We start from the raw sequence: 288,358 nt of genomic DNA, 5'->3' as shown, positions 1-288,358 counted from the left end.
TCAAGGATAAGTTTATAGAAAGAATAAATAATAGATAAATTAACAGAGACACCAGAACGAGACAAGTGAGGCCCCTAGGGTACAAAAGTTAAGAAGTCACTCACCTACAGGTTCATGAAGGCTCAGGGTTGAGGCCTGCACGAACCTGGGCATGAATGTCTCCTGTCACCTTGGGCCCTGGATGCCTCAAGGGCCTCACCTTAGTGCTGGTTCTGGTGCCTGCATTATGTCAAAAACAATTATTTATTCTTTTCTCATATGATATGCCTATATTTCAGTTTTAGGAAAAGCAAATCTCAGTGAAAAGTAGTAACAAAAGAGTATTAAAAAGAAAAAAAGTCTGGACACTAATGGCCCATTTTGTGATGATAAATTTGCAACCATTTGCTCCAGAAAATCAATTTTTATTGTATCCTTATAGATTTTCAATTATACTTCCAAACTCTGTTACAATTTTACTTTGCTGGTTTACATATTTATTCATTCAAAGGTATTTATTGAATTCCTACCTAGTGTGTCATTGTGCTAGGCAATTGATTTTATTTGGTGAATAAAACAGAAAAGGTGAATCCCCTTTTGGAGTTGATGATAAGGAAGAGAGAAAGACATTTAACATGTACATAACTAAGTTAATAAGTACTTATCATTGTGGTAAGGGCAATGAAAGAAAAAATGATGCACGAATATCTACTATTATTGTTTCATATTAGATAAAACAGTAAAGGATCACCTCTAAGACCTAAATTATGGTGGGGGATCAGGCATATATAAAAACTTTGGGGATGCAATATGTTTGAGGAGAATTCCTGCCAGAAGTCCTAAGACATTTGAAAAAGTAAACTATATAACATCTTTTCTTTAAATATTAAAGATAAAGTTGAAATAATTCATGCATGCCTTAAAAAATAGGAAGATATTTTTTCAAGTATGTAGAATAAAAACAAAACACATTTGGTCATACTGCAAAGATACTACTGATGAAGTTATTTATTTCTTTCTAGTCTTGTCTCATGCCACACTTTAGTAAAATTCATATTTTATTATTTATTCATATTATTTGAATATGAATTTCATATTTGGATTTGAATTCAATTCAAATTTGAATATGAGTTTGAATATTATTTGAATGTTATTCATTATTTATTCATTTTGTTATTTATTTATTCAGATTCTCTTTCTTCTTTCCCTTCCTTCTCCTACTCTTCCTTTTTATTCTTACATAGTGAGGATTGATCTAATTTTACTTTCTTCTTACTTAAAGCTACTCTTGGAGGGGCACCTGGGTGGCTTAGTTGTTGAGTTTCAGCTCAGGTCATGATCTTTTGAGCCCTGGAATGGAGCCCAGAGTTGGACTCTGTGCTCAGCAAGGTACCTCAAGCAGCTTGAAGCTTCTTTGCCTCTGTCCAACCCACCACTCACACACACATACACACTCTCTTTCTCTCTAAAATAAATAAATCTTTAAAAAAATAAAACTACTCCAGGATATATTAAGTTTTTGTTGCTGTTATGAATCAAATCTATATTATCTTTTCATAATTTTCATAATCAAATAGTCTTCATGTTTCACTGTAGAGAAATTTTAAAAATAAAGAAAATTCTAAAGAATAAATAAAAATCACCCACAATGTGTAATCTGGTTAATGTTTGCAGGATAATCTTTCAGGTATATATTTATACTTATAAAATCAAACATTTTTGTTGGTCATATGTAATGATTACAATTTGTAACTATCATTTTTCTTATGTAAAAGAAAATATTGAATTTTTCTATATGTGGTTTGCATATGCCATTATCCCATTGTACCTAATTACTAAGACTTTTACTCAAATACTTTATCTTCATCCATTGAAGTAATTGTTATTTTCGTATCCCACCAATTGGTGAGTAACAGGGTAGATTTATAGATTTTTTTTGAACAGTACTGTCCTTGTGTTCCTGGGATAGAATTTATCCTTTCGTGGTATGTTATTTCCACTTATTTTGTGTGAATTTACATACATAGAGTACAAAAGTTACTACAATTGCTCATTCCACATGCTTTGTATATCAAAATTGTTCCTCTTTACTTATGACAGAATCATCTGGTAGAAAATAATTCTTCCATTTTCATCACGTTCTTTCAAAGACTGTTATTTCTTTGACATTTCTCTATCGCACTTAGAGTCTACTTATGTGACATTAGAAAAATAATTTTATACGTTTAGCCATTTTAATAGTGGAATTGTATAAAATTCATTATTACAAAGAGTCTTGTGCTAGAAAATGTTTATCAATTGACCCTTCAGGAAAAAAAAAAAAAAAAGAAGCCATAATTTGTAATGTCTGTTTGTCTCCATGGTGCAAATACTCCAACCATGGCTTTCTTCAGGCTACCAATGTGATGACATTGAACACGGATTTGAGACATTGAACAACTTGTAGAATCCAGCTGTAGCACACTACTGAAACTGATGATGCAGGAATTAGTCATTGAGATGGCTGAATGTAAGAAAGTCTTTATAGTCCTTATATCTATAAATGAAAATGGCCTTATGCAATAAGATAGGATTGTCTGTATTTATATGAATGACTCAAGAAGGTTTTGAAGGCTTACTCCCTCAATATATTGCAGTTAAAAAGTACTGGAACAAGAGCAGAAGACCTACACATAAACATATTCATTCCTTCATAAACTGTACAAATTAACCATTTCCCAGCTGCTGTAGAGATTAATACTGCCTTTCAAGATCATATGCAGGTCCCTAAGACCTTTATCAAACCTTTTCTGATGATATTAAATTTTCAACTTTATTCATTTCCTTCTTTTTAATGCCTATATTCATTCTCCTTATTACACAATGCGACATGTGTGTATGTGTAATTTGCATTATTCACAGCTTCAGTATGTCCTGATCTTTCCTTTTCAGATAGATTTAAACCCCTTAATGCTTGAATCATAAAGCCCCCACGTGTTTATCATATTGTCACGCATATAGCAGCATCCAATCAATAACTGTTCACTAAATATGAAAATAAAATATAACTCTAAACTTGAAAAAGCAAGAAAATAAAAACAAATTATTATGCAATGTTAACTTAGACCTGTGATGGTATTTTTGAACTTGAATTTTTATCCTGTTTTATTGTTGATTGCTTAATGTAACAGTGTCTGACAAATTATTATACTTATCATTTATTAAAGGCTTTCTACATGTCCAGGAACCTTACTAGGAGCTTTTACTATCTTTTTCATCCTTACAATAATTCCAATAAGATAGGTCATTTCATCCCTTATTTTTGAAACTAGGAAATTATGCTTTAGAGATATTAGCATGTTCAAGGTTATAAAGATTAAATGATGGGTCCAGGAATCAAATCTAGGTGTGTCTGACTCAAAAGCCCATGTTGTAAAGTATTGCATCAAAAGTGCAAAAACTATGTTCCACAAGTTCACATTGAAATTAAGAATATATTCAAATTTATGGAAAAGAGAAATGAAATGCTGGGTTTAAATAATACTTACGGTTGGCATTATAGGAAATCATAAGAGAGCTACTTGAATTTAACCTTACCCTAGAAAGTACTCTAATTCTAGCCACCAAACTGGATCAGCCATTAATAATGCAAGGTGATGTGCAGAGAAAGACGCTTAGCGCATAAAAGTGATTCATGCACCCTCTTTCCGGAAACAACATTCCATTGGGGCAAATCAAAGCCATGAGCTGTTACTGAGGACACTCTACATGAGCCAAAACCACTAAGGTTCACTTTTATTTTTTGATTCTAATTCTGAAAGGTACTTGGCAAATGTTGCAGGATGTTCTGTACAAGAAGGCAAACGATAATAATTGGGGGAAACTGGGTATCATACATGAATGGACTTCTGAAGGCTCTCTGGCATGACTTTTCCTTTTAGTCCCTTTTGAAAGTTTTAACTGAGAGTTAGCAATAAAACAATTTTCTGGAAAAAGTTTGTGTTACTTCAAATTCTAACCAAAAATACTTGGAAGAAAGATAAAAATAAATACTGTAATAAGATACACACATAAAACAAAAACTTCAAGCCCCTAGGATTATATTATACTTAATTCCTTTTCACAAATGAAGATTTCTGTTACACATAAAATTAGCATTAAGATTTATTGGTCCCCAATTTTTGATAGTTTGAGCTAACAGGAAAGATGGAGCTAGGTTCACATTTGTAAGTTGCTCAATGCACATTAGTTATTCAAGAAGTATTATATGAATAAATAAAACTCCTTGAATATATGACTCTGTATGCTTACGTATACACATTCATGCACATATATTCATGCTGCTAGTGTTTTACCCCAGCAATAGTTATAAGCACATATTTACAGTCATTCAGGTATATGTATGTGTGTGTGCATTATTGGAATATAGGGCTTGAGTAAGAAATAGTCTAAGCCCTGGCTATTGTGTACTCTGTGTTATAGGAGAATACCAGGTTCTAGAAGCAAAGTTGGATTTGCTTCCAAATTGGATACAACTGGATTTGAACCCTTATTCTACCATTAACCAATCTCTAACCTTGGGCAATCTCTCGGATGATTCTAAGTTCCAGTTGTCATATGTTAATTCACAGTAATGCCACTTTTTCAGATTTTTCTGATTTGTTGGGTAAGGATTTAAAATATGAAATATTAAAAAATCCATATGACCCCAACATTTTAGTGTTATGTGGTGCTAAGTTTTAGATTCACTTCTGAAATATTTCAACATTTCTACATAGCTATGTGGGGTTTTAGTTTCCAAATAAGCTGCAACTGTCAAGAAAGATATAATGTTTGTGATTCCTTCTATAATGATGTTTTTAATGCAATAGATACATGATTATGAGAAGAAAAAGGCAGATCTGGAGCTATGGATCAGTATATCTGAAGTATTTTCATTTCAGAATTTTAACATAGATTATTGTCTATGGGCTTGATGTATATTGTTTGTGTGAAAATATGTACGTTCACTTGCTTGGTTCTTTGGTTAGGTGCAACCTAATAAGTTCAGATATAATTTCCTTTTTTAAAAAAAGATATTCATGAGCTAATTAAGTTGTTTTCCTGATATAGTTTAGGCTGCTTTTATTTTATCTTATAATAGAGTATAATTCCTGACATTCTACCAAATTAAGTAGACTTGGAGAGAAACCAAATGCATAATTCAATGAGAAAACAAATCTTAACAAAAATCTAATAAGCTCTTAGAATTTTAAAAATAAGTAGCAGAAGTTTGAAACCAATAAGCACATACCACGATTCTGCATTTATAGAAAATTGGAAATAATATGATTGAAAAACTGACTCACCAGATGAGTGGACAATAATAATTTCAATTTTTAATGAGATAATAACTTTAACTGGGCAATGTTTTCCTTAATTAATCTTTTATTTTGAATATAAGTGGCACTGAAAAAACTCTAGTTCTCATCATATTTAATGAATCACTTCTAGGTATATGTATAATTTTCTTAAAGATTTCTAATTTCAAAATAATATACCATAGTCATACTTTGTCTTCTCCATATCTGTCAAGCTCAGAAACAATAGAAACTTTATTAAAATAAATAAGCATATATCATGCTGGAAAGTAAGAAAGGGAACTATCAACAAACAAGAAACTGAAATGAATTCCCCACAAAAAAAAAAAAGAAGGAAAGTAGCACCTGTAATTCCTGACTACCATTAGAAATAGAGCTAAAATTAGGAGAAGGAAGGGAAAAATGAAGGGAGGGATATCAGAGGGTGAAGATCAACCATGAGAGACTGTGGACTCAGAGAAACAAACTGAGGTTTTTAGAGGGGAGGGGGATGGGGAATGGGTGAGCCTGGTGGTAGGTATTAAGGAGGGCAAGTATTGCATGGAGTGCAGGGTGTGGTGCATAAACAATGAATCTTGGAACACTACATCAAAAACTAATGACGTACTATATGGTAACTAAAATAACATAATAAAAAATAATAATTAAAAAAAAAAAGAAATAGAGCTAACATAGATTGTTGAGTTCACCTGGTGAGGCCCATGGGTGCTTCAGGAAGCTGTAGTTCAAAAACTGTAGACAATGCTGCAAATATGTGTTACAATAAATTTAATCACCATATATTTAAGGAAATCCAAGCTAATGAAACATTAACAAACTCAACAAATAGACTTTGCATTCGAAGAAACCGAATTAATAGAACACTTAGATCCTGTCTGTATAATAAACACATTTGGTATGTCAGAGAAATAAAGCAAGGACTTACACCCCTGGAAATAAAAACAGGAGATTGTAAAAGATAGGTGATGCCGGGAAAGAAGTCAATTCAAGGCATGTGTGTGATTGTTGAAATGTACTTTTCGTTAATCTGAAGGTCAAGTCAGAGAAAATGTAGTCACTGGGCTTCATTCTTTTCCCGCTGCTTCTCCTTCTCCTTCCCCTTCTCCTAAATTTCAAGCTCCTTTTTTTTTTGGTTTTTTTTTTTTGTTTGTTTGTTTGCCTGAAACTGAAATCCTCTTTATTCACATTAGGAAAGTCCATCAATTTGCCTGATTACTTTGCTTCTTGAGTAATATAGATTTTGGCTCTGTTATCCTATACTCTGCATGTATAAATAAACAAATGCTAAATATAGCAAATTAGACCCAAATGCTTTAGATTGAACATTCTTCTACTACCTATGCAGCACAATCCTCTAACTCTTTGATGTCAGCCTCAATTTTAAGTAGTTACTCCATTTCCCTATTTCCTCCAACTTGTTCTCTTGAAGACACTGCTTCCTCTACAGTAAGTACTTAAAGTACTTAAGCAAGTACTTTACAAAACACAGATTCCACTGCAGACTAATTCTCAACTATGAGCTTGTGAAATCCCTTTTTATTTCCCCATCTGTATTGCCCTCTCTGCTCGTTTCTGGATAGTATTAGCTCATCTTATGAAATCCACACTCAGGGAAGACTTTGGTGTGTGGTCCCCCAACTCCTCCATTCCCACTGCATCTCAATGTGAATAACATCTCCAGTATCACTCAACCATCTAATCATACCTTCTTACAGTCACCCTAATGCCCCCTAACTCCTCCTCCACTTCCACTGGAAACATCCCATTCTCAAGCCCCAACATACTATCTTCCAGACTGCTTGTTTAACTAGTTCTTTATTTCTTTCTTTGGCCTCACTGAGATTCTCAACTCACTGACTTTTCATTTTTCTCATGACCCATCACCACTCCCTTCCTTCACTTCCTTCTGTGTTTTGCTTAGACTCCCTAGTCCCTTATTTCGGTCACTGTCTCCCAAATCTGTAACTCTTTGCCTCTGTCACAATGAGCCCAACTGTTCTCTGCGTGTCCACCTGGGCAGGTGACCATTGCTGAAGGAGACTACACAACCAAACTGGAATGAGACTATCCACATATTTTGTTCACCAAAATAAACACTGTTTAAATCTTAAATGACATTTGGCTATTTGGCTAATTGTCCTACTTTCCACAATAACAATTTCAGTTCCTTCCCTTCTATCCAGACTCCCAGTCTCTCCTACTTCACCATACCAAGCAGTTTCAGAACTCTCTTACTTCCTGTAGAAAGTAAAAGCCAGCATTCTGGAACTCCTTCAACCTCCCACCACTAAACATAAATACCTCTCTGAATCCTCAGCCATCCTCCTTTTTCCCATGCTTAAAATAGAGAAAACATTCTTTCTCAAGAGCTGCCTAGTACTTCCATTTTCTTTAGATTTACTCTTTAACCCACTCCAATCCAATTTATTGAATTGAATGTGGCAGAACCACTTCAATAAAACTATATTGGCTAAGGAAATTTTTGGAATCATAATTTAATATATTACTTAATTTTTCAGTAATATGATCCTGTGTTCCATAATACACTCCTATTTGTTTTCTTCTTATCATGTCTTTACTACTCAGCCTTATCTCTTGGCTGTTTTTATCCATAAGATCTTTAAATATCATAGTTCCTGAGTATTTTCCTACTTTCTTCTCTTAGCCTAACCTCCCCACACACAACCACTTCTAGAACATCAATCAATATCCATAAACTGAAAGTTTTTATATTTGTATATTGAGCCAAGACTTTTTTCTGACTTATAGATCTATACAATTACTTGCCTACTTGACATTTACACTTGGATTTTTTTAGAAGCATTTCAAATTTTATACAGACCGAACTGAACTCATGATTACTTACTCCCCTAAGTCTTCTTGCTTTCCATAATCTCCCACAGAGGAGGACTCCAGACAGGTCCTCAAGTCAGAAATATGGAAGTCCTTCTTGGTACTGTTTCCCCAAATAATATTATTATATCTTGTCTATTTTACTTCCCTCTCACTGGAAGTTACCATTTTCCCCTCCTCTACCCTAATCACCTATTTCCTGAACTACTTCTTGTAAGAAGTTTGCTTTTATTCAAATATTTGTTTCATTAATGACATAACAATTGAAAGAATGTATTAGTTATTCCACTTATCCAATTGAAATAATTTACATCCTACCTAGAAATTAATTATTACTCTCAAATCTGGGAACAATTTATTTCTTTGGACACTTATTGTAGCTCTAGGCCCTCCTTTTCATGATATTATGTAACTGTAGGGATGACTTAAATTAATTCATGAAGGGGCACCTGGGTGGCTCAGTGGGTTAAGCCTCTGCCTTCGGCTCAGGTCATGATCCCAGGGTCCTGGGATCGAGACCCGCATCCGGCTCTCTGTTCAGCAGGGAGCCTGCTTCCCCCTCTGCCTGCCTTCTTTTCACCAAATAAATAAATAAATCTTAAAAAAAATTAATTCACGAAGTTCTTCTTCCCTCTCACATCTTCACACACTCTGCATAGTGAGAAACAGACCTGGCTCTCTATGCAGTGTCAGGGTGGAGATTTGGGATTTGCCAAGGTCCATTGCTCTATGTTTTAGGATAACCTCTTCTTGTATTAGAGAAATAAGAGTTCTAAGATCAAGATTAGTGAATTGGTTTAGTAGAAATTGTGCAAGTGAAACAAATATATCTTTTCACCAAAGTTCCAGCTCTGCTTCTCACCACCAGGGTATATATAGGTGTACGGAACGGATGGTTACTTGTCATTTCTGTAGAGATCCTAATATTCTCAGCTGGAGCAGGATTTAGCAGTTTGACAATTTTTTGTCAAATTTTTTGAAATTTGGCTATCTCTAACTTAGTATCCTGAGATAATTCCTGGGATGTTGGTGCTGTTTTATCTAGTCCTCACTCCCCTTGAATAGTGGAGTCATCTCTGAGATCCATGCTTTGTGCTTGTGTCTTTGATTCCTGCTGATACATTTTGGTACTAAGTTCTTGCTAGTCTGGTTTTATATTCCATGCTACCACCTAATTTCTCTGTCTTTATTTCTGGAAGCTTGCTTAGAACTTTTTCTGATCCTGGGGTGGTTAGCTTTATTCCGTTTTATCGCGGAGCATGTGTTCCAACATGCTGGGCACATGGAATTATGTGTCTGTTTGTTGTGATCTGATTAAGATGATACTTACACAGTAGAGAATATTTGGAAGTTCTCCTAAAACATTTAGTCATAAGTCATACAGCACTAATATATATTCACAGTCTCATAGAACTAACATTGAATTGAGGTCAAAATGTTAAAATCTTGGATTTTAGGAAGATTTTAAAATCCCTTGATGCTTTCATAAATAAATATAATATCTGATACAAATTCTGATATCCCATTATTACTGCTACTTTTTGACCAAGTGAAATAAATACAAATTTAATCTGCTAAGCAGAGAAAAGACTCACTTGGCAACCTAATCAATATTTAGGTTATAAAATCATAATAAATATTGTTCATATTTTATCCAAATATTTTTCAAAATTAATTAGTTAATTATCTATCTTCCAAATTTTTATTTAAATTCCACTTAGTATACAGTGTAATATTAGTTTCAAGGGTAGAATTTAGTGATTCATTACTTACATACAACACCTGGTGCTTATCACAATTGCCCTCCTTAATCCCCATCATCTATCTAACCTGTCCCCCCCATCCACCACCCTTCTGGTAACCATCAGTTTATTCTTTATAGTTAAGAGTATATTTCTTGGTTTTCTTTCTTTATCTTTTTATGGAATAAACAGGCTACACTTTACAAAAATGAGCTCTGTATATAAATAGAGTCTAAAATTCAAAATACATATAAAATGGAATAACAAAATCCAAAGCAAAATAATCTAACCCAATGCATAAAATCAAATTCAAAAAATACAAAAGTAAGTAAAGGAAGCTAGACAACAAATTTGATATTACGTTTTTATTAAAGAATGAAACAATATTTTAACCGAATCCTACAGTGACATTTTAGGAAGAACTTTAGGTTAACATGCAATATTTGTTATTGGGAGAACTTATATAAAGCCAAGGCTTATTTATTGAAAGAATGTTGATCCCCCTGTCAAATACTGTCACGTCCCTTAACTGACATGGCATAAAGTTACTGGATTTATTCCATGCATTTTCTTATAGAATTAAAAAGTGCTCTCTTTTTTTTTTTCCCCCACAAGGCCAGATCCCAAGCAGGTATTAGAATCCAAGTATTGAAGTAATTCTGCTTTTGATGGAATTAGCACAGATTTTAGTCATCTCCCTCTATTATAATTTTTCTTCCAAGATCTGCTTCCTCAATACATTTTCTGGAACACTTAACTATATATCTGTTTTGCTAAAAAAAAAAAAAGACTCACCTATTTCTTGAGGTAAATTATGTATCTCTCCTACTTCACAACTTGGACTAACTGAACACTGAACAAAATATCCCAAATGGAGCTTTCAATGTGAACATGGCTTTGGAATTATGCCAGTTTTTCCTGAGTATTAACTGCTCTACTAATGGTTATCTAATTCTTCAAACTGCAGTTTGAATTATGGCTACTTTAGACCTAGAAAAATTCAGATGTTTCACACAGGGATTTGGAGAATTAATTTTCCAAGCTAATAAGATTTACTATGTCCTAGAAGAGGAAGTAAGTTCAATATTTTGTATGCTTTAATAAGACCCAAAGAAAAGAAATGGGGTCAATATCTTCTCAAAGAAATGTCTTTAAAATAGTCTTAAAAATTATGGGTTGATTTCTAATTTCCCCAGTAGTTTAATTTGCTTTATCTTTCACCTTCTTATCAAAAAAAAAAAAAAGGCAATATCTAATTCACTCGTTGGACTTTGTCTTTGGGTCCAGTCGTGGGGAGAAAATACTCACCCTGTCATCTTTCCTGTGAATCTCAGAGCAGCTTCATTGGAATTCAGTAATGGTTCCAAGTTCATTTTACTTCTTTAAGGCACAAAGTAGGATACAAAATGGGGCCATGCCTCCCTCTCAAAGGAATTTTTAATGAATTGTTTAAGTGCAACACTAATTTGTGTTTTCTTTCTGCCCTTGGAGCAATGACCTAAGAACAGGAAAGAATCTGTAACTTGATCTTATTAAACCCTGGAGGAGAGCTCTCTATGACTGACCCCACCTTCCTTTTTTGTTGTTGTTGGTTTTATTTGTTCATTTGTTTTTGGCTCTCTGTTGATGCTCCATGGAATAGGAATAGAGAGGTGCCAGTGCTAAATATGATTTTAGACTTCATTTTCATTAATGGTTTCATTTCTCTATTTAAAGAAAGTAACTAAATTGCTGGGGGAAAAAAGTGCTGACCAAGATTTGTAGCATGTTCAGCAAACTTTTAATTGATGTATGATAGTGTATTAAAGACACTGAGTACATAACCTTGCACATTTGCTTTTTTGAAACTATAAGATTAAACTTCAGACTGACACAGCATTCTCTTCCAAGAGAACTCAGCATGAACCTCACCTTTTCCTCACAACTCCATCAGGAGAAATCTGTTCTTCTACCTGTATCTGTCAGGATTTTTATGTAAGTAGGGTGACCGTGTGATTAGGGCTCAAAAAGAGACACTTTGAAGAGGAAAACAGAATGCTATTAATAATTAAATAAGGCATAAATAAAGATGTTCCAAGAAAATCTAGACATAAAATGACAGTAGAAATCAGAATAAAGTAGGCCAAATAAGTCACTGAACTTGAATTCCAACTTGAATTGAAACCTGAGTTTCATGATCACCAGATATCTCTAGAGATCCTCTGTTTAAATATATGTAAATATATTTCAGAATTACTTCAGCAAAGCCCCAGTTTACCATTTCACATTTCCAACAATGAAAAATATGCTCCAAAGTCGTCAAGGAACATACCATGCTTTTGCTTGACTCTCGTGGGTTTTCCCACACTCTTTTCCAGTAAGGGTCTTCATTTTGTTTGTTTTAAATCAAGAACATGGGATGCCTGAGTGGCTCAGTTGGTTAAGTGTCTGCCTTTGACTCACTTCCTGATCCCAGAGTCCTGGGACTGAGTCCTGTGTCAGGTTCCTTGCTAAGTGGGAAACCTTCTTCTCCCTCTGCCTGCTGCTCCCCCTGCTTATACTTTCTCTCTCTGGCAAATAAATAAATAAAATCTTTACAAATAAATGAATCAATCAAGAACATGGAGGTGTACTTACAGTAAAATATACTCTTAGGTATACAGCTGCAAGAATATCTCCACCTTATCATCAAGACACAGCATATATCTATCACATGCCAAATTTCTTTATTTTCTTTAGTAGTCACTTTCCTCTGCCCAAAGTCAGAAACTGGCGACTACTTATCTATACTTTTTCTAGACTGTCATGGAAATGAAATAATATAGTATGCAACTTTGAGAGTCTGGCTTCTTTCACTTTGCATAATGCATTTGAGATTTGTCTATGTTATTGCATGGATCAGTAGTTGGTTGTGTTTTTATTGATCTTTCTACTGAGAGGTATTCTACTGGATAGCAGTATTACAGATAATTCATTCACTAGTTGAAGGGCATTTCTGCTTTAGGTAATTGTGATTATAACCACTATATCTCTGCCATCCAGAACTTTGAGTGAACATTGTTTTTATTGTCTCGGGGGGCAGGATTGTTGGGTTGGATGGTAAATACATGCTTAATTTTATAAGATACTACCAATTTGCTTTCCATGGTGATTGGTTTTCATTTTCACCAGCAATATATGAGAACTGTAGATTAGCACTCTTATCTACAACTGATACTGCTGTTTCATCATTTTTATCTATTCCTAGAGACATGTGATGCTATCTCATCATAGGTCTAACTGGCATTCCTCTATTAGTAGTAATGTTGAACATCTTTGCATGTGTTTATGGATCATCCATTTATCTTCTTTTGTGAAGCAGCTCTCCAAACCCTATTTTATTTTTTATTAATATATAATGTATTATTAGCCTCAGGGGTACTGCTCATCAGGTTTACACACTTCACAGCACTCACCATAGCACATACCCTCCCCAGTGTCCATAACCCCGCCACCTTCTCCCTACCCACCTCCCCCCGGCCACCCTCAGTTTGTTTTGTGAGATTAAGAGTCTCTTATGGTTTGTCTCCCTCCTGATCCTGTCTTGTTTCATTTATTCTTTTCCTACTCCCCAAACCCCCCACATTGCTTCTCGACTTCCTCATATCAGGGAGAACATATGATAGTTCCAAACCCTATTTTTAACTGTGACCTTATTTTCTTATCGCTATGAGTGTCTTCCCTCCTCAAGGGGGGGAAAAAAAAGAAAGAAAAAAAGAAAAGGCATCTGGGTGGCTCAATCAGTTAAGCAACCCACCCTTGATTCTGGCTTAGGTCATGATCTCAGGGTCATGAGATCAAACCCTGCTTCGGGTTCTGTGCCGGCCATGGAGCCTGCTTGGGAATCTCTCTCACTTTCCCTCTGCCCCTCCTCACTTACATTCTCTCTCTCTCTTTAAACAAACAAACAAAACCACAAAACTTGGGACACCTGGGTGACTCAGTTGGTTGGACAGCTGCCTTTGGCTCGGGTCATGATCCTGGAGTCCCAGGATTGAGTCCTGCATCGGGCTCCCAGCTCCGTGGGGAGTCTGCTTCTCTCTCTGACCTTCTCCTCGTTCATGCTCTCTCTCACTGTCTCTCTCTCAAGTAAATAAATAAAATTAAAAAAAAAAAAACAAAAACAAAACTTTATGTATTTTGGGCACCATTTCTTTGCATAAGGTGTTGTTTCACATTTTCTTCCAGTAGTTAATTTGTCCTTTCCTATTCAAACACATTTTGAAGAAAGAAATATTAACTTGGATGAAGAATAATTTACCATGTTTTCCTTTATGATTCATATTTTTAGTGGCCTATCCAGGAAATCTTTGTTAATCCAAGGTTGCAAAAAAATTTTTTTTCTAAATTTTCCTCAAAAAATCTTATATTTTTGCATTTTACTTCTATGTCTATTATCTACTTTATGTTATTTTTTTTTAATTTTTTATTTTTTATAAACATATATTTTTATCCCCAGGGGTACAGGTTTGTGAATCACCAGGTTTACACACTTCACAGCCCTCACCAAAGCACATACCCTCCCCAATGTCCATAATCCCACCCTCTTCTCCCAAACCCCCTCCCCCCAGCAACCCTCAGTTTGTTTTGTGAAATTAAGAGTCACTTATGGTTTGTCTCCCTTCCAATCCCATCTTGTTTCATTTATTCTTCTCCTATCCACTTAAGCCCCCATGTTGCATCACCACTTCCTCATATCAGGGAGATCATAAGATAGTTGTCTTTCTCTGCTTGACTTATTTCGCTAAGCATGATACGCTCTAGTTCCATCCATGTTGTCGCAAATGGCAAGATTTCATTTCTTTTGATGGCTGCATAGTATTCCATTGTGTATATATACCACATCTTCTTGATCCATTCATCTGTTGATGGACATCTAGGTTCTTTCCATAGTTTGGCTATTGTGGACACCACACAAGGATCCCACCAAAAAAGAGAGCTATAGACCGATATCCTTGATGAACACAGATGCGAAAATACTCAACAAAATACTAGCCAATAGGATTCAACAGTACATTAAAAAGATTATTCGCCACGACCAAGTGGGATTTATTCCAGGGCTGCAAGGTTGGTTCAACATCCGCAAATCAGTCAATGTGATACAACACATCAATAAAAGAAAGAACAAGAACCATATGATACTCTCAATAGATGCTGAAAAAGCATTTGACAAAGTATAGCATCCCTTCCTGATCAAAACTCTTCAAAGTGTAGGGATAGAGGGCACATACCTCAATATCATCAAAGCCATCTATGAAAAACCCACTGCAAATATCATTCTCAATGGAGAAAAACTGAAAGCTTTTCCGCTAAGGTCAGGAACACGGCAGGGATGTCCATTATCACCACTGCTATTCAACATAGTACTAGAGGTCCCAGCCTCAGCAATCAGACAACAAAAGGAAATTAAAGGCATCCAAATCGGCAAAGAAGAAGTCAAATTATCACTCTTTGCAGATGATATGATACTATATGTGGAAAACCCAAAAGACTCCACTCCAAAACTGCTAGAACTTATACAGGAATTCAGTAAAGTGTTAGGATATAAAATCAATGCACAGAAATCAGTTGCATTTCTCTACACCAACAGCAAGACAGAAGAAAGAGAAATTAAGGAGTCAATCCCATTTACAATTGCACCCAAAACCATAAGATACCTAGGAATAAACCTAACCAAAGAGGCACAGAATCTATACTCAGAAAACTATAAAGTACTCATGAAAGAATTTGAGGAAGACACAAAGAAATGGAAAAATGTTCCATGCTCCTGGATTGGAAGAATAAATATTGTGAAAATGTCTATGTTACCTAAAGCAATCTACACATTTAATGCAATTCCTATCAAAGTACCATCCATCTTTTTCAAAGAAATGGAACAAATAATTCTAAAATTTATATGGAACCAGAAAAGACCTCGAATAGCCAAAGGGATATTGAAAAAGAAAGCCAACGTTGGTGGCATCACAATTCCGGACTTCAAGCTCTATTACAAAGCTGTCATCATCAAGACAGCATGGTACTGGCACAAAAACAGACACATAGATCAATGGAACAGAATAGAGAGCCCAGAAATAGACCCTCAACTCTACAGTCAACTAATCTTCGACAAAGCAGGAAAGAATGTCCAATGGAAAAAAGACAGCCTCTTCAATAAATGGTGCTGGGAAAATTGGACAGCCACATGCAGAAAAATGAAATTGGACCATTTCCTTACACCACACACAAAAATAGACTCAAAATGGATGAAGGACCTCAATGTGCAAAAGGAATCCATCAAAATCCTTGAGGAGAACACAGGCAGCAACCTCTTCGACCTCAGCCACAGCAACATCTTCCTAGGAACAACTCAAAAGGCAAGGGAAGCAAGGGCAAAAATGAACTATTGGGATTTCATCAAGATCAAAAGCTTTTGCACAGCAAAGGAAACCGTTAACAAAATCAAAAGACAACTGACAGAATGGGAGAAGATATTTGCAAACGACATATCAGATAAAGGACTAGTGTCCAGAATCTATAAAGAACTTAGCAAACTCAACACCCAAAGAATAAATAATCCAATCAAGAAATGGGCAGAGGACATGAACAGACATTTCTGCAAAGAAGACATCCAGATGGCCAACAGACACATGAAAAAGTGCTCCATATCACTCGGCATCAGGGAAATACAAATCAAAACCACAATGAGATATCACCTCACACCAGTCAGAATGGCTAAAATCAACAAGTCAGGAAACGACAGATGCTGGCGAGGATGCGGAGAAAGTGGAACCCTCCTACACTGTTGGTGGGAATGCAAGCTGGTGCAGCCACTCTGGAAAACAGCATGGAGGTTCCTCAAAATGTTGAAAATAGAACTGCCCTATGACCCAGCAATTGCACTATTGGGTATTTACCCTAAATATACAAACGTAGTGATCCAAAGGGGCACGTACTTTATGTTAATTTTTGTATGTGATACAAGGTATGACTTGAGGTGGGTTTTTGTTTTATTTTGTTTTGTGTTTTGCTTATGGATGTTGAATAGCTCCAGCACTATTTGTTGAAATGCCTTCTTTTCTCTATTTGATTGCCTTGATTCTTTAACTGATTATATACATGGGTAACAATTTTTGGATTTTTTCATTCTCTTGACCTAGGAGTCTATGTTTTTGCCAATATTATACTCACTCAGTTATAGTTAATTCTAAAATTAGGTAGTGTGATTCCTCCTATAACACTGTTTTTCTCTTTCTTCTCTTTCTTTTTCTTTTTCTAATGGCTGCTCTAGTTCCTTTGCTTCTCTATACACATTTTAATAACAGCTTCTTGATCTCTACAAAGCAAATAGCAAATAAACAAAATACCTTGTTTGGCCTTTTAAAAATTATTTATTATTATGTTCAATTAAAGAACATACAGTGCATCATTAGTTTTTGATGTAGTGTTCAACGATTCATTAGTTGTGTATAATACCCAGCGTTCATCACCACATGTGCCTTCCTTAATACCCATCACCTGGTGACCCCCTTCTCCCTGCCTTCTGTAACCCTCAGTTCGTTTCCCAGAGTCCAGAGTCTCTCAGGTTTGTCTCCCTCAGATTTCTTCATATTCAGTTTTCCTTCCCTTCTCCTACAGTCTTCTGTGCTGTTGCTTATGTTCCACATATGAGTGAAACCATATGATAATTGTCTTTCTCTGCTTGACTTATTTCACTTACCTTAGAATTTTAATTAGAAGTAAACTGAATGTGAAAATAAACTTGGAGAGGATTGAAATAGTAACAGTTTTGACTCAATTTATGAGCAGAATACAGTTCTCCATTTGTTTTTGATTTTAGTGTTTTATTATATATTTTATTATTTATTATATATAATATTCATTATATGATTTAGTGTTTTATTATATATATTATCATGTTTTATTTTATATATATATAATAGTGTTTTATTATATATAATATATATTTTTATTTATTTAGTGTTTTTATATATTTTATATATATAATATATTTATTTATTTATTTAATGTTTTATTATATTTACTGTTTTATTATTATATATTTTGTTATATATTTATTATAACACAATATATATTTAGTGTTTTGATTTTAGTGATTTAGTGTATAATTATATATTATATATACTATATATGTTATATATTCTGGAAATATATTTAAATGTGAAAAATACTTCTGAATATTTTTGCAACAATTATGCTTGGTAATAACTATTTCAATTTCTAATTAGACTTAAATGTGAAATAAGATTGATTTTTTTCATATTGTTATTATACCTCATTATATGTGAATTTATTTATGCCACTAGTAACTTTTCCTAGACTTTTTAAGCTATTTCTACGTAGAACATCAAGTTGTACGTGAGTTGAGTTTTTCTTCTTTCATTCTTTCTTCCTTTTTTTCTCTCTTCTTTCTTTTTTTTTTTTGCCTTATTACACTAGGACCATTATTGTGATATTAAGAACAGTGAGAGAAGAACATTTGCTTTGATCCTGATGTAAGAGGGGAAGCATTTACTCAGTTATCATGTTTTGTTTTAATTTTGCTTTTGTAGATGCTCATTATCAGGTTGAGAAAGTTCCCTTCTATTATTAGTTTGTGAAGATATTTTTGTCATAAAGGAATTATTGAATTATATCAGAGGTATTGTCTGTTTGTATTGAAGTGGCTATATGTTGTCCTTCTTCACTTTATTAAATAGTAAATTAAATTGATTTGTTTTAATATGTGAAAATGCATTCCTGAGATAATGCCCTGATGTGTTATATATTTCTGGATTTGATTTGTTGTATTTTGTTTTTTGAAGACTTTAATGTCTATATTCCTGACGGATGTTGCTGTGTAGCTTTCTTTTCTTGCAATATTTTTGTCTGGTTTCTGTATCAGTGTAAGCCTGGAGTTGTAAAGTGCATTGGGAAGTGTTCTTTACCCTCTACTTTCTGGAGGCTTTCTATACTGTTGATGTTATCTTCTTTATATCTTTGGTAAAATTCACTAGTGACATGTCTGGACATAAAAATTTTTTTAAAGATTTTTATTTATTTATTTGATAGACAGAGATTACAAGTAGTCAGAGAGGCAGGCAGAGAAGAGGAGGAAGCAGGCTCCCCCCTGAGCAGAGAGCCCAATGTGGGGCTTAATCCCGGGACCCTGAGACCATGACCTGAGCCGAAGGCAGAGGCTTTAACCCACTGAACCAACCCCATAAAATTGTTTTTGTTGCTTGTTTTTGTTTATTGGTTGTTGGTGGTAGAAAGTTATTAACTTACAATTCAATTTCTTTAATAAGTACAGAACTATATTATAATAAACATAATAAATAATTACATTCTATATATAGAAAAACATCTTATTCTAGTAATATATGCCTCTTGAGTAATATTTGGTACATTGTGCCATTTAAGAAATTTGTCCATTTTATCTAGAATAAATTTCAGAATTTATGAACATCAAGTTGTTTATAACATTCCCTCACTAACCTATAAATAATAAGGTGACCTGCTGGTGTATTCCCTTCTTTCTTAATAATATTGTTTGTTTTTACATTCTTTTTTTCTCAAATATTGCTAAAGCTTAGTGATTATATTGATTTTTTTAGTAATTAACATTTGATTTCATTCATTTTATTGGTTGCCTTTCTGCTTTCAAGTTTGTTGTTTCTACCTTTGCTTTATTATTTCTTCCTTTTGTTTAACTTGAGTTTCATTTGCTCTTCTCATTCTAGTTTCTTAAGATGAAAATTAATATCATTTTATGACATATTATAAATCAGCATTTAGTATTATTTTCCTGTTGATTAGCCACATCACACAAATTTGTGTATGTTATTTGTATTTTATTTTTTTAAGGATTTATTTATTTACTTGGGCGGGGGAGAGAGAGTATGAACAGGAGAGAGGGGCAGGAGAAGAGGGAGAAGCAGGCTCCCTGCTGAGCAGAGAGTCGGACAGACCTGGGGCTCAAACCCAGTTGGGGCAAACAATAGACTAACCAAAAATTTGGAAGGAGAGTCTGGGTTTTGAGATGCTTTGGGCCATAAGGACTTGATAAACTCTGACATATTCCTGGAAATCTAGAAGGCCAGGTATATGCCCATGGCAATGTTATTATTTTATGATTGGAGAACATAAATATGAATGAATGGTAGAAGGTTTCCCTCAAAGTTTGTTTTCTGTTCTGTTTTAGCCATCCTATAAGCCTGTGATACAGTGGTGTTCTCTTAAGCTACTCTTGCTCCTCCCCCAAGGTTAGACTCTTATGGCTTGTACTTCATGCTTGCTCTTATGTGGTGTAGTTCATTGTAAGTCAAGTAAGCTCCATCTGGCATCAGAAGTAGTTTTCTCTCAATGTACCTACTCCTCCTTCCCATGATAGACAGTCAAACTGTGAGTTGTATTTGTGGTACGACTTACGCATCAGAAAGCTTTTTGCCATTCCCCAGATGTAGACGACCTCTCCATTAGTATTGGTGTAAGATGCTGTGCTCAGAACTGTTAGCTGCCACTACCCCTGGGGAAGAGGGCTTTTACTAGTGTCTGGGAGTGATAGACCTAAGGCTTTTGAGGAAAAAAAAAAAAAGAAAGAAAGAAAAGATGGGGTTTTGTGGCTTCTTAGGCAGAGACAATACCTTTCTTCATGCCTGCCAGTTAGAAAGGAGACCTTATCTTGTATCTCCACCTGTCTCCAATCTTTTTATTAGCCCCCAGTGGAAGTCCATTGATGGATAAAGGCCTACAAACAGGTATAAATTTCCTTGTTTTAACAGTTCCAAGGTTCTTTGGAGTGATTTGAACCTATATCCAGCCTTTATAAATTGGTGAATAATTTAGCTGATTTCTTCTTCCTTGCTTGTGTAGTGGTGCTATCTGTTCTAATACTCTGACAATCTGTGATAAGCCAGTTTTTTTTCCCCCTTGGGGGAACCCATCTCTCCTTGGATTTCAGGTTTCTTGTCTGATTTGGGAATTAAGCTCCCTGATGTGTTGAAGAAAAGTTAATCTGTGGTTTATCTGCTTAGCTGTTTCTCATTGTTATCAGGATAGTGGCAATGCTTTCTCCAGAGCTCCACATCCTAGGCATAAAGGGAACCTCCAGTGAATTTTTGAATCTTAAAAATATATGAAACAATTAAGTAAGGGAATGGTGAAGCTAACTCTTCTACATCATAGTTTCTGTTTTTCAACTGTGGAAATTTATGGAGGAATTCTCTTCATGCTTTAATGATATATTTTTCTACAATATTTTTCATGGACAAGACATCTATGACAGCCATTTCTTCCCTGTGATTCAAGTCACTGCTAAATTGATTAAAATATAGTTACCCTTTAGCACAGGGTATTTTTATTTTTGTTGTTTTATCAAATTTTAAAGCTTGCCTAAGGTATTGTTCTTAAAATGTTTGTTCCGTGCATATAAAAGACATTTGGAGAGTAGAGGGAGGACCTGTGTCACTGTATACATTTTTAATTTAATATAAAAATACTAAACTATTAAAATAATAGACTTTCACACATTGAATTGTCTTGTTTACATTCCTCTCACTTGATGACTGTGGACAATTTTCCCCTCCAACCAAATAGAAACTTTTATCAAGAAACAGCAAGGCTTTTCAAAATTATATGTCAGACTCCATGTGTATAATACTCATATCATCACCCTCAATTACTTTCCTTATTATTATGTTATCATTTGTTGGATTATTTCTTGATTCATGTTCTTTATTCCATTTAAGCATTTGTTTGAATATTCACCTTTACAGAAGGCTATTCCTGCCTTATTCAATCTAAAATAATAGCTATCGTCCTCGATATCACCATCCATTCTGCTACAGTGTTCTTCAGTTTTCCTCAAAGAATGCTACATGACTATAGATGGATAGATAGATAGATAGATACTTTTTTTAACCAAGGAATAGGGAACTTCCTTTTTAAAGATTTTTATTTATTTATTTGACAGAGATCACAAGTAGGCAGAGAGGCTGCAGAGAGAGAGGAAGGGAAGCAGGCTTCCTGCTGAGCAGAGAGCCCAATGCAGGGTTCGATCCCAGGACCCCAGGATCATGACCTGGGCTGAAGGCAGAGGCTTTAACCCACTGAGCCACCAGGTGCCCGGGAACCTTTATTCTTAACATAATTACTCTATGTTAGGAATATGAGAATATATATTTTACAAATGGAAATGATTGCTAAAAGAAACAATGACAAAAGCAAGTGGTATTTTATTTGAATCCATAGGAACTTAAGTTTCAATACCAGCCAAAAAAAAAAAAAAAATGGTTACAACGTCTTTCAGTATTGCATCTGACTGTTCTGAGATCTTTCTTCCAGTTTTGATGTTGCCCAACCAAGCTTGGCAATAGAAGACAACATGAGCTAAGAAAGCATCCTCAAACACTTATTTTGCCAGATTCAAATTTATGAAGTTTATCCAGTTTATATCAGCATAGATGACAGCCACTTGTTCATCACCAGCCATGAGAGAACGCTGTACTTTTTTCAAAACTCAGTCAGACATACACAAGACTCAAGAATTGTGAGTGGCATTATTGAGGTCAGAACTGAACTGGGCAAAAGTGGAGACCTCGGGATAATGAAGCAATTTGTCATAACTGTTACCTGGTTGAGAGCCATGGTTGGAGTAGCAGACCTAATGTAATGTGTCAAATAGAAAAACTAACATTAATGAAAGGCGGATCCCTTTGAAGAAGAATTCTCACTCCCTGGTAAAATTACCAGAGGGCTGGGATTTGTTGTGCACATGGAGTATCTTGATGCTGCAAGAATGCCTGGTAGACAGACAGATTTTTTGAGTGGGTGCTTAAAAAGTACTCATTGAATGAATGAATGAAACAATGTACAAATTCTTAGGCACACTCATTTTCTTCTGTGTATCCTGATATGAAAATGCTGAGAGGCATCACATCATTCTGCATTTCCAACAAATTTTTAAAGTAGTTATAGTAGGAGCGCCTGGGTGGCTCAGTGGGTTAAAGCTTCTGCCTTCAGTTTGGGTCATGGTCCCGGGGTCTTGGGATTGAGCCCCGCATCGGGCTCTCTGCTCAGCAGGAAACCTGCTTCCCCTTCTCTCTCTGCCTGCCTCTCTGCCTACTTGTGATCTCTGTTTGTCAAATAAATAAATAAAATCTTTAAAAAATAAAATAGGTATAGGAGCTGGAGAAGCAAAATCTGGCTACAAAGTATATACTAATAGATAAGAAGAGAAGAGATGGATTGTAGACATAACATAATCAGAGCAGATATATATTTCAGAGATTTAAAAAAAAATAGTAGATGTCAGGTTACCAGATAGCAACAAATATAAAGTGAATGAGTAGAGAGTTCTAGAATGAAGAGGAAGTTAGAAATCTGGGACAAACATTTACTAAAGGATCAAGTAATAATAATAAAGTTTGGAGGGGTGGCAATAAGATTGTAATTAATATCAGAATGTAACTAATAACCTGTAACTAATATCAGAATCCCTAATTTCTATGTGCATATTACTATTCTAAGTGTTAAATATTTCCTTTAAAACTTATTTACACTATGAATTTGCCTTGCAGAGTTTCTACCATCACGTATACAATAGAAAACTAATCACTGTTACATATTTCAGATGATGATGTCTCAAATGAATGAAAGGAAATGTTAATTCTTCTATGAAAATCTATTCTTTCTTTATCAATTCAGGTGTCTTCATCATACCCTGGTCTCCAGTGATGCAGAGAAGACGATCTGGCTCATAGACTCCAGGGAATTTTATATATGCCACAAATCCGTGAGGCCCTGTGAATAGGCTGGCCATTGATTCAGATCTGACTAGGAAAACAAGACTTTCTTAAAGAGGATGGCAATGAACATCAGTCCGCCATGACAACACCATATTCAGGCTTGTAGCAGTTACTCTGTTCCTGTTTTCAAAATAACTGTGATCCCTGGAGAAACTATTTTGCATAGTGGTTAATGCACATGCTATAAGATCAAACTTCTTGGATTGGAACCTAAGTGAATAACTGTAGGCAGATTACTTAATTTTTTTTTTGCTTCAATTTCTCATCTCAAAATGGAAATAATAATAGTACATACCTCAGTGCTATTACAGGATTAAATGTGTTAATACAGGCAATGTGCTGAGAATTATGCCTGATATATAGTAAACCTTCAACAAATGTGAGCTGTTATTAGTATCACCTTATAACAAACAGCTAGCATCCTTAACCAAAAGGCTGACTTTTAATGTGGATCTCTTGGAAAGTGTTAATTTTTTTTGTTAGCACTTCAGGATAGGAAGTGCTAGCCACTGATTTAGAGTTTAGATGCCCAGGCTTCTTGGCATCTCATAATATCTGAAGTCCATTTGTGTTTTGCCCATGCATAATATGCACACATCAAAACTCTTCAGTTGTAGACCAGCTTGATAACTTTCTCATTTCTTATATGACTTGCCAACATAAGACGCTAAACTGGAAAATCTCCACACCATCTCAAAATATGGTAATACCCAGAATATAGTAGATATTATATGTATGTTCTACAGTAGAGGGCAGAATAAAATTAAGGGATGTCATTAAGAGCTAACACAGCTATGAGAAATATGAACTTTATGAAGACTCCAATTAGAAGAGAAGATTCAGATTCACAATCCATCTGCTTTGCAGCACAGCTTGCTCTAAATTCTAAGGTATAGTAGAGTCTTTGTACGATCAACAATTCCTGGGGCACTGGGGTGGCTCAGTTGGTTAAGCATCAGACTCCTGATTTTGGGTCAGGTCATGATCTCACAATTGTGACTCATAGCCCCGCATCAGTCTCCGTGCTTAAGATTCTCTCTCTCCTTCTCCCTCTGCCCCATTCCCTCTAAAAATAAAACCCCAAACCAAACCTAAACCAGAAACAGTTATTAGCATCTATCTCACTGGATTGTGTGGGGAGACAGTTTTCAATGCTGCTTAAGTGGCAAGAAGTATTTTGGATGGTATTGCAGAGGAGATCATGAATGGCTCATTGTCCAAAATCATCTCCTGACTAACACAACCAAACATAATTACTTATTAAGTATTCCCTCTTTCCTAACTTCATGTAAGAACATATAGAGACCAGAGAACCTAAACCTGCTTACTTTACAGCTTTCATGTAGGCCTGACTTTAATAATCACAATGAAATTTTCTTTATTCAAACAGGAAAGGACTCAGTTGATTATGTTCCCTTAGGTAGTCTGATGACAGCCTGGGGACACTGAAGAGTAGAGTATCATTTCCTTAACCTACAAATGGAGGCTTAGATAAAGTTATTGGTTCTCAAAGCCACATTATAAGGTGAGGGCCAGGCAGGTGCTGGGACAACTGACTGCTAATGTTTTACTGAGTGCTGCTAGGACTTCCTGTAACGATAACATCTCCATAATAAAAACATAAACAAAACCCAGGCCTATAAAAGATGCATGAAATCAAGAGACCCACAGTCAAATGGCCATATCTGCACTTAAAAAAAAGTGACTATCAGCCTATTACATACACCTGCACACCCTTTGTTACATACATAATTCTTATAAAAGTGTGACTTTTGAAACTCTTTTTGGTGGACCAGCTTATCCTTGGGAAGAGTCAGCTTGAATCAAATGGTCATGTCTTTTTACTGTACTTTTAGTAGTTTTCCCTAAATGCTATTACATGCATTATTATGCATTCGCAGCACTGTTAAGATTCAGTACCACTAAATGAAGGAGTTAAAATTGTTTAGAGAGATAATATTAATATACATGAAATAAGATGAAAATGTTTAAAATAAACATACAAAATGTGATAACACTTATTACTAGTACTCCATGAATTCATAAATGAAACAAGTCAGTGGGCCCTGGAGAAGACAGGGAACAGTATACCAGGGAACTGGTCTGAAGGGGTAGACCCAGGGTCTGATTCAGAACTCCCTTCCTCTCCAGGGTAGCATGCCTTATAACTTCCCTCTACCAACTGTTGAACATTACTGTTGGCCCATCCTTGCCACGTGCTGCTTATTTTTTCCTTCCCAAATGTAAATATTTCCCAGTATTTTTATATCCCTGGACTACCATAAGGTATGTGGTGGGCATATAATTTGTCTTTTTAGTTCATAGTTATATAAATCAAGAGCAACCATGGCCTGACCTGATATAGATACAGAATATCATAAGATTAGAGTGTTGATCTTATGTGTTGAGTTTTCTTTCTTGAGGAGGCCATGAGTATATTTTGTGGGCAAAAGAGAGGAAAACAAATATTTGTGACAAAGAGAGTAAAGTGTAGTAGACTTTATACATTTTCAAAGTATTAACTGCTCCTGTTTATGGAAGTACATCCTAATTCTGTGACATCGGGCTTGGCCATAGGATTTTCTGTGCCTGTTCATGTGAAAAGCCATCCTTTTTGTGTTGTAATATGCACACATCAAAACCCTTCAGTTGCAGACCAGTTTACTGACCATCCTACTGACAACAAGCTTCACCAAGTGACTTGCTTTGTCTGGAGAAATGTGAGCAGATGTGAAATGCTACAATTTAAGCAAAAGCTTTAGCAACCCCTCCCATTTTGCTTTTTGCGTCCTCCACAAGAAGAATGTCATTGCCGCAGGTGAGACTGCTCTCTCAGTTTGAAACTAGCATAGAGATTAGGTAGAGAATCACAGAGCAATTGAGATTAGCACAGCATGAGTGAGATTTATTGTTGTAAACCACTAAGAACTAGGAATTGTTTGTTGCCTTAGTATATCTTATACAAAGCTGACTGATAGAGAGTGGTAGAATTTGTACTGGTGGTAGAAGAAACACCTCCTCATGTAACAGTAGCAGATATGAGTAAAGAATGCTGCAAAATGTTTTTGGGAGCATTAAAGAGGTAAACCTGAATAGAACAGGTGTGTCACAAAGTAATGAGATATGAACATTTGTATGTAGGTCTTTTTTAGGTAATGGGAAATCTGACAACTAGGCACTGGAGTTTAGATTTGATATATTAACACTGATGGACACTTAGGCTTTCAGTCAGGGACTCATAATATGAAAACCCATGTAATGGTAATTAATTTGGCTGTTAATTATAATCAGAAAAAATGGGTGAGAAGCCAACAGAAATCCTAGAAAAGATAAAGAAAGGGCTGTAATTGTCATTTGATTATGGTTGAAATGTGGTCCATAACAGTGGAGCTAGGAAGAAGGTGAAGAACAAAATAATTCTTTATAAGAAAAACTATGGAGTTCTCTATATTTATAGAATATAGTGAATAAAGAGGAGGAATGAGTCAAAGGTAACTTTATAGTTTCAAATCTAAGAAACTGGGACAATGAAAAAACCATGAACAGAGATAGGTATATTAGAAGAAAGGGCTAATTTTGAGTGAAAATTTGGTGTTTAGAGTAAATATTTTATTTTTTATTTTTGAGATGAACCATACAGTAAAATGTTGGATCAGGGATTGGGTCACGTGATAGAAATTTTTGAGTCATTTTCATAGAGATTATCACTGAAACCAAGAAAACGAAGGCATCTTCTCAAATAACACAGAGCAAAAATAAAGATTAAGAAAGAAGTTATGGTTAGGGGGTTTGAAGGAGACAGAGAAGCTATAGAATCAAGAAGTTGGGTATGCATTTATACTACACATAAGTATTATCACAGGTTGATTCCCTCCAAAGATAGTTTATTTGGGATCATCTGAGGCATGAAAGGCAAGAAAATAGAGGATAGAGAAAGTTTGTTAGATACATCAATTCTCATGGTCTATCCAAAGAGTTGTTTAGTGATGGAGAATTGAAATTTATGAAGTTTAAAGACAGCATACAAGAAACATTAAACATCAAAGGTTCTCAGAAAGGTGAAAAGGGAAAGGAATAAGAAGAAGCACGGTTTTTAAAGAACGAGAAATGGATGGGCTGGGGAACACAGGTGGGAGGATTAAGTTGCCTTTAGGAGTGTTTCTACTTTATTTGCCTCATCAAGCTGGTGTGAAAATAATAAAAATAGCCAACAGGGTTGGTTCCTTACTATGTGTGAAGTGTTGTACTGAGAATGTGACAGATATGTCTTTTTTTTAAATTTTTTATTTTTTATAAACATATATTTTTATCCCCAGGGGTACAGGTCTGTGAATCGCCAGGTTTACACACTTCACAGCACTCACCAAAGCACATACCCTCCCCAATGTCCATAACCCCAGATGTGTCTTTTAATCCTCCAAATAAATCATCCAAATTAAGTAAGTAGTGGGGTAAGTAGTGTTATTATTATCTCCATTTATAGGGAAGAAATATAAGGAAGTACAAAATAAGATTAATTAACATAGGTCACTAGTAAGTGTCAGAAATGAGAGTCAAACTCATGAGTTTGGATTCAGAATCAGTGTCCTAAGCCACTACATTTAGAATGGAAATGGAAAGTGCGGTAAGTGCTGAATTTGAAACAAAGAAAAGTAGGTGTGACCATTTCAAGCAAAATGAGGGGGCTAGCAGCATTTTAAACAAAATGTCATTAGATACATATATCCCTTCTAGTTTCTACCATTACGAATACTGGAACATTTCACAATAAAATAAATACTTTAAAAAATCCAGTAAGTATGATACGCTCAACTATCATATGATCTCCCTGATATGAGGAAGTGGTGATGCAACATGGGGGCTTAAGTGGGTATGAGAAGAACAAATGAAAGAAGATGGGATTGGGAGGGAGACAAACCATAAGTGACTCTTAATCTCACAAAACAAACTGAGGGTTGCTGGGGGGAGGGGGTTTGGGAGAAGGGGGTGGTATTATGGACATTGGGGAGGGTATGTGTTTTGGTGAGTGCTGTGAAGTGTGTAAACCTGGTGATTCACAGACCTGTACCCCTGGGGATAAAAATATATGTTTATAAAAAATAAAAAATTATATTAAAAAAAATCCAGTAAGTGATTTAGCATAACTCTTCACCATTTATGATTCATCTGTAGTATCTCATTTGATTTTTACAGCAAACTGTGTAAAATGTACTATTGATTTTTTTTTTTCTTTTTCTACAAGTGAGCTAAACTAAAGAAGAGAGGGGGAAGAAGTTAATTTTGTCAAAGTTACTCTGATAGAACATGGCAGAACTGGAGCTCAAAGCTAGACAATCCTTTCACTCCAAACTTGGTGTTCTTCCCACTTTGCTAACTGATTTTCTACCAAGCAACATTCTTTTGAAAATAACAGCATCTATACACACTTAGCATTTGATAAAGTCCTCTCAGTTTCTCTAATTATTCCTGAAGAAAGCATAACACAAGACTCAGAGAAATTGGGGCACCCGGATGGCTCAGATGGTTAAGTGTCTGCCTTCAGCCCAGGTCATGATCCCAGGGTCCTGGGATCCAGCCCGGCATCAGGCTTCCTGCTGGACAGCGAGCCTGCTTCTCCCTCTTCTTCTGCTGCTCCCCCTGCTTATGCTCTCTCGCTCTCTCTGTCAAATAAATAAGTAAAATCTTCAAAATAAAAAATAAGAAAGAATCAGAGAAATCTAACTGTCCAAGAGACATGCCTCTATTCTGGACTGACTTTCTGATTTCTCCACTCTCTGCACAAAGTCCACTCCCTGTATTGAATCTAGAAACACTAATAGTTTGCTCATAGGGAATGCTTCAGACTTATTTCCCTATTACTTTTGAGGACCGGTTCCCTGAGGCAGTAACAAAGCTCCTGTGCAGCCCTTTCACCACCCCATCCAAAATATAAAGCATCTTTTAGCTTTGAAACTGAGCATCACTAGGGCTGGAAAGGCATAATTTATCCCGTGTTCCTATGAGTCACATATTTGAACAAAGCCTAACTTGTAATCTTTTGTCACAATGTTGTAAAAGCTTTTCTTCAGTATTATTCCTGTTCTTGCTTAAGTTATTAGGAATAATTTAAGCTATAATTAAAAATAACATTTTAGCTCCCATCTTTCCAATAGGCACTTTGCAAATTATTTGTGTTTACTTCAATCCAGCTCTGTGAAATTACCAGCAAATGTTTGGATTTTCGTCAAAACATAATACATTATTTATTAAGTACAAAATAAAGAAAAATGAAATTCATCACCATTGTTCTTAGTTGTTTCTTTTCCCCAAGATTATCTAAATAATTTAGTTTCATAAACTACCATACTTCACTTTGGAAGAGAAGGCCTGAAGAGTTTGTCTGTGGAATTGAACCTAGATGTTCAGGTTACCTGATTAGTGGTCCATGAAACTGAATAGCCAGTAGCAGATGTTATGTGGTTGTATCTTGTGCAGAGCTCTGCTATGCTAATTGTCCAGTTGTCCAGACTCCAGGAGATGGTAGATGAGATGGTAGAGGAAACTCCAGTAATTTCCTATTGACACAGTTGATTGGAACCAAAACCTCTCCATACATGCATTGTATAACCGTTGGGAGAATAAAATAATCTAAGTACAGCTAGATTTGAGAAGAATTTGTGAATATTTCTACCAATAGAGTCAGCTGTAATTTTTAAAAATGTGGTACATGTAGTTCTTAGGCTTCTGGATCAATAACTTGGAAGTATGCAGGAAGATGAGCCATTTCATTTCTTCTGCAAGGTCATAGATATTTCTATCCCCAAAAGAGCTCCTTTTACTTAAATAGCAAAGTCATCCCCATTGAAACTCCTCTTCTAGCCTCGTTTGGAGTAGTAGATCATCTTTCAAATTGCAGATATCTTGAACCACTTAAGGAGTTAATAATACTTTAGTGGAAAAATCCTTCAGCTTACTCTTTTTCCTAACATTGAATAAAATCCGTCCACCCCAAGGAGAGTTAAAGACCAGACTCCTGAGGATCTTGAAAGCCAAGAATCTTTAGTATTGGTTGTGTTGGGCAATACTACACTTTCCTGCACTTCTGCAAGAATGAAAAAAAATACTGTTAAAGGAAAATTAGTCAATAAAATGTATGGGTATGGATTTGATCATTACAAAAATAATAGACAAGCACAATCTTGGGAACATGAGTCCGTGGATATCACCTATTATCTGTTTTGTCACAAACCTACGATGTGATCATGAACAATTCATCTTATGTTTCTAAGTTTCAGTTTTATCACTTCTAAAATGAGAGTATTAAAAAATGGCAGAAACAGACCCATAAATACAGAGAACATGTTGATGGTTGTCAAAGGAAAGAGAAATGGAAGGATGGGCAAAATGGGTGAAGGGGAGTGGGAGGTCCAGGCTTCCAAGTGCAGAATGAGTAAGTCAGGGATGAAAGATGTAGCATGGGGAATATAGTCAATAGTGTTGTAATATGTTGTATGGTGACAGATGGTGACTACACTTGTGGTGAGTGGAAAACAATGTATAGACTTGTCAAATCTATGTTGTACACCTGAAACTAATGTAGCATTGCATGTCAGATACAGTTCAATAAGAAAATAATCTTGTCATTTCTCTGAAAAATTACTGATTAAATCACATTTCACAAGAAACAAACATTAAAAAATAAAATGAGGGTGTTATGTTAGATTTTGTAGGCTTGTATATATGCATTGATTATTTTATTGAGATAGAAATAACTGAGATATAACACTTGATTAGTTTCAGATGTACAACATATTGTGAAGTGGTCATCACAATAAGACAAGTTAACATCCATCACCACATATAGTTACACATTTTTTTTCTTGTGATGGGAACTCTTAAAATCTATTCTCTTAGTAACTTTCAAATGTGCAATATATTGTTAACTATAGTTACAAAAATTAACTATAGTCATCATGTTCCCCACAACAACAAGATATCATCTTACATTTATTAGAATGGCTATGATAAAAAAAAAAAGACCAAAAAAACACAAGTGTTGAAAAGGATGTAGAGAAAAGTTAGATTATTTTGAGATACCTCCTTGCCCAGATTAAAAATCAAAACAATCATCACTTAAAGTTAGAATGTGCCTAAGCAATCACTTTTCCTCCTGTCCGATTAAGGAATTCTTCTTTAGTATCATCGATTAAATAATCCATAGCTGAAGGCTAACTCTGAGAAGAAGATTTTCATCTTATAAAGCAGATTCTTCTAAGATACAGGTGGAAGAGTTCATGGTGGACTGTTGGAGCTCTAGGGTTATTGCATTCTGAGTTTGAATCCCAGCTCACTAGCTGAGTGACCTTGGGAAGTTTAACATCTGTATGACTCAATGTCATCACTTGTTTAAAAAGATAATATTATTACTATCATTAGTATAACCATTATTGACAAAGACTCTCTCTTTGACTAAACTTTAGTTAAGCTCCTTTGAGCCCTCTTCTCAATTAGGTCTCTGTGCCCATCTGTAGAAAGCCCAGTTTTAACAAGAATTCTGTGAAGTCAGTTTGTCAAGAATCCCCACCCTTGATGGATGTCACCTTGACAGATCACCCTTGAGAGCTGATCAGATTCCTCATCCCCACCCTTTATATATAATCCCTCTCTCTGTCTTCCATAAGAATCCTCTTAAGGAAGTTTAGTAAGAATTCCCCTATTCTTGATGTCTCCTTTTAGTGAATTTCTATCCACTGTCCCTCCTCACTCTGCTTCTTGGCTATAAATCCCCAACTGCCTTTGCTGTATTTGGAGTTGAACCTAATCGCTCTCCCCTGTTCAATACCCCCTTTGCAATCATCTTGATGAAGTTCTTCCTTATCATTTTTAATAAGTGTCAGGATAATTTTTCTTTAACATTAGTTATTAGAAAGTTCTCATGTTGAGTTGAGAACCTATTTTGTCTCCTCCCCACTCTGGAAACACAAATAACATTTCTATTCCTTCTTTCACATGAAATCTTTCAAATACATGAAAAAAGAGATCACATTTATTAAATCTTCTTTATTTCAATTAAATATGTCCATTTTCTTCAGAATTCCAGATGATAACCATTTTGGTCGTCTTTATGAATAAGTTTGAATATGTCACTGTTGCAGTCATAACGCTTCAAAGGTGTATATACAATCTGAGGACACACTGACACCATTATCTTTCTTGGTTTAAGCCCTACAATTCTATGAAGTTGCCCTGAGATGTAGTTCACAGATGCATTAAATGTTGGCATTTGCATCACACCTTGGCACACAAATACTGACATGAATCTGGATTTTCTCTAACCTTGAATCTCTGTAGTTGATTTTTTAAAACTAAGTACAGGTGTTTAAAATAGGATGGGATTATTCAGGATAGACTTCCCAAAAAAGGCATTTCTAGTCATCTCATGAAACAGTGATGGACACATGTCTTGAGAACTGAGGCTTGAAAGAGATGATGGACAGTAATGATGAAGCATGAATATTTCCTGACGGTAGGCTGGAATACCGAAAGGCATGGAGAAGGGAATTAAAAAGAGTAATATATCAGCTAAAAACTGATTTATCATTACTCACTGCTTTGCTTTCTTCTTTACCCATATGCCATTTGCTAATTCCTATTTCCAAGACTTGCACCTCTTTCTTCAATACTGAGGGATTTGTCTCCTAAGCATCTTAGACCCTGATTATGCCAGTTTTCAAACTGTATTTTTTCAACATGTATTACTATTTTTCTGAAGCAAAAAAGCCATTTAATAGAGAGTTTTAAAAGTACAGAAAAACGCTTTTGATCTGAATTGTATATATAGCTATTTATAGGTATATATATATATATATATATTTATATCACTGAGTTACATATGTAGATATATATATATTTATGTCACTATATATATTGATTTTAGTTACATATATATGTATGTATATACATATATAATAAAAATTTTCCCTTCCTCCCCATAGATTCCACTTCCCAGCAATAAGCATTGCAATTTAGTTGTGTGGGTCCATCCTTTAAGCTATAGATTCTTTGAATATGTAAACTGAATTTATTTAAGGTTGTTAAAACCATGATCAATGATAAAATCTTTATGAAGATGAGATCTATTAACTATTAACCCTTACCAGGCAAAATTTCAATGTGCAGCCAGCACTGCATACAACATACCATATAGAAATAATACATAAGGGTGAAAAGGAGAATTCTCTACCCATAACACAATTACCAGAAAAGTGAGAAAATATTTTTGCCTGAAAAAAAACTGGGCACAAACTAAGCATTCTTGATGTCATTTAGACTTTTAAAAATTACTCGGAAATAAGCTTAAGTTGCACCCTGATAGAGGAATTTTGCCTGAAGACATGATGTTGTTATCCTTTTGTGCATCTAAGCAGCATGCAACAGCACTAAAAATGAAAATTGGATTTAACTATAGCAACAAACATTGTCACTTAGGATAGACAGAACAAAAGTAACCAGGAGAACAAGCGTTAGAGATGATAAAAGCTCAGTATCTTGGCAACCTTTTGTGTTGCGTTATTTTTAAAAAATGAATAATATTGTGCTCTATTTCTAATTTATTCAGCCACTTGCTGAGTGATAGCAACATTATAACTATAGAAACCGTATGTCATGTTGACATTATAAGTATTTCTTAAATACAGTAATACTTGTTTTATTTTTTCTTGTTTAGTTTTGCTGCGGTGGGAAGAAATCCTTAAAGAGGTTCTTACTGGATTAACTCAACTATGTTGCCTGGCTGACAAGTCACTATTTTGTCTAATTTTTTTTTTTAATTTTGAGAGATATTTCTTAGTGTTTCTATTAGAGACTAGAGACAATATTACTTCGGCTTCCTCTTGTTAGCTATTAATATTTTTGAAAGAACACTCTGGGATTTAATTTATCAGTCTAAGTGTATCTGTGAAATACATTTACAAAGTGTATGGTAAAGGTTTAAGTAAACAGGGTCGCTGAAAGACAAACAGGTACTTAATTAAGTTCCACAAGTATGAAATACCATTTCTGTGCAGGGCACTGTGCTGGGTGATGGCTCTATAGGTACAGATAAGTATGAAAGAGTCATGTAGCTCTTAGACTAGTAGCAAATAATAGTCTTGTATAATTTTCATGATTTACACCTTTCAAAGATTTTTTACATCAAAGATAAAGTGAATAGCTTAAAGTTTATTTATGCATTATTCATAATGAGCTGGCCTCTTAGACATTGCTCAGGAGTGTTAACCATTGTTAAATTCATGCATCTCTGCCCTTCCTTTTCCATCAAGGCTATGAACTGTAGATTCTCCAAGAAGCTCAAAGGCAAGTCAAAAAACCTCTGCGAATCATGCCTCCCTCCTATTTTCCAAGTGCGAATGGCAGGTTGAGTCAGACCAACTAAAACCTTCTCTCAAATTTATGAAAGTCAGAACAGGAATTTCACATGAGGCTGTGTCATGTATGTAGTGCCCTAAATTTCTTCTTCCTTTTTTTTTTTTTTTTCTTTTTTTAACTAAAGGCATGAACACCTTTCCTTTTTTAGAAATAAACTTTACACCCCGTGCAGGCCTTGAACTGAAAGACCCTGAGATTAAGAGTCACATGTTCTACACACTGAACCAGCCAGGAGTCCCCTAAATATCTGGAGATAGATTCTTACCTTCCTATAATCACCATCTGGCATGTCATAATATAATTAATAAAAACAAATGTGTGTGATGCTCTTCCTCTATTTTTCTACATAATTTATTTTCCCTGTCAGTTCTTTTAACTATTTCACTATGCCTAGCACAGTAAATAATTGTCAAATCTGTGAGGGAATGAATGAATGAATGAATGAATGAACGAATGAATGAATGAGTAATACTTTACCCTTTCTGCCATCCCCTGAAGAGCATTTCCCATATTCTCTTTGAATGATGCCCCAACGTTGTGACTGAAGTTGAGTCATCCCTAACCCCCATCCAGCATCCCCCGACCCCTAGCCTGTAGAGAAGTGTCTCCAGAAGCTGTCTGTGGTCATGCTTGGGAGGTGCTTTCTTTGTTTTTGATTTTTGTGAAACACTCCATATCACAGTGATTTCTAGTAGCTACCTAGAAATATGTCTAAACCTTTTAAGTTTAAATTCTTCAATTTTGTTTTATTATTTCAAGGTTGTCTTCCCATTCCCCCTTTCTAAATCTTTAGATTTTAAAATTCTACCTCCGCTAATGTCTACAGATGTATTTGATCACTTTGCATCTATCACTCTGTCTAATTCTCACCGTCACTTTAGGATGCAGACATAAGAAAACGGGAACTCCAGTGGGATGGTCAGTGGCTCAGCCCTGCAGCTGAGATGGTAGAACCTGGTTTCAAAGGGGCTCTGGACCTGCCAAAATGGGTGCCTTTCCACCCTGCTGTGCACCATCTACTGGCCCAGGGTTTGCCACATTCTCACTTCGTTTATTTGAAAGACAAAAACACTGACTGATGAAATGCCTTGACATTGACCATCCTCTCATGAGAAATATGAACGCTCCCATTAAGTTTTCTTGCCCCTGTTGTGCCTTGAGGACTTTCAAATGACTCCTTAATGAAGGAGCTGTGGGCAGGGGTGGGAGCTGTTATGTGCAAATGAATTGGCACTTCGCAATGTTTAATTATATGTATCCTGGTTCCCGATAATGGTCCAATCCCCTCTGTTTATTTTCATCTTCTGTTCTCTTACTTTCATGACACAAATGCCATTCTGTGTCTTCTTCTTCTCCCAAGCAAGTCAAGCATTGCCCGTGGCCTGGCCTGCACTTTGAGGTCTTCAATATTATCTCTTTCTGTCTCATTTGATAGCACTGTGCCTCTTGCTACAGCTTTCCTGGAGTACCCTTTATAGATTTTAAATATTCTCATCTTTGGTTTGTCCGCTATTGTCAAATGATGTTATCTGCATAAGGCACCTAGGCTTAATAACTAACCTCTGATAGCATCTCTTTTTTTTTTAATCATTTCCATTGGTCTCCTCTCCGATTTGTTATTTATTTTCTTTTGAAAGGGTCTGCAGAGCACACACAAAAATAGAGGACTGTGTGGGTAGACTTGTCTCACCTCCTTGTCACATTAATTTATTTCTTCCCCCACCCATTGAGTGTTAGAATATGGGTCACTTTGATATATAACATCCTCGCTTATTTTAGGAACTTATCTGGCAAACATTATTTTGGATCCAGATTTAAAGAAAGAATTAGTGTAGTTAATCATCAAAGCCATATTTTTGAATAAACTAATCTTTAATAATTTCCCCACCTCTCTATTTTGGCCTGTTTCAGATCTCCTCTGAAATTCACAATCAGCTATTTTTGGATCCTTGACATATCATTTGCCCTGTGTGTCATGCTTTCTGCTAAGCTTGCCAACCTTTGCAGCGAGATGTCTATGTAAGTCTTGGGATCAGTATTCAGTTATGTTCCTGGTCTCTGGATTCTAATGTTTTTCTTCTCTCCTTTGTAAATATTATTGATAGTTTTCCTTGTGCTGACCTTTTGACCTTTTATTCATACACATTTAATCCAAAGGCTTTTTAGAATTCCTTTTGTTTAAAGAGCTGAAAGACTTCGCAGAGAACCATCAAATATCAAACCCAAGAGAAACATCAAATTCTGCTTTAATCAGTCTGTGCAATTTTTGAGTTGATAGGTTTGCCGTAGAATAAATTTTAACTTCTTGATTAATTCTTTGGCATTGGCACATATTACTTCTGTTTTATGTGATGTACCATTTTCTTTCTTTTTTAAAAATTTTTATTTATTTTTTAAATTTCTTTTCAGGGTTCCAGAATTCATTGTTTATGTACCACACCCAATGCCCCATGCAATATGTGCCCTCCTTAATACCCACCACCAGGCTCACCCAACCTCCCACCCCCCACCTCCAAAACCCTCAGATTGTTTTCCAGAGTCCACAGTCTCTCATGGTTTGTCTCCCCCTTCAATTTCCCCCAACTCCCTTCTCCTCCCCATCTCTGCATGTCCTCCATGTTATTCCTTATGCTCCACAAATAAGCGAAACCATATGATAATTGACTCTCTCTGCTTGACTTATTTCACTCAGCATAATCTCTTCCAGTCCCATCCATGTTGATACAAAAGTTGGGTATTCATCCTTTCTGATGGAGGCATAATACTCCATAGTATATATGGACCACATCTTCCTTATCCATTCGTCCACTGAAGGGCATCTTGGTTCTTTCCACAGTTTGATGACTGTGGCTATTGCTGCTATGAACATTGGAGTAGAGATGGCCCTTCTTTTCACTACATCTGTATCTTTGGGGTAAATACCCTATAGTGCAATTGCAGGGTCATAGGGAAGCTCTATTTTTAATTTCTTAAGGAATCTGTTTTCCAAAGTGGCTGCACCAAATTGCAGTCCCACCAACAGTGTAAAAGGGTTCCCCTTTCTGATTAAAATTCCACCAACATTTTTCAAAGAGCTGGAACAAACAATCTTAAAATTTGTATGGAACCAGAAGAGACCCTGAATTGCTAAGGAAATGTTGAAAAAACAAAACAAAACTGGGGGCATCATGTTGCCTAGATTTCAAGCTGTGATCAGCAAGACAGCATGGTACTGGCACAAAAAGAGACACATAGACCAGTGGAACAGGATATAGAGCCCAGATATGGACCCTCAACTGTATGGTCAAATAATCTTCAACAAAGCAGGAAAAAATATACAGTGGAAAAAAAGACTGTCTCTTCAATAAATGGTGATGGGAAAATTGGACAGCTATGTGTAGAAGAATGAAACTCGACCATTCTCTTACACCACACACAAAGATAAACTCGAAATGGATAAAAGACCTCAGTGTGAGGCAGGAATATATCAGAATTCTAGAGGAGAACATGATTTTCTTTCTTAAAGAATATTTCCTTGATTTCTCATTTCTCTTTCTGCACCATCTTATTGCCTATTTTTAATATGTTAAAAATCAATCCTGATTTCCTCTTCTTTGCATATTCCATGTTTTCTCTCTGGTATTTTATTCTTGTCTGAAGTTTTCTTTCTACCTTGATGGTATAGACAGATTCTCTCACCTGTATTTAGATTTTTGCTATGTTAGCTTTAACTTATTTTCTCTCCTTTGCTGTTCTATTCTTGTTCTCTCCATCAAATATTTCTGCAGTCTTATAGACTATTGGCTTTCTTCTTGAAAGCCTTGTCTTTATTCAACCCCTTTAAAAATCATTCTTCATGTCACTTTTAACTTTTCACTCACTTTCTGACATCTTAAAAGGGCCTTTCAACTTTCACTCTCTTAATCAATTCTCCTAGAATTTCTTTCTGTTCTAGTAACTCATCCTTTGTTTACCATTATAGGTTAATTCTCTTAGCTCTAAAGCTACCTGCAAAAGCCTTTACAGACTTTTTTTCAAAGGAAAGATTGTCTGTTATTGATTATAAGAAAAGGCAAAGAACTGAGGTAGAGAGTCAGGTTTCCCACGAAGTCTGCTGGGAATGGTTCTGCCTGGTAAGTTTGTGGCCCATCAGATACTCATGCACTTTTTATCACAAGTGGGGCTTTGGAAGGTGAGTCAGACGTTACCTTTTTGGACAGACCTGTCAGAGAAGAACAGGGTCTGTAGCTCTAGCATCCGGACTTTGTTATCTTAAACCTTTTGGCTCAACCTCATCATCTGTCTCCTCCAGGTCCAGTGAACTTTATGTCATTTCTCAAATCTTATCCTCCCTCATCTTAGGGCCTTCTTGCTGTTTCCTCTTGCTGGAACATTTTGCTCTCTATCGCAGCATCCAGTTATTACACTTTATGCCTCAGGCTTCAGTTTAGATGGGGTCTTTTCTGTTCTCATTCCTTGGGTTAGATATTTCTCCTACGTGTTCTCATAACTCCTTAAATATACCCCAGTGTAGCTTTTGTCATGCTTTATTATAACGATTTGGTTCCTTGTACCAGTCTGTAAGTTTTCTGAGAGCACACACTCATCTCAAACGCATCTTCAACCTGATGGCTAGAGGCAAAGACTAGAGTCATGCTAGCTATGACCTTTACCGGCTTACAGACTTAGGAGAGTTACCCACCCTTCTGTGCCTCATCTACTCACCTTTAAATCAGGGGTATTATTATACTTGTCTTGTCATTTTGTGTTTCTGATGATCAAATGCTTAGAAAAATTCCCAGCCTGACTCATAGTAAGTACTCTGTAAAGTTTGCTATAAAGTTTACTATAATAATAGTTCTTACCAGTTATCATATATAACTATTATATGTTATTGTATATAATATATATTAATTTAACATTTTATAGTATTATTATTAGTCATAGACACATTCTAAGGATATGTAGCCCAATATTTGACATAGAATAGTGTTAAATCAATGCTTGTTGAATAAAGGAACTAATGAAAGATCGGGTGATATTAAAAATAATACATTCAGATAAACAATCTAGCAACACAAGAGAATGTATATAAGCTAGAATATGTGAGAATGGGGACCTCCCAGAGGCTGGATTGCCCTCTTTTTTCTCTTCTGACTGGCAGATATATCTAGAAAGGAGCAGACCTTCCAAGGGAAACTTCACCTAAAAATAACTGGGCACTGATAATTAGTATGTGCTTTAGTGATATCCTTTGTTATCCCAAGAAACTTCCTTTATGGCCTCTTTCCAAATTACACTTCTGCCAAATTTCTCAGCTTATGAGAAATTTCTGCTTTTCCTATGGCATTATAAGAAGTAGGAACTTCTTACATATTTTACAAGCTAAATTCCTTCTTACACGCTAATCCTATCAACTCTGTCACATCCCCCTTTTTACTGACTTTATTAGAGAGGAGTAGTTGGGCACGCAAATAAACATCCCACAATCCTATGCGCTTCCAAGTTTCTAGTTATTTTTTGTATAGACTGTCTGTTATTGCTGTTATTCTTTCCTTTCCTATCAACTTTATGGACAAGCAATCAAAATCTTCTCAATTGGTTGTATGCATAAAAAAGCAGGGTGTTTGTACATTCCTCATTCTTCCTTTTTCCTTATGAAATATATATACTTCCACATATCTAATCACACATCAAATTTTCCTTGACATTACTGTAACCAAATCTTAATTTTCCACAATCTATTAAAAAAAAAAAGACTTATTTATTTCAGAAAGAGAGAGAGTGGGCAAGTGCATGTGAGTATGGGAAGGGCAGAGGGAGAGGGAGAGAATCTCAAGCAGATTCCATGCTGGGTGGAGTGTGGAGCTGCCATGAGACTCATCTCATGACCCTGAGATCGTGACCTGAGCTGAAATCAAGAGTCAGATGCCTAACCAGCTGAGCCTCCCAGGTGCCTCTTCCACAATCCACTTTTGCATTTTGCGTTTGTTGACTTGATCTCTATCAAAAACTTACAGTGTGGTATAAAGAAGGTATAAGACACGGGTCTTTTAAAGAATTGCATTGTCTTTTGTAATGTTAATTTTATGGTCTGTTCCATATCATAGTAAGTAATAATAGTACTATATGTATCTCTACTTTTTAAATGAGGAAACTGAGTAACAGATCCTAACAATTACTTGTTATTAAACACACATGGGATTTTTTAAAAAAGAAAAATTTAAGCAGCATATTATTAATCTAATAAGATAAAAATAGTTAATTTTTAATATAGTAGATAATACATCCTCTAAGAAAGGAAAGAGAGTTATGTGATATTCTGAAGTGTGGACTTTGGTACTCTCTAAATACTTTACACTTATTGTCTAATGTCTAATGTAGGCCTCAAATTATTCTCATGAGATAGTTCCTCTTATTGCCTTTGTTTGATAGAAAAGGAAATCAAGGTTCAGAGGGAATCAATATGTGACTCAAGGCCATAGACCTACAAACTGAGGAAAGAAATTCAAGAGACCAATAACAAACATGAAAAAATTCAACCTTACTAGAAGAAATGCAAACTAGTATGAAGAAATTCCATTTTCATTATCAGATCAAGCAAAATTTAAAAACAATATTGACTAATGATAATAAAATGGTTATAGAACTTATATTGCCGACAAGAGTTTTAAATGTCACAAACTATATGATGAATACTTTGGGAATATGTGTGTGTGTGTGTATATATATATATATATATATATGTAAAAGGTCCTTAAAATATTCATTACTTTATTTCTATGATTACATTTCTCAAGTTCATAAATAAATGAAATTAAAATACAGGTTTCTCCTGCGACCTGATGGTAGAACATGCTTATGAAAGCTTTTGTAAAACGAAAGGGCAGAAATTAAAGAATCTTATTTACATGGAAAAAATTTTGAGCACTCGGAAACCCCACAAATAATCTCTCTGAGGCTTTTCTGATACCTTAGGACACCTCTTGCTCTCAGATGCACAAAATAAATTGAGATAGAATACGGATGCTCACAGACACAGTTCAAAGCTACAGCAGCTCACTGCTCAGATGCTGAGTGTGGTTCCCAGGGAAGGAGCTTAGCGGGGCCCCTCTTGCATTTGCGGTGCACATTGCCTCTATGGCAGCTTGCTGCAAAACGAATGTTGAACATTCTTGCTTTTCACCTTGTATCCTAAAAGAAAAATCCTCTCCGGATTTCTTTGGGTCAGCAAAAACAGGCAATAATGCGGGTTTTTTATGAAAGCAAAGTGGTGTGATACAAACTTTAAAAAAGTGGGGGTCGCTCAGGGCATCTGGGTAGCACAGTCAGTTAAGCATCTGACTCTTGGTTTCAGCTCATGTCATGATCTCAGGGTCTTGAGATCGTGTTCTGTGTCCTCATCAGGCTCCTCACTCAGCAGTGTCTGCTTAGGACTCTCTCTCCCCCCTTTTCCCCCGAACCTTCACCCCACTCCCCCATTCCTTCTCTCTCTCCCTCAAATAAATAAAAAAATAAATAAATCTTCAAAAAATGGAGGATATCTGTATGAATATGTACTTAAAGTCTTTTCACTGTGGCTGAATTTATATTGGGAAAAATTTGGAGAATAACTCCAGTCTGACAACTCATTAGATGGCTGGTTATCTATATCATAGTGTACCTTGATATAACAGGATGTTATATTGCTGTAAAGACAGTGCCTTCAAAGATGATCTTTCAGAATGCATTACTAAAGGCTAGAAGTCAGATATCAACAAGATTGTATGATTCTTTTTTTTTTTTTTTTTTTTTTTTTAAAGATTTTTTTATTTATTTATTTGACAGACAGATCACGAGTAGGCAGAGAGGCAGGCAGAGAGAGAGAGAGGAGGAAGCAGGCTCCCTGCTGAGCAGAGAGCCCGATGCGGGACTCGATCCCAGGACCCTGAGATCATGACCTGAGCCGAAGGCAGCGGCTTAACCCACTGAGCCACCCAGGCGCCCAAGATTGTATGATTCTGACGAGGCTCTGCTAAAGTAAAATAACAGCTTAGAGGCTTAAAACACAATAAAGATTCATTACTCATTCATGCAACATCTGCTGTGGGTTCATCGGTGCTCTTGGGGCCTCAGTCAGCTTCCATGTGGTGGCCCTGCCACACAGATCAACCTGAGGTTTCAGAGCTCACTCCCAATCTTCAGTGCCTCAATCCAGTAACCTTGATTAAACCTTTGGTTCTGGGTAACTACAAAAGAGGTGGGAAATGCATTCCTTTCACCTGTCATAGAATGAGAAAATTAGTGAGATAACATTTTCTAAAACAGCTATATAATGTTGGTCTCATTTTTTAATTGTTTATAATAGCATTTATGTGTCTATAGATATAGCTCTATCTACATACCTATGTATCTAAACCAGGGGTTAGCTTAATATGGCCCTTGTCAAAGCTGGCTTAGCTACTGGCTTTTATACAACCAACCAGCTAAGAATGGTCTTTAACATAATTAAATGGTTGAATAATATTTGGTGGTATAGGAAAATTATCTGAAATTCAAATTTCAATATAAAATAAAATTTTATTGGATACACAGTCATGAACCTTCATTTACATTTGTCTTTGACTGATTTCAGATTTAACAGAAGAGTTGAGAAGTCACTGCAGAGATCATACAACCTACAGAGCCGAAAATGTTGACTATTTAGGCCTTTACAAAGAGACTTTGCTGACCCACTGCCCTAAATACTTTGGGAAAATAAGCATGAAAACAAAATTGTCATAGTACTTACTTGAATGTTTGGGATTTAAGCTTTTTTTTTTTTTTTTTTTTAGTTTTTAATACTCTCTTCTATTCTCTAAAATTTTGACAATGAATAGATATTATGGCATATTTGGGGAAAATTGGAAAAATTAATAAAAATAAAAGTAACTCATATGTAGAATCACTAAGAATATTCTTACATGAGTAGGTGCAAAAAGCTGCCTTCTCTGTGGAGGCCTCCAGTCTAGCACAAGAGATGAGGGAATCACTACCAAAGAGAGGGCTGGCTTCCTTTCCAGTCTCATATCCCAGTCCTCTCCCGCTCTTTCCAGGCTCTAGCCACATTCCCTTTCTCTCTCTGCAAATAAACCCAACTCATTCTGTCCCTGTAGCCTCTACACTTGAGTCTCCCTGGAGAGCCCTTCCTCCAGATTTTCATATGGCTGACAGCTTTGTCATTCAGATCTTAGTACAAAATGTCATCCCTTGAGAGATCTCTACTGACTCCTCTGTGTAATGTTTTACACTATCACAGTCAGTCTCGATCACATTTTCCTGCTTCTTTTTCCCTCCATGCACATAACACTATCTCCTTTATTTTATTTGTCTATTTATACTCTTATTGTCTGTGAGAACTAAAAATCCATGAATGCAGACTCCTTATCAGTCTTCTGTCACTGCTCTATCCTAGAACATTGGACAATGATTAGCAAAGGACCTATATAGAAAGACTGAATGAGCAATAAATGTTTTAATTATAACTTTAATGTGTAATGTTATATACACATTGACATCTTGAAGAATCCCAGTGGAAATCCAAATCCCTTCTGGGAAAAGCTTCACTAGTCAGCAAAATCCCTAATTTGTGTTAGTCATTGGCTGACAATTGCATTTTGGACTTAACTGTGCCAGTGATGAAAAAATTCAGTGGTTTTTATATCTGACATGATTTGAAGGAAAATATGCAACTGTAAGCAAATTTAGTGAAAATAATTAAGAAGAATTTCTTTGAAAAACCATGATTTATAGTTCCACTAATAATGCTTTATCTTTCTGACCATATAAGGATGACTGGACAAAATGTATGAACGTGTACCTAACCAACACCAACAGCATTCATTTATTGGATATCTGATTTGTGAAAAGAGAAATAAGAAATGTTACTATTTTTAAGAAACAAAGAAAATGATGGAGAGAGGTCTGTGTAATCAGGTTGTAAAAATGAAATATTATAAAGATAAAATGCATCAATATAAATTTAAAATATTATTAATAGCCAAATTTATGTTATAAGAATCATATCCCCAAGGGAGAAAGTTAGATATTCTTGGAGGTCAAAATGAAACTGAGTTTTTGCAACTTAACCTTTTGCCTATGGGATTTCTGAACCTTCTTTACTGCTAAGAGGAGGGCAGATAAGACTCCATGGCTTAACCAAAAAGGAAGTTTCTTACAATCCATTATTCTTAAGAATGAAGACCTGATCATCTTCTTCATGTTCTCGTCTTGGGAATGTTGTCTCTGATTCCTCTGTTTTTTTCCTATAATATGTATTCATATAACATCTTTCAAAATATATAAAACCAGCTATTGTCAAAAAATAGTTTACTGGACTTAAGCATTCAGAAAAATAAAAGTATGCACAAGGAAGCAAACTCCATAGATGTAGGGCAGCTACAGGAATCTTGCCCTTTCTCTAAATGTCTATATGTCCCCTGCCTTTACATTTCTTTCAACTCATAATTCTCATCTATTTGTTTTACATACATCCACTTAGATTCAACATCAATCTTCTTTTTCAAGGGGTCCACACTTAAAGATAAAAATTTAGTATTAGTATAATTGAATGACACTCCCATGGAATACAGTTGTTAGAGGAGGGGTGCATTCCATGTCCAAAAGGAAAAAAAAAATACCTCATTTGGGGAGGGGTGGCAACGTGACCTGCTCTCCTTGGAAAATGTTTGGATGCAATGTGAGAAATATATAAATATTTCTGTTTATATGTGAGAAAATATACATCTCACAAACTGTTATTTATCATTCAAAGAAATATTAAAACCCAACTTGGTGGTCCCAGAATGATATTAAATTCTTATCATCATTACTTTGACAGATAAGATGTTTTTGTCTATGCTCTTTGGGAACATCTCTCAAAAACAGCATTCAGAGTACAATTTACCATAATGATTTTTATAAACCAGATGTTACTGTTTCTCTTCCAACACTGTCACAAAGTCAGCTATGTCCATTAAAGTCTATTTCCTATCCTTCCTGGGTATAAAATAAACAGCTCTACCGTGTTCCCTGTTTCCTCTGTAGTCAGCTGGAGCCATGTGACTATGCTATCAATGGGAGGGAATAAATATGTGCGCCACTTCTAGGCCTGGGCCATAAACACCTTCATCCCTCTGATTGCCAACTGAATGTCAACCCCGGCTGTAGAAGGCTTAGCTGTCTTTAATGCTTTGATCCCAAACTATCCAGTCTGTGAATGAGATGTGAAGCGAGGTGGCCCCCATCACTCCCACTGCCTATAGAGTCCACCTAATTGTAAATGATGAATTCCTCTTCCCTCATGAAAATTTTATGGATTATGTTTTATCTTTATTGATTAATTGCAATAAATAATACAGAAATCCACAACAATATGTCTGACAGTATTGCTTTCCAGTCTTCTTTCATGGTCATAGTTAAGTCTTTTCATTCATTTAGCCATTTGCACAAATGAACTTTGAGTGTACAAGAGAGAAGAAAGAGTATCTGTTCATCTCTTCAGTGAATATTCATTGACTATGTCCCTTATGCTAAAAATTGCGTCTAATGGACCCACAAAAATGAATTACATAGTGCTTTGATTCTGCAAACCAGTTAATAATTCTCTGTACTAAATTGTTTTTTGCTTAAACTAGCTTCAGTGGATTCCGTTCCCTGAAATGGAAACCCAAACCCAAGTATTCCACATTCCAAGAATATAGCTGCAGATGTTTCAGCCTTTGAACTCCAGTTTGAGAAGCATTTCATTTAATGTTAAATGTTATTATTTTAGGGTTTCACTTGGGTAAATAGCAGGTGATTGCAAATCCAAATTCCAAAGCAGAAATGGAAATTTATTAATGTCCAATTATGATGATCATTCAGATAATTCAAAATAAGTTCATATTTTTTATTAATTAGAAATGGAAAATTTAAAAAAATAGCTATTTGTCAATTTGCAGACACCCTGGGTGCTACTGATCCAAGATGAAGAACTCCTGGTTTAAAGCATATAGCAACAGAGTGTTTGGCAGAGTCATGAGAAAGCACTCCATCAATTTTCACAATTTTAAACATAATGTTAATGCTAAATACCAAATGAGATAACAATGTGGAAGTATTCTGGAAAGTGGTAAAAGAATGTACCCACTGTTGAGAGTTTCATCTACATAAATGCCTCACCATTCCTTGGCACCGTAGTGACAATAGTCCAATGTCACATTATTGTAACTGAAGGATAATTCTCTGTATATTTTGTCTATTGAAGGCACGGATAGAAATTACATAAAGGACCCTTCACTCTACAGACAAGATTCAAGTTAAATAGCATTAGTATAAACAAAAGAGGAGTCCAATAATTGAATGCCCATAGTGATTCTCTAGGTCAAGATAGACCCTTACTTGTAGAACAGTTTAAATTACTGCTTCTCATGTTCTGCTTTACTTTGGGGATCTCAAGCTGCCATTATAACACCTTCCACTAGACTGAACTTGCAATTGAAAAATAAATCAATCTTGAGGTGATTGAAATTACTATTGCCTGGCTTCTCTTACTTTCATTCCACGGGAAGCCAGTATTGGCAGTGGATAGAGAAGGAACTGACATTTTTCTTTCATTTTGTGGCATCACAGACTTTGAGAAAAATTAATCATAATATTTTTCTATGAACAATAATACATGAATTATAAATTTTAGTGTATGTTTTCCATATGTATTTGAGATATATTTTCCTCAGTCCATATGTTCTCTAAATTCAGTATTAAAACCTCCTTTGAGTTCCCGGAACTTACAATTAAAAAAAACCCTGATATAATATTTTTTAGACATTCACTCCTAGAACTTCATTTTTGCCCCCACTGACTTGTTTTTTTTTTTTTTTTTTTTTAGATTTTTACTTATTTATTTGACAGATCACAAGTAGGCAGAGAGGCAGGCAGAGAGAGAGGAGGAAGCAGGTTCTCCGAGGAGCAGAGAGCCTGATGCGGGGCTCAATCCCAGGACCCTGGGATCATGACCTGAGCTGAAGGCAGAGGCTTTAACCCACTGAGCCACCCAGGTGTCCCCCCACTGACTTCTTTAAGCCCTTTCTGCCTTTTAAAGACAATGAAAAGAAAAAAAACTAGTAAGTAGATTTTATTAACTCATAGCTGTTTTTGTCCCTACCTTTTGTTCATCCCTTTATATCCAAGCAGTCAATATGTTCTTTTCATCTGCCTCATTGTCTCTCAGATTTCACCTCTTCTAATTTCCTCTGCACCATGCATGTCTCACCCTCACTATCTCACGCCGCAGTAAGGCTTTCCTCCTGACACCATCTTCTTTTCCACTCTCTACCTTCACAGATTACTTTGACCAGGTCCCAGCCTCTGAAGGATATTCACTATGCTGCAAACTTGTTCAAGAATCTGTACTCATTCCCACTATCTCTTGCAAGTGTTTCCAAACCCTGATATTGTTACTCTTATGAAAGAGTTCAGGTACTAAAGTGAACGAATGTAAAGATGTTTCTTTCCTACTCAACCTCACGGAAACTACAGTATGCTAATCCTCACTGTAAATTGCCAGGACGGTATAGAGTCTGGGTATAGGGTATAGAGGGTGTAGAGCAGTTTCCCAAATAGATTATGTTATTATTTTGAAGGGGAAGGGCTATAGCATTAATATCCAACAGAATGCTGATGTTTTTCAAAATACTATTAAAGGAAAGCTAATCTGTGAAGATCATTTTGAAAAAGTCTGTTGTTAAAATCTGACCATCAACTCATCCATTTTTAAAATTTCAGTAATTTTCAAGAGCCATAATCTAGGTGCTCTTGTGACATGGTCTACACATGGCTTGCTCATGTTCACTTCTGTGGAATCATTCCCAGCAAAGATCATCTTCCTTTTCCTCTTCACTAGTTATTGCCAGACTGTTATGATTCAGGTCAAAATCCCCCTGTCCCAAAAAGCCTTTCTATTTTTTTTCTTTTTTTTTTATGTCTATTATATTTATTTTATTTCTTTGTTCTTTTTTTTAATTTTTAAAATTTATTTTCAGTGTAACAGTATTCATTATTTTTGTACCACACCCAGTGCTCCATGCAATCCGTGCCCTCTCTAATACCCACCACCTGGTTCCCCCAACCTCTTACCCCCCCCCCCCGCCCCTTCAAAACCCTCAGGCTGTTTTTCAGAGTCCATAGTCTCTCATGGTTCACCTCCCCTTCCAAAAAGCCTTCCTTAATGATCTCCATTTTAGGCTATTATGCTTTATTTTAGAGCCATAGCAGGTATGTTAATTTCCATGCCTTCATCTATATATCCTCTTAGATATCAATCTTGTCTTTCTGATTGCAGTGTAAGCTTCTTTTTGAAGTATGAAATATCTATTTCTCTTTTGCTTTATCCTTACTGTTTATGCCTCTAAAATGAGTTGTAAGTTGTAATTTTTAATGTAATATTCTCCTTCTATATTAGTTGTTTGTATCTACAAATGTAAAATATCCTCCTGGCTGCTAAACTGAGGAAGCCCCTATCAATATCCCTGGATACATTTTAGATGGAAGGCGGCAGCACCGCTGACAATGGCGGGATGGCAACAGACTTTCAGTAGTTTCATGTAAGTGAACATCATTCCTGACAGCTTATGCATGATGCAAGAAAACATCTTGCTATATACTGTAAAAGAAGAAGGAGCCAAGCGGTTTTTAACAGGGACCTCATCGATAATGTTTTATAAGCTAGGGAACGATATGTGCTGTGGGAGACGAGGACCAAACCAGGCCCTGACTTGTGCCTCCTTTAAAGTCCAAATGACCTAACAAAAGGTTTAGGACGGGAAAAGTTGAGTAGCACGGAGAAAGAGTCTGTGCTATGTACTGTGCCCTCGCCTACGTGACTTCCCACACGCTTGCTAAACAAATGAGAACAGTTTGGTTGGGTCAAAAGTTCGTTGCTGGTCCTTGCTGCCCTACTACTGCTCATAAATTACTTTCAGGTTTGCTGTACCAATACAGAACAATTGTACTAGCATCAGCCTTTTGGCGTCACGAGGTCTGCTTATAGTTAAATGTGAAACTTATTATGGGAACTCATGGTTGTTTAACTGGACACAGGTGTATCATTTCTCCTATCACTATATATATGGCCTTAATGCTTTGAATAAACTTAGCACTGTTGGACATCCTCCTCGGTGCTCCTCCTGCCTCCATCTCTTTGTCTCTTAACTTCTTTTCTTCATCCTCTTACTCTCATGTTCCTGGTCCATTTGTCGCGCCAGCCGCGACTATGTGCCTATATTCTATGTGTAATACAAATTACATAAATTTAACTATCAAGGGATTCGTGCATTTAAGAATGAGATATGTTAAAGTTTTAGCGTTTGTTAATTCTGAGTGATGGATATATGGAGTATTGTGTTCTTTGTAACTTTCTATGTATTCATATTTCTTTTAAAAGTGAAGATAGCAAACCATTCTGCATAATTAACAATAATATCTTTTGTGAGATCAATTAATACCTTGATGTCACTTTATTTGAATCCTATAAATTATTTTGTTTCGAGTCTGCATTTTGTAGGCAGCTTTTGAGTATAATTGCCTCCCTTAGTGACCTAAGTGTACTGCTTTGCATGAGTTATAGTTTTCATTTTAATTAATACGTTAGCATTTTGTTATGTAATTGAAAAACATGGTGATTAAGGGTGCTGACTCTATGCAGTCGAAATTCGTGTCTAACTTTTAACTCCCCAAAAACTTAACTGCTGATAGTCTACTGTTCACCAGAAACCTTCCTGATAATATAGTCGGTAAGTACATATTTTACATCTTATAAGTATTATATACTGTATTCTTTTAATAAAGTATGACAGAGAAAAGAGTATGTTATTAAGAAAATCATAAGGAAGAAAAAATAGATTTACAGTACTGGACTGTGTTGAAAAAAGTCTGCATATGAGTGGACGTGTACCGTTCAAACTGTATTATTCAAGGGTCTGCTATACATTGCTTTCTGTGCACTTGAGTATACTCCAGACAGACACACCCATACTTGATGGACTGAAAACTTACCCAGATTTCTGAGTTTCTCAGGATGAGAGTCAGACTCTAAAGCAGTGTTTCTCAAAATTGTGGTCAAAGGACAACCTACAGAAGAATCATCTGGACAAGGTCTGGTGAATGGAAGTCTTCAGGCGTGAATCCCAGGCATCTGTGTCTGTATTCTCAGGCACCTGAGAAGGAACATTGTCCCTAGACCATTGAGTCAAGGCCTCTTGCTAGTTTTCTTACTACATACATCAGCCTTCTCTTGGTAATGCTCCAATCTTAGCAAATCACTTTTTATTGCAACTACATTAAAACTTACTACTCCATGGACACACTGGTGCAAAATTTCCCATACAACTTACTGTCAAATATTAAAAATAGACAACTTTTCTTAAAAACAGAATTCCGTAATGTTAAGTCATAATTTTATAGGGAAAACATGACTTCTTATGATATTTGTGGTAAAATAATTTCTTTATAATTTTTATGCTTAAACAAAGGCCTATATTCATTGTAAAAGAATATATTCTCTGTATTAGTGTATCACTAAAATTATACAAAGACACAGTTAACATCTTTTTATTTATTTTTTAAGCTTTTTAAAGATTTTATTTATTTATTTGACAGAGATCACAAGTAGGCAAAGAGGCAGGCAGAGAGAGAGGAGGAAGCAGGCTCCCTGCTGAGCAGAGAGACCAATGCGGGACTTGATCCCAGGACCCTGAGATCATGACCTGAGCAGAAGGCAGAGGCTTTAACCCACTGGGCCACCCAGGCACCCCATTAACATCTTTTTAAAGCAAGAAGACAATAAAAGTAAGATAATAACCTAAGGATTAAAACGTATATAATTTTGCCTCAATGCTATGGTCTTTATGTATTTAACCAGGCATTGTTTTAAATTTGACTCGTCCCCGAAAATTTTTAGGCACAGTGTCAAATTGCAAAATTTAAAAAATATTTTAAAGTGACATTATTCAAGGTACGTTCTGTGGAGTGTGAGTGACTTCTCTGTACTCTGAAAGAGGATATTTAAGATGTCGTTTTGATTAACATGTGAGAACCAATTAACATGGCTCTGCATTTTCAGTGTCTTGTCTCCTAGATTTTCTGTGTTAAAAGGGCAGCATAGAAAAAAAGTCACAATGAAAACTCTTCTCAGAAATATTCTACTACTGCCCCTGTAATATACACTCTTTTTCTGCTGAAAGGTAAATCTTAAATAATTTTAAGTAGAGTAGAAATCTGGGAGGTTGGTTTTTTTTTTTTTTGTAAAGGTGATAAGTGAGGTAATTTTTATCAATAGGAGAATGTAGATCATGGATGTTTGGCTTTAAAAATCTGATAAAGATATGAAATAGCATCATTATTACATTTTACACAAAATGCAATCTTTTCTGGTTCAGAATCATCTTAACTCAGGGACCATACCACTCTGATTGTTGTGATAGCTTGCTTTCCCCATTATAAATAATTAAATTCCACTAAAACTTATAGGGGATACCTGGGTGGCTCAGTGGATTAAAGCCTCTGCCTTCAGCTCAGGTCATGATCTTAGGGTCCTGGGATCCAACCCCATATCGGGCTCTCTGCTCAGCAGGGAGCCTGCTTCCCCCCCACCCTCCTGCCTCTCTGCCTACTTGTGATCTCTGTCAAATAAATAAAATCTTTCAAAATAAATAAATAAATAAATTCCACTGACGCTTATAACTTAAGTCCTCTTTTTTTTTTAAAGATTTTATTTATTTATTCGACAGAGAAAGATCACAAGTAGACAGAGAGAGAGAGAGAGAGAGAGAGAGAAAAGCAGGCTCCCCGCTGAGTGGAGAGCCCGATGCAGGACTCGATCCCAGGACCCTGAGATCTTGACCTGAGCCGAAGGTAGTGGCTTAACCTACTGTGCCACCCAGGTGCCCCATAACTTAAGTCCTGAAAAGAAAATACTTCCTGTCTTCAAGTCATGGTAGGTTTTTAAAGTATTTTATATATGTAGAAATTCTCTTTTGTGATGAAATCTGTACATTTCACTCTGTAGTTCAAAGTCCATGCTTAGAAGACATCATTCTTTTCCTCAGTAAGATTGATGTACACAGTTGTTCAGAGGAGACTGAGGTAAGGTTTTGCATACATGCCATTTGTGGGAAAGGTGGAGAGTAATTTTCAAGCCTGATGCAGCTGTGCAAATTAAAGAAGATAGTCATTTGAATTCCGTGTGTCACTCATCCCCAGCAGTAGCATGAACAGCTAGATAAGTAGATAGGTAGCTGGCTAGTTAGGTAGCGAGACAGCTAAACAGCTAGATAAACTCTATAAACTACACGTATTTACACGTAGTTACTCACATACTGATATGCAAAATTTATTGATCTTCTTGATGCCTGTAAACAAGATGAAGGCACCTTTGGTTTTGTTACTGATTATTGCTTTTCCTGCTCCCTCCCCAGTTTCTCAGGAGCAGAGCTGAATTTAATCCTACAGCCCAGGCCCAGGCCTACAGTCATCTTGGGTCGGTGCAAGGTACCATTCCTCTTTGAGGTCATCCCCCCATCCCAGATTCTCAAGTACTTCCTTCTCTCCCTTTCCAAAACTACCTCCTACAATGCATTGGATATATTTTCCTGAATATATGAGGTAAACAAAATTTGTTTTCATTTTTTAAGCTCTAATCTCTAAAAATATTTTATTTGTTTATTTGAGGGCGAGAACACGAGCATGGGGGAGGGTTGGAGGGAAAGGACGAAGCAGACTCCCCACTGAGCAGGAAGCCTGATGTGGGGCTCCATCCAAGGACCTGAGATCGTGACCTGAGCAGAAGGCAGACACCTGAACTGACTGAGCCACCTAGGCGCCCGTAACTCTTATTAAGGAGTTAAAGAAATTAATGACTACATCTAAACAGAAAATTTATTTGCCTGTTTTGTTGGAAGTAACCAGCTGTTAACAAGCAGTTCGGCATTTGCTAAGGTCTTACCCAAGGAAATGCAGAAACCTCCATGTGCTAAGAACCTTCCAGGCCATGTTGTAGGCCTCTTCCAGAAATTTTCTCATTTAAATTTTACTATAATTATAATTCACTTTGATAGGCCACATATGAGGCATGAGAAAACTGAAGCTCAGGGTGGTTAAGAGACTTTTTCTAATTTAAAATAGGAAAAAAGCTGTGGTAGTGCTGAATGATTTCATGATAATAAATCTTTTTTGAATGAATGAAATAATGACCGCACGCACTAGTAAATGAATTAATATGACACATCCTGACTCTAATGAGCCTTTATTTACCATCTGGGCAATATTTACTCTCTGAGAAAAGCAGAACAATTGGGATACAATTGGGAAATTCAAATCGGACAAATAATAAAGACCACATGTATTATTTAGATAAATTGGGCTATATGAAATCAGAGGAGGTGAGATCAACGTGAACCATTTTACAGGTCGCAAAATGCACAGAGTTGTGAATTTGTGAATGAGGCCTTTGAGGCTAGGTAAGAAGAGCACAGAAAATATTAGAGAAAAGTAAAATGCTGTTTTCTTGTTTGCTTTTTGCTTTGTTCAACGTGCACAAAGCAAGTATCTGCTGATTAAAGCTCACTTATGCCTAAGTCGATAAAATGGATGGCAGGACAGCAAGCAAAGCATTTATGGTTCACGATGCCAATTTCATAATCAATAATGGCAGCAAAAGCTGCAGTGGCTGATTATTGGCTATTAAGACACACAGATATGAAACATGGCTGTTGTTTTCTATACTTTCTCTTATTCTGTCTCCCTCACATAGCCATGTCTTCATGAAATGGGTTCATTCACTATTGGTATGGCTGGACTTAACCTTTATTAACCACCCAATTTTCAAAAATTTCTATGAAGTGGTATACAAAGACAAAAATATGTGTACTCAGCTCTGTTATGGACAAAATTTAGTCCATTTATAAACTTTTCAACAACAAGCTTCCTACACAACTTCTGTACATTACTATGTTTGTATGAGACTTTGTGTAAAAAATAAAATGATAATATTGGTTTTGCTACATTAGAGTTGAGTGAACTATTTGGACAATTTATATAAAATGGGAATATGCCGTGATTAAATTTTAATTATATAAATTTTAATTATATAAATATGTGATTATTTCTAGACTAACCTTCACATACATGTTTGAACCCCTGAAGACAAGCTTTTATAACATTCCTCTCATCTGTATTTCCCTCCACTGGGAGGGAAATTTTTTCTCTACCCTTGAAGATTCTTCTGGCTGATCTAAGAATCAAATTGACATGAGACAGATTAAGAGAATAAAGTCAAATTTAATTACATTATATATGCACAGGGAATCCATATAAACATGTGAACTTCCAAAGATAGTCAGGCAATATGAGATGTATATGGCATCCTGAACCAAGGAGAAGAGATAGGGGTCTGGGATTTCAAAGAGAATGAAAACAATTCATAGGAAGAAGAAAAAGGGTAAATGTTTAGTAAACAAATGTTTGCTGGGTCATCCAGAAACAGTGGGAGATAGAGAAGAATTTTAACAAACAAACTTGGCTAAGTTCCTTCCTCTTTACCATTCTTTATTCATGTTATGTTTTAGGTATCTCAGATGATAGCTCCTGTCTTGGAGCAGGGGCTCTATCTAAATTCTTTTAGGCAGTTAGGGGGACTTGCAAAGTTTCTTCTTGAGTCTTTCAGACCTTGATTGTTTTCATCTTGAAAAACTTGCATCTTGGGGCCACCGGTTTTGAATGCTTGGAGCCCTGCGACCTTTGTTAAATTGAAATAGTTCTTTCTGAGACATGCTGATTAGTGCACTAATTTAGAGACAAAATATGACTTCAGAAAAACCTGGGACTGACGACTGACTATGTTATTTACTAGCTTTTGTAATACGCTATGCTATTTTATTTTTTTACCTGAAACAAGAAGAAGAAGGAGGAAGAGGAGGAGGAGGAGGAGGAGTAAAAGAAGAAGGGAATAGGGGAGGGGGAGGAGGAGAGGGCCGGGGACAGGGAGAGAGAGAAGGTGAAGAAGAAGAGGGAGAAGGAGGAAGAGGAAGAGAAGGAGGAGGGGAAGGAGAAGGGAAAGGGGAAGAGGAAGAAGAAGGAGAAGGAGAAGGAGAAGGAGAAGAAGAAGAAGAAGAAGAAGAAGAAGAAGAAGAAGAAGAAGAAGAAAAAGAAGAAAGAAGAAGAAGAAGAAGAAGAAGAAGAAGATGAGGAGGAGGAGGGGGAGGAGGAGATTAAGAAGTTCATATGTATTTCTTTTAGGTTTAAAATAGCTCATACATGTGAAGTCACTTACCACAGTACCCAGCATAAGGAAACACTAAAAAAATGATGGCTTTATTATTTTTCCTATTTACTGGAACCTGTATCATTCACACCTAATAATTAAGTCACAATTTACAAAGATGTGTTGAAACTGAAACAAACTATGTGGACAATTCAGATTTTACAAGTTGATATGAACAATGGAATTGAAGTACTGATGAAAAAATAAATTATTTATTTAAATTTACTGGCTGAGACATGCCCTAAGTTTGGAAAAATGTAGTCAGACAGACAGACAAAATATGTGCATTTATAGAACAGTTATCACTTTGGTTTTGCATTCCTCGCCCATTTGTTCTCTAGTAATTGACATGTCTTTAATGCATTTGGGCATTTTATTAATTGAAATTTCAATTATTCTAAAGTTATCCAGGAAGATTGAAAACAGCCAAATTTGTTTTTTTTTTTCTTTGAAAACTTCATTGTGCAGTAATATTCATAGCTACACCCACTCTCCAGCAATTTTGAGTTTTGGGGAATGAGTCATGCAGACATATGCATGTGTATTTTTATCTGGCTAGAAAATGTCATGCCCATCGAATTCTGTCTTCCAAATACATGCACTTCTGGGCTTCAAACCTCTTTCTCACATGCATGGAATGCAAGATAGGGAATGCTGTTCTATAATGTATAGAAGTTATTTTTTGAATCACCCAATGGAAACTATTTGATGCTTTGAAATGTTCTTTTAATGAGAGCTACCATTGTGTTTATAATTTTTTAGTAAACCTAAGAGAAAAATATGCATGGGTCATTGTTTGGAACACAAAATGTGAGTCTGCCTAACGATTAATAGATATATTTTGTTATTTTTGTTTGATATCACATACTATATGAAAGTATACAAAATGTGCAAACATGGGCACCTCATGTTTGGATAGTTCTAAGAAAGTTGAGTGAAGGTGTGATCAAATTGATCAAAAATATTTTTGAATGATAAGAATTTCTTAAGTTGAATTTCCACATTGATTAATGAATATCTGCTATATTTACTGTCCTATTAAATACCCCAAAATAGGTTAGTTTGGCTACCTTATTTTAACAAAACAACTCCTCCTACTTATTACTTTCACCTTTTGAAAACAATTTTATATTATTAGCTTTGTTTAAAGTTCTTTTGACATTTCCCTCACCCTGATACCTCTTAAAATCTTGAGAAAATTAAATGCTTTGGTTCAAGATTATCTTACAGTCTACATTTACCACTGAGTTATTTGAAGCAACCTAATCTTACTGATCTTCTGCACTTTCTAATTTCCTTCATCAGGCTGATGCAGACCAAAAATAAACAAAAGATAACTTGTATTCTTAGATACAATACCATCAAAACATTGCAAAAATAGTGACCATGCCCCTCAACACACACAGATCTGTCTATCCACCCCAACCTGTACCAAATGTCACACTTATTGGACTCTAGGCCAGCAGTCAAACTTATTTGGGTGAGACTCAAATACCTCTGTATTCTGGACACAAATGCCTTTCAGCTTAGCCCTAGTTTCCTGCAGGCAGGACTCCCCCTTTTCTGAAGCACTCAACACTTCTGGCTTCTGCTCAGACATGGTCTTCTCAAGGAAAACCAACATTGTAACTTGGCTAGAGGACTGGTTATATGGATGGAAATGGGGGACGATAGGACTGAACAGGTGAACTAGATCCAGCGTATGAAAGATTTTGACCCTTTGGCTATATATCTTGAGTTGCTTTTATTAAGTGGTGGAAAGATATTCATGATCTGATAGTAAGAAAGTACTGGAGAAAGATCTGCAGGCAACAGTCTTTACAAAAGTTTAGAAGGCATAAAAAAGTGATGAAATACTAATCAAGGAAAGTGCATCTACACGGTGGACTACAGTATATTGGCAAGAGCACAAATTCATATACTTGTTGCCATCCTTACCAGCTGTGTAGATTTAGAAAAGTTACTTAATTGCTCTGATCTTTACCTCATTTTATCAATGAGGATAATATAGCCACTACTTATGGATTTGTATAAAGATGGGGATTGAGCAAAATAATACCAAGTATTTAGCATATGGCCTAGCTCATGGAAAGTCCTCAAGAAATATTTCCTATTTCATTATTATTATTGTAAAATCAAATGAATTTGATAGCATATTGACTGTGAATGCCCAAACAAAAGAAAGAATAAGATCATTCTAAGACTTCTACCATGAGTGACTTGAACAACAATGACATTAACAGAATCTGAAAATACAGGAGACAAAAGAGCTACAGAAAAGAAGATAGTAACCCAAATTTTTGTGGTATCCTTTATTTGAAGGGTTGGTGGGATGGACAGATAGAACTTAGTCAGCAGGCAGTTAAAACTAGTGGTCTTTCTGGTTATGCTGTAAAAAGGCTATGACAAGATCCAAAGAGAGAACTGAATTTTTAATTGTGCTTTTGATTTTTATGCAGTGAATTAGTTTTCATTAAACTGATCATCATGATCATACAGGAATCTAAGTCTGCCTTGAATGAAATCTAGTGAAAGAGATACATTATTTCACAATCAAGGTTTATAGTCTCAGGGATACAGACTCTGAGTCATTTCCTACACTTATATAATTGTATTGTATGTTTTTTTTTCCCAGAAGAATGCAAGCATAATTTTATGAATTTTTATATACCAAAAAAAAAAAAAAAACAAAGTTTCCATTGCCTCGGGAACACTAAAAAATGACTCAGGGAATCTCCCATAATCAAATCAGGGAATTTTCTCAATGTTGATGACTCTAAGAATTGAACTGTGCTATTTGGCTTTAGCTGGGTTCTGAATGAAATAACATTATTCTTATCCTGGTCATTTGCCAACATGTTCACTGTAACAATTATTCTAAAATACTCCTTGTTTCCTTCACCTGCCCATCCCATTTCTTTACCTGTTTCCACATTTTCTCTTTCTTTTGAAAGCTAAGAATGATTTCTCAATATTGTCTATTTTGTGTAGAAAAATTGGTATGATCTATCTCATTTTCTCCAATCTCTACCTTGTTCACTTTATGGGACACCTGGGTGGCTCAGTTGGTTAAGCATCTGGCTCTTGATTTTTGGCCCAGGTCATAATCTCAGATTTGTGAGGCTGAGCCCCACGATGGACTCCACGTCAGGCATGGATCCTGCCTGGGATTCTCTCTCTCACTCTGCTGATCCCCCTATAGCCAAGCTCCCACTCTCATTCTCTCTCTCTTAAAAAGAGAGAGAGAGAGAGACACTTTATTTTTCTCTTTTGCTGATTTATGAGGTACATGTTTTGAAATTGCGACCTTCCAGAACAACTCTAAGATCTGACCCCTTAGTTGTCTTTTCATTTTAGCATCTTCATTCTTACTGCCTCTGCCCTTAAACATATTGGGTTTATAGTTTCTGAATCATTGCACAATGAATGTGTATCTCATAATAGAAAATAGTGAAATCATTTCCCCCACAAAGGTTGAAATGCCCAGGATAACTTCAATATTAAAGCAATGCAAATAAGAAGTTATTCACATTATCTTTATCTGCGCCCATAAGAAAAATGTGTTTCTTCTCCCTACTTAGCATCTTTAGTTCCTATTTTCTGCATGCCTCATAAATGCTGGTCCTACAATGCCTTATGTTGGACTTCTTTCTTTCTTTCTTTCTTTTTTTAAAGATGTTATTTATTTATTTGACAGAGATCACAAGTAGGCAGAGAGGCAGGCAGAGAGAGAGGGGGAAGCAGGCTCTCAGCGGAGCAGAGAGCCTGATGCAGGGCTCAATCCCAGAACCCTGAGATCATGACCTGAGCAGAAGGCAGAAGCTTTAAACCACCAAGCCACCCAGGCACCCCAAAGCAGACACCCAAACAGGGACTGTTGGACTTATTTCTAAGCATTCTGTCTGGCTACATAGCAAACACCTTGAAACCTCACTTAATTTTTCATATATTCTTATATGAGTATTGATCTTAATAAAATGATTGAAGAAAATTTATTTGAAGCAGAAGTGCATTAAGATCCTTATTTTAAAAAGAAAACATAAAAATGAAGGCTATGCATAGGGATAATAGCTGATCTTCTCTGTAAACGAAGAACGCAGTAACTCCCATCATCTTGATATTTTCAGACCTGCTAGGGGAAGGGAAAGAGAAATAACTATATTGCATTCATTATTCTTATTGAGTCCTCTCGCTTGATTAGACATGTGATCTGATTTAGTTATTCCATAAGCACATTAAGATGGAGCTGAGAACTTGCCCTTCCTTCCCATGTCCTTCAAAGACTGAATGTTTATCATTGAAAATAATTTATTTCTGAGGGGAGAGGAAGATGAGGAAATTGCTGTTCAATGGGTATAGAATTTCCCCAGATAGAAAATTTTTAGAGATTTCTATATGACACAATATTTATTATACTTAACGATACTGGACTGTACACTTATTTGTTAAGAGAGTAGATCTCACGTTATGTGCTCTTTGCCACAATAGAAAATAATAATTTCTCTGAGATATGTAGGCTTTTCAATCTTTACCAACTCACTTATGAAATTCAAATGTGCCTAGAAAATCATTCATTCCATCTCCAGTGCTCTGTAATGGTCCTGTGCCAAGTGTGGTCCAATGACTGGTACTGGTCTTATGAATTATTGTTACTGATCTGTAATAAGTACAAACAATTGAGAGCGTGCACGTAGAAAATTTTATAGAAATTTGCATTTTAAGATTTTATTTTTCAACAGTGTGTCTCTACAACAGATTAGAGAGAAATAGAAAGAAAAGAAAGGTCTTTCTTTACAGATAACTTGCTTCTCACTGGGGACTTGTTCCCAAGATCCTGTAATGCTAGAACTTATGGATATAGCTTGGTGCTTGACAAATTTTTCGTACAAGAAAATGGAAATAATTGCTTTTTATAATGGAAGTCCCCTTGTGGAATTCAATGCCCCAGAAGATACCACAAGCTGAAAATCTAAATAGGTATAATAGGTATATAAATAAATTTAAAGTTGGTAGAAAATTATGCAGTATCTACAGTTGTGGTAAAGGGTGGCCAAGGATTATCATTCATTTTAAAAGCAAATTTTGGGGATTCATAGACCCCTTTGAGAATATAATGAAAAGCATTATTCTTTTTTTTTTTTTTAAAGATTTTATTTATTTATTTGTCAGAGAGAGAGCGAGCAAGAGCGAGCACAGGCAGACAGAGTGGAAGGCAGAGTCAGAGGGAGAAGCTGGCTCCCTGCAGAGCAAAGAGCCCGATGTGGGAATCGATCCCAGGACGCTGGGATCATGACCTGAGCCGAAGGCAGCTGCTTAACCAACTGAGCCACCCAGGCATCCCTGAAAAGCATTATTCTTTAGGAAGAAAAAGTAAAAAGTGCATATGGACAAATATTTGCATATAATTTGGGGATATTTATAGTTTTAGTTGGAAGAAATCTGATTACAAGCATTACACAGTAGGAGAGTAGATCTTAAAAGTTCTCAACACAAGAAAAGAAACTAGCGATGGTGATGGATGTTAACTAGACATGGTGTGGTAATCATTTCTCTCTATATATAAATATCAAATGATTATTTTGTATACCTGAAATGAATATAATTATATGTGTCACTTATAGCTCAATAAAAAAAAAATAAAAAGAAATATACAGGATTACTATGAGCATTCAGGTATCTACCCAATGGGAGTTTGGGTTAACTGAACCAAAATTACTTTCTCACCACATAGTAAACATGGTGAAACATGCTTTGGTGGCTCCAGCATGGTGAGATACAGATGTTGGTGTTTGGGAAACAGGGAACACTAAGATAAGGAGGAGGAGGCAATAAGCTTCAAACTGAGAGAAAATGCTGCTGCTCCAAAAATTTGTTATTATCAGATATCATAGAAGGATTGTCCTCTCTTTTAAGTTCTGCTCTTAATTTCCCCCTGTCCACCTATGAATTAGACCCTCTTTTTTATCTCTCTTCCTTACTGCTTCATTTCTTTGGTGACCCTTACTCATTTTCATGACTCAGAATAATAATAATGATAATGATAAAATAGTGATAATACTGATAATCATTGTTAACATTCATTGAGTGGCTTGATAGGTAACAATCATACACACACACGCGCGCACACACACACAGAGGTATACGAAATTTTCTTTTATAATAACCTCATAAAGGAAGTACCATTTTATAAACAAAGAAAGTGTTGCACAGAGAGATTAATTAATTTGTTCAAGATAACATAGCTAACTAGTGATAGAAATAGAATAGAGATAGCATTTTTTTTCTGAGAATATTTCTGGGATGGGTTTATTTTTTCTTGCATGTTCTCAAGTAGCCTGTATTGATCACATTATAAAACTAATAAGAGTTACAGTTTATAATAGCCTAAAGTTCATGGCATACTCCCCTAACCAGACAGAATTCCAGAGAGGGAAGGGGCTGTCTTGTTCATGTTTTTAAGTATCTCTTGTAATAAGCACAGAATAGCTAGCACAGAAGAGGAAATCAATAAATATTTGTTGAATATAAGTATAAATGGATGAATAAGTACTTGGATAAATGAATAAATGCTTGGATGAATAAATGAACCTAATAATTAAAGACTGTGTAATCAAAGGCTGAATAAATGAATCTCATAATTAAGGACTATAAGTAGTAACAAAAATCCTGCTAGAAGCAGTGACATCCTTGTTTTCCAACTTGGTTAATGAAGGTTATTCCTGTTGTTTATGGAACAATGGAGCTGCATTTCCCTTGACTACTCTGGGCAGATCCTACAACCACAAAATAACAGCAACAATGGAATGAAGGACCATAAGCCACTGATCTCCATTGCTCTCTCTGTATCAACGAGAGACTCCCACATTGAACAGGAAACTCTATTGCAAGAAGACTGAGAAAAATCAATCAATATCTTGTTATCAATCTACATGGTATCAAATACCTTGCCCGGGGTTTTCTTATTTTAGTGAATTGTCAACCTCAAGTCAATGTAGTTCTATTCAGTGACAACTATGCTTAATGATGTGAATTATGAGTATAGCCTTTTCTCAAGAGATTTTTGTAACAGCCTGTTCACTGCATCCTGCTTCCAGTTCTTCCTTTCCAGTCCTTCACAGAAGCATCAGATTTTTCTTTCACTATTATATTTCCCTGCTCAAAATCTTTAATTACTCTCTTAGCTACAGGATCAAGGTCAGACTTCTTTTTTTTTTTTTTTTTTTAAGATTTTATTTATTTATTTATTTGACAGACAGAGATCACAAGTAGTCAGAGAGGTAGGCAGAGAGAGAGAGAGGAGGAAGCAGGCTCTCCGCTGAGCAGGAGCCTGATATGGGGCTCGATCCCAGGACCCTGGATCATGACCTGAGCCGAAGGCAGAGGCTTTAACCCACTGAGCCACCCAGGCACCCTCAAGGTCAGACTTCTTAGTTAGCCTGATGTTCAAGGCTTCCTGAGTTAATCCAAATTTGTGTGTTTCTTTTATTTTTGACTCCTTTTTTGTTTTATTTTGTTTTCCATAATTTTTTTTTAATTTTTAAATTTTTTATAAACATACAATATATTTTTATTCCCAGGGGTACAGGTCTGCGAATCGCCAAGTTTACACATTTCACAGCACTCATCATAGCACATACCCTTCCCAATGTCCATATCCCCACCACGCTCTCCCATCCCCCCTCCCCCCAGCAACCCTAAAAGACTCAACCTCAAAAAACAGACTGAGGGTTGACTCCTTTCTTACATCAACCTTCTGTTTTATTTCTTCTGAACGTACCTTTCTCAATCCACACGGTACTGCTTTGCAGTGAACTGGGGACACCACGGGCCTTGGGGCCTTGCCACAGCCAGGACTCCCCGGAGGTTCTTGGTCTTGTCACGAGAATTCAAGGACAGACCCGCAGCATGGCGGTGAGTAATGAAAGTGGGAAAGTTTACTTAAAGAGAAAAGGGCACTCTGGAGGTGTGAGTCAGTGTGCTCAAGAGAGAGCTGCGCCCCCTGGAGGTTAAGTTTGTCTCTTTTTTGGATAGTTGTGAACCAGGGGGCAGAATATTGATTTCTTGGGGCAGGAATGCAGGATTTTGCACTTTTTTTTTTTTTTTTTTTTTTTTTTGCTAATTTGGTCAGGAGTTTTCTGCCACGGTGTCTGCCATTCTGGGCCTGTCTGGTTTAATCCAGCTTCTTGTGGAATGCTGCCAGGACAGGCCTCTGACCTTCCTGATAGCTGGCCATGACTTTCTGTCCAAACCTAAGTAACTGTCTTCTCTAATAGTACCTTGCAGAGTTCAATAACAACACTTAAAAATTTTCCTCTTCCTTTACGATCGCCTATTCTACTTGTCTTAATAGGCCTAATATAAACTCCATCCCCTCTCCAGAGTGCTAAAGATAATACTTACTTTTTTCTCTTGTTATTTTGTGGGATTTATTTTTGACATCATTTATTTAGCATTTGGTTTTATGCTATCTGTGATATTCTCCTCTCTATATATACACACATATGTGTATGTGTGTGTGTGTGTGTATTATATATATATATATGCTTTTTTCTCTTAATCTTGATGGTCAGCATCATAAGGGCAGAGAACATGTCTTAGACTTACGTTATATTTTATATGATCCCTAGTTTCAATAATGAATATATAATTAAATATCTGCTGAAGACATGTGCTTGTGCTTCTGGTATAAATACTTGACAAGAGGTGCTCAGAGCAGCAGGAAACTTGCCAGGCTGAGTCATTCAGTAACTGCAACATGTTTGCAATGTATATCCTCAACTCGGTGTATGAATTAGGAATAAAGGAATCTCAGTTTGAAGTAGAGTGAATAATTTTGTACCGTCTTGTAATGTTTATTTATTTGTTTGTTTGTTCATTTGTTTATTTATTTATTTTAGAGATAGAGTGAGAGAGAGAGTCATAGTCGAGGGTAGGAACAGGGATAGGGACAAACAGACTCCATTCTGAGCAGGAAACCAATGTTGGACTGGATCGCAGGATCCTGAGATCATGATCTGAGTCGAAGCTAAGAGTCAGAAGCTTAACTGACTGAGCCACCCAAGAGCTTTGCCTTCTTGTAACTGAATAATGCATCTTAAAAACTATTGCTGTGCATGATCCTTCCCTTTGATTTTATACAGGTAAAGTGGTTTTGTCTGCAAGTAACAAAATGGCTTCAATAATAAGGAAGCAATCATACCAAAGGAAAAAGAAAAAAAAAAGTTCAGGTAGAATAGTTTCAGATTTGGTTAATTTTGTAAGCCAGTGATGTCATCTTGGACAAGGTTTTCTCCAAGTTTCTGTTCTCATGCCTCTTACTAATGTAATCCCCTTAGGCTGAGTTTCTTTTTAATTGCAAAATGGCTGTTATAGATTCATCCTTTTGTTGAAAAATGCCACAGTGTTAAGTGGGAGAAATAGAATAATTTCTTCTTTGGTCAATCTATTTAGGCGTGAAGAAGGCTTTTCCAATAGCCCCTAGCAGATTTCTTCTGTCCTATTAGTTGAAACTGGATTACATGTTCACTTCTACATGAATAGATGTAAAGAAGAAGAATACTGCTTGCTACCTGGTTTGCCTTCGTTCTGGAAGAATTCTGATCACACGAGGTGAGCAAATGGATATTTGAACAAAAATGAGGCTGTTGAGTGTATAAGAAGTGGAAATGTCTGTTAGTAAAACAAGCAGCAGTGGGGCTTAGATTCGAACATGACAGTAGCCAATGACCTGTCTCAGGTGAATACTGTGCCCCTCTAATGTTTGTTTTCAAAGGATTGAACAGGCCAATGCATATCCTGACTCGGGGGGATACCATCCAGCTAATCAGTGGTTGGAGTCCTCTGCCAGAACATTTTAATAGTCTTAATGACCATATATTACATATATTGGTTGCATTAAATATTGGCTATAACTATGCCTAAGGTTCTCCAGGGCACCTTTTTAAATAATAAATTTTAGACTTGATGACTTCCTAAGCCAACTTCTAAATTAGAGAGATCTTATGCTCAGTCATCCCCAGCTCTCCATTCTCTTTCTCTTTCTTTCTTTCTTTCTTTCTTTCTTTCTTTCTTTCTTTCTTTCTTTCTTTCTTCCTTCCTTCCTTCCTTCCTTCCTTCCTTTCTTTCTTTCTTTCTCTTTCTTTTTCTTTTAATTATGTATCTTTAGACCTTCTTCCAGAGGCCCAAAGCTGTGTCAAAATCTGCTTATTAGAAGTTTTCCATTGTCAGTCAGTCATACTGGAGGGTGAATTTGAACATGTGTACCTCCACTTGAATTATGTGAATTAAAAATTAATCTTTAATGGTAGAAAAGGGATGTTTTGGTTTTACATGCCAAAACTGTCAATATTAGCTAAAAGATTGTACAGAATAATTTAAGCGATTTCGTGAGTTTTCTAGCACCCCTCTCTACTCATTGTAAGTTAAAACTTGTTGAAAACATATTTCAATTAACCAGATAAAATGTGTGTGGGTTTATGCCATGTGCCTTTGTATGTGTGTGCTGGAAGTGGAATTGAGGAAACAGTTTTGAAATGCATGTTTTATATTGTGATCCTAATTAGGTTCATATATACTATCTCCATCAGTTTATAGAAATTTTATGTTAAATGTATAAACAAAGTAATTAAGTTGAGTATGTAGGAAAAATATATATATAGTTTGGTGTTGTTTTCAAACCACTGGGAAATAATTTTGTTTCTGACCAACTGCTTCTAAAAACATTTCTTTCTCAAAGATTATTTAAAAAGTCATTAAAATATTTTCACTCTTCATTTCTTGCTTTTTAAAGTCTGTTTCAACTTATATCATCTGCTTAATTGAGCAGAACCTTATACATACAACACCCAAAGTCACCAAATGTTCAGATTTGCCTAGTGAATTTTGTGTGAACATTAAAAAAAAGAACAGGGATGTCTGGGTGCCTCAGTGGGTTAAGCCTCTGCCTTCTGCTCAGGTCATGATCTCAGGGTCCTTGGATCAAGCCCCATATCGGGCTCTCTCCTCAGCGGGGAGCCTGCTTATCCCTCTCCCTCTGCCTGCCTCTCTGCCTACTTTTGATTTCTCTCTGTCATATAAATAAATAAAATCTTAAAAATAAAAGAGAGAACAAAAACTAAAACTCTGATGACGTAAGATGTCTGACATTCTTTCTGCCTCACTAACTATGGTGTTCTTTTTCTACGTTTCCTTTGGCTAGATTGATAGAAAAACTATTTGTCTCTAATCTGTCAAGGAGAACAATACTAATTAAAAATAAACATTTCAATAGAATAAATTATAATCACAAATAAATTATGATTTTCTTCATCAAGTCAACTTAGAAGAAGTTAAAAGACATATATTATATACTGAGTTTACCTAAAAGATTAATTTAGAACAAGAATCATTTGTGAAGTCTCCTGCATCTCAGCTCTATCTAGCACAGGAATGAGACCTTCCCAATTTGGGCCCCACAAAGTATTTATAGGGTTCATACTTCTATTTCACTTTGCACAGGGCACTATATTTATTTCTGTGCTTTTTTCAACCTCAAACCTTTGGAACTCAAGGACTGTTTCTAAATAATCTCCGAGTGCCCAATATTCAGCCAAGAATCCACCTCACACTGGGTGCTCAATGTCCACTAGAAATGTATCACTCATGTTTGGCTCCTTACTCTGGGCCACTTAGGATACAGAGTTAGAACTGGATTTATGCTAGACCCTTCATAAAAGGGGATAACAGTGAGAAGTCAAGGCCATCTTATTCAAGGTTTTTCCTCTTTGTAGTCTGAGGCACTATTAGAATACCCATTCTTCTGTCTTTTCTCATGTCTGGAATCATTCATTCATTCATTCAAATGATATTTATTCAATATCTAGTATATGCCAGCTACTGCCCCAGGTTCTAGCATCCATCTGCAAATGAAGTAGACAAAATCTTATCCTCATAAGGCTTACATTCAATTTGGAGAGCAGACAGTAGGGAAATAATCAAATGGATATATAACATAATGTCAGGTAGTGATAAATGTCATGAAGAGAAGTACAAGATATAAAGGGACAGAAAGTTTCAAGAGATACCATTTTTAGAGAGAGTAATCAGGTCACATTTCTGAGGTGATATTAGTTTATCAGAGGCAGTGGGTATCTGGGAGACAAGTTTTTTTTAAATTATTTATTTGAGAGAAAGAGAGAGAGAGAAAGCATGCATTCTAGCAGGGGGAGGGGCAGAGGGAAGTGAAAAAAATCTCAAGCAAACTCTCCACTGGACATGGAGCCCACATGGGGCTTGATCTCACAACCCTGGTGATCAAGACCTGAGCTCAATCAAGGGTTGGATTTTTAACAGACCACCACCCAGATGCCCCATCTGGAGGAAGAATATTCTAAGGAGAAATTAGCAAAAGCAGACTAGAGGGAGAGCAAGCATTATATGCCTGAGAAATAGTAGGAAGAATCTTGTGGCTTTAGAAGAGTAGGTGGAAGAAAGAATGGTAAGAATTGAGGTCAAGAAGTCTTGGACATCTGACATTATAGGACGGAAGGTAATGGTAAGGATACTATTCTGATCTGTATACACATTCCATATATTGGTATATTTGAATATTATTTTAATATAGTATAGGAACTGATGGAATATAGTACAGGAACTAAATATAGTATAATATAGTATAGGAACTAAAACTACTGATGGTTTTAAATAGAAAGCTATGATCTATTTTTGAAATGATTATTCTGAATTTTTAAAAAAATGATTAATGGGAACAAAGCAAGAGTGCAAACAGACAAATTAGAAGGCAAATTGCCATAATCCAGGCATGGCATGGAATGATAGCAAGTGGACTAGGAGAGTAATTGGACAATGAATGCAAAATGGTTAGTTTCCCGATTTATTATGAAGGCGAGCCAAGGGGAAATATGGATAGATTAGGTCAAGGCTGAGAAAAAGAGAAGATAACGAGTGGTTGTATGAGTTTGGGCCTGAGCAGCTGGGAGAATGACAGTGTTATTTAGTGAGATAGGACACACTGTGGGATGAACAGGAGGAAGGCAGAGAAGAGCCGGTTTTGAGCAGGGCAGGAATCATGACTTTATCTTTGGACACTAAGTTAATGAGGATTATTAGAGACCCAAATGCACTGTCCTGAATTTCAGAGAAATGGGCAAAGCTGGAAGTTTAAATTTAGGAGTCATTAGTGCCTTTGATATAAAGATTCAGATGAACTCACCTAGGATTCAGTGTAGTAGAAGAGATGTAAAAGGACAGAGACATGAGGCGCTCCAAAATTTATAGATCATGAAGAGGAAGATCATCTAGCAAAGGAGACTGAGAAGAGGCCATTGTTGAGGGAAACCAGGAGAGTGTGCTGTCAGAGAATTAGAAAAGAAAAGAAAAAAGAAAAGAAAAGAAAAGAAAGAATGGGGGAACAAAGAGAAGGAAAAGAAAGGAGAAGAGAGGAAGGAGAGGAAAACAAAATAGCAAAATCTAGTAAGAACCTATTTTCCTTTTTGCTTTCAATGATTTTCTCCATTGTCTATAAACACCCCAAAAGTGAGATTGATCTTGAGATCTAACCTATGTACAGAAATATTCAGTCTGGGACCAGATTCCATCTCCCCAAATTGTGAAGCGATGTCTAAATGGTCCATTGTGGGATGTGCTGTTCTTGCTTCCATCAGTTAATCACTTAACTTAGCTCACACTTAGCTCCTTACTTTGCAACATTGCTGAGGAGCTGTACAGTAAACGGCCCAGAGGTTTGGTCAATGTCTGTTACGTTTATTAGGACTCAGGCTCTGACGACATTGTATCTATTAAGGTCAGTTTTGTTATAATTTATAAATGCTCTGAAAACAATTATATTAAATATTTTCTTCTCGGGTGTCTTAACAAATAGCTCCAGTGTTCCCCATTGTCTACTTAAAATACACTGACTAATAACAATAGTCACCAATCACTCACAGCCATAAGCTTCTCCTCAATGTCTGTACCCTTCTATTTCCTCTTAGATTAGACTGTTTCTCCAATTATACTTATCAGGGCAATATTTAATTTGATGAGATATTTGTAAATTGATATACTATGAAAACAAAATTTACTGCATTGTTAGGTACTGATGAATACGGATTGCTAAAATAAGTCTGAGATTTTGGTGTTGGAGAGAAAACTAAAAACTAGGATGAAATTATAAAGATTAAAGAAGGATTGTAGCCAAGTCCTGAATTATAATCATGTTTTGAATTCAGATTGCTTCCCCTGACTCTTCAAGCTCTCACTAAACTGAAGGAAGGGAAGGAGTAGAGCAAAAGGAGGAATGGAAAGATGCAAAAATAAAAGCACAAAGAAAGAAACAAAAAGAAACAAATTGGAACTAAAAAGATGTACTTCGGATATGATTCGTGTAAGAGACAATGTAAAACTTTAATTACATCCAAAGAAAATGCCATATGTCTGCATCTCTGTATCAAATATTCACAAATAAATGCATGTGTATGCTTTCAAAGTTAAACCTGTTTAAGAAATGCCTCTCATTTTTATTAGATGCACTGTAAAATTAATTTTTTATACCTACCATTGATTTTCTTATTATATTGGTATCTATGTGTCGGTATTTATTTCTGGCTTAGGATAATTGATGAAGGTATTTTTGTTTGTTTGTTTTTTAAGTAGGCTCCAGGTCCTACATGGGACTCAAACTCATGACCCCGAGATCAAGAGTTGCATGCTCTACAAACTAAGCCAGCCAGGAGCCCTAATAATTGATTAGTTTCATTTTAAAGGAGCCAATGCTGCTGCAAAACAACCCAGCAAAAATAGCTTATTATGATGAAAGAACTGAAGAATCAGTTGACCTGTGTCTTTGAAACTTTCATCCTATTTTTGTCATTATAGATGCATTTATTCTTGTTATTACATATTCATTTGAGTAAAGTTTAAAGTTAAATTTAAAATATGTAAAGTGCACTTTACAAATTTGGCTTTAACAATGTACAGTTACCAATATTTATCAGTTTTTTATTTGTTAATTTTGAAAGACATAACATAAATAATGTAATTGAATATACTTATTTGGAAAACACAAAATGAAACAGCTGAGTCTTCTTAAAAACAGGAGAGAAAATTGATTCCGAAGAAGAAAGAAATGGCAGAAAGAACTATAAAGGAAAAACATTTCCTGTGTCATTTTCAAATTCTCAGAATAGAATGCATTTGTGTCTAGTTGGGTAGAGAATTGTGCAGACTTTTATGATTTTTTTATTTGAAAATCTGTGTTAACCAACTTTTACGTGATTTAGTAAAGAAAGCATAGCCCAGCTTCAAGCTTAGATTTATTATGAGTCTCCTGTGAGATAGTTCCCATTTCTATCTATTTGCTCTAAGACAGGCACTATACTATCCTATTTAATCCTTCTGACAACCCTTCCAAATAAATATTGTTGTCCTCATTTTCTACATGAGAGAGGCTTAGAAAGAGGTGAAACGCATAGTCAATGGCCAAATAGGGGCGTGAGCTAACCTCCGCCTGATGATAAAATCTGCGTATTTCACCACATCCCAAACTGTCTCAATTCATCTGCTCATGTCTCAATTTCTTCTGCTATAAATTGGGGGTAAAATCATCTGCCTTCCCCAGGGTAGATCAAATGAAATGAAAAAATGAAAAAAATCCTGGTGTTTTGCAAATGTCAAGTAGTGTTTATAATTACGACAGTCTCTCAAGAAAAGAAAACAGTCACCGAGGAGCTTGTCTTGGAGAGATGGAAATGTGTTCAGCCCTCAGTTTTGGCCAGTGCTTTCAATCTGCCTGGGCTTATCACCCCCACACGCCCCAGCAAGGGCTCCATCGGGCTGACCAAGTTGTCCTGCATTTTACTGCTGCTTATCAGTGGCTCAGAGAATCATCAGATTAATTTCCCACAGAACTTCCTCTCATAATAAGGAGGAACTAGAGGTTGTGCAAAGTCCAGGTTCTCTTTTTACAACAGGAGTCAGTGACCAGCTCTCAGTAAAGATGGTTGCTCCTGATGAAAGGAAATGATAAAAATGAACGCTGCAGAGAGTTATTTTACTGTCTGTTAGGTAAGAGGTAGGAAGACTATTTTTTAAAGATTTTATTTATTTATTTGACAGAAAGATCACAAGTAGGCAGAGAGGCAGAGAGAGAGAGAGAGAGAGAGAGAGAGAGAGAAGGAAGCAGGCTCCCCGCTGAGCAGAGAGCCCGATGTGGGGCTCAATCCCAGGACCCTGGGACCATGACCTGAGCCAAAGGCAGAGACTTTAACACACTGAGTCACCCAGGTGCCCCAGTAGAAAGACTATTTTGAAAATACATTTAAACACATGCCTGGTTTCATTTAAGCGTGATGTCAATGATACCTGTGTAATATTCCTAAAAATAAAAACAGAACAAACAACCCCAAATTTACTTAGGAAACAAACAAACAAAAAACAAAAAACAAAAAACAAAAAAAAGAAAGAAAAGAAAAGAAAAATCCTGAATAAGAGATAACAAAAATTGAGTGTCTTTTCCAATAGAGTTTAACAAATCAGTTTTGTAAAATTTGTCACTGAACCAAATGGTTCTTGATTATATCCTCAACAAAAACAGTAACAACAACAACAAAATTCTGGGGATTACACATTAAAATGGATAGCCAGATAGAAGTGGCTTGGGGGTAATTACAATTGACATTTTACTGAACAGGACTGAAGACATGACTGAGTTTTAGGGCAAACAGTGTGAACAATAATAGTGTTTAAGTGATAGTATTTGTCAGGAGCTTGTCCTTCTAGAAACTCCCTAATATAGTAAACCTTTATAATTATTTTTTTCTGAACATATTGTGTTAGCTTTGACTTGATACCTCAGGGAGCAAAAAGCTAAAAGAAGATGAAGAGAGGGTTAAGATACATATTAAATAAATAATAAGAAACCAAAAGGGAACTCTTCGAATTCCCATCCTTGGGAGCCTGATGTCCCAGTGTCAACAGATGGTGCTTCTTCTAGTTTCCCACAGTGTCCTAAATGAGAAAGTTTTCCAAAATACTTAGCTGAAAAAATCAGTTTTCCATCCAAAAATCAAGTCAAATCACCCAAGAAAATAGAAGCAATATTTACAGGTGAATTTTATTATGTGCCTAAACTCATGAGAGGACTGTGAGAGAATCATTAAAGAAAATGCTCTACTCATCAAATTCTCAAATGGCAACATTCCACCAGATTTTAGTGGGAGTGCATGCCAGTGATCAGAGAAGTTTAGGAATTCGTATTTTTGTTTTCTTTTGGATATTCACAATGCAAAAGAAGTTGTGCTCTAAAGAAATCAGTCCAGCTCTGTTAGTGCCAGTATTTCCTATTTTATTTCCCAAAAGTACACTTTTTTTTTTTTAATTCCTAATGACACACTACGTAATAGCTTCCTGAATATGTATGGATATAGTTGTCATGCACTGGGACTAATTCCTTGTATCTCTCCCTATGTTCTTGCCTACAGGAGGTTCATGGGCAGAAACTATTATCTCCTCATTGATGTTGGATGCCTAGCACAGTGCCTGGCATGTAACGGATGCTCAATGAATGTCTGTTGCGCTGAATTGATCAAGGCCAGTTATTCTTGGATTGCTATTTAGTCAGCGGTGTGGTCCTAATAATGGAATATTCACACTTAATACACACACGTGCATACTCACACATGGAGCTGGTATTTTAATTACAGCTTAGAGTTTGTAAAACAGTTTTAGGTGTATTACCAGATTTTATCTCCATAAGCACCTGTGAAATAGCATGGAGAAGATAGCGAGCTGTCCACCAAAATTTGTATTTCTTCATTTGTAACAGAACATAGTAGCTGAAAAGTAGTTGGTTAGGTAGAAACTGTATTTCTCAGTCCCCTTCAGTCTTTATATTTGGTTGTGACTATTTTTCACCAATGCAATGAGTGGAAGTGAGATTTATCACGTATGGGTCAAGGCTTTTAAGCAGTACGTGCCCCATTCTCTGGACTCTCATTTGCCTTGTGCAGCTGCATAAATTCAGCAATGTCACAGAGTAGGCAAAGCGCAGGTCTGTACATAGCCTAGGAGAGAGCGTCTAATTCCAGGTTCCACCAACCTGAAACAACCACATCGGACTGTTAGATGTAGAAGAAAAAAACTAAACTGCTGACACTGGATCTGTTACAGCAGATAGTGTTACCCCAGCTAAATAAAAACTATTGCTATTCTAGCATGTTAAAGAAGGTGAGAGGTGGAAGAGTTAAATGTCTTAAGTAATGATGATTTGTGAAAAACCCGTTTCCAAGCCAGCCAGGTCTTCTCAATACAAAGGCTGCGCTCCTTTGGACACACTATGCTGCCTCCCAGCCAAACACTCATCAGCTCTGGTGAGGAGAGTTATTGGTGGAAGAGCTCCTTCTTTCTGAAGGCTCAAATTTAGTATCTTGCATTCGTGAAGTCAATTTTGACAAATCAACATAAGAATGGTAATTTTAATAATGAAAATAATATCACCATGCGTTTTTAGGGTTTTATAGCTGATAAAGTATTTTCTTCTATGGCTCATTTAATCTTCATAATAACCATCCATGTTATACAGAAGATTTTTCCTCTCTCAATGTTATATGTGATCAGATGAGTCTTAAATAAGTATTTTGTCTCAAATCTTATTATTCAGTTTAGACCAAGAGAATGAGGAATCCAGCAGGGAGGTCTTTAGGAGGGGAAGAAAAGAAGTAGAGAGAGACAGTCCCAGTAGAATTACGGATATCATGAGTGTTTGAAAACAACATTTGAGGATATAGGTAAGAAAGTGCGAGACAATGAAAACTTTAGGGAAAAAGAAAATACTGTAAAAGAAAAAAAAAATGGAGTAAGAATTACCCTGCTTGGCTCTCTAGAGCAAAATATTTACCTAGCCATAATTGTGTATGTACTATTTATTCATTCAACTAGAAATAGTGATAAAACCAAATAGGACCAATGAGATAGAGGGATGGGGTTGAGTAGTAAGAGACCTAAATCCTCATAGCAGAAACTATGTGGACAATATTTGGAATCAGATAATCAGAAAAATATCGGTTTGTGCATGTTGTTTGTACATAGAGGAAAAACCACTAGAGGAAACAGTGGGAGAGGTTAAATGTTGTTGCCTCCAAAGTGATGAACCTCTAGGAGTGGGATGCAGGGTTTAGATTTTCAGTCTACATCTCTGTAGTACTGAGGGTTTTAATCACATGTATATGTTATTTTAATTAAAAGTCACATTTATTTTAAATGACTTTAGGGGCACCTGGGTGCCTCAGCTGTTAAGTGTCTGCCTTCGGCTCAGGTCATCATCTCAGCATCTTCGGATCGAGCCCTGCATAGGGCTCCCTGCTCTGTAGGGAGTCTGCTTCTCCCTCTCCCTCTTCTCCTGCTTGTGTTTCCTCTCTCACTGTCTCTCTCTGTTAAATAAATAAACAAAATCTTTAAAAAAAACCTTGACTTTAAAATGAGAAATGCTTAATACTAGTCAGCATGATCTATTTATAGATCTGATGCCCACTTATTATCTTATGAGGACATCACCTGAGGGCAGGTTGTCCAGTTAACATAGATCCCACAAGGCTAGGGCTAGAAGTGGAAGCATCTCTTGGACAGAGATGTGGATGTGTAGGGGAGAGGCTGTAGGGAGGCAAGAACAGATGCAGAGAGAACATTCAGCAGCAGCTCTCGTAGTTTAAGCAACAGAGTAAGTCTAGACTAAAGAGTAGGGACACATGTAAGATTAAGAGGAGGTTTTGGCTCTTGTTTACGCTTAATGAAATATGTTATAATATAGTATGTCTGCTGATGAGAATGAGACTATAGTCAGGGAAAGATCTAAATACTTACCTGACATTTCCGCCTGGGGGCTGTTTAATAGGCACAGCAAGTTTATCACGTCCAACACTCAACTCCTGGTTTTAATCCTGCAAACGTGTTCCTCCCACAGTCTACTAATAAATGGCGATTTCTGAATTCCAGATCTTTGAATCTGGAATTCAGGAATAATCCTAAAATAGAGATATAGAATTGCAAGGCAGTGGATACATGGTATTTAAAGCCACAAATGAATGAGGTCACCTAAGGAGTGAGCAGAGAGAGTGAAGAAATACAGTCTGAGAATAGAGTTTAGAGGTAGGGTTAAGGAAGATCCAGCATAGGAGACAAAGTAATGGCCAGGAAAGGAGAAGGATAAGTGGACAAGGTGGTAACCAAGTTGTCAAAAGATAGCATTTCAAGGAGATGGGAACTAGCAACTGTTCCAGATGCTGTTGAGAAATTAAGTGAATACTAAGGAGTGAGTGAACCTTGCATATGGCCATGTGCAGACCACAGGAGTCATTAACCCAACCTCTTGCTGTAAATGTGAGTGGAGTCAAAATGAGTCCAAGGGGGGGAAAAATGGGAATATAGGTAGTGGGAACTTTGAGTACGGACATCTTTTACTGAGTATTACTGAAAGAGAAGCAAGTTTATTAGGCAGTAGCTAGGGACACATGTAAGATTAAGAGGAGGTTTTGGCTCTTGTTTACGCTTAATGAAATATGTTATAATATAGTATGTCTGCTGATGAGAATGAGACTATAGTCAGGGAAAAATTCACCCTGGAAAGCAAATGGGGAAAATGAGTGACTTTAGGCTTTTGAGTAGATGGGGGGAATGGGGACTGGTGCCCAGGTAGAAGATACGAGTATGTGTGTAGGATTTCAGATTTGGGAGTGAGGGAATATAAAAGTTCTGTCTTAATCTCTTTGTTTCTATTTTCCTGGGAAATGAGAAATAAAATAATTCGTAGAGGGTGAGTGTAAAGGAATCGTGGAGATCCGATGACAGACAAATGGAGTCACCATGGAGCCGACTGAGAGAGAGAAACCTGCCTAAAGAAATACAGGAGAGCCTCAAGCTCCAGGGGCTTGCTTGAGGGCTTTGGTCATGACATGTGTCTCTCTAACCACATGCAGCTGCTCAGGCGCCTAAACATTAGACCAATATGTTAAGAGTTGGGTTCAACAAACACTGGGTGCTTCGCAAATTAGTTCAACAGAGCGAGAAGGGGTCTGCGCAGAGGAGTGGTGGTGCGGGTGCATCGTGGAATTGGAGTCAGGTGAGAAAAGACGAGAGCGTATGGTCAATGTTGGGGCACTGGGGTCCGTGGGTGTCACATATTTATGGAATTATGGAGCTGAGGTAAGAGAAAAGAGGAGTGAGAGGTAAGAGGATAAAGGCAACAAGAAGGGGTAAGAGGCTGGTCTGTGAAGACACCTGCTTCAGAGAAGCTGGGTGTTTAGGGAAGACAGTGGTCTGGTTGTTGCAATGAGTAGCAAAAAGTGGCTGATTAGCTTTCAAGCTGAGCGGTACATGGGATATAACAGGTAAAAGAGCCCCAGTTTATGGGCACTATAGGCAAGTTAGCCCACTCTATGACAGACAGATTTCAGACTGCCTGACAAAAGAAAGAATGCCAATTTAGCCTAGTTTCTTTTAGAATTTTAAAGGTGTGATATATAGATTTCTAATATTTTTCTAATAACATATTGTAAAGTAGGAAAAGCATAATTCGTATAGTATGTGTATCTATATGCATTTGTTCTCATCTATTATTTTATAAGAATGAAAGGAAAACAAAACTGGTTTCAAGAAACATTCATATTATGCACAACCATTACTTAATTGTCAAGCTACTTTCTCTGAATTTTGTTAACTTAAATCTTATACATTAGCACAAGCTTAAAAAATTCCTTTTGTCGCTTAAATATTCGCCACTCAGCGTTTTGCAAATGACTTATTTTGTTAGCAATAACTTCCTTTGGCTCCTTTGCCAAGTAGTTGATATCCAGATGCTCGTAAGCACAATAATGTGTTGGCATAAACTAATTATCTGCCATGTGCAACTATTTATACATCCTCACTACATTAGTAAGATATGAAAGCGATTTACAATTCCCTTTAAATAGCCACATGCACCTGCAGGCAGTTTTGGTTCAATAATACAGAAATGAATGATAAAGATAGGTTAGGCCTCTTTGTTCTTTATGGCTTTAAGGTTCAAATGATTATGAACAAAGCATTTCCTTTCACTTTGCAGCATTGCAAACACTGTGCAACTTTCTTGGTAAATTCCTGAATTAATTCAGAGGCCTTATATTGTGGAAACAAAGAAATCAGAGTTCTACTAACTCATATAATTCAGACAGATAAGGTTGTTACATTATTATTATTATTTTAATTTGGGAGAAGTGAGAAAAAAAATTTGAGACTGGTGATGTGATGGTCAGAATGAGGGAAGTAAGTGAAGGAACAGCGTGTCTGAATTCACTTCATAGGCATTAAGGTTGACACTTGCGTCTGTATGGCCAGTATAACTCTTAGACATGGTCCGATGGTTTTGTTTAGCTTTGTTTTGTTTAGAGACTCACAAAATATTTTTTTAAAGATTTATTTATTAATTTGAGAGAGAGGATGACAGAAAGTGCAAGAGGGAGTGGCAGAAGAGGAAAAGCTTTTTTTCTTTAAAGATTTTATTTATTTGACGGAGAGAGATCACAAGGAGGCAGAGAAGCAAGCAGAGAGAAAGGGAGGCAGGCTCCCCACTGAGCAGAGAGCTCAATGCAGGGCTGGATCCAAGGACCCTGGGGTCATAACCCCAGACAAAGGTAGAGGCTTTAACCCACCAAGCCACCCAGATGCCCCAGGAAGAAAGAGTCATAAGCAGACTCCACCCTGAAGGCAGAGCTTTATGCAGAGCTTGAGCTCAGGACCCTGAGATCCCGACCTGAGCCAAGACCAAGAGCTGGTCACTTAACCTATTGTGCCACCCTGGTGCCCCAGAGACTCAACAAAATATTTTACTTTTAATTTCTCTTAAAATCAGAAAGAAACAATTGAATATCATAACAATGGATCTGTAATAATGAACCCAGGCTGGAAAATAATTGTCTTTATACTTAGGTTATTAAGAAAATACTGCTTTTATTTTATTGTTTGCTACTACTACTACTATTATCATTATTTTATTGAGGAAGGGGTCCACAAAACAGCCTGGGTTCTGTGATTACTGTATGAAGCAATCATACAGAGCTGAGTGGCTCTATCACTTTGGATGAATAACTTAGAGTAATTTAACCAGGCTGTACCTTATTCTCCTAATCTTTAAAGCAGAGCTAATAGCTGCAAGGGCTGTTCAGAGAAACTGGTGAGATCCTATATATAAGGTTCTTCATACAGTGTCATGTACAGTCAATAAATGTGAATTAGTATTGTTTAACCAAAAATGGAGAAGTTTGTCTCCACCGAAAAATGGCGAAGGAGCTCCATCTCTCTATATATTTGTTTCTATTTCTCTCTTTAACATTACTTACTCCATTGCTACTGGGATGAAGCTGATGGACAGGTTTGGCAAATTCAATTAGAAAAGTTCTTTATAAAGATAACCAACAGCGAGGGTGCCTGCAGCTCAGTCAGTTAAGTGTCTGCCTTCGGCTCAGGTCATGATCTCAGGCTCCTGGGATGGAGACCGCCCCTCCCACCACCCTTGCATCAGGCTCCCTGCTCAGTCGGAGGCCTGCTTCTCCCTCTCCCACTCTCTCTGTTTGTGCTCCTTTCCCTCTGTATCTCTCTCTATCAAATAAATAAAATCTTTTAAAAATGACTAGAGATAGTTTGTTTTAATTTTAAAAAGGATTGTGTATAAACCCTACTACTTCTACCATAGGAAGTATGGTAGAATTTTTATGAAAAGTAATTGATGAAAATAAAGTCATATTATCTTTCTTTCCTAAGCAGCCAGTGATGGAAGCCAGAGTTTCAGTCAAATAGAAACAAAAACAAAAACAAACAAACAAAAAAACAGAAACATTCCTAATTTTATTTGCTGCTTTTTGGTAAAAAGATGATGGAGAGTGAAGGGAATGAGGCACTTGAACATCAATCTTCTCTGAACAGACTCATGTAAATGTCGATCTGCACGTGGGGACAATGTAGACCTTCCCAAGGTCAGATGGTGTAAGACTCTGCTTGGTTTCCTGTTCCTGCACTGTTCTAATCTTCCCAATCCTGGTTATTGATTCATTAATCATGCCCTCCCCCCAGTAGAGAATCTGATAGTATCTAATGATTTCTTGGCCTGTAGCTTAGACTTGCTAACTTTTCATCTTTCTGAAGCTCTGGTCTGCGGCTATATATCTGTCATCTTTCAGCTTCAATCCTACTCATGCTAGCATGTGCCATGGTGAGCCTTCTTTGGGGAAAGACACTAAAGCTTAAAATATCTTTGGCTCTGGCTTGTGTACCAACAACCATATTCGAGAGTTTCTTTCCATATTATCTGCAAGTGTTCTAGAAATAAAACAACTTTTCTGCCCCAAACTCTCCTATATATGTGCTAAGTTTCTTTTCCCGGGGAGACCCTGTCCAAGTTTAAGAGCCTAGACTCAGATGTGAGTAAGCCTTCCCTTTCTGCACCCACTCCAGCCAACTTGTGTCACTATTGCTACCTTTAGCCCTATGCCAACTAAAAAGCCCTGGCAACGTTTTCTTAAACACCAGCTGCTCACTCCTTGTTTTCTCATTTTCAAACTCTACAGTTCCTTTGAACAGTTCCAAATTACTCAAGTGTGCCAAAACCAATTCGGTCCTTTAGTGAAAGTCAGTTTTTCTTGGTAAACATCAGGAACCACCTTTGCTTAGAGGCAGTGCCCACCCTGCCACCTCTCTAGCAGACGTTAAGTCACCGTGAAAACATATCTTAAGCCCAAATCTGCCAAACAGAAGACATTTATTAACAAGCAGGCATAATAGCACAACTTTTTAAACTTAATTAAGACAGGTTTGTTCTTTTGCCCTCAGGTTCACAGATGAGCCTCATCCCTGAAAAACACTCACTCTGAGGGAGGCATGGGAGGTGGTAATGGCAGGATCTGCAGGGTGTGTGACCGGGAAGAGTGGAAAATGGTCTCCAGATGAAAGGTCCTGGAGATGGATGTTGCTTTCAGGGCATTGGTTATGTTGTTGCACGTCGTCTTCTCATACTTCCATCCTGCAAGGATTTTATACTCCTCTTTACTTTTCACATATCTCCAATTGCACTACTATCTCCAAGAAAAGGTTATCTTCTATAGGTCCAATGTAAATTAATTAACCCAAAGGGGCGGATTGACAGTGAGACACTTCTTAGGCTAATTAACTCTCTCTAGAGGGTTAGTTAAATTTAACTTGTCCATACATATATGTCATAGCACTTACACTGAATTATTTAAAGTTCATTACATCCAGAAAATACAACAAGCAAACTAGTTGGTGGGATGGTGGTGGTGAGAGGATTCTTCAGTAATGTCTTAGGTGACTTAATAAAAATAGTTGATGGAATCTTGAAGTTATTCAGCTTTGTAGATCAGACATACTCCAGGTAGAACTGGATAGTAGAATAGGTGTGGAAGGCATTTAAGATCTCCTAACACTTGGGCCTATAATTCTCTCAAGTCAGTGTTCTTCTTTATCCATTAGGATTCCTTAGCCTTTTCTAGGATTGTGCTATTTCATGGGCCAAACCCTTTTTCACTGTTAGATAAAACCCAAAGAAAAGGCAAAGAAAGAAATTAAAGATGAGTACAGAGCTAGGGGGACACAGAGCTCAAAATTGTGATATAAGGTCCCCAGAGGACTAGGAAAGACAAAATAGTAACTGACTCTTTAAAGAGAGGAGATATTAAAGAGGGAGCCAAGCAGGAGTCAGGTGTGAAATAATAGTGGGATCCAATTTATTAGAACCAAGCATTGGTTGGGAATTAGTCTCAACCAAAGAACTCTATTACTTACTACAATTGTAAGGACAAATGAGGAGGGCACATGATGTGATGAACACTGGGTGTTATATGCAACTAATTAATCATTGGACATTACATCAAAAACTGATGATGTACTATATGTGCCTAATTGAATTTAAATTAAAAAAAAATAAAAGGACAGATCAGAAGACTTGAGAGGTCTTGTTATCAAATTATGGCTCCAGGACATTCTATATTATTTAACTCTAGTTCTTTTCAGAGCCTGGGGTGGGATCCACCTTTGGGAGCAGTTAAAGGACCTACAAAAATTATCTAGGAACAAAATAGCATCTCCTTGCTTCTTCCCCCAAATGTTTTCCTAGTGTTAAGAATAGTTAAGTCAGGGCACCTGGATGGCTCGGTGGGTTAAAACTTCTGCCTTCTGTTCATGGTCATGAAGGCCTTCTGCTCAGGGTCCTGGGATCAAGCCCCACGTTGGGCTCTCTGCTCTAATGGGGAGCCTGCTTCTGCCTCTCTCTCTGCCTGCTTCTCTGCCTACTTGTGATCTCTGTCTGTCAAATAAATTTAAAAAAAAAGAAGAATAGTTAAGTCATTACACTAATATTTACATGTAGCCAATCAGTGTTCCTACTGTATATTTGAAGGAAATCTATCCCTCTTTCCATAGCCACTTCCCTGTTTTATTTAGATATCCATCACTTCTACCAGATAAGAGTAGAAAAGTCAAAGCCCAAGAGTTCACATTCATCCGTAGAGAGACCAACATGTTAGAATTCGATTTTGAAAAGAATCAATTGCTTGACAATTGGCAGGAAATGATACCAGAATAAAGAATTCAATCTGCTCTTGTTTAATTTAATTTTGTTTTATCTCTGCTTTCATATACTTTGATAAAACTTCAATCATTGTGAATTGTTATTGCTTGGTTTACTGCACTTTGTAAGTTAAGTAGAAATGTTTTAGGATAATCCTGCGACACAAGACAAACTGCACTAAAACACCAAGGAATTCCTACACTGAGTATAGGTTAACAATGGACAGGTTCCATCAAAGTGAGTATTTATAGAATTATCAAGTAGAAAGAGTTTATCTGCACAGAACATATTTTTTCACCTGTCAGGCTAACTTGTTTCAGCATCTTATGACAGATGGCTTGTACAGTCATGCCGAATATCAATGTTTGTTTGACCTAGCCATCTATCGATATATCCATTTATCCATTCTTTCAACAACTTTTTCTTGAAAAGTCATTACTGTGCTATACAGAAGGGGACACAGAAATAAATCATTAGCTTCTGTCCTTAAAGAGTTCACATTCCACCTGAGGAGATGGGTGAACATATTTTGGCAATATAGCGTGATGATTTGAGCAGAAGATGATATGTATCAGAGGACAAGGGAAGGGCATACATACAGATGATATACCTTTACTTTAGTTTTTGGTACAAATCACACGTTCTTTCACAAAACTATTTTATGAAGAGGTGGTGAACCTGTTTTATATTGTTTTGTTTTTTAATTTAAAATAAGGCCGACCCTAGTTGGCTTTACATTGTATAAATTATATATACAAATATTTTTAATTTTTCTTTTGGAAAAACAAGGGTAATTATTTAATTCCTTGTCATTTTTTGGATACTAATTGAGCAGTATTTCCACAGGAGCTAGAAAGGAGCCTTCCAAATAGTAATTGTTGAAGGAAGGTATAAAAGAACCATCTTGTTATGGAATTTAATGTGAGACTCTCTTACTCTCTTACTTAGTTCAGAGATTGTTAAGCTTTTTGTCTTAAAAGATCAGGAAGGAATTCTTTGGGCTTTGTGGGCTACACGGACTGTGTCACAACTACTCGGTTCTGTCACTATAGCACAGAAGAGTAAAATACATAAATGAATGTGCATGACTATGACCCAATAAACTTTCATATACAAAAGCAGGTGGTAGAACAGATTTGTGCAACAGCTATTTACTAACTCCTGAGTCTTAATTGACTAGTTCGGATCATGCTATAAATATATGTACATACAAATGTGCAAATTTTCAGTTAGTTATATATTTATGGTGGGTAAAATACATTTCTCTGAACATATACTTGGAATGATAAGGATATAGAACAGATGAGCAGTTCATTTGACTCAAGCGGTTAGGATTTAGTAAAAATTGATACAAAAGGGTAATTACCATTTGTAATAAAATTCCTGGGGAAATTAGATAAGGAGAATTTTTACAAACTAAGAATACATAACTAATACAAGGCATCTTATAGTTCATCTATTATAACACCTTCACAACAAAGATCTTAGTGAATATTGCCTGAACTTGCATCCACATGGTTCATATGAGGCTGCTAATTAGCCATGCAGTCTAGCTCAATAAGGATAGATCACCTCACCCTAAGCAGATAATACTAAGGCAAGATTTATTAGAATGTTCAGTTCTTGAACGCTGGGAATTACATGTATCTGGTCTTATCCTCTGAAGTCAAGATCCCATTGACCTCTATTGTTACTACATGGTTATCTTTCTCTTCACTTCCTTTTGCTGGTCCACCTTGATTGAAATGCCTCCCACCCCCTTGGTATCAACAAAGTGTACCCTCTTCTGATTTCTCATGCCATGGTCTTCAGCCATTGGTTCTCCATAGATTCTATGAATGTGGCAACAATCCAAATTACTGAACTGCAGCATTTATTTTTAGGGATATGAGATGCTAGTTTTCAGAGTGACATTATACATCTAATCCTGTGTTGGTTATACATTTAATTGTTCCTTCACCCCCCCCCCCCAACAACTATTTATTGAGAGCTTACTCTAAGACAGGCAGTGTACTAATTGCAGGAGATACAATGCTAAGTAAAAATAAGCTTCGTCTCTGAACTCCTGGAACATGTAACGTAGTTGGGTAACAGATGTTAGTCAAATAATCACACATAATGATTAAAAAAAAAAAAAAAAAACACTGAAACAAGTTCTCCAGGAGAAAGCTCATTTAATAAAGGAATCTAATAGAGACTGTGGGTAGGGACTATGTCAGGGAGTCTTATTGAGGGAGTGCTTTCTAATTTTTTATATGAAGGCTGAACAGGTGTATAGAGTGGGGAGGAGCTTTCCAGCAGAGAGAACATGTGCTGCAATGCCTTATGGCAGGAGGAGAAATGACAGTAGGAGTTCAGGCACATTCCAGGAATTGAAAGGCTGCTGTTCATGGAGCAAGGAAAACAGTGGTTCAAGGCCAGGCAGGAGTCAAGGCATCCAGGACGATGTTCATGATAAGGCTCTGGTCTTAACCTTATGACAAATAGGAAATATCTAAAGGCTTTTAAGTTATGCAGTGACATGAACAGATCTGTACTTTGGAGACATCACTAAGACCACTGCATGGAGGATAGGCTAGAAAGGTCAAAATGTATAAGGGGAGAAAAGATGAGCTACCATGAACAACATTTATGAGCTCTTTGACATATCCTTGCGTTAATTTATTAATTTATTTACCCACTCATTTATTCTTCATTCAATTAACATTTATTGAGCACTTACAATATGAGAAGCCTGATAAGGGATAAAAAGAGAGAAAAATCATAGTTTCTGGTCCCTTGAGAGCTTATTAAAAACTTACATATTTTTCTTCTCATAATTTGAATGTTAAATTGTTGCAATGGTTAGTATTTGAATGATGTTGACTGACTAGCTGAAAGCAGTTTGAACCTAGAAGTTTTTGCTCCAGTGACTTGTGTAATGACAACATAATTCACATTAAAATCCATGACTAACTGGCCTTTTCTGTCTTGTTGGAAATATCTGGAAATGGCATTAAAATTTTCGAACTCTATATTTATTTATTTATTTAAAGATTTTATTTATTTATTTGACAGACAGAGATCACAAGTAGGCAGAGAGGCAGGCAGAGAGAGAGAAAGGGAAGCAGGCTCCCTGCTGAGCAGAGAGCCCGATGCAGGGCTCGATCCCACGACCCTGCGATCATGACCTGAGCTGAAGGCAGAGGCTTTAACCCACTGAGCCACCCAGGCGCCCCTTGAACTCTATATTTAGATCAGAGTTGATTTCTTTTATTTTTTCTTTATGTCATAGACATAGGCAGAATGATCCCTAACAATTTCTATTCAGAACGAATCTTCTTACTACTCGTCTCTCTTCAACTTTAACATCTAGCACTTGCTATCCAGTTTAGGCCTTTTTCCTCATCCCTTCTCTTTTTATCATTTTCCATTTTATTTCTGGGACCTATTGAATGTTTTGGCAATGAGAGTTCCTTTTGGAATTCAATGAATATCATCCCATCTTCCACCCTACCTACCCCCATTACCACTGTTTTCAATGTCTGGCCTCAGTAGGAAAGGATGAGGTAGAGATTCAGGTCTGTCTGTCAGTTGTCCCAATTCCTCAGGATGCTCAGGTGTAGGAAAAAACAAGAACAAAAACAAAACAAAAACGAAGGGCCATTGAGAGATGGACACAGAGCACAGATATTACCAAAGACCAATTTGTTCAGCCTTAGACAAGCAACTATAAATTCTGTGATTTCAAGATCTTTAAGAAAGTCTCCCCATATATATATCTATGTCACATATGAACATATGTTGGTGGACTAGGCTCTTTCCATAGCTTGGCTAATGTGGACATTGCTGCTATAAACATTCAGGTGCACGTGCCCCTTCAGATCACTACATTTGTAGCTTTAGAGTAAATACTCAATAGTGCAATTGCTGGGTCATGGGCTAGCTCTATTTTCAACTTTTTGAGGAACCTCCATACTGTTCTCCAGAGTGACTGCACCAGATTGCATTCCCACCACCAATGTAGGAGGGTTCCCCTTTCTCTCCTTGCCAACACCTGTCATTTCCTGAGTGGTCAATTTTAGCCATTCTGACTGATGTAAGGAGATTTTTCACTGTGGTTTTGATTTGTATTTCCCTGATGCTGAATGATGCTCAGCACTTTTTCTTGTGTTTGTTGACCATTTGGATGTCTTTGCAGAATTGCCTGTTCATGTCTTCTGCCCATTTCTTGATTGGATTATTTGTTCTTTGGGTGTTGAGTTTGATAAGTTCTTTATAGTTTTTGGATACTAGCCCTTTATCTGATATGTCATTTGCAAATTCTTTCTCCCATTCTGTTGGTTGTCTTTTGGTTTTGTTGTTTGTTTCCTTTGCTGTGCAAAGTTTTTGATCTTGATGAAGTCCCAATACTTCATATGTGCCCTTGCTTCCCTTGCTTCTGACGATGTTCCTAGGAAGAAGTTGCTGCAGCTGACGTGGAAGATGTTGCTGTCTATGTTCTCCTCAAGGAGTTTGAAAACAAAGAAAGAAACAAACAAATTAAAAAAAAAAAAACCAGCCTTGAAAGATAATTTGTTACCTCCTAACTCATAATGCAAAGACTTCCTTTATTTCTTGTTTCCAACTGAGTAGCATAAGGATACTGGATACCTGAAAGTCACACACAGGAAAAAAAAAAAAAAAAGGAAGAACAACTGGTAACCAGATTTTAATCTAGGGTTGACTATCAAGATAGCTGGAAGCTTCAGTGGGGATTGCTGACTTTGGCTTTCTGCATATTACAGATGTGGATCTCTTCTAAACAGAAGATTCAAAGTATAACAATTTCTTTGTTGTAGGCAAACCAGTAGCCAATTCAAAGGAGAAAGTCATTTGACTTTGCCATTCAATTCATATAATGAATCAATAAAATACACTCGAGTGGATTTGATAGCATGATTTATACAGAGACCTACACACAGAAACACAGGCAGGGATGCCCAGGCCTTTGCAATGTTGACACTCACCTTTCTATGTCTAGAATAAAAAGAAGGGCATGGTATACTAAAAAAAGAGGGCAGGGGGAGAAAAAAAAGAGCATGGGAAAGAGAGAGAGAGAAAGAAAGAGAGAGAGAGTATGAAGAAAGGAAACAATGTATTCATGGAAAAAAAAAAAAAAACAAAGACACCGTAAGAGAATGTGGGTATTTGTGGACTGTTTGACCAATTGTTCTGCAAAGGTGGGAACATGAATGTTAGTAGGAAAGAGTGGATGGGAACATACAGAAAAAGATGAGTAAAAATTCAGTAAATTTTATGGCAAGGAGTGTAACTCATGTCAACTATTAAATGTCAGGGCAGTGACCTAACAACTTTCAAATACTTCTGTAATATCGGCCAACACTGTGAGGTATTGTCTATGATCCATGTGTCATCCCGTGTACAAATATCAGTTCACAGAGTATTCACAAAGACCATGTGATGTGGATTTGTAGTTACACTTACTCTGTAGGTAAGAAAATGAGCATAGCAAAGCTGAAGAATGAATATAAAGTTGCATAACAAGTAAGTAGTAGAACTAGGATTTGAACCTGCGTTTAGCATGAGAGTCCAAGTGCTTAACTCCAACTGCTATTTTCTACTGCATCTCATTTCCTTGGAAGAAAGAAAGTAGTGTGGTTCTCATATACACATAAAGGCACAGACACTCATGTGTTCTTGGATTTATTCATTAGGTTGTTCATGCATTGTTTCTTTCTTTCATTCATTCCTCAAGAATTTCTTGAGATTATATATGCCTGGTTCTGTGCTAGACACTTAGTAGGAAAAGATGATTAAGATGAGGCTCAATGCTTTTAAAGGGCTCACAGGCTAATGAGGTAAGATAGAAAAGTTAGTGAATAAATTTAAAGGGATAGTCTTTGGGTTTCATATTACTTGCCTGTGCTATGTTCATCAGGAGTACAAAAGATGGTGTGGACAATTTTATCTGGAAGGGTAAGAAATAGTTTATAGGGCTGAGGCTTGAAGTGTTGCCAGGTGAACAGTAGGAAAGTGGCATTCCAGTTGAAGGGGACAATGAGAAACAAAAGCATAGAGGCATGAAATATTTGGTTGTTGAGAGAAACATAAACAATTTCGTGTGTAGGGAGCAAAGAGGGCAAGGCGGTGTTGAGACATTACAGCTGATAATGGAAGGTGTGTGTGTACATGCATATGCACAGGTGTACATGTGTGTGGAAAGAGGGGTGGCTCAGTTGGTTAAGTGTCTGACTCTTGATTTTGGTCATGATCTCAGGGTTGTGAGATGGAGCCTCGTGTTGGGCTCCACACAGGGAATGGAGCCTGCTTAAAATTCTTTCTTTCTCTCTCTCCCTCTCTTAAAAAAAAAAAAAAAATGTGTGCGGAAAGAGCAGAGTTGAGGCTGGAGATAAAAATAGTCGTCAGTGGTGATATGCAAAAAAGTTCACACGCTGTACTTCTATCAAGAGAGGATTTGGGATGACTGAATGACACTATTGAATTGGTTTGGGGATACTCAGGTTGGTTCTGTGGAAAACAAACTGGAGAAAGCAGAGATTGGAGGCAGAGAAACTAGTCAGTAGGCTACTGTCTATTCTACTGTCTATTGTTAATCCCATAGTCCAAGTGAGGACAGAGCTAAAGCATGGAATTGGTAATGGAGAGAATGGATCAGAGACAATGGATAGATACGGGGCGTTTTCTCTGCAACAGCAAATGTGGTGGTGGTGGTGGTGGTTTATGTGTGTATGTGTTGAGAAGAAGAATCTGGAATGACTCCCAGTTTTCAGGATTTTGGTGGGGGGATGGTGGTAAAACAGAGAACATTAGAGGAGTTACTTTCTGAGAAAAAAAAAAAAGAAAACTACTGGGAATACCCAGTGAGCTATTAGACACAGAGCTTTGAGACTTTCCAGTAGATATTATAGCCAAGATGGCCCAAGGTCATGCCATTTTTAACTCTGGTACCAAGGCTCCCAATTTGTATTCCAAAGTGCTTAAGTCTATGAAGAAATCAGCAATTATTTATTGTGCATCTAAGAGCAAGTTCCTTTGGCAAATACAAAAAGGTCTCTAGCAAGGAGAAATGATCTATATATTACTATTTAAAATCATTTGATATCCATAATTAATTTGCCATGGCATTATTCATTTTTTCTTAGAAATAATTGGTTTCTGGGATGCCTGGGTGGCTCAATGGGTTAGGCCGCTGCCTTCGGCTCAGGTCATGATCTCAGAGTCCTGGGATCGAGTCCCGCATCGAGATTTCTGCTCAGCAGGGAGCCTGCTTCCTCCTCTCCCTCTGCCTGCCTCTCTGCCTGCTTGTGATCTCCGTCTGTCAAATAAATAAATAAAAATCTTAAAAAAAAAAAAGAAATAATTGGTTTCTATTTTCTCTTTCATGTTTCTTTGACTGACCATGAAATACTCATAGCCTGATTATATTTTGCATTTATTTCTTCACAATACATATATTCTCTCTTCTTCTCATGATAGAACAGTTTTGATGCTAAAAATAATAATACTGAAATAATTCTTCATTTAGGATCACTCTTAGCCCACTTGAAACATATGTAGATGGGCCCAGATTGGGTCCTGGATCCCCTCTATTCTCTGATTCTGTTGTTGTTATTGTTTCTGACTTCTTGTGCATAATTTTACCTGATGAGGTGTTATTATTCAGAAAATATCCATATGAACTGGAAAATTTTTCATTCTAGACATAAACTTTTCCTGGTCCAGGGAGTCCTTAAGTGAGTTTTGCATCATAGAAAGTGCTTAATTATGTTCTTCATGATAATTCATTTATTAATTATTATATGGGAACAACTAGATTTATAAATTGTTAATTAAACGTAAAGCTCCCTGTGTTGCATTCTTTTTCTTAAGCTGCATGTTACTCCTTAGTAAAGATAGTACTGTTTTGGAAACATCCAAAAGTTTTTAGAGTACATGTATAAGCTTTGGTTATTAATTTGTTTGTAATTAACAACATATGATACTGCATGCTTTCTGAGGGTAGGGGCCATGTCTTAATCACCGTTGTATCCAGAGTGGTACCTAACAGAGTGTCTTGTAATTTGCACACACTCAGTAAGACCTGTTGAATGAATATATGGCTGTTATTCACAGATAACTCACTACTTTCATAACATTAACACATTAAGAGTTAAATATCTCATCCAAAGTTTCAATGATGAGACTGCACATAAGAAGTTAGAAGTTTGGCTGTCATGGAGTAACATAGAGGTAACACAGTATAGTAATTAAGCATGGAGATTATGGAGCTATACTACTGGGCTCTTACTCCTGGCTCTACCAGTAAGACCCTGCGCCAGATTAAGCTTTCTGTGCTTCAGATTTCTCACCAATGAAATGGGAATAATAAAAACCTAATCCTAACTTATGAAGATTAAGTCAGGATTAAGATTAAGTCAATTAATACATGCAAAATATGTGGAATGAGATCTATTTTGTTATACAGATGAAGACATTACAGGTTTATTTTTTATAATTTCCATTACTATGAGTATTATTTACAAAACACACCTCCCAGGTAAAAGCTGCCAATCACATAGCTTCATGAAATGCACAATATGTATTTTTTTTGAATTACTGGAATGTTATCTTTGTTTTAGGAAGTAGTTCAAAACTTGAAAAGAAATTTTATCTGTAATTTCATGAAAAGAAGGCAGAAGGGTTTCCTTACAAATTACTCTTTATAACTGTTTGATGTAAGTAGTCTTTAAAATCTCAGAAACCACCAGGATATCCTGAAAGCATGATAAATTTGATTTGCAAGTTAGATAAGGATTTGCAAAATTACTTTATACACAGAGATACTCTGTTTGAAGAAGGTAATATGCAGAGTTCATCCAAGCTAGTGTACATGATATATTTAGTTCTAATGAAATGTGACCTAAATACATTAATGTAACAGAGTAGTTTGGAATTATTTGTTTATAAGGCTGGTTACTCCCACTTTCCAGCTGTTTCTTCTTTCAGAAGCTTGGAGCCGAGAGGACATATTAGAACCATCCATCTAAACTCAACTCCCAGGGCAAAATGGAGCTTGACCAACCCACGGTTTTGACCAAATGGATACTTTTTCTAGTTTTTGTTTTGTTTTTAATGATAATGTGATGAATATATGAGAACAGACTTACACTCCAAGTAAACTTGGAAATTAGTAAAGCATTGTGAGGAAAAGTATAGGATAATATTTAATTCTGCGAAAACAGGAAAATGTATGCTTTAGTTCTTAATTTTTCACAAATTTATATTCTCATTCAAATGGATGACTCAGATAGGAAGGTGCAGTTAAAGTGTATATAAATTTATTATATAGAATACATGCAATATTTAAAAATTTATAAATACATCGAGAGGCTATTCTTGTTGATTCTTGTACTTCTCTTCAAAGTGTATAAAAATCACTATAATTAAATTATGTTAGGGGCTCCTGGGTGGCTCAGTGGGTTAAAGCCTCTGCTTTCCGCTCAGGTCATGATCCCAGGGTCCTGGGATAGAGCCCTGTGTTGGGTTCTCTGCTCAGCAGGGAGCCTGCTTCCTCCTCTCTCTCGGCCTGCTTCTCTGCCTACTTGTGATCTCTGTCAAATAAATAAATAAAATCTTTAAAAAAGAATTATGTTAGTGTGGCTAAATGCATTTTGTAGAGATGCATTATATAAATGCTCCTCTCATTAAAATCCTTATGCCTATTTTTATTACAGATAAATATTGTATATATGTATGCATGTATGTATGTATATAAAATATATAATGTATATTACACAAATATAATGTATATTACACACATACCGCCTATAGAACTTTAGGATTTAAGAGGTCCCCTAAGGCATATAGAGTAATAGTTCCCTGGAACAATAGTAATGAGTCTATATGGCTGGGCCCTAAAAAGGGAAGTTCTCCAAAATATCTGTTCAAAAACACAGTTTTTTTTTTTTTAAGATTTTATTTATTTATTTGACAGACAGAGATCACAAGTTTGCAGAGAGGCAGGCAGAGAGAGAGGAGGAAGCAGGCTCCCGTGGAGCAGAGATGCGGGGCTCCATCCCAGAACCCTGGGATCATGACCTGAGCCGAAGGCAGAGGCTTTAACCCAATAAGCCATCCAGGCGCCTCCCAAAACACAGTTTTTTAATGAATTTTAAAAACATGCAATATTGCAAAATATCAGGAAAGAAAAGTCAGACAAAACCAAGATCCCCCCAATTCCTTGTCTTTCTTTTATTCTTTTTCCTCATGTGGAATCTTCTTAGAGACTAGGGTGTTAAGGATAAGGAATTTATAAGTGACCCCCCACCTCCCAATCCCATTTGTGTGAGAATAATCCAGACAAATTCAGACAGAAGGTTTTGCACTGCCCTAGCCTGGGCAGAAACAAATTTAGATTTACTGGCAACCAATTAGTTGTCAATTTGTCTACAGGATTGGTTGCCTTAGGACATGCTCCAAAAGGAGTGGGTAGGAAGAGCTTAGTCACGACCTACCCAGGCTGGCTCTCAAATCGCAGGCAGTGCACTGTGCTCCAACACAGAGAGAGAAGAAAGAAATCAGATAGGATCTGTTGGACATTTGTGAAGGCTGGACGATCCTTGAAGATATTTGCCTGGACTAGCAACACAGTGAAATATCAGTATAGATACAGCAGTATATATATATCAGTATAGATACAGCAACTGAAGTAGGGGTTCACTGCCTGCAATAAGCATTTCTGATTTCCATCTCCTTTAATGTGCTTTGAAGTCAGATCACAGATATCCAACTCCAGTAACACTGCAAAACATTTTGTGGGGAAGAATTAAAAATTATGGTTTATAATGAATTTTTGGAATCTAGTTTTTACTGAAGTCTGTCTCAAGTAAGTTCATACCCAAATCAATAGACGGATCTAACATATAGTTTTTAAAAAATGGTGAAAATCATCCCACATAGCTTGAATTTTGTGACGTTCCAGGTAAATGGGTCATGTGACAATGAGATTACAAATTTATATTAAGGGTGCTAATGGGAAAGCCTAATTTTTTTTTAGACTAAATCATTCAAGTAGCCATGAATTTTGAGATAAAAGAAACCAAACTAAAATCTATAATTCAGCATGAAAACCCAGAAAAAAGAAACTATACTGGCAAATATGAAAATAATCCATGAGGATATTTACAAAAATTGTGGCATTCGTAAAAGAGAAATTTTGTGGAGCACAGAGTTAAGGTTGGGAAGAAACCATAAGCTGTTCAACTTCCATGATCAAAAATATAATCAATTTAGTAGTAATAGAAATGGCAAAGTGATAGAGATCTTAATGAAGATTGATTCATAGAAATGGAAAATAGGAAACTACAGGAGGAAGTAAAGTGTTCACACCAAGTAGAAGACTTTTAGATTCCCTAGTTGCAAGGTTTTAAATGGCATGCTTTTTATCTTTGTGAATTTCAATTAGACTTTGCAATGGGCAAGTCAGGAAGGGAATATTAATGATGGAGAAGGCTGGGTGGTGTTCCATTCTTCACAGAGCCAGCTAAATAGGAGAGCAAATGTTTGTTTAGGTTGTAGCATATTAAATGCTCATTCAGAAAGTGGTGATTAATAGGTTAAAAAGAACAGCTTGAAATATTTACAATGTAAAGGTTTTACTCTCCTCACATAATCTTCAAAGCAAAGCTAAAATTTACTGTAGATTAGCAGTGTCTGTTGTTATGAAAACTGCACCATCTAGGAAAAACATCTGAATTTTTGGTTCATAACTAACGAAATTGAAGTGTTTGGCACATATTGACTCTGAATGTAATATGAGAAAAACATATCAGCATACTTATCCCCCCCCCTCTTTTAAGTGTCTAACATTCATAACAACTGCTTGAAGAGATAAACACCTGCTCTGTCTTGCCTCAGTAGGGTGTGCATAACATTCTGTCTTATGTGCAGTACAAAAAGGAAAATGTCTTTCTCTCTTTTTCTTTCTTTTTCTGTTCAAGTTGCACGTTTGGATTTTATCGCCTCAGATAAAACAGAAGAGAAATGAGACAGATCAAACACAATACTGAAAGTGTACTATGGGAATGGAATTACAACAGGTTCTTTTACCAGCAAAAGCCTTATAGCGGGGAAACCTCAAACCCTGCTAGACTACATCTCCTCTCTGCGCAACCCCCCTTAGCCCCTCCCCCCAAAATTGCAGAGGTAGTAGAAGTACAGGATGTACCTTTTTTTTTTTGCTGCGGTGGGGTGGGGTGGGGTGGGTGCGGGGGCTTGGAATGTAAACTTTTTTAGAGCTTTGTTGATTGAGTTTGATCATCACGTAGGGAGGACGCCCGTGAAAAGATGTTGGGAAAAAGAATTGCCCAGAATGAGCCAGAGGTTTCCCAAGGTGCATAATCTGCAAATGGACTTTACTGACCCGCTGGAGGGAGGTCTCCAGCCCTCAGAGCTTTGAGGGGAAATGGGTCCTGATTGCTGAAGTGTGAAGGAATGAGTGGTATATCAAGACGGCTCAGGAAATCAAAGAAACTTCCTGCTGTCTGACTCCACGCAACATGCGCTGAACTTGATCCTGCGTGGATGCGCTGATGACTAAGTAGAGGCTGATTAGAGTCCCCTCGCCCTCCAGCGGGAGTGGTACCTCTTTACCTCTGCTCAGCAGCCACGTCGCTCCGGAGCCAGGGGAGGTTGGTGGGGCGGGAGGCAGGGCGAGGTCCCTGGGATCTAGGGCGTCACACACACTCTGCGTTCCCGACTCCGCACCAACACCCACTGGCAGCTACACCCCCGCCCCGCCCCAGGAACCTCGGGTCCTCGGGGGAGCCCCGGCGGGTGGCCGCGGGGAGCAGTCCCGGGCGGCGCGTGGGCTCCGCTCCTCCGGCGGGGCGTGGGCGCGGGGAGCAGCGCTCGGGGCGCGCCGGGGAGCTTGCCGCCGCCGGGGGCTGTGCCGCTGCAGGTGCCCGACGCGGGGCGGGCTGTTACCCCGGATCCGGGCGGGTGTGGGGGTCCCTGCGTTCCGGGGAACCTCGTCAGCCCTCCTCCCGGGCCTGGCTCCTCCTTCTCCAGGCGTGGGGCTCGTGCCCGCCACAGCCTGCGCGCACCGCGCCTCGGCTCGCGTCCCCCCACCCCGCCCGCTCCTGCCAACGCCTCCCCTCCTCCTCTTCCTCCTCCTCCGCCCATCAGCGCCACTACGGACGCCTGTGCCTCCATCTACTCCTCGCACGGCGGCCGCCGCTCTCCGCGCTCCGCTCCGGCTTCCACTAGCCCATCGCTCCCCGCTCGCTCGGCTGCTGCAGTCGCTCGCTCTCACTCGCGCGCTCTCTCGCTCTCCCTCAAGTTTCCTGTCTGCTCAGATCAGGGCACGGGGAGGAAAACACGCGATTCTGCTGGCTGTTTCAGGTAAGGTCGCACACGTCGGTGCTAGCCGGGACCCCTTCCCGTTTGCCTTTGCCTCCGGTGCACGCCTCGTCTCCCCCGCCCCACTCTCCCATGCTCCCATAACCCGGGAGGGTCAGGTCTCCTACTCCTCCCCGGCACGTTTAAAAAAATAATTTCGATCCTCCTCACCAGAAGCTTATCTGCAACTACAGTGAGAGCCGAGACGCACGGTCGCCCGGCCGGCCGGCCGGCAGGCAGGCAGCGCGTTAGCCTGGCTCTGTTGCAGTCTTCAACTTTGCACACCGAGCTCGCCGCTGCCTGCCGGCCGCGGTTGGATCCGGGAGCCTCGCGCCCCTGCTCCGACTGTGGTCCTCGGCTCCCAACAGCTGGCAAACGCGTCGTTTCGCAGCGGTGGATCCCAACCCGGCTGGCTGCCTCCAAGACGTGGTCTTGGGCAAACTGTGCCCGGGGAAGGAAGGGAGGTTCTTTTCTTTTCTTTTCTATTATTTTAGAGGGAGGGAAGAAGGGAAGACGTGAGGACCGCAGCACCCTGTGATGAAAAGAATAATGGAAAAAGTGGGCTGGCCGCCCCTGGCTTTCCCCGCCGGGCTTGCGGGGGTGGTCTTGGCAGCGGAGGTGGTGGCACCAAGTACCCATCTCTCCTCCCCCTTTTCACTCTCCCCTCTGACCCATTCTCTTCTGTAGCTCTTGTGGCAGTTCAGGGTCCCGCGTGTTGTTATTACGTGTGTGTGAGCACAAAACAGTTTGCTGACGATGGGGCTGGGGAAGTTCCTGGCAGAGCAAAGTCTGATTATTTGGTCATCTTGCTGTCAAGAGAGAAAAAAAAAAAAAGAAAAAGAAAAAGACAAGACAACCCCCCCCCCGCACCCCCTCCACTGTCACCCCCTCTCATCACACCGTACCCTTGCTCCCTTGGAATAATTCTATAGCCTTAACTCCAGTTCTCAGTTTACTTGACATTCTTTGGGGCTATTTGGATGGTGCAACTGAATGTCATTTTAAGTGTATTTTATTTTTCTTGCATGGCTTTACAAAGAGCGGCAATGAAGACGAAATTAAATACCTACAACGTGCAGTTGCTCCTTCTTGTTTTCTTGGTGTGGGACCCAGCCAGGTGAGACATTTATTTATTGTATTCGACTTCTTGAATTCAGGGTAACCGGTGTGTTTCTTGAATGCTATCAGTGTTGGGGGTGCCTTTGAGAAGCTGAAGTATTTTGAAGAGTCAATTCCAATGAAAAAAGGTTGTATCAGGAAATTGAACTATGGAGTGGAAGAGGCTGTAAAAAGTTCACTGCTTCTTGTTTTTAGTGATACAATATGAAAGTGATCAGAAACATTTTCTTAAAAAGAAAAGAAAATCTGCAAAAAAAAAAAAAAGAAAACATCTTTTGAATGGCATATTCTTGCAAGGAATTGAAGTGGTTAAGTTATTTATAATAACACCAAGATTCAGTAAAATAGCCAACAGTTTTTCTTTAAGCCAAACAGAAAAGCACATACTAAAATGATTTGATTTATTTTTTCTTCCTTTTTTCTTTTCTTCTTTCTTTCTTTCACCTTTTTTTTTTTTTTTAATGGTCTTGACTCTTTTGGTCAACATAGAAAACCCAAAGGATGTGTGAGTTTTTAACCTCTAGGTGGAGGTAGTATACAACTTCACAATCACAATAAAACAAAAGCTTGATTTATTAATCAACTTTTCATATTCTTGATTTAGAGATCTTTTATTTCTAAAATGGTTACTGCCATAAACAGCACTTATTTTAAACATGTAACTAATTTTGTTTTGCCTATGTTCTACAAACATGAAATTAATTTTTATTGCTTTCAATAACATCATCTTAATTATATTCTTTTCTGATTTTTATCATCACTGGGTATTTTTTATTTACTGTCTAAATTTAGGTTATGATTTTCAAAATATTAGAGGACTTGAAATGTAAAAGTTATAAGAATGTTCATGTAACCATTCCTTTAAAAAATAATGTCTTTTTTATATCTTTATTTCCTTTTTAATTTTTCATTTTCCTGTCCAAGTAATTGTCAAAGTATGAAAATACTTTCTAGAATTAAGAAGAAATCTCTTCATAAGGCTTGTTTTTAATTGGAAAATAGCCCCTCATTTAACATCTTAATATTGAATTTAGAAAAAGAATATGACATGTGATCAAATAACACTTTTCAGTGAAAACCTCTATGTGGAACTTTATGATTAACGTAATTATTGGTTTTAAAATTAGCTTAAGGTAATATAGAAACTTTTGATGCTGGAGTTTTGGTGAACTAATTTGCTTACATAATTTTTAAATGTTTACCTTTATACCAGTGTTCCAATGTTTTCTCAGCCCTCAAGACAATATTTGTTTGAAGTTGGTTACCAATTTTTTTAATGTATCATGACTATTTTTATTTACTAGCTGTGTAGTGGTTAAATGCAAATGGACTCTGTCAGTGATATTTTATACACTACACCTTGAATGCAATTACGTATAATCTTTGATTTGAAAGGAGTGAACACACCATGGCCAGTTAATAATCATTGAAGATCCTCAGTGCTTAACCATGTTTCCCTTTACTAGTTTTCTGTTCTATATTTGACCAGTAATGCTCATGCCAGTATTTTATTCTATTATATAAATGATTCTTTTTTGGGGCCAGTAATTTAAATCTCTGAATCATTCTGGGGGGAAAAAAATGGCAGTGAAAAGGGACATTCTGTTTTATGCATCCAGTTGCTTCTGCACCAAATTGCTGGATGTCACAAAATCAGGTCTCTGGCTTTCTGATGGAGAAATAATGGAGAAAATCACTGTTTCTAACCCTTTTCTGGCGATATTTTAAGACCATTTGTTCTTTCCGCAAATTTGTCACACACACACACACAAAAGTAGCGAGGCACTTTAATTTTTAGGCAATCCCTGTCGCTCTCCTCAGAGACCAGTCAGGAGGGGTACTCCTCCAAGGCTCTCTGCAGCCCCGTGTGTGTGTTCCTGTTCCTTTCAGAGCCCACCTCCTCCGCCTGGCTACAGCGGAGCCTGGAATACAGCCAGTGGAGTTTCCCTGATGTCTATATTGCACTTGGCCATTGGGTGGAGGTATACCCAAAGTAAGAAAATAATCTTGGTTTAAAAGAGAAAAATGACATAAAGAAAAAAAAAAAAAGCATTTATGAGGAAGATAGAGAAATCTTCTGCCCCTAAGGAGGCGATTTATTTTCTAATTATTATTCAGATCACTGAAGTATTATTTTAGGAGTCATTTTGGTTATTGTACCTTTCTTAATGCAGAATAATATTACTAATAGTGTCTGCATGTAGTCATCTACAGTTGTATTCTATACTGAATGCTAAGTGATAGAAACCTGAAATAATTTTCACATCAAACTTTCTGATAATCTAGTATTTGGTGTCCATTTTCAACAGCACGTTTATCTCCTCCACAGATACGCTGGTATTTATAGAAGTGATAAAAGGAGAAAAGGGATCGCCCTAATAACTTAGAGAGACTTAAAATTCAAACCAAGCAAGAAAAGCATGTTGACACTTGTACAACACACATATGTATATGTGAATGTGTGTGTGTATGTATATATATCAGTTTGTAAAATTATCTGTTTAGGTTGGTGCTGGCTAACATCCAAGAAGATGAGGCTAAAAATAACATTACCATCTTTACAAGAATTCTAGACAGACTTCTGGATGGTTACGATAATCGGCTTAGACCAGGACTGGGAGGTAAAAGTAGTTTTACTTTTTTTAAACTCTCACAAAATAATGCTTTTAAATGTCAGGGGTGAAGTTCAATTTCTAATACATTTTATATATGAATGCATGTATTAAAAATCATAAATAGTAGTAAGTTATATGAAGTAAATATTATCTAGGAATCCTTTTACGCACATACAAGGTATTTAACATATTTTTTAAGAAAGCCTAAAGTCATATAGAGTCCAGACTTCCTGCATGAAAAGTTCTTAAATTAGTTTATTTCTAATAGCTAAGTGTTTCAAAGTTAAAGTACATTAAAATGAAACATTACTGGGAAGCTTTGCTTGTATAGTATCTTCATATTTTACAGATGCCTATTTTCACAGCAGTATACATAGGAAGAATTAAGGCACATTAAAAACACATCTGGCTTGTATTTCAGCAAATACACAGTTTAGGATTTTATGATGATATTTCTTTACACATACATATGATATTTCTAAAATGTAGCACTGGTTTGACATTCCTGAAAATTTCAAAGACATTTTAGCTATATATTAGCTGTATGCCTATATTTATTGAACTGTGACATAATTTGATTTCAAATTTAAATACTGATTTTCAACTCAGAAAAGAAAATCTTTCTTTATCTATGAAGAATTAGCCTTGGCTAAAATGTTAATTTTTTTAATGTGTTAAATTTTAATTATCCTCTAATTATCCTTAGCTAGGTAAGGAGATTAGGTGAAGGCAAAGTAGATGTATAATTCCTAAAGGATTCTGAATCAAAATATTATTACTCATCAATTATAACAGGAGCTATATATCTCCATACACACATTTATCACATGTTTGTTATACTTATTTGGATGTTTAGTTTAACCATTTATCAAAAATTAAGAAAAAATAGTCGAACAATTGATACTAATCAAAGATTATATAGTTAAGTTATTACTGGCAACTTCGTATTATGAAATTGCTGATAAAGATGTGCATTGACTAAATGCCTAGATGTTTATGTAAATACTTTCTTTGAAAAATGTAGGTGGTGGTTAATGCTATGTATATTTGCCATTGTATGGTTTGGAGAGTCCAGGAGTCAGAAAAAGTCAGAAAAGACCCATCTTGCTAAATAATATGCCGTTTAATGCTGTTAGTTTTTACTAGAGTCCCTGAGAGTTCTCTCTCACTTTAAAAGAAGTACAGGGAGCAGTAATACTCAGAAATATGGCCCATTGTATCATTCAGAGCAAAGTCAATTGTTTAACACACACTTAATTTTCTGAAAAGAAAAACTAAAAGAAAAATAATATTTCTTTAGTAGTTAATATTTCTAAAGAGCATGGATAGAAGGGATCACTCTCAATGTCAGCGTATGACAATGAGCTATTGCCACACTTACATGGTAGAAGTATGTCCAGCGTATGTCCAGCGTATGTCCACACACAAAGCTGTGTCTTGGCCAGATAATTTCTGTTTCCTTTCATTTAAAGCTGTCATAATTCATGATGGTGGTTTAAGAGGTAGATTGCCGTAAGGCAGATATTTTTCCTAAATTATAGATTTTATTTCTTAAAATAAATAATACACTGTCAAAAATCTTAATATTTGAGGTAGACCTTGGGTTCTGTATCTGTGAATTTTTAGAGGAAATATCTACACTGTGGGTGTGGAGCCGGGATGGGTAGAATCTGCCTGTTTCAGGACGTGGGTCTTGCTAGTTAGCGCTCATATTTCTTTTGTGGTATCTCCTACATTCCTTTTTACTTCCATTGTCACTACTCAAATATGGACCCTGTCACTCTATTATTTGGGTTAAATGGCTCTTTTTGTTTCGTGTCTTCCTTCCCTATTCCTTCTCTGATATTGTACACGTGTTAATATTTCCCAATCAGATTGGTTTTCTTTTATTATTTTTTTAAAAAAGATTTTATTTATTTATTTGACAGACAGAGATCACAAGTAGGCAAAGAGACAGGCAGAGAAAAGAGGAGAAAGCAGGCTCCCCGCAGAGCAGAGAGCCCGATGCAGGGCTCGATCCCGGGACCCTGGGATCATGACCTGAGCCTAATAAGGCAGAGGCTTTAACCCACTGAGCCACCCAGACGACCCTGTTTTCTTTTATTCTTACAATGCTTTCCACATACTGCTCTCTCTTCTTGATCATGTACCTTCAATGGCTCTTTGCCTTCGGTAGGTGGCAGGAATAAATCTACCTGGAGGCAGAGAAATCTAGGTGGAATTTCACTTCCATCCACACACAAAGCTGTGTCTTGGCCAGATAATTTCTGTTTCCTTTCATATAAAGCGGTCATCATATATCTACCTTTCTGCGTTATAAGGTTGTTGAGAGGATTATAGAAACAAAAAGTGTGTATGAAACTGGTGCCACGTAGTAGCGATCCAGCAAAAATCGAGTTCCTCCCTCTTCCCTTAGAGTCCTAATTTGCCAGTCGAGGTTTTCTCCGTTCTATTTCCCGGACTTCGTTTCTATTTTGTCTCTCATTCATCCTGCACTTCAATCGCATTTGTTCACTTTCTCTTGATAATCTATTCCTATCTGCTCCCTCGGCCTTGGATCCAATTATTTCCTCTCATTGGAAGTATTTTTCTCATCCTCTCTGAGGATAGAAACCTTTCTTTTTCTATAAAGACCACCTCAACCCTGGTCCTCTAGTAAAGATCTTTCTTAACTGAATTGAAGCACCCAGATTCAATTTTCTCTCTGTTGAATTTCTCTAGCGGTTGTTGGCTCTGTATCTCATTTGGAACTTGTTATGTGCTAGCTTGGAATACTTATTATCTTTTTGTGTGTCTCTTGTTACCTTAACAAGATTGTAAGCTCGTTGAGGCAAGATATTGTATCATAAATCTTCTGTGCTCTCAGCAGCTATGTATTGATTTGCATATTGGGGCTATCAAATAAATGTTGATTGGTTGCTTAACTTTTCTAGGACCAGTTAATCATCTGAAAAATGGTGCTATTCATATTTAGCTGACCTTTTAGTTAGAATTGTTAGGTGATGTGTCAGGCATCATGCGTAGCGTGTCTTAGTGAAGACCTACCTAACTTTAGATTGCGGAGATTGAGGTAAAATCCCAGTTCTGGTACCGAGCAGTCATAGGACCTTTAAATACTCAGCCTCTCTGCGTCCACAGCTGTCACCTATAAAGTGTGATGACTCATACCATTCTTAAAATATTCGATGAATATGAAATACTATAGTAAATACAAAGAATTTAGAACAGCGACTGGCATATACTAGCGAGCTAATAAATAACAGTACCTAGAAGACTTTCAAAAACTTTCTAAATGTACTGTTGTAAATTTAAATAATTATGATTACTTCTGCATCCCCAAATCTTAGCCTACGTGTTCATATGTCATTTCAAATAGCCCAAGGAAATTACTTGCCTCATTATGTCCCAGAAATTAAAAAGAAGGAAAAAAGCATTTGATTCCATTTTAATATATCAAGCTGAACATCTCTGTTGATGAAAAATCTGGATAATTAATCTCAATTATTATTTTCTTTCCTTTATAACTTTAATGTAAATGAGTATGTAGGAAAGAGCAATCAGTTTTGGACTCCGAGTTAGAAAAATCGTTCTTTTCACCTGGCTCTACCACTACTAGATTTTATCCGTAGCCAAGTTACTTAGGCATTCTGACCCTTGGTATTTTCTTTGGGAAAATGGCAATAATCATATTTTATCTTGAAAAGAGGATGGCAAATTGAGATTCATATATATGAGAAGGATTATACAATACACCAAGTGATAAAATTTTAAGATATTTTATGATTAATAATAGTGTCTCTTTAAAATTTAAGTTAACATCATGCCACTCAACTGCTCAAAATTCTGCAGTCATTCCTACTTCGTTCAGAATAAAAATCATGCTCCTCGTGGTGGTCTCCAAGGCCCTGCACGGTCTGTCTCCTTATTCTTTGACCTCACCTCACATAACCCACCTTCTTGCTAACACTGCTGCAGTCACATTGGCTTCCTTTCTTTTCTTTGAACGCACAAGGATACTCCTTAGGGCTTTCTCCCGGGCTGTTCCCTCTCCCCTGGGTGTCATTTGACCTCACACTCTCAGTGAGGCCTACCTTGACCAACAAGGTAAATACTGTAATCTATCTGCCTCTTAATAATTCTGATCCCACCTATACAGCTTCATTTATTTTCTTTTTCTTCTTAGTACTTAGTATCCTTTATTATCTAAGATAATTTATTTCTTTATCACTATTATGTCGAATGCTTACTTGTGTCTCTTTTTTGCTAGAATGTAGGCTCATTGAAGTCAGGGGTTGGTGTCTATTTTGTTGCTTGATTGATCGATGCATCGTTTATCCCAAGCATCTAGAACAGTACCTTGCAATAGTAGGCTCCCAGATCTTTCTGGATTGAATTATAATTTTATTCCTTTATTTTATTTTATTTCATTTCATTTTATTTTATTTATTTTTACTGTACTATCATAAAAAGAGTTGACTATAGAACTTAACCCGATCCTTTGATCTGTGGAGCAGTTATCATTTAATTAAAACACCGGCCTTCCAGTGTTAGCATCAGCATATTTTAGGCTGACATCTTGGTGAATTAGAGCTATTATTACACCAGTTACTCAAATCCTGACTTAATGTCAGCTGTGATTCTGCCTTGAACTGTGTGATTTGGGGTGATTCATTTATCCTATCTGTGACTTAATTTACTCATCTGTGAAGTGACAGGAGAGGATCTACTTACTCTATATTTCACAAGGATATGATGAGGTTGAAGTAAATCAAAATTCTTGAGAAAGCATAATGGGACATGCAATTGATAAGTGTTAGTGTTGTCAGAAATATGCAGAAAATTCTTCTAGAAGAACATCTTAGGAGGTACTGCCCTCTGAAAACATGCCAGGAAAATACTGGTAGGTCTTGTGCATTTGGTAGGCTTCCTTCTTTGTGAGCCTGGAAACCTGAGATGGGCTTGTCCTGATATGTTATCTACCAAGACCATGCATTTAGATTAGCTAGAACTAATAACTGAATTAATTTTTCCTCTTGTCTTCATTTTAGTCATTAGAGCTAACAACTTGGAGACCACACATGGGCTTTTATATTCCTTAGGAGGCTTTCAAATTATTAACTGAATAAAGAGAGCAGCATTTGTTGTTTGGACCAATTTTATGGGGTCATTGGAAAAATGAATGTGTAGACAGGCCTCGTACATTTATGACAGCTAACATCCACAATGCTCAACAGTGACAACTATTAGAAATGACAAGGCTTGGTATCTAAATTATAGATTCAATCTGGAAAATCTAGATTGAGTACCATGCTTAACTGCATTTGGAAAAGCTGTTTTGAGGAGATTGTCCAGATAGATTTTTTTTTTCCTTCCATGCTCTTGTTTTATACTCTGAAACTTTGAAGAAACGTTATGCTTAAAACCATGAAAAATACGATGTCAGATCATAGGCTTATAAAGTCTGAGGGTCAGTTTCCAACTTCGCTCCTAGATGTTTCCCTTCAGTCTGTAGAGAGATGGATGACAACACGTTTCTATGAATTGCACAACTCTCAAATTCATAAAAATAAAACATAGGCTATTCAGTGGGATAAATTAATATAGAAAAATCTGATCTCTTCCACAACCTAAGGGGAATTCTGACCTCAAAATAACATCATATTACTTTATAAAGTAATGCTTGAGATCAGGGCCTCTAGATACCGTCCCCTCTGGGTTTGAATTCTGCTGCCACCATATGATAACTACAAAACTTTCATCATGCTACTCAATCTCTCCTTGCTTTGGTTTCTTTATTTGTAAAATGGGAGTAAAAATATTATTATTGGTTTGCTGGGGATTTAATTTTTGGGGGACATCTAAATCCTTTGGAGAGTGTATGGCAAGCAGATTAAGGACTCCATACATGTAAGTGTCAATGCTATAGCTATTAAAAGCAGTAGCCATAAAATGCAGTAGAAAGTACCACCCAGTATTTCACTTCATGTATAAAAGCTTTGACTTCTTAAACAATGATAAATTTGTAGCACACATAACCCAGTTTTATTTTTTTTTAATTTACCTATTTATTTGAAATAGAGGGAAAGAGAAAGAAGGAGCATGGAGGAGGGGCAGAGGGAGAGAAAGAAATTTAAGTAGAGTCCATGCTGAGCAGGGAGCCTGACTCGGGGCTCGATCTCAGGACCCTTGAGATTATGGCCTGAGCTGAGACCAAGAGGATGCTTCACTGACAGCACCACCCAGGGGCCCCCGCATACCCCGTTTCAAAGAAAGGAGAGGTTGTATATTCCTTAGGCAGTCAGTATCATTTTGTGGACACCCCTTTTTATATGTACAGAATCTCTGGAAACAAAGCCGGTCACAGAAGAAGTATGACCTATGTGTCGCTCTTTGTAATTATTACCATGACATGTAATAATGTGGCATCGTCAGTTCGTGGGAGTACATTTGCCTGTAGGAGAAAAGATATAGTTACAGAATTAAACCTTACTATGTGACATTAATAGTGATTTTAGCGATAGAAAACCGAAAGTGTGTCCATCAACCTTCCCTGGGATTGGGCTAGGTACGGGAAGGGCGAAAATTGCGTCTTGCAGCCGCGGGGTATGGGTCCAATGCTTGATAGTGTCTTTGGAGGTGACAGGTGAGGGAGGCATTGGGACTGAAAGAAAACAGGAAGAATAGTGTGAAATCTGTACATAGAATTGACGGGGGGCATGGAAAAAGTGTGTGGCAAGATGAGCAGGAAAAGAGAGATTGAATGTTAAGAAGATCTGGTCTCAGATAGAGGCAGAGTCAACTCCAGGTCTACGGCCTCCCCTTCTCTGGAAAGCTGTGAGGTCTGGCATTCTGCTTCTCTTTCTGCAGCTGTGGTTTGGGCTGATGTTCCCAGAGAAGCCTGAGGCAGCTGAGAATATCCCCTGTTCCTTCCTGACTCAGCCTTCTGGGGTTCCCTACAATGTCTGATGTACGATAACCTTTAGAATAAGCTGTAGTTGGCAAACGAAGATTTCAGAGCCTTTTTCTGCTCTCGGCCACCATGTTCTCCACCCATTTGAGTTTGCCTAAAGATCACAGGGAAAGCTGCATCTGATTATTTCACGACTGAGAAAATGCAAGTAAGTTGGGGAGATTTCACACAGGTGTGCAAAAGTACTTTTGATAAAAGTGTCAAGGTTCATTATCATATGTCACTTCCTGTCTATTTAAAATTACTTTGTGGGAGGCACAAAAGGTAAAAGGCAGAAAGGGGAGGCTGGAGTCTCTGGGTCTGACCTCCAAAAATCAGTTCCTTTAGTTTTGTCTGGGACTTGTTGTATTACTCTCTCTCTTCCATTGAAATAATATGGACTTCATCCCAGTGCGTGCTAGCTTAAGCTAGAAGTGGTAATGTTAGGTACAGTTTTCTGGATTCTTTTTAATATTTTGAGGCAAGACTAAAGAATGCCCTAGCATTTCTGCACATCCTCTCTAATGCTGTGTTGCTTGTTCACTGCCCATCAGAGAACGGCATTAAGACAGGCTCTTTAGCTTGAGGTAGTTTTGCAGAATTCTTTCTCGGTTTGCTATAGCTTGTGATTTATTTTATGGGAAAGACAGACTGGATACATGGCAGCAAGGGTATACATTAGAGTAGATGGTGACACTTTCTTCCCAAACAGCATCTCTCCAGCAGAATTCAAGATGACATCACTGAAAGGAATGACCAAGAGAATACTACTCATGTTTTCATAAACCAATGCTAATGCTTTGTTTTCACCTTAAAATATACTTGGTTAGCTTTTTATTTTTTTCTTTCTCAATCATTGCTTCTAGAAGAGCATTGCCCTCAGTCATATTCTGCGGGATTATTATTTTTGCTTTTTCAGGCATAAGCATGCCTCACTCACTGTGTTTTCTCACTAGCATTTAAGCTCAGGTGCAATCGGCGTTTCTCTTTTTACCTCCTTAACACAGTGGATAAATTGGACCATAGGCATGACAGATCCATTTGTTTCAGTGTTATTTTTTGATTGCTACAGCTCAATCATATTGTAGAAATCTATATTGGTAGTGGAGATGGCCAAGTGAACAGCTTGGCCAGGCAGCAATTCATTATTTTTCAATGTGTTAACAGGGAAAGAGTCAAATTAAATTATTCTCGTATTCTGTTTCTTAACTCATGTCTATTGAAGGCTTATGATGTGCCAGACATTCTGCAGGATATAAAGATATACAGGATGCGATATTGGTCTCTGATGGTTGAAGTCCCTTGGAGGACAGATAAGATAGATACACTATAATTCTCAAAATAGCTTGAAATAATGCAACATGTGTTCCATTATAAGAACATGCTCTTGAAGTTTAGAGAAGTAAGAATTCATTTTTCTTGTACCACATAACTGGAGTTGGCCAAGTACTGTATCTATAATCATGGTTCATGTATTCAACTATTTCTTATTAAGGGCCAACTATTTGCTGAGTCTTATTTTAAATTCTGAAAATATTTTGATGACTAACACCGGGATTTTGCAGAAATTCATATCACACCATACTTTAGTTCTTTCTGGCTTTCAAGTGTCCTAGACATTGTTTGTTTTTTCCCCCCCTCCTTAATTAAAAATACTGTATAACCACCCTGTGTTTTCTTTATTGAACATTATTGATTGTTTTTTCTCATAGTGGGAAGAGTGATTTTGGATATATTTACTGTCAGGCTGAGAATTTTATCTGTAGAGGAATATAACATCCAGAGAGCATGTCTTTTTGGGTGCGTAGCAGAAGGTTGTTGTGTTAAAGGTATTTACGTTAAGAGTAGCATTCTCAGAGGTAGGAAGGTAAGTGTTAATTCCAGTTGAAATTTCTAGACATTTCTCAGTTCTCTTTTTAAAGAAAATTATTTTTTCCTTATTTTAATTTCTTTTGAGCTGGAGATGAGTTAAATAATAATAAGACATTCCTTGTGAAATAAAATAAATAAATTACATGATAGTAATGTAATGAGTATTAAATTTATTTATTTTGAATTTTTAATAGTCTTAGCACCATACAGAACACTGAAAACTTGTTTGTAACTTGAAATACCTCATCCCTTGGGGTACAGATCTTATCATTTAAAAGTAATGTATAAGAATTAAATTAATGTTTAAGTCTAAACATACTTTATATAGAAGTTCATCATATTAGGGATATCACTTATGATGAGATGTAAATACCTCAAATTCTCCATAGTTTTTTGCGTTTTAAGAAACTTTGATTAAATAGTAGTTTTGATATCTTTGTATGTTTTTATTATACTTTTTCAAAAGATTCAAAAGCTGTTTATAGAAATATGAGTCCATCTCCGTCTTAGTTTGACATAAGCTATGATGTCAATTTTTATTTTATGTTTCTTAGGTGTCTTCTTATTTATTTCAATATTATTATTTCAACGCTTAAAACATGTTAAAACGAAAGGATTTACATAAAATTTAAAAAAAAGTATACTGTCATAAAAGCATCATTTTAGAAAGTGTCTTTATTAGCCATTTGAGATGCTAGGTTTTTTTTGTTTGCTTGTTTGTTTGTTTTCCCTGTTTGTTTGTTTGTTTTTTCCCTGGGAATGAATGCCAAATGTAGCACAAAGATTGTTCCAGAAGCATGCATGGTGACATTCTTTCTCCTTAAACGTATCTCAATATTCTTGGAGGATGTGTTTAGTTAGGGGATAGTTAATTTGATTTAAAACACAATAAAAGAAAACGTATGGCTCTTCTTCTGATATAGTACCCACAGGAAAAATGTATGTCAAAAAGAAGATACTGCTATTTCAGCTATTTTCTGGAGATGGTTAGTAAATTGTAACAGATTTCAGGGATATTTCAGGATATGATATAATGAGGAGTACAATTGGATTTTGTGTCTGAATAGAAGAGTAGAGTTATGTCACAGGATTAAAGAAAGTTGAAGAGAGGATAAGAATTATAAATGTTTTTTCATAGCATTCCCAAACCTGTATTTAGACTATGTTTCATGGGGATACCTACAGTATTTCAATAAGTGTTACGGAGACATTTGGCTTTTATTAAAAAGGTAAAAGGATTGGGTGCTTTTAGAATGGTATGTGTTACAAGCTTTCCAGGACAGAAAAGACCTCCGGACCTGAGATGGAGGAGTAATTTGGAGAGAAAAAGGAATGCCATGGGGAGCTTTTAGAAAAGGATTTAGAAATAAAAAATAAAAAAGGGAGAGGTCCACTTTACCTCTAATTACTCATAGGAAGATTTTAGCTTTAGAAGCAGAAGATGCTGAGTTACTATTTAGATATTTGGGTTGGAGAGTCCAAATGTATTCAATTATATGAACTCTTCAGAAGCCTTTACAATAAAAATTAAGCAAATCAGCCATAGTCAGAAAATTAGGGTAAATGGAACAAATTCATTTTTGTTACCACGATTACATAAACACTCCAGTTTCTCAAGAAAGAAAACAGTGGACTAAAATGCCAGCCTGGTTTACATGGAAGATTAAAGTTTGGATACCAAGAGAGAGAGGAAGGCTTAATTAAAAGAAAATGGAATCGCAAGGCTGGTGTTCAGGTCGGGTAGAGGGGAATATGGTAGGGTAGATTTAATTAGTTATCTAGGGCATGTAAGAGGATAATCACTGAAGCAAAAAAGAAAAAAAAAAAAGATGTGAAGCTGATGACTGTGCTTTGTAGAATGGCATAAGAATCATCCAACAGATCCAGGAGGAAGAGAAACTATAGACCCTTAAGAAAGGAAGTGAGGTGGCTTGAGGTGATGAAAATGTCATAAAGGAACGGGAGTGAATGTAGAGACATTTTAAAGGAAGTCATCATTGGAGCCTTCCTGGGAGAACAGTAAGTCCCTTGATAACTAAAAATTAAAGCTAAGTATCCTTTCATCGTCTTGAGTAGCTTCTGCCTTAATAATGATAACAGAATTGCAGGATCAAAGATAACTAACAAGAAACTATATATAGAACCACATGATTAGTAGTGCTTATATTAAAGCATGTCGGCATTTAAAATAGATTAAATGTAAAAAAAAATGACTCATTATTCTTAAAACATACAAAATCGAGTCATAGTGCCTGAATTCTTAAAGGACCAGGAAGATAAAGCAGTGAGAGTATTTCTGTAGCAGAATTCTTTTTGACTTCCCTTCTTTCAAGGTTCCTAGATAATCTGAAGTGCTCTTGAAGGTGTTTTTGGCTACCACCAAACTGATAGTATGACTCATAACTTCAGTGGGCAGGGTGGGTCGTTTAGGATTTACATTATTATCTGTGAAATAGGGGGCTGATGAAAGTCCCATGGGACCCAGCTGCTGACTTAGAGATACATACATTTTTTTTTTCAAGATTTTTATTTATTTATTTGACAGACAGAGATCACAAGTAGGCAGAGAGGCAGGCAGAGAGAGAGAGAGAGGAGGAAGCCGGCTCCCTGCTGAGCAGAGAGCCTGATGCAGGGCTCGATCCCAGGGTCCTGGGATCATGATCTGAGCCGAAGGCAGAGGCTTTAACCCACTGAGCCACCCAGGCGTGCCCCAGAGATACATACATTTAGATGGAGTTCTGCTTGTTACACTGCTGCTGTCTTTGTCACTCTCCTTTGCTGCCACGCCCGATCTAGACTTTGTCATTTTTGGTGGCAGCTTCTAATATAGGCATCTTACTCTCAGACATCTGATTGCCACCAGATGCAGAGAGCAGCTGCAGTTCCTGCTTGGAACAGCTGGGAGGTTAAGCCAAACCTATCAGCAGATAAGGAAAGTGGGCAGGTGCATGTTTAAGTGAGTGGATATGAAAGTTAGTGGGGTGGAAAGCAGATGTCTCTTCAGATCCTTTCCTTTTAGGGAACTGTGTTGTCATCTGTCATTTCTATAATTTTATCCACTTGGTCTGAGAGGGTGGTCTCACACTTTACCCACTTCTGTTTGAAGACATTAGAAGAAGATACAGTAATGCCAAGTGGCTTTTTATAGTGCAATTTTGGTGCCATTTAGAAATACAGGAGGGAGCAAGCATTGGAATAAAACAATGAAACACAGGCAAAATAATATTTATCATAGCCTATGTCTGTTAGGGATGTGTTTGTCAGAAACTAACAGAAAAACCCATTGACAGTGACTTCACTGGGGGTCAGTTTTTCTTGCAAAAAAAATAAATAAATAAAAAGGGAAAAAAAAAGGTCTGTAGGTAGGTGGCTTCACATGAAGACTAAGCTTTTAAGTGATGGCATCAAAAACTTAAGGAACCCAGACTTTTTGTTTTTCCACTTCCTCTTCCTTAGCATTAGCTTCTGTCCTGCTGTCACCTCACAATCCCAACATGGCTGCTGCAGCTCCAGCTATCCTGTCCACGGTAAAGCCTGGAATAAAAGGAAGGGATGGCACTAGCTCTTGTTAGTTCCTTTTATTAGAAAAATAAACCTTCCCAGCTCTTGCAGCTGATTTCCACGTTTATCTCTGTAGCAATTTCAAACTAGGAGAACATCTGGGAAAATTGGAGATCTATTAGAAGGAAGATGCCTTTGATATTCTGTAGGCTTCTAGCAATACCAGTCACATCTACTGATGCTAATAGAAAAATTACTTAATCTCTTTGTGCCTCAATTTCCTGCTCTGTAAAATGGAAAACATTAGTTCCAATGGTTAGTTGATTTATCTGAAGTACTTACAACTATAATTTGCATATGAATAGCCTGGTTAGTGATGAGTGTCAAAATGTAGATTTTGGGGGCACCTGGGTGGCTCAGTGGGTTAAAACCTCTGCTTTCAGCTCAGGTCATGGTCCCAAGGTCCTGGGATCCAGCCCCGCATCGGGCTCTGGGCTCGGGCTCTCTGCTCAGTGGGGAGCCTGCTTCCCTTCCTCTCTCTGCCTGCCTCTCTGCCTACTTGTGATCTATCTGTCAAATAAATAAATAAAATCTTAAAAAAAAATGTAGATTTTGATGCAGTCTGAGAGTCTGGAGCTCCAGTTGCTGCCTTTGTAATAAGCCCCCAGGTGATATCAATGTTGCTGGTCCTTGGACTACACTTTTGAATAGCCGAGAGGTAAACTTAGCTAAGGCTACCATACTATACAAGCTTTAGGGGCCTCTGTAAAATATATAATGCAATGGAGAGGTTCTTTGCTCAGTAAATGCTGCTGTTGTTGTTGTTATTATTATTATTACTGCTACTACTACTACTACTATCACTACCACTATTAGTCATGGTTTACTCTGACAGTCAATTAGGAATTCATAATTTCTATGTTTTTTTTTAAGATTTTATTTATTTATTTGGCAGAGAGAGAGACAGCAAGAGAGGGAACCCAAGGAGGGGGAGTTGGAGAGGGACAAGCAGGCTTCCCACTGAGCAGGGAGCCAGATCCATCAATGGATCCCAGGATCCTGGGATCATGACCTGAGCTGGAAGCAGATGCTTAAGGACTGAACAACCTAGGGACCCCCATAATTTCTCTTTCTAAAGGTTGTGGTAATAAACCTCATTTTATCAGAACATAATCATAGACAAATTTATTCTTTATGATATGCTTTTACAACATTGCTAGTAAATATTAGTTTGACCATTAATTCCTGTGACTATGCTGCATATTATTAAGTATAATTTCTTTAGTTATCAGTACACTATAATTCTGCCATATTCTGTAAATAAGAACATATTCCTGCTTAATTGAAAACAACTGATCTCTGACTATTCTATGTTGGTATTTGAACTCGGCTTGATTAAAATGTGTTGGGTATTACAACATTCTTACTAGCACTTACTAGTACTCACTAGTACTTATTTACTAGTACTTACTAGTACTCTGCCACTAGTTGTGGCAAAAATAATATTGACGTGAAGGTTGTAAACTAAGGTAGTATAAATAATTGATTATAAAAAAACAAATTTAGGGGCGCCTGGGTGGCTCAGTGAGTTAAAGCCTCCGCCTTCGGCTCAGGGCTCAGGTCATGATTTCAGGGTCCTGGGATGGAGCCCCACACTGGGCTCTCTGCTCAGCAGGGAGCCTGCTTCCCTTTGTCTCTCTCTCTGCCTGCCTCTCTGCCTACTTGTGATCTCTGCCTGTCAAATAAATAAATAAATAAATAAAATCTTTAAAAAAACAACAACAACAAATTTAATCCTTAAATATAGTATTGTGATAAATAAAATTTTGTCATGTGTGTAATCTCCAGGAGAGAAAAATAATAGAGCTCTCTTCTTGTCAGATTTTCTATTTAAGATGCTTCAAAATTTTCTTTTTGGACAGATGAAAAATGTGATTTCCTTTAAAATGTATTATACATAGTTTGTATTTGAGTGCCTGCCAGAGACCAGATTATAATCCTGGAGGAACCTAAATTCTTAAATAACTGATTCTATTTTAATTTTAAAAGGCACTAAGAGGGAAAAGGCTTTTTCTATGATCAGGGAGGCTGTGATGGTAAGGCAGTGTATAAAAGCATGAAAACCACCATTTATATATGAAAAACCCCTTTATTTTTATAAAAACTCTATGACCTTGAGCAAGCCAGTTAACATCTCTGTGCCTCAGTTTCTAAAACACGAAGAGGAGGAGACTGTAGCTAAGACCCGCGATGTCCCTTCCATCTAAAATTTCTCTCATCTTTTGTGGCATGTTTCAAAGCAAATAGAGTAGAAAATAAGGTTCTTGGAACAGAAATCTAAAACCAATTTTTTCTTCATTGTGGAGAAATAGGCAGAGCGTGGGCCTGAATACGAGCAAGCAGAATAAGGCGACTAACCCTCTGAAGTCTGGCCTGCCAAGGAACGTACAAAGGCTGTTTGGTCTTCCAACCACCAGCAATTAGGAGTTTGTACAAAACTGGGTAGTTCCATTGCATGAAAATTTCAATTTAAAGCTTCTCTTAAAGCTGCGTCAGCTTTGATTAGGAAGTGATTGTTACGGTGAGATAGTGATAAATGTACAAAACTGTATGGACCAATATCACCGTTTATGTTCCTAAGCATTGCTCTCCACTCTCTGTATAGGTGATATGAACGGCAGCATCTGTTCAAAGCCTACCCTCTGTGACTTCTCCGCCCTGCTTGATATTACAGATCTACCCCCTCTTGAAACACTCCTGTTCGCGGGTCTTGGTCTTTTCCCCGCTTCTTTATCTATCTCATTCTTTGGTTTCTCTTCATCTTCTCTTTTCTTACATGTGCCCCCCGCCCCAGGTTTTGTACTTGCTTTCTTTCTTTCTTTCTTTTTTTTTTTTTTTTAAGATTTTATTTATCTATTTGACAGAGAGAGAGAGATCACAAGTAGACAGAGAGGCAGGCAGAGAGAGAAAGGAGGAAGCAGGCTCCCCGCTGAGCAGAGATCCCGATGTGGGGCTCGATCCCAGGACCCTGAGACCATGACCTGAGCTGAAGGCAGAGGCTTTAACCCACTGAGCCACCCAGGCGCCCCCTGTACTTTCAACAATTACGACTTACCGCTTATCCCTTAATGATTTTCTCAGAACAATCTCATTCAGTTCCTTATCCTCAAATATGGACCCATATGTAGATTATCTCTGGTCCTGAAGCTGTTCTCTGACGTGGATTTGCTTGTCCTTGTCCACATGAACTCCCTTCTCTGACCACCCACAGCTTTCAGGAGCAAGTCCAGGCCACTTAAGGTAGTCTCTGCAGACTCTGGCCTCTTCTCACTTTTCTCTACTCATTTCTTGCTACAAATCATTACCTTTCGCTGAGTGGTTTAGATCAACTCTCCTTGTCTCAGTTTTTATTTTTATAGTGCATTTGGCTTTCTTTAGCCTTTACAGAGGCTTTTGCTTCTATTGAGGACATAGGTTATCCTTTCTTCAGTTTCTAGCTCAGATGTCGCTACTTTCTAGGTGCCTTTTAGTGTGTGTGTACGCACACGTACATTTCTTCTTCTTTTTTTTTTTTTAAAGATCTTTATTTATTTATCAGAGAGAGAGAGGGGGAGAGAGCGAGCACAGGCAGACAGAATGGCAGGCAGAGGGAGAAGCAGGCTCCCCGCCGAGCAAGGAGCCTGATGTGGGACTTGATCCCAGGACGCTGGGATCATGACCTGAGCCGAAGGCAGCTGCTTAACCAACTGAGCCACCCAGGCGTCCCCACACGTACATTTCTGTGGAACACATCATCCATTACACACTTGGCATAACACGAGTGTAGTGTTTTGTAACTCTGTGTTCCATCTGTAGGGATCTAAGATCTCTACAGGCAGAGATCTGAGACTTCTTGTCTCTTATTCTAGCCCCAGTACCACGTGTAGGATGTAGGTTACTAATTGTCATACCTGTTGAAAAATGATAAATTAATGATGAACTGTATCCTTTCACATATGAATTTCTTAAACTTCCAGAAACTAAATTCATAATTTTATCACCTAAAGTTGCTTTTCATCTTGTGGTTCATAATGGAGTCCATATTTGTCAATCTACAAGGGCTAAAAATTCATTGAAAAAAGTTTTTCAAATTCCCCTTCCCTTTTTTCCAGTCTCCTGACTCTAATTCTGCCATCCTTTAATATGTAGATAACAACCAGTTGATTGGTTAAAATAACTTAAGGCATTTAGAAATCAGGACATTTCCAATAAAAAATGTGGATTTCCATCTTCTCCTTTAAAAATTGCTGCTCTGGTGAACCCAGGATGGAACTGATGACTGAAATTGAAATATAAATTGAATTGATGATAACAATTAAAACTGAGTTTTCTAAAGGTGGTATGTCCTTCACATTTAGCTAGGGATCTCATTTAGTTCATATCGCTTGGTCAGGTTACCTACTCGGCCAGTAAATAAAGTGCTGTCCACCACCGCCCCCCACTCATCACTCCCCTCTCCCCAGCAAACCACTTGCATGTGCAAAGCCCTATCCTATTTTCTATATTGCCAGATTTCTATTTTTTAGTTAAATTTCATTATGCAATTCTTTTGCTCAACAGTCTTCAATGATTTTCCTTTTTCTCACTTTCCAGAGCACAGTCTCCAGCCTGTATAACAGAAATCAGAATAAAGGTACCCAAATTCTATTACTGCCTTGAGCAGGTCAAATGAAAAAATGAGTTGACATTATGGAGACAAGACCTGAGGCATGGATATGGTTGTGCTAAGGCGGTTGAGTTTTTATCTGATTACTACCATATAAGTGTTTGAGATAAGAGTTGCTTGATATTCCAATTATTTTTCAAAAGTGGAAATACCAATTCTTACGAGAAGTTTCTTAATTTTTAAAGGCCAACCAATTCTAATTCAAATAAAAACAAACCAAATCTTGTGTATCCTAAACAAAACACACCTGAGTATTATTAGTTTACAGGTTTGGGTCCCAAACCAAGATATTTTATAAAGGTTATGAAGGAGGATGCCTGGGTGGCTCAGTGGGTTAAAGCCTCTGACTTTGGCTCAGGTCATGATCCCAGGGTCCTGGGATGGAGCCCTGTATTGGGCGCTCTGCTCAGCGGGAAGCCTGCTTCTCTTCCTCTTTCTCTCTCTGCCTGCCTCTCTGCCTACTTGTGATCTCTGTCTGTCAAATAAATAAATAAAGACTTAAAAAAAAAAAAGGTTATGAAGGATTCAATTGGAGAATTTGTTAAATACAAATTTAACCGATCCTCAGAAATTTGGTCGGCTTTGGTTTGGGACCAGGAATCCGCATTTCATCAAATGTTCTTGATTCTGATGCAAGTGTCTGTTTGGATTCACTGGATGGAATCATGTGTCTTTGGGTTTCTGCTTAAAAATGACGGTGTCTTCTTCCATTCTCTCATAGTACTTTGTTTCTGTCCTTTTAGTTAAAAGTGAGAAATCAGTGTGTGTAGTAAGATCAGTCTGTAACCAGATGAGTCTGGTAGCATTTTCCTCAATAACTCTAAAAAGGGGCTCTTTGCCCTACTTTTTTGAGCTAGCTGTTTCATTGGGTCAGAGATGTAGGTTTGTTTCTTAAATTAATTAGTCTGCATTAACTGGCTTATGCTGTGCTAACAACTCTGGGCTTAAAACATCAAGTTTTATTTCTCTCTCATTTATCTTGCTTATGACCCAACACTGTCCACTGAGGGTGGATGTGTCTGGTCTGTAGGGGTTGGGCTTTCCTGTACATCATCCTTATTTAAGGTCTCAGGCTGGTGGATTTCCACCACTTGAAAATATTGCTGGTTACTGTGTCAGGGAAAGGACACATGGTCTGAAGCACAGTGTTCCTTAAATACTATGTCACCTCGGCTCTGATTCTTTAAAGGAAGGTATATAGACTTGCTTAACTTCCAGGGTGAGGGGAAGTACAACTCAGAAATACACTTGGAGGGGCAACTGGGTGGCTCAGTGGGTTAAAGCTTCTGCCTTTGGCTCAGGTCATGATCCCAGGGTCGTGGGATCGAGCCCCACATCGGGCTCTTTGCTCAGCAGGGAGCCTGCTTCCCTTCCTCTCTCTCTGCCTGTCTCTCAGCCTACTTGTGATCTCTGTCTGTCAAATAAATAAATAAAATCTTTAAAAAAAAAAAAAAAAAAAAAAAAAAAAAAAAAAAGAAATACACTTGGAGAAGGAGACTTGGCAGCTTAATGACTACCATAATTAGCCAGAAATACCCTTTTCTAGAGTGCAGCTCATAGACCTTTTGGTGGCACAGGCCATATCTTGTTTTGAGATATATAATCCATGAACTGTGTTTTGTGTATCACATATGTAGCATGTTTATTAGTTAAGTGTTATGCTTTTTTTTTTTTTTTTATGCTTTGTTATGCCTTTTTTTTTTTTTTTTTTTTGACAAATGGACTTGATATACCTTCCGAGACTTTCCTAGCTCCCAGGAATAAGGAGCTTTGCCACTTGGGCTGCAAAACCATAGCCTGCATTGCAGGTGTTGAGGAGGAGATCATCTTTGAAGTGTTAGCCTGAAATGTCAAGCCTCTGTGACAGTAATTGCCAGGGAGAGTGGAATTAAATGGACGAGGAGCAGAAGCCTTGTCCTTCTGGTTCATTCCTGTGGCCTCAGTGGCGGGCATAGTACCTAGAATTCATTATTTGTCAATGACTATTTAGGTGAATCCAACACTCCTATACATAAAAATACATAAAGCCTTCCTTAGGACAGCTACTGATTTGGGGTTCTCCCATACATTGTGGCCATTTATCAATCAGTTTTACCTTTAAATTTTGGTGATTCAGAACTTGTGACATCCATTACAATGAGTCATCTTTCTCAGAAACAAGGTTGATTGATATATGGGATATATAGTGGCTGGGCTGAATGTGGAAGTCAGTAACACATAAAATTACAGCCATTAGAATGGGCTTGGACTTAATACAGGAAAATAAACGAATGCACCTGGCACTGCCTTCTAACACTGAAATAAAAGCCCAGGGTCGGGGGTGGGGGAGGGCACAGTTGCAGAGGACAGAAACAAAACACAAAATGACAGAAATGCATTTCAAAAGCTTGAGGAGCCTATGTCTAAAAGCGTGTTTTTTTTTTTTTTTATGTTGAGGTTATGCAAAACCTTTATTAGCCTCAAGCAATCTATTTAAATTTCTCAGTTGTCTTGTGGAGGCTATCTGATTAAATATTATAAAGTATTACTAATTGTAATAAATTAATAATAATAATACCTAACATGTTTCCAGTGCCAGGTAATAAGTTAAGCACTTTACCTATGATTTAGTACTCACTATTAGTGTCGTGAGGTAGGTGATTTGATGATCCTCACTTTCCTGGTAAAAAAAAGAGATCCAGAGACCAATTATCTGCTCTTTGTCACGTAATTATTTTGTGATAAGAGTGGACATTCCAACGGATGCATCTTTCTCCAGAGACTTTGTCTGATAAATCAGAAGTTAAGAACCCCCAGATCCAACAAAGGGGCTATGAGGATATCTCTGCTCTGGATGTCAAGGGGTCCTTGTTTATTACAATTGTGTAACCCTTAGCCCCTGGGTAAGTACTGCAGGAAAGAAAAGGATGGTTTGCAACACTTCTCATTTATTTGCTGGGGGATTCTTATTATCACATTTCTTGGTCAGCCTTGACATTGACATATATCTGGGGCGTGGATCTGAGTTGAAGATATGAAGAGACAGAAAGAACATTTATTAGTAGAAAATCTCTAAAGGGCGCTGGCAAATGAAAGCCAGAATCTTTGATTTTCACTCTGCTGGTTTTACCCCTTACTTGATGTGAGTCAGAATTGTTACTGTTACTATGCTTAAGAATAGCTAATGAGGACATAAGATGACCATGTGGTTTGGGTAGATAAACATTATTTGCTTTGTAATATATGGGTCCTTAGATTTTTTGTACAGTTATTAAAGCACTGGTGCAGTCATTCATACAAATTTCAGCTTTGATTGGCCTCTTGTAAGTTAAATTTAAAGAATAGGACATGTGCAAAGGTATAAGTCTATGAAAGCCAAATAAATGAAGGATTATTAAATGCAAGAGATCTTTTTCTTAGGTGCGTTTTCTTTTTTCACCATTTGACTCATTTTAGTTTGAAGAGGCAGTAGAGTATACTTTGGAAAGAGATCAGGCTTTGGAGTCTGATAAACCTAGATTTGAATTCTGGCTTTAGAAGGTTCTATTTATGTGGTTTTTGTACACATTAGTTACCTTCTCTGAGCCTCAGTTTCTTCAGAGGTAAAATAAGAATAAAATAACTAGTATTGACAGTATTGTTAAAAAAAAAATCAATGACAATATGTGTACAGTGCTCCCATAAGAATATTGGCATGTGGTAGGTTTCCGTTAGTGACCAGCTTCCTAGTTGCTCTGTGATTTTTGCTAACATGGAGGTTTGTTCACAATTTAGGAAATAAGGAATTTAAATGAGAGAGCCTTTAAAAATAGGACATAAGTAGCTATTATTTTAAGAGCATTCATGAAACTGGATGGTTTTTAACTACTTACCCTGGGGGTAGCAATGATTAAACTTTTCCTTTATGAGATGCCTTTCCAGTAGAAGTTTGTTTTAGAATCAAACTTCAGAAATTTGTCAGAATCTGTAAATTGCATGGTATTTCTTGCCACACATTGGAGCTGAATGAAAGAGAATTTCTGGCTTTCAAAATTATGTCTCTGGAAATGCAGAACAAACCAGGAAAATAAGGTGTTCTGGGAAAACATGAGCTGGCAGGTAAAAGATATTCTAGTTTCTTCTGGCTTTTCTTTAGAAATTCAAATTCCTATAAATATGTTGTATCTCCTCTGTATAAATATAATTAAATACTGATGGTATGACAACATAAGGGCTTTTATTAAGTTTCTAATCATAATTCCCTATTTCTTGAAATCTTAAAAATGGCATTTTTTAAAAATGATTGAAAGTATTATGCAATAGACAATTATTAAGACTGTTACCATAACTGCTGTGGTAGATAGAATTCTAAGATGTCCTCCATGATTCCTACAGCAGGTTTTATAAGTCCTTTAAAATCCCTGGGACAATGAATATATCTAGCGTGATGAGTGGTACTTTGCCTTTAAGAAAGAGAGATTATTCAGGTGGTCTTGATCTAATGTTATAAACCCTTTAAATCTCATTCTGGAGGTCAGAGGTGGAGAAGTCAGGGAGAGTTGAAACAGGTTAGGGAGTTAACAGGGAAACGATTTTCCACTGGGGGAGGGGAGCACATCGCAAGGAATGTGGATGGCTACTAGAAGATGTGGAGTCTTGCCATTGCAAGGAACTGAATTCAGTCAACAATTTGAATGAGTGTGTCAGCTGATCTGTCCCCAGTCACCTGACACCTTGACTCAAGCTTCAGACCCTTAGCAGAGAACCCAGTTCTCTGTTGTAACCCAGTTACACCAACCTGGATTTCTGACCTACTGACCTACAGAACAAAGATACGTGTGTTGTTTCAGGCCAGAATAAATTGTTATGCATAAAAATTAATACAATTGCAATTAATTAGTTAAAATACAACATTTTCTTAAAATTGCTTAACCTGTGCCAGATGCAGTATACTTTACAAACATCATTTCATTTAATTATTATGAAAACACTGTGAGATTAGTGTTCTAAACCCCATCTCTGAGAAAATTGCTAACACATACGATTTAAGTAGTGTGTGCAGGTCCACAAAATTCTTAGTGCATAACTCTGATCTGAACTTAGATTTCTCTGATTCCCATTTTTGGGATCTTACATGTCCCATAATTTTGTGTAGGAATGGAATTTCATGGAGATTATAACATGCCACCTATAGGCTGAGATATGACATTGATGTGATACTTGATCTACACAATATCTTTTTTATGCCACCTTGGCAAGAGATAAAGAAATTGCACTTTATTTTTTGTGTGGCAAGATTATTAGCTATAGGTGTTATAGTTTTAAGCCATTATGTGTGAAAACATTTTTTCCTTTAAAATTGTTATGGGAAAGTTGAGTTGGGTTCAACAATTTTTTTAGAAGTCGGTTGTTGCTCAAAATTGACATTAATCTGAATAAAATTACATATTCTGAAATGACTGACTTTTAAAGTGCATTATTGATAATTCATAATAATTATTTTTATTTTTATCATCCTTGCCTATATTGAATAAATGCCTTTGGAAACCATTTTAAGATTGTTAATGGTTTTGCATCTTTATTAAATATTTTATGAAATATTCTCAGAATATTAACTTTATAGCTGAAAGGCTAAACTACTACACATTAGTTATTCTATATAATTAGGTATATTTTTTTCTTTAAGTGTTCCACTGCTAAATTTGTCTTTACATTAGTTAAAAGTCATTATATATTCTCAAATATGCCATTATCTTGTTGTGTTAGTATTAGTGTGTTTCTGCGTCTTTTCTCTCTGATGACCTCTTCTCTTTTTCCTTCAATACATGTAGATATTTTTTCCTCCCATTTTCATTCTTGATGGGGGTCTCATCTCTTCCCAGGGATTTAGCTGCCAGTACGTGTTCATATTTCTAAAGTCTTTTCTTAGCTTGGAGACCTCACACTTGCTATACCTCTGCAAGTGTAAACATCTCCTAGTTCAGCCCATTAATGCTTACCTATGAGTGTCTCCGCAGATTTTTAACACTTGCCCTGCCACCTGTCTCCTTTCTGGCCTGTCGAAATACTTTATTCTTTCATTCCCTATGTTCCTTATCCATCCTTTAGCAAACATCTTACCCACTGCCCCTTTATTCATCCTTAAAAACACCCGATTTTGAGTATGTTTTGCAGTGAGTGCATATATAATTTGTTAGACTAGGGGGGCCAAGGATTGCTCAAAGGTTTCTTCTGACTTAGGGACCTTTGGTGGAAAACACGGCTGACTTTGACTTAAACAGGCAAAATCTGAATTGTGGCTATTTTTGTACATGCCTTAGCTTCCTGAGAAGATTATGACTTTCTTGACTATAGCAACTAAGTCTTCTTGACTGTCTTATCGCCACAGCACTGAGTATGACATGCTCTGGAGAGTGTCACTCAGTAAATGTTAATCATTGAATAAGCTGGTTTAACATCGTCATCTTTGTCCTTTAGCAAACCATAGTTTCACTACATGTAAATCTGCTAAGACTTGAATTTCTCTCTTCTTAATAATGACCAGCAACCATATGGCAGATGCTTCTAACTCGTCATTAAAAGTTTCAAAACAATCCCAAAATCATTTGCTTAGTAGCTTTTTATGGCTTTGTTGTGATGATATCGTCTAAAGATTTGAATCTAGCTCTGTTTCCAAACTGTGCTTTTCTTATTAGATAGAATGTAAGTTAACCTCTACCATGCAAAACGCTTTTTTTTTTTTTAAATGGAGTTTCTTTTTTCAAGCCTTAAGGAATGCCATTTATATTATTTTTGGATTTCCTGAGTGTATCATATTTCCCGAAGGGCTACAGGGCATTGTGTCTAATTCCGTTGCCCCCAGAACTAGGAGGGCAGGAGAGGCGACTCTTCATCAGTTGGTTTCCTTCCTTCCACCCCTGTCTTTTCAGGGGTGTGAGTGGAGATCCCACTGCTCTTGCTGTCACATAGCATTGCATTGTAATCTACAAATAAAAGTCACTGTGTGAGGAGTTCTTCCATGCTGAAGGTAATGGTTTCTGGAAAAAAGAAAAAAAAAAGTAGATTCTGAGCAGTAGAAGGATCATCGGTTGTTTTCCAAATATTACTTGGTTTGTTAAAATATATATTAGAACCAGGCACTTGTGGATATGTTGTTTAACGTAACCAACACTTAACCGAGTTGAGGAAGGTAGCATACTTATTGATTGTATTTGACAGGACCGCCAGTGTCTTTGTCTCGGTCCTACAGAGTAAAAATATAATAAGTATCACAAGCTGCCACAATAAAATGTGGACCCAAAATTGTCGGAAATGTTAAGTCCCATTAAGGTTTAGTTTAAGAATATCTCCCTAAATTTGGAATGAGTGATTTGCATTAGACTTCACAACTAAGTGGGGAGAATGTGTCAGAGAGTGTTAGTTCTCATAAGGAATTATATTTGCAGAGAGTGATTTTCATTAGAATTTAAAACATGAATGGCCAGTTCTTTTTTTTAAAAATAAAATTCTGCAGATTGGTGTCTGTAGTTTCATAGACTTTGGGTTAGGAGGAACATATTTTGGTTAATGCCTCACTACTTATTATCTTTATGACCCCTTATACTCTGTAATATTTAAGTTCTGCAAGTTTCGATTTCCTGGTTCAAAATGAAGACAAAATTGCAGAGCACAACATTCATAAATAACAACATATGTCTTGACGGTTGAAAGAATGGATGAAGAAATGAGCTGTGTTTGATAGTTAATCCATTACCTGTGAACACAATTCATCAATCCTTCTGTACAGAACATTAGTGTGGCTGAGATAAATAGATCTGTCACAGATGGTTAAACAAGAATTCAGATGGACAAATTGTAACAACCAAGCTAGTACATAAGATCCTCATAACTAGCGTGGCATGTGGATAAAAGGACTCTGATAGAAGGGTGTGCAGAGAGTTCTGTCTGAGTCACATCTAGATCAGTTGCATGGGAGACAGTGGCTCTACGTGGACCTAAGGTCAGGAGTTTGCTTGTATAGTTGGTTCTATTCTACAACCAAGCCAGCAAACACGCCCGGAATCCCTCACTAGCAAATGGTGTAAAACTGAGATAATAATTGGAACACTCTTAAAGAGATGATATAATTCTATGTGCAGAAGCACTGGGCGAGATGCGAGGCCCAGGGGGTTTCGAGCTCTATGGTTGGGATGAAGCTTGTGAGAAGCAAGAGGATAAAATCCACGGAAGCCTAATGACCTGTGTGTGCAGTGGCAAAAACAACCGGAGGGAGCCAGTAACTGTGCAAAGAAAGGCCTCACTGAGGTCTTCACCATCACTTTTCCAAGTCAGAAAAAAAAAATTCCTCCCCACACAGCATGGCGTATTAAACAACGGTATCCTCTAAGGATCTGAGTATAGGGTTTGCAAGTGGAGGTGAGAAGTCAGAAGTTATAAAATATTTTCACCTGAGAAGCATCCTTACATCCTAGGGCTTCTGAAGCTCAGAGATGATCACGGAGAAAGAAGAATCCCTTAGTAGTGGGAATTGTTCAGTTAGGGTTGGCACTGCTTCCTTAACTGAAGCAGAGTGTCATCACTGTCATCGTCGTCATGGTCTTCATCTTCATTGTCATCATCATCGTCATCATCGTCACTTACAGAGCATTTACTATACTCCAGGCACCACTGTGAGTGCGTGTGATATGCTAATCCAAGTAATCCTTATACTGACCTTAAGTCCTGTGAACTGTTTCAGTTGTACAGAACGAAAGCTCTGTGAATGCAGACATTTTAGACATTGTATGACCTCTGACCCTAGAACAGTGCCTGGAACTTAGTTTGTGCTCATCAGATACTAGTTGAATGCACAGTTGAGGAAAGTGAGGCACTAGTCAAGAGAAGCTCAACATTTTGGGTGAAAAGCATGTAAAATTGCTCCTTTCCAGCTATTGAGGGTCTGTGAGGCCAGCATGAAGATTCTTTTATTTCCTTCCTAAACCCCAAATCAAATAGAACCTAGACATAAAAAGCAGCCACATGGAAAATGGAGTGCCAGTTTTGCTACTGACAAGCCTAGATTGGAGAATGTGGCTTAGATGTTGGGTATTCTCAGTTTCCCTAATACCTCACCCCAGGGAGTATTTGGGCCCGAGGATGCAGACACATACTCCTGGCCACTGTTTCATGGATGTAGAACCCCAAAACATAGAACCAGAAAGGGACACTGTCACCTCTGTCTGCAGATGACCAGCATAGCATGATGTATGTTTAAATCATGGAGAAAAAGAAGAACATGGGGTACAGTTCTGGGCCAGGTAGATGGTAAACCTGAGAAGGTAGCAGAGATGACATGTTCAATTCCTTCTCCTGACCTCACGTGTCATAAAAATTACTTGTCTCTCGGGGGAGATGTGGACAAGTAGTGACTGGGGCTAGAAGTGTTATTTCTTTTTTCTTTCTTTTACCCCAGTGGGCTACTTTAGATATCATCGTCATCATCATCATCATTATTATATTAAAATATAGTTGACACAGAATGTTGTATTAGCTTAAGGCATAGAACATCGTGATTCAGCATCTCTATATGTTATGCTACGCTCACCACAAGAGCTAAAAAGTGTTGTTTCAGGATTGTTCCCTCTAGGGAAGGGAAGGTCTATGAAAATGTGAAGATTGGGAAATAAGCGTTCTCCCTAAGACTAGATCCAGCGTCTGCTGGGCAGCCATGTGGTCTTGGATCTTCCACCTCCCAAGGAAAATAGACTATGCTAATTCTGAAACCATTAGATTTGTCCCTGATTTTCCTATGACAATCTCTGCAGACCCAGGGCTGGTATAAATCTCGGTGATTTTGATATGCAGATTATAAATCTCTCTAAGGCTTACTTGTCCTCATATAGCTGCCACCAACCCCTGTAACTGCCTGATAAACATCAAGAAGAGGAAGTATTCCAGGCCATCCACTTGGGAAGCTGGAAAGTAGTGGGCGCTTTCTGCTCAGTGGGTTTTCCATACCCCTCATAATAATAATAACTGCAAGATGCTTTGAGCCTGGGCAAGAGTGTGAAGAAAGCAGCAGTTATGGTAAAAAGGCCTTCTCCCTGAAGGGGAGATTTCAAGAAATTCAGAAAATTGGCTGGCGGACTGGTTTTGGCAGATTTAGAGAGAAGGACTGGACAGGATAAAATCAGAGGTCTTGGGAAAAGAGATTACAAGCTGAACAAAGGAAAACGGATTTTGATTTTTGGAGAACTTCAGAATTATTAAAAGATATGCGAGGAGCACAGTAGAACATTGGTTGAGGAAATTGATTTTAGGAGCTTAAAGGGTGCATTTCAAAGAAAGTGGTATTCTTCCTTGAGGATTGATGTGGGCTGGGGCACCGAGGCCGTGATCCAAATAGCAAATGGGAACATGATGTTGAAGCCTTATAGGAGGCAAGAGATGTTACATCCCAGAAGGTTCAACGAAGCTGGAGATGAGTACTCATGGCTCTTGGAATAGGTAAAACATCGGTGCCATTATGAGAATAATGGAAGAGAAATGTAAATGAAACTCTTTTTAACTACATTTAGTTCCAAGTGGTCTTATAAGCTGATGAAGCATATATTTAGAGAGCGCCTTTAAGAGTCTTACTGTTGAACTGCCATTCTAATTGACCGCTGTATTTTAAAGTATGCCGAAAATAATAAATAAATGAAAACAAGGCAGAAAACTTGTAGCCTATTAGACTGTGACACAGTTTCTTCCAATAGGGCTCTGGTAGTGCTGTGCCTAGCATAGTCTTGCTTATTTGAGGGTTCTTGTGCTCGGGGGGCATGTTTGGCAGTGGGAACATTGGGAATCCTATGTATTTAAATGAACTACCCTGCAGGAAGTGCTAAAGTGAATGCTTTGTACATGTAACAATTCTTCTCTTACTTTCTTTAATTTAATAATAACTTTGATTTAAAAAGAAATTTGAGAATCCATTTAAGAAAAGTTATTTGCAGTTAAGGGGTCTACTGGGGAGAAAATGGAACAGAGCCTGACCCCAAAGGATATATTATCTCTTCACTGAGCTTGCAAAGAAAGGGACAACTGCTGTTTAAGGCACCATTTAGAAAGACAATCTGTTGAAGTATTTTTAAAGCATGATGGATGTTTAGTCCTCAAAAATATTGTTTAGCGTATTAAAATGCTAGGAGGCTATTGACTGCTGTGCTTTCCTCCATGTTTATACCATAAGACGTGAACAATTGCAATTAGAAGGACTATTCAGGTTAAGAAAATACAGACAAAAAAAGAAAGCAAGAATTTGGGATTGAAGCATTTAATATAAATTGCCAGTACTGATATGACTCACCAGGCAAATGAGAAAGAAAGTGAAGTGTTGGCGTGGGTGGAGGGTGCCTCCGAAGGGAGTAGACCAGGATATTTTTATCAGAATGCACATATTAAGAGTCTACTCAGTTGATGGCTGCCTGTAAGGAACGTATAAAACGAGTTAGTGTGTGTAATTATATCCAGGCCTGTTCTCCTCCAAAGAATTTTGGAATCTAAGACATAAGTGGTGCCAGGTCTGACATAGATGGGGCAGAAGTGGATGGCAGATGCAAATCTGAAATGAGCTACTGTGCACAGGAAGAGGGACAAGTATAGGTATTGCATTCATTGAAGGTCAAGAACAGAGGTCAAGCATTAGAGAAGCTTAGGAGTAATCACCAAGAGAAAATTGAGAATCAAAATATGATGAAATGAATTTAAAGGATAACCAATTAAAATCCACTCATGTTCCTTGTGTTTTTCTAGCCCTTTTCTATTAAAAAAACAAAACAAAACAAAACAAAAAAAACAACAAAAAACTCTGTGCCAGTATCTTTTTTTTTTTTTTTAAAGATTTTATTTATTTATTTGACAGAGAGAGATCGCAAGTAGGCAGAGAGGCAGGCAGAGAGAGAGAGGAGGAAGCAGGCTCCCTGCGGAGCAGAGAGCCCGATGCGGGACTCGATCCCCGGACCCTGAGATCATGACCTGAGCCGAAGGCAGTGGCTTAACCCACTGAGCCACCCAGGCGCCCATCTGTGCCAGTATCTTTACAAATTTTTGTAAATTAGGATTAGACTCTGGGAATAACCTCTCACTTGATAATTACTTTCTGCTTCCCAGTCTCCAAAGCTTAAATCCTTTTCTACACTAACAGATCTTATGATTATGCAGAACTGTATAGTGAATCAAGTTGCTATTTTCAGCATATCAGAGTGCTAATATCCAAAGTCTTAGTGTTGGATGTGAGTTTCAATCCTGGCTCTGCCACTTAACTGGTGTGTAACCTTCGACAAGTAACAAAGTTTTCTAAATGTCAGTTTCTGCATTTGCTAAGAGGTGGAATAGTACTTACCCCACATTTGGGGTTTTGTGAGAGAAGGCAAGGTGATGAGTGCAAAACATTTAACAGAACGCTGACATATAGTAGGCATTCAGTAAAAGATAGCTATTTTTAATGCTTTCTTTCATAAATGTATTCATTGTTTAGTAAGTATTTATTGGGTTCTGAGTATAGCCAGCAACTGTTTTAATCCATTGGAATGCATCAGTGAACAAAACAGATTCTTGCTCCTAAGTTGACATCTTTGTGAGTAGAGCAGAAATAAATAAACCTAGTAAATAAATGCAATATGGAATCTGGCTGTTAAGTGATGAATCCTTTGGAGAAAATAAAAATAAACAGTAGAGCAGGGGGTATGGATAGTGGGAAAACTGGGAGTAAGAGAGCATTTTCCAGTTTATACAGGGTCCTTCATATTGGCTGCATTGAAATGTTGACATTCCAATGATGATTTAAAGGTTCAAAGAGTCGCCTATGTGGACAGGTCGGTAAAGAGGACTTTAGGGTGGGGAGAAGCGCAGTCAGTTCAAAGGCTTTAAGGTGAAAGTGTACCTAGAGCAAGAGGCCAAGATGATGGCAGGGGAAATTAGTAGGAGAGGAAGTTAGATATGGAATGGAGAGGATGGCTGCATTGCTCAGGGCTTTGTTGGACATTAGATGAGCCTTGGCTTTTACTCTATGTGAAATGTGGAATTATTTCAGAGTTCCAAGCAGAATGGTAGCATGATTCCATCCATTTTCTTACATTTTAGAAGGTCTGCTCTGTGTGAGGTGATGAAAGTAGACTGAGGGCAAAGATGGAATCTGGGAGAGCAGTTAAGAGGGCATTGCTATTATCCAGGTGAGAGACAAAGATGGCTTGGACCACAGAGGTAGCAACAGGGATCATTACAGGGGCAGGGTTTGGGATATTTTGAGGACAGAGCCATCAGATTTCCTCATGGACAGATGTGGACATTGGAAGTCAAGAATAATTACCAGGTCTTGGCCATCAAGACCATCAAGAATGATTATAATAAATATAAGACTCATTTTCTTACAATTTGTGGCTTCTTGTTTTATGCACTTAAAAAAGAACAGTGAACTCACTTGTGCTTCTTTTCATCCTCCACAGCACTGTGAAAATGGTATGCCCAAATTTGGTGCCAAGTTAATAGTTGTTCAACCTTTGCGGGGCATGGGGACAACTCTATTGCTCAGAGAAAATACTAGGCATGAAAAAGTAGTGAGGCCTTCCAGAGAAAACCTCTTTACTTTACAGCTTGATCTAGTTCCATCCCTGACTCTTTGTCCCCCATCAGATTGTCTGATCCAGGCATTCTGCTACAGACATTCCCCCAAATTAATACGAATGCACTAAACCTTCTTGATTGCAGAAATAGTCTCCTTTGTTAGGAGCCTTGGTAATGATCTGGCCTTATTTTCTGGCCACATGGAGACAAGTACTATGCATGAGTGTGGACACTGGATGCAATTACCCAAATAAGGAAGTCCTAAAAAGTCTAAATCTCTTTTTACATGGGCAAAAGGGGTTTTCAGTTCTTCTCTTTATGTGGTGATATATTCTTAGGAACTAAAGAGAACTGCCCAGTATATTCTGGAAATGATGTATTTCATTTCTGCATTGGATTTATATTCTTGTGAACATTTACAGATGGGATACATAAAAACTTTCACACTGAGAGGAGAAGCAAACATTATTTCTGGGAAGACCAAAGGAAAAATAAATTATGTAGCTCACTTACTATTTCTGTTTTGTCATCGTAATCAGTGAGTCACAAATATAAGCAGAATGTTGAATCTCAACAGTTGTAAATAGAGTTCAGAAATGTAGTGTCTGTTCCAGACAGGAGACCTGAAGGTGAGGAGTATCAGGGCATAAATGAAATACCTTGATTTAGCTATAACTGTCCCTGTCACTATAAACTGGATGTGTTTTTATTGCACAAGGTGCAAAGGCTCGTTTATCAGTGATTCTCTGCCCTTCCAGCAAAGGGCTGAGAGTCCTACTTCTGAGCTCAGGGAAGGCAAACATGGGGTGGATCTCTTTGATCTATTAGCTGGGGTTGAACCAGAGCTGCCTTTAAAAACCATCTGGAGAGTTGAAACATCGCTTTAAAAAAGGACTACCAGGAATGACCAGAATAAGTAAAGGTGAACAGTGGGAATCGTTTTCTGGTAAAATCCCAAGTTTATCAACTTATAAATTTATATAACAAATACTTTTGTAGGAAGTGGTGCTGGAAACTGAATGTAGGTTGGGGGAAAATCAACTGTTCATAACATTGTATCAGAGGATAAAAGGAAAAAGGATAAAATTTAAGTGCAAATGAAAGAGGAATGAAGTGACTCGAATCTTACATAGAAATTTATGTGAGAGATCTGATCAGATCTGAGAAGTTAAAGGTATGCTCAACCCTAACAAATAGTAAATCCAATTCTGATTTCAAGCATGGTCTCTAGTTGCTCTTTTTGAAAGGTCGATTTTTCTTGCATAAGTATTGAATGTTATCAAATAGATCTCTTTTCAATATTCTGACTTTAAAAATTTTGATTGTAAAAATATTCTGGTATTTCTTAAAAATTTTTAGTAGAAATGGTTTAAAATAAAAATATTTTTTGTTTGAAAAATGTGTAGACATTTTTATGTGTAATTGTAATTGAATGTGTAGACATTTGATGTATAATTAGGATTCAGGGACAGATCTGGAACAGATCAAAGTAAAATAATGTTGTGAATTGCAAAGAATGCTGAGTTTGGGAACTTGAATTAAATTAAAATGAGCATTTCCTGACCACATCTAGAGGCAGCATCTAAAACAATTTTAAAAGACCACCAGAAAATTCTGTCGTCATTTTAATTTCATAGTTAACTTCTTAAAGTCCTTTCATTTCTCTCTTGCATCTAGTGAATCTTCTCTGTTATGTTCCTTCTGCTTCCGGTTTTTGCACTCATTTTGAGGTCTAAATCCTATGCTGTAATCTACTTTCTTAGGATTTTCTCCTAAGGTAAAAATCAAGGTTTCCTGAAATTGGCCTACCCAAGTATAATTATTTAGAAAAACGTAATAGCTATCCTGCCTTTTCTTCTTATCTTGCAACTGTGAGATTGCAATAAAATGAGCTCAAGTGATGGAAGAGAAAAGTCCTGAGATCAAAAGAAAAATAAGTAAAAAGAAGGATGCTCTGTGGATAAAAGGATGGCTTATAAAACTTTCTCTGCCTCCCCAGCTCTGAGTTCAGTGCTGCTGCTTCTCTCCTTACCAACTCCCACTTCTGACCTCCTCATACCAAACCTAGCAGGTTTGATGATTTTTACCATTCATGCACACTTCTATTTATTTGTTGCTTTTCCCTCCAAGACCATGATGGCTACATACTATGTTCCTTGTCTTTTATCTAAGTGAATTACATAGAGTAACAGGCACACAAATATGTTTCATTTTGAAGGAAGAAAAACAAGAAGAAAGGAAGGAGAAAGGGAAGAAAATTCACTTATCCATTTCTCCATGTCTTTCTACATGTAGCTGTCTTCAGAAGTTCCAGATTTAAGCTAGAGTGATATGTCTTTTGATTTAAATAAGGGGCGGTTCAACATCAAAATTTGTATATTTATATGTGTGCACACATGCACATACTTATAACACATGTTAAAATATTTATATCAATATATAATACACACATTTATAGAGGACATGTATGTGTATATACACATGATAAGATACATATATGATATATATGATAGGATGAAAAATGTATATGTGTGTGTGTCACATACATATCTATATAAAGTTTTCATCCTGACGTTTCAATGATGTTATGTTTTGCATAAAACCAACACTGACTACCTAATTAGATGACAGGTTTCTTTATTATTTCTGTACTATTATATCTCTCTAAATATGTAACTTAAGGCTGGTGTCTGACAGATGTGTAATAAATGTATATGGTTCGATTATACTGACACTACTGAAGATACCAAACAGTCTTAAGCTAAATGAAAAAAATCCTTGTATTTTTGAATGATGTTTTACTATTCGAGTAGTTAGGAGGATGAGATGTAAGCCAGAGAAAAATGTTTCAGCTATTGAATTTAGGTGAAGGATAAATTGAATATAATTATTTATAGCTCATAGGATGATCAAAATATATATATATATATATATATATATATATATAATATATATTTATAAAATCCTGGACTAGGGTAATTTTATAAAATTATCCTAGACCAGGCTTACAGTAAATGCTTAATAGGCAGTAAGTTCCTTTTATTATCACACAATAGGAATTCAACAGATAGGACAGGTCTTAAAGGTTGCTACGTACGTTCTAAAAGTTCTTAATTACAGGTTTAGTGTAGAGTAATCATAACATTTTCCAGTGCACATGCCATCAGGAAACAGCATCCAGTGATGGGTGATAAAGTTAATTACTTTAGGAGATTTCTTTTTTCCTTCTACACTACTTTAAGCCAAATTTATTTTTAAGAAGAAAAGTGATACTATCATCAAATTAGAATATCAATAAGCTCTATGTTAGAAGTACAGTTTCTTTTGAGGCTGATCCAGGAGATTCCGGGAAAGATAGCAATGGTTTGTAATAGTGCCAGCAAGGCTCCCCATGCATTTAACTTTGGAATGTTGTAGATGAAAAATGTTGGATTTTTGAATGTGAGAACTGCATTCTTCTTGGAAAAAAAAAAAGCAAATGATCTAATGTTTTTAGCATCTAAACTAAAACTTTGCCTTAAAATTGTTCCATATATGATTAATGTAATTCAGCAATTTTACCACCATCATAATATTCCTACATGCAACTTATTTCAGATCATCTAAAGCATAAAGAGAAACTTGATGTATTTCCTGTTTAATAGTGTCAGGATTCATATGGCCTTATCCTTGATCGTAACCTACTGTCCATTTAGAGTTGAACAAGAAGATTGAGAAGAATTTCCTACTCATATTTCTAAAGAAAATATAAACTACGTAATAGCAAACAGTGAATGATAAATGATTGTTTTCAGGATGTTGCTTTATATCATTATGTGATTATCTGTGATGCTCCATTCTACTCATATAAAACAAAATGCTGGGAGCTTTTGAGTGGTGAACAGAGTGGAGGTAACACAGGACCATCTGATAACTTCCCATGCATTGAAAGTACAAGATGATTTGATTATTTCATTCAAAGGAGTAAAAACTTCTGGAACCAACAGAAAGACTAATTAAATACCCCAGAAATGGCAAGGACAGCTTTACAGAGGATGTGTTATCTGAGCTTATTTTTTTAAGAACAAGATTTAATTGAGAAGACAGTTTATATACAGGAAAGTGGAAGTGTGGAAAAAGAACAAAGAAATGATGGAAAATGACATGGATGAGGTAGCCACTGTAGAATCATACCGAATCAGGATGGAAATGTGGACAAAGACCGATCATGAAGGGTCTTATGTGCCATGCTCTAATCTTCAGACTTGATCTGTAGGTACAGGAGAGTCACTGAAAAAGGTCTGATCAGATGATCAGAGAAAAAACATCACACAATATCTACTTAGGAGGGAGTACTTTAACAGAATCATGGAAAATAGATAGGAGTTGGCAAGATGGGAGGCAGGAGGACTAAAAGAGACCATTCCAAAGGCCACTGCTAGTGAGGCTGGGAAGGAAAGTCAAATTCAAGAAATATGTAGGAAATGTAATTGACAGAGCCTGGTGAACAATTAAAATGTAAAATATGAGTAAGAAAGTCAGACTGAGTCTAAGAGTTTGACAACTGATGTGGTACCTTTTACCAAGACTAGAAATAGAGAGGCGGAATTTTGCAGATTTCAAAGTCGTGTTCAATATGAGCTTTTGAAATTGGATTGTATTTTCCAGTAGTTATACTTGTATTACATTTAAATGCTTCCCTTCTACAAAATAGTAAACAAAGAACAGAAAAGTCATTTTTCAGGGTGAACATAATTTTACTGTCGACAGCAGTATTCTGTGGGGATGGTAAGAGATCACAAAATAAGGTCAATTGGCATGTTTTGACTTACATACCTTTGTATACTAAAGAAAATGAATACAGTAAGATTTTTCAATCCCTTGATAATAGCAATATGTATGAATTATATTTCTTAGTGCATTAAGAATTCTCAATTCATGTTGACATAAAATAATTCATTATCTTAAAAAGATAGAAGTTTATCTTTATTTTATGTTGGATATGAGAATCCTTTCTTATTTATATGCATTTGGGGAGCAAAATGTAAATTTATATGAGCATAGTTTTCATTTTTAAATTCTCACAAGTTAGTTGTTAATCTGGCATCTATCGGTACTTGGAGAACAACTAATAAGCTCCAAGTTACTAACTCAGGAATACTAGATTTATAATAGCCTGTGCCCAGACTGAAATATGGACTCTTAGTATTCTAGCATATCCCATGTGCTCTAGATGTCATTTTTCACAATTTGAAAAGATGGGATTACTGGAATCTCACCACAAGAGAATCTAACTTGAAGTAGTAGAAGTGATATGTTGGAGCACGTCTTCTGTCTTTCGCTTGTCAGAATCCCAGACTGAACATGTAGCTACTGCTTCATGAAACATTACCTCGAGGAACATAAATTGCTTCTGGTACCACATATGACTTCCCTTTGGAAACATTCTCTCCCTTGTCTGTCAGCCTGTGGATGTCTCTGGACTGTACTTAGGAAACCCTTAGTTAGTTATTTGTTAATTGGGCCGAATGGCCCCACTAAACTGATGGGAATCAGGGTCTTTTCAGTCTCCCCTTTCCCTTACCTATTTGATTTCCTTTACTAGTGCCTTGGGGAGAGAGGTGTGTCTTCACAGTTTCCTCACCAGAGCAAGCTGAGTCATTGGATATTAAAGAAAGACATTTCAAAAAGAGAGAGACACCACAATGTTCTACCTGGTGATGGTTCTAAGGGCCAGAATAGGCCAAAACCATTTTGGGGATAAATAAAACCTGTGGTGATTTTAATTCAGATTCATTTGCAACTCAGAATCAATGACTGTCATGATGGGATGTATTTAGTTAATTCTTTAAGGACATTTTGTATCCTGTTCACAAGCTTATAGTCATCTTGACACTTGTCAGAATTCTTTTTTTTTTTTTTTTTTCTTGTTCAGGATTCCTAAATGAGCTATGCTCTTTAAATAAATCCATTTTCGTTAGTAGGAAAAAATCGAAATAAAACAAAACTACAAGAACAAACAATATATAAAGAAGCAACAATTTAGGAACACTAGAAATCTTACACTGAGAGGAATTTTTGTGTATTTTTTAAAAATATTTTTATTTATTTATTTGACAGAGATCACAAGTAGGCAGAGAGGCAGGCAGAGAGAGAGAGGAGGAAGCAGGCTCCCCACTGAGCAGAGAGCCCGATGTGGGACTTGATACCAGGACCCCGGAATCATGACCTGAGCCGGGATTTAACTCACTGAACCACCCAGGCGCTCCTTTTGTATATTTAATATATGTTGATATTTCATATTTTGATTCATCACAAAGAATCAAAGACCAAAATGTAGAACTTTAATGAACTATGATTGTACTGAAACACAGTACATACTGATTTTATTACTGTTCTTAATTCTTCCTACTTTTGTAGGCACTTTGTTGACCCTGTACTATTTGCCATTCCCTTTTATTAAACATATCTTGAGTGCCTACTGGAAGGAAGGTATTGGGCAAGGTGCAACAATTCTCTGTGGTAGAATGGCAACAAATTACATTATCAAATTCAAAGTTTCCAGCTTTTAATAGGGAACACTAAGTGCCATATACACAGAAGTCACTTAATAAGTATTTTTTGGCTTGGACAAAATTGAATAATGACAAATGGCCATGTAGGTGTTATGGGAATCATCCCAGGAAACAAAATGTCTTTGTTGTTGCTGAGAGAGTTGAAGCAAAACACGGCAATGACTAACTTGTTCTAAGATATATGTGTAACATTCTATTTATGATACATGATAAGCAAAATTTTATTAGTATCCTGATCTTCTTGAAGGGATATCCTCCACCATTTGATTTTGCTCTTAATATTGTAAGTTCATGTCCTTATTAATATCACTGTTAATATCCAGATAACAGGAGTGAAGACAATGTAGCTTATTGCTTAGATGGTTAACTCCAGTGAATACAGTTAGTATCTTTCCTGAGTCTTTAATTATTATCATTTATCATTTTTTTCTTCTTAGAATAGCTGAATAAGGATTGCATTTAGCTCTGGTTTCTCTCAGAAGCAGACAGTACCATGTGCATTGACTTCAGAAGTCCTATCAGGAGGCACTGGAGAGGAGATGGCTAAGTGACCCAGTGAGGGAGGGGAGCCAAAACAGGGTACATATATTAGTTATTGAGTGAAGACTACTGGGGTTTGGTCTCCTCTCCCACTGACGTCCTCTAGGAAATGGGTGTGGGACATGCCTTAGAGTTGTCTCCACTAAGAAGGAGAGAAAGCTGAGTTCTATTTCCTCCAACTCCCATCAGTCTTTGCTTGTTCTCAGGAGTATGAGCTTCTCTGCACTTCCAGTCTGCCCTGCACAGCCAGGGAAAGCCCCCAGGCAGAGAATCAAAGACTAGTGCTGCAGAACCTCATGCCAGGTAGAACAATTGTGATTGCCAAGGGCATATAGACAAAGAACTGGCAGCAGATGTGACATTGGTCTTCTGTGGATATATACTATTTTAAATGTGGTTAATATAGTCATTTAAATATCAAACTTTTTACTTGAAATCATTATCTAGTATACTAAGAGTGATGGATAGATATTTCGCACAGTACTTGTGTTAAGACAAGTTATGTCCTTAACTTTCCTGCCACCAGACCTAAACACCTGCTTCAATTTATTTCCACACTCTTTCTATTCACTCCTGATATAATCAAGGATATTCCCTCCTCCTCCTCCTCCTCCTTCCTTCCCTGTATGCATTGTCAGTCCCTTAATGCATGCACTGCCTACCCAGGAATGTTCCTCTGCCACCAATTTTTTTTCTCTCTACTCCAGTCCCTCCATCTGTGTTGCCATATGCTCAGACATCTTCCACCTTAAACAAGCAAAGAAGTTTCTCTTCTCCCTCACCTTCCTCTGTTGTTAGTGTTCTCTTCCTCTTCGCAATCAGACTCCTCAAGAGTTGTTTCCAATCCCTCTAGCCTTTTCCTCTTCTCTCACTCTGTGCTGGCCTCTGTGCACATTTTTTCCTCCACTGATGCCTCCGAGGTCTCCAAATGCAGTAACTATTCAGAGCTCCGATTACTTGATTTCGCAGCAGCAGGTAATGCCCACCACTCTCTTCTTCATAAGGGTTTAAATTGACTTAGTAACACTCTTTAAAAAAAAAACTATTTAAGAGAGAGTGAGTGAGCATGAGCAGGAGAGGCAGAGGGAGACGGAGAGTCTCAAGCAAACTCCGCACTGACTGCTGAGCTTGGAGCCCCACGTGGGGTTTGATTTCACCACTCTTGAGTTCATGACCCTGAGACCATGACCTGCATAGAAATCAAGAGTTGGATGTTTCCCCAAATAAGCCACCCAGGCTCCCTGCCTTTGTAACGCTCTTACCTCTCATCTTCGGGCCACCATATTCTCTTCTACTTTGGATTCCACTATTTTTCTGGATTCTCCTTCCTGGCTCACTTCCTGGCTCATTTTCTTTTACAAAGTGTTTGTTTGTTTGGTTGGTTGGTTTTGATTTTGGGGTTTTTTTTGTGCCTCTTAATCTCCTTTTTCTATTTTGCACATCCCTCTACCCACCTTCCCTCCGGCAACCACCAGTTTGTTCTCTGTTTTGAAAGTCCGTTAGGTCTTGTTTGTTCATGTTGCTTTTTAGATTCCACATAAATGAAATCATATGGTATTTATCTTTTTCTTTTTGATCTATTTCACTTAATATAATACCTTCTAAGTCCATCCATGCAGTTGCAAATGGTCAGCTCTTTCTTTTTTATGGCTAATATACTATTACGTGTGTGTGTGTTTGTGTATACACTAATATTTATTATATGCATTGGTGGTATAGTGGTGAGCATAGCTGCCTTCCAAATATATATTATATACACCATTACACACACACACACACACACACACACTCTCTCTCTCTCTCACACTCTCTCTCTATATATACCACATTTTCTTATCCATTCATCTGTTGATGGGCACTTTGGTTGCTTCCATATCTTGGCTCTTGTAAATAATGCTGCTGTGGTCTTACAAAAATACTGTAGGGAAATACATTTATATTGCATTAGTATGGCATCAAATTAAATAACCTAGAAGAAATGGACAACTTTCTCGAAAGATTCAAATTACCAAAACTAACACAAAAAGAAACAGAAACTTGAATAGACTTATATAAGGAAAGAGATAGAATTAATAATAATAATATAAAACTTCCATCAAAACAAATCACAAGCTTATATGGCTTCACTGATGAATCTTACTGAACACTTCTAGGAGAATTCACACCAATGCTTCATAAATTCTCCTTAAAAGAAGAAGAGAATTCTCAGCTCATTCTATTAGTCCAGTATTACTCTGAAACTAAAATGAAACAAAGACCTTGTAAAAAAAAAACTGTAGACTAATGTGCTTTGCGAACACAGACATATGTGTGCTCAAAATAATACTAGCAAATTAAGTACAGCAACATATAAAAAATTAGGCACCAAAACCAAGTGAGTCTTATCCCAGGAATGCAAAGTTGTTTTAATACATGAAAATAAATCGGGGTAATATACCGTAATAATAGGAAAAAGGACAAAGAATTCATGATCATATTTATAGTTCATAAAACGTATTTGGCAATATTCAAGACCTCCTTATTCACCTGTTTAAAAAAAAACTCTCTATAAACTTGGAATAGAAGGGAATCCATTTATATGAAATGTCCAGAATAAGCAAATCCATGGAAACAGAAACTGAATTGCTAGTCGTCAGAGCGTGGAGGGAGGGAAGATAAGGAATCTATGCAGGGTTTCTCTCTGATGATAAAAATATTCAAAGTTTAGATAGTAGTGACGTTGTACAACCCTATCCTAAAAACCACTGAACTGTATACTTTAAAAAGGTGTGTTTTATATTATGTGAATTACACCTCAGGAAAGCTATTATAAAAAGGAGACTGTATGTGTGAATAGGTAGAAGCAGTGCTACTACAGAGAGATGATGGTAGCTTTAACAGTATTAATGGATGGACACCTCGGTGGCTCAGTCGTTAAGCCCCTGCCTTCAGCTCAGGTCATGATCCTAGTGTCCTGAGATTAGGCTCCGCATTCGGCTCCCTGCTTGCTGGGAAGCTTGTTTCTCCATCTCCTGCTCCCCTTGCTTGTGTTCCCTCTCTCATTGCTCTCTCTGTCAAATAAATAAATAAAATCTTTAAAACAAAACAAAACATAAAGCAACAGTAGTAATGGAGAAGAGGTGAGAAGTTGTTGGATTATAGGTATCTTAGAGAGCCAACCAGACTTACTGTTGAAAACAGTGAAGTTATGGATGAAACTAAGGTTTGTGGCCCAGAGCACTGGAACAACAATTTGATACAATAGGGATTCATTAGTGTGATTGATTTAGGAGAGAAAAATCAGTTTTGTTTGTGATATGATGAGTTTAAGAATCTATCAGTCATTTGGAAACGTCAATTGGCCAGTTAGGTATAGGAGCCTAGACTTCAGAAGAATGCTCTGACTCAAAAAAGAATTTCAGGAGTCCTTGAAGTAAATCAATCAAGAAGTATGAATAAAGAGGACCAAAAACTGAATGTTGGGACATTCCAATATTAACAGGAAGCTGGTATAGGAGTCAAGCAACCAGTAAGGCTAGAATAAGATCAAGAGATTGTGGTGTTCCAGAGACTAAGTGAATAAAGAGTTTCTAGGAGAGGGAGCCTTTTCTTACATATTCTGATAGCATATTACATAGCATAGCATATACATATTACATATTACATAATAATTAGTAATTGTGTATTTATTTGATTTTGCATAGTATCTCTCTTCTAATGCTATAGCATTGTGATAGCAGAGGCTGTATCTACCTTCAATGACTGAACTAAGAATGATAATTCATTTGTTCATTAATTTGGCAAAAAAAATCTATCAATTATGTATCAATATCAGTTCTGTGCTGTGGCTTTACTTTTCTGAGCAAACAAAAGTCCCTGTCTTCATGGAACTTACTTCTAGTGGGAAGATATAGACAGTACTATCTAACAGAAGTCTCTGTGATGATAGAAATGTTCATCCTGGCTATCCAATGTGGTAGCAGTAGTTGGATGGGGATAAAATATGGCTAGTATAACTAAGGAAAGAAATATTTTATTTTAGCTAATTGAAATTATATTTAATTAGCCACATGTGGCTTGTGTCTACCCTATTAGTAGAAATAGGCATTAAACAGTAAACATAATAAGTTAATGAACATATAGAGCCAGGGAGAAATGTGAAACAGTTGCAGTTTAAAATAGGATAACTAATGAAACGTTGAATACTGCATCAGGGACTAATTATGTACTATACAGTGACTAACTGAACATAATTAAAAAAAAAAAAAGCTAAAGAAAATAAAATAAGATTTGAAGAAAATTTAGGGGGCACCTCGTTAGCTCAGTTGGTTAAGTTGGTTAAGCTTCCAACTCTTGGTTTTGGCTCAGATAGTGATCCCAGAGTTGGGAGATAAGCCTGGAGTCAGCCTCGGCTCTCTGTGTGGAGTTTGCTTGAGATGCCCTCTTTCTCTCCCCTTTTGTTCCTCTCCCATCTCTCCGTTCGTACATGCTCTCTCTCTCTCTCCAAAAATAAATAAAATCTTAAAAAAAAAAAAAAAGGTGGTAAGATGGACCTCGTCAAGGTGTATGATTTCTAGTCATCTTTCATGTTTTATGTTTAGTTTAATGCCCTGGCAATTCTACACAACTGCTCATTTCTAGGCTTTACACATCATTTGTACCAGTTAAGCAAAAGGGCTAATTTCAGTATCTTTTAACATACTACTTAAAAAAACAACCCAGACTTTATTCTCTTGATTTCTACACTTTTCTTTTCTCATTATCACTTTCTTTTTTTTCTTCTGCTTTAACCATTGCAACATCTTCCAAACTGGGTACATTGTCATCACTCTCCTCTGATTCAGTTTTCCCTCTGTTAAAATGTAACATAACAGTTCTAGTATAGTATCATTGCGGGTAAGATTCTCCTGAAGTCCTTCAGTGATTGCCCTGGGGCCACAGAAAGAGATATAATATTCTCAACATTCTGGTACACTGGGTCTCTTTTGATACATCCTCTCTTTCTTTACAAACTTCCTACCCCATATTACCCCAACCTGCCTACACATATTAACTGTATTCATGAACCAGACTGGACTATTTGCAAAGGATTTTTGAAAGTGAGTTTGGTATATATACACAATGGAATATTACTTAGCCATCAAAAAGAATGAGCTCTTGCCATTTGCAGTGATGTGGATATAACTGGAATATATTATACTAAAAGATATGTCAATCAAAGAAAGACCTAAATGATTCCACTTATTGTGAAATTTAAGAAACAAAATAGAGGAACATATGGGAAGGGGGGAAAAGGAGAAAGGGGAACAAATCCACAGGAGACTACTAATGATAAAGAACAAACTGAGGGTTGATGGAGGGAGGTGAGTGGGGGATGGTAGATGTATGGTGAGTATTAAAGAGGACACTTGTGATTGAGCACTGGGTGTTATATGTAAGTGATGAATCACTGAATTCTACTCCTGAAACTAATATAGCTCTGCATGTTAACTAAAATTTAAATAACAATTTAATTTTGTTGTATGCAGCATTACCTAATGAAGAACAGTGTTTTTTTCCCAATTAATTTAAGCCTTCTTTTTTAAAAAAATATTTTATTTACTTATTTGACACAGAGAGAGAGAGATCACAAGTAGGCAGAGAGGCAGGCAGAGAGAGAGGGGGAAGCAGGCTCCCCGCCGAGCAGAGAGCCCAGTGTGGGGCTTGATCCCAGGACCCTAAGACCATGACCTGAGCTGAAGGCAGAGGCTTAACCCTCTGAGCCACCCAGGCACTCCTAAGCCTTTCTTGAAATTATTTACATGCTCATTTTAGATATCCTTCAGGGCCATTTATTATTTTTTTTCTATGAAGTATTTCAAACATTCCAAAGAGTACAGAGAATAGTATGATTTATCTGATGACCAGTTTCATCAAATCTTAGAATTTGCCAAAATTAAGATCAATTTTAAAAAAAGGAAAATAATAGAATACATTAGAAACCATTAGAAACCCCCTCTGTAACCCTGAGAAGGTTATTCCCTTCCTCTCTCCCCAGTGATAATTGCCTTTCAAATCCTGAATTTGATGATTGTTCCTAAAGATCACACCTGTTGTTGTTGTTGTTGTTGTTGTTTTTCTGATGCTTTTATTTTCATTGTTATTTATTTCTCAAAGAGAGGGAGAGAGAGAATGCAAGCAGGGGAGTGGCAGGAAGAGGGAAAAGCCGGCTCTCCTCTGAGCAAGGAACCTGATGCGGGGGACTAGGTCCCAGGACCCTGGGACCATGACCTGAGCTGAAGGCAGACGGCAGAAGGCAAGGGCTCTTAGGCATCCTAGAAACCCACCTTTACTACATGCAGCCCTTATTTCTCCTCAACTACTTATTATTAACCTTCTGGTGTTTTTGCCTTGAAAAAACCTATATAGAAGATTCTCTTCTGCATATTTTGCTGTTGGCATGTCTAAAGCCAAGAATTTAGCTTACCAACAATTATTTTGAGGTAACTCATGGTATACATTTATGTTAAAAGCCGCTTATTGTTTGTTCAAAAATTGAATTTTGGTTTCCACTGAAATAGTGTTTTCCATTAATATATTCTTTTCTTTTGCTTCAGATAACCTACCCCAACCTTCAGCAAACAGCACCTTGATCAGTTAGTAGCTGTTAACACTGAGACCAGAACCTTCCAGCAAAAAAATTATAACTCGCTGAAAGCTCAGATGATGATTAGCATTTCTTGGCAATAAATTATTTTTAATTAAAAAAATAAATTTTATTCACTGGGATCCAGTTCCCCAGGCTTTCAACCTCCCTGTGTCAATGGATAATTTGGGCTCTGTCTTCACTAATGACAGTACTCATTCTGCGATTCATGGTATTTGCAGTGTAGGTGAAATATCTTGGGAAAAGGTTTACATTCTACATGAACTATAGTTAGAAATTTTTTGTTAAATATAGGAAACCTAATATGGGGCAGACATGTGCTAATAAGCACTGGTGATTGGACAGTGGACAGAAATGACATAGTCCTTGTCTTTTTCTTGAATCTGAATCCTGGTTGGGGATACAGACCAAACATAAACAAAACCAGAAAGTGAGTAAAATAAGTAAATAAGTAAATAAATAAATAAATAAGGCATGAAAATAATGGTAAATTCTAAAAAGTCCTATGAAAAGGAAGTGTCAGGGAGAAAATAACCAAAGCAGACTTACATTATACAGGGCCATAGCGAACCTCTGCTCCGAGGAGAGGACATTTAAAGAGCAACTTAAAGGCAGGTAGACAATCAACCCAGAAGACAAACGAAAGTGGCAGTAGCCAAGGTGGAGGTCCCCAGTCAGGACATTGTAAGGTGAGTCCACTCCATGGGATCAGGATTTGAGAAGGTCACTCACAGTACTTAAAGTGGAGAGTACTCACTCCTCCGTGAGTGAGGCTGCCGCCAGATTATTAGTACATTTCTTTAGTCTGTGACAGACACCTGTCCCATGGCTCCCAATATTATAACAGGTATTAATTAGCAACACAATTTAACCCTGTTCTAAATCCATATGGGGAAACAACAATTAACCAGAAGATACTACGGCCTTCGACAGATTAGTGTCACAAAATCCCCAAATCTCAGAAATGCTTAAAATCTTCTTTCTTCTCTCCTGCCCTTCCCTTTCTTTCTTTTCCCTTCTCTTCTCTTACGGAAAGCCAAATCATAATCAGACGTAGCATTTTGAAAATAGAACCTTAGGAAACTGTGTTAGATGTACCAAATATCCGTAGTCCTCACCCTAAAATATTTTACTAAGTCATGTTGATTGTTGACTCCTCTGTTGCTATAACCAAGAATCACTTTCTCAAGTCTCTTAGCTATTGGGTATTCATGGTCAGTGTTTGTCTTGCTGATTTTCCTTTTCTTGAACTTGCATAGCTGGAGAATATTCCTTGCAACGCCTCCATTCTTTCACTGTGCTTATGAAGTTGATAAACCATGAAATCCTTTATTTAAGGTAATTTTGCATATCTGTGTTCTGTGTCTTTAGGTGTCGCTCTTAGTGCTTAGAGCTTTGAGGGTAATCTTATTTTTTCTCTTTGGATTCTGAGCTGCCATTTCCTTGCAGCCACAAGGTACTGATAACAACCTTCCATACCCTTTACCTGCCATTCGGCATATAATGGATATTCTTCATATCCTCAGCATGAATATATTCCCACATTTTGTCATCTCTCTTCTCGAGTTCTGCTACTTCAGACTAAGGAGAGTAATTTCATTTGCCTCTATTTTAGGTGAAGACTACCTCAGCATTTCCATTTTTCTTCACTGGAACATTTTAAATCAATATCTATAATAACTAAAGTTTTATTCAATTGTTTATTGAGTAAGGGTGGCAGTATTGATTTGGTATGAATAAGAGGAAAAAGCAAACAAACCTGAGTCCCATTTTCATAATTTCTTTCTAATAGCGTATATAATTCACGTCTAGGACCAGCTACATGATTTGTGGGACCTAGTCCAAGATGCAAATGCAGGGCCCTTTATTCAAAAGATAATTAAGAATTTTAAAAGAGAAAAACAGGACACTAAAGCAAGCTTGGGGCTTTTCCAAGCACAGAGCTGTATGAGACTGCACAAGCTACAATGCCCACGAAACTGATTTTCTGGGCAGGTCTTGGGGGGCAGCTGGCAGCTGAGGGTAAAATTTATAAATATATTTATTTCCCAGATGAGTTTTATGATAGAATTTCATGAAAATAGTTTTAAAAATAAAATAGAATAGAAAATAATAAAGCTGAATAAATATATTTATTTGGAGCACTGTATTTTTTTGGTGCAGAGTATTAGGATGAATACAGTGAATAGAAATACTTAGTTAATGAGAAAACACTTTTAGCTTTGGTTTTCCCTTAGGGCTTAGGAGCCAGATTGCTTGGGTTCTAAAACCTGGCTGTATTCACTCTACCAAGTGTGGGTCATTAAGCACACTTCCTTACCTTTCTGTATATAGATAAGTGTACATGTAGATATTGAGATAATAACAGAGAAAGAACCTATCTCATAGGATTGTCATGCAGATTACTATATTTCAAGACTTTGAAGCCTAAGCATTCAAAGTCTGCTCTGTTATTTCAAAATCCTTTTTGCTTTTTATTTTGGTCGTATTGGATACAATATACCCAGACTTAGTTTACTCTCTCTTTTATGGTTCTGAATTAGTGTCCAGTACAATATGAAAAAATATTTTGTGATATTTCTTCTGTAGAATTACAAATTTGATAATAAATGAGACACTCAGTTCATGATGATAGAAATTAATGATGTATTTTTTTTTCTATAAGTACGTTGGAAGAATTATTCTTTTCAAGTCCTTTTGAGCCTTTCCTCCATCACTATTTGGCTTACTTAAAAGATCTAAATCATGGGGTTAAAAGAGCAGTTCAGGGGTGCCTAGGTGGCTCAGTCATTAAGCATCTGCCTTTGGTTCAGGTCATGATCCCAGAGTCCTGGGATTGAGTCCCACAGGGAACTCCCTGCTCAGTGGGGAGCCTGCTTCTCCCTCTCCCGCTTCATCTGCTTGTGCTCCCTCTCTCGCTGTCTCTCTCTGTTAACTGGGTAATTTGTTTTTTAATTTTACTTATTTATTTGATAGAGAGATAAGCAAATAAATAAATAAAATCTTTTTAAAAAAGAGCAATCCAGTTAATTGTGTTACAGTTAATAAGTTACATAACATTTGAATCTAATTCAAGTAAATCTTTACATTTCATGCATTTGTAAATACCTTTAAAGACAAGTTTGTATGGAAATAATCCATTGTGATTAATGTCTGTTAATTGCTTTTATTTTTATGTCACTGAATAATGAAGCTTTTTATGTTAATCTGAATTATATTTATTTCCAACAAATAACAATTCATTTCTGTGCTTTATTGAGAAGATGTACTAATTTACAATCTACAAACTAAACCTCTACCATCATGAAGTACCATCTGAAATATGTAGTTTAAAAACCAGATTTAGCACTATATCAAATAGCAACCATACTAACTGCACTTTATTTTTAGTACTGGTAGTAAATTTATTGTAAACTAGTTCAGTTAACACAGACTCTGAGAAACTATTAATTCTCAGAAATATGTTTAAGACAAAATGCTCTAAATCAGGTATAGTTTCCAAGTAAAAATGCCATAATGCTTCCGGGAATTTAGCATTTAGGATTGTGAGAATCTATGAAATAATTGGGCATTATAGAAATTTTTGTTGTTTGTGAAAGTTGAAAAGAAAGTAAAAACCAATATTCTTAAGTATCACAGAGCTTTCTAGTCATTCCATGTACTTGACCCCTCTCTTTCAGTGGCTTTCATTATATATTATCTATATTTAATCTCTTTTTCTCGTATCAGACAGTATTACTGAAGTCTTCACTAACATCTACGTGACCAGTTTTGGCCCTGTCTCAGATACAGATATGGTGAGTTTTTCATTAAATAGTATTTTTACTTCATATTATGTTCCCATTATATGGGGGGAGGTTAGAATAAGAAAATATTTTTAGTGTTATAGAACGATGTGTCTGTCTCATGCCTAATCGATCCAAATACTTGGAGACTTAAGGATACTTGTTTCTGTCAGTGGTACACTATTCTTCCTTGAGTGTTTATATTAACCCTTCCCATTTTATATTCTTTCAGAGTTTGCCTATGTAGCTACAGTGTGGTAAACCGTTAGTGAAATGCAAATAATTATATCACTGAGAACCATTTTCTATGATTGAAGGACCTGCTTAGACTTTGATAAGTAAAATCTGTATAGTTTCATAGACAACCACTCCTTGCACAGTGTGCTCATGGTCAGTGCTATAAATGCAAAACTTTTATTGGAGGTGGGGTCCTTTTCACATTCCCTAAACACATACAACACCTACATGCTTACCTAGTAGGCATATATAACTCAATCTAAAGAAAACAGAATCTTGACATTCTTGGATTCCATGGAATTGGTATTTACTTTACTCTAAAATGAGTTGGGTAAAGAGGGGGAAGTTGGTCTCTTGGGTTAGAAACTGGCAGGCTAGAAACATCATAGATAATTATCAATTAAGCATCAAAATTTTAGTATTTGGTTTTCCTTTTCTATTGCTAACGATAGCTCTCAGGAATAGAAATTTTTGTTGAAAGACTCTACCCACCTTCCTTATGGCCCAGAAAGTGAAAGTTCGAGGAAATGCCCTTATACTTTCTTTGCCTGGTCATCCTCTATCATGTCACTTTTCCCCAACTACCCCCCTTCTCTGACAGCCCAAGGGGAAGGACGCAGAGTTTGGTGGCTTTTCACTGGGATAAACACACAAAAACTAAGTTTTCCTTGAATGCAGGCATCAGTAAACATAGCCAATATATGGGACCTCTTTACCTTTCCTTTAGGAAGCAGATATGCCATTTCTATCATTGAAAACATTTGCTTTGTCTTCTGCCAGAGACTCTTCTCCAGCTTCATGGTCCTTTTCTTACATTGACTTGGATGGCTCAAACTGTAAGGTGGCACAGGGGTAATGACCCCCAACTTTGGTGACTTGGTTGATACTAAACTAGCAGGTCTTTGAAGTTCTTTCAGATTCTAATATGAAGATTTAAGTGTTTCCCCCCCCCTCCTAACTCTTAGCCTTAACCACAATTCCACAACAACAGAAAAAAATCCTTTCAACATAATCCTTCCTCCTCTTTTGTGGTATCTTCTTTTGTGATCTGAAATATTCATCTGCTTCTTTCCGTAGGTCAGTGTTAAGTGTACAGGAACTTAAAAGGTGACGGAGACATATTTAGTAAGAATATGTATTCCAAACACTATTAACTGAAAAGACAATGTATTTGCTCTGTTTGTCTCCGTAGAATCTCCCAAATATTAGAAAGACACAGCGAGAAAGAGCACCTAACCTTTATGTGGAGTCAATGAGAATTAGAATTTCATCTGACACTGAAAAACTAGCAAGATCGTATATACATGTTTCTTTTATGGTTACCTTTGGTGTATTATTACCAGCCAAAACAGAAAGGCAAATAATATAGGACCCAAAATATCATAATTTCCAGTGTTGTCTATCTTGTGTTGTGAATATTATTCATTCACAACATTGAGTGTTGTGAATCTATATTGTGTTGTGAAGTTTCTCAGTTACCTTTAATGTTTTGGGTTTTATTTTTAATTTTTTTTTCAAAGGGATTTATTCTACCTAAAAACTCAAAAATAGAAAACCATATACTTCTCTTAGACATATGAAATGTTTGTTTTCTGGAGATTTTGGACAAACTCATATATTTTTGGCAAAATGTGGAAGGTGACTTTTTTCCAATGGTGACAATGGATTAGTCTAATCCTCTTTGTTCTGATCTTATGGTCGATTACTAACACATTTAGAAAGCAGGTAGCTTCAACTCAAAATGGATTAAAGACTTGAACAGAACTACTGAAACCATAAAACCACTAGAAGAAAACATGGGAGAGAAGCCATTTGACATCAGTCTTAGTAATGGTTTTTTTGGATCTGAGATCAAAAGTAAAAATAAAGAAGTGGGTCTATATCTAACTGAAAATCTTTTTCACAGCAAAAGAAACCATCAACAAAATGGAAAGGCAACCTACCTAATGTGGGAAAATATTTGCCAATCATATGTCTGATAAGGTGTTAATAACCAAAATAAATAAAGAACTGACACCACTCAGTAGCAAAAAAAAAAAAAAAAAAAAAAATACCCCTAACAATCAAATTTAAAAAAGGAAGACAAACCAAACATTTTCTTTTAAGATTTTATTTATGTATTTGACAGACAGAGATCACAAGTAGGCAGAGAGGCAAGCGGGGTGGGGGTGGGGGAGCAGGCTCCCCGCTGAGCAGAGAGCCGATTCAGGGCTTGAACCCAGGACCCCGAGACCCTGACCTGAGCTGAAAGCAGAAGCTTAACCCACTGAGCCACCCAGGCATCCCCAAACAGACATTTTTACAAAGAAGATATGCAGATAGCCAGCAGACACATCTCAGGCACCAAGTACTACCAATCCTCAGGAAAATGTCAATCTTTAACACCATGAACTAGCACCTCATACCTGTCAAGTATGGTTGTCATTAAAAAGACAAGAGATTAGTGTTGTTTATGATGTGGAGAGAAAGGAACACTTGTGCGCTGTTGGTGAAAATATAAATTGGTGCAGCCTCTATGGAAAATGGTAAGGTTTCTCAGAATTTAAAAACTCATTTTTTTTTTAAGATTTTATTTATTTATTTATTTATTTGACAGAGAGAGAGCAAGAGAACACAAGCAGGGGGAATGAAAGAGGGAGAGGGAGAAGCAGGCTCCCCACGGAACAGGGAGCCTATGAGGGACTCAGTCCTAGGACCCTGAGATCATGACCTGAACCAAAAGCAGACATTTAACTGACAGAGCCACCCAGGTGCCCCCAAAAGGGAACTATTATATGATTCATTAATTCCATTCCTGGGTATATATTCAAAGGAGATGAATACAGGATTTCAAAGAGATTTCTGCACTCCAATGTTCATTGCAACATTATTCATAAGAGTCAAGATATGGAAACACTATATATATTATACAGATATATACATATATAATTCATATATTATATATATGAATATCTTTGGTCATGGGAAAAACCTAAAATCTGCATTTGTGACAACACAATGGACCTTGAGGGTATTATGCTATATGAAATAAGCCAAACAGAGGAAGACAAATACTGCGTGATATCACCTACATCAGAAATATGAATTTTCTAAGTCAAACCCAGAAACAGAGAGTAGATAAGTGGGGTGGGGTGGGGTGGTAGGGAGAGGTTGGTAAAAGAGTACAAATTTTCAGCTATAAGATGAATAAAGTCTGAGGATCTAATGTAAAACATGGTGACTATAGTTAATATCACAGTATTGTATAGTTGAAATTTTCTAAGAGGGTAGAGCTTAAGTGTTTTCACACACACACACACAGATAAATATAAGTTAGTGAATGCGTTAATTAGCTAGATGGGGGAGTGCTTTCACAATGTATATGTATATGTATATCACTACTGTGTACACTTTAAATAGCTTATAATTTTATTTGTCAATTATACCTTAGTAAAGCTGAAGTGTAGAAAAAAAAAAGAAAAAAGAAAAGAAACTGATCATTTAGTAAGTACTTCCATGTAGAAATTCCTTGCAGACATTTGTTGGGAAATGTATCTGTTTTTGCAAATTGTAAATTCTGGGAAAAAAATCAACTAAGAAAGAAATGGGAAAGGCATTATAATTCTGCAGCAGGAACGAAAGCCTAGCAGTCAACATAAGGAATCCACTGATGTCAAGTTGAAAGGCAGCACAGGGACTGCTGACATGTGAAATTGAAGACTCAGAGGTTAAGGACAGTCTGCCCCAGAGCTAGGACAGGACCATGTGTGAGTGAAACAGTCATTATCAGGCAATCATGCTTCTAAGGGTTATGGGTCTGTGGTTGTTTGCTGCTGTCATTCTTAAAAACAGGATACTTATTAATAAGCTGATGCACAGAAAAATAAAAGTAAAAAGCTGGTAGCTGTTGTTAGGTATACGGCCATTAGCAACAGAACAAACTTAAAACTCTTTGGTCTGAATTGAATTAAAAGTTTTGCCCTCTTCAGTGAATCAAGCTCGAGAACTTTAAAAAATTTTAGCAAGCTCCAAATTTGCTTCCTATCTGGGAGGACCTTGCTACACATTGTTTTAAACATTAAAATGCACTCACAATCCAAATGATCTGGGTTAAATTGTATTCAAGTAGAGTTGTCGTTGGAAACATTTAAATAAAAAACTACTTTGATTTTTTAGTTTTCCTTTTCTATTTTGTAGTGTGTGTGTGAGTGTGTGTGTGTAAGAGAGAGGGAGAGAAAGAGTAATATGCAGGTGCACTTTGTATGTAGGGATATTCCCTAGATGAAGTACATACTTAACATCTTGGTGGGCTCTTGAAACACTCGAAGGCGCCAGACCTTTTTCCTAATGATTCATTTCCCTTGCATTACCTAGCCTAACACAGTCCTATAGAATTCTTTGGGTCACGTCAGATTTTCTACATTACTTACATCTTTATTCACCTTGTTTACTTAGGTAGCTGGCTTGGAGGAAGTTTTACGAATTGCAAAACCATCAAGGGGGCACGTGCTTTGTAATCAGAGTCCAATCAGAAGAAAGGATCTATAAATGTAGTTTGAACAGGGAAGATCTAATAAAATGAATTATTAACTAGAACAAGGTGCTTTAATAATAAAACAGGGTAAAAGAAAGCTCTAAGTAATGCAGAACTACTATATGCAGAAGGCAGCATCTACATTTGGGGTGAAGCATCACAAACAAGCAAAGAAAACACACACACACACACACACACACACACACACACACACGGAGCTGTCTTCCAAAAAAGGGGAAAGGAGTCTGCATTTGGAGCTCAGAGACAATACACTAGTAATTGGTATCCATAATACTGTGTGATATGGGAAGGATTTTGAGTGAGATACAAGAGATAGTTTCATCACTCAACAGGTATTGTTTGTTATTTGTCCAAATCTAAGAAGAAAGATGAAACTGGGGGAAATTAAAGTTGACTAACCTCTATATACATGTAACACACACATGTGCGTGTGCGCACACAAACACACACTCATATTGTGAACCTATTAGGCAAGACAGAACTCAACTTAAAAACATATATACATTTTATAACAAGAAATGATTTGGTCTTCATCATCACCAAATATAATGACTTTCTATCTTGATATTACTTTTGCTGGAAAGCAAGATAAATAAATGAGAAAAATTTGAATTTATGTTAGTATAGATGGCCCAGAAGTGAAACTTATCTGTGACACTCTAAAGAAAATGAAATATATTATATGTGGAAGGAAAACACATTATTATTAACCATATGTGCAAGTGGACATGAAGATATCTTTTTTTTTTTTAAAGATTTTATTTATTTATTTGACAGAGAGAAATTACAAGTACACTGAGAGGCAGGCAGAGAGAGAGAGAAGGAAGCAGGCTCCCTACTGAGCAGAGAGCCCGATGCGGGACTCGATCCCAGGACCCTGAGATCATGACCTGAGCCGAAGGCAGCGGCTCAACCCACTGAGCCACCCAGGCGCCCCCATGGACATGAAGATATCTAACTCATGCCTTATAGAAGCAGCTTGGTTATGAGAAAAAAATTAAAGAATATATTTAATTTCACTTTTAATAGCTTAGCTAATACACTAATTTCTATGCAGTGTGCAAAGACCCAAACCTCTACATCCTGTTCAGGTCAGTGATGTAGATTTGTTGTGACATTAGCCTGAGAGGAAAAAGCAGCATAGCAAAAAGAATTAAGAACCAAGGGAACACACACGCTTAGACATTCTGTTATCTCAGAATCATTAACTAGTGTAATTGTCCAAAGAAAGTTGCAGATCTAAATTATAATTAAAGATTCTAATTACAGTGTCTGCAATTAAGTTTAAAAATCTTTTATTTCAACATCTAAAAAATTCATGAGTAAGAAGGTAATTAAAGTTGGGAATGTACTAGTAGCTGACAGTTGACCAAGTTTTCAATAGGCAAGTGCATTTGAGCAATTTATAACTCATTCCTCTGTTATTTTTGCTTTTTCTTTTCTCCTTAGTTTCTATATTAGATCTTTTCCCGTATTAGTAAACATTTTCACTGTGTGTGCATGGTCTTTAGGCATAAGTGGTATAGCTAAAACCTAAACTAAAACCTAAAACTGCGCTAAAACCTAAACTAAAAACCCCAGTCTAAATGGTAATCTCTTGCAGTACTGTTAGGGTTAAACAGTGCAAATTTTGAAATCACCTCCAGATTTCTGAACCTGAGTTTCCCATTATGCTATTAAGAAGCAGGCTGTCAGATTAAGTTATGACTTTGGTTTATTGATCACTTAAATCCCCTTGATTAATCATTTTCTGTCCCTTTGAAAACAGAGTGCATTATCTCTTAGACTCACCAGAAGCTCTTGAGGTATTCTGTATTTTGGCAGTTAACATCATAGGGAGACTTAGTTATTAGATCTTGACATTTGGTCAAAAATTGACACTGGACTTAGGTGTTAACCCTTATCAGAAGTCGTCATTTGTAAATGTAGCTAGATAAGGAAACCTGTTATAAACATGGCAAATACTGCTTACCACAAGTAGTCATTTAACCCACATCAAAATTGGCCTGTTGAAGTTGATGACTGGAAGGTTACTAATATTTTGGAAGGATAGAAATTAGACTTTGAGAGCATGCATTCAGCTAGTCAGTATTTTCCAGTATCCTCTTAGAGTTTTTAATATTGTCCCTTAAAATGTGACTCATAGACACTTGGATTGGATTGTTTCCTGCATTCCTTCCTGGGTTCCTGTGGAACCGTAATTGCTAGTCATGGGGTATGCCAGTCTAATTGCTAGTCGTGGGGTATGCTAGTCGTGGGGTATGCCAGCACTTATGTTTTGGATACACTGAGTTTGGGTCTTTGTGAGAGATTTAATCAGTGATGTCTAGGTGCCGACCTATAGGCAGAGCTTGGGAGGGAAGCATGGGGGCCATGTGATGGTAGTTGAAACCATGGGCATGTATAACATTGTGCAAGAAAGAGATTTCGGGTGAAATGGTCATTGTACTTTCACAGCAAGTCTAGAATACAAGAGAATAAAACAGATTTTAGAGGAGACCATGAAGCGACTGGAGGTGTCTGTCAACATAAAGGAGGATTTCCTTTTCTGAAACAGACCATGTTTCGATCCTTAACAACACAAGTTAGAAATCACTGCCTTTTATTCCTTATCAGATGCAATGATGAACCATAGTCAGATGTTTGTATCACTTACATTTTTCTGTCAGGGTAGGATTCTGTAAGGGCACCTGGGTGGCTCAGTGGGTTAAGCCTCTGCCTTCAGCTGAGGTCATGATCTCAGGGTCCTGGGATGGAGCCCTGCATTACATCAGGCTCTCTGCTCAGCGGGGAGCCTGCTTCCCTTTACCCCTCTGCCTGCCTCTCTGCCTCCTTGTGACCTCTCTCTGTCAAATAAATAAATAAAATTTTGGGAAAAAAAAAAAAAGTAGGATTCTATATACTGATGGTGGTATTATTTATATGGTAATGGGGAGGACTCTTGGATTTTGCCCAGAGTAAAATCTAACCTAGGGGGTGGGGTAATGGTTTCAGAAAAGAGGGCGAATAAAGGCAGTTTGACTAGATTGACTCCATCCTGCCTTCCTGCAAGAGGGTGGGGTTCAGGTGATAGTTCTCTTGACTTCCTACAGAGGAGGGCACTCTTTAACATTCCCCCATTCCTTTTTATAAACTAAATAATAAATAGTTATAATTTCTGAACATGAGTGATTTTTTAAAAATTAAAATTGCAGAGGTCACATGTTCTTTCTCCAAGTTTCAAGGGTAGAATCTTTGTTCTGGGGGGTGTCCCACAGAATTTGTTTTCCCTAGTCAAGAATAATAGATGTTGTCTATTGATGCTACTCCCATAAATTTTCTTAGGGGTTACCATTACATGTAGATTGTTGGCAGACACAGAAAGTATCATATGCCATGGTGAGGATTTTCCCAATGGTTTCCTACCACACCAGGAGAATATGATTTTTTTTTAAGATTTTATTTATTCATTTGACAGAGAGAGAGATCGATCACAAGCAGGCAGGGAGGCAGGCAGAGAGAGGAGGAAGCAGGCTCCCCACAGAGCAGAGAGCCCGATGCGGGGCTCGATCCCAGGACCCCGGGACCATGGCCTGAGCCGAAGGCAGAGACTTTAACCCACTGAGCCACCCAGGCGCCCAATACCAATGCAAGAGAGCACTGAAAATGTAGGGACAGAGCAAGGATATCATGGTATGGAAAAGCCAAGAAAAGGATTCAAATGTATCATTAGATTAAGAACACAGAGGTATTTGCTGATCGTGGTAAAGGCAACCAGATTGCAGTGGGTTGAGCATGTGGGAGGTGAGGAAATGGAGAAATCGTGGAAGCAACATTTTTAAGCAACATGGTTGAGGAGAGGAGGCGAGACAGAGGGCAGTAGCTGTAAGGCATTATAACCATCAGTGAGGTTTTTCTTTTTAAAGATTGCATTGAACTCACTGTTTTCTGAACATGCCATTATCTTTAACAACTCTGTGGAGATGTTTTTCACTTTTCTTGTGATGCTTCCCCCGTTGGCCAACTGGAGATCTTTCATTTATTCAAGGCCAAGTTCAAGTTTCATCTTCTCCAATGTCTTTGTTGGCTACTCCAAGTAGGGTTAGTCCTTGTCCTTGTGTTCCACCACATGGTGTACTCACGTTTTTATGCCTTCGCATACTGGATTATAAAAATCTTCACGTCTTTCTTCTTTACTGCTGTGTGAGCTACTACAAGGCGTGAGTTGTGTTTGCTCATTTCAACAAGATTTACTAAGTACGTGCTCTGTGTCTGTCGCCGTGTGGGAGCTGAAATCCCTAAGTATAACCAGTGCTTGTCCTCAAGTTGTTCACAGTGATGTGGGGAAACAGCTAAGAAAAGTTATCAACTTTGAAACAGTGGGATCATGCATTTATTGAAGTATTTATGGATGACTATGTAGCAGAGGGTATGTGGGTATAGGATATCTATATCTGAGAAGGTTTCTAGGAAAAGAAGATAACTACAGAGGACAAATGAGGGGAGTGTTTTAGCACAAACTGGAAAGGCTGGTTGAATTTAGTAAAATGCAAAAATTCAGTGTGACTTGAGCCCAGAATGCTTTAAAGGATCTTGGCGGGGGGTGGGGAGTGGGAGTGGGGGGTGGCGGGGTGGGGGGTGGGGTGGGGTGGGGTGGGATGAGGATGTCATCCAGAGATGAGGCTAGAAAGAAACACAGAGCCGGATCACAAAGGCCTTATGGCCAATTGCCCAAAAAAGAAAGCTGCGAAACCATCTCCAAATGAAACTTTAAAACACAGTAGATCTCTTTTACCAGAGGACTGATTAATGGCATAGCTGTTTTGATAAGTGTCAACATTCTTTAAAATGTAGCCACCGTACAGACTAAAAGACTACTGTGGTTAGTTTAATATAGTTACACAAAAACACACATGCAAACATTATACACTTCACATTGTTTAATTTAAGGATTAAGGTATTGCGGGCAGGTGAGTGCCATAAGATATCTGAGAGCTTATCTACCCTATGCCTCTGCTGATGCCTTTCTCTTTAGGGAATTAGAGTTCTTGTTGCCCAGAATCCTTGTTACTACATTTAATTTCTAATGATGCCTCTCATTCATTCATTCATTGACTAATTGTTGTTTATTTCCTGTGTTCCGGGCAGTTTGTTTGATACTGGTGTTACAGCGTTGAAGAAGGTGATCACAATCCTTGTTAGTGTGGAATGAAAGTTGGCCAGATGTAGGGACTGGTAGGGAAGAGCCTCTGAAGCAGAGATCAGTGAGTTTCAGGACTTGGTTGGAACAGGACACATCAGAGGCCCTGAAGTATCAGTATTGCTCCAGACAGAGTGGAGTGGGAGGGTGCGTACTGCCGAACACCAGACTAGAGAGGAAAGGGTGGGGAGGATCATGCTGGGACTTGGACGCTGCAAGAAAGTGTTTGGACTTTATCCCAAGGGCTTTAGAAATTCAGCTGATCAAATTCAACAACACTTCATTTTTGGATCTCCCTCCCCACCCCCAACATTGTGACAATAACTTGAGTGCATCCTGTAGCTTTCTGTTCACTTTCAAATATCAAAGAGTCCGGTGCAGGCCAATTGAAACATCAGTCTTTGATGCTGGTTGGATCTTCTCTCCTTTTCACGGCCATGTTCACAGCTAAGCGATGTGCAGTGGGCAAAAGGCTGTAATCTGCTCTTCCTCTCCTCTTTTTGGGTCTGCCGGAGTTGAGGCAAGGGAAAGGGAGATGACAAAAATGGAGGACAATATATTTTTACTTAGCCTGTTCTGTTGGTGGTTCTCTCTTGGCAATTGGGGCCGTTTGTATAGCCGCAAAGGCAGGTTATCCCATGGATCACATTTGTGATATCTTCTCAGTGACCTCTTTATTGCCCAAACACCAAAATCTCAGGTGGCTTATTCCTTAATGGACTTTGTGTGGCTCAGCCTGTGCTGTTGGCACTTTATGTCATGACCCTTTTGCTGCTGGGTGTCCCTCACTTGTCTCACTGCCCTGTTGTTGAGTATGGGCAATGGGGGAAGAAACATATTTTGAAGGTGATTTATATCAAGCTTCCTTCCTTAATGTCCAAACTGTTTCCGAGAACTTTGTACATATTATCCACTTTGTCCTTATAAGAAGAAGTCGATTTTATTATTGTCACCATTTTATAGATATGTCATCTGGAATAGTGAGATTAAAAAACCTGCTCAAGGTCATGTACCCTAGTCAACCCAACCACAGAGCCTAAGTTCTTATTCTTAACATCTATTTTAAATTACTTGATTTATTATTTTTGTTATCTTTTGATCCAATGTTTAAGTCAGTTTTCAATGTGGGAAGAAGACTTCGACAGAGATTCTAAAACTCCATTCTCAACTTTGCAACTAAATTCTCCCTGTAACCTTCCACAATCCATGACTAACATCTATTAACTGGTCTATAAAAGATGGCAATTTCACTCTGATGTCCTGCCTTCAAGGATTGTTTTTTACGTATGATGTAACAAAAAGGGAATGGTGTTACGAAGCACACTTGAATTCAAAGCTTGGCCTTCTCTATCTCCTTCTTTAAATAGGTATGGTTTCTGAGGTATTTTTCACCTGTGAAATTAGGATATTTTGCATATTTTAATACAGTTATTGTGAAGTTTAAAAATTCTATTAAGCAAATTGCAATGAACTATTATAGCTATTCATCATTTTGAATATTTTATTAGATATATTTTAATAATCTACTCTCAGATTCTGACTCTGTAGTATCAGTTTTTAATTTGTTTGTGAAACTTGCTCAGCCCCTAGTTCCAAAGAGAAAACCTAGACACCTTACCTGAACAGTGGTCAGAGATTGCAGCAGCTGTGGTATTCTGAATCTGTTTGTGTGAGCTTCTTTGCATAATAAGGTTTTATGATCTTGTATTAACTGGATTGACTGGCACACTGCTGCTCTGTTCTAAAGCTTCTCCATTTTTTTTTTTTTTTTGCAATTTTTGCAATGCTAATACTGGGTTACATGTACTTTTCATACCCTTTTGAGTAACAACTGGAAGTGTCTGAGCTTAACCATTCTTGTATATTCCAAGGGTGTTATTTCTTTAGAGGAGACTAGCCTTTTTTAGCAAAAAGGGTAAAATGAAATAAATTTTGGTACTTTAAAACATGCTCAGTAAATCAAAGTAAATAAGAAATCATCCCCAGAGCAGTCCTGTAACTTGGTTATGTTTCAGTGAATAGATAGAATTCTTCAGAAATTGGCTACATGCATTGACTTATAATTAATGTAATCAGGCACAAAAAATAATCTGCCTTCACTAAGTGAACGTGTCTTTGAAATCATCTTTGTTTGAAGTACCAAATACGGAAATAATACTTATTGGTAGTTAAAACATTGGACTGGAAGTTGTATCCTTGTGTGGGTTTTGCCTCTACCAAGCTTGGAGACAGGAAACTGATGCAATTTAGCTATAACCCCAGCTATAAAAAGGAGAATTTGGATAAGTTTCCTTTAAAGAATTTTTCCAATCCTGAAGCATGTGGATTCTTCAACTTGTTGGTCTCACCCAACAGTCAGAGTCATGTCTCTGGAGCATAGACTGTGGCATAGCTGCGCGCTAATCCATCTTTGTGATTTTTTTGGTGTCTTCCTAAGTTCGCTTCTTAGTTGTTTGTATATTCCCTGAGGGATTTTGTAGTTGATCTTGTTGTTATTTATTCCTTTTAGAATCTCAATTCATGGGTCCAAGTCTTAAGTTTATATGAAGAAATTGCATTCTTTTGTATTTCTAGCAACACAAATAAAGCATTGACTTAGTCTACTAGTATACACTCATGGCAAGCCTGAGGTTTATTTTAAGGCATCTTTCAGGAAAAGATCTTTTCAAATACTGAGAATATGCATTTTATATGCATTTAAGGAAATCAAGTGCAAATAATTTGGAAATCCTGTTACCCTTAAGGATATGCAATAAATATTATTTGACTGAAATACTCCTTACCCTGCCATTTTAATCTAGAAAACAAAACCACAAAAACTGGTGAATCAACTGTATTTATTTATTTACCTGTATATTTTTATTAATACATTAAAATATAAGATAAACACTAACACATAAATTGGAATAATAAAAGGTAAGATGCATATCATTATTTCAGAAATAATGATATTTATTAATAAAGTAGATTTATTTTTGCTCTCACTTAAGATTGTCATTCATGATGATATTTTAGCAATTCATCTATTTAACTGTATTATTTAAAAATTTATCTAAGTACTTTAAAATAATAACAATCAAAGATCTGATTCTAAATTTATATTTTGATATTTATTTTGATAACTTATGGGTGAAAAAGATACATAAATTCAAATCTAAGAAATCTGTCATTGGCTATTGGTTACTGAACCATCACGCTAATTTTTAAAAAGTCATCCACCAATTCTCGATGCTTCTCCTCATGGTCTGAATGTTTAGTTTTTAAAAGAACTTGCTGCTTGCAATGGCCTTATGCCACAGTAACCATTATTCCAGGGTACAATATGTGCTTAAGATGAATGTCATCATTAGGAAACAGTGGTTATAAACTCATACTTTAAATAGCCCCATTGATAATTATAAATTTGCTTTGCAGATTTCTTGTAAGACTTGATTAGGTCACCATCCTTTATGTGGCTAATGAAGACCTCAGGTTAGGCACAGATACTCCTTGTTCGCTGCTGTTGTTCACTTGTGCTTGCGTAATGATTAGTGTTTTCTTCAATCCGTGCTGTCATTTAGCAATGATCTTTTGAAGCCATTTGTCTATTTTTGTTCGAGTTAGTTTAATCAAAACTAAATTCTATAACTTGCAAACTCACCTGATTCTAAATCACAAAACACTGAGAGCAGCTGAAGGAGACGTCACTCGACCATTCCTGAGTGGTTTACCTCTACGACCAGCATTGACTTACGGGGGCGGTGAGAGTGCCAGCATGGTTCTTTATATTCTCTATTAGCAAGGCTTCAGTCACTGCTTTAATTAATTAATTAATTTATAAGATTTTACTTATTTATTTGACAGAGATCACAAGTAGGCAGAGAGGCAGGTGGGGGTGGGGGAAGCAGGCTCCCTGCTGAGCAGAGAGCCCAATGCGGGGCTTGATCCCAGGACCCTGGGATCATGACCTGAGCCGAAGGCAGAGGCTTTCACTCACTGAGCCACCCAGGCGCCCCTGTTTGACACTGTTTATCTCTACATGCTTCTTAAATTTTTTTTTTCTGAGTTTGCTATTTTTCTTTCCTGCTATTGTGTGAGTGTGTGTGTATTTCTGCTCTTCAGTGATTCATTTTCTTTAATTTTCTAGAATTTTTTCCTCCTTATTTTTATAAGTTAATCATGACACATCTATATAAGTGATCCCTTCGATCTTCATAATTTTAATGGTCACTGCTAAAACAATACAGTCTGGGGATATGTCCGATATTTAAGTAATCACATTAAATCTAAATGGACTGAATTACCATTATATCCAAAGATATTTTTAATAAATTGGAAATGGTATCTTCAGAACATAGTCTCTTATTAAAATCCAGCAAAATTATACATCAATGACAAAAATATAATTAAGGAAACCAATACATTTGGAAATACAAACGTACTTCACGTATCTCCTACATAAAGAAAAAGAAAAGCCATAATAGGAATTAAAAATTGTCTTTGACTGAATAATACTGAAAATACTATTAATTATGCTTATTATATAACTGTAGTAACCATGACTTTGGAATTAATGCAGGGAAAGATAAACAATAGAAAAGAAAAGAAATCTCAGAAACATGGACACTGGGTACATAGGTATGGACAATATATACATCAGAGAAATGTCATTACAAATCTGTGGAGAAAGATGTATCAGTCAATAAATAGTACTAGGAAGTTGAAAACAAACAAACCAACCAACAAACAATGTTGAATTTTTTTCTCATACATAATAATTCCACAACCTAAATGTTAAAAAGCAGAACTTCTGCATCTTTAGAAGAAATGTACAGGGATGTATTTATGATATTTGCATACTTTTATAATCTTTATTATAATTCTTACTGAGTAGTAAATATACTGAGTAGTATATTTAATATTTAAAATATTTATATTCAGAAAATGTAAATAATTTCTATAACTCAATAATAAAAAGACAACCCAAGAGGAAATGGAGTACATGAAATAAACAGACCCTTCATAAAAAGTAGAGTGTTTAATAAATCCATGAAAATATGTTAAATTTCATTAGTCAATAGAGAAATCAATGGTAGAAGTATCAGCCATTCTACACTAATCACAATGGCTATAATGAAATATTCTATTTATATCAAGTTGTACAGAAACAAGAGAGTTCATGAGTACAGACCTCTAGGATTTCAATTTGAAAATATCTTGTTGTGTTGAGGATATACATAAAATACATTATGGTATTCCCACATGTAGGTTTACTCTACAGCAGTGGTGGACATTCCGTGGGCCATCAGCCCAAATCCTATCAGTTACCTATTTTTATAAACAAAGACCTACTGGAATATAACCACTATGACTCATTTATGTATCATCAGTGAAGACTTTCACACTACAGTAGCAAAATTGGGTGGTTGTAATACCATATAACTTGTAAAGCCTCCAGTGTTTATTAATTGGCCCTTTACAAAGAAAGTTTGATCTAGTTTAGAGTAACTCTTAGGTCTTTGTCCTGAAAGTGTAGTATAATAATGCTTGTAGCAGTATTACTTGCTATATAACAGATTGGAAATGGGAAAAAAAAAGAACATAGAAAAAGGGTGAATATTGTGAAATATTCTCAAAAGATAATGCTATGTAGCAATGGAAATGAATCAAAGTACTAGATAAATTACCATGAATGAATTTCAATAATGTAGCTAAGAAAGTTAGTGTCAAGAAAGTATACACACTATATGATACCATTTACATAAATGTTGAAAATGTGATATGGAAACATATATTTATGTGGTAAATATTTAAGCACCTGTATGGGAATGATAAACACCAAATCCAAGATAATTATTTCCTCGGAGAGTTAGGGCCATGTGATTGAGGAGGAATAAATGAGAGAGAAGTCTTCAATAATATTTGAGGTGGCATTTCTGCTGGCAATGGTTACAAGATGTTTATTATATTCTTTATACTCTCATATATGTCTGAAAACAAACTAAGATAATACACAGATGAAAGCCATGGTGCCTTTTGTGAAGATTTGCAAGCATGTCTAGAGGCAGAGGAAGAAACATACAATTGCAGCATGGAATCTTACAGTAATAGAACACTTTACGAGTAATGAAGATACACAGTCATCTGGCTATGTATTTTCTGGGTGTTCAAAGGACTGAGAGTGTGGTTAGGAGTAGTTCCTGACTCAGGCAGGTAAGAAACTTGCTTTAGGTGAGAAGTAGTAAGAAGTGGGGATTGTTAAAATTGCCTACAACAAAATGTGAGTACCTGGGTGGAGTGGGTGGGAGAGAAGAGGCACAGATCATTCTCAGCAGGTTGACAGACATACTAGGACACCATCAATGCTCAGAAACAGTTTTCCTGAGAACACTTTTCAAAAAGAACTCACCTGAAGCTTCCTGCTTATAAACCTTGTGTATCTCTTATAGGGTAAATCTGCAGGAAATGATTGCCTTAGCAACAGCTTCTGAAACAGATAAAACTTATCATAATTTTACAGAAATGGAAAATTTGAGTTTGATGTTTTATAGAAAGTTGTAAAATGCATTCAATTTTCCTGGACAAATAAATGCCTTAGGTATTCACATTAGGCTTGGACTTGAGGGAACCATAATTGGAAAGAAACACTTGCATAAACACTTAGTGAAGATTCACCTCTCAATCTAGATGTTTTTTTAAAAAACTGAGTTACATCTATACAGAATTGAACATTTTAAAATTAGGACTAAACCACTGAGAGTGAGTATCAGTTTAATCATGAAATTGTCTCCTAAGGATCAGGGACACAGCCCAGAGCCTTCGCTTACTTCCTGTTCATATATCATGACCTATGGCTGATACTTATTTTCTTCATCCATTCAGTTTTTGAGACATCACTGGAATCACTTACTTGATTAAAGTTTGTACAAATAATTTGATATTTTCATAAGTACATGGCCTTTTTAATCTATCCTTTTTCAAATGCATAATTTTGGTTGAATGAAATTGCCAATTGCTAAGGTGTTTATTTCAAATATGATGACTGTGGCTTTGGGCTCAAAGGATCGTTTCTGAATTTCCATTCTCAAGTGTGTGAGTGAGTATTTTGATGATCTGTCATGTAAGTGTTTGCACAAAAACACATTGACAAAAATTTTAACATCTAATAGATTATCAGTATTATTCACAATTGTGAATTGGACCTTGTGTCTAAAATGTATACAGTCTATTCTAAAAAGGACAGAGAGAGAGAGAGAGAGAGAGAGAGAAAGGCTGGGAATAGGGGAATGAGAAAGAGGAGGTGAGAAAGTCATACTGATTGATTAAGCAACCTCAAAGTGTTGAACAGTGGTAATATAGGAATTGGCCACTAGCTCATCTGTATGAATATTATAAGTACATTTTAACCTGAGGGCATTTATTTGTAAAATATTTGTATTTTTATGATTACAGTAACTTGTCTAAGTATTTTTATTACAACAAATTTTATAAAATAAACTCTATTGAAATTATCATCCACTAATACATTCTTGCTAGCAATATGGTATCTCACCATTTTTTTAGGATTAAAAAAGAAATATGATATTTTATAGTTCTTTTAGCAACAGCAGATGATGACTCATACATATTTGACAGTATGTTTAATAGTTGTTTCTTTTTTCCTGCTTTTTTTTTTTTTCACTACTGAGAAGGCTGCCTGCTTACCCTTTCTTGAGATAAACTACTTAGAACAATAACCAAGACCCTGCTCCCAAGCATGCTCCCTCTCCTTTACTCCTAAGTTCTAGGATGCAGGAAAGCAGTTTAAGACCTTGTTCGATTGAAAGAGGCCAGGGTAAAGTAGACTTAAACTTTTCTTTTCATAATATGTGGCTAATTGTATATATACACACGCTTATCTCATTGTAAGTGGCAACATTTATTGATAAAGAAATAATTTTTCAAAACTTTCTTCTCTCAGTATAGTAGTCTCTCTTTTTACACTCTTTTTATTACTATTTTTGTTGGAATTTTATGGTGACCTTATGTCTGAAACAGTTATTATTTTCCAAAGAATTCTATTTTCTATTTCAGGAATATACAATTGATGTTTTCTTTCGACAAAAATGGAAAGATGAACGGTTAAAATTTAAAGGTCCTATGAACATTCTTCGACTTAACAATTTAATGGCTAGCAAAATCTGGACTCCTGATACCTTCTTTCACAATGGGAAGAAATCAGTCGCTCATAATATGACAATGCCAAATAAGCTTCTTCGAATCCAGGACGATGGGACTCTGCTGTACACAATGAGGTAAGCTTTCAGGTTTGATATATTGCACTTAAGTACTGAAAATCCATGTATTAAACAACCAACCTAGTTTTGTCAAGTATTATCACAAATTGAACATTTTTATAACAGATTATTGAGGCATGCTTCGTAAAACCCTAGATATTAAATTAAGATAAAACAGGGCACCTGAGTGACCAGTCTGTCAAGCATGTGACTCCTGATTTCTGCTCACGTCATGAGCTCAGGGCTGGAGATTCAAACCCATGTCTAGCTTTGTGCTGGGCATGGAGCCCGCTTAATGAGATTCTCCCCCTATCTCTCTCTTTCCCTCTGCCCCTCCCCCAATTCATGCACATTTGTACATGCTCTCTCTCTCTAAAAAGGTAAATAAAATAAGATAAAATAGTGTTTATGAGGCTGATTATCATCTGAGTGTTAAAACATAAGCATTACCTTAACTATTAAGAATTGTTTTTGTCTATTTCTTTTTCACACTACATTTTAATTAAGTGCAGCTTGAATGTCATAATTTAAAGTTTCCTTTATACCGTCATGTAATTTTACTTTTAGTACTTCTTCAGATATGCATCAACATTTTAAGTGATTTTTAAGCAAGCTTTTACTTGATATTTTGATCCTCCTTATAAAGTTAATCTAAAGAAAAAAAACTTTTTCAAGAGGTAGTTTTTATTTAATGAGGTTTACAAATACCATAAGCATATATATTAGATTGAACAATATAAATTGCCATTTTGTAAGTCAAATAGTATCACGTAGCATAAATTTCATATGATTCAACCTTTAAAAAATTATCTAAAGAAGCAGACTGGGCAGCTCAGTCAAGGAAGCATCTGACTTTGGCTCAGGTCATGATCTCGGGGTCCTGGGATAGAGCCCAGTATCAAGTTCCCAGTCTGGTGGGGAGTCTGCTTGTCCCTTTCCCTTTGCCCCTCCCCCGCCCATTCTCTCTCTCTCTCTCTCTCAAATAAATAGATAAAATCTTTTTTTAAAAAATTAAATACACAGTTGCTGACTGTATATTTATATATACAGTATATATTTTATATTTACAGTATAGCAACTACTACATTTTAACTCTACTCATAAATTAATCTTTTAAAATAGGTTACTTATATAAGAAAGAAAACAATCACAAACCTAATAAAGTGATGTATAACCTAAAAATTAAATGCTTAAGAAAGGCTTTAAAACATGGGTAATTTTTATTAGCATTAAATATAGATTAGATATGTGTTCTAAACATTTGATGTGTTATTATTTCATATGAAATGTTAGGTGGTAGATTTCAGTTGTATAAGTTATTTAAAAAGCGACAAAAATATAATCCTGATCTTTAAAGAAAAAATTCTTGAGAACTGATTACTAAATGGCCCTTGCCTAAAATGGAAGTGCTAGCAATTCTATGCCTCTCTCTCTGAATTTTATAATCCAGATGCAATATCCCTATTGGTTTTACACTTTGAATATTCCCGTGGATTAAGACAATGATGGGAAATTTTGGCTTTAAACAAAATGTTGGCAGAGAACATACAGTTTTGGAAAATATTTCTTGGTGTTCTACTTAAATACTCTCCTAGAAGTATACATAATAATTAAATTGTTGGCCACATTTGTTTTGCTTGTCATAGGAGTCTTCTCTAAGTTCAGTTTAATACCATTTCTATCCATTTTACCTGTGTGTGAAATGGAATAAATGATGACTGTCTTTATAACAAGTTTGCTGTGATTCTTTTTTTTTTTTGCTGTGATTACTCTTTAATGTGATCATGTAGATATAGAAAAACAATATTTATTTAACAATACATTGCTTATGTCCATAATTTAGCCCATAGTCTAGTTTCAACATGGTATTTCTAAGAGGCATATCTATATACTATCTGTATCTACTTTTATATTTAAATCCATGTACCTGTATATAGTATGTATAATATGTGATACTCCTTCACAGTTGACATATTTTGGAGGAAACGCCTATGAGCTAGTATTGAATTCTTGTATCAGTTTTGTTCTATGGTTGTTGAGGACATGAAGAAGGAAAATAGCATTCTTTTCATGATAGAGAATTTTTTTCTTTTTTTTCCCCCGGGATCGTAAATGTCATAGTGAATGTTAATGGGAAAATAGCCCTTCAAAAATGTGTATATAACTTCTTTACTTCTTAATTAAAAAAAAAAAAAAAAAAAACTTCTTTAGTTCTTAACAAACCACAGAGTTCCAAATGTTTGTAAATAAATATTGTTATTTGAGCTCAGTTTTTGTATATGCTAATGTCTTCTGAAGGATCGTCTAAATGAACATTTACATGTGAATTAGCCTAATTCAATGCTATAAGGAAAGTCCTACCTTATCCTGGATGCTATTGAGAACAGGGAGGAGTGATTAATCTTGACTTGTCAATTTACTTAAACAAAGAGTGAAATTTTTGCTTCTAGGCTTACAGTTCAAGCTGAATGTCCAATGCACCTGGAGGATTTTCCTATGGATGCCCATTCATGTCCTCTGAAATTTGGCAGCTGTAAGTATGGGGATGAAGGTACATGTTCTGGGCCTGTAAAGTCAAGGGTGGTCAACATCATTGCTTACCGTATAGTTCCTTCTAATATTATGGAATGCTTAATATTTGCCCAGAAAAGTATAGAAGTAAAAGACTTGCTGATTTCCCTCTAGGAACTAATTGTCTAGCCCTATGGCACTCTCAAATATCATTATATATATTTTTTTCTCTTTTTATTTTTTTTTAAAGATTCTATTTATTTATTTGACAGAGAGAGAGAGAGAGATCACAAGTAGGCAGAGCAGTGGGCAGAGAGAGGGGAAAGCAGGCCCTCTGCTGAGCAGGGAGCCTGACATGGGGCTCCATCCCAGGACCCTGAGACCATGACCCAAGCCAAAGGCAGAGGCTTTACCCACTGAGCCACCCAGGCGCCCCATCAAATATCATTATATTTTACTCATGATGTTTAAATTATCACTTTACTGCCACTAAAGAATATCATGCGTTTTTATTCATGGGAAGGTAATCCAGGAGCTGCTTGTGAAGGTCAAGACCATGTCATTTACTTTCTTTTCCAAGCGCTAGGTCCTTAAAAATGCAATTTTTTTTCTTTTTTCTTTTTCTTTTTTTTTTGGTAACTAAGAATGAACTGTAAAGGATGGATGGTATTGTTTGTTAAGCCTTTTGCAAATGGCAGGCACAGAAGCTGGCTCTGTGCAATTATCTTCCTACTTTCCAAATAATGGAAGGATTTTTTTTTTTAATTTTCTAAAATAAATTTTAAGGAAATGAGTAACTGGATTTGTTATATCTTCTGCTTACCTAAGATATTTCAGAAAAGGCTCTGTGCATTTGGCCATTCTCTAGGTCACTGAGGTTGTATCTTGTATGTCAAGTGGAAGCATTCACTCTCCCGGAATAATTGAAAAGAAGGGAGGTCGAATCATCTCCCCAGGCCCACATTTAGGGCAGGTTCACAATAAATTCACGGACACAGCTGGAACAGTTTCTCTGGTGTTAGCATGTCCCATCACCTGACCTTTTCAGAAACCTTGCTCTTTTTATTATCCCCATCTTTATCCATTCGGGGCACCTTTTGACTTTTCATTCACTTGAACAGAAAGGCAGTTCCCTCACCTGGTTAAAAATATGCGTGATTGAATAGGGGCCTTCACTCCACAGATGTATTAAGTGAAAGAAAAGAGAATGATGGCTAAGATGAATGCAAACTCCTCTAGTGATTTGGATGACCATAGTTTTGTGGAAAGAGAAGTTCAGTCTTGTTCTGTTTATTCTTACAAAAGGTGTCAGCTCTCAATTTTCTTTGAGAATCTCTTCTTTGTTTAACTACAAAGCCTTCTTTTATTGTCATGGAAACTATCACTTCAATACTGGTATTTTTCCCAAAATTATTTAAGATAGTCAATCGTGTTACACGACGTAAACATCATGGAGAAAATCTACAGCAGATGCAGCAGAGAGAAACTCATTTGCATCACATAAATGGCATTAAAGAGAAAATTGAAAAGCCTTGATAACCAATGAAAGGATTTATTCAAAATGCAGTCATGGTATAAGAAGGAAAAGAATTTTTCACTGGACAAGTTAGTGCCATTAGGCAACAAATATAAATAACGTGATGTCTTAATTCTGAATATGAAATAAATATGCCTGAAAATAGTTTAAATAAAATCTAAAAATCTCTTGTAGTGTATCTACAGAGTAGTGAAATATTGTATGTGTGAGTTTCTGTATCTAGAAGTGATACAGAAAACAAAGTTTATTGTTAAGCATTCTCTAAGTAGTTGCTTTTTATTTTTCTTCATTTATTTTCTGACACATTGAATAAACAATTTGATTTGTATATTCTTCTATTTATCCTTGCCAATAATAAGTGGTTGATATTTAAGTGTTAAAAAGATGGACTTTATGGGCACCCTGGGTGGTGCAGTGGGCGAAGCATTAGACTTGATTTCAGCTCAGGTCATGATCTCAAGGTCTTGAGATAAATCCCGATTCAAGGCTTCTCAGAGAGCATGGCGCCTGCTTGAGATTGATTCTCCCTCTCTCCCTTCCTCCCACCCCCAGTTCTCTCTCCGTCTCTAGCAAATAAATAAATATTAATAAAATTTAAAAAGTATGGGTATTAGCATGTTGTAATATATTAACAAGCCAACCCAAGCTTTAAACTGCCTTAAAATGCTGACACAACAGAAGCTATCAGAAGCTGTGATGGCTTTGCCTTCTAGTTTTTTATTCCTCTCTTGCTTAAAAGCCCCCTAAAGTGATAGAATTTCTGGAAATTTATCATTGTTCTTAAAGATGCATCTTTTGTATAAGTTTATAATTTTGAATTCCTTTTTGTTTTGCTTTATTTCTGTTGCCTCACATCTTTATGTATTTTCTTGCTGCTTAACATGATTTAAAATTTCTTAAATGGGAGTCTGGATGTGGTTCTGTGCATTGATCCAAAAGAAATTATGTCATCTTTTGGGATGAAAATTAATAAAAAGGATTCGGGAATTTTTTTTTTCTGGTTACCAAATACTAAGAATCCGTCAGGATGGAGTTGATGTTTAATGCAGATGATGACTGAAAAATGGGTTATTTAACAGAATTAAATGAAATTATTCAATGAAAATCTAATTTAGAGGTGGAGTTTATAGGGAAATTTGTAAACCAAACTATCTTTCTCTCCTTTATACTTTACTGAAAAATAGTGCAGTGGTCTCCTGGTTTATATGTGTGTTGGTGGACTGGGAATGCCTCTAAGCTGCATGACTTTCTGCTCTGTTTTCTCTTACTAGTCTCAAAATCTAAAAATCATCTTCCTAGTTAACTAATCAAATGCTATAATTCCTTTTTAAAGGACATGGGCAGGATCACTTACCTTCTTTAGCATATCCTTGGGCTCCTCCACAGATTCCATCTTCCGTAAAAGTAAATGACGTAATTCAAATATGAAGAGTTTATTGATTAATCTAACAAAAACAAACAGAACTTTTTCTGGGTGACAGGCCCTGTGCCAGGTGCAAGCGCTGTAGTTATGAACAAGATAGAGTCCTTGCCCCTCGGTGTCTCACTAGTTTCTTAAAAAGGTCACTGCCTTGGTAGGGTTTCATTTTCTCTTATTTATATTTAAAAATAAACATCAAAATTCAAGAGTGGAATCATTATACTTTAAAAAAGTTCATAATTTATTGATATTCACAACTACTAATGCTTATTCATAGAAAAAAACCCACTTGATAATGTGCAAATGGGGTGCTAGTTACTCACATTACTACTGTCCCTTATTTAATCATAGCAGCAGAATCGCCAATGATTAACTAATCGAAATGAATACAAATTTAGATCCCAGAGTAACTAGAATTCATTCATATGCAAACTATAGGACTATATTTGCTATATATATATGCACATTTATAAAGATACACACACATCTACATATTTTTAGAGTTCTATTTCAAAAAAATTGTTTCACAGAATGTAATTATGGATATAGGTGAATATGTGTACAATGAAAACAGTATTTCACTGATAGGAGCATTTAGTAGTAACATGCAGAAACCAGACAACATTGTAGTATGTCATTAAGACACACAGCCAATAAGACACAAACTCATGAACATTCCCTTTATTGTGACTGATGCTTAAGTGTGAGTTGGTCTGTGATCTGTCAACATCAGACAAATGTAAGTAGCAGGTCCACCCCAGAACAAAGTTATCAAACCGGAAGACTTATATATGGCCTGTAAATGAACTTTTCCCAGAGTCCTAGAGATCTAGTGGGCAGAGATATTGCTGGAAGCAGCTAGTCCTTAAACTGAGAATGTAACTGTGATACTGAGTTTTTTTTTTTTTTTAAGATTTTATTTATTTATTTGTCAGAGAGATAGCGCGAGCGAAAGCGAGCACAGGCAGACAGAGTGGAAGGCAGAGTCAGAGGGAGAAGCAGGCTCCCTGCGGAGCAAGGAGCCCGATGTGGGACTCGATCCCAGGATGCTGGGATCATGACCTGAGCCGAAGGCAGCTGCTTAACCAACTGAGCCACCCAGGCGTCCTAGATACTGAGTTTTGCTCAAGAACCAGGAGTAGCTAATACTTCTAAACATTCTCATGAGCAAAAGTACAAAGAAGTTCTTCAAAAAGACAATACTATAGTAAGAATTGGCTGTTAATTCCACTGTGGAGGGACTTCCGGCATGGAGAGGTCAGCTGCTCCCCTCCGGGACATCCAGGCTTAAAGGAAATGCCAGAGCCAGAGAGCAGCTAAGACAATTCTAGTGCTAGAATTATCTAACTTCCACTAAGTTCTGTATCTTCGGCCAGATAAATCAGAAGGTTATACTTGGTCTGTAAGTGTTTTATCTCTAGCCAATCCATAATGGAGGTGCTATGAAAGTATAGTCCAATGAGGTCTGTGTGCATTAATTTTAAAATGAACATTTTTAAGGAGTATTTGATGAAACTATAGCATTCTGGTTTATTTTTACATGTTCTGCAACAATTAGTTCTCATTCTTTTAATAGAATGCATTGTATCATGATAGCTAAGTCATGTAATTCTTAATTAGGTGGAGGTTTTGAAGAAAAACCTATGAAACGAACTACGAAAATTGTACTTAAAATAAAGATTGCATTTCATCAGTATTCTCATATGATAATAAGTTCCTTTTATGCCCAGAGAGTAATATCAATTTGAATTATAAATGTTATTTCATGAGTGATTGCTATTTCCAAATAAACCATTTAAGTGGGCTTTAGGCATTTACAACCTGTGTACTATAATGTCTTTATATATTACTTTGAAACTATGGTGGACGTTTTAACCATCTCAGGACCCAGTGATTTTTGCAGGCTCTGAAGAGAAATTTGCTGTTCACTTCTCAGTGGTTGCACTGAAAATATTCTTTGGTCATGATTTTCTCTCTTGATCTACTTCATACTCTTCATGTTAAAAATTGTAAATTTCAGAGATATATTTACTATACAAAATAGTATCTGTAAAATCAGTTTTTATAATAAATAGTGATTATATGCAACATATAACCCTTGACATTGTACTTTATTGATGATTTATACTAAAGTGCTTAATTTTTTTTTCTGATTTCTTACAGATGCCTACACAACCTCAGAGGTCACTTATATTTGGACTTATAATGCATCTGATTCAGTACAAGTTGCTCCTGATGGCTCCAGGTTAAATCAGTATGATCTGCTGGGCCAATCAATTGGAAAAGAAACAATTAAATCCAGTACAGGTTAGTAAAATGATTCTTAAACTAGTTTCTAAGAAAATCGATGGGTTCAATTCACTAAAATACGTTAGTTTGCTTAGAAAGTTTTGTTCTTGGGGTCCAGGAACTAGCAGCATATATTGTAGGAGCTTTTTAGATATTTACTGTCTCTGACCTGACTCCTTACTCAATTAAGATCTGTATTTTAAGAAGATCCAAGGAGATTCTAAGGAGGTTTACATAAAGTTTGAGAAACACTGGGTTAAAATATACTGTCAATTCAAAAAAAGTGTTACTTTGCAGACAAGCCAATTTTATCATCAAATAGTGTCATGGTTTTCCTAATTTTCTAATTCTTTTCCTCCTATTCAGAATAGTTTGTGACTATTCAACTCTTGAATTTTGGATCATTACTACTGGTGGGTGCGGGAAAGCTGATGACCTTCCTAAGGATCCCACTCCTCTAAGAAAGCTGCCATGTTGAACTAATGATTTTATCTCTGGCAAATCTAACCCCCGGGAAGCAGAAAGGAAAGGTTCTCGGGATTGGATAGAAATGACAACAGTGGATTAGAGTCGATGTACACAATTGAGAGATTCAGAATAGTGACAGGGTCAAAAGTGGAAAATTTGGACCGAAGCCTGGGGTTAGAGATGTGGCCAGAGACTGACCCTTTAAAAAACCAGAGAATTCGAACAATCAAAGCAGAGGCTTGAAGTTGGTACCAGTGTGGATGAGAGATATGAGTAAGATAATTCATGGTCAGAGAGCATTTGCGAATCCTGTATCTTTTTGTTCAGTAGGCATGACCGGGAGAGAAAAACAAATGTCATGCCTTGGACATGTCATGCAAGTTTCTTGGTAATATTAAAATTCTCTTAAATATTCTTGCTGTGCTAAAGAGGCATTTAGTGGTTTATACTTCTCATGTCGTATATGTGATAAATTCTTTTTTTTTTTTTTTTTTAAACCGGGGATTGTTCTTTCTCAAATCCGTTCCATTTCCAAAATGTTCAAACTATTGACTATTACCGTTCCTTAAGCTTCTTAAATTTTTCTTCTAGGTGAATATACCGTAATGACAGCTCATTTCCACTTGAAAAGAAAAATTGGGTATTTTGTGATTCAGACATATCTGCCTTGCATCATGACTGTCATTCTCTCCCAAGTGTCATTCTGGCTTAACAGAGAATCTGTGCCTGCAAGAACTGTGTTCGGTGAGTGAACAGCTACACACTCTTGTGGAGCACATTGTATTTTGTAGCATACTTTCAAACGCTTTCTCTCTCTTGAGACTCACACCAACAAATCTGTGGTGTGGGGGGCAGGGCATGTTGGTTCCATGTTATAGACGAGGAAGCTGAGGCTGACAGAGGCAAAATACAGAGTTCGTGCCACACTATTAAGAAAAGGTATAAACACTACTCAGATCTTTTGGAAATACATTTGGGTCTTCTTTCTGTTTTGCTTCTTTTCTCATTTTGCTTTCCATCATTTGTTTTCATGCCAGTTTAAGGGGAATGTTCTTAGAGGCTTTGACTTGGCGTATAACAGTACCATATTTCTCGGCTTTCCATGTTTATTTTTGCTCTGACTTGTTTTTAGATGGACAAAGAGGATCTTCGTGTTTCAGGTTAGAGAGAGAAAGGGAAGAAGAAAAAGAGAAAGAGACTCCTCATTCACTACCACTAGTGTGTTTAATAACAGTTAATTCTCTTGATTTAAACCATGCAAGGGGTGGGAGTTGGCTTCTCCTTCTGTCCCTCTCCGCTGCTCCTGCTCCTGCTCTCTCTCACGCTCTCACTGGTGCGTGTTCTCTCTCTCTCTCTCAAATAAATAAATAAAATCTTAAAAGAAAAAAAAAATGTAGGGGAATGACTGCTTTTTGGATGAAGGAACTAGGCTGAGCACATTTTGTGCAAAGTAGATTGTCTTTTTTGTGTTTGGTACCTTCATTCATTTAGGAAACTTTTATGGAAAATCCAGTGTATTGGATATTGCACCAAGCCCTAGAGCTCAAATACATGTAAAATACAGTTTCTACATCCAGCTAGTTCAGTATAGTGAAGGGCAACAAGATAGGCAGAAAAGATAATGGCAACACAGATTAATGGGTTATAAAACAGGTACATACAAGTTGCAAGATAACAAGAGAGCTGATTAAGGAGCTTCATCAACATTTGAGCTAAGTCTCTTTCTTTTTAGTTAAATTTTTGTTCAATTTTAATTCCAATATATTCAACATGCAGCATTATATTAGTTTCAGTGTACAATATAGTGACTTAACCATTCTATACATCAATTACTCAGTGCTCAGTATAAGTATGCTCTTAATCCTCTTCACCTATTTCACCCATTCCCCCACCCAACTCCCCTCTAAAATGCTGTATTTTCAGTGAGTACCCTCTGTTAAAGTTATTGGGCTAAGGCTTTAAAGATGAGTGGGAGTTTCTCAGACAGATGAGATGGGGCAAAAATCCTAGCCTAAAAGGATCAAATACGCATAACATCAAGGGATGAAAGCACATAGTGTGTTCAGTGACAGCTATTTCAGTGTCTGTGTAGACACAATAGATAGAATTATAGTTTAAAACCTAAAGAGAACAGCTTTGTATGCTATGCTAATACAGTGTACCTTTATCTTATGGGCTAGAGCAACCCATTTTAGTATTCAGAAAGCATAAATATGTAAAACTTTTCGAACAATGCCTGCCATTTAATACATGCTATATAACATTAGCTATTCTCATTATCAAGGCACAAAAATGAGTTTGATTTTCAACACCATCAATGAATAACTCAACAGCAAATTAAGAAAATGATTCTATTTACAATGGCATCCAAAAGAATAAAATACCTAGGATAAATCTAACCAATTATGTATAAGACTTGTCCATGGAACACTACTAGACTTTGCTGAGATAAATTAAAGATTACCTAATTAAATACCTAATTAAAAACCTAACCAAATGGGAAAGATATCCCATGTTCATGGATTAGAAAACAGTACTCTTAAAATGAGAACAATCCCTGAAGTGATCTATAGATTCAATTCGATATCTGTCAAAAAAAAAAAAGTTTCTTTTTTTGCAGAAATGGAAAAAGCCAATCCTCAAATTCATATAGAATTACAAGAGGCTCCAAATAGTCAAAATAATATTGATAAAGAAAAATAAAGTTGGTTACTTCACACTTCCCAGTTTCATAACTTAGTACAAAGAAAGTTACATTAATCAAACAGTGTAGTAGTGTCATAAGGATAGACGTAAAGATCAATAGGATAAAATCAGGATAGAAACAAACTCAAGGGATGTCTGGGTGGCTCAGTCAGTTAAACATCTGCCTTTGGCTCAGGTCATGATCCCAGGGTCTTGGGATCGAGTCCCACATTGGTCTCCCTGCTCAGCTGGGGGTCTGCTTCTCCCTCTGCCTGCTGCTCCCCCTTCTTGTGCTCGCTATCTCCCTCTGTCTCACAAATTACCAAAAAAGAAAAAGAGAAAGAAACACAATCAAGTATTCATGGTGAATTGATTTTCAATGAGTGCATTAAGACTATTCTGTGGGATTTTCAGCAAGGATACCAGAAGCTCAATGACCCTCCCATGCAAAGGGATGAAGTTGGACATATACAGCACTGGACACAAATGGATACATAACCTCAATATAAAATCTAAAACTTGAAAGTTGTGAGAGGAAAACGTATCAGAAATCTTTACCATCTTAGCTCTAGCAATGGATTCTTAGATTTGACACCAAAAGCATGGGTAACAATGAAAAAATAAATTGGATTTCATTAAAATTGAAAACTTCTGTGCCTCAAGGAACATTCTCAAAAGTGTGAAGACATTATATATAGGAGAAAATATTCATAAATCATATATTTGATAAGGATTTAATATCTTGACTAAATAAAGAATTCTTAAAATTCAAAAACAAAAAGAAACAAAACAAAAGCTAGATTTAAAAATATGGGCAAAGAACTTGAATAGACTTTAATTTTTTTTTAATTTAATTTTTTATTTTTTATAAACATATATTTTTATCCCCAGGGGTACAGGTCTGTGAATCACCAGGTTTACACACTTCACAGCACTCACCAAAGCACATACCCTCCCCAATGTCCATAATCCAACCCCCTTCTCCCAAACCCCTCCCCCCAGCAACCCTCAGTTTATTTTGTGGGATTAAGAGTCACTTATGGTTTGTCTCCCTCCCAATCCCATCTTGTTTCATTTATTCTTCTCGTACCCACTTAGACTTTAATATTTTTTTATGAACAAAGTATACAAATGGCAAACAAGTACATAAAATGATATGAAACAATATTGGACATTAAAGAAACACAAATACCACAATAAAATACTTCTCACACACAATGGGATGGCAATAATAAAATAATAATAATTAAACAAAAGACAAGAAATAAATGTTGGTGAGGATGCAGAGAAATAGAAACCCTTATATATTGCTAGAGGGAATGTAAAATGATGCAACCTCTGTGGACAGCAGTATGGCCATTCCTTGAAAAGTTAAACAGAATTTCCATACAACCCGCCAATTCCACCTTAAGGTATATATCCAAGATTAGTGAAAACATATGTTCACAAGGAAACTGGTGCACAAATGTTTGTAACAGCGTTATTCCTTATAGTAGAAACAACCTAGATTTCCTCCAATGGATGAGTGGATAACTAAAATGTGCTTTACACATTCAATAGGATATTATTCACCCATAAAAGTGATTAAGTACTAATAGCATGCCACAATGTGGACAATGTGGATGAACTTCAGAAGCATTGTGTTAAGTGAAAGTGGTGGACATAAAAGGTCATATATTGTATGGTTCCTTTCATAAGAATTATTCAGAACAGGTATATCATAGGGACAGACAACAGTTTAGTGGTTGCTAGTAGATGGAGGCAGGGGAAATTGGGAGTTACTATTTAGTAAGAATAGGATGTTCTTTTAGGGTGATGAAAAATTTCGAAACTAGAGAGAGATGGTGGTTGGCAGAGCTTCATGAATGCATAAATGCCACTGAATTGTACACTTTAAAATGGTTAATTGTATATTTATGAATTTCACCTCAGTGAAATAATTCTAAAAAGTCATGAGTTGGGGGAAAAAAAAAAAGCAAGGAATGAGTGCATCAAAGCTTTCCCAGGATTTAGACTCAGAAGTATCTTTTCAGATATCCACTCAAAAATTGCAAATTTTTAAATCAAAAACAGCACCAAAAAAATGATGTGGCCAGAAATAAGAGGAAATTTCCATTCAGATGGTTTAAAGAATAAAATTGCGTGATTTTCAGAGCACAAATAATACAGAAGAAAAGTTTTAAGTTAAGATGAAATTACATAATTGATGTTATATATTTACATATAAATTTAGATCATTCTGGAATATTGACTCAACAAGTCAGATGAAATAAAATAATGAAGTATTTGTTTAACAAAGGTGGTGAAGAAAATTTAAACTATTGAGACAAATAAAGACAGATATTTCACAGCATAAGTTAAAAGAGGCCAATAGTAAATATTGGCCTCTCCTCAAATACAGAGGAGAGAGGATTAAATGAATAAATATTTAACTTTGAATGAATAAAATGTGTTAGTATCAGGGCTGTTAAATTGGACAATAACAAATATAAAACAAATGAAGGATTGGTTAGAAAAGTAACATATATAAAATTAAAAATCCAGGCTATATTTGAATGTATAAATTTCATATGAATTATTTACAATACAGGTGTAGGGATCCAAAAGTCAGATTTTCATATTGATTGAAACCAGTAGGTAAGAGCATTATTAGTATTATACTGTATAAGTTTTTCAGCATAAAGTTTGTAAGAAATAAAATTCCGTTTGAGTGTATGTGTGTGTATGTCTGTGCAAGTAAAAGATTAACAAAAATCTTACGTCTTGCCTGGAATGGTCCTTGAAAGCTGCCTGGCCATCATACTCCACACCCTCATCTCCTCTTTCGGTTTCCTGTCTGTTTTTGATTTGAACATTGTCTGACTGATAACACAGCAGTTACCTAAGCCAAATTTCTACCCTCTTCAAATTTCTCTCTCTGAATTCATAGTCAGGTTTACAATCTAGTGAGCGATCATTAAATCATCTGCCCTCCTCATGCTTGTAAGACTTTCTGCAGTGGATAACCCACCCGGGTAAAACATGACTACAGTTAAGAAATTAATATGCTCCAAGAGACAGATGTCAAATGTTTCAACCTTTGAGATCTGGTTTCACACGGTGAACAGAATAAGAAAGCAGAGCAAACAAGACAATAGGCATGGGAGTTGAAATTCTAATGCACATTTGTTATATCAGAAGACTTTGTTCCATTATATAGGGTTTTACTATTCAGTTTTTTTGTATTTTGTGTTTATTTTGTGGCTGGGGAACCAGCTTGATTTTTTTTTTTCCCCCAAAGATCTTTTTTCAAAGGGATTGCCTATGTATCTTATGATAGAAGCCTCCTTTGACTTTCTCTGGGTCTTCATGCCCCATTCAAAATACTTACTGAGCATCTATTTATCAACACTGTTGTAGAGAGATGTCTGGGTAAGTCATCAGCTTGTCTTCCTGATGAGGTAACTGCCCTCTGTTATTAGTAGTATAAGAAAGCACTTGGGAAACTTTTACTCTTATACTTCAGGTTTTTGTGCTTTCAAAGCTCCTGTAAGCAGATGGGGTGCATTTTCAATATACCAGCTTCATTTTGTGTTTGTATAAACATAGACGTTCCCTCATTTTGTGAAATTGTGGCCCTGGTTCTTTTAGCTGATTAACACCCTACAGCACTTCATATAAATGAGAAATAATCATAACGAATTTGATGATTATTATCTCCATATTTGAATCCAAATCATTTTTCAAATTTATGGATAAGTTTATGAATATATGACTAAGTTTATATATGAACATGTGAATGTATGAATAAGCTTATATATAAGAAGTATGTGTTGATATTTTCATTTAATATATTCAGCATGGAATAGAGAATTTTAGCTGTTAAAAACGAAAATCAGAGGTACCTGTGTGGCTCAGTCAGTTAAGCTTCTGCCTTTGGTCATGATCTTGGGGTCCTGGGATGGAGCCCTGCGTCAGGCTTCCTTCCTGCCACTGGGGAGCCCACTTCTCCCTCTCCCTCTGCCCCCCCACCTGCTGTGTTCTCTTCCACTCTCTCTCAAATGAATAAAGAAAATCCTTTTAATAAAATAAAATCAAATAATAAATAGCTGTTAGGGTTTAGGTTTGTCAGGTAAAAGAGTACAGGGAGTTCTTATGTTTTTTATTTCATGCATCATTCATGGCATATTCAAGGGCCTTAGCTACTTATCTTGTGTGAATTTTGGAATAAGTAAAACTCCAAAAGGGATATGTTTGGATTGCTCATTTTTCTTCTTAGTTCTATATATTTCCACTATTCAGTTTGACTGTTTATATCAGGGAACCCCAAATAGAGTGGCTTGAATATATGAAGGTTTTTTCTACGTAAAATAAATCTGCAAGTAGGTGGTCCAGGACTAGTGTGGCAACACTGTGGGTATCAGCGACTCAGTCTCTTTCTGCCTTTCTCCTTTGATATCCTTAGCATGGAGTTTTGCTTCATAGGCCATAAAGGCTGTTGGTGCTCCAGCGATCACATTCATATCCAGGAAATAGAAAGGACTAAGCAAAAAGGACAAAAGACGTCTTTCAGCTCTCTGTTTGCCATTAATAAGCTTTCCCAGAAGTCCCTCTCAGTAATTTCTATTTATATATATTTAGCCCAACTTGGTCTCCTAACGGAGACTCTGAGAAATTGCCATCTGAAATAAATTCAGTATTCTAATATTACAGACTGATTAGATATTGGATTGGTAGTTCGTGGGTTCTGCTACCATAAGAAAAAAACAGTTGTTTGCTATAAAGGCCATAAAATTTAAAGCACACATTTTGGAACCACAGGATCTTGGTTCAAAATCTGGCTCTGCCATTAATAAATTGGGTCACTTTTGGCACTTTTTTTTTGTTTAACCTCTTTGTACCTCTATAAAATAGGAATTATGATATCTCCCTCACGAGGCTATTTATGGAATACAGACACACACACACACACACACACACACACACACACACGGAACACTTTGAGTAATTATGGCACATAGTTAAGTACTATGTAATTATTTGCTATTATTTTACTGCTTGTCACCTACTACTTAATTCTTTCCTTCTTGTCAAGATATACATTAAGGCTGGTCAGATCTTGTTTTAGTTTGAGTAGCAGTAATCACTTCCCAAGGTGGCATATTTCAAGAATCTTGAACTCTATAAACCCCTGGGTAAGACAGATCTGGGCAGGAATCCAGCGTCTTTGACATATTAGTGTTTGGTTTGTTTGAAGGGAATTTAGGAATCTTTCATATTCCTTTATTGAAGTGTAATACACCAGTGTATGTTCATTTTAGTCAAGGCTCCTTTAATTATAGTGAAACAAACCCCAAGTCAAGCTGGCTTATGCCTACTTGTTAACTTCATTCTCAATTAACCATGACCTTGTATAGGTGTAGACAAGAAACACATCTTAGATGTGCATCCCATCTCAAAGCCCCATAATTGAGTCTTATTGGTTAGACAGGTTCACATTCTCATCCCTGATGCAATTTTTATGGCTACGCACACAATTATTAGCAAGGCCACTCCTTGGGCCAGTGGGTATTGTCAGATCCACTGCACAAATGGTGAAGGAGTAGTTCCAAAAGGAAAGCTTCTGTCAGAAGTAATTCCTCACACATTCTCACTCTGCTCTTTGTATCTCATTTATATCTCACTTAGCTCTATGATGATGATCTTGATTTCTACTTCATTGAGAAAACCGAAGCAACTAGAAAGAACCTCCCCAGAATCCCATAGCCTCATCTATTCAAGCGTCTACGTGCACAGACGCTGCTTGACTACATCTCTCTATGATGCTGACCCTTCCACCTGTGCACTGGGAGATATCCCATCTCAGCTGCTTTAAGGACATCATTCCAGCAATCCTCTTCATTCTCTCTAACGTCAGCAATGTCTGCGATCCATAATCATCCTAACAGAAGTACAGAGTTATGCTGTTATTTATCCAATCCTCAAATCAGATTCCCACGACTCTACTAAACCACTTGCTTCTAGCTTCTTTGGTTGCTCTCCTTTTTAGGAGTTTTACTTGCAAGAGTTATGTTTATTTACTGTCCTCAATTTTTCTTCTCCTCCGATCTCTCAAACCCACTCAAATCAAGCTTTTGTCTCCAAAATGACACCTGTCGAGGTCCCCATCATTGCTAATCCAGTGGCCAATTCTCAGATTAGTTTACTTGATCTAATAGTAGGCTTTGACAGGGTAGTTTCCTCCCGCTAAATGAGAGGACATTTCTTGGAAAGAATTTCTTTATTTGGTTTCTAAGGTAGTCACATACTCTTGATGTATCTGTTCCTAGTCTCCTTTGCAGGTCCATACTCTTCCTCAGACCACTTAAATATCAGAGGGCTCTACGCTCAATATTCAGCCACTCTTTCCTCTGTATTTTCTACTTGGTGACCCCATTATGGCATAGTATAATTTTCATGTGATTATTACCAAATTTATAGCTCCTGTCCAGACCCCTTCCCCTTCGACATCTCCATCCAGTGGTATTCCTTACATCCCCACTTGGATTTCCGATATACAGCTCAAACTCACTATGCACACATTTGAACTTTCAGTCCTCTCCTCAAAACTTATGACCTTGCTTATACACGATCATTTCTCTCCTTGATCACTGGATGTCTTATTCTGTGTGGGATGCCATAACATAATACCACAGACTTGGAGGCTTAAACAACAGAAATTTATTTTCTCACACTTCTAAAGGCTAAAGATCCATGATCAAGGCCCACCAGGGTTGGTTTCTGGTGAGAGCTTTCTTCCTGGCTTATCAATGGCTACATTCTCATTATGTCCTCACTCGGCCTTCTTTGGTGTGTGCACATGGGGTTGAGGGAGGGGAGAGAAGAAGAGGGAGAAAGCCCTCTGCTGTGTCTTATTATGAGAACACTAATCCTACTCAATCCTACTGAATCAGGACCCCATCTTTACAACCTCAGTTAATTTTAATTACTTCCTTAGAGACTCCATCTCCAAATATAGCCACACTAAACACTAAGGCTTCAATATATGAATTATGAATTTTGGAGGGATGTAAACATTCAATCCATAATGATGTAATCGATTTTTTACTGTTTCTTGCTACCACTCCTGTAGGACTTTGTTTCCAATGTAGTAGTCATTGGGATACTTTCAAAATGGAGGACAGATCATGTCGTACCTATTCTCTAAGCCCATTGGCTCACCAGTATCCTCAGAGTAAAAATGAAAGGCCCTTCAGAGGTCAGTAAGTCCTAATGCAGTGTGAACTCCCTCCACTTCCAACCTCTAGTTCTGCTACCCTTCCTGTCTCTTACTCTTCCTGTAACATCCACACTGGCCTCTTCCTTATGGACATGGCAGTCATTCACTTATGAGCTTTGTCCCTTCTCTCTGCCTGGACCTCTTTTTTTCTCCAGATACCTGTGTGGCTCATTCCTTCCATTTCCTCAGAGAATTTCTAAACTCTCATTTTTTTTTTTTTCAAAGCAGACTATCTAACAGTCTAACTTAAAATTGTTAACTGCTTCCCAATCCTGTTTCTGTTCTCCAGCCTACTCTAATTTTGTCTTCATTGCACATACCATCTTTGAATATGTTATAGAAAAATATTTTTACATAATTTGTCTCCCCCTCTGGAATTTAAATTCCAGAAGTGCAGTTATTTCAGCCTCTCTTTAAAGTGATAGAAAATAAGGAAGTTAAACTGAGACAATAAGTAATTGCAAAATATTTTAAATAGATAAATGATAGATAAATAGGTAGATAAGCATATACGCTTGTGTGTTCAAAAGAGGTAAATTTCATATAAACTAGAAGGTAGTTCCTTAATTGTTTAAATTTGGAAGTTAGAGGACTATTTGCAAAAGAAGGTTGAGTGACTAGTCGGAAAAAAATAAATAAATGAAAATTATCCATTACAATTGGTTAGCCAACTGTGTTTAGAAGGAACACAGTACAGAGAGCTGCAATCATTCTGATATTAATTATAAGATCGGGGGTTCCCAAAACTACCCTCGGGTTTAATCATTCACTGTAACTTAGAGAATATACTGAAAGGCTTTACACTCACAGTTGCGGTTTATTATGGTGAATAGATACAGACTAAATTCAACCAGGGGAAGAAGCACATAGAGTTCGGGCCAAGTTCAGAGGCAGCACTTCCATTGTCCTGTTCACACAGAGTGATGGGACAACATTACTTTCCTGGCACAGATGTGTGAAGATAGGCACAGAGCATTGCTCACCAGGCAGGGTTACCAGCACCTTGGTGTCCAGTCTTTGCTGGGGCTCTGTCACAGGAGGCCTGATTGACTGGTCTTGTGGCTGACCTCACTTTCCAGCTGCTTAGGAGGATAAATTGATGTGGCCTGCTTAAAAAAAAAAATAACAACAAACACAAACAAACAAAAAAAGCAAAACATTCTAAATCCAACTGTTACAAGCTGGCTGGCCCACAGCCCCCAGGCAAACTAAGTCACTCCTCTCAGGTGTATATCCTTCCAAGGCCTAGAGAGTGCCTCCCAGAAGCTGAGGGCAAAGGCCAGACCTCTCTCAGGGTAAGGGTAATTTTTTTTAATTAAACATACAATATACATTATGAAATCAAATTTTAGACATCTAATTATTAAATTATCATTTTGAGTTATCAGTACTTCTGATAACTTCGTGCCTTTATCAATATTGTCTCTCACTTTCTCCCTCCCTTCCCACATGTTTACCTTCCCTTTATTCTGTTTCCTTTATCATTGTCTCAACATTTAGTCCTACTGTGCCGTATTTCTTCCCCCTTGCCAGCCTGTCTGGCAAGTCATTCAGTATTAGAAACGTCTTGTTTACAATGGAATCGGTGGTGAAAAACGAGCTTCTTCATTTAGTTCTAGAAAGCCATACACAGAATGGGCTTTGTGCACCGGGTCTATGAAACACAGCTACAGACCGAAGGGGTCGTAAAATCAGTACATAAGACAAACATTCCACTAAAACTTTGAGAGACCAGTCATCTGTCTGGCAGAAAATTCCCTAATAATAAGCGAGCTGCCGATTAATAAAGAGAATCGTGCTCTGAAGTAGACTAGATCTGAATATAGACCTTTTTTTTCCCCCCTTAATAATAAAGCAATTAACACTATTGAGTGCTTATTACGTGTTTGGAAAATACTGCTTCAGGAGCAAAGAGAGCTTCTGTCAGGTCCTGTCTCCACTTCTAGATTAAGCAAGTGTGAAGCCTTTCTAAACAGGATTTTCTCCACTGTAAATGCATGTAAAACGTGTGCCAGCTGCCACATCTACCACGTGTGCTGTGAGGACCCATGACACAGCATGTGCACGAGGCGAATGAGGTCTTGAGTAAACATAGACTTCCACTGCACTGTGTACTTTGTATATTCTACAAATAGCAGGTCTGAGAACCAAAGATACTGTAAGATATTCTCTCAATCCAAGTGGTGTATGTGTGTGTTTCTCTCTTGAATTTAAATTCCTTTAGCCAGAGTTTATGATCTCCAGTTCCACCAAGTTTCAACTACTTCCCATATGTGTATACAAAACACTTTCTTTTATTACTTTGTCTGAACCAGCTGCTGAATACCGTCGGGTCACATAGGATAAAAGAGGATAGATTTTGTATATAGAATATCTCTTTTATTGTCTTCATATTATAGTATATATAATGGTGGACACATTTATATGTATAAATGTGTATATGTATGTGTAATATGTATACTTCATAGTATATATAATGGTGGACACATTTGTATGTATAGATGCTAATAGTTTTCATTGTCTGAAAAAATCAGAAAATTTGGTAAAACAGGGGCCCGTATTCTTGTGGGACAACACACGAGTGGAAATGAGTAGTGGCAGCCACTGTGGACATTCAGTCTCTCGTCTACCACAGCCCCTGCCCCTCCCTGGTGCCTTCCTTACCTCTGTATTTTCCCCGCCTACTCCCTGTGGACGCTGGAATTTGCAGCCTGTGATCAAGGCATGAAGAGATAAGAAAGAGCATTCCACAAGGGCTGGACAAAACATCAAAAGCAAAAGCAAGAGAAACTTGAACTCAGAGAAACAGAGAGAGTAGGATCCTGGCTGCCAGGGGCTGGCGGGTGAGGGGAATCGGAAGCAGCTGGTGAAAGGGCACACACTTTCAGTTATAAGATGAATAAGGAAGGAAGAGCTCATGTGTGTCACGGCAACTGTGGTTGGTACTACTGTATTGTATTGGAAATCTGCCGAATGACCAGAATTCAACTGTTTTCACCCCAAAAGTGGGAAAAAGGTAAAGATGTGAGGTGATGGGTGTATTAATTAACTCTCTGGCAGGAATTCTTCCGCCATGTATATCAATTTGTTACATGGTATACCTTAGATATGTTACAAGTTTATTTGTCAATGTATACCTCAGTAAAGCTGAAAAAAAACAAAAAAACCACCATAAAATAGATAAATAAATAAATAAGAGACAGGAAATCAGAAAGTCTCTTGGGCCAGTCTTGGAAGGAGAGAGACATAGATGGTTTTACCTGGAAAGTAGCGAGAAGGTGACATCGGGAGTAGAACACCTGGGTGGTAACAGGACATGAAAGCAAGGAACAGAAAGCGGGTGCGGGGCACACACAGTCTCCGCAAAACATATTCCAGATCCCTGCCTTCCCCGAGGCTTGGGCTGCAGAGTGCTAACGGGAGGCACACCTGGCATCCCAGTATTGACTTTGGCACAAGGCAGCACATGCTAATCAGCAAGCTGCCAGCTCACCGGCCGCCCTCCTTCCCGCTGTCAGGGACACATCCCAGTCAGCCACTGCCAATTAGGAAAGTGACGGAGGCAAAATACATTAATAAACCATGGCAAGGAAAATTAGAAAGCCTTGCCAGTTCTACTCTAGAGGCAGATTTAGAAGTTGTTTCGGGAATAGAGGTGGCCTGGTTAAGCTTGATTGATGAAAATGAATTACTAGTGAGGGCAGGGAAAAAGAATTAAAAGTATATGGTAGTGTTTTGTCTGGTTTGTTTTTTTTTAAATTTTTAGATTTTGCCCAGGATGTGCAAGTATCACTTCAGTACAGTCATAACCATTCAAGTCACGAGGACAGGTTATCCAGTCCTGTTTTCTGCACTGAAATCTCATAATAATGAGGAAAAAAAAATTATATAATAGCATTTACTGAGCACTGTCTGTTGGTCATATGCTTTCGGGCACTTCAGATTTACTCATTATTTAATTCTGAAAATAAAACAAAACAAAACTCCAGTTAGGAAAGTTAATTATGCCCTGTTTTCAGACAAGAACATTGGAACCCGAAGGTATAAGCAACTATTTCATTACCAGACAGCAGGTCAGTAACAAAGAAAGAATTTGACCTTGCAGCATTCTGACTCCAATGGGTGTCCTACTACTGCACTGTTGTGTTGTCAGACAATCTCCCTCTTCTTTTCCATCTTCTTTTAGCGCCTGAAGTCAGAACTATGCTGGATGATTGCTTCTCACAAGGGTAATTTCTGTTTGAGAGTCAGGCTTACTAAACATAGATCAGAACTGGAGGTGAACCTTCAGATTTTAATGTGCTAGTTCACTGTTAGAATCAGCAGCTGCTTATTGAGGTATTCCTTGAGCTTATTGAGGCAAGATTCCTTGCCCTATTCCTTGCCCTGAAGTTGATGAAATCCGATTATGGTACAGCAACTAATACATTAAATGACTTTCCAAAGTTCAGTCCTTCCAGGTGTAATATTCTGAATATTTAAGCAAAATTAACCTGGTTAATCCAGGTCTTTAAAAAGTAGAGCTTCTTAAAATAGCATCACCTTAGTCATTAGAAACTCTTGCTTAATCTTAAGTGAAGAATTTGATTATTTCTTTTGACTGAAGTCTATAAAACTATTTCTCTTCAATTTACTTTGTTTTAGAACTCACCTATGAAAGTTTGATAACCTGATAGCATGTATGAGAGAGAATCCACGTGTTTCAAGAGGAGGGTTTCATTTTTTGTTGTTTTGTTTTAATTTTCTTGTAAATATAATTTTTTCTTCCCTTAAGCATTGAAATAACAAAATGGAAAATAATGGCTTTTCTACTCTGATTATTTTACTTTTCATACTGGTTTGGGTCATTAAATATTTAGTTTCACTATAGCAAAATTTTGAGTGCATATTTATCCTTAGGTTTTAAACTATCAAAAAAATTAAAGCTGTTATTTATTTTCAAATATCCTAAAGTTTCAAGGAAATGATTTCCATTTGGGTGACTTTTTTTGTGATAAAATATTTTTATTAATGCATTATTCATCACAATAACATACTATCTTCCCTGTTAAATCACCTCAGGGAGCTATAAGAAATCACCAGGACTATTAACATTTGAACAGCCACCCAGCACTTTATGGCAATGCAATTACAAGACAGAAATAGTAAAAGGATTTGATAACAATGGAAACTTTATACAGGATAGTGTTTTATGTAGTCTTCTATTCTTTTATTGTCTTATTGTCATCATACTGAATATATTATTTTCTTTTAAATTCATGAAATCAGAATATTACTGTTTTAGTTCAAGCTGCTTCAACATAGTACATAGACTGGGTGGCTTGTAGACAATAGAAATTTATTTCACACAGTTTTGGAGGCTGGAAGTCTGAGATCAGGATGCCAGCATGGTGGGGTTTTGGTGAGGGCCCTCTTCTCCATTGTAGATTGCCAGCCTCTCACTGTGTCCTCACGTGGCTAAAAGAGAGTTAGCTCTTTGGCCTCTTATTTATTTATTTACTTATTTATTTAATTATTTACTTATTTGACAGACAGAGATCACAAGTAGGCAGAGAGGCAGGCAGAGCCAGAGAAGGGGGAAGCAGGTTCTACGCTGAGCGGAAAGCTGATCCAGGGCTTGATCCCTTGAGCCTGGGATCATGACCCGAGCAGAAGGGAGAGGCTTTAACCCGCTGAGCCACCCAGGTGCTCTTGGCCTCTTCTTATAAGGGCATTCATCCCATTCAAAAGGACTCCATCTGTATGACCAAATCATCTCCTAAAGCTCTACCTTCATCACACTGGGGACCAGATTTCAACACAAGAATTTGAGGGGAACACCAACATGCAGCTTGTAATAACTACCGCGACATTTGGCAGTGACACCAGACTGGAATTTCTTGGTAATGGAGTAGAATTACGGGGATCCTAGAGGGATGCTCCTGGCAGATTGTTTTCAGCTATTGTTAGATCCGGCCTTACATTAATCCAGAACTTCCATCTCACTCCTGACATTATTTGAGTTTGGATGTGAACCATGCTAGACTTCTTAGAATTCACTTCTCAAATAGAATAGATGCATGATTGATGGATAGTTCTTACAAGAGATTGGTCTTAAGTCATAATGACATTACCGCATTGATTTGATAGCAAAAATCTATCAAAGGAGCTCAAACATATCCTTTTAGAAATCTAGAAGCAGCATAGTTCAGTCATGAAGATGATGAGTTTAACAAGACCAGAAATATGAAGATCCACACTGAGAAGACTCGGGCTTTTTTGGAACAGTGGAAGGATGGAGGGAACCCAGTTCCTAAAGCTTTCCTTTCTCTTCTCGTGTAAGCCACATGGGGCTATTTCTCAAGGTAGGAAATGAATAACTAAAATAGCCCAAGGCTTTCTAGGCATCCATTTAAGCAGTGTAATCCGTGTGTCTTTTGATTTTACTTAAACCACCACTAGATGGGACTCTTGCGTCCTTGGTTTGGATTCTTAGCTTCTTTATCCACACTTTGGGGGCCTAATAAACTCCGCAATAACAGGGAAGCTATGCTTGTTATTGAACAGATGCTAAATGGGACATTTGCATATATCATTTAACATTCTAGCTTATAAAGTATGTATTATAATTCCCATTTTAGAGATAAAGTCACTGAGGCTGGAATAAATAAAGAGAGGGAAGGGAGCCTGTAGTATTTGTTGAGCAATTCTATGTGCTGGGCATATATACTTGTACCATCCCCCCAACATCTATAAAAACTATCATTTCCATTTGGCAGATGGGGAAGGTACCAAAGCTTAGCAAAGTCACCTAACTGTTGAGGCAGAAGCAGAATCCAGACCTTTGCCTGACTATAGTGCACATTTTTCTGTGTATAGCCACTTCTCAATACTTTAATGCATGATATAACTTTAATGTTTCTTAAGATCATAAGGGCTTCAGCAGTAGAATGCAGGGGTTGGATTCATGATACTGAAAAGTACATGATATAGACATAAAATTGACTGTTTATAGATCAGGCAGTATAGTCTAGTAGTATGGGCTTTTGAGACAGACTGCTAGGTCTGTATCCCACTTCTCCTACTTGATAACAGTATGATCTTCAGTAAGGTGCTCAACTCCCTTGACCTCAGTTTTCTCAACTGCAAATGAGGATGACAATAATACCTATAGTAGGCACTTCTCAGTGCCTACATTTTATTATCCGATTTATGGTAATATAAGAACATAAGACTTATGTGCAAAAGATTTATGCTATCTTTAAATCACATTTATATTATAATTTTCTGATTAAACCTCGGTTTTATTTTAAAGCTTACTAGATTCTGAACTTGTGTCTTTCCTATAGAACTATAAATATGGTCCACCATTGTTACTGTTCAATTTTTAAAATTAGTTTTTTTCAATCAGTGAATCAACAGATAATGAGTATGCACTATTGCCAGAATCTGAGTTCGGCGGCAGCATTTTATTTATTTTTGATTTTTTAAAGATTTTATTTATTTATTTAACAGAGAGAGAGAGAGAGAGAGAGAGCGGGTGAGTGTACAAGCAGGGGGAGAGGCAGAGGGAGAGGGACAAGCAGACTCCCTACCGAATAGGGAGCCTCATGCAGGGCTCAATCCCAGAACCCCAGGATCACAACCTGAACCAAAGCAGACATTTAACTGACTGAGCCACCCAGGTGCCCCTCAGCAGCAGCATTTGAAAGGACACAATGAGCCACATGCCCACAAGCCACTCAGAGTGTGGAGGAGTGACACAGGTGTGTAAATAAGTAGGTGAAGTAAAAGGTTATGGATGCCAAGAGAGAAATGTATTAGAATAAGGAAAGAGCAAAAAGAAGAAACAATTATATCTGAGGAAGGAGCCTTCAGAGAAGCCCACAGGGAAGAAGAATCATGTCAAGTCTTGCAAATTAGCATTATGGAAAAGGACATATTCTAAGCAGAAGGCACATAATTATCAAAAGCAACATGAAGCATATGGAGAACAACCAGTTATTAACCAGTATATCTTAAGTGTGGGATTCATTTATTTATAACGATGTTAGAATGAAACCAGTTCATGTACTGCTTTACATTCCATGCTAAAGCCAAGGAAGCTGCTTGAAAGGTATTTTAGCAAAGGAATAAAATTGACATACTTGATCTTAGGTTAAAGGATTATGAGGCATATTGGGTAAATAGATTTAGATGGTATGAACGATACAGGGTGATTGTTAAGAGATTATTGGCATCATCTGGGTGAGAAATAATAAAGGAATAAAAATAGGATAATAAATATTGGTGGAGGAGAGAGTTAATAGATTTGAGAGACATTAAGGAAGGAAAATATGCAGGGCACAGTGAATCTGAAGAGGCAAGAAATGTAGTCATTGCAGAACACGCCTAGATTTCTAATTGAGTGGCTAAATAAATGTAATGTTATTCCCTAAGTAACAGAGAATTATAGAAGACACGATAGGTTTTGGTTCAGTTGTGAATGTTTAAAATTTGAGGTTTCTGCGGGACTTATCTCTGTCGGATTACAAAAAAAAAAAGTCTTCTCTGGTCTCCCTGTCCTTAGTCTTACCCTCTCATTCCATGCTACACAGTGCAACAAAAGTGATCTTTCTAAACTCAGTTTAGGATATAACCCTCTCCTACATGAAATCTTTCTGTGACTCTGTATTGTACTCACTGCTGAAACTGTTAACAGGATTGTAAGGTCTTTGTGAGACTTCCCAAGCCTCACCCACTGCGAGCCCTCCTTTTGCTATATTGATTGATGTACATGAGACCTAGAAACATGTTTTTTCTTCATTAGCATATTCCTCAGACTCTTCAAATCTCCTTTTATGCATTATTTCTTCCAGGAAGCCTTCTTTTACTCCAAAATCTTGATAGGTATCCTTAGGGAGTCTTAGAGCACCCCATACCTTCTCCATCACTTGTTATACTATCTGTAAAACATGCCTACCAATTATCTGCATTGTTTAGTAGGCTCTATTCTCCTTGAGCATTTAATTTATGGTTTTCTTTATACACACAGCTAACAAAGTGACAGGTATGTAGTGGACTGAATACATTTTTAATGAAAAAAAAAAAGAATTGATATAGAAGTTTCAGTACATTTTTACTGAGTCCATGTGGAGATATTCAAGAGATGGTCAGATATTTGGACTGGGAGCTTATGAGATATATCCTTGGTGATCTTCTGGGTATGGGAGAAAGTTAGGAGATGGGAAGAAATGCTCCTGCCAAGAGAGAGCAGTAACTAAGACAAGTAGAAGAGCAATACATTGCTTTGTGGAATATGAGCAATTCAGTGACCAGTGCCTAAGGACAGCCTACAAAAAGAATACCGGAAGAGTGGTTAAAAGATGGATGGAAAACAAGTAGCTGTGAAATCTCTACCTAAACGGGTATCTGAAAGTGGGGCTGGGGACTTCCTGGAAGCTGCCTTTGCACAGGAAGCACACTGGCATGGCTAGCAAGAGGCCTGTGTCTGCCGATTTGGTTTCGTTTTATTTATCATGTAGTTTGGCATGTTAGAAAGTCAATAAATACAAAACGTTCCTTTCTTCCTTTCCTAAATTTTCATAGGAAAATTTCTGGGTAGTCACAAGCCTGCATCTGTCAGAGATGATTGTCTTTTAGTGAGTCGCGGAAGACTAGAAATTTTGATTCTAGTAGGGCACACCAAATCAAAACTAACGTTCTTTTCCTGTCTTACTGCTAGATGTAGTCGGATGACTAGTTCTCAAAGACCTAGGAATAGAAATTAGATGTGTAATTTTCCCTTTGTGGGCTTCAGCTCAGAAGCATGCCCCTGAAGTGAAAGGGTGTGGCTCTCCTTTCCCTGTCTGTTTGCTGGAATGTAGATCAGGCATTGGCAAGCCCTCTCAAACGTCCAGAATATGGGCAATACCTTCTAAATGGCAGAGAAGTAAGAAAGAGGAAGCCTAGGTCTTTGGTATCAGGGCCGTCATGCCCGTGTATGCCTTATACCAAAATTGTCAAATGAAAGTTGGAGGCTTTTGTTGTATTTTATCTGCTTTCTTACCTGCTCACTCCAGAGAATAGTTTTTCCCTGGTGCTTCGCTTAATACCTTTTCCAAGATTTAACTGTAACATTATCTATATGTAATATGATATATATTTACATATATATTTTATTTATACACACTAATTATATTCTATATAATATTTGTGCACTTCTACATACAATGCTTTGAATAGGGTTATTGAGCGCATAAAATGTTTACATAAAAACACTTGCAATGGTCATACTTTGCTCTAATCTTAAATACTACAAGGCATCCATTTCCCTAGTCATTGAATTCCAGAAAAAAAATAGCTGGCATCAGGCTATTTTTATGTATTTAGCTCCAAACACACACAAATATACTCAGTCATTTCTCCATCTATATCCACACAAATAGGTCTATTTGCTTCTTAAACCACATTCATTCATTCAGTTTGAAAATATGTGCCAGGCTAGAGCTATGCTAGAGCTTTCAGATACAAAGTGAACAAGAATGATCCTTAACCTCACAGAGGTTGTAGTCTGTTTGAGGAGGTGGGAAGATAAACAATTGCAAAGATTACAGTATGTAATATTCTAGGAATATGCAGGGTGCTCTCTGAAAACACAGAAGGCGCACTCAACCTAGATTTGGAATATTAACTGATCATTATAGCTTGAGGCTCCCAATTCCCCAGAGTTCCTGAACATTTTTATGTATGTACTTCACATTCATAATGATGGCAAATAAATTTTTGTCTATATCCATGAAAGTTTTTAACCTATTACTAATTTAACAATTAGTGTGTGTGTGTGTGTGTGTGTGTGTGTGTGTATATATATATATATATATATATATATATATATATAATTAAGGTTAGTACCATTACTGTGTGAACTTTCTTCTTACTTTCAATCTTAAAATATAATTTTGATTATGCCTATGGTGAAAGTATTAAATAATTTGGCCAAACTTCAGAGGTAATAGTTTTGCCAAACATATAATCGAGCCAGTTTGGGGAGGGGGAGAAGATTAGGTAAGCTGACTGAATAAATCAGGTAAAAAAGATTAAAAATTTGGTTGATTTCTTCAGTTTTTCTAGTTTTCACGAGTTGTTTTAAATTGATGTAGATACAACAGTATTATAGCAATACTCCCATATTATGATTCATTTTGATTCATTTTTATATGCTTTTAAAGCTCCCTTTCTAAGATTCAGCTAGCAGGAACACAGTGGACTGTTAGAGCACCTGTGTTTCAAATTTAATTATGCTGGTCAAATTCAGAGATCTGGGAATTTGTTTAGTTGACTATCAGTCATTTGCTGACATTAGTTCCAGAAGGTTGCCTATATTATGTTGATTGTGAAATATTCCTCAGTTTATCTGATGCTCTGTCCAACTCCACTACCCAGAACACAACTAGAAAGAAATTCAGAAGTGGGACGCCTGGATGGCTCAGTTGGTTAAGCGGCTGCCTTGGGCTCAGGTCAAGATCCCAGCGTCCTGGGATCGAGTCCCACATCGGGCTCCTTGCTCAGCAGGAAGCCTGCTTCTCCCTCTGCCTGCCACTCTGTCTGCCTGTGCTCCCTCTTTCTGACAAAAAAAAAAAAAAAAGAAAGTTAAAAAATAAAAAGAAATTCAGAAGTAGAAAAAATAGACATTTGACTAATAAAAAAAAATCTTGTTTTAAAAAAACTTGTATTAACATCGAGGCACTGGGCTTCAGGTTTCAGCACTGACATATGAAGAGCTTGCAAGTTGTCACTTTCATCCTTGCAACAAGAGAAAGATGAACAAACTGAAAATTAAAGACTTTTACTGCATTTGTAAGAGAATCGAGGTGACAGGCAAACTGCCATCCCAAATTGTGAAGAGGCAGGCACATTCAGAGAGACATAACTAAGATTTTTTTTTTTTTTTTTTAAACCTGGAAGAAGTGCTGCTTAAAGCATCATGTACAGGTAGGGACACTTAAATACTCATTCTCTTGAATTGCTGGAGACGGGAGTATGGACATCTCCCATGCAACTCTTATCTTCTGTCTTCCCACCTAGCAGGCTTCTTTCAGTTCCACTTAAATGCCATGTTTCATGTCCCTGGTTTCCTGTGCATGTTCTTTCCCCAGTCGAGTATTATACTCCCTTGCCTTGTGACTGCTTTAACTTTTCCCATTATTTCCTTAGAGAAGTCTAACTCAGATTCGCAGTCTAGGTAGATCGCAGGATTACAGTTCATCATAGACCTTGCCCTGTTGTGATATTAGTTTTTTTTGCGCTCTTTTAAAAAATATATATTTTTATCTTTTTTGGTTTTGCTCACATTGCGCTCATAGTTCTACCATATACAGCACAAAATGAGGACAAAATGCCTATGTAGGAATTAGGAGGAATTCCATTGGAAGAGAAGGAATAAATTCCTTACAGTTACCTTAATAAATGAATGCTTATCAATGACCGTTCACTGGAGAGTAGTTCAGTAAATATTTATTAGTTTATTTAAACACTATTTAATGAACTCTTGCTTTCGACTGAGCACCCTTTACCACTGGGTGAGAAGACAAGTCTCTACTCCATATAGTTTGCTGAGGGATACAGTCACGTAAACCAACATGAAAGAATTTGATAGAAGTATGTGTAAGACTAGGTCACAGATGCCTTTACGGGTGTGAAATCCTGCAAAAGGATAAAACCATGCTGTATACTGTAGCCTTAGAAGCGTTCAGCAATCTTTGCTCTTTTGTTCATTGATGTGTTCTGGGTGCCCATAAAATACTTTGCATTTAGTAGACTCTCAATAATTTACTCAGGGAAGAAATAGGAATTAGCTAAGTCAAAAAAGAGAGATGACTAAGAAGGGAAAGATCCACGGTAGAGAAAACAGTATGTTGCCTAGACTGGCAAATTACCCCAACAAAGAAAATATTCGCGTCAACTGCAACTTCAACTTCCAATATGCAAATGGTTTTAGATCATAGGGGCCTTTCACTGAGAAAAGGACATCAGGAAGAAAAGGGTTGAGTAGAGGGATATGAGTTTTTAATTTATTATATCCAGAATACATTCAGGCAAGCAAAAAGAAAAAAATATATATAATTCTTCACCGTATTGTGCACACTAAAAGTACACTTTCAAACACCTTCTTCTAGATTATAATTGATAGTTTCTAAATTTTCACAAATTTCAAATTAGTGGAGTTGGACTTAATTAGGTTTTATGACAAGATACGTCATCTAGGTTCTAATTTCTGTCTGTAACCTGAAGTTTCAACGTTTTTATCATTCAGATGTAGCACAGTTATGAGTTAAAATTGCAACCTTAAAAATAAAATAAAATTGTAACCTTTCATAGTGCATTCATACTAGATTTGTAAGCGTTAAATCTAGCACTTGTTTTATCAGAATGTCTGTTTTTTTCTGCCACTTCTAGCAGTAACCAGCAGGTGGTATCAAACAATTTTACATTTGTGTTCTCTGGCAGTTTTGTGCCTGTTTGGTTTCTGAAACTTCTTCCTAACTTCCACCTGACTCCCCAACAGCAAACACTCACACACAAGCATTTGATGGGGATAAAGGTCTAAAGGAAGATTGCATTCCATTTCATTTTATTTCTCTGATGTAAATCTGTCTTAACTTTGCTTCCAGAGTAATACGTTTTTTGCACATGCACTGAGGAATCTTTTTACAATAGAGGCACTGCTTTACATGTAGTAACTCATTTGGTCACTATGTGAACACTATAGGGGAAAACACTATTCCTTTTTTTTTTTTTTTAAGATTTTATTTATTTATTGTAGGAAAAGCAGGGGGAGCACAGATGCATGCATGAGCAGGGGGAGGGGCAGAGAGAGGGAGAGAGAATCCCAAGCCTGATACAGAACTCAGTCTCATGAACCTGAGATCAAGACCTGAGCCAAAATCATGAGACGGATGGTTAACCAACTGAGCCACCCAGGTGCCCCGGAAAACACTATTCTTAGTCCTCATTTCATCAGTGAGGATACTGTGGAACAAAGGGGCTAGGGACTGTCCCCAAGAGTACAAGATTAAGATTTAGACATCTGACCATGGAGCTCATAGGGTCAGTCTCTGTGCTGCAGTCACTTTCCCTGATTTGATTTTATTCTGTCAGAGCATATTTGCACCCAACACTTGGCATTCCTTCACTTTGGCACAATTTGCTTGGCCACTATGAGTTGAGACTTTGGCACCTACACCTCGGTAAGAAATATTAACATAGAATAAAACCAGAGTATCAAAGAGCTCTATGTGCAATATTGTCTCTGTATGGGGGATGGTCGCATATTCCGCATATATGCATGGCATTTTAATGCTGAAAGCACTTTAAGATACTTGTCTTCTATTTTACTGAAAAAGAAACTGAAGCCTCCCCAGGAAGCATTGCTTTATGGCAGTCACACACAGAAGATAAGGAGATAGTCTGTTTAAAAAATGCGGGAATATTCACTTTTGGAGACCCTAGTAGGTATAGAAAAATGCCCGTTGTTGGGAAGGGGGCAGGCATGGGGAAGGTCTATGAGCTTTCCAGGTAAATGCACCTCTTTATATAATGCCCAGTTCTATTGTAGTGTGATGGGAACAGGCAAAGCTGAACTATCAGGCAGAAAAGCTGGCATATGAGAATCACATCCTTTCAGTGAAAAGAAAAAAAGGGAAAGGAAGAAAAGAGGTAGAACTGTATGGTCAATGTTAACAATTTTATTCTCAAGTTTATAAAATCAGATGAAAGAAAATAAAATTTATTTATGGGGAAGATTTGAATATGATGAAAATTTGCCTCATAGTAGATAGATTCATATTAAAATTGATAAAATGTTTTATTGGTTTGAATGACTAGACCCAGATCTAATTTTAAACCAACAGTGTAGATTAGAATCATAATTAAATTTTTCATTACCTAATTTAAACTTGCATTTTTTTATAGATTTTCTTTAAATTAGCATTAATGTATCCATCAATCATTCCCAGAAATTTACACTTGAATTGCAAATGTTAAATGTAGTCAAGTATCCCTTGTTTAAATTAAAAATTTTGTATTTTTTTTTTTCTTATCACAAAAGGAAAGCAAGTTCACTACAGGGAAAAAAGAAAAAATGGATTCTTTCAATGTTAATTGTCCCAAAGATACCAATACTACCATCTTAGATTGTATCCTTACATGTTTTTCTGGTAAAATACCAAAGAAATAAACAATAAAAAATCAGGTATAAGTCCATTTTATATTTCATCTATCCATATCACAAAATACCTTCTCCCCATGGTGATAATTGGAGTTTCATTTGTTATATTATTTTTTGTTTACTAAGCTCATGCAGGTATATCTGTAATGATACACAAATCTAAATGTATATATTTTCATGAAAACTGAATCATGTTTTAAGCATGTATTATACATATATTTGCAGTCAACAAATAGCCCTGCTTTACTCTTTGTAATACTGTGGTATTACTAGTGTAGATAATCAACAATTTATTAAACTATTTCCCAATCAATGAATATGCCAGTGTTTCCCACTTTTTTACTTTTACAGGTGTGTTCATGTAAAGAACCTTGTGTGTCATTTATCACTATGTATTTTCCTGCTGTCATTTCAGTAAGATAGATTTGTAATAGCAGTAATGATGACAACAAAAACAAGAAGAATTAAAATAGCTAACCTTTATTGAGTACTTATAGTGTGCCAGGCTTTGTGCCAAATGCATGGTTAACCTTCACAGCACACTTCTGAAGAAGGTGTTTCTTGTCAGTTTATAATTGTTTTGTAGTTGAGAAAATTAATGAGAATAGTTGAGGAACTTGCTCAAAGTCACCTTAAATAGCAAGTAGGGGAGCCAGGATCCAAAACCAGGCAATCCAACTACAAGCTCATTTGAGGACATAGCAATGCTGTTAATCAGTATCTTATACCACTCTGTCCCATGTAGAAGAATTGCCGGGGCTTTATAAGAGTAGATACCCACAAAAATAGTGGAGTAAGACATTCCAACTAAAAGTCTCTTGGTATTAGAGGGAGGGAAGTGGAGTCCCTTCAGGAAGTATTGTCTTCACTTAAGACATTCGCAAGAAGCTGGTCTTTGTATATTACCTGACTCAGAATTCCCTAGTGCAAAAGTTGCTACCAGGGAGATGCCACTAAAAGAATTTATGGGGAAATGTTTTTGTTGCTTCTGCCTTTGCTCTGTAAAAGCAAACACAACCCTTAGCAAGAAGAATGGAATTAATATAAATTTGAATAGAGATCAATGAAATAGAGAATAGAAATCATATTAGAGAAAATCAACACACTACCATAGAGATCAACAAAATTGAACAAGATTTCAGCTAGACTGACCAAGAAAAGGTGAGAAAACTCAAAAGTTTAAATTTAAGAAGAAGGAACATTACTACTGACCTTATGGAAATGAAAGAGATTCTAAGGGAATCTGTGAACAATTGTTTACCCCCGAAATGAAATAACCTAGAATAGACTAATTCCAGAAAAAACAAATTATCAAAAATGACTCAAGAGTCTGAGCAAATCTATAGCAAGTAAAGCTGTGAAATGAGCAACAATAAAAAATCAATAGAAGTCCAAGGCCAGATTGTCTTATTGGTGAATTTTACCAAAATATTGAAAAAAGAATTAACGCCATCCTTTCTCAAACTCTGAAAATATAAATGAGGGACCTTCTTGGCTCATTCTGTAGCACCATTTACCAAGAAAACCAAAAACAGACAAAGAAATAACAAGTCAAAACAACAACAAAAACCAACTCTACAGATCAATATTCCTTAGATATATAGAATGTCTTCAACAAAATACTAGCAAACTGAAACCAGCCACATATAAAAAGGATTACGTATGATGACCCCAAATGGGATTTATCCTAGGAATGAAAGTTTGGTTCAACATACAAAAATCAAATCAATGTAAACAACGAATTTATGGGGTATGGAAAAAACACACAATCATCTCAAAACCCTGGAAAACAAAACACAGTATGCTTTCATGATTAAAAAAACCCAACAAATTGTCACAAGAAAAAGAACTTTCTCAACTTGATACACGTGGATGGAAGAAAAAGCCCACAGCTAACATCATACTTACAGGTGAAGATTAAAAGCTGCTGTGCCAACATCAGGAACAAGATAGGGATGTCTGCCTTCATCAATTCTACTCAACCTCATGTTGCCTATTCTAGCCAGTGCAGTTAGGCAAGAAAAACAAATAAAAGGCATTCAGTTTGGAAAGGAACAAGTAACACTCTATTTTAGATGACATGATTTTATATATATAAAATCCCTGGTAAACCACATAAAAACTATTAAAGCTAATACATTCAGCAAAGTTGCAGGGTACAAGGCCAACACAAAAAACAGTTGAAGTTCTCTACACTAGCATTGAACAATCTGAAAAGAAAATTAAGACTATATCTCCATTTACATTAACATCCACATTAAATATCTATAAATAAATCTAAATTTACAGGTGAAAGGTTTGTATACTTGTACACTGAAAATTATAAAATGTTGCTAAAAGATATAAAAGAAACTCTAAATAGATTACATATATAAAATATATATATGTACATATATATGTATTATATGCATATATAATACATATATATGTAAATATATTTACATTTATATATATATAATTATAAAGGCTACATAGGTATTCTGTTTTCAGGAATTGGAAGACCTAATATAGTTAAGATGGCAATCGTGCCCAAAACAATAGCTTAAATGTAGTGCATATCAAAATTCCAGCAATCTTTTTTGCAGCAATTAGCAAATTTATTATAAAACCACATGTGAATTGAATACAAGGGACCCTGAATAACCAAAACAGTCTTGAAAAGGACTAAGAAATTGGGAGGATTCAAGCTTCTTAACTTCAACACTTATTCTAAAGCTATAATCATCGAAACAGTTTGAAACTTGGGTAAGGATCAATTTACAGAGTAATGGAATAGAATTCAAAGTGCAGAAACAAGCCCATATATCTATGGTCCCTTTCTTTCTTTCTTTGAGAGTCATAGTTGTTTTTTTTTTCCTGCCCTAGGCTTACCCTGGAGAATATTTTTTTTAATTTTTATGTATTTTTAAAATTTCTTTTCAGTGTTCCAGAATTCATTTATGCACCACACACAGTGCTCCATGCAATATGTGCCCTTCATAATACCCACCATCAGGCTCACACAACCTCCCACCCCCCATCCCTCCAAAACCCTCAGATTGTTTTTCACAGTCCACTGTCTCTCATGGTTCATCTCCCCCTCCAATTTCCCCCAACTCCCTTCTCCTCTCCATGTCCCCATGGCTTCCATGTCATTCCTTATGCTCCACAAATAAGCAAAACCATATGATAATTGACTCTCTCTGCTTGACTTATTTCACTCAGCATAATACCTTCCAGTCCTGTTCATGTTGATACAAAAAGTTGGGTATTCATCCTTCCTGATGGAGGCGTAATACTCCATGGTATATATGGACCACATCTTCCTTATTCATTTGTCCATTGAAGGGCATCTTGGTTCTTTCCAAGGTTTGGCAACTGTGACCAATGCTACTATGAACACTGGGTGCAGTTGGCCCTTCTTTTCACTACATCTGTATCTTTGGGGTAAATACGCAGTAGTGCAATAGTAAAAGTATGTTTCTTAGTTTGCTTCTCTCTTTTTTTCCCCTAAGCTAGTTTTCTTTCTTAAATTCCACATATGAGTGAAATCACATGGTATTTCTTTTTCTCTGATTGATTCATTTTACTTAATATAATGCTCTATAGCTCCACCTTTTCGTTGCAAATGGTAAGACTTCATTCTTTTTTATAGCTGAATAATATTTCTGTGTGTGTGTGTGTGTGTCCATCAGTTGATGGACATTTGAGCTGTTTCGATAATTTGGCTATTATAGATCTTGCTGCTGTATACATCAGTGTGTATGTATCCCTTTGAATTAGTGTTTTGTTTTGTTTTGTTTTTCTTTATTCTTTGGGTTAATACCAAGTAGTGCAATTCCTGGATCAAAGGGTAGTTCTATTTTTAACTTTTTGAGTAATCTCCACACTGTTTTTCATAGTGGTTGCACCAGTTTTCACTCCCAAAAACAGTGTGAGAGGGTTCCTCCTCCTCCATATCCTTGTCAATACCTGTTGTTCCCTGTGTTGTTGATTTTAGCCATTCTGACAGATGTGAGCTGATATCTCATTATAGTTTTGATTTGTATTTCCTTGATGATCAGTGATGTTGAGCATCTTTTTGTGTGTCTGGTTGCCATCTGTTTGTCTTATTTGGAAAAATGTCTGTTTTCTCCCCATTTTTTAATTGTATTATTCATTTTTGGGTTATTGAGTTGATAAGTTCTTTATATATTTTTGGATATTGACTCTTTATCAGATACGTTGTTTACAAATAATTTATCCCATTTCATAGGTTGCCTTTTAGTTTTGTTCATTGTTTCCTTCACTGTGGAGAAGTTTTTATTTTGATGAAGTCCCAATAGTTTATTTTTGATTTGGTTTCCCTTGCCTCAGGAGACATACATAGTAAGAAGTCACTGTGGTGTGGTCTGTTGATTTCAACAACAATCCTAATGCCATTCAATAGGGAAGGAAAAGGGGCACCTGGGTGGCTCAGTGGGTTAAAGCCTCTGCCTTTGGCTCAATCGAGCCCCGCATCGGGCTCTCTGCTTAGCAGGAAGCCTGTTTCCTCCTCTCTCTCTCTGCCTGCCTCTCTGCCTACTTGTGATTTCTATCTGTCAAATAAATAAATAAAGTCTTCAAAAAACAATAGGGAAGGAAAAGTCTTTTCAACAAATAACACTGATACAACTGGTTATCCACATGCGAAAGAATGAATTTGTACATCTACCTCACACTTTACATAAAAATTACGCCAAAATGGACCAAGACCTAAATGTCAGAACTAAAAGTGTAAAACTCATAGAAGAAAATGTAGGCTTATATCTTTATGACTTTGGATTAGGTAACAGTTTCTTAGATATGACATAAATCTGTAATCCTTATTCAGAGAGGATGTCTGTTATCCCACATTCTCCTCAATACTACCATAGTATAAATCTTTTAAAGTTTGTTAACATTTTGCTGACTATATGGTTTTAGAAAGGTATGTCATTATCTCTTTGTTTGTATTTCCTTAACTGCTAGTGAAGTTAGGTGTATTTCCATATATTGATTTGTCATTTGCATTGCTATATTATGGGTGTGTGTGAGTATGTGTGTGTGTGAGCGTGTGGGCACTCATATAGGGGTTGAAGGAGGATATGATTTCAGTTGTGGTTGTATGTGGTTGTATCTATCATGTCTTCTATTTAATTATTCTAATGTACCGAATTCGCAAAAGAAAACATCCTCACAATCTAAACCTTTCACTTTGATGCATGAAAGGCAACGTGTTTTGTAGATGTGTTTTTTAATATTGACTTAGCAGTAGGTGAGCCTAATTTATTTTTCTGTCTTTTATTGCTACTACTTCCATCATATTCCTATATGCATTCACTCATGATTAAATAGAATTATTTTCTGTTTTGAATTACTAACTGTTGTAGATGAGAAGAAAAAGCTGCTTTATTTATCCTAAGGGAAAGCAAAGAATACAATACAATAAAACTTTAATATATGAACATTTCTTTAACATTTTAACTCTTTTAAATGTACGTGATTAAACTTCTATTGGATCTCTGATAAAACAGGTAATTGCAGACATTTTGACAGCTGATATTGCAACTTACCTCCTGAGTTATTGCTTTCTTTTTACTTAATTATTGCGACTTCCCTGACTACTGGCAGAAAAGCTTTACAATGAAAGGGACTAAATTACTTTTTCAACCAACAGAGGCATAAAATATTCTTTAAAAGTAGTGATTTGCATTTTTATAAAGTTTGAAGTTTAGTTTCTTGTTTTATTTTCTATAGATTCTAAGCTTCATTATGAAATAAATTATGTCTTCACAATGCTAAGTGATCCAGAATTAATTTCGTATTTAGGTAGCTATACTTGGATAAAGAACTTCTTAATCATAGTTCCATTGTGATCACTGGTGTGGATGATTGGTCCATTGCTGAGCATGATTTAAACAAATGATGAACAAATTCATGTGAGGTTTTGTTTAAGATTTTTAAAAAAATAATGTTAATGCATAATGGCACAATTTAAAGTAACTGCTTTCCTCATAGGAAATCCTACTTTCAAAATCGGCCGTGTTTTTAACCTTAACAATACTAAAAAAGAGAAAAAAGATTCATACAAACAAAAATGAAAACAAGACATTTCAGAGTTATTACTTCAAGAATTAAAATAGCCATTTGTGATAATTAACTTTGCGCTGTTCTTCCAGCTTTGGTTGTTGTTGTTTGTTTGTTTGTTTAGTTGATAGAACTGACAGCAAAAGTAACTTTGAGAAAAAGAATACTTTCAATTCTGTCTTGCTAGTATCCATTCATGTTTTTGTTCCTATCTTTCTGCAGGAGTAACAACTGTTCTAACAATGACAACTCTAAGCATCAGTGCTCGGAATTCCCTCCCCAAAGTGGCCTATGCAACTGCCATGGACTGGTTTATTGCTGTTTGTTATGCATTTGTGTTCTCTGCCCTAATTGAATTTGCAACTGTTAACTACTTCACCAAAAGAGGATGGGCTTGGGATGGGAAGAGTGTAGTAAATGACAAGGTAAGTGAGAACTTCCTTCTCACCATGATTAAGAGAATCCCCTAACAGATTTAGCTTGTAACAGATACGTTCCTAAAAACGGACATGAAGAACATGTGAATGTAAATTATCTGTATCTTTATATCTATGTCATAGATATAGATATATATAAATCATACAGATTTCTTTTAAAGTATGCTCTTGCCTGAAATTCTTTAGGAGTGCTTGTGTATTACTTCTGTTCAAACTCCCCAGCATCTGTTGAGCTCTGACTGTGTGTAAGGCATTGGGCTAAGTTTTTGGCATATGCTCTATCATGTAAACTTTAAATTTTATGATTAAGGTCTCTTTTTAACTCTCAGTTTTCTAATGAAGAAGCTGAGACTTGGTGAAGTTATTTACTTGCCCAAATTCACACAACTGGTTAATAAGTATACTTAAATGCAGATCTATTTGGCCATTAAATTAATACTCTTAAATACCATACTGCTTTGGCATTAACTTTACCTGTTATAGAATTTCAGACCCTATCAGTGGGTTGAGTTACTCTTCACCTATCCCCCATCTCTGTTGCTTGGATATAAAAGTTCAAGCAACATTATTCTCCTCCCATGTTATATGGAATAAGTAACTAGGTGTGAAATGCCTAGAAATTTTAAGTTGCTCACGTAGTCTATGAGAGTTATTTGTTTTGAAGATTAATTTCTTTGGGAATTATTGGTGTCCATTTTTAGATTGCAAGTACTGAAGCTAGTGGGAGTTTTGACCATTAATATAATAGCTGTTCCATTTATTTTATAGATTATTATTCATCTGCATTAAGAGGAAGGTCTGGATATATCACAATGAGATACATACAGTTTTCTTAATAGTTCAGTTCTACTTGGAGGGCTTCTTTTTAACAATATATCTATTAAAATATGTCTTCCATTAAGTTTGGAATAACATACTTGCTGATCTCACTTCTTTATCAGTTATTTAAATATTTTTTTCTTATTTCTAAGACCATATTTCAGTTTAAGCATATAAATGGTTGATGTTATCATTTAAAAGTCTCACTCTTTTTTTTTAAATTTTATAAACTGTGTCAGTTTTAATAAGTGCTGGTTTATTTCATTTTATAAGTGATGTTTTGCATACTAACAGCCACTGAATAATTGTTAAAGGGAATCTGATTAACTTTCTATGCTTAACTTCAAGGCTATTTCAGAATTTCCATTACATTTTGTTGTTGATTTATGTTTTCATTTTCCATATAATGTAATGCTTTTTCATTACTGTCTATGCAATTATTTCTTTTTAGTTATATTAGTTAAACATGCACTTTCATACTAACTTTTTTGAAGATTAAATGCTAGTTATATTACTAAATGCCAGACATATTTATAAATTTGTCACAAAAGAAAAATAGTGGTTTGTGGTATAAATGCTCGGAATAGATATTTATTGATATGTCACTTTTTAATGCTCTGAGGGTGACAGTCAAATTGACATTGTGATTTGGCATATCAAATAAAATACCTTCTCCCCGAACTCAGAAAATAGAGGTACTTTTAAATGCAAAAATTACATTCCTGATAATGCATTCTAAAAGAAATAACTTGGTACTAATGAATACTGAATTTATTCAAACCACATACCAAATCACACAGAGTAAAGACAAATCTAGGACAAAATCATTGATGTTCCAACCTAATCTGCAGGAAAATAACTAATAAATTCTATATTATTTCAGTTCTAAGTGGTTCAAGTTCATGGTTAAGTTAAAGGGAATATTACATCCAACTTGTTGCTTGGTCTTAATCACTTTTCCATAACTAAAAGGGCCAAACACAATGGCAGGTACTTGCTAGGCAAAGTTTTTTGTTGAATAAAAGAATAAATGAGTTTCCTTATTAAGTCTGGCAATGCAACACCAGTGAGACTTCTTTGCCTTCATGGAAAAGATTTTAGAACTTGACCATGGTGAGTGAGTACTCAACCCAATTTTTTGATTCAAATTAATTCTGGGAGGTGCTTCCTAAACTTAGCTTAGAAATAACCAGGTCCTTAAAAATGAAAGGAGATGAAGTAGAGTGTCCCAAACTAGCCTATCTGCCTAAAAAAAGATTACAGTATATATAGTCTACTTTCAGCTACCTCTGCTTTAGTTTTCCTTAGATTTAATTTTTAAGTGGAAAAATGGTAATTTTCTTGTATTACAGAGTTTTTATCCACTGCCCATATCGGCATCCTTCCAGTTTTATCAGACAAGTAGAAGCCCTCTGCTTTTGAAGTTGGTATCATAAGCAAATGCAGTTAAATTATCCATCAATCCAAAGAGCAAATGATAAGTCCTTAAGCACTCGTAAACTAGCAAATATTACATTGTGGCATAAGAATAATATCTCAAAGACACATATCACTAATGTATGTTTGAAAAAAGATGATTTTAACATAAGATTTTTGCGTAAATTGTGCTCTGATGATCTTTAAAGTTAGTTTATGCCAATACATAAGTTCACTCAGTCTATATTCAAGCTGCATTTGAGCCCTCTTGTTAGAAGACACAGCCTACTCTGCTCTGTGATCTTGGACAAGATGTTATACCACTTTTAGCCTCAGGTGGTGAAACTAGATAACAAAACCTTATCACCCTAAAAATGTGGTGCTGGATCAAATGACCCAAGTCCAGTTTTTGTGCCCTTGCATTTATAAAAGTATCATCTTGTGAAATTTTCCAAGTTCTTCTGGAACCTTCCCTGATACCCAGTGTTCTTCCACATGGCCAAGACTAATTTGTCCACTCCAGCTCTTAATCTCTTTCTTTCTTTTTCTCTTCTTAGGCTTGAACAATCAGTATTTTCTTCTCCTTTCTTCAAAGCCATCTTCTCCTTTTTACCACCTCCTTCCTTTCAGTTAAGGAGTATGCTTAATATGCGTAACTTAACAGGAAGTGAAACCAAAACTCTCTCCAGATCCTCTGTGACCCATCCCCCCCACATTCAGAGTCTATCCTTTTTTCTCCATTCAGGCTTTTTGAAAGCATTTCTTACAATGTCTGTGTTCTCATTTTCAGTTTAATTCTCAGCCCACTATAATCTGATTTCCTTTTCATTTATTTTCCTGTTAACTGAAGAATACCAATAACCTCCACATATTCAGATCTGATAATAACTTTTCATTTTTCTCAAGGGATCCCCTTGGACCCGTTGAATACTGCTGTGTTTCAGAACCCCATACGGGCCCAAGTCAGCAGCATTTTCTCTTTCCCTCTTTGAAACAAGCCTCAGAATATCAACCTCGTGCCCTCAAATCCCGGCAGCTGCCTCTATTCATTCTATTCTGAGAGTCTCTGCCCGAGTTCAGAGAAGATCCAGTTTCCCTAGCATCTGCCCTTGTTTATCCCCAAAAACAGTAATTTGTCTTTATTTTATTGTTGTTTTTCTCTTTATTAATCACGATGTGATTCTTACTTGAAGTGTCTTACTGACGATATCTGTGGGAATATCTGCAACACTAAGCACACTGTCTACCCATTTATGGTCCCCAAATAGACAATCCTTATACTTCCTCAGCACAAATGTCCATCTTCAGCAAGTTTCTGAACCCTGCGTCCCCTAAATGATTTGATCCAATTGTAATTGCGTATCGTACCCTGCCCTTTTGCATTAGATCCTTTATCACAGTTTTTAATTACATATTTATGTCTCCTTCCCTTCACTGATCATTATAAAAATGACCACATTTATTTCAATAAATCATTTATCCTTGGCGCTTTCACAGTATCCTGGAATATTCGTTGTTTAATAAGTATGGGATGAAGGAATGAAATAGAACCCAATCAAATCTGCAGCTCCTGCCTTTATCTCATCTTCCACAGATATTATCTACAACTGCACCCCATACCCTCCTTTTAACTTCCAGGATCATATATCAAACCTGTTCTGTAGGCATTTCTACATGAATACAACATCCCAATCTTGGTGTCTTTTTTTTTTTTTTTTTTTTAAGAAAGACAAAAAGAAAGCCTTCTAAATTGATTTTCTATCTTTTCCCTGCCTGCATGTATGTATTTATGTTTGTATGTATGTATGTATGTATGTATGTATTTTTTTTATCTATGGCAAAACCTAATTTCACATACCAACAACTTGGAAGTATCCTTTACCAACTAACCTGCCATCAGATGGTGCCTGTTTTACTGTCTCTATGCCCTCACTGTCTCCCATTATTTTAAGTCTTATTTCCCTCCAATCCATCCTCCACATTAGAGCTAAGATCGTCTTTCTAAAATGGGTATCTGATCGTTTCATTTTTCAGCTCTTTAAGAAATTGTTGAATTCTTAATGCTAACTGCTGAACTCTTTAATGAGTTCTTCAAGCTGTTCAGCTAAATATGGCCCAAGTACGTACCTTTCTTATAAGCTTATTTATATATATATGTTGAATTAAGGAAATACTACTGTTAATTTCTGTACACTTACTACTATGTGGCTGGGAATATCTCGGTGTTGGAAATGAGAAATTAAGGATGCCTGGGTGGCTCAGTGGGTTAAGCATCTGCCTTCAGCTCAGGTCATGATCCCAGGGTCCTGGGATTGATTCTAAAGTCTGGTCCTTGCTCAGCGGGGAGCCTGCTTCTCCCTCTGCCTGCCATTCCTGCTGCTTGAGCCTGCACAGTCTCTCTCTGACAAATAAATAAAAATAAATAAAATCTTTAAAAAATAGTAATGAGAAACTATAGGATTGATCAACATAAAGTTACTTGCCCAGGATCACATCTAATAAGTGGTGCATCCAAATTGAACACAGAGCTAAATTACATGCTCATATTCTCCCTCTAGCCATTACAAACATCTCCAAATATCCATGCCCCTGCACATCTCTGTGACATTAGAATGTGCTGATCCTTCTTACTAAAATGCCCCCTCCTTCCTTCCCTAACGGATGAACCCCTACTTAGTTTTTAATATCCACCTGATTTTACTTAATATTGAAACTTTCTAAATGAATATAATTGCCACCCCTGATATGTTTCTAAAGTACCCAATACAAATTCCTTTTGTGTAACCTGATTAAGTTATACTTTTACTGCAAACATTTTTGTTTCCAACAGTAGGCTATGTGATCTAAGAGAATAATAGTTATGTCTTACTCATCATTTTCTCTATTACTGGCATAACAGTTAGCACATAGTTTATTTGAATTAAATTAAAAATAAATGACTTTAGTCTCTTGAGATTGTTTCCATTTCTAAATCTGAGTCAGTGGTTCTACACTGGCCAAAAAAAGCATATTCTGTGGAAACACACTAGATATTAAATTACTTAAAACACAGACTTAGCATTGTAATAACCAAACTAACATGAAATGTGCCATTGTTTTGTGATTCACACCATGCAATTCATAGAAAACATCACATGTCAAGTGTTTTATTCATTTGTTTGCATTTTTTTTTAACATCCAGCCTTGTTCCAAAAGCATTTCAGGCAGTTTACGAAAAGAATGCATGTGCTTAAATTATTATAAAATAAAATATAAGTAGAAGTAGGATATCAGGATGAAGGAAAATAGAATATAAGTATGTACACCATTTGGGCCAGAACATTAAGTGTAATCCATAGCTAGAGAAGTGGAACTTTAAATTCTGAACTTCTTGGCTCCTGGAGTAAACCATGGGGTGGTGGGGAGTTACTATCTTTTTTTTTTTTTTAATCAAAAAATGGAAGTATAAATTTTCTTATGGAAACTATTTTCCTACACTGAATTATATAAACCGCTATCATATGGGTTTTATATTAGGGAAAGTTGGGTACTGTTGAAAGTAATGTCAGCATTTTCCCAATAAAGGCAGTAATGAATTTCATATTGATGTTTCTTGTAGTCCCCTTCAATAAAAGCTGAAGGCATTACATTAACATACAACTCAGTGAAGGCAATTCTTCAAGGCGCTAAACTAATATGGTCCAAGTATATAGCTTTCTCATGGCCCAATTTAATCCAAGGAAAGACTTTAGAGTACTTAGAGAAGTGGATGGACTGTATAACCTTCAAACAATCTTCTGTAAGTATCACTTTTCTCAGTCAGGATGGTTAGCAGACAGTTAATAGCAGCATTATCGGACCAAGGAGCATGTTGCTGCTTTACATTTAATGGATAGTAGCCACAATAGACTAAAAAGGCAACATGGTGTATATAGTAAGAGCATAGAGTTGCCACTTTTGGCTACCTTGGGTGTTTTCCAAAGTCTGTCTTATTTAGTATTACATTTATGAGAGCTCCATTTCCTGATCCTAAGGACAATCTCTGCCATTCTTTCCAATTCTGAAACCATGTGATTATTATTTTTATTTGTATCCCAGGACACTTTGCTAATAGATGGCTATATTTTAGATAGAACATTTGCTCAAGTTATTTAACACATTATTTTATCTAATACTCTAAGGAAGCTGAGATTGGTTTGCCCCATGGGGCAAAAATCAAGACATTTTGATTTGTATAATCAGGAATTTTCCACACTTGAAATCTTAAATACATATTCAGACATTCTAACAAAGTAATAAACTCAATATTCTGAACCCTATAAAACATTGTTTAAAAAATAGAAAATTTAAGTAGTATGCATTATATTTCATTTTCATTCCACTTCAGTAGCATCATCAACATATTCTATAGTAGCATATTTTAATCTTTCCACCAGTAATGTTTAAAAATATATGTTACCAATTTTGTGTTTAGCCATATTTTCCCCCTTTCCAGTTATATGAGTCCAATTATAGTAAAACAACTTTCACAGACATGTGGAATAATAAAATTGAGGACTTTCAAGATAATTACATAGCAGAATTGTAGGACATACTATGGGAATCTAGTTTTTATGAATTTAATAAATGCCTACATTATAAAATACTTCATGTTTTATATATTATATATCTTCTAAATATGTATTTTTGATCACACTAATCATTCTTGTACATGTCATTCCCTGTAAACATTTTTTAAACCTTTTCTGTGCTAGGAACTATGCTAGGAGCTCTGCATTGCACTGTGTATGCTTTCAAGGAGCTCACGATTAAATAGAAGAAAAAATAAATGAAAAAAGTATACGCTCCATTATTGAGACAAACACTAGTGTGCTATGAAAACACATGGAAGGCGTACTTACTGCAATAAGAAGCGATTTTGAGCTGAGTAGTATAAAATGGATCTGTCTAGGGGGTCAGTGTGTGTTGGTTATCATTTCCTGGCTCAACTGTGGTATCATTCACAAGTTAGGGGATATAGGGAGGTATAAAGAATTAGGTTGGGAGTAAAAGTAACCCCAGTTCATTTCTGGATATTTTATGTTTTAATTACCCATGGAATATGTGATAGAGAAGCCTAGTGAAATATAACAGGTAAGAATTTGGGTGAGAGATATTATGTCAATCATCCATGTATTGGTTACAAAAGCCTTAGCAGTTACTTAAAATTAATAGAAATTTGCAGTGTCCACTTGCCTTCATGTCCCCCATTCTCCTTCTGTTTGTTTTCATTCTTCACATTTAACATTGATTTCTTTACTTATATTTTCAGGCATACCTGGCCTTATTCTTATATGAAGTGGCCTACCTAAGAGACTTAAAGCAGAAATACAGAATAATCAAATTAGACTATGAGAAATTAGGTAGTGTGAACTATTGGAACCTGGCCTGATTCTCGAAAGAAAAAAAAAACTCTATATATGGACATGAACCTTAAAAAAAATTATCTTGTGGCAGTTAGTACTGGTGTGAACAGTTAACAAAATGATAGTCTTCACTGCATTATTTCTCTCCAAGGCTCTGACGGTCTGAGTGTAGGCCAAGGGTCACATTGAATAAAGTAAAAATCTCAAAGAGGCAAAATCATTGTCCCAAGGACTCAACCTGCTGATGGTCTGCCTTGATCAGAGGCTTGTATGATACTTGAAGAGGATTTATAACATCATATATCAGTTTGGTTCTTTTTAATGGAAGTTAATAATGAATAGAGTGAGGTAGTATCTTCTAGTAATGGCCTAGAGTACAAATATGTTTTAATACTATCACCAGCAGAACAGTAATAGAATATATTATGTGGACTTAATCTGTGTACTCTGGTTTAGCAGATCTAAGGACTGTAAGTCATCTATGAATTCAATAGCATTTTTTCTCTATATACATGATATTAATAATCTTAAATAGGTAAGAACAATTTGTTTTACTGCAGATTTGTGACAATTACTTTCAAATGGACTAAAGGGAGTTATTTTATCCTTTAAAACAAGACTTTGTAAGATTTGAGCCAGAAAGTCTTTAGTGGGCTGTGGCTAGGAATTGAGAAGGTTTAGGACCATGAGGGTGTCCTGGGCTTCATTTAATTCACTGGTTAGAAATTACAGGTGTCCACCACTGGCTTTTGACTAAAGCTAGTACTCATGACTGTTGCACTTTTGCTTGCTGTTGGTTCTGAAAATAATCAAGTTTCCAAGTTCCAAGAGAGCATTGTGAAGTCAAGCCATCATCTTGTCAGGTACTGAGCTTGTCTCTCAACTTTATACTTACATTCAGAGATTGAAGCCATACTTTGAGCGATGAAAAAGAAATATGATGAAATCTTGTTCTCTGTGGTTAAGTCAATAAAAGTTACACACATACATTAAAATTATTTTTAACACCGCTTATTGTAGTATCTTCAGCATTGGGATTAAACACACACACACATACACACACCACACACTCACACACACACACACACCAGCATATAAACATGCAGGGTTGATATTTGTTGGTACATCCTGGTACAGCCCTCTGGGTATTTACAGCAGATATTCATCCCGATTAGTTAGAGGACCTGTTCTGATTTGTTAGTGTGTCTGCTTCAGAGTTTGCTAAATAATTTTAGCACCAACTGTGGGTTTATATACAACTGAAGGTTATTTGCGTTGGGCAAGAAGGGGGTTGGTAAGAGTCAGTACAGAGTTTTTAACCATAGGCTCCTTTTGCAACAAAGGATGCTTGCATTCATGTTTCTTTGTCAAAATGTCTAAGCCTTGCACCATAAATCTTGACCTAACTTAAATGTCCCTCTTCCAAGACACCTTTTTTGAGGTCCTGCTTGCAATGTTTATGTATATTGTCTATACATTTTATAAGCCAATAATCTTGTTTAGCCTGTAATAGAGTTATAACTGTTCCTGCTCTCCACTAATAGGCTGTGCTTTTGTATGTGGTTTGAATATTTGTTTATTCATTTAATTCTCACAACAGTTCATTATGGCTTTTGTATAATTATCCCCTGTGGGTTTTTTTTTGTTTGTTTTGTTTGAACTAGAAGGTGAAGTAGGGAGAGGTGAACGAACATCCCCAAAGTCTGAATTCTAAGGGCAATTTGATATTATTTTAAATGATATCTAAGTAGGAAAAAGTGTACTCCCAGGTTTCAGATAGATTCCTCAAAGAGAAAGTCACACAGTATGATGCTTAAAGTAGAACTTTAGAAGTCACACGCACTTGAGTTTGTGTGATCGTTCAGCCACTTAATAGGAAGGAGACCTGGTTATGTCAGGAAACTTCTTTAGCCTCTATTTTGGAATTTGTAACATAGGAATTGGCATAGAACTTACCTCCTATCCAGTAGTGAAGTTTTTCACAAATGACACCCTCGATGGTGACTAATGTAACACATGAAGAGTGTGTTGGAGGGAGAGCCTTCCAGTCTAGGAAGCAGCATGGCCATAGGCATCAAACAAGGAAAACAAGGAAGTGTTCTTGAAAACTGAAGTTATTTCATGAGACTGGTGTATAATTAATGAAGTAAAGAAGCCATGGTAAGAACTACTGTTTTATTCTAAGTTCCTTGAGAGAATATTCAAGAGATTGAAGCTGAGGAGTGACATGATCCCACTGATGTCTTAAAAAAAAAAAAAAAAAAAAAAAAAAACCTGTGACTAGAGTGTGTCTATGGTTGGACAAGGTCAAGTGAAAGCTGGAAGAGCACGAAGCATGTTGTCTAGTCCAGGCAGGAGATAACTGTGGGTCATATTCAAGTAGATGGAGATTATGAAGGGAAGCAGGTTGTGCATGAGATAGGCAAAAAACAAAGTTTGTATTTTATCTTTGTCCCAGATTTTTAGTATTTATTTCACTGCCAACTGTATATAGTTCGCTTCCCATCATATTAGTAAAGTGTTTGACACGAAAATGAGAAACCCTGTTATCTAGTTAAAGAAGTTAAATTTCTTTATTCAGAAAATGTGGTCATTGTAGATGATCGTTCCTCTGGTTAAAATATTTCTACATTTCATTTATTCATTCTCTCATCCATTGAACAAATATCTGAATAACTGAAGAGTCAAAATGTTGTATCGTTTATTAAATGCGTGGTTTTGATTGTTTGTTTTCCATGTAAACAACAACAAATATGGTTCTCCGGGAAAATGGTATCACTGATTTTACTCTGGAGCTTTCCTCATGGTTTCAGGACTCCTTTTATTTATTTTCCTAAATTTTATCTTTCTAATGGATAATGATGTTTATCAAAATACTTTTCTTCAGAATTTGAACTGGAGTTTGGAAAATGTTAAATGGCAGGCTCAACCCACATTGTGTTAATTCTTGTATTTTTCAATAGAAAAAAGAAAAAGCCTCTGTCATGATACAGAACAATGCTTATGCGGTGGCTGTTGCCAATTATGCCCCGAATCTTTCAAAAGACCCAGTTCTCTCCACCATCTCCAAGAGTGCAACCACGCCAGAACCCAATAAGAAGCCGGAGAACAAGCCAGCGGAAGCCAAGAAAACCTTCAACAGCGTTAGCAAAATTGACAGAATGTCTAGAATAGTTTTCCCAGTTTTGTTTGGTACATTTAATTTAGTTTACTGGGCTACGTATTTAAACAGAGAACCTGTATTAGGGGTCAGTCCTTGAATCAGGACACAAGTATCTTTGGGATGTATAGCAACATAGAACTTTGTTTTGCTATGTACAGTCTGACTAATAACTGCTAATTTGTGAACCAATATGTACAGTATGTATATAGCTATATAGCTTACCAGTAGACCTCGAACGGAGACACGCATTTGCTAACTTGTGGAATTGCAGGCAGAAAGCACCCCATACCCAAAGAGCCATTGCCTTTTTTATAGATTTACCCTAGGAACTCATTTAAAGTGGCTTTCTCATTAAAGTGGCCTGGTTTATTCCCTACTAGTGATGAAAATGGGGCTCCTATACCACACTTGATGAACTCTTTCGATTTAGATCTTAAATATTAGGACTATTTTCTACCGTAGCCTAACTATAACGTAAGATAACACTGTCGTTCCAAGATGAATTCTTCTAAATCACAGAACCTCGTATCTGCCACATCTGTTCCCTTCATGAGTGCTCGGAAACCCTGCTAGTGTAATTGGAAGCTTAGCACACATCAGAAGAAAATACTAGGATCTGAAATCAGCTTTTAATTACTCTGTATAGCATCTATAGCAACATATTACCGCATGACAAGCTCAAATAATTATGAATCACTCCTGACAGGATGTTAATTATGCCTAGACTTTAGTAACTATCAGAATGTCACAGTCATTACATTTTAGCCTCAGAGTTTATTTGAGAGTAATAATTGAAATCCTACAGATTATTTTAATCATTGGAAACTACATTAAATTAAAAAAAAAAAAAGACAAATGTATCTTACTCTTTCCAGGTATGTGTTGTATTGAAATTGATCAGCTAAATTTTCTTGGTGCTGGCGACTGGAAAAAGCATCCCACTTGGCTGCTGTAAAGCAACATTCATGTCGATCAGAAAATTGTGCCAAAAACTCCCGCCAATGAGAATTCATAGGTGTCCCAGCGTTTAGATGAGCACTTAAACGATTCTCTTCTTTCCTGTTTACTGCAAATTCTGCCTTAAGGCTTCTCGTCATCAGGACTCAGAAGCCACTAATTACAAAGGAAAGGGCAGTTAATTGGCACTTTTTTCTGTCTTGAAGCAGCACTTTCAGATCAGGATTAATGTAAATCTGCTTTTGTAAATTGCAACTTTAAATTTCACTGACTCAAATTTACAACAGCTTTGTATACCAGAAGAGGTTTTGGTAAGAGTTGAACATTTTTAAACAGAAACTTTAAAGCATCACCAACAGATCGTGGATTAGTTCACACGCACATACGTAAATGAGCATGTGCGTGTGCACGCGCACGCGTGCACACACACACATACACACACACACTGATTAACTAAATTAGAACGCACGTGAATAACTAAATTAGAAACCAGTTTTCAATTTTATATGATTACTAATTATTAATGGATAAAATTCATTTTTCTTTTAATATTTTAAAATATACTCTGTGCCCCTGAAATGTGTTAATAGAAGTTAACAATTGTGTCTCATGCCTAGATTTAACATTTTTGGAAAACCTGAAAACCTTTTGACTCACATCTACATTAGCAGTTATTAGTTGACTTTTACTAATAGATACACCTTTATGATGGTGTTTTTGTAGAAACATAAGTAGTCAAATAGTGGCATTTCTTGCAGTTTTGTACAGTATTTCAGTATAGTGCATAAGTAAGTATGTTCATAAAATCAAATAAAAGGAGTATCTTATGGAAATAAGCAAAATCACAGCAAAACTTGTTATTCCTTTGCCTCGTTTAAATTTTTTTCATTTTCTTTGTTTTAGTGTGATTCTATTATGTGCTTTGCATGACTGTATTAATACCAAGGTCACAAATGCATCTTATTAACAGAATTTGCCGTGGAGACAGCTTTGACATTAAAAATTCCCTCACTAAAGGTAATCCGTAATCCTTAATAAAATAAAATTATTACATGAGCTAATAAATGTATTTCTTTAATTCCCTTCCAATTACAGTTTCTTTGTCATCTAAATAGTTTTAACATATGAGATCCTATTTCCTACACATTTAAATATAACTTGGATCTTTGGTAGAGTTTAGGAAAGTGCGTGAGAGTCAAAGAGAGTGCACCGTGTTTGATGGCAAGCAATAAAAATGCTTTGTACGGTATACATTATTAGGCACTTTAAAAATGTTGTTGTTAAATTTTGCATTTCCCCCTTCATGTTTGACCATAAGTTATAAATTTATAAATATGTACATATGTAAAAAATAGTTGTAAATAGCAGTTTCTGTGTGACAACAGAAAAGACTCATCTTTACCTTTGACAAAGGGCTGCACCTACATTGATGGCACCAGTTTTTTATTTGTTTGGGGTTTTTTGTTTTGTTTTGTTTTAACATTTATGGTAGATGGGCCAGAAAAGTTGTTCTTATTGTCACCCTTAGTTTTAGTTTTAATGGCCAAACTCTTATCTGAGCTTAATAACATCCTGACAGTTCAGATTTTCTGAGAACATAGATCAGGATTTTCCATTATTTCTCCACTTTGCTATATTTTTTTATGTACTTCTTAATCTTTTGAAGTTTAGATAAATCAAAGGGAGCTTTTGGTCTTGCAGGAGAGTGGGTGGACGCTCCATTTAAAATGATTTGAAATTATAGAACGCGAGTGTTTATGATCATTCTCCCTTCCATAAACCATTTTAAAGATGCAAAATAGAAGTGACATGAATTTATTAAAATGAGTCCAATTTTTCAGGTAATACATTTTTAATATACTAACAGAGGTCTCTTTGGCTCATAACATGACGCCTCTTTTAGGCAGTTGTACATTGACGTAAAGGGTCACGGTATGTACAAAATGTAGATAAGAACATGTGCATATACAGAGATATAGTCTCATTATTGTATAGCTGCTACTCTGATTCAGCTACAACAAATATTTTTATACCTCCTATTATGTCCCATACCATGGGGATGGTGTTAATAACACTCATATCACACCCACAGAATTTAGTTGAAAAATAAAGTGTACCTTCTTCTTCTAAAAACCTAAGAGCAAAGGCTAAATGGAACCCATGAATTAATATAGCACTGAGAGTTGTTCTAACGAACTATAAGATCATGAGTGTGCTTAAGATAGTAGCTGTTTTTTTTCTTCCTATTCATGTTGCTATTTTTTAATACAAAAGTGGAATAAATATAACTATTTAGTAATGATTTTAAACGTCAGTGATTTTTAAAATGCCAGTGTTACTGTTCAGCAATCTTCAGGGATCTCTCTCGAATTTATCTCAGGTTTGAATAAGTGATCCCCTTGAGTGACGTTTCCAATTTTTTTTCTTAAATATTCCATAGTTTATTTAAAAAGAACACAGATTCTATTATTTCATTCGTATTTTTCTTTAATAGATATATGTGTGTATACATATACATATATCTGTACATATATATACATATGTATATATATGATGTAATCAGTATTTAATTCTGATTGGTTCTTTCTATATTCCTGGCTTAGGGAACTGAATTCTACCATGGTACTATAGATACTACAGGAGCGCCAAAGCTCTGTGGATTCTGTCACTACCATACTTTGGCATGACCTGTCATCGTTTCAATGGGAGGGGAAGGGAAGTAAGTCAAGTCACCTTCTGCAAAGTCATGGTTCTTCAACAGCCATTAAGACTGTTTTCAAATGCTCCATTCTTGATGTCTTAGACAATAACTGTGAAACAGGGAATGATTTATTATTTATTTAACTTGAAATCTGAGACCATATTAATAGATTTGTTAATAATAAATTTACCAAACACCAAACTGTATAGGTTGACCCTGTTGTTAGTTTTCTGACATTCTTACATGCATTTGCATATTTTTGAAGCAATTTGCAGATTTTTTTTTCATATAAAATGATTCAGAATTTCAACAGAGTCAAGTTGACCCATTGCTACCCTGTAGTACATTTATTTACTATTTTGAAAAAAATTAAATTCAATTAATTAATAGTGTATTATTAGTTTCAGAGGTAGAGTTCGGTGATTTGTCAGTTGCATATAATACCCAGTGCTCATTCATCTCATGCGCTCCTTAATGTCCATCACCCAGTTACCCCATTGCTGCCCCACTCCCCTCCCCTCCAGCAACCCTGTTTGTTTCCTATGATTAAGAATCTCGTATGGTTGGTCTCCCTCTCTGATTTCCTCTTGTTTTATATTTCCCTCTCTTCACTTATGCCCCTCTGTTTTGTTTCTTAAATTCTACATATGAGTGAAATCATATGATAATTGTCTTTCTCTGACTGACTCATTTTGCTTAGCATAATACTCTTTAGTTCCATCCAGTTGTTGCAAATGACAAGATTCGTATAAAAAATTTCAGAATTTCAAGGGAATCAAGCTGACCCATCGCTACCTTGTAGTGAATTAATTTTCCTTTTAACTGAGGTTTCATGGTACTGTGGGTTTCCCTCTTATTAATTCAGAGTGTAGAGAAGCATACCATTTAAACTGAGAAGGGCTGTGGTTATTTTTGATATCCATGCTTGGAATACAGAGACACTGTATCAAAATTACTCATAATAGTGTGGACAAGACAAAGTATAATCATTTTTCTTTATTGAATTCATGCTTTAAAAGGTGAAATCCAGTATTTAATGAAATTTTAATATCCATAATCTTTTTTAACAAGCATTTGTATAAAAGATACTAATATTTTCCATTAGTATAATCACTCATATTTTCATCATATTCAAAAACAAATTTAGGACCTCAAAAACAGGAAAAGAAATATCAAAAAGAAAAATCCACTAGAAAAAATGAGGATGTTGCCAATTAAACCTAGTAAAGGATTTTCCCTTTTTAACTCCCAAGAAAAGGGAAAAATTAAATATGCATAAATATATACACAAATGTTTAACAGTTATGATTCCATCATGATAAGCATCATGATTAAAATACTAAAATAGAAGGAATTCATGTGAAGGCATGTGGGAAAAGTAATAAAAAATATTCAAAATCTATTATAAGAATTTTGTATCATGTTTTTCTTGGAAATTCTTAATCACTTAGATATATAAATATTAGACATATTTATATCACTGTTTTCAACTTTCTTTAGTTGAAATATTCTATTTGTATACATGAAAAACATTTTCTCATATAAATAATTATAACACCACTTTAAATCACTTTCTCCATGTTGTAGTTAATATGTAATATCAGTTAATATGACCAGTAGGGAAGAACAACCAATAGATGTTCCAATTTATAGTTCCCAAAGAATCCTTAATAAGTTCTTACCTTTGATTAGAAGTGTGTGTGTGTATGTGTATGTGTGTGTGTGTGTGTATTTCCAGGTATGAAAGAACATTTTGAGAAATTCAGACGATTTTATGAAATCTAAACAATTTATTTTATTAATGGGTCCAATCTCAAATTAACTCTTATTAACTTAGTTAATAGAATATTTTTTTCAATAGATCCATAACAGACTTATTAGTTGGAATTTAGTCTTGAGCTATACATATGGTTGGAGATATCCTTCCTATAAAGTTGTAAACATCTTTCTGATGTATTTCTACTTGGTTCAAATTGATTTCCCAATTTCGCTTGTAAGGCAGGATAGAAAAATCTTTGAATTCCAAGTTTGTAAATGGAAGTTTGCGAAAGATTTCATTAAATTAAATATGTGGTTGATTGTAGCCAAATGCCTAGTTATCTATATTCATTACTGACTGGTCAGTTTCATACCTTTTTGAATTGAAATGGCTTGTGGAGAGCTCATCCCGTCCTAGTCAGTATTCTAAGCCCTTCACATAGAATACCTCATTCAGTCCTCACAACAACCGGAAATCACTGTGTGATTCTTGAAGTTCTGGAAGTTTAGAATTTCTATATATACACAGACATGCTGGTTTAACACGTATTTTAGACAAAGTAAAAAAAAAAAAAAAAAGCTGTATTTTTCTTTGCTTTAATTCTTATTTATATTCATACCTTTTGGGGGGCATCAATCCATTGAAAAGTCTACCGTCTGCTTTTCTATAAGACAAAACCAAGGAAACACTGAACTATAAAGCAACCAAGAACCCATTTTTGGGTTATTCACAAACATTGGTTACAATTTAGTTTCTAGGAGTATGTTACATTTTTCTTTTTTGAACCATATGTAATGATAATGCATAAAAATGCTTAAAATTAAGCACACTATTTTGTTTTCTTTCTTTCTTTTTTCTTTTCTTTTTGCCAGTTTTGTTAGGTGTTGGAGAGGTTTTATTTTATTTGCCACATGGTTGGTTTCATGACATTTAAACTCATTGGACTTAAAGAATTATGTATTGACTTCATCTTTTTGTTGCAAGTTACTATTTATAGAAACAAGTCTAAACAGACCCTAAATACATTCCAGAGTTGGGATTGTTAGTGTTGAAATAGCTCAGTTGGTGTGAGAATTTCAGTTTTTCATGCTTCGTTTTAGAAGACTTACTTTACCATGACATGCTGTCAAATTCCAGTCTAGATTATTGTATAAATATAACTACTTCCCACAAAGTTCATTTGTGAGAACAAATGATATTAGGAAAGCAAAACAAAGGATTTTGATACTGAATTACTTTAGAAATAATGGCTGATAGATTCATTCCCATATTTATGTTTAAAATACTCAGCGTAGTATTTGAAGTACTTGGCTGTGTTTTGAATTCTGCATAATGTGTGAAGAAGTTTAATGTATGATTAGAATGGCTTAAATGAAACTGAACTTTGAGCCACAGTTTTTATGAATTAAACTTTACCATCCACGGATAAGTCCTCAGTTATTTATTGATCTTAGGTGCCTGCTCTGTAATTGATTTCAAGTTTGTTGGTATCCAGTTTTCTTTAAGATTCTTCTGAGCAGATACAAATTCATGTTTTGGTGTGCTCTAAAATGAGGAATGTGACCTTCCATGAAATATTCCCTTTAGAGTTGACATGCATGAAAACTTATGAAAGCTTCATATTTGTTGCTAAATTTGAAAAAAAAAAAAAAACAAAAAAACCCAGAAAGGAATGAAATGTTTTCCCCTTGTTACATATTAATAATAAAATTACATGCATAGACAATGCATGATACAGCTCCAACACTAAACTTGGAATATTCACATAAGGTGAAATTTGAAATTTTCTGGGTGACAATATACTTGTATGGTAGGTTTTCTCATTTGAGAATATCATTCGAGAGCTAATAATATTTGTAATTTGTGACCTTGTTGTAATTGGGAAAAGTCACTATTTTTCACATATGTAAGATAATTTGGCCTTTATTGAATGTGTCATTATGCTTGCTGTTTAAAAAAAAATACTAATCAATCACACACAAATTAATGCTAAACATTATCTTTTTGTATTTATTAAAATTAATTTAAATATATTTGATCTGCAAATTGTGTTTTTTGTACTCTGGTCATTTATACATGTTTGCTTACAAGAATTGAATTTATTGTGACTTTTTTACATTGGGATATAACAGTGATATTTTGTAATAGTGATTTTAAATATTAATTTCTTAAATTATTTTTAAAACAAAAGTCACAGGGTGACCAGGAAAGTATAAAGCTACCCTGAAATTTTAGGGGGGCTGGGGGGCTTCATGAAGTGCTAACATTGATTCCTTCAACATGTTAAGAAAGTGGTGATATGGAAAGCAAGTTCACCTGGAAAACTGGCTACTTTCTATCATAAAAAGTTCACATTTACCTGAAAGCATAAAATAAATAAGATTGTTTTTGTTAGATAGACTCAAGTTTATCATTCTGTTTGTAAATGGGGAATCTTGCAGCTTTCTTAATCTCTTAATTGAATGCAATATTATTTAAATGACCTGCTCTTGATTATTACTGCAAATATCACTGAAATGAAATACTTTTAAATGTCAAAAAGATATAATAGCAAAACACTTTTTATAAACATGGTAAGTTCCCATGCAATATTTCTCAACTCTACCCACATTTTAAAATCATCTGAGGAGTTTTGTTTTTGTTTTTGTTTTTGTTTTCTTTTTAGAGAGGCGAGGTGGAGAGGGCAGAGGGTGAGAGAAAGAGAGAGAGAGAAAGAAAGAATCTTAAACAGGTTTTCCACGAAGCAGAGAGACATACCAGGGGCTTGATCTTACAACCCTGAGATCATGACCTGAGCCTATATCAAGAGTTAGTCCTGAACCACCTCCCAGGAGCCCCTCACCTGAAGAGTTTTCAGAAAAAAAACATTGGTCTATAGCTTTTAGTTTCCTCTATATTGGAAAAAAGGAAACAGCAAAAAATGAAATGAATGTTACAAGTTAATTTTTCATATAATATAGTGAATTTAAGTGACGATTTCAAACCTTATATAACAAAGTATTCATTTTTTTAATATTTTATTTATTTGACAGAAATCACAAGTAGGCAGAGAGATAGGCAGAGAGAAGGGAAACAGGCTCCCTCCTTGAGCAGAGAGCTCCATGTGGGGCTAGATCCCAGGACCCTGAGATCATGACCTGAGCCGAAGGCAGAGGTTTAACCCAATGAGCCACCCAGGTGCCCCCAAAGTATTCATTTTTAAAATTTAATAATGAACTAGAATTACTCTTACTCTTAATTTGAATCCTATAATATGTATCCTGTAGTAAATTATGAACAATATGAGTGTGTGTGTGTGTGTGTGTGTATGTATCAATATATATCATGTGTCATTTTCACCTTGTGTTTTATAATTAAATATTTGGAAAAATTATTTAAACTACCATGGTTTTGCTACTATTTTCCTAAGGAAACATACACCCTCAATTTAAATATTGAGGTGAGTATTTACAGCCGCAAGGTCACATCTCAGTAAAATTATAGCCTGCAAAATGCTACATTCTTCAATGGCATTCAGCCAGTTTCCCCAGTCTCAATTTATAGTCCAGGCTCCATCAGATTCGTGTAGATGAAAACATGCTATAAATGGAAGCATTTGTGTCACCTCTGCTCTGAAGAATTCAGAAAAGAAATGACTGAGCTTCCAAAGGGCTTTCTGTGGAGTTGAAAGTTGTGTCCCACCTTTAAAATGTAAATCCAGGGAAACTGCTGAGAAAGCAATGAGACTCAAATAATAGTAGTCCCTGAAGATTGTTACACTGCCACATGGAAAAAGGTTTATAGTCTCCAGTCTGTGGTCAATACTAACTCTTGAAGTTTTTCCGATTCAGACAGAAAACTAGAAAAGTGGAACCAAAAGAAGCAAGCAGTAAAAATAGCACTAAATCCCTCAATTGCCCCTTGAGAAGATGTTGATTTATATCCAGTGTTCTTGGTTTAAGAAATTAAGTAAATGAATATTTTTTCAAAATTTAACCTTTCTCTAGTGTAGAAGCTTAATTAATTGGTGTCCACTTACCTGGAAAATTCACTCCTGTGGAACACATTATTCCATTAATGGTTTAAAATCTTATATATTTCCTCCATAAATTAACAAAAATAATAAAAGTAGAGAATTTCTAAATTATGCCTTAACATGTAGAATAATAAAAACATCGAAACTAATAACTGGAAACTAACAGTTTTGAATTGCTTTTACACTTACTGTTTTATTTATTTATTTTTTTATAAATCATTTTTATTGACTTATCATTTATTATTTGCCCCAGGGTACACTTATTATTTTAAAGTTATCCTTATTTCCAAACTAAAAGGCACCTGAAATGTCAGATAAATGTAAAAATGGAAGAATTTATCAGTCCTTGAAAGTCATCAGGACTGTCCCTCCGGTCAGCTTACAGGGACACCTCACAATGGGTGTGCACAGGGAATCACCCTAAGACTTAACTCACACTCCGCTTGGTTCTAGACAACGGAGTCTGTACCTGAGCAGAAAATATTTATAATTTTCTAGTTCCTTTCCTTGTTTTAAACTTTACTTCATATTGATCATGACATTCCTTTTTTTTTAATTTTTTATTTTTTATAAACATATATTTTTATCCCCAGGGGTACAGGTCTGTGAATCACCAGGTTTACACACTTTACAGCACTCACCAAAGCACATACCCTCCCCAATGTCCATAATCCCACCCCCTTCTTCCAACCCCCCTCCCCCCAGCAACCCTCAGTTTGTTTCGTGAGATTAAGAGTCTCTTATGTATATTGCACTTTTTAGCTCCTCTGGGTAACTTAAGGTAGTGGTGAAGTCATGGTAGAGTATTTTACTGGAAGTTGTGTCTCCTTACTAAAAGTCAGCATCTTCTCCATGAATCCTTTCACTAAGAGCACGCGCAACTTCCACCTATTGTAGCACAAAAGGAACTCAGCAAAAGGATATGTGACATCTAAGAGTAAGCATTAAAGCCCCTGGAATCAGGGAAGGTAGGAGAGGGTTACAGACTTCACTGAGCAGAAACTCAGTGCCTGAGTAGCTCAATTCAAATTTTTGAGTAAAATAGTCTAATCAGAACATTTTGGTTCAGTCAGGTGCATCATCTAAAGTCAAAATGAAGTGTGCCTGGGTGGCTCAGCGGGCTAAGCGTCTGCTGCTGCCTACAGCTCAGGGCATGATCTTAGGGTCCTGGAATCCAGCCCCACCTGTCTGGGCTCCCCCCTCATCCTGCTGCTCCCTTTGCTTGTGTGCACCTGCTTTCTCCCCCCCAGTGTCTCTATGTCAAATAAATAAAATCTAAATAAATAAGTTAAAAAGATAAGCACAGCTGTTGGGCCCACCCCTCTGCAGGGAGAGAGGCAGTGCCCACTGAAGAGGGGCAAAGGTCCAGCATAAACCTCAAACACTGGCTGTTACACTCAATTGAGATTGTTTAAATATATACTTTGGAAAACTCCAAAAATAAAACGGAATTTTTAAATATGTTTAAAAAAAGAAGAGGACAATAAAAACACGATCGCTCTCCATGCTTCTATATACCGTTGTATTTTCCAATCAATACAAATCAACTACTTAAGGATGCTAGGATTTGTAACTGCGCTGTTAAGATGCATATGCCTGCATCATGTATATAACATAACAATACAACTAATGAACATGTAGGAGAGTAGAGAACACACGTATCTCATAGATTTTGTCATTGACATCTCCATTGTCAAAGTTACATTGGGATGTAAGTTTACATTGGACTGAGAAGACCTCTACTTTATGACACTGACAACCACTCCTCACGGCCTTGTCCCTCAAGAAGTATGGAGGAGATTGGTGATTCAGGTAAGTGGGTCATGATGCAGATGTGCCGTCCTCCTAGAGGACAAATGTTTTTCATCACCAAAGAAATTTATTAGAAATTATATTCTGATAGAAAAAAATTTCTTTTTGTTGGAAAAGTGAAAAAGAATTAAGTTTTCATCACACAACATGGGAGAGAAATATTCATAGCTGTTCTCTTTTGTTCCAACTTTTTTACTGTGGAAAATATATATGACATTATATGTACTACCCTAACCATTTTAAGTCTACAGTTTAGTGATAGTAAGTTTATTTGTATTCTTATGCAACCATCGCCACCATCTATCTCCAGAGATCTTTCCATCTTACAAAACTGAAAGTCTATACCTTTAAACAATTATTCCCCATGACCCCCTTCTCTTAGCCCTTGGCAACCACCACTCTATTTTTTATTCCCCTTTTCCCACCAAATCCCAGCCTCTAATTAATCCTCATTCTATTCTGCTACTATGAATTTAGTTTTTTAATTAAATTATTTTATTTAGATTCTATATATAAGAAGACAAAATTTTCATGTTATCTTTGTTCTAGAGAGAATTCAGAAAGGGAGTAACGGAGGTATCAAAGTGCTTTCTATGGAATTAGAAGTTTTGCCTTCTGTTTCCAGGACTAGATAGAGACTGAAGCTTAATGTCACACAGAAATTATTCTGGCAAGAATACTACAGAAAAATTATAAACAACATATTCAAACCTCAGGAACAGTGCCAAAACAAGGTTAAGAGATGAGCAGAGTGGAATTGGAACGTGTGTTAAAAGCGAAGGAAATATAATCCCTACTGATGACCAAGAAGGAGCTGGAAAACCTTCCTTGTCTTCATTATCTATTATGCTCATAATTCATGCTGGGTAACACTAACATTACATAAACTAGATGAAATGACATTTTGAGAAGGGAATGCAATTTTATTTTAGGGAGACAGTAGCAGAAGACAGTAACAAAATAACTACTGCTGGAATTTGTGTAAAGGGAAGAAGCAATCAAGATTTGAAAACTTGGTCTTCCCTGTTTTCAAAAACCTGAACTGTCCATTTACCTGATATTAAATTTTACAGTTAAATGTGCACATGATATATTGCTGCTTCTTTACTCAAACATAATTACTTGGGGTACTTTCTATACAATTTGAAAAATTTTGATACAGGAATAGTGGTCACATCTAATATTTAATATAGATGGAAGTTATTTGATTAGCATATTTCAAAGTAGTACAGTACTAATTTCTGAAGGCATGATTTTATCATTTCACTTTCTGCTCAGAAGAATGAGGTTTTGTTTATACAGGGTGTCACTATTAATGATTTGTTAAAGCATACATCATTATTAAGCATACATCATTATAATTTTTCTAATACTCAACCCCAGTCAGTACTTTAAATCTGATGGAGTTCTAGCTAATATCTTAACAAAAGGAGATCTGACACACTAGATAATAATTTGTAATTTATTATTTTATTATTTTAACAAGACATAGACAAGCTTTTGTAACACTTCTTAAATTTACGTTGGGCAAAATTAGGGTCTACATCATTTTTTGTTTGCGATTTTCAGGTACTTCACAAATAGACATTGCATTAGAGGGAAGGAGTTCTGTTTTTCTATGGAGCTAGTACTATTTCCACACCCCTCCCACTGATCTAGACTACTCATGAAATGCAAGTCACATTTGTGGAAAACTTGTGAATGGTTGCATGGCCCCATGCTTACCAGTGGGCTCCTATGTTGCCCACACTTACCAATATTCGTTTTCTCCATTAATCTATAATAATCTCAATGATTAAGGATTATGCCCATCTTATGTCAAAGTGTGGGCAATTCAGGGAGATTCTTCAAATCTATGGGTTCTTTTCCCAGTTCTGGAAAATTCTCAGTCATTGTATCCTTAAAAATCATTCTTTCAATTTTCTTCTCTTTCCCATCCTTTTCTGGAATGTTCATTAGATATATGTTAAATCTTATATCCTTCATATTCCTTAATCTCTATTTTTAGTTTTCCATGTCTTTAACTCCCTGTGCTGCATTCTGGATAGTTTCTTTTGAGCTAAGGCCAAATGCCTTGTCTCGAAAAAAAAAAAAAACCCTGCATTTTTAATATATTGAATTCCAAATTCCATGGTTTTGCCATTAAATTACACAGTGATTCTCTAATCTTCTTGCCCTGAAAGGAATTAATATAAATACACAAATACCTTACCTATTTAATAGTATTTCACAAAAATCACATTAGCCCATGGGGAACCTCCAGGCTGAAACTCTTTGTTTGCTTCATTTTCTGTATATAGTTTCATTCATAAGAAACAGCATGGGAAAGCGAATGTCACCATTTTAAAATGATGTTCTGTTTATTGTTTTTCTATGTTCTATTGCAGACTTCAGTTCTTTGTATATACTAAACGCTCAATAAATGTGAACAGATTTCTTGACTGAATAAATTTCTAAAAAGAAACTCTGGCAATTGACTTCAGCCAGATTTTACTTGAAAGCTCAAAGGAAAGTGAGTTCATCTTAATGATGCCGAAACATTCAATCTTGCATAATTGTCTGTGACAGTTGTGCCATCTATTATTCAATTGAATAGCAAAGCAGACTCATCTTAATAAAGAGATAAATGCCTAGAAAACATCTTCAAATTTTATACATCAACATGCAGCTGGGGCCACCGTGTTAGTATATACTATTAAAAAAACAAAAACAAAAACAAAAACACTTCATTTGTAATTAACTGCTCATGGAAAAACTGCAACTCCATAAACACTGAAATATGAAACTACTTAAGAAGTCAGTGCCTGGAGGAGACAATTACTCAAAGCCATAAAATCTAAATGAATTGGTTTTGATTTTAGGTGTGAAGGAATCCAAAATATTGCATATAATTTTAGGAAAAAAATCTATAGGAACATGAAGGGTATGCTTACATGATCTGTGGTCATAGTTTATAGGGTGTATACATAGTTTATTAAAGGTGTATACTTTATAAATAAGTATTTGGGGGGGAATAAACCTATGGCACTACATGAACCATATCTCAGTTGTAGAAAACAGTCTTTCTAGGAATTTTAAGCAGGAGATGACTTATTACAGCATTTCAAATTGCCTATTGAATTGTTAGGAAAGCTAATAAAACAGAATAGGGGATGAATTTTCAGAAAAAATTTTCAGTATCTATACTGGGGAGGAACAGGCCAACAAAGCTGTTATCTGTTCTATGATTAAGAAATCACTGATTCAAGATCCTTAACACCAGAGCTAATAGGGGAGCTGGTATGATATATTTTTTTTTAAGATTTTATTTATTTATTTTATAGACAGAGATCACAAGTAGGCAGAGAGGCAGGCAGAGGGAGAGAGGAGGAAGCAGACTCCCCAAGTAGCAGAGAGTCTGATGCGGGGCTCGATCCCAGGACCCTGGGATCATGACCTGAGCAGAAGGCAGAGGCTCAATGCACTGAGCCACCCAGGCGCCCCTGGTATGATATTTCCTGATCCAGAACCACCTTGTGCTACATACAGGTTTTACCAGCTACATTCTCATTGGGTCCTGTCTCTTAACATCTATCCAGTTAGTGACTGGGATGTCTGATATTGCTGCCACCATAAAATCAACCAACGTTATTAATTCTGCTTGCCCACAGAAACAGCTGAGAGAGAAGCACAGTCTTCATCTTGTGTCAGTCTCCAAATCTCACAGAATTGCATTTGACTGGTCATACATAAATCATCCAGAACTTGGGTTATATAAGATAGAGCTTTCAAACTTTCAAAATATAGGAAGTCACTGTCTATCACTTTACGATATTAACCACAGTGTGGCTATACTATTTCCACAAGCACCCTTCTCATACTTAAATTTACAAAAATAATCTTTAAAAGATAGAAATAACAATAAATTCATACAAAACACAACAAAATTATCACCAAACAGCAAAAAAAATACATTCAAGAACTCTCCAAAAGGAAAAAATATATATATACTTTTTAAATGATTTTATTTATTTAGGGATGCCTGGGTGGCTCAGTGGGTTAAAGCCTCTGCCTTCAGCTCAGGTCATGATCCCAGGGTCCCATGGGATCCCATGATCCCATTGGGGATCGAGCCCCCCATGGGCTCTCTGCTCAGCAGGGAGGCCTCTTTGCCTACCTGTGATCTCTGTCTGTCAAATAAATAAAATCTTTAAAAAAATGATTTTATTTACTTATTTGAGAGAGAGACAGAGAGAGGGTAAGCATGGGCAAGGGGAGGGGGAGAGAAACAGGAAGAAGGGGACTCCCTGCTGAGCAGGGAGCCAGATGCAAGACTCAATTCTAGGACCCTGGGTCTTAACCTGAGCCAAAGACCGACACTTAATAGACTGAGCCACCCAGGCACCCCAGGAGAAGAAACACTTCTAGACGCCTTTGGAATTTTCTTTGGAAAGTGTTCAATCTCAACCTTTCATTAATGCAGTCATAATTCTATATTGACATCTCCAATACCATATGCCATGTGAAAATGGACAAAAGGAGGAGAGAAACAGAAAGAAAATATATGTATAATAGGGGAAGATAAATTGTGAATATATACTTCTGTTCACACTCTGCCAACTGATGATGAAGCTATGTTTCATAATCGTAACTGTCGTCCTCTTCTGGCCATTTCATGTTTATTTTGTTCTCAGCCACATCGGAGGCACTGCCATCCTGTGCCCCTCTCAAATTACATAGGTCCCATCTGGAGATATCTGACAATTGCAAATATCACTTTTTCTCAAGGGAATCATGTGAGCTCCAGGACTATAATTCTTGCATGGAAACTGGGCACTAACTTGCTCTTTCTCTTTAAAACATGGTAAATTGTACTTTAGAGACCTTCAGGTATTTAAAGAAACATTGCCAGTAGATCCTTTAGCTTTTAGACTGCCGAACTTTTTCCAAAAGGAGGTTATCCTTGATAATTCAAGGGGGCTTCCTGGAGAGATAACTGATTCATTATTTATATGCAGCCTGAGGGCAGTTTATCAGAGTCACCCAATTAGACAAGGTAGTAGAAAATTTGTTCCTGACTTTACTTGAAGTGATCAATGACACCATCTTGACCCACAAAGACATCCAGGTCACCCTCAACTCCCTGGCTGGGGTTGTTAGAGATGTGAAAATAGTCCTAAACGTCCTTCTTGAGGTCAGGGCAGCGTAGGGGATTGTTAATACATTCTGTTCTACACAGATTAATGCCTCAGGACAAGAGTAAAGGTTAATTCAAAAGCTTATAAAGAAAATTTCCTGGCTTCCTAAGATGGGCCCCAACAATTTACAGGATTTACTTATCTGGTTGAGTTTGAGAACCCGAGAAAGACCATTGTTGTGGTCAATACTGTGGGTTTGCTTCACCCTGTTTCTTAAAGGCATTTTGATAATAGGCTTAGTTAAATGCTATATGAGATAAAGTGAACAGATATAATCCAAGCCTCTATCAGTCAGATTTATCAGAGGAATCAATAAAGTTGTATATACTCGTGGAAAAATTCACCAGAAGCCAAGACAGTACAGAAGCAAGGAAAAGATCTTTTTTGAAATAATTCTCTATGGGCTGTTCACATTCCTGCACATTTGCGAAGGCACTGGCTGCCTTTGCCTCAAATTATCTTTTCAAACATGTTTGTGTAGTAAACAGCCTTGGAAGATAAAGACAGTTGAGAAGTCCAGTTTGCCATAAGTATGATAAAGGTAATGTCTCTCTCTTTGACAAAAGCCAGGCTCATTCCCCATACAAAAAAAAATAAATAAAAATAGGTTCCCTGAACTTTAAATTCCTCTCTTGTAATATAACCCATTGTGTGTACAGTGTCTCCTGAATGTCTTTTTGTGGCTCTGTAAGAAATGGGCTCAGGAAATGGATGCTTACATGATGATATGCTGGCTGTTGTCAATGAGTGAAAAACTGAGTTTTGTCTCTGACCTGAGAGTCTCATGACTTCTGCCAAAAAATCAGAAAACTGTGGCTAATTAACTTGTGAACTTCAGAGTTCATGACAAAAAACCACCACCACAACAATAAGAGTAATAATAACAATGATACTTAAAATAACAGCAACAACAACAACAAAAACAAAAGCACTCCTACCAGACACCTTTCTAGGCACTTTAAATATTTTGTTTAGCTTTTTAACAAAGACAAGTTATTACTATTACACAGATGATGAAATTGAGGCCGATAAATTAAATAACTTGGTTAATATCACACCATTAGTATATAGTAGAACTTGATTTTAAATATAGGTCATAGTTTTCCAAAGTCTATGACTTCTACCATATACCACCGCTCAGCATTCAAGTAACCCCTTTACCATTGTATGTCATAGACTACCCACAGCCCAACTCATTGTAGTAAGAACTCTGCCTTCTTAAAGTTGAACCAGGTCACTTCATCAACTCCAAATTTTTATTTCCTTAATAATCTATTACTTTCAAACACTCTTGCCACCAGTTATTTTATCATTGTGAAGATGTAGACCAAAAGAATAAGAATGGATTTCTTATAGGATATGAGTAGTATAGAGGTCTAGGTTAGGAGAGTCTACCAAAGATGTGCTATAGGACAGCTACCAAGAAAATTAGTTTCTCTTTCATAATCAGGAAGCCATAGTATCCACTATTATGACCAGATGCATAAGAATGCTGTTCTCCACAATCCAGATTAGGGAAAGTTCTGTGCCCTGCTTCTAAGTCCTGTAGAGTTAGAACATTTAGCTAAGGCTAATATTGGTGGAGAAACTTCCAAATCTTCCAGACTATGCTTCCCCAGAATAAAGAGAAACGGGAAATGCCCTCCATTCTCCAGGCATTCACTTTTCAAATCTTGTGTGAGTTTGTTTGTTTGCTTGGCTGAATTTTGATCAAATCTAGATCTCTAGCTGCAGAGGAGTCTGAAAAATGAACATTCTGTCTAGCCTGGCTCCTTAGAGCACGATGTAAGGGACGTTAACAACAATTCTACCAAATTATTCATAAAACATTGATTTCAAATGTGGTATAAATAAACTCGGCTCCAAAGAAACCACAACATTAAAAAAAAAAAAAACAATAACAACATCACAGTTATATGTGAGCAGACTTTTTTTTTTTTTAATTGGAAGTTAGGAAACAGCAGGAGAAGAAGGGACTTCACGTAGCTCTCATTTTCTGATGCCTTCCTGCTACTCCTAATGTAGGTAGATGGGTTGGGAGAGCTACCTTTTGAGCTCATGACTATAAACTAGCTTGAAAAAGAAAGTGATTTGAGATGATGGATGCCAGTTCTTTAAGGCAGGGATAACTCTTTCGGCCATACCGCAAGAAGACTAGGAAATAAGGGATAACTGTGGGAAGTAGAATCTCTTTGATGAGAAAAAAATTATGTATCAGACATTAAAATACAACATCAGAAGTCGAAAGTATTTCACATTGGCTTGTTCATTAGCAGTTATTGAGATGTAGAATAAGAAGATTGAGGAGTCTAGGTCAGAATTTTTTTAAAATGTAATTGTCTATATACAGACAACAATTGAATCTCTCTATAAGACTTGAAATCGTAGAAAGGTTTAGAGAACTAAATGATGAAATGCTTTAGAAATGTACACTAGGCAAATGTGGCAGAAAAATACCCTAAAATTATAGCATTCCTCAAGCTAAAATGACATCAGCAGTGGAGTGCTGTACTGGATAAATTTCCTGTGCTGTTATGTGATAATTTTGTGGGTAGTGAAGGGAGAAATTAAGAGCATGGTACAATCTGTCCCTCAGAAGATGCTCTGCGAAGTGCTCTCATGAGAATGAAAAGCGAATGATTGAATGCATGAAAAGAGAGCAGTTTGTGAACCAAAATACCAATGAATAATGATGGGGCAACTCTTGGGAAAGAAACAAAGCCACAGAAGACAGGTGAATTTTAAACTCCCAAGTTCAGTTTCTTACGGAATTATAGGACAGAATGAATGCGAGGCGAGTCTGAAATTATAATTAGAGGGAAATCTATAACAATCACTTTTGCAAACACTTCTAAAAGTGGCAGTGGGAAAGATTTTTAAACAAATAATTTTCAGGCCAATTGAAAAGATAATGAAGTGTGTAGTTCTCCCTTGGCACACACAACAGCTCACTCTGTCCAGAAAATTATAGGGCAAGCCATACAGAACACTTGGGCTTCATTAAGAAGAGCAGGGCACTCTGACGCTTGGGAAACAAGTAGCTACTGGAACACAGAGCCAGGAAAGACATCCACATCTTGCCTATTTGCCACCACATTGTTGTAAATGTTTTAATTTATTCTCTCATCTCATTCTCTGTAGAAGAAAAAGAAAGTTCTGTTTTTTTTGTAATGAATCCAGCTGTTCACACAAGTTAAGAATAATGGGATGAGTGTGTATGCATATTTAAAGATAATATACAAGAAAAGAGAAGTTATTTATGGTATAACAATTGCAGACTGAAAGTCAAGAAAAATGGAATTGGTCTCGCCAAGCTTCCGAGCAAGCAGATCACGGCTGCATGTGTTCTCACTTTTTATGTGGTTCCAATTATCATTCTCAGGCTATTCTAAGAATTACATAGTAAACTCACATATGGCACACTGAATATTTCAGCAGAAAGACATTTTACTAATCAGAAAATTGATTTAATAGTATATTTTAGAATCAGAATTTTTTTCTATAACTCAAGAATTTAGGGGCTCAATTAGGTATGTAGCCCAATATCTCAAAGTACAGAAAATCAAAGATTTAAATCTGCTCTCTGAGAGCTAAACACAAAAGTCAAAAAAGAAATTTCAAATTCATGTCATGCACATGACAAAACATCTTTCAGGTCTTATGGACTAGAAATATAACCTGATTACAAGTTTTAATATTTCAAAACAGAAAAATTAAAAACCTAAGTGTTCTTAGCCACAGAAGCCTAATAAACAGAGATCCTTAGAGGTAAACGACTGCAATTCCCCTCTGAGCTCTATCAGAGAAGAAAGAGACTTAGCAAACACAACAGAATATCCTGGTCCTTGAATATGGGCAAAATCATTCCTTTTTTTTTTTTTTTAAGATTTTATTTATTTGACAGACAGAGATCACAAGTAGGCAGAGAGAGAGGGGGAAGCAGGCTCCCTGCTGAGCAGAGAGCCTGATGCGGGGCTCTATGTGGGGCTCTATGCGGGACTCGATCCCAGGACCCTGGGATCATGACCTGAGCCAAAGGCAGAGGCTTTAACCCACTGAGCCACCCAGGTGCCCCATGGGCAAAATTATTCCTACTGCCAGATGGTTGCATCAGGCAAAGTAAGCTTTATTCAATCTAAGCTAATATTCAATCTATCATACTCCTTTGTTCTGATTACTTATGCACTGGGCTAACTCTTCATCAGTATCTGCCTTCTCATTTAGTCTACATTGTGATGATGTGTTAAGACACATGGAGTAGGAAGGTTTTTGCTTTTGTATTGTTTTGTGTTGTTATTATAGATTAGCATCATGATTGTGATTTTATACATAACGTTCACATTTTTATTACTTTAGATTCTGTCCCTGGGAGGATTTGGCAACTATCTGTTGACAGTGTCTTACTTTTGGATCAGATATTAGATAAAGGTAAAATTACCAAGGTCACAAGTGGACTCCTGAGAGTCTTTTTGGTGGCAATCCTGTATCCCCCACCTCTCTATCACAAGATTAGAAAGAAAAAAGTCACACATTTATTTTTCACCAAGTCATAACTTACTGCTCTCGTTAACGATAACATAGTCACATCCCCGTTATATTTCCTCCATACATTTAATGCTGTTTATATTCATTATCATACACTTCCTGAATTAGATAACATACAGTTCCCAGTAAACATAGATTATCCCATCAATGTTAGAAATCATTGGCATTCTTGTGATCATTATTATTATTCTAAATCCATTCGCCTGAAGGCACTGTTACCACAGATCTTCCTCTCCTCACCCAAACAAAACACTTAAGATTTGGGAATTAAGATTTTCATAGTACAGTGTACAAGTGTCATTTCTGTTTCTCAATTCCCATTCAACTATATGAGAAGCTGCTAATTAAGAATGAATAGTTTTAATATTAATATATTAAATTAGCATTAATTAATTAGTATGTATAGTATATAGTATTACAGGACTTTCTGTATCTCTGAAACCTCTCTGTTTCAGAGGATATATCAACGGTAGAAGAAAGAATCATCCTGCATCTACTTTTAGGTGGCAGACTTGCCTAAGTGGTCCAAGCTTTGATTTTAAATGAAGTTTCCATCATCCTTGTAATTAGCGAAAATGCCTTATAGAGACTAGCAAGAGGTTAATTCTTAGGCTTTTTAATTGTGATAGCTTGAGTTTTTAAATTTTTACTGTGTATAAATATGTTGATATTTAAATTTAAAAAGTGGAGAAGTATGTCGGAGTCCACAAATCAGAACAATGTGTAACAGAGGTAATACTTCTACTGCTGAACTTGCTCACAGGGAAATCTCTATTGGCGTATCTCCAGTTCTACTTTGATCCTAGGGTAAAGCTGGCCCAGCATGCTATGATCCCCACTGAAGTTACCAGATGCATACATTTGGAAGTATTTGGGATTATCTTCCATCATGAGGTGGTTGGTTGTCAACAGATTCTGATTTCCAGATTCTGGCTTGGGAATGAATTCCTCAAACAACTTGGCCTTGAGTGAGCTTCTGATTCTGCTCTCAAGTCCTCTTGTGGAGAGATCCTCATTCTTTTAAAAAATATATTTTTTTAATTTATTTTAGAGAGAGAGAGAGCGCACAGGGGGAGGAGCAGAGGAAGAGGGAAAAGCAGAATCTGAGAGTAGAGCCCGACATTGGGGCTCTATCCCATGACCCTGACATCATGACCTGAGCTGAAATCAAGAGTGAGATGCTTAACCAACTGAGCCACTCAGGTGCCCCAGTACGTCTTTATTCTTATCAGCCTCCCCATACAGTCTACCAGAATCCAGATTTACCCATTTCTTTATTTGCTTTTCAAGTTGTCTTATTTCTCTTCCTTTCTGCACAGTTCAGTTCTTATCAATAATACTTAACATTATTGAGCTAGTTTTACTTCGGTAGGTACTGCACAAATAATTTTTTCATGAATCCACTTACTTAATACCATAGAAAATACCATAGAAAATACAAGGCATGTTCTAATATTATGCCCATCTTACCAGTGGGATGCCTGAGGCACTGTGGAGCTAAGTAACTTGCCCAGTGTCATACCATCAGAAAGATGTTAAGGAAGGGACATAAGCAACAGCTTTGTTATTATGCAGCACTGGATGGCATTATTTCCAGTGGAAATAATGGAAAATCTTGCTTATATACATGTTTGATAACATTTCTGTCTGTTTATAGTCTTTGGGATTACTCATGAAGTAAATATCTAAAGCCTAGTGAATTATAAATGAGACAAGGGGAAATTGCCCAGGAGGAGGGATGTATCAGTTAACTCAGCCACAACTTATTAAACTAGATTCTTACAACCTCAAATTGTACTGGATTCTTTGTTGCACAGTTTTATCATTTGCTTTTTCTTTTTTTTTTTTTAGTAGGCGCCACACCCAGCATGGAGTCCAATGCGGGGCTTAAACTCATAACCCTGAGATCAAGACCTGAGCTAGGATCAAAGTCCGATGCTTACAGGACTGAGTCACCCAAGCACCTCTGTTGCATGGTTTTGATATATAAAATACCCTGAATTTTACTGATTTGTACAAATCCTGAGTAAGATAAAGATCTTTACTCCACCTCCCTCTTTAATAAAAATCTGACAAGTTGCTCATGTTTCATGGAGTTAACTCATTTAGCTGTATTTTGAAGCTGTTTTAAAATGTAATGATGCTATTAAAATGATTTTCCTCTTATAAACAGCTTTTTAAGATCACCTGGATGGCTCAGTTGGTTAAGTGTCTGCCTTTCACTCAGTCATGATCTCAGGGTCCTGGGATCCAGCCCCACATCGGGCTCCTTGCTCACCTGAGGGCCTGCTTCTTCCTCTCCCTCTGCCCCTCCCGCTCATGATCTCTCTCTCAAATGAATCACTAAAACCTTTTTTTAAAAAAGATATAATTTTTTTAGTAGATGCTCAAGAAATTTTATTACATGATGGTCAAGGAAACCTAGGAACAAATGCAGATAAGAGGATTAAATTTTTAGTTTTATATTCATTAATATCATCTTACAGTATAAGGAGAAAAACATTTCCAGTACACAATATAAAACAATTTTGGTAGTGCATGGGTGGCTCAGTCCGTTAAGCATTGACTTTGACTGAGGTCATGATTTCAGGGACCTAGGACAAGCCTGGCGTTAGCAGGGTGTCTGCTTCTCCCTCGCCTTCTGCCCCCCAATGCCACTCAGCTCTTTCTTTCTCTCTGTCTTTCAAATAAATAATTAAATAAAATCTTTGAAAAAAAAATAAAGCAATTTTTAAGTCCAGAAACATAATTGCCTATAAAGAAATGACTAATGAAGGCACTTGTAGTTCCCTTGAGGTATATGATGCATTCACATAACATCTTCTCCAAGGATATTTGAGTAACTTTGTAGCATCATCATTTTGGTAATTTCCAGAGCTTGTGTGATGAATGAAGAGCATAACTTTAAGGAATTAATCTGTGGTTTTGTGAAGATGGTGGCAATCATTAATTGCCTTGGCACCCTTATTTCAGATTGATAAACTTTAATATAGATTATATGAAGCTCCTTATTTACAAATCAACCCCCAAATGTCCATCTCCATGCAGTCACTGGTAAGTGCCTATTGATAATGTGGGAGAAAGGAGAAACAATTCAGAAGGCTGATGTTCCTTTATAAAGCTTTGTACCCTAGTAGTCTCTAAAAGATGTGGTCTCTGACTTGTATAGCCCATTGACAACATTTTGTACACATTTTGAATGCTTTAGTAATATTTTTTGTTAATAAATAATAGTGTAATTATTGGGATATATTTGTAGTCAACATCTCAGTTTCCCAAAATAGATTCACGGGGGCAACATACAATTGACTGCCAGCGTTCTTTATTGAATGCGAAGTGATTTTCTATTTACCTTACTTGCCCAATTATTTTTGTTTTTTGTTTGTTTTTCATTTTGTTTTCTCTGAAAAAAGAAATTTCAAAGAGAGTGGTATCCAAAAGGCTTTGTGGAAACCTGTTATTAACACTTTCATGTATATGAAAATTCTCACGACAACCACAATGTGAATATCTGAGTGGTAGAACTACCCACTCAGAAAGGTATCTTAGGTACGGACCATCTTATTGACCATTTGGGTCAACAACAACAAAAAATGCTTATAGTCACTGTTGTCTCTGTTTTTGTTTCTACTTTCCTCTTCAACCCCTCATCAATTCTTGTGTCCCGTTGAAAAAAATAAATTGTTGCTTCTTTCTCTGAAGCTGCCCTTTAATTCCCCCGCCCGCATTTTTAAAAAATCTCAATGCCACTCTTTCTCTTAGCCACGGTCTCCCTCCCTTGGCCTACTGAATGACTTTCTTACCTTGTTTCTTTCCGTTCCTGTTCATCTTCCAACTTCCAAAATTCTTCCAAAATCCAGATCTGATCAGATCAGGATACTGCTTCATAGCTAACCAATTCACAAGGATAAAATTCAAACTAAAAAGAGAGAATCCTTTATAATATGACCATAGCCTAAATGACAGATCTTATTTTTCTTTGTCCTTTCCTTCAAGCATTTTCTTCTTTCTGCAGTGGGAGGACTTCCTGACCTCCCAGTGGGTAGTATATATTCCTTCTTTGTGACTTTGTATATATTTCCCTGTTCGTTGGCATGTACCTTATTTTCCTTTCATCTCTGCCTGTTGAAAACCCTTCAGGGCATATTTTACCCGTGAATCATTCTTATTCTTCTCTTTCTATGAATCATTTTTATATTTCCCAGAGTTAGTTTTTGTATTGAAGCCTCATTAGAACTTTAAATTAAAGAAATTATTATGTTTAAAGAGTAGGGAATGATGCCTATTAAATGAAGTATATTCGTTTTAGTCTGACAGTCTATCTTTTGGGCTCTGTTCAATGTGTCTGAGGCTAATGGCCTATATGGATGCCTGTGAGTTCCACTGCTCATTTTAAATCATGCCTTCAATTAATTCTCAAAGTCCATAATTCTTTACGATGTGTATGTTGTACTGATTTTTTTTTTTCTGATTTCTCTCTTTAGTGGAAATAACAAGGAGGTTAAAGCTTATGTCTGTTTCAAGAATCCTAATTCCACTCAGAATGAAATTAACTCCCACAATCATACATTACAATTTATGATCTTTCTTTGCACATTTTCAAGCGACTGAAATTATGCTCATAACCTATCCAATTTAAATCACTTGGCGATGCTAATGAACTATGCTATTATGCTATTTCTCCCACCTGGGAAACACAAAAGAGATGCAGATGCCCATTAATAGCAGCGATCTTGGCCAAGCCTGACCACCTCTGCACATTAAACACCGCTCTTTGAAAATAACTTCTGACATATGCGGCTGTTTGAAATCTTAGAAGCCATTTAGCATGAAAAAAATTTCAGAAACATAGATTTTTTTTTAATGTATATTTTATGTTTTTGTTAAACTTGTCTTTTAAAACATAGCCAAATAAAAAATCAAAGTAAAATGATTTAAAAACGTTTGAGGAAGTAGAAAACTTTTAAGACTGAAGCCAGCAGGGCATCAATGAATAAGTCAGATATATTAAATGGAGATGTAAAGAATAAATGTGAAGAGAAATGATAAAATATTTTACTGAGGTTTATTAACAAGAGAGCACAAAATTTTAAATAAAAAACCCATTTAGTTTGAAGATATAAAGAAAATTGTAACATATATACCTGGATGTATTCTCTTACCACAAAAATATATTTGATTTCCTATTTCAAATATCAAGGAGAATAGAGGTAGTAAGAATTTAGATAGGTGGGGCGCCTGGGTGGCTCAGTGGGTTAGGCCGCTGCCTTCGGCTCAGGTCATGATCTCAGGGTCCTGGGATTGAGTCCCGCATCGGGCTCTCTGCTCAGCAGGGAGCCTGCTTCCTCCTCTCTCTCTCTGCCTGCCTCTCTGCCTACTTGTGGTCTCTCTCTGTCAAATAAATAGATAAAATCTTAAAAAAAAAAAGAATTTAGATAGGCAAGGATATCGTTTCCTCCATAAGAATCTACCAAAAAATATAATTCTATTAGGTTGGTCAGTTCACATGAGTTTGAGTGATGAGGGATGCCTATATCTTTATTAGCACTGTATGTTTATACTAATTTCTAAAATAATTCTTTGTGCAGTAGTAGTTCTATACTTCAAGAAGACCTTGTGTGTAGCCATTGGGAACATGTCTCTTTGAAGATCATTTTATTTATTTTTTTGAAATGTTTAAAACTTTCTCATTAAACAATTTTTATCTTATTTGCAACTACAGAAGACAATTTGTCCCAACTTTTTGCCCAGTCCTTTTTTAACCTGGGCAGGGGAAAACAGCTTTTCAGAAAGAGAAGTTAGAAAATCTCAAATTCAATTTCAATCGTCTTACTCTCAGACAACAATCTTCAAATTCTCCACAACTCTTCCTGAGTATCTACAAAGTTCTTAACCTTCATTAAGAGCTATGGCCTACCAGCCTCATCCTTGCCTCTCTGCTTTGCATTTGCAGTAAATTCCTGATTTTCTTTTGGACTGATCTAGGCCCTGTGCTTCATTTATGATAACGATACCTGGCAAACACCCTTAAGTTTTTGCCATTCTTTCCATCCTTAATACTTTCCTGATAAAACCTGTATCTGGTTGTTTCTGACAAATTTTCTGTGTAGTATTTTCCATTATTTCATTATATTTAATTTTAAATTTCTTTTAAAATTTATTTTTTTAGCCATAGTTACCAAGAAATATACTTTTTAAAAATTTCCAAAATAGTGAGGAATTTTTATTTATTTTTTGTTTTTGACTTTCCAACTTAAGTTGAAGAAAGATGTTCTGCCTGATGCAGATTTCTTTTTGATTTCTTGTCACTAGCTTTATAAGTAAGTGTGTGAAAACAATGTTTATTTTTTAAATGTGTGGAGAGTTCTACATACGATTTTTCAAATGAAATTGTTACTTGTATTATTTAAAGCCTTTTCCATGTCATCCTTTTTATTATATCTTCCTTAACTTTTTATTGAGATATAATTAACATAGAGTGTCAAATTAGTTTCAAGTATACAACATAATGATTCAACATTTCTGTACACTACTGAGGTATAGTCACTTTTTTTGATCGAACAACATAACTACAGTCTTGTGGACTATGTATTCCCTGTGGTGTACTTTTCTTCTCCATGACTTACTTATTTTGTAACTGGAAGTTTGTACCTTTTAATCTCCTTTAACTATTTCACCCATCCCCTTACCAACTTCCTCTCTGACAACCACCGGTTTGTTTTCTGTATTTTGAGTCTGGGTTTGTTTTTTTTTTTTTTCCCCTTTTTTATTTTTACTTTGTCTGTGTGTTTTGCTTTTTAAATTCCACATATGAGTGAAATCGTGAGGTATTTGTCTTTCTCTCTCTGACTTATTTCGCTTAGCATTATGTCCTCGAGTTTCATCCATGTTGTTACAAATGGATTTTTTTGACTTTTTATGACTGATACTTCATTGTGTGTGTACATACCATGTTTTCGTTATCCACTCATCTGTTGATGAACACTTGGGTTGCTTCCATATCTTGACTATTATAAACAATGCTGTAATAAACATAAGGGTGCATATATCTTTTTAAAGTAGTGTTTTGTTTTCCATGGTTAAATACTCAGTAGTGGAATTACTGGATCATATCTTTAATTTTGGGGGATTCTCCAACTGTTTTCCACCCTGGTTGCACCAATTTACATTCCCACCTATAGTGCAGGAGGGTCCCTTTTCCCCACATCCTCACCAATACTTGTTATTTCTTATCTTTTTGATTCTAGCCAGTTTGACAGGTGTGAAGTAATACCTCACTGTGGTTTTGATTTGCATTTCTCTGATGACTAGCGATGTTGAACATCTTTTCATGTGTTTTTTGGCCATCTGTATATCTTCTTTGGAAAAATATCTATTCAGGCCCTCTGTCTTTTTAAATCAGATCACTTATTTATTTATTTTTGGTGTTGAGTTGTATAACGTCCTTATACATTCATATAACCCTTATTGGATATATTATTTGCAAATATTTCATCCCATTCAGTAGCTTGCCTTTTCATTTTGTTGATGGTTTCCTTCATTTTTCATAAGATTTTTAAATTATTTTATTTATTATTCAAAATTTAGAAATATTTATAAAAATTCTGCCTTATCTATCAATAACGGAGAAAATTGTGAATGTGCATTTATCATTTTCCCTGTAGTTTTTACCAATTTTCACCTTCTTACAGTTAAGATAATCTTATTATAGGGGCATATGCGTTTAGAATTACTATATCTCCTTGGTAAAATAATTATCTTACAATTTTGTAGTGATCTTTTTTTATCCCTAATAAAACTTTTTATCTTAACATATGTTATCTAGATTTAATTTTCATTTGTGTGAACATTATTTCTGATTTAACATTTTCTCATCTTTTGACTTTATACCTTTAACTATCATTACGTTTTAAATGAGTTAATTTTAAATAGCATATAGCTGGATATTTTTAAACTTCTTTGTCAATTTGTCATTAAATATTAAGTTTAATCTATTTTTGTTTATTTAGCATTCCTAAAACTATATTTGTATTAATTTCTATTTTCATATTTTATTGATTTCTATTTGTCCTTTCCTTCTTATGCTTTCTTTCTCTTTCTCTACCTTTTTTTTTTGCAATACCTGACATTTTATCCTTTAATAGTCTATTTTTTCCTTTTAAAAAAATATTTTGTGAATTTATTCAAGACAGTGAAAGCAAGAGACATCACAGAGGGAGAGGGAGAAGCAGACTAGCTTCTGAGGGTAGAGCCCATTGCAGTGCTTGATCCCAAGAACCTGAGATCATGACCTGAGCTGAAGACAGACACGTAACAGACTGAACCACCCAGGTGTCCCTATTTTTTCCTTCTTATATGTTTAGAGTTTATAATTCAATTTTCTTATGCATTCTATTTTTGTTCTTTTAGTGGATAGCTATCCTGTCTGTAATTGCACATCTTCTCCAAATTCATTTCCTTTTTCCCTTTTTTTCTACATTTTATAGAAAACACTTTCATATAATTTTACAGGCAATAACTCTTCCAAAAACATGCTCATATCATCCTTACTCTACTAGTGTATGTTTGTCCTTTAAAAAAAATCCTCAAACTTTACATGACCATTTCTATGTTCTCTGACTTACATTGTTTCTGGTAAGAAGTCTGATTTCAATATTACTGATTTCTTTTAGGACCATCCCTTAGTGCCTGAAAGTTTTCCAGTTTATATATATATATATTTTTTTTCATCCTGCTTAAAATATCTTGTATTTTCTATGTTTGCGAATTCATATCTTTCACCATTGTAGAGTTTATTCATCTTTTTTTAAATTATCAGATTTCTCTCATTTTCTCTAATATCCTTTCTAATAGTCTGATTAAATGTTAGAATATCACATTCTATCTTTTCTATCATATTTTTCTTTCATAATTTCCTCTCTTTGCCTCACTGCTTTGCATTTGGAATAAATTCCTGATCTTTCAGTGTAATACAACTTTCATCAACTGTATCTAATTTGTTGTTTAACTCATTCATTGATGTTTTTATATCAATATTATGGGGTATGTTTCTAAAATTATTTTGTTTCATTTTTATGTGGTTTCCTACTGATTTTTTTGTGATTTTATCTTTTACTTCAAAAATGTTTTCTACAGAACTACTTCTATTTTCTATTTTCTTTTCTACTATCTAAAGTATTGTGGGGAATTTAATTTAATTAAAAATGTTTCATCAAGGGCGCCTGGGTGGCTCAGTTGGTTGGACGACTGCCTTTAGCTCAGGTCATGATCCTGGAGTCCCGGGATCGAGTCCCACATCGGGCTCCCAGCTCCATGGGGAGTCTGCTTCTCCCTCTGACCTCCTCGCTCATGTTCTCTCTCACTGTCTCTCTCTCAAATAAATAAATAAAATCTTTAAAAAAAAATGTTTCATCAATATATTTGTTTCTTTGGCCCTAGTAATTCCATGTTCTTATATGCTTGATATTTTTGCTTATGAGCTCAACATTTTTCATTTTAATATGTGGGAATCCAGAAGGATCCATGCTGAATATCTTTTATTCTAGAGAAAATTTGTATTTGCTTTCACAGGTCTCCAGGGGTTCTACTTTTCTGAGCTGACCTTGTCTCTTATTAATATAGCATACACAGGTTTAGTGTTACCACTTTAACCAGGATTCAAAGCTGAGGCTCTGAGCTAATATTAGTATTCCCTTCAGGCTTCCACACCTTATAGCTTACTGGTATTTATTTGTGTTTGCTTTGTGGGGTAGAGGAAATATTCTATAGAGATTTTTTCTTCCATGTTGGATTCCCAGGCATTCATAATAATGTTTTACATAGGATCTAGTTATATTAAGATTCTCTTCAGATTACCTAGCCTATTATATCCACAGATAACTCTGTCCCATGGTTTGTAGTTGTCTTTTGTTTGTGAGTGATTTCCTTTTTCAAGTTCCTTATTTCTACTTGAATAAAGTTTATAGTTTAATTAAATTTAATATAATTTATTAAATTTATAGTTTAATTTATAGTTTATAGTTTAATTTAATATAATATAATATGATTTAATGATAGCTTAAATATACTATAGTTTATAGCATATTCTGTAGTATATGTAGTATATATATCATGAAGAACCTCCAATGTGCAGACCACTGAATGCCAGTTGCTTATTTATTAAATTGTAAACATCAGTTTCAAACTAAAATAACATATGTTCTAAGTGTTCATTGACAGGAAGAATGACATTTGAATGTTCATATTAGAAGAGTGTTTACCTAATTGGGGGAACTAAATTTAAAATAAAACTTTCACTTGGGGCACTTGGGTGGCTCAGGCAGTTCAGTGTCTGACCCTTGGTGTCAGCTCAGGTCATGATCTCAGGGTCATGAGATCAAACCCTGCATTAGACTCCACAGTCAGTGCAGAGTCTGGTTGAGAATCTCTTTCCTTCTCCCTCCCCCATCCCTCTATCCTTCCCACTGCTCACACACACACTATCTATATAAAATAAGTAAGTAAGTAAATAAATAAATAAATAATCTTTAAAAAATAAATCTTGCATTGTGAAGATATACTCTCAGGTTCCTACAATTCATAGTATGCTTCAGTTAATTGTATATTATATACTAATATAGGTATTGAAATATTTAATAATTCAGAATGACCATATCATAAGCATGCATGTATAAAACTCTGCAAAAGAAAAAGAAGAGAAAAAAGAAAAAGAAAAAAAATGCATTATCTCCTTTAATTTTCACAGCAAATTTGTAGGTTGAATTAATATTGCGATTTCATAGATGTGGATATTTCTGCTCAGAAAATTTAAATAATTTGCAAAGCTGAAATACAAGCTGAGTCCAAATTAACTTATTTTTCTGTTTCAAGTGTTACTGAATCCTCAGAAAGCACTACTTTTTGTCCATAAAACATTAATTTGTCTCAACACGAATCAAAATAGATCATTAACTTTCATCTTCTTGCATTATCTCTATTGCCTGTGTTGTTTGGTTCTTTTCTGACTTTGCAGACAAGCTTACATTAAAAAAGAGGATTATGTGGAGTCACTTTAAGATTTTTCTGACTCAATAATCTGTCAAATGAAGTAAGACATGGCAGTATTTTTCCTGATTGAAAATTAATCATCATTTTTTATATTTGTCCAACTGGGATTTTATGAAATAATTTAAATTGAGCATGATTTTGGAAAATTATTCAAGTGCATTCAATATTAGATCTCAAGATGAGGTGACAGGAACCATTTCTTAATGAAAGTTAATTTTAATTATCACAAAATTATTTCTATATGTTAGACTGCAGCAAGCAATATATTTTTCCTATCTCTGAGGAACGACTGTAATTGATCTATCTATTGAAGGTAAGAAAATGTAATATTTTTTATTTCCCATTAATTATAATTTATTCAAATGAATGTAAACTTCTTGATAGCTTAGCAAAATTTAAATTGTAAGAGTAATTAAGAAAGTGAAGGTATATGAAATAATTTAAAGAAGAAAAATGCACAAGAATTTACTTGTATTAAGAAATATATATATGTGTTATGTAGCCATATTTGAAATATCACATCTCTTTTTTTTCTTTCCCCCTTTAAAAAAAATCCACAGGATGACTTTTACAGCTGTTCCAATTGAAGTAACAAGGATTTGATTTGCCCTCACATCTGAAGTTTTCAAAAAAAAATCAGACAAAATAGATAAAGCAACGATTTTTGAAAAAAAAATAGATATCCAGCAATGGAGGACAATGATCCCTGAGAAACAGGCAAAAAATGAGGTAAGGCTGATAGTTTTGAGAGACTACAGGAGCTGTAGCCTAGGTGGGAAACTAAAGCAGGGCCTGAAGGATTTCGTAAGTCGAGGAACTGAAGCTGGAGAAACTAACCCAGCTATAATTCACAGGAAAGACTAGCAGAAGTAAGAGAGCACACAGAGGAAGAGAACTCTGGAGATCTGTAGAGGGTACCCTGAGTGTTCTGAAAAATTACCCATCAGAGCAAATGTGTGAGGCATCAACTTTGGGGAAAGAGAGACAGAAGGAAACTTTCTCTGCTCTCACAGTCTGATATAAATGGCTAGTCTCATGAGCTGGGTTAGAGATGTTCACAATTCACGTAGCATTGAATGGAGAATTCAGGGAGATCTTGCCTCAGTACTAGGAGATAATTAGCCTTAGACAGCCCTGCTTGGGACCTGCCTACAAAATCACAGAAGCAAGACCTGAGAGAATCAAACCAGTTCCAAGTAAATTCACTACATCCCAGGGTGAAGTTTAAGAAGATGTTTAAGAATGCGAATATATCCAGCACTTAGCAAGGCAAAACTCATAATGTCTGTCATTCAATCAAATATTACTCAAGGTGGTAATACACAGCTCACAATGGAGAGAATAATCAATCAATAAAAACTGACCTGAACTTTAGAATCAGCAGAAAGACATTATAACATTGTAACAGTACTACATTTGGTCAAATGGTCAAGTAAAGACACAGAAGATACAAATAAGATCGAAATCAAACTTCTAGCAATTAAAACTACAATGACTGAGTTGACTGAGATGGAAAATATACTAGATGGGATTAATGACATTAATGGGTAACAGTAGATTAATTATGCATGGCAAATAAAATCATTGAAGACGTCAGAGTCAAAACTATCCAAAATAAGGAGAGAAAAAGAAATTTAACTGGAAGAATAGAGGTGAGTTGTACAATAACTTCAAACAGAAATGGTCAGATACAATTTTGAAGATGTAATGGTTAAAACCTTTCCAAATTTAGTGAAAATTGTAAATTCACAGGTCTCAAATTTCAGGATATTCTTCAAAGGTGTAGCCAAGTGGATTTCTGGATAAGTTGGATGTGGAGTTTAAGAGAAATAGAGGTAATAGAGTTAAGTTTATAGAATTAAGTTAAATTCTTCGTATTTATACAAAGGAATTGTAATCAAGATCTTGCAGAGACATGGACATCCCTATGGTTATTGCAACACTATTCATAATAGCCAAGATGTGGAAACAACCTAAATATTCATTTCCAGATGAATGGAAAAAGAAACGTGGCAGATACATATATGGAATACTATCCGGGCTTGAAAAGGGAAGAAATTCTACAATACGTGACAACATGAATGAACCTTGGGGATATTATACTAAATGAAATAAGCTAGTCATAGAAAGCTAAATATTGTATTATTCCAGTTAGATGAGATATGAAGAATAGTTAAATTCACAGTATCAAAGAGTAGATGGTGGTTTCTGGGTGCTAAGAGAAGAAGGAAATGGGAAGTTACTAATCAATGGGTATAAAGTTGATGAATAAGCTTTAAACATCTGCTGCACAATATTATACCTATAGTCAACAATAATATATACACTGAAAAAAATTTGTTGAGAGTAGATGTCATGGTAAGTGCTCCTACCACGATAAGATAAATGAAAAACTTTTAGAAGAGTGATTCAAGTGTTCTTTTGTAATCTAAGCAGATGAAAGATGGAGCTTCTCTCATTTGATATGGGGATTAAGGAGGATAGAAGAGGTGTGTGTGTGTGTGTGTGTGTGTTTATTGTAGATATAGTTTGAAAAGACATCAGATGTCTTGGTAGAGCTATCAAGCATGAAGTTATGAAGTTATATATGATCTAATGTCTCGGGCATAGGTCTAGTATGGAAATATTTACTTGAGCATTGTGAGCATATAGATGATGAAACCAGGTGGCTCTTTAAGGGACGGAATCTAGGTAGAAAAGATAAAAATTCCAAACTGAAGCCTGCTGTACTCACACATTAAAAGACTGATGAGGAGAACATACAAAAACAACAACAAAAAAAGAATTAGAAGAATAATGTTGGGAACATAGAAAAATCAAGAGTGTGCTGTATCCTGAAAACCAAGTGTATATAGAAAGTAATGGAGAAAAAGGAGTGGTTGTCTCTGTTAAATGCTACAGCCTGCTCTAATAATATGATAACTGGAAATTGACCACAAATTTAGCCAAGTGAGGGTCATTGGCAATCTGGACAGGAGTAGTTTTGGAAAAGTGAAAAAATCAAAACCAGGTGAGTGGATTTAAGAAAGAAACATTAAGGAAGAAATTGGATATAAGGAGAATGAATGCTCTTCAGAGTTTTATTCAAAAGAAGGACAGATAAATGGGACAGGAAGTAGAAGGAAGTGATAAGAGACAAGAGGGGCATTCTCTAATTGTTTGTGGAACTGTATTTCTTTTTCCTTTTTATATTTCCCTATTTTGGAATTGTCATCTACCAGAGTTCTTAGCAACTTAAAACTTTTTTTTCTTTTTTAGATAGTTCTAGGTTTAAATCTATGTCCCATTTCTGAAGTGTGTAATATTGAACAAATTCCTTAATATCTATTCTTCAAATTCCTCTTCTATGAAATAGAGTTAATAATAATACCTATCCTCACAGGATTATTGGAAGAATTAAATAAGAATTAAATAAGGCAATGTGTGTGTAAAGCATATGCACACTGTCTCAAATACAGCACATGGCAGAAACTCAATTATTGCTTTCTAGTTTATATATTAAATATTAAATATATTTCTGGTTCTTTACTTATTCATTTTTGATGTAGTTTCATTGTTGTTACTAATCTGAACAACACATTTATAACTTAAAAACTGACCTTTCACATGCCACACATATTGTGAATATTTTTTGCATTTATTTTGTTTAAAAAAAACTGGGGGGGGTGCCTGGGTGGCTTGGTTGTTGGGTGTCTGTCTTCAGCTCGGGTCATGATCCCAACATCCTGGGATGGAGCCCTATATAGGGCTCACTGCTCAGCGGGAGGCCTGTTTTCCCTCTCCCGCTCTCCCTGCTCATGTTCCTACTCTCACTGTCTCTCTCTGTCAAATAAATAAATAAAATCTTTAAAGTTTTAAGTTGTATGTGATTAAATCTACTGAGTTTAATTTTATGTCTTCTTTCTGCTTTTATGTTTAGAAACAATTATCTTATTAAAGAATAAAATTATATTTCCAGATATATTTTTTGATTATGTCTGACTTTCCTTCTGATTTTACAATTTAGTCAGTTTGGGTGTTGTTTCATGATGACAAACATCTATGATGTCTTTAACAATGTGGAAAAAGCCACCCGTCTTCAGCTATCTGTTACCGGCCATGCTTCTTTTCTTGTATTCAGAAGAAATCACATTAACTTATGGGTTAATTTGTTCACTGAAAAATTTTTATTGAGCACATCCTAGATATTGGGTAACATTCCAGGCTGTAGAGATAGAGCAGTGAATGAGTGAAAGGCTGAACCATATTTTCCTTTGTGGGGTTTAACTTCCATAAAGAAAGAAAAACTATAACAGAAAAGAAATGTTAAAATTGCAATTTAAATGGCATGAAGAAAATAAAAGCTAGAGATAGAAAAGAGGAAAATATAGAAAAGATGGGTGGAGAAAATTGCTTTCTAAAATTTGGCCAGGGGTGCCTGGGGGGCTTGGTGGGTTGGGGCCTCTGCCTTCTGCTCAGGCCATGATCCCAGCATCCTGAGATTGAGGCCAGTGTCAGGCTATCTGCTCAGTGGGGAGCCTGCTTGCCCCCCCCCCCGCCTGCCTCTCTGCCTACTTGTGATCTCTGTCAAATAAATAAATAAAACCTTAAAAAAATTAAAAATAAAATTTGGCCAAAATCATAGTCTATGAGGTGATGTTGAAGAGAAGACAGGAAAGATGAGAAGAAATTTTTCAGTGATGAGCGCTTTTAGAATTGTTGTCATGTGCAAAGTGGAGGAGGGCGTGAGGTTATTCAAGAAAAGGAAAGAAGACACTATGGTTAGAACAGGGTAGGATGGCAGAAGATGAAGTCATAATCAGGGGGTTAGATCCTTCACAACATGGTAAGAATGGATTATAATTATAGCTCATAATAAAGAATAAATAGATGAACAGTTAGAATGTACAATTAAGCTCTTAAAATGTGTATCACGTAACTGAATAGGTTTTATGAATTGTTATTGAAGCGGTAGCTGGCCTGTTGAAAATTATTTTTATATTAAATAAGAATAGCCTTTTGATTTTATATCCATTCCACTTGAAGCTAATGTTTCTCAGATGTGCTGCTATTATTGTTATGATGATAGAAAGGGATTTTCAAATCTAATACCATAATTTTATACAATAAAAAAAAAGATTTTGGAGAAAGAATCATGCTGATCAAAATATAAAGTTGATGAAATTCTCAAATACTTTTCTGTACCAAGTCACTGTTTCTAGAAATAAAAACTACTTAACAGTGAGTTAGATTCATTTGTAATATTGAAGACCCTCTGTGAAAAGGATAACTTATGTAATTACTCATTTTTAGCTCAAAAATTTTTTTCCAGAGATAGTGGATTTTATTCATTTACGAAATACATTAAATGTTCTAAATTGCTCCTATTGACAAGAATGGACTCCTCTTAAAAACTACGACCAATACTATTACTACTACTACTAACATTTATTGGATGATCACAATATACCAGACACTATTATAGGAAATTTTTTATGTGTATTGACTTATTTAATTATCATAACGACTCTATAAGATAGTTTTTATCACTTTTTTTTTCAGTCTAGGACACTAAAATTCAAAGCAAATTAAGCTACTTCCCACATTCATAGTGTTGGAAAATATTGAAGTTGGGATCTAAACCTAAGCAATTTGGCAAAAAGAGCTTCATTTCTCTGCTAAAACCTGTTTATATGTATTTCTCATTTTTCTTTCTTATTTTGGTTTTGGTAATATTAGATTCATTTAATGAGGGATACAGGAGCACTATAATCTAGTGTGTTAAAAAATGGCGACTCCTATTTATTAATATCACTCTTACGGTAAAACATAATTTAAGTTGCAGAAATATTTTTTTCACTTCAGTTATTAAATTAACAGTAAATTTAGGCAGTCATTTTATCACTACAATAGCCCTACAGGGAAGATTGTGTTGCAATTTTCTGACTGTCTCCTCATCACACTGGTTTTGGAGTAAACAGTGGAGAACAATGTTCAAGAAGGAGCTCCTAGAGGCAGGGACATCTGGACTAAGAATTGAATGATACAAGTAGGAACTAGGAAGGAACAAGAGGATACTTTAGAATGATAGTGTGTAAAGCATGTGAATTTAAAGGGGGAACAAAAGGAATACCATGTAGCTGGAATATAAATGAATAAAGTAATGGGATTTTGTGTTGGAGAGATAGGATAGGTCAAGTCATCAAGTCTTGTTACCCAAATTAGGACGTTTAGATTTTATCCTATGTACTCTGGGGAGATAGTAAAGGTTTATGGATGGTAATATGTGAAATTTTTCTTTCTAGAATCACTCGGTTATAGTGTAGATAATGGGAAAAGGGGGTGGGGAAGACTGAATGCAATGACATCACTGAAAAGATTTTTGTAGTTGTTTTTGTAGCAAGAAATGGTTTCTTCAAGTAGATGTTGGAAATAGGAACATAAATGGATCTGAGATCCAATTAGGAGGTTAGATAGATCTCAATGACTGGTTAAATATATTTAAAGGGAGAAAAGTATCTAAGATTAATTCCCTTTCTTTCAAGAATGGGTGAATAATAAAAATTGCACTACTGAATAAAATGGAGAGCATAGGTGAATACACATACACTTGGAGTGGGGAGAAAGTTCAAAGGGGTAAATAATTGAAGTCCTTGAGGACCTGAAGGAACTTACTGCCATCTGAGCCAGAGTTAGAGATTAGGAATAATCAGAAAATTATTATTCCCTGGAAGCAATGGATGTGGATGACATAAATAGATTTGAGATCCAATTAGGAAGTTGGATAGATCTCTGGTTAGATACAGGTTTTAAAGGGAGAAAAATATCTAAGATTAATTCGCTGTTTCTGGCTTTCAAGAATGGGCACAAAATGTGCCTGAGACATGGAAGTGAATTCTTAAGCCCTAGCATAGAGGAACATTGTAAATTGTAATTTACAAAAGAAGCATACATATGGATGTGTCCAAAAAGAAAAAGACCAAAAGGATCACTATGTCTTTAACAAATGTACAACTGGAAAAACTTGAAATATTAAAATTATTCCACTTCATCCACATTCTTGAGTTGACCTTCTCCCCTAGCTAGATGAACTGGTTCTAGACTTATACCATATAAATATGCTAATTCAGTAGTTTCAGAAAGACAGAAAATGGAATTTACATGTTGAGTTCAACCCTAGAGAACCCAGATCTGGAACAATTTTAGGAACAAGAGTCCCATTAGTATGGAATCACAAATTGGTTTGGATCTCTATTACATTAGATACTCAAATTCCTATATTTTGTTATCAGTTGTGTTTCAACCTCAAGATATTTAAAGAACAATTATATTTGGTACTAAATATATCAAGGAAATGATATATTGTAAGGATGTAGTATAGATGTAAAGATTCTTCATTAGTAAAACACTTTAGAAACCTGAGGCGTGTCTGGGTGGCTCAGTGGGTTAAGCCTCTGTCTTGGGTTCAGGTCAGGTCATAATCTCAGGGTCCTGGGATTGAGCCCCACATCTGGCTCTCTGCTCAGCAGGGAGCCTGCTTCCCCTTCTCTCTTCCTGCCTCTCTGCCTACTTGTGATCTCTATCTGTCAAATACATAAATAAGATCTAAAAAAAAGAAAGAAAGAAAGAAAGAAAGAGAAACCTGAGACCCCAAAACCTATTTCTTTTTTTTTTTTTTTAAAGATTTTATTTATTTATTTGACAGAGAGAGATTACAAGTAGGCAGAAAGGCAGGCAGACAGAGAAAGGAGGAAGCAGGCTCCCTGCTGAGCAGAGAGCCCGATGTGGGACTCGATCCCAGGACCCTGAGATCATGACCTGAGCCGAAGGCAGCGGCTTAACCCACTGAGCCACCCAGGCGCCCCCAAAACCTATTTCTGTTCTTTTTTTTTTCCTCTTTGAGAAATGACATTAGCTATAGTTTTAGAAAATAAAAAAGAAAAATAGTTCTCTGGTTCTGGTTGAAATAAGTGAACACTTACAAGAGGTTTTTAAAGATTTTTTTTTTTTTTTTTTTGTTCGACAGAGAGAGATCACAAGTAGGCAGAGAGGCAAGCAGAGAGAGAGGAAGGAGGAAGCAGGCTCCCTGCTGAGCAGAGAGCCCGATGCGGGACTCGATCCCAGAACCCTGAGATCAGGACCCGAGCTGAAGGCAGAGGCTTAACCCACTGAGCCACCCAGGCGCCCCACAAGAGGTTTTTAGATACAATTTAATATTATTAACCCTCTTTACCCTCAGCATAAGAAATCAACAAATGATTATATATATGAAATTCCTAGCAGTGTATTTTTAAAAGTCAATAGCTTTATCACATAAAAATTAAACACCATGCTTCTTGGAATTTTGACCATTCCTTTTGTTCTGTCCAAATTATGTATTTTACAATGATTGCAACTATTGGCAAGGAAAATAATTGGAAGATGAAATGATATTTTCAGTTGCACTTATCTGAAATGAAAGAAGTTTTAATCCTTGTGATTCAAGTGTTTGCTTGAATTTTATTTTAACTAGTCTCATGATGTTTATAAATTTACACACCTGAGTTATATCCATCTTTTTGGTTGAGTGTAAAGATAGTTCTTGCTGTGGTAGAGAAACTGTCAGGAATGAAATGTGTCAGGTTTTATTTGTGCAGTAGATTTCATTCTTTTTAAGATCCCACACTATATGCTTTTCTGTTGCTTTTTTTGGGCAGGAGTATAGAATAAAATGTGACATGTTTAGAGTGATGATTCATCTTGTCTCTCTACCTCTAATCTACTAACACCTTGAACACTGGTTGTTTCATCCTTGTCAAGTGACTGTAAAGTATTATAAAAGTCACACTCAGGTACCAAAAGAAAAGGAATAAGTAAGGGAAACATATTTATTGGAGGTTTTGTATATACTTGTTGGAGCATGTCACTAATTGTATCATTGAATCCCTGGGAGCATACTTACAAGTTAGGAATAACTGTGCCCATTTAACAGATTAGGAAATTGAAGCCCAGAGGGCTTATATAATAGCTTGAAGTTCCATAGCTGTTGAAGAGTGGAGGTAGAAGTCAAAAACCTTCCTGGTTCCAAGACCACATTGCTCTGATTTTATTTTAGTTTGGAATTTCACAAATAATGTTTATATATTGTATTTTAGAAGCATTTAGTAATAATTATAATATTAATACCAGTGCATACATGGTTCTTATTGTGTGCCAGGTGTTGCCTTACATAAATTAGCTCACAACAACTCTATGGACTATATCCCATTATTCTTTCCACTCCTTAGGTAAGGAAGATAGTTTAATCACCAAATGTCACCCAGCTGATAGCTAATAAATAATAAAATTGTGATTCTATCCCAGTAGGTTATTTCAGCGTGTCTTTAATAATACATTTACTATAATGTTTTGAAAACCATTCCAGGGATTTCTGAAGTTGAAGAGTCTACCAAGAACTAAACACCCATAGGAGTCCATTAATCCTAATATTAGGAGTTTTTCTCAAACTAACTTTAAAGAAAGCAATAAATATATTGATGGCAGAATTTAAACTGTGTTACAAATTTTGTTACTATAAAGGATTGTAAAGACTTAGTGCAATGGAGAAAGAAAGCAAAAAAGAAAGAAAGGCAATTTAAAGCTACAATTGATATAAACAGCCAGAGTGGCATTAATGGAGAATGATATTTCCTTTTAAGTTAAATGTACTTTTGTTTAATCAAAATACTTCGATGGGCCAAATATGACCTAAAAGAAGAAACAAGTGGGGCCAGGGGTGATGAGAAGAAAAACAGTTTCTTTAAATCTGCCTGCACCTGACAGGCAGGAATCTGAAGATAAAAGAAGGGTGTTAGATGTCCAAGTGGGTGGATGTAGAGATATTAAATTTATTTGAATTATAAAGGAAAAGTAATCTCAGCAGGGTGGAACAGTTGGGCCATCTCAACTGACATTTGTGTTTTTATCAAGAACGATAATATGGACCTTCTAATTCAGAGGCAGTGCATCTTGTCAGAAGTCCCCATCTGATTGAACATCATTGGCAGGAAGCCAACGAATATCCTGGATAACATAGAGGGGTTGCCTTATTCCTTGTCACATGTATTTAAGGATTTAGCTGTTCAGTTTCTCTTTAATCATGATGAATGATCTGGATTCTTTACAATCCCTCAGGGCTAAAGAAACTAATTCTATACATATCATGAATAATACAGCATCTCTGAATAAGATGTCAGAATAAACCTTTTATAGTCAAGCAATTTCTAAGATGAATATCTTGAAGTTTTATGATTATTTATTGAAAGTTTGAAATAGAAGACCATACAATACAACTCTGATTTCCACAGATCAAAATATTGCTATGCCAAGACTCATTCCACCATTTGTAATAGATTTGTTTGCACTGAATGTATTTTAAACTGTACATGAGGTTTTTGATAGTTTTTTAAGGTACTCAAAAATATGTTTTTAACATTTTTTTAAGATTTTATTTATTTAACAGAGAAAGAGAGATCACAGAGAGGCAGAGGTGGAGGGGGAAGCAGGCTCCCTGCTGAGCAGAGACCCAGTGTGGGGCTCGATCCCAGGACCCTGAGATCACAACCTTAGCCTCAGAGGCTTAACACACTGAGCCACCTAGGCGCCCCCAAAATATGTTTTTAACTTTTAAAAAAATATTTTAAAAATCACAGCTGTCGGGAATAATTAGCTAATTGTCTAACATGCTTAATATCAAATATGCATCAAGAATAGGTTGGACAAAATAACTATATAGTATTATATTTTGTATATATAGTACATACATAGGCATGTACAGATTGGGAATAAGAATGTAGAGTAATGGATGGACTGAGAACAAAAAAAATTACATCAATATTATGGATGAATATGTGTGATTTCATTAGTTAAAAAAACTGAGGGAGAGGGAGAAGCAGACACCCCGCTGAGAAGAAAGCCTCATGTGGGGCTCAATCCAGGACCCCAAGACCTGAGATCACAACCTTAGCCTCAGAATATGTGTGATTTCATTAGTTAAAAAAACAGAGGGAGAGGGAGAAGCAGACACCCCGCTGAGAAGAAAGCCTCATGTGGGGCTCAATCCAGGACCCCAAGACCACAACTGGAGCCAAAGGCAGCCACCTAGCTAACTGAGCCACCCAGGCTCCTCTCAAACTTTAAAACTTTTTAAATTACTATGCTGTATTACCTTTTGGGTCCCTTATCAATTTCTTCCTACTACCAAATAATATTGTCTTGTGTGAACTAATTAGGCTCTGTGTGGTATAAATAATCTTGATGTAGCAAAGTTATTTTCAATTCATTTTTACATTCTTTTACATTGTGACATACAAGTTAGAAAAGAATAACCATATCACTTCCCTATATTATCAGAAAGTCGAATTGTTGATTTGGAACTTCGGGAGTTTTCTTGGTGAAATCTGAAACTGGCCCTTGTACAGGTAGGGCAAGGAGAGACCAGAGGAGGCAAAACTTTGCAGCTTGGTAAGTGGCAGGTTTAGTAAGCAAGAGAATTTACCAATGAGACTTGTCTTGAACATCCATAAATACAGCAGATCTCTGCCCCTCACCACCAGAAACTTAAAAATATATATAGTGGTCTTACCTAGGTCCAGTCACATATTCAGTCCAGATGATCTCAACAACACCTTACTTTTTCAAGACAGATTTGAAACAGCCGCTGGTATGGGAATAGTAGGTGAGACGTATATTCCAAGGACAGGGGAGGGTGAAGGAGCCTCTGAAAACACAGGTCCAGCTCACTGGTCAGCCAGTGGTCTCATCCTCTCAATGACCAATTCCAACACTAATTTACAGCCTATGGTTTTAGTTTGCCCTTAAACCCTCATTCTTTTTAATGACATCTTGTACCATTTCACTGCCTTTATGTAAGATACCACTTTTTAGATATGACTGTGTATGGACTATAAACTGCGACTAAATTTCAATTTAAAGACCAAATAAGAGGAGCATGTAACATCCCCAACCAAATATCATAAACAGCCCTTTCAAAGACAACTGTAATACTGTATATAGTACTTTCATTGAATATTATTGGAGATGCATATGATAATCTCTTACTATCCCAATATGTAAAATTAGGATCTCAAGAGTTTAGAAGTCAATTAAAAGTAAAACATAATTTTCTTAGTTAGGTGAACCTATTTCTTACTCAACCAAACAAATGTTATTAATAATTTGTTCAACTTTTTCATTTCTGAAAATCCAATATTACCTATTATTAAATCTCCCTGGAAGTCAATGGTCTGATAATTATAAGAGGACTTTGTAGCTAGTGTGAAAGATTTATTTTTCCTAAAAGAAGACTATCACTGAAGCATTGCACGTCTGAACATTTAGATGTTTAAGATTCTCTTAGAACTACTTTCTCACTTGTTTACATCACTTTATTTGATACTTCAGGAAAGAACCAACTTTTCCAAGTCGTCTTCTCCTGACTCAAAATACAACACTTGTTGTTTTCTTAAGACAACAACTGCTAAAATAAATTTATCAGAAAATGGCTCAGAAATAAGAAAAATGTTATTTCTTACACAACATTCTATATGGATACTCTTGATCAATGGTGGTTCTCCACAAGATAATTTGGGATCCAGGCTTCTTCACCTGGGGCTCTACCATCTCCAATACATCACTTTTAGCTTTGCAGTGCTTATCTTCATCACACTGACAGCTGAGACAAGGTGGTCATTTGCACCTGGGAACACTTGTAGTTCAGGAAAAGAGACCTCTTTTGCTGACATTTTGATGACATTGACTAGCAATAGATAAATCCCCAAACCTGTCTGCAATGTGAGATAGGAAATGTAGCCTCGTGGTATGCATGGAAAGAGGAGTAAAATTTGCTTAATAGATTTCCCAGTTTCTCTCATACTCTTGGACCCGAATCAGTAAATGGTATAAATAGTGTAAATGGTCAAGGGCAAAGAATTAGAAGATTAACTCATTCTATTCAACTATAACCAGAGAAAGAAAACTTATCCATGTGTAGCAAGCCAATGAAATGGGAGATTAGCAACCAACAAAGCATGGCCCAAATGAGTCACATACAACAACATCTATTGCCAGTAAAAGCCATTATGGGGGAAAATGCTCTTTTCCTGAGAGGCTCTTGCCTTGGAACAGTGGGAAAATTGTGGAGGGGAGAACACCAGCCTGCTGTTACCTTGTTTTTCATCAGCATTTCAATGGATAGTCCTTTGCCTTAGTGCTGTGATATTGAGGGCTTATTTGAAGCCATACCTATGAGTGAATCAGAGAAGCGAGAATGAAGAAACGGCATTCTGTCTCCCTATTCCTCTAATTATTCTTAAGGCATTCCAGATAAATCCATATTTCTTAAAGAGTTAAATTTACGATTTAGGACTTGTTAAAGAAATATTTTTAGTCCCTAATATGGGAGACAACAATATAATACCTTATATTTAATATCATATTTATTGTATAATCATGGGATACTTAAAGAGAACAAAACAAACTTTCTTTAAGCCTCAAACTTTTCACCCACAGAGCTAAAGATTATTACTTACTTATTTAGCTATTGGATTTTAAAATAATGCACTTTGCTTGAAACAAACTATAGGCAAAGCAAAATACCTGACATCTTTAAACCAGCTGTAGCAGCATTAAAGAAACAAAGTCTGGTTCAACGGAATGCATATGGTGGCACTTGAATGAACGGTCCCATCCCTACTGCTCTGTTGGGTCATAGCCAACATAGAGTTCTCCAGAAACTAGTTATCCCTATTAACAGGCAAAATGCTCACGTAGCTGTTCAGAAACTCAAAGAGAGTTAACCTTTAGGTTTGACTAGTTATACAAGACTATATGGGATCTGGCTATTGTTTACTGCTTCAATCTTACCTTACACCATTCTCAAGCTCATTTATTACACTGCTCATGGTATCTCTTTCTGCTTGCAATATATTCTTTCCCTGGTCTTCTCCAGCATCTTTCCTTTTTGTCATACAGGTCTCCTCTCCAATGTCATCACACTAGAGAGGTCTTCCCTGACTACCTGTGTAATATGTTACCTTTCATCCCAACTTTCAAATTACCGTTTTACTTTCTTCATGGTACTTAAACTACCCAAGATGACCTTATTTATGTATTTATATTTTATTTTTCTCTTTGTATTATAAGTTGGAGAAGAAAAATACATTTTTCTATTTTGTTCATTACTGATGTGTTTCCAGACCCAAGAACAATGATTGGCCTATGGCAAGGATACAGTTAATATTTGTTGAATGAAAAAGACAGTGGGTGTTGATAAGTGGCTTAGACCAGCTGATACTACTCATTCTCAGTATATAGGGGGTTTCTGAGATTAATCAATAAATTGTGCATTTCTACTGAAATATCATTGGCAAAAGATTGTGGATCTCTTCATCAAAGCTAAGTGAATATGTAAGACATTTACTGTCTTTTTGTGGTTGCTTAATAAGAAAACTGTCCTCTTGCTAATAGTTTTACTCATTGATCTTGGCAGAATTATATTTACATCTCAGACATCTCTGAATTATTTTGTTAATGCTGGGTCAGAGAATTACCTAGTCATGGTAATGTACAAAATAATTCTTTAGAAACATCATTATGTCACAAAGTTTAATTAGACTTTGTGATTATCAAAGATAGAAGTAATGATCATTTATAATGACCAATAATCTAATTAATAATGAATAGAAGTCATTATTAGTTTGACAAAACATGTAAACAAAGTGCTATATTCCTTTTATACATGAAAACACTGGTGTTACAGAGGTTTCGTCAACTGAAGAAGGTCATAGCTGCAACAATAATGAGCCCAGTTTTTCAAAACAAGTTGTACTGATGCTAAAGTTTGTGTACCTTAAACATTTTCCTAATTGCCATCAGTGGCAAATATTTATTATCTTGTTATGTGACACAGAACTTGGATATGGACGCAAATAGTTTGGTTTCAGAGACCATGTTTGTATCCAGGATTCTAAGCTATTCCTATCTTGTTTTAAATGTTTACTCTGGTCTTCTTTAGAGACTTGTTATACTTTATAAAAGTTATTTCATGTTACATGGTGTATTTTTTAAGGATTATCTTGTCAGGAAGTCTCTTAACATGCACTGTGACTGAAAAAAAATGAAAAAAGAAAAGAGGAAAGTGAAAAATCATCTATAATCCTCTCCTTACAGAAATAACTACTGTCAAGAAATCTTTGGATTGGAAAACAAAATTTTACTTAGTAGTAAGAGAGATGAAGTTTTAGAAAATATTAAATCCTTTAAAACTCCCAGAACCATCAGAAAGTATTCTGATCATCAGAAGAACCATGCAAAACTCTCAGTTCTCACACAGTGTTATAGATAGAAACCACCAAAATGTGCACACAAATTGTCATATAATATGGTCACTTATCCTTTTGGCACCCAGGTCCTCCTTTGAAATACAAAAATAGTAAGCCCTAGCTTATCTATCTCGTGGATGTTTTAAGGATAAAATTAGATTATAAATGTGGCAGCTCTTTGAAATACCTTTCCTTGCTGAGCACTTCCCCACAACTATATTCTATTACTGTGGACTCTGACCTTTATTCTCCCTTGAGAATCACTATGTCTAAGTCAGAGCTCTCTTTGCCTCCTTCAACACAGCATGGGAAATCGCTGGACTACATACTCTAGTCTAATTTCTCATTCAGTGCTATGATTTCTGGGAAGACATCAGTGACAAAGTTGCTAGGGGGAAAAAGGCATACAGAAAAATGTTGGAAAATAGTTTCAAGATGGGCCATAGGTCCACCCTGTCCAGGTCCGTGCATCTCCCCTGAGTGGTAAGACAGACTGGTTGCCAAATGATGAAGCATTGAATTATTTTCATACCACTTGCTTACTTTCTTCATTCCTGGGGCTCTCATTAGACCATTTCCCATTTTGTTTTATTTTCAAACTCTATATTCCTGTATTTTTTCTACCAGTCCTGAAATATCTCATTTCTATCTCATTATTGTCTTAGCTAAAATCTTATTTTCACAAATAGTCTCTTCATACTGTTGTCCAAATGCACTGATTCTAGTTACTTCCCTCCTCAGGTATACGTTCTTAAAATCATCTATGAAAGTAATATAAGCAGTAATAAACATTTCAGGTTAAAAGAATTTATAATTATAATCCGGAATCTCAGTCTCACTTCCCAAAGTAACATTTTCAAAGTCAATCACAGATTTAGGACCTGAGTCTACCCATTGTCCCTGACCCTTGGGCCTCTCTAAGATCCTCTTAACACTAGAGAGCTCAATTCTTCTAGGTGGAGTGGAGAAGCTCTGGTGCTTTGTGTCTCTTTGTACAGGGAATGTCTGCATTTTTTTTTTTTTAAATGGCTCACATTTAGATCAAGTTAGACTCATTTCCCTTTTGGTTAACTCTAAGTCAACCATCTAGACCTTAATTAAATTTGTAAAATCCATTCACCTTAGCTATATTCTATCAGTTATAAACAAATCACAAATTCCACAATCATTTAAAGAGAAAGGAATTGTATAGTCCTGTGGTTTTCAGAAACTAGAAATCTTGGGAGCCATATTAGAATTCTGCCTACCATAGATTCTTCAGTGTAATGTTTGCATTTGTGTCTGCTTATGATGGTTTTACTATAAATATATTAAAATTTTATGTAAACTAAATTTTATCAGTCTTTTTCTTTCTATCTTTTGGATTTATGCCTTGCTAGTAAATCTTTTCCCATTCTGATATAGAAGAACAACATATATGGTGTTTTTCTTTTTTTTCAAGTGTTTTTGCATCTTTATTTCCTTCTTTATTTTTCCTTATTGCATTTTTTGTATTAATTCTTTGGCTCTCTAGATTTTTCTTTTTCTTTCTTTCTTCTTCTTCTTTTAAATGCTGTTACACAAAGATCTCAGTTGCTCCAGTGCTATTTATGGATTAATGCATTTTTTACCTGCTGGCTTTAAATTCCACTTTTATCATAATAGATGTTGTGAGCAGTTCATATTCTTGCTTAAAATCTCAGTTCCATTTCATAAATCTGTCTATTTTCTTCTGTATCAAAAGAAAATACTTTTTTATTTCTGTGGACTTATACATGCATCTACTCTCTTATAGGTATATTATCCACTATTTTCTTTTCTTGTACTCAGAACTTTCTTGGATATTTCCAAATGTTTATTTTTCCAAATGTATTTCAGAAACAGTTTCCCTAAATAAAAATAGTATTGTTGAGGCACCTGGGTGGCTCAGTCACTAAGCTTCTTTAATCTTTAAAAAAATTGTATTGGTAATTTTATTATTTTTTAAACTTTTTTTTTTCAAGATTTTATTTATTTATTTGACAGACAGAGATCACAAGTAGGCAGAGAGGCAGGCAGAGAGAGAGAGGAGGAAGCAGGCTCCCCGCTGAGTGGAGAGCCCAATGCGGGTCTCAATCCTAGGACCCTGGGATCATGACCTGAGCTGAAGGCAGAGGCTTTAACCCACTGAGCCACCCAGGCACCCTATTGGTAATTTTAATAGGGTCATAATATGCCATATTAATCTATGAATAATTTATTCTATAACAATATTGCTGTTATATTGATGAATAATGGACTTGATTTAGTTAATTCTTTTATGTCTTTTAATAAAGCTTTACTTTTAGAGATCTTTATGCAGAGTTCAGCAGATGTACTGAACTTTACATTCATGTTTGACTTTATAAATGGAATATTTTTCTTATACTTTTTATTATTCTATCTATCTATCTATCTATCTATCTATCTTTGTTAACATATGATGTATTATTTACCCAAGGGGTACAGTCTGTGACTCATCAGGCTTCACATTTCACAGCACTCACCATAGCACATATCTTCCCCAATGTCCATAACCCACCCTCCCTCTTATACTTTTCAAAAAGTTGTTTACTTCCACTGATTTTTCTAAAATAACTTAATGTCAAAAATCATTTTTAAATATCTTAGCTTATTTTTGATAGTTTCCATTAATAATTTAGAATTTTCCAATTATGTAGTCAAACTGGACGTGTTGATATTTTTGTCTCTTTCCTTTTCAGATATATTCCTCTTTTTTCCCCCCTCTTGACAATGGCATTGGACAGTTCAGCTCCAAAAATATTAAATAATGAGACTTATAGTGAGTTTTCTTGACTATTTTTTACCATGAGTATTATTTGCCAGAAATTAATCATAATGCTAGAATTTGATAGAAATATATGTATTATGAAACCAAATAAGTAACCATCTGACTTATTTTAATAAGCACTTTCTTTGTTTTTTATCATGGCTTTATTTTATTTTATTTTACTTTTTAATGTTTATTACTGAAGTATAATTGTATATGTTACACAATGCTCCCCAGGTTAGGTTTAGTTACCATCTATCATAATACAATATTATTGACTACATTCCCTATGTGGTTCTTTCCATCTCCATGACTTATTGATTTTATAGCTGGCAGTTTGTAGTTCCTTATCCCCTTCACGTATATCACTCACTTCCCCACTACCCTTTCTGCTGGCAACCACCAGTTTGTTCTCCGTACTTATGAATCTATTTTTATTTTATTTTGTTTTTAGTTTGTTTTGTTTTTCAGATTCCACATATAAGTGGAGTCATATAGTATTTGTCTTTTTCTGTCTGACATATCACTTACTATAATATCCTCTACGTCTATCCATATTGGCAAGATTACATACTCTTTCTATAGCTGAGTAACCATTCATTTTATATATATATATATAAAGTTATATATATATAATTTCTTCTTCAACCATTCATCTATTGAAGGATATTTGGGTTGCTTCCATACCTTGGCTATTGTAAAGAATGCTGCAATGAACATAAGAGTGCATATATCATTTCAAATTACTCTTACTGTTTTCTTTGTGTAAATACCCAGTAGTGGAATCACTGGATCATATGAAAATTCTATTTTTAAGTCTTTGAGGACTCTCCATATTATTTTCAACCCTGATTGCACCAAATTACATTCATACCATCAGTGGATGAGGGCATCTTTTTCTCCACAACCTCACCAGCACTTGTTATTTCTTGTCATTTTTATTCTAGTCATTTGACTGGTGTGAGGTGATATCTTATTGTGGTTTTGATTTGCATTCCCCTGATGATTAATGATGTTGAGCATCTTTTCATGTGCCCCTTGGCCATCTTTGACTTCTTTGGAAAAATGTCTATTTAGGTCCTCTGTCCAGTTTTTTTTTTTTTTAAAGATTTTATTTATTTATTTGACAGACAGAGATCACAAGTAGGAAGAGAGGCAGGCAGAGAGAGGGAGGGGAAACAGGCTCCCTGCTGAGCAGAGAGCCCGATGCGGGACTCGATCCCAGGACCCTGGGATCATGACCTGAGCCAAAGGCAGAGGCTTTAACCCACTGAGCCACCCAGGTGTCCCCTCTGTCCAGTTTTTAATCAGCTTGTGTTTTGGGTGTTGAGTTGTATAAGTTTTTTATACATTTTAGTTATTAATTCCTTGTTGAGTCTTTCAACTCCTTATTGAATTTGTACATATCTTCTTCCATTCATTAGGTTACTTTTTTGTTTTATCGATGACTTCTTTTGCTATACAAAATCTTTTTATTTTGGTGTAGTCCCCATAGCTTATTTTTGCTTTTATTTCCTTTTCCTGAGGTGGCATATTCTCATATAAACTTGTTGCTAAGTCTGATATCCAAGAAATTACTGCTTATGCCTTCTTCTAAGAGTTTAATGATTTCAAGACTCACATTTAGGTCTTTAATGCATTTTGAGTTTATTTTTGTATGAAGTATAAGAAAGTGGTCCGGTTTTATTCTTTTGCATGTGGCTGTCCAGTTTTCTAATACTGTTTAATGAAGATACTAACTCTTCCCCTATATATATTCTTGTCTCCTTCATTATAGATCAATTTACCCTATAAGCAGAGACTTATTTCTAAGGTTTCTATCCTATTCCACTGAGCTATGTGTCTATTACTGTGCCAGTACAATACACTTTTTATTACTATATCTTTGCAGTATATCTTGAAATCTGGGATGGTAATATCTCCGATTTTATTCTTTCTTAAGATTGATTTGGCTATTTGAGGTCTTCTGTGGCTTCAAACAAATTTTGGGATTCTTTGTTGTAGTTCTTTGAAAAATCCTATTTGAAGCTGTAGATAGCTTTGGGTAGTATGAACATTTTAATAACATTATTCCTTCTAAATCATGAGCATGGTATATCTCTATATGTTTGTGCTGTCTTCAATGTAAAACTCATATTTTATTATTATAAAATTCAAATATAAAAATGTCAATGGTTATTGATTTTACCACATTGGGCATCTATTACCATAGATTAGCTTCAGAATATTTCCACAGTCTCAATTTAATACTACTTTTTGATAAAAAAAAAATAGGAGTGTTTAACTACCAGTTTTACACTGTGCTCTTTTGTCTTATAATTTATTTTTTCTTTGTGTTTTTAGTTATTTTATAATATTAATCTCTATTTTTTTATTGACCAATTTTTTTTATTAAGAAAGATGATATATTTAACATCTCCATATTACTTGGGGGTTTTATTTAATATTTATTAAGTGAACTGTCATATATTTTTATTGTCTTATATTTTTTCAGGAAATCTAGAATCTAGAACATCACAGTCTTCTGATATCGTCTTTCTCTTTGTGCTATTTCTAGGATTCTCTAGCATTCTCCTTCCTCTGATCTTTTATATAATTTGTTTCTTGAGGAATTTATTCTTTTCTCTTTCTCTCTTTTGAACCATATTTTGTCTGGGTATCACTAACCTGCTTTGCTTAATTACTATTCCTTTGCCGATAGCCTCATATCAACATATTCACCTTACACTCTATGCCAAGCCACATACTTGCAACCTCTCCCTGGGAATAACGTATAGGTACTTAAACTTACAATGTTTGGAATAGAGCTCATTGAGTTCTGCACCTTATCTCCTAACACCCCATTGCCTTTTTTGCCTATTTGATGCCAAATAAATCATAAGATACTAATTCTGTTACCTGCTTTATAAAGCTTTTTATTCTCTACTTTGGGAATAATGGTTTAGAATGTGCTTTGCCCTGCTTCCCTCTTCATTTATTTCCCTTTTCTTGTTACCCTGTTGTCAACTCCTTTTGTTTACATAGCTTACAGAAAGACGTTTCAGTGTGTGGTTAAAGGCATGGCCTCGGGCACCAGACTGCCTTCTTTCAAATCTCATTCAGTCACTCAGCTGTGTGATTTTGAGTCTCTTTGTGAGCCTAATCTCTCTCTGCCTCACAAAACAGTACATCCTTTACAAGGTTGTAATAATGATTTAATCATAAACAGTGGCAGTGCCTGCCAAAAAGTAAGAACCTGGAAGATGTTTGCTCTTCTTTTAGGTCCTAGGTCATCTATTTCCTATTAAAATCCAAAAGGCTCTCGAAACAAAAAAGAGATTTGGAATTTATTTGGCAAGAAAATCGGACCCAACCTGCCCTATGCTTATTTGGAAGCAAGATCTGACTTGAACTAATGTGATACTATTATTTACTAATTATAGTAAATATTTAAATTTCTCTATTGAAATAGAAATATTTTAAATGCTGAGTGCTGTTCAAATCCCATCAGGGATGTTATACAAAAAACACACTATATAACCATCACATTACCTTTCTAAAATGTGAAAAACTCTGAAGTAGGAAACACATCTGGCTCCAGGATTTCAGAAAAGGGATCATGAACTATATTACACCTTTAACCTGAGACTCAGTATCACCTTTTTGTCAAAGCCTTCCCTGAATTCCAAAACTTATTTAGAAATATCTCTTCTATACTGGCAATTGTTTCTTAAGTTAACCCCATCATAGCACTTTTGAACTACTTTATTTGCTTGTAAATTGTGTGTTCTTTTATACAACATAGTACATAGTAATTATTTATTGCAGACTCTCTGAATAAATGTATTGGATAGAACATCCCTACACCAAAATAGTCATGTTAACATTTATTTAGTGCCCGTTGGGGGTTCAATTTGATGTTAGAATTGCAACAGCAAATGAGACACAGACTCGTCCTTGAGTCAGGTGTAACACAGTGGTTGAAACTTTGGCACTGAGTCACTTTAAAGAGATTTATGCTTTGATAACAAAATTCACAGGTGCTTTGGGAACTTTGAGGAAGCATCATTGGAATCATGGAAATATTTTCTGGGTTGGCTGAAGGTGGAGGAGGAAAAGTTGTTAGCTCTACAAAGAGAGAGCATTCTGAACAGTGAGAGCTAAAGAGAAAAAATTGAAAGGTTGACACTGCTAGGTGAGTTTGAGAAATCAGAAGCAAGATGATTTCCTGGAGACAAGGAAGGGTAGGGCAGGAGATTAATAAGAGTCAAAGTTGACTGATAGACCTCCTAGAGACTAATTAATAATTGTTTTGCATTTGTAACCGGAAGAGCCAAAGAACAAGTGAAACTGTGCTTGAGAAGAATAAACTGTGAATCTATACTAATCAACTGACTTTACAAGGTAGGGTTCCATAATCTGAGATTTTCTTCAAATTTGACCTTTAACTAACCATGGTTATTTCATGATCAGGTTCTATAAACTTTGGTTTCCTTATCTGAAAATTTTAGTGCTCAATTTGTGCTTCTTCTAAGGATGATATGAGAAGAAGTACAAAACGATTTCTGTCCAAATAGGAGACTATAAAAATTCCTAAATTACTCTCAAGACTACTGAAGATTAGAACAGCATAATCTGCAATAATCTTGTTAACAGTATTCTGGGATAATATTTTAATATTTTAAAAGTTCAAGTTACTGTTCTGAGGAAGGTTAAGATGGGGACTTACTAGACAAACTTTAATAAGAACAGCTAGACTAGTACATTTTAGTAAGAAAAACATGATCAGATTTAGATAACAGATTTAGATCATATTTTAGATCCTCTGTGTTGTTGGCTTTTATAACTCCTGGATATAGTGTTCAAACTTATCCTATTCAAAATACAGTTATTTTAACAATATTGGCAACTTGAGGCATTTGAGTTAAAGTAGAAAAAAGGGATGGCAAAAACAGGGGTTGGACACTAGACCCCATTGTAACTTCTGGTCTCAGACATCTATTCCGGAATTGTAGGCTTCTGGTTCATTAATTCAAAACTGGGTATTAAAAATATATTTTTTTCCTGGAATATTTGGAAACTTAGTTTCTTTTTGTAAAGACAATAATGAATTGTGTTTTGCTATTTGATTTGTAGGCATTGTGTTAGTTTTTAGGATTTAAAAAGAACCACAGTAAGTCAGAGGCTATGTCCAGGTGATACAGACCATAAGCAATGGAAAACTGGTTGTACTGAGGAATAAGATAACAAATCTGTGGATAAATATAGAAACTTCCCTTTTCTATATATTTTTTTTACAGTATCTTTATTGGATGCTTTGGCACTACTCACTATTAAAATGAGGTTATATCTCTAAAATTATGAAAGGCAAAAGTTATTAGGGTAGTTATTTCACTGAAACAACAGAGGAAGGACAATTTATTTGGACAATACCTTCAAAGAATTAATCACCAAAAGTATAGGGTAGAAATCATGAAATCAAAAGTTTCACAAATGATTTTTCTTAAGTGTATAAAGTCAATAAAATATTGACTTTGCATATGTTTTATTACACAAGGAATCCCCAGGGCCTGCACTGTATTTGGAAACTGAAATGTGCTAAAAAATAAAAAAAAAAATGTTGAATGAATGAATAAAGAATAACCATAAAATGGAACATTTATTTTTAAAATTAAAAAAAATATAATTTATTTATTTATTTGAGAGAGCAAGCACTCGTGGAGACAGAGCAAGAGGGAAAAGTAGGCTCCCCGCTGAGCAAGGAGCCCAATGTGGGGTCAGCTCCCAGGCCAATGGGATCATGACCTAGGCTGAAGGCAGACTCTTAACTGACTGAGCCACCAAGACACCCCCAAAATGAGACATTTAATAAACAGACAAGAAGAGACTACTTACATGTTTTTGATAATTACCCTACTTAATCCTCACAGTAAATCAATGAGGTAGATGTTAGTATTCTCCTTCCATAAATGAGAAAGTTAAAGCATAGGCAGAAAGTATATCACCCAAGTTCATATATGTGTATTTATGTACATATAATACTTATATACTTATTATATATTATATTACATATATATGTGTTTGTACACACATACATATCCTGTCAACTTCCCTCTTACCTACCTGTCCGGGTGCCTCCCATAATGCCTAAAAGATAGTAGATGCTCAATAGATGTAAATCTGCTGCTCTCTTCCTCTTATTAAAGGTCCCATATTTAACATGCAGATTAAGCACAACCTTCCAATGAATTAATATTTAGCCTCGTATAATAGACTCTAAGTTCATCAGGTGATTTGAAGAGTGAAACTTTCTCATTCTCCCTCTCCTTCTCTCATATATATATAATAGTAATTGACTTGCCTAACTTTCTTTCCCAATGACTTAGAAAAAGATTTTTGTGTCTCAAAAATTATAGCCACCTTACTTGTTCAGAACTTTTATTCATTTCTATGAAAAATCTGATGTTTCTCTATTTCACACAAACTACATACAGTGTTATATCCTTTACACATTATTTGAATTTGTGTCTAGGGATGCTGAAAGGCCAAGAGCTTAAAAGGTAGATGTAGTGAATCAGAGAGCTAAGGAGATATAAAATTTAAAGTAATATATTCATTTTGATTGTGCTAACCTTTCCCCACAGACTTTGAATACAATTACTTCTGGAAAAGAATGAGTGTTCAGAGGCTTTAGGTTGTTGAGAAAATGAGGTCAGTACATAAACGGTGGTTAAATGCATCCATAAAAATGATGACTTAAAATTCTGGTAGACTTGAAGGAAGTATTTATCAAGTCATGTAGAAGATTTTCTTATAAAATTTAGGGATCTTAACATTGTTTGGGGATTATTTAGCAAGGTATATTTAAATATCTCATATCATTTTCTGAACTTATTCTTTATAAATAATTCAACTACTTCACTGTGATTTGTGGTCATTTGGAAGAGATTTTAGGTCTTTTTGCCCAATATTGAGCCAAAGGTAGAATCTAATTCATCTTTATTTTTCCAATAATAAAAAAATTACAGATTTTTTATAAGGGAAACAAATCCATTAGATAAAGTGTGTCACTCAGATTGATTGCAAGCTGTTTACTATTACACTACTACCCAGAAAATAAACAAATTTTAGCTCTTTATGTAATACAATACTTCAAAATGTTTAATAGTATTATTTTAAGTCATGGTGAATTATTTTGAGTCACTCCCATACACAAACATTTTTAGGTCAAGTTGAAAAATTATTTCACTTATCTTTGTGCTGTATATTTAGTTTTTCTTCCAAGTTTGATGTGGCCGTGTGACTTGCTTTGGCTAAAGTAATGTGCGTTTTTCTAAATGGAAGCCTTAAAATTCAATGCACAGTTAATTCTACTTTATTCCTTCTTCTACAGTGAACTTGAGAACTGTCAAGGTGGAATCCTTGTCAGACCAGTTCTCTGAGTGACTACAATGAACAGAGCTCTTTGCTGACCTAGATTGCATATAGAACATACATTAAGAAATGTACCTATTGCCCAATTCTGCTCTTGTTTATTTCTGCATTATAATTATATAAATGATGCTAATTATAAATTAGCATATTATGACTGATATATCATTTGGGAAAAATATAATTTATGTATATGGACAGCATTTATGTAAGTTTAAAAGCATAGAGAAAGTTACACATTAAAATGATTATTAGTAGTTTTAACACACACAAAAAAGACTATACACATATGGTGCTCTGTGTTATAGTACCTAAGAATAAATAATTAATCATTGTGATTTATGACAATGTTTATTAAAATCTAGTCTTCAAGGTTGTTGAGAGAATTCAACCTGATAATGACTATATGGTTAGTACAGTACAGGGGCATGGTAGGCACTCTTATAGAGAGCACTCTTCATTCTTTAGTTTTTAACTGGCAAGGCTCTAACTAGTTTATTTTAAGCAGTAATTTAAAACTTGACTAAAATCAATATTAACTGTGCAAAACTTGAATTATTGAATTCTCAGATTACTGCATTAATAAAAAGCTCTCACTCACAAAGGATTATAATTTCTTTTTTTTCTTTCTTATTTTATTTTATTTTAGTTCCAGTATAGTTAACATACAGTGTTACATTAGTCTCAGGTGTACAATACAGTGCTTAAACAATTCCATATACCAAAAGCTTATAGTTTTAAAATATTTTGTTTATTTATTTGAGAGAGAGAGAGCATGAGAGAGAGAGAGAGCACAAGCAGCTGGGAGAGGTAGAAGGAGGAAGAAGCAGACTCCAGGCTGAGCGTGAAGCCTGATATGGGACTCATACCACGACCCTGGGATCATGACCTAAGCTGAAGGCATATGCTTAACAACTGAGCCACCCGGGCACCCCAAAGGGTTACAGTTTTTAATTAAATCATAAAGCCCTAAATTATCAGTGATCTATTTCTTCTAGGATGAAATAATCATATTAGGTGGGTTTGTATGTATTGGTCATTCACAAATTAATAAAACACTAAGTCATATGCATATATATGCCATAAAATGGTTGTTATGTCAGTGTTAATATATGATATATGCCATGTTTTCTTACAGCTACATGCTTATACATATTCACCAAATGCCTAATAAACTGCCACATACTACAGTCAGATATAGTTGGTACTCTTCTAGAAGTGTCCATTTTTTCCCACAACAATCTTCTGGATTCATAAAAGAGGATTCTTTGCCAATTTTATATACTTTCATGTTCAAAATTGTGTATGATACTTAGAAATGACAGAAAGAAGCAACTGAACCTGATTGGGCTTTAACTTATTTCTGTATTTGACTTTTCCTGTGATGAAACTGGCCATTTGTATCCAGAAAATAAGCAAAGTCTGACAATTTCTGCCACATTTCTGCCTGCCATCACTTTAATCTTGACCTTTATTCTTTCACAGAAATTACTGCAGTAACTTTTAATTGACTTACTGTAGTCCATCCCTCTTTTCTTATTAATTCTGCATTAAATCACCAGAGTAAATCTCCTGTCTGTACTCTGTACAAATAAAACAAGCACAGCAATACTAGGAGACAGTGCTCTTAAGACTACCCTCAAATCTCTCCCATATTTCTATATCCAAGTGGTATGAACCAAATATCCCCACTTCATCAAAGGGGTCAGTGGCTGACCAGTGACCTTGCAAGGATTTGTCTTTCTTTATGCTGGTTAAGTTTCATATTAAGGAATTTCTTCCCTCACTAAATCCTTAAATAACTTTTATCCCATAAACTTAATTTGGTATTTATTACTTATTGGAAGATATTACAAATTCCTTTGTATTGCCTCTACACATTATTTCTGTAACTAAATTTTATATTCAAACAAAGAATGTTTTGTATCCTCCCAAAATATCTATGACACTTAATGGATATTTATTAATTTAATTCTAAAAATTAATATACTTTCATTTTTTAAAAAAGAACATTGAAAATTGTCACCTTAGCAAGAATTTATGTAAGAATTACACTCAGAAATGATAAACTTCTAAATAAGTATGTTCTGAGACTAAAAAAAAAAAGATTTTATATTTTCTAATATTCAGAAAAATTTAGTAGTATCAGGATCTCTTTTTGGGAAAACTAGTTAAAGAAGAGAATTGATCTGTTCTATCCAAAGCCCAGATTTCACCTTTTGGTGTTTATAAATAATTATACAAGCAAGGTGACTTCCATCTTAGTGTGATACTATCTCAAAATGGAGAAGAATGAAAAAGAGCCCCAAAATCTCTTTTGGAAGAGACATATGGTTAAAATAAAAAATAAAATAAAATAAAATAAGGAGAAAAATGAAAGAAAGGAAGAAAGGAAAGGGGGAGAGAAAGGAAGGAAGGAAGGAAGGAAGGAAGGAAGACATTTGTTTTTGTCAGAGGAAACAACGAAGATAAAGTGGTAAGAGATTGCATTTGTTACTGAGCAAATGGAGTTTCTATGTTAACAAAACAACGGGAGATGTGGTGGTAAATTTAGCTGCAAAAATAAAGATTGAAAAAGATGAGGAGAATTCATCAAATGTAAGAATTCATGAAATGCAAAATGAACATAAGCAGAATTTCAAGTCAACTTGTCGCAGGTGTGTGGGGAGCTAAAATTGCACATTGGGGAGGACCATGCCTTGTCCACTCTCTTGCACAAAGCTGGAAGCAGGAAAAGCAGAATTAACAAAGATAAAGTCCCAGGTATTTTATGAGCAGAGTCAGTCTATTCTCTTCTCTAAGAATCTGGGAGGCCCGTGGAAAGAAAAAAGAAAATTCTCAGTCTACAAAGACCAACTGCCCAATTACTTAAATTCTAAAGGTTAAAAAGTAAGTCTTCACATACCTTCTTTCTCTTTCCAGATCACCTTAAAATATAATAATTTCAGGTTAATTTTTATAAAATATTTGGTAGTAGAATCTGATTTTGAAACTTTTAGAGAGATGACTAAAACTAATTTTTATTTTTTCCTATAAAGTAAACTATTAATTTAATATATAAGAAAATCTCAATACAATCAGGTGTGCATTATGAAGTAATCCAATTACATGTCATTTTCTTTAAAAATTGCAACTTGTAGTCTAAACCATGAAAAAATTAAATAATGAATGAGATGCACTAGCTAATAATCATTAACAACTGGATGAAAATGAAAAAATATGATTAAGAAGAGACATAATAAGCTCTGAGTCAGGGACTATGCGAGTAGAAGAAAGCTCAATAATTCTACATCTGAGAGGCATCATTGCTCAGCTTTCCAAATTATCTGGAGTAGATTCTCATAAACATTGAAAAAAATGGCAGAAAGTTTGAATAATTTGTTTTCTCCTTTTGTGTCTCTTTTGAAGGTTAAGATCTTATAGTGGAAGGAATAGCCTGTAGGTGTAGACACAATAGGTCGGAGTTGGTTTACTGCTTTTCTGAGCCAGCAACTGGTGGAATGAAGGATATCAGGAAGATCATTCTGATGGTCTAGATTTCCCAGCATTTGCTTATGATGTCTTGATCTCCACTTCCAGGGTTGTAGGCATAAAAAGTAGAATTAATCTTGTCTTTGTAGGAATGCCAGTAAGCTTAATTGTTAAAAAAGCTAACTAAATCTAACATAACAGTAAATGCTTTCAGAGAGGAATTATAAAGCAATTGTATCATTTCCCTTCTCCTGGCATTAACCAAGGACAAAGACAGGATTCAGCTCTGGTGAATCCTGTGGTTTATTGGTCGAAGACCCAGATTTCCCCTTGCTCAATATACAGAGAGAACAGACTTCCTCCACGTTAGAGATGGTGTTCAATCATGAAGATGGTAAGCTTTCAGAGTTCTTAGATTGAATTCCTGCTCTCCTGAGTATTTGGAAGCCTAACTTGCGCCTGTTTTTACTTCCTCAGACCTGATCAAATTTCTGTGCTGTGGGGCAATTACTCCCTGCCCCCCTTTCCTCCACCCTAGCCTGTCCACAAAGCTCCTAAATTTCGATCGTTTTTCTCATTGTTCATCCATAAATGCTCTTTCATGACATGCACCCAAACTAGAGATGAAGGCTATGTGTCAAGCGACATAGATCTCTAGTCAAGTATCAAGTCTTTTCATAGACAATTAACAGCCAGCAAATTGATTGCTCAAATAACACTGATAACTATTTTCTGCTTTCTTTTAGATGGAAAGAACAATGCATTACAATGAAGAGTCTCTACATTTTCTATTGTCACTGCTTATCTTCAATAAAGAATATTAAAATATAGTAGTGTCAGCAGCAAGATTTGTGTTTATACCAATTAATGTGTTAAAATTTCAAAAAGTATATGTGTCTTTAAATACTTCCACCTGCCCTAAAAACATGGAGGTTAATCCAATTCATCAAGAATACTGGGGTGCCTGGGTGGCTCAGTGGGTTAAAGCCTCTGCCTTCAGCTCATGTCATGATTCCGGAGTCCTGGGATGAAACCCCGAGTCAGGCTCTCTGCTCAGCAGGGAGCCTGTTTCCCCCTGACTCTCTGACTGTCTCTCTGCCTACTTGTGATCTCTGTCTGTCAAATAAATGGATAAAATCTTTAAAAAAAAAAAAAAAGAAAGAAAAATACTGATCATTATAGCTGTGTGAATAGTACCTGGGAAAAGTTCCTTGAAGTTTCCATATTTATAAATGGTAGATCAGCACTTAATAGTATGTATTAAATTCCAGGTGATGTGGAGAATAATGTCAATGCCCCAATCCACCAAGCTATTGCTCTTGTGACATAAATATTTGTATTTTAATCTTATTCTCTCAAATTCTCATCCTCTATCTTCTTTCTTCTTCTTTCTCTTTCTCATTTTTATAAACAAACCCTGGATAGGAAAACCTTTTAACCTTTTTTTTTTTTTAATGAAGACAATGTTTTTAGTTGTGTGTGTGTGCATGTACATACATATACATACATACATATATAGAACATGCTTGTTGTTATTTTGTTTCAATTTAATGTACTATATATGTATCTATTTTTATAATGTAACCACATTAGTACTTTCATGTATCTTCAAAATTTTTGTTATTTCTCAACCTAAACATCAATAATTTCTGTTATCTTTCTTAGGTCAGCCCTAGGGGCTAACCATGTTAGTGGTTCTTATCCTCTAGGTTGCCATTATCATGTGTCTCTTTTTGTCCTACTACTTGCTCATTCTTAGTATCGGAGCCTTCTCTTTGGTGTTAGGTCAGTTTTTACTTCTGTTATGTTTATGGGTTTGCCATATTGGCTATACCTGTAAAGGGAAGGTTATTTTTCCCTGTGTTCCATATTACGACTTTTTACTTAAACTTTATTAATTATACATAATATTTCCTTGAAATATACAAAAGATTTTCTATTTAGGAAAAAAAAGTGAATTCTGTTCACTTACTTTTTTCTCCTTTTATTTTTTCTTTTATGTTCAGTTTTTAGTTTTTAGTGTTATATTGTTCCAGGCATACCTAGCCATTCCTCCACCCAGTGCTACTTCTACACACTATCTCTTTGGTCCACAAATGCTGTCTGCAATTGTTTCTCACGTTCTTAAAATATTTTATAAAAAAAAATTTGCTTCTTAACCTTGTTGCATGACATCTTGAAATAATTACCTGTAGATTCCATGTTGGAAATTACTAGAACTATATCTGCAAAGAGCATTAATAAAGTTTCAAAAATTATTGTGCATCTAATTTGTGAAACATGATACCACTACTGCTTTAATTTACATTGCCTACCTTTATTATTATCTTTCAATTTGAGTGTATTTTTTAACATTTATAAGCTAATTTTAGTAGTATTCACATCTTTATATTGAAAGATCTCCTATACTAGAATATAAAATATTCTAATTTATTCCAGTTATCTTAGACATCCTTAATTAAAGTGTCAACAATGTCTTTATATGGACACTACACATTTGTAAGTTTCATTCCTAGGTTTTTGTAAGTTTGTTGCTATTTTTATGTTGCATAGAAAAGTTATCAATATTTATGCATCATTATTTTATCTGGTCACCTTAACACTTACGTATTATGTACTGCTATATGCAATGAAATTTCTAGTTTCTGAGGACAATATAGTCCTTGTTCTTATAGAGTTTACACATCAGCTTCTATGATACACTTAATGAGTTACAAATCTTCCTTTTCAATAGATACAATGTGTATCTTATCAATTACTTTCAAGTTCCCCTCAATTTTTCTGTGACTCTTAAACTGCTCTAAAAAATATAGTCAATTTAAAAAATACTTCTAGAATAGTACTGAATAACAACATCATTCTTATCTAGTCCTTGACATAATTGAAAATGTATCTAATTTTACAGCAGTACTTTTGAAGTTTTTGATAGATTTCTGATAGATATTCTTATTAACTAAATAACTTACTTTTAAATCTAAAGTTGTGACCATTTCTTTGTAATTACAAATGCATGTTACATTTTCTAGAGTACTTCTTCAATATCTATCAAGATTAAGTGGGATTTCTCAACTATATTCAGGAAGAATAATTAAATTAACCCTCTTTTCATTCCTGCAATTAACCATATTGTCATAATATGTGATTACTTTAATCGTTTTGAGATTTTATGTCATAATCATCAAACATTTTAAAATAGGGACTGTGATTGATAGTTTAATGTCTTTCATTATGCTTAGAGGTAATTTAGATTTTAAACACAGGTTTAAACATTTTAAATTGTAGCTAATGTTTATTGTATTCTATATCTATCTCTTTATTTAAATTGCTTTGTAAAAAATTCTGCCTTACATTCTCATTGAATTCTTTCAAAACTCTTTAAATGACAAGGCTGATGAACTAACAATTAATATTTGAAGAGTAATTTTTGACTGAAAATATGTTTCATCTTCCAAAGTTAAATTATTACTGGAATACAGCTTTGAGTTGAAAATAAATTTCTTCCACAAATTTAAAGACATTATTCTATTTCTAGTATCTAGTGTTGAAAAGAGAAATTTGGTGCAAATTTTATTCTTATTCCTTTACAGTTAATATTTCCTTTTCCTCTTAAATCTTTTAAACACTTCTTTAATCTTCAGATTTTTATAATTTTGTCAGTTTGTTAATAGGTCAGAGTTAAAGGAAAGAATAAAATAATTGCTTCTCAGCATTTGATAGATCCTTTCAATCGGAGGAGTAGTTCCAGGGAAATTAACCCCTTAAACAATAAAACAAGGGCAAGAACAAACAAAAGCCACTACAAAAACAACATACATTTCTCCTCTTCCATTTTCTTAATTCTCTTCTTAAGGAAAACAGGCAAACACATTAGCTAAGCCTCTAAATATCTCCTTTGGACTGATGCTCTAAGTTCTGAAAAATTTCTGATTTTTCCTTTCAGGTAATAAATTTTATTTTTAGCCAAATCCATCTTATCCCTATTTTTAAATTATAAGTGTATTATATTGTTTAATATTTTCTTCTTTATCCAAGCAGCCTTTTTTTTCTTGGATTAATTTTTCCAAAACACTGCTGGGAGGGCCACCTGGATGGCTCAGTCAGTTAAGCTTCTGACTCTTGCTTTTGGCTCAGGTCATGATCTCAGGGTGGCGAAATCACACCCTGCTTGAGATTCTCTCTCTACCTCTCCTTTTGCCCCACCCCCAAACTCATGTGCACATGTATGTTCTCTGAATATATATATATATATATATATATATATATATATTTTAACTTCTCTGAGAATATCTAGTACTCAGAATATTCTCTGACTTGTTTTGTTTCTTCTGGGTTCAGTTATTTTGGTCACTCACTTTTGTCCTTTTCTTTAGGTTTATGAATTACCTCAAAATTCTAGAAAATTTATTACATTAAGAAAGAAAATGCAGATTTCTTTATATAGGTACTTAATGTACCTATATAAATCCATTCAAGTGGTATAGGTTGATTTCCCAAACAACTTTTATCCCAGAATTGGGACAGGGAGAGGGAGGCTGTCTTTATATTCTGTGTAAGTAGGTGAAGTGTTACCTGGCAGGTTTTACTCGAGACTATATGGGAGAAGCAGAGAAAGCATGGTTATGTGCCTTCCTAATTGCCAGAATAAAGAGAATTTTATTCTTGGGATATTGACTTTTTGAGGTGTCCCAAATTTCTAGGCTCTCTTATGTTTTTCTTTTAGTCACTCCCCCACCTCTGACCCCTGTTAACACACACGCTAATAAAACTCTTTAGACAGCAATGCTGTTGTAACACATTTAATTCAAGGGAAGGTATATTATTAATTAAATACTAACTCTGAGAATTGGCTAAGGAGTTCCTCTCCATCCCTTATTTCTTTGTGCTAATTTTGGAATATCATGGAATTATAATAACCTTTGCAGTGGCTTGCTTTGTCTCTGCATTGTGGTAGGTGTGCATCAGTCTTCTTTCTTCTTCATTATGCTCTTAAAAATTATCTATCCAAAATACATGGCTTCTTTATGGTGTACTTTTGTTTTCCAGGGCTATTAGGGGTTTTCCTTTAACAAAAATAATATTTATACCAATTCATGATATATAGGCTTGGAGGAGATATATAGGTTTCCTTGATCCTCTGCCTTGATCCAATTTTTGAACCAAGCAATCTCAATTTGTAAAATAATGTACCATCTTAGTACACAAAAACAGTATTTGGGGTAGACTGGTCCACTTGAAAAACTATTCCAATTTCCTTTAAATGTGCTGAAACTATCTTTCCCAGTTTCCTAGGTATTAGGACCTGATTTCTGATTTCAGTTTTGCCAACCAGATGAATTAGTGTGAGATTTGAATTTGGAAATGAGCTAAACTAACTGGGCTAAGAGGGGTCCAAAGGATTTTTTTTTCTTCTTCTTCTAGGAGATTAGTGAAATGGCTCTGAATCCAACATGCTAGAGGGTAATTCCTAATTTCTGATTATAACTATAAATCAGTTGCCTTGCAGCTAATAATTGCAGTAATGGCTTTCTGATCTGAAAATTTCCTCGTCATGAAGAGGTTTAGGGAGTCTTTCCCAAGAGGTTTAAACCTTAAGTTTATTACTAAATTCCTTTCTGTTTAACATCTTTAAAAGTATTAGAAGAGTGTCAAAAAAACTGTAGGTATTATTATTATTAACTGAGGTTTTGTTTTCTGTTTACTATATAGCTTCCATAAAAGTCAGGGCTGTGTTTACCTGAATCTTTTACACTAATGTTCTCTTGCTGAATATATAAGTAGAAAAGGAATATATGAGACTTATTCAAAATAATTTTTTAATTCACAGATATAAACTATAAAACCTATGTTAGGTTTAAATTTTACATCTGAAACATATGAGAAAGATTTTATTCTATTTCTTTAGCAGTGAATAATTTCATAAAAATGTTTGTCTTTCATTTTCATAAAAGTCAAATAGTATTTTTAAGTATTTTATTCATCAGGACATACTACTAAAATAAAAATTAATAATAGGAAAGAACTAAATATCTGTAATCACATTCAAGTCAAGATTACAAAGTCATTATCAAGTAGAACACAACCTGCACCATTTTTAAATAATGACAAACCTGTAATAACAATTTAAAATTATTTTTCATTAATATTTTAAGGATTTTTTAGGGAAACGTTTACTATAGAACTGTACATTCATTAAATTCATGAGTATGGCAATGATTTAATTAGATTAAGAAAACTGTCTTATAAAGTAGTTGAAGAGTAAATTGTGGAATTCAAATTAACCACACTTGAAAAAGAGTCTTTAATATTGAATTAACTTTCTTGTTTTGTATACTCCCTTAGTAGCTACAACTTGGTTAGACATTAAAGAGAAGGTATATTAAAAGGGGTCACACATAATTATAAGACTGAGAGCAAATTCATTTAAAAGTAAGTAGAGAAATCTTACATTCTTAACATCATATTGATCATTTTAATGGATTATGTAGGAAATCCTGACAATTGCTCAATCACAGCAGGCGTGCCAAGAATAGGGTATGGTGATTGTATGTTAATTATAAAAGCTACATTATTATATTTTATATATTTAATTTAGCTTTTTTATTTATAAATTATTAACATTTTAATGTTATATGATTTATATTTGTATATTATATATTTTATTATTTAAAACACATTTTACAAATACAGTATTTTTTAATCTACCCATTGCTTAAAGATCATGTAGTAGAAAGGTTGTTTTCAACTAGACTATTTACAATTCTCATTTAAGAGATTAAGGATTATCATTGAATGGTACATGTAAGAAAAAACAACAATGGAAGAAGCAGGCAGGGCTCCATTACCTATGCCCCTGATTTATCCACTTCAACTCTGTCTTCACCTTTGTTTATGTATTGGGATTTGTGGCAAGTTTTCTTCTGAGAACAGGACTCTATAACTAAAAACAAACAAAAAATAAAAAATAAACCAAATGTTTAAAAACAACTGATCTAGTTCAAGCTCTACAATGTCAAACACAGAAACTTAAGCCTTAAAACATGCTTACATTAATGCCAGAATCAAGCCTTAAAACATGCTTACATTAATGCCAGAATCACCATCTAAGACCAATTCTTAACCCATGTTCCAGTCCTATGTATGCAATGACATATTGCTTCTCTTTGTATTAGTCTTTATTCATTCTACTTAATTGCTTATTTCAATGAGCCTACTCATTGTATTCCATGCTTATATTAAGCTCTAGAGACATGAAGATGGATAATACACAATTTCCTTACCTCCAAAATCTCAGCTTATTTAAAAGATAAGCAGAGAATATAAATTTTTCAGAGTACAGAGGTAAATGTTATTGTGAGGGGTATAATACTCAAATAGAATTAAAGTTTGTTATGGCAGAAATATTCGAGAAAGAGACTTTATCCCTGATTTTCTTCATTCTGGGAACAAGAATCTTAATTCTAACATTCAGAAAATATCCACATGGTTCATATATCTATATGAAATGGTACTGAGGAATTTTCATCTTTGTTTTAACTCAGAAATATTTGAAGTTGACAAAAGGATTTATTAGGCATAACTAAGTTTACACTCATTTATGAAAAGTATATGGGATTTACTATATCATTATTATCCAGTGAACTCAAAAGGAGGATGACTTTTTAAATTGATTTCCAGTTTCTCTGCATTAAGTAATAAATAACATTTACTTTTTTTTTTTTTTTAATAAAAAAGAAGCTGTCTTCTAGTTTTTGTTGTTGTTGTTGTGGTTTTTTTTTCTGGCATTCACCATGTTCTTTTCCATGTCTTCCAGTCAATTCTTTTTTTTTTTTTTAAGATTTTATTTATTTATTTGACAGACAGAGATCACAAGTAGGCAGAGAGGCAGGAAGAGAGAGAGAGGAGGAAGCAGGCTCCCCTCGGAGCAGAGAGCCCGATGTGGGGCTCGATCCCAGAACCCTGAGATCATGACCTGAGCCAAAGGCAGAGGTTTTAATCCACTGAGCCACCCAGGTGCCCCCTTCCAGTCAATTCTGAAATGTTTATATTTCACTTCAAGACTCTTGTTACTGAAGTCTTTTCTCCCTGTCACTGTAATGACTGATCTCTATCTCCGATCTGAATAATTTTGTCTCTTGAGCCTGCATTGAATCCATGAGTTCCCAAACGTATCAATGTTCTTTTGTCTGGTAGCTAGAGATGAGTTATACTTTAAATCCCTTTGGTTACAAGAGTTTCTCTGTTCAACATAAAACAAAACTCCCATTTGCACAAATGACACTCCCAGTGAATCATCAACAATAGCTCAGGACCTGACTTTTTAATCGTGTACTAGTCAATATCACATGTAATGCATAAGGTGAAGCTCAGTGTAAGCTTAATTTATCAGAATTTGCTGCAGACTTCATTGGAAATTGTCCTACAAGGAAATATCATAACCCGACAGAACTCTTCTCTGCTTTGAGTTATATAATACTAGCTTCAAATATCTTTGAGATATTACCAAGCATCTATTTTATTACCAGACAGTGACTTAAAGATTCAGAGACTATGGCACATATTGCTTATATGAATGATTTTTATTTTTTAGTATTTCACTGCAGTCAACTTTACTGCTTGTACTTCTATACCTGATAAAGTATGTTCACCTCTGCTACATCGTGATTATTTAATCTTGTCTTTGAGTAAGCTTATGATCTCTTTAATGAGACATTATAATAAAGACACTTGAGCTGATGTTGTGAGACTGATTTTTCTTCATTAGCAGATCCTGATATCCTGAGTTTAATTTGCAATCATAAAGTACTATTAACGAACCCACGCATCTAATAAATTAGAGTGAACAAAGGAAAGATTGAGAAAATATCTTTAAATATAGGTAGGAAACATGGTTTTAGTTATTTGGGGTATTCAAGTCTCAAGTTTCTCTTATGATTAAAGAAATGAATGGTTTTTTACCATTGGTATCTAATTTGCAATTTCCTTCCTTGATGTTTTGCTGGCATCATGTTACGTAAATGAAGCAAATATGCTCTTATCTTTAAGCAGCTACTTAAACCCTTTTGAAGTATAGTGGAAAACAGTAGGGTTCTGGAGTTAGGAAGATCTGAGATTTAAATACCAACTCTGCCATTAAGTAGCTGTGTAACCCTGGGCAAGTTATTTAACTTCTCTGAGTTTCCTCTGTTTTGTTTATAAAATAAATATACTATTAAAGTAGAAGATTTCTTCTAAGGATTAAATGAAATGAAAAATCTATACAAAGAGATTTAATACAAATACTACTAAAAAGTAATTGTTCTTTTAATGGCACATATTATTAATTTTACATACTGACATAATTTTTAATCTCAATAGCTTACTTTGAGTCTGCAAAAATTTTAGAATAATATCTAATTTCAACTAATTTTTTTCTTTCAAATATTCTAGAAGCTTTCAATTAGTTTTTCTGATACAGCTTTTCCCCCCCCAGGTCTCAATTTTCTTTTTCAATTGTGAAATCTACTTCTTATCTCAGATAAAAGATATTTGTGTAGTAAGTCAAATCACTGAATGCTAAACCAGTGTTCCAAAACTATCAAATGTTTGTGTGGGAAATATACAGAGAAGACACTATAGTGAAGTCATTTTTTAATATAATAAAGTGTTTTGTAAAACATTCTGTAGAATCTTTAAGCTCTGAGCTAGTCTAAGAAAACAAACAAAACAAAACAACAAAATGAAGATGGAGATTTCAGCTGACCCTTCTTGGAAATTCATAGAACACATAAGCCTTTAAGAATCCTTACAAGATAGGAACCTCAAGTCTCTTGAATCCAGTATTTTCATTTTCATTTATTTGAATCAAATGCAGTTGACCCTTGAACAACATGGATTTGAACTATATGGGTTCATTTATATGTGGACTTTTTTCAATAAATACAGCATGCTACTGTAAATGTATTTTCTCTTCTTTATGATTCTCTTAACATTTTCTTTACTTGATTTCATCTTGTTGTAAGAATATAGCATATAATACATAACACAAAGTATGCATTAATTGACTACTTATGTTAACAGTAACATCAGCTTCTGGTTAACAGTTGGTTATTAGTAATTAATTTTTCATGGAATCAAAAGGTCTACATGGATTTTGACCTCACAAGGTTGGTGGCCTTATCTCCCCCATCTTTCAAGAGTCAATTATTTTTAAAAAAGTCAACTATAACTATTTTTGGAATTAATTTTTGGAAATAAATAAAATCCTATGGAATTGGTGTTTGTGTGTAAAGCACAATAGTAAATCCTCTCACATGGCTTTGACATCACACCTTTACAAA

At 36.0% G+C, this 288,358-nt stretch overlaps 1 protein-coding gene across 2 annotated transcripts; it reads left to right on the top strand.

Annotated features, from left to right (window-relative positions):
- The first annotated feature begins 95,858 nt into the window (after positions 1 to 95,858).
- On the top strand, positions 95,859 to 217,925 carry GABRA2 (gamma-aminobutyric acid type A receptor subunit alpha2). Of its 2 annotated transcripts, XM_013062707.2 has the most exons (11): positions 95,859 to 96,398; positions 97,435 to 97,512; positions 100,020 to 100,135; positions 148,144 to 148,211; positions 166,202 to 166,422; positions 168,855 to 168,937; positions 174,036 to 174,179; positions 175,221 to 175,373; positions 206,048 to 206,250; positions 212,096 to 212,275; positions 216,845 to 217,925. In XM_013062707.2, the coding sequence occupies exons 2-11, from the start codon at positions 97,442 to 97,444 to the stop codon at positions 217,139 to 217,141; spliced, it is 1,536 nt and encodes a 511-aa protein (XP_012918161.1). In that variant the 5' UTR covers positions 95,859 to 96,398; positions 97,435 to 97,441; the 3' UTR covers positions 217,142 to 217,925. The 2 variants fall into 2 exon arrangements, with proteins under 2 accessions (XP_012918161.1, XP_004764967.1); XM_004764910.3 differs by lacking the exon at positions 212,096 to 212,275 and having other exon boundaries at positions 95,887 to 96,398.
- Positions 217,926 to 288,358: the final 70,433 nt, after the last annotated feature.

This window comes from Mustela putorius, unplaced genomic scaffold, assembly GCF_011764305.1.
Source record: "Mustela putorius furo isolate JIRA1106 unplaced genomic scaffold, ASM1176430v1.1 tig00000430_pilon_pilon_pilon, whole genome shotgun sequence".
NCBI classification, from domain to species: domain Eukaryota; kingdom Metazoa; phylum Chordata; class Mammalia; order Carnivora; family Mustelidae; genus Mustela; species Mustela putorius.
The sequence above is the reverse complement of the archived record's forward strand: the minus strand, read 5'-3'. Positions and strand labels throughout refer to the sequence as shown.

Coding starts and splice junctions, on each gene's coding strand:
- GABRA2 (XM_013062707.2), top strand. CDS start 97,442: ATGAAGACGAAATTAAATACCTACAACGTGCAGTTGCTCCTTCTTGTT. Junction 166,423..168,854: donor ACTCTGCTGTACACAATGAG/GTAAGCTTTCAG, acceptor TTTTGCTTCTAG/GCTTACAGTTCAAGCTGAAT. Junction 206,251..212,095: donor AGAGTGTAGTAAATGACAAG/GTAAGTGAGAAC, acceptor TGTTTCTTGTAG/TCCCCTTCAATAAAAGCTGA.